The 288,358-nt window shown below is 43.5% G+C and overlaps 5 protein-coding genes and 2 pseudogenes across 6 annotated transcripts; 3 read left to right on the forward strand and 4 right to left on the reverse strand.

The window, feature by feature from the left end:
• Positions 1–48,117: 48,117 nt before the first annotated feature.
• On the reverse strand, positions 48,118–57,733 carry THOC3 (THO complex subunit 3). The gene is made up of 6 exons (XM_053566711.1): positions 57,369–57,733; positions 56,491–56,647; positions 54,982–55,186; positions 50,171–50,332; positions 49,921–50,021; positions 48,118–48,720 (listed from the first exon to the last, which is right to left on the reverse strand). The coding sequence occupies exons 1-6, from the start codon at positions 57,633–57,635 to the stop codon at positions 48,557–48,559; spliced, it is 1,056 nt and encodes a 351-aa protein (XP_053422686.1). The 5' UTR covers positions 57,636–57,733; the 3' UTR covers positions 48,118–48,556.
• On the forward strand, positions 57,634–64,807 carry LOC128568574 (uncharacterized; annotated as a pseudogene).
• LOC128569226 (maestro heat-like repeat-containing protein family member 1) lies at positions 58,296–133,389 on the forward strand. Its single transcript, XM_053567349.1, has 22 exons — positions 58,296–58,349; positions 107,019–107,128; positions 107,440–107,562; positions 108,533–108,692; positions 109,715–109,807; positions 110,227–110,384; positions 110,710–110,850; positions 116,711–116,809; positions 117,365–117,443; positions 117,988–118,098; positions 119,082–119,155; positions 120,080–120,196; positions 120,379–120,429; positions 121,131–121,275; positions 121,917–121,960; positions 122,599–122,740; positions 123,281–123,333; positions 123,986–124,093; positions 127,819–127,935; positions 131,892–132,014; positions 132,314–132,466; positions 133,195–133,389. The coding sequence occupies exons 2-22, from the start codon at positions 107,033–107,035 to the stop codon at positions 133,387–133,389; spliced, it is 2,382 nt and encodes a 793-aa protein (XP_053423324.1). The 5' UTR covers positions 58,296–58,349; positions 107,019–107,032.
• Positions 133,390–133,603: 214 nt separating this feature from the next.
• Positions 133,604–160,444, forward strand: LOC128569225 (maestro heat-like repeat-containing protein family member 7). Its single transcript, XM_053567348.1, has 19 exons — positions 133,604–133,742; positions 134,561–134,681; positions 136,237–136,326; positions 141,696–141,800; positions 142,564–142,699; positions 143,135–143,232; positions 143,821–143,970; positions 145,224–145,378; positions 145,624–145,759; positions 146,401–146,579; positions 147,320–147,457; positions 147,686–147,803; positions 148,228–148,368; positions 148,685–148,858; positions 151,243–151,401; positions 151,657–151,779; positions 152,632–152,737; positions 154,627–154,692; positions 159,290–160,444. The coding sequence occupies exons 1-19, from the start codon at positions 133,720–133,722 to the stop codon at positions 159,517–159,519; spliced, it is 2,448 nt and encodes an 815-aa protein (XP_053423323.1). The 5' UTR covers positions 133,604–133,719; the 3' UTR covers positions 159,520–160,444.
• Positions 160,445–201,210: 40,766 nt separating this feature from the next.
• On the reverse strand, positions 201,211–227,614 carry LOC128568575 (maestro heat-like repeat-containing protein family member 7). The gene is made up of 19 exons (XM_053566226.1): positions 227,608–227,614; positions 226,971–227,161; positions 225,326–225,415; positions 219,860–219,964; positions 218,961–219,096; positions 218,428–218,525; positions 217,690–217,839; positions 216,282–216,436; positions 215,901–216,036; positions 215,081–215,259; positions 214,203–214,340; positions 213,857–213,974; positions 213,292–213,432; positions 212,802–212,975; positions 210,259–210,417; positions 209,881–210,003; positions 208,923–209,028; positions 206,968–207,033; positions 201,211–202,365 (listed from the first exon to the last, which is right to left on the reverse strand). The coding sequence occupies exons 1-19, from the start codon at positions 227,612–227,614 to the stop codon at positions 202,136–202,138; spliced, it is 2,502 nt and encodes an 833-aa protein (XP_053422201.1). The 3' UTR covers positions 201,211–202,135.
• On the reverse strand, positions 227,078–251,391 carry LOC128569255 (maestro heat-like repeat-containing protein family member 1). 2 transcript variants are annotated; one of them, XR_008375293.1, is made up of 18 exons: positions 251,269–251,391; positions 250,803–250,943; positions 244,844–244,942; positions 244,210–244,288; positions 243,555–243,665; positions 242,498–242,571; positions 241,457–241,573; positions 241,224–241,274; positions 240,378–240,522; positions 239,693–239,736; positions 238,913–239,054; positions 238,320–238,372; positions 237,560–237,667; positions 233,717–233,833; positions 229,638–229,760; positions 229,186–229,338; positions 227,910–228,457; positions 227,078–227,091 (listed from the first exon to the last, which is right to left on the reverse strand). XR_008375293.1 is itself a non-coding variant. In XM_053567394.1 (17 exons), the coding sequence occupies exons 1-17, from the start codon at positions 251,356–251,358 to the stop codon at positions 228,263–228,265; spliced, it is 1,842 nt and encodes a 613-aa protein (XP_053423369.1). In that variant the 5' UTR covers positions 251,359–251,391; the 3' UTR covers positions 227,528–228,262. The 2 variants fall into 2 exon arrangements, 1 of the variants encoding a protein (XP_053423369.1); XM_053567394.1 differs by lacking the exon at positions 227,078–227,091 and having other exon boundaries at positions 227,528–228,457.
• A 12,111-nt stretch (positions 251,392–263,502) lies between these two features.
• On the reverse strand, positions 263,503–264,605 carry LOC128569108 (N-lysine methyltransferase KMT5A-like; annotated as a pseudogene).
• Positions 264,606–288,358: the final 23,753 nt, after the last annotated feature.

Consider the following 288,358-nt stretch of genomic DNA (forward strand, 5'->3'; position numbering starts at 1 on the left):
ACGTGTCTACAACCCAGCATCTGACTTCTGTGTATTTACTCAAGTTAAATGAAAATCCATATTCAAACAAAATTTGCCCACAACCTTCACAGTGGCTATATGTGTAATCACCAAAAACTAGAACACAATCCTAATGTTCTCCATTTGGACAATGGATAAGTTGTGGTATAATAATGGTATAATACTCAGAAATAAAAAGAAACATAGAGGCAAATTTGTGAATCAGGAAAAAAAGAAATGAAAAAAGAAAATGAAACAAATGCATTAAGCGATGTGAAGGCAGCCACACTCAAAACTCACCTACTATGATTCTATTTGTATTGTATGGTGTTCTTGCAGAAGCAAAACTATAGGGACAGAAAATAGATGAGTAGTTTCTAAGGGCTAAGACTTGGGGAAACAGTGACTATATAGGGGGATGTGGAAATCTGGGTGTTGACAGAACTATTATATACTTGATTGTTGAGGTTGTTACACAACTGCACATTTTGGTCAAAACTCACCAAACTATACACTGAAAAGGGTGAATTTTACTGTGTTTAATTATACATCAATTTTTTTAAAAATAGGTAGCTCTATCAACATTGAGCTGACACTCTTGCAAAGCTACAACCAACTGTTCCCTCAAAGTAGGACATTTTTGTCCAGCAACCTACTGAGTTGGGTGGACTTATTTACTTGCCTGGAGCCTGTAGATAGTTTTTTGTTACCTCTATTTACCCCATAGCATAAGTATAAAATAGTAAAATATGTTTAACTGCTTCTCTTCAATTGGGCTTTCAGAAATATCCTCTCTCATCTCTGATATTTAGCCACATGGCAAACTCCTACTCATTCTTCAAGACCCAGTGCAAATGTCACCTCTTTGCTAAGCCTTACGCAGACTTCCCCTCTCTTTTGAGCAGGGCCTGTTTTCCCCTTGTCTGTGCTCCTGCAGCCCCTGGGTAGCCCTATCTCATGGCATTTATAAAATTCTGTTGGCAATGGTGATGGCCTTAGTGTCCTTCCTCACCTCATGTGAACTATTCTGTGTCTGTATAGGCCTGGCACACAGTAGGTACTGGTGAGTGTATGTTAAGTTAGTGGCCTTATCCCTTAGGCTATAAAGTAAAAAGGCTAAGCCAATCCACAAGGGTAAGTGGCTGTATTTGTAATAAGCAAACCTTGAGGAGGATCAGAAAATAATTTGGGGCCAGATTCAGGAGGGCTTTGAATACCAGTTTCAGGATTTCTGACTTTACCCTGTGGGCCATGAAGAGTTCTTCACCTGCCCCACATATGTTGAGTCATTTATTCTCCTTTTTCTTTGGCAGGCTCCCCCTCCTGAAAGCCATTGACTCCTTCACTTCATTCGGGTCCCTGGTTAACTGGCCTTTAGAGATGCTTCCCTGATCACACCATATGAAGTAACACCCCTGTCCCACTCATGTGCACACCCATTCTCTTACCCAGCTTCATTTTTCTTCATGGCACTCATCACCATCTCCCAAACATGTATTTTTTTATTGTCTTTATCCCATCACAGAATGTAAAATTGATGACAGCAGGGACATTTTTTAATTCATTGCTGTGCCCTCAGCACCTAGAACGTAATCTAAGTCAGAGCCAGAGGCTTGACAAAATGTGTGCGAATAAATGAACACCTATTTTATAGATGAGGAAATGAAGTCTCGCAGCTAGTAAGATCTGAGTCAGATGCAGACCCAGATCTTATATGAGTTCAACTTTAAAAAATATTCTCTTAATCAGGATCTGGTAGAGTCATAAAGGGCTACACTTAAATTAGCTCTTTATTGTTTGGAATCATTGACTGCTTTGGGAATCTGTTAACAGTTCTGGGCTCTTTACCCTGAGAAGCAGACAAAAGTGCAAACAAAATATTTTGCAGATAACTTCAGGAACTCATGGACAGTCCCCTATTTTGGTCCCCTTCCTGACTTTCTTGGGTATATGTCTTTGGACAAGCCATTTCATCCCTCTAAGCCTCAGTTACAACTCTAAAGTGCAGATAATGAGACTCACTTTTCAGGGTGTCTCATTGGCTGGAAGATCCAATGAGATCAGTATGAACATTTGGGGTTCAAATATTGTCAGTGCTCATCATCCCTACCCTACCTGAACTTCTGTGTGGCAAGGTGAGAAAGACTTGGAAGACCTGGGTCCCAGGCGTGCCACTCCCTCATCCCAGCGTGGGTGACTCACATACCCCTTATAAGCCTTAGTCGTATCCCCCATCCCCCCCAAATGGGATTATTTTTCATTTAACAGAATGAATCAAATGAGATAACAAAAGCCCTCAGGAAACACTAAAGCCCTGGAAATGTTTCCCAAGACATTCTTTCTGCCTGCTGCAAATTGTTTTACTTTTTCAATTTCAAGTACAAAAAGCTCTCTGCAGGTCCAGGCCTAAGGAGCTAAAGGATAATGTGGGTCAAATCCTATTTCACCAAATCCTATTACCCTTTCCCACATAGTAGGCTTCTCTCATACTGGACTGCAGCCTCCCAGGGGAGACCTGGTTAACTTACCTGTGTCTCTGGTAGGCCAAGCACAGAGCCCTGCACCATAGGCACACTCTGTTGCCAAAAACTCCTTTCACCTGCAATCAAGAACTTTATGTTTGGTCCACATGATTTCTGTTTTTCAATTAGATACCGACATTGAAAAATCAAGAAAATTCATAAACAAATTGAGGTTTTTAGCTTCTCTTTACAAATTAGGTGATCTATACCAAGAAAGTGCAAATTCTCACATGTGGGAAGAGCCAGGCCAGCATTTTGGCCGTCCTCCCCATCCCTTTTAATTCAAATGCCATGTAACTTCCCACCCCCATAGTCTCCACAGCTCCTACCCTTATGCTGCATACCCATCCATCTCCATCCTGGAATCAACAGGCATGGGAGTCAGATTCTCCATTTTACATTCCTAGAGCATTACATGAAGCCCATTCACAGGTGCCATCTTCTTGAGCTCATTAAGAAATGTTTGTGAATTGGGCATTATCATCCCCACACCATAGGTGAAAAAAAGTAAGGCTCCAAGAGGCAACGAAACTCATTCAAGACCATAAAGCCATCTAGAGGCAGCTTGAAAACTCAATCATAAATTCTTCTTTACTGAAGAGAGATTAAAACCTTAAATAGATAGCTTTCATTTGTTTAAAGTGACATTGAACTTCAGCTATACTCTGATACAAAGACTTTGAGTCAAACAGACCAGGTTTCAAATCTGGACTTAGCTATGTACTGACTATGACACTTCACCTCATCCATTTCTACATCTCTAAAATGGAACCTAAAATTCCTTCCCCACAGGGCTGTTCACTAATCCTTTGTAGATTTTAGTAAATGAATTTGGAAAGTGCTACCCTGACCAAAGAAAAAGAGCCACACTATAGAGTTCATAGAAACATTGGTCAACATGAAGTTTTTGTTTAGTTTGATTCTAAACAGGACCTCTAAAAATCTACAGGACCAAACACAGCTTTCTTAAAAATATCTGAGCCATGCAGTCATATACGAAAAGACACCTAAAGAAGCTATTTGGAGTATCCTAGCTAGGAAAGGATATACGAACAACAAAATTCATGGAACTGGATGGATAATAATTGTTTCAGCAGACCAGAGGAAGCTCAGAAGCTGTCCAGTAAGCAGTAGAAGTCTCCAGAAAGATTTTGGAAGGCATCAAGTACCTTTGGAAGGGGGGTGAAGCTGGGTCTTAAAGCAGGTGGACTAGGACTTGGAAGCCTGTTTAAAAAGCAGTTGAAATCACTGATCAGATGGCATCAACCTAACAAGACCTCCTGACATGTGCCTCCAGGTGAAGTACAAATTACACAGCTTCCACTATGGTCTCTTCCTGCCAGAATGTTTAAGCTGAATCTAACAAGTCAAGTGAGAAAACAACCAGCAAGCCTAGATTGTGGGAAATTCTAGAAGGCCTCTTCAAAATGTCAAATGTTATAGATTAAAAAGGCTAAAGAGATACAACAGCCAAATGCAACGGATGCTGTTTTTATTTTTTTTTTAATTAGGCCATTTGGACAAATCTGAATATAGATTAGATATTAGATGGATGAAGTAGCCACAAGGATCCCCACATCGACACCTATATATCCCCATATCCACACCTGCATTATACAGGGTTGGTCTATGTGTCTCATACCATACTGCAGAAGGGACAGTATGTTACCAGAAAGATTACATACAGTTTCCACCTTGGGCACTCTCTCTCATACATAATGCACACTTAGATCTCTTGTTTTGGGTGAAGGCACCTGCCATGCTGTTATAATGCTCCAGTAGCCTACAGACAGGGTAATGAAGTAAAGACCCCAGGCTTTCAGACATCAGTCCCTGAATACAGCTTTAGATGACTGCAGCTTCCACCAACAGATCTACTGCAACCTCATGAAAGACCCCGCATCAGAACTATGCAGCAAAGCTGCTCTTAAAATTCTAACACTCAGGAACTGTGAGATAAATGTTTATCGTATCAAGTGCTAGTTTAGGAGTACTTTGTTACACAGAAGTAGATAACTAATGCAGATGATACAAGGTAAGAATTTTATATTCTTAGCTATAACATTGGTACAGGAGAATTTCCTTATTTTTAGGACATACGTCCCAATATATTTAGGGATAAAATGTCATGATGCCTACACAATTCAGTTTCAAATAATTCAACAAAGATATAAACACAGCATGCACACACACACACACACACACACACAGACATACACAAATACAAAAAGTTACTGAATTTAGGTAGTAAGTATACAGGTAATCATTGTATTGTTCTTTTTACTTTTCTGTATCTTTAAAAATTTTTACAATAAAAACTTAGAGAACTTCTGCTTCTAGCCAAGATGGAGTAACATAATCCAGATTTATACTCCCATTGAAAGCAATCAAGAAACTATTAAAAATATATAAAACAGTTTTCAAGACACCAGACATCAGCTAACAAAGGACAGTATTCTCTGAGAGATGAAAAATAAGGTGAACCCTGTGATTCCCCCAGCTTGCCTATATTAAGAGAGATTTCCATTCCAACCATAGCACAGGGCAAAGAAACAATGGAAAGTCCCAGCAGACTCCTTAAGTTGAGACAATAGACAAAAAGTTCAGGGAGACCAGGATAGCTACAGTTTCTAGACCAGATTCCAGAGAAAAGAGAGCTGCCATAAGAAAGAACCCCAGAAATCTACAGAGAGTCCTCCTTAAGTAAATAGCAGAGTACTGACCAATTCACTTGTGCAAGGAAAAGAGCTAAGGCTATGCTGAGCATGGTAGGTGTGCACCTGTAGTCTCAGCTAGTAGGGAGGCTAAAGTGGGAGGATTTCTTGAGGCCAGAAGTTCGAAGTTGTATTTATGATGATCTCACCTCCTGAATAACCACTGTACTCTGGCTGGGGTAACATAGAGAGACCCTGTCTCTAAAAAAATAAAGAAAAAGAAAACATCTGAGATTGTAGAAAGAACCACCTGAAAGGATTAGAAGGAATAGTATCTGGCATTTACACAAGGCTGAGAACAGCACCTATTGCCACTAGCCACAATAAAACCTAAACATGTATGAAGCATTGGGTAGAATACTCGCAAAGGTCTTTCCTTAATCATGAGGAATAATTAGTCCTAGACTAAGCACTGCTCTAGATCTTCCTAACAAATCATAAAAACAAGACCCCCCAAAGATTAAACTGTTTCCAAGTACCTTAGTTGTATTCCAAAGCAAAGATCTAGAAAACAGAAATATAGGGCCAGGTGTGGCGGGTCATGCCTGTAATCCTACTTTGGGGGCTGAGGTGGGAGGATTGCTCGAGCTCAAGAATTCAAGATGAGCCTGATCAACATAGCAAGACCACAATCTCTACAAAAAATAGAAAAATTAGCCAGGTATGATGGCATATACTTATAGTCCCAGCTACTAAGGAAGCTGAAGTAGGAGTATTGCTAAACCCTGGAGTTTGAGGTTGCAGTGAGCTATGATGACTCCACTGTACTCTACCCAGAATGACAGAGTGAAACCTTATCTTAAAAAAAATTATCAGACAGGGCGGCACCTGTGGCTCAAAGAGTAGGGTGCCATCCCCATATACCGGAGGTGGCGGGCTCAAACCCGGCCCCGGCCAAAAATTGCAACAACAACAAAAATTATCAGGCATACAAAGAGGGAGTAAAAACTCAAAGTATAATGAGGAGAATAATCAATCAATCAAACCAACCAAGATATGGCACAGACGTTAGAATCAGTAAAGAAGGACATTAGAACAGTCAGAAAAACTATACTTAATAAATTCAAAAAGCTAAGTAAAGATATGAAAGACATGAAAAATACCCAAATTAAACTTCTGGACATGAAAAAAATAAGGTTTGAGATGAAAAATACACTGAACAAGATAAAGAACAGATAAGACATGGCAAAAAAAAAAAAATAGTGAATTTGAAGACATACACCTCAAAATTATCCAAAATTACACAGAAAGAACAAAGAAGAAAATAATGAAAATAATTCTTTGCCACACATCTGATAATTAAAATGAACCAATTCTTTGAAAGACACAATCTAAGAGATATAGATAATCTGAATAAGCTTGTATCTATTAAAGGAATGGAATCAGTAATTAACCTTTCAAAACAGAAAGCACTCTGCCCACAGGGTTTCACTGGTGAAGGAAGAAATAATACCAATTTTCTATAATCTTCCGGAAAATAGAAGCAGAGAGAACACTTCCTAACTTATTCTATGACTCTTGAATTGCCCGAATATCAAAGCCAGATAAATATATTACATGAAAAGAAGATTACAGACCAGTATCTTTCATGAACAAAAAGGTAAAAACAGTATCCTCAACAATATATTAGCCAATCAGATACAACAATGGATAAAGAAACTATACACCATGACCAAGTGAGATTTATCCCAGTTATGCAAAGCTGGCTCAACATTCAAAAGTCAACAAATATATTCTATCACATCAATAGGCTAGAGAAGAAAAATCATAGGCTAGAGAAGAAAAATCCCTCTTTGTATGTCTGATAATATGAGCAGATGCATGAAAGCATTTGATAAAATCTAATACTCATTTGTGATAAAAATGCAGCAAACAGGACTAGAGGAAAAATGCTTTAATTTAATATAGAACATCTATAATTTCAAAAACCCCTTACAGATAATGCCATATTTAATGATGAGAAACTATATATTTTCCCCTCCTAAGACTTGGAACAAGGCAAGGATGTATTCTCTCACCAGTACTAGTCAACATTATACTGGAAATTCTAGCTAATGGTATAAGGCAAGAATCGCTTCTCGGCCTTTTGGCTAAGATCAAGGTATAAGGCAAGAAAAGGAGATAAAATATATACAGATCGGGAAAAAAATAAATAAAACTGTCTTTGTTCACAGATGACATAATGGGTACATATAGAAAACTCCTAAATAACTGACAAATGAAAACTGAAAGTAATAAGCAATTATATTAATAGCAAGGTTGCTAGGATATAAAGTCAATACATAAATTAATTGCTTTCCTATAAACCAGCAATGAACAAATGGCATTGGATGTTTAAAACATAATACCACTTACATTTGCATCAAAAATGAAATAGTTATAAATCTAGTAAAAAAGATATAAAACTTACATGAGGAAAATTACAAAACTGATGAAAGAAATCAAAAAGGATCTAAATAAATGGAGAGATATTTCACATTCATGGAAAGGAAGACTCAATATTGTTAAGAAGTTGGTTTTTCCAAATTTGATCTACAGATTCAATGCCATCCCAATCAAAATTCTAGCAAGTTATTTTGTATTTATTGACAAACTGGTTCTAAAGTGTATGTGGAAAGACAAAAGACCCAGAATGGCCAACACAATACTGAAGAAGACCAAGGTTGAAGGACCAAATAAAGCTACAGTAGGCAAAATAGTGTGGTATCAGCAAAAGAATAGATGAATAGATTAATGGACCAGAATAGAAAGACCAGTAATAGACTTACACATCTACAGTCAGCTGATCTCTGACAAAGAACAAGGGCAACTCAATGGAGGAAGGGGGTCCTTTTAATAAATGGTGCTGAAACAATTGAACAGGCAACGTCCACATGCAAAAAATATAAAAGGAGAAATTAATACAGACATAGACCTTATACCTTTCACAAAAGTCAGGTCAAAATGAGTCATAACACTAAATGTAAAATGTAAAACTATAAAACCGCTAGAAGATGACAAAGGGAAAAAAATCTAAATGAGCTTGGGTTCGGCAATAACAAAAACCATGATCCATGACAGCAATGACTGATAAATTGCACTTCATTAAAATTAAAAACTTCTGATCTAAGAAAGATCCTGATAAGAGAAGAAAAAAGGCAAGCCACACATTGAGAGAAAATGTTTTCAAAACACATAAAGAACTCCTAATACTCAACAATAAGAAACAAATAAGCCAATCAAAAATTCTGCGAGGCTGAGGTGGTAGATTGCCTGAGCTCAGGACCAGCTTGAGCAAGAGTGAGACCCTGTCTCTAAAATCTAGCTGGTATTGTGGCAGGTGCCTGTAGCCCCAGCTATTTGAGAGGCTGAGGGAAGATAATGGCTTGAGCCCAAGAGTTTGAGGTTGCTGTGAGCTATGATGCCATAGCACCCTACTGAGGGGGACAAAGTAAGACTGTCTCAAAAAAATAAGCTAGTTGTTTGAAAAAAACAAAAAACAATAAAATTGTGAAACTTCTAGCCAGATGGATTAGGAAAGAAAGAAAGAAGATAAAAATTACCAAAATCAAAAATAAAAGCGATGACATCACTATAGATTCCACTGATATTAAAAGGATAAGAGAATATTATGAACACTTTAAACCAATAAATCTGAACATTTAGATGTAGCAAATGCATTGAAAGACACAAGCTACAAAACCTTATATAAGCAATAGTTAAGAAATTAAAATTTCTTACCTTACGCAAAGGTGAACATAAAGTTCGTGTAATATTTAAAATAGTTGTAACTTTAAATTGCACATGAACTTTATCTCTACCCTGCATATTTGTGAAATTAAAATTGTAGCTAAAACCTTCTCACAAAGAAAACTCCAAGTCGATATGGCCTCGCTTGTAAATACTATTGAACATTTAAGGAAAGAAAAAAAAAAAACACTAGTTCTATACAAATTTTTTCAAAGAACTAAAGAGAAGTAAATATTTCCTAACCCATTCCATGAAGCAAGCTTTACCTAAATATCAAAACCAAAGATATTATGAGAAAAGAAAACAATAGACCAATAACCCTCATAAATACAGAAATAAAAGGAAGTCTAAACAAATTTTAGCAATTTGAATCTAGCAATATACTAAAAGGATAATATATTATACATAAGTGGTTTTGTGCTGGAAATCGAGATTGGTTTATTAGAAAAATTAATCAATTTGCAATAGTACTAAACAGAAACCATATGATCATTTCCATAGACATAAAAAAGCATTTAAAAAATTCAGTACCCATTCCTAATTAAAAAAAAAAAACCTCAGAAAACTAGGAATAAAAAGGAACTTAGCCTGATGAAAGGTATCTTCAAAATCCTTACAACAAACATCATATTTGATGATGAAAGTCTGAATATTTTCCTCCTGAGATCAGAAACAAGACAAGGATGTCTGCTCTCACAATTTCTACTAAACATTGTTCTGGAGTTAGTAGCCAGTTATCAAGTAAGAAAAATGAACAAAAGGAATCTAGATCGGAAAGGAAGAAGTAAAACTATATTTGTCTATACAGAAAATCCAAAGTAATCTGCAAAAGAAGCTACCAGGACTAATAAGTGACTTTAGCCAAGGTTATAGGACATACAATTAATATACTAAGACAATTGTATTTCTATACACCAGAAAAAATCAGAAATCAAAGATTTTAAAATACCATTTAAAATAGCATTGAAAATGTGAAACATTTAAGGGAAAAATCTGACAAAACATATGAAAGACCTGTACACTAAAAACTATGAAACATTGCTAAAATAAATTCTAAAAGATGTAAATAAATGGAAAGATACACCTGGTTATCTAGTCCGATAGTCAATACTATTAACATATCAATTCTCCCCCCAATTGATCCCTATATTTAACACAATCCCAATCAAAATATCGGGAATCTTTTTTTTGTGCAAATTGGGAAGCTAATTTTAAAATTCTAGCAGGGCTCACACTTATAGTTTGGGAGCCGAACATGGGAGGATCACTTGAACCCAGGAGTTTGATACCAGCCCGGCAACATAGCAAGACTTCCCTCTCTACAAAATATTTACAAGTTATCAGTTGTGGTTACCACGTTAAATGACATGCGCCCATAGTCCTGGCTACTAAGGAGACTGAGACAAGAGGATCACTTGAGCCCAGGAATTTGAAGTTACACTGAGCTATGATTATACCACTGCACTCCACCCTGGGTAACAGAGTAAGACCCTATCTCTAAAATAAAAAGAAAAGAAAAAAAATTTGAGCAAATGAATTAGAACTACCTCCTACACACACACACACACACACACACACACACAATTACATATGTATTGCAACAGTTTAAATTTAAAAGACTGACAAATATTGGTGAGAAAACAGAATTCTCTCATGGTGATACAGTTAAACATACACTTACCATATGATCCAGCCATTCTTTGCCTAGAAAAATTTTCAAGAGAAAAGAACATATATAATCATATAAAGACTTGTACACAAATGTTTACAGCAGTTTCGTTCATAACCACTGAAACCTGAAAATAATTCAAATGGCCATTGACAAATCATCAACCAAATGTGGTATAGCCCCATTGAATGGAATACTATTTAGCAATAAAAGGGAATGAACTATTTACACAAAAACCAGGATGGATTAATCTATGTCCAAAGAAGCAAGACCAAAGGGTACATAACTGTATGAATTTATCTATCTAAAACTCTAGGAAATGGAAGCTGAATTATAGTGACACAAATTGGAAAAATGTTTTCCTAAGGGAGTGTGCCATCCCTGAGGGAATGATTACAATTGCGAAGACACTATGGCAGAGTGGATATGTTCACTATCTTGATTGTGGTAATGATTTCATGGTGTATACATATAGAAAACTTTATAAAACTGTATACCTTAAGTATATGCAGTTTATTATATATCAATCATACTTTAATAAAACTGATTAACAAATTAGGGCACAGAAGAAAACGTTAAATGACACAAAAATCCAGCCTGTAAGAAACTCTGCAGACAAAGAACCCACTGTCTTCAATAAGTAAATTTCAAGAAAAAAAAGAACAAGCCACAGGGAACCTTGAAATGGACTTGAGAAATCTAGCAACTAATTCCAATGATCCTGACTTGAATCGGATTTAGATATCCAATTAAAAACTGAACATTGACTTGTTATTTCATAACATTAAGAAAGTACTTTTAAAATTTTCAGTATGATAATATTGTGGTAACCTTTTTTAAAACTCATATTTAGAGATTACACTGAAATACTTACAGATAAAATTGTAAGTTCTCTGAGATTTGCTTCAACATAACACGGGAAGGGAAACAGGTTGGAGTATAAACAAGATTTCCTGCAAGTTGATAACTGTAAAAGCTGAATAATGGACTCATGAGGACCATTAGAGTATTAGTATTTCTTAATTTATGTTTTCTTTATTGTCCCCCTTACAGCTTATGCAGATATTTTTTTCTGATCACTCCCCCATCCCCAAAATTCAATACCAAGGATACACTGCAGGTGTTTATGTGCTGTGGCCCTTTGGAAGGTGGCAAACCATTGTAATATCTAAGATTAATTCACCCCCACCCCAAGAGTCAACTTTTGCCTCCTTTGACCTCTGGTTGAGAATGTATGCACTACACTCTTCTGTCTTGCTTTTGTACATGTTTTTAAGTTTCCATTAAATTTTAAAAAATATATTTTTGAAGGAAAAAATACAAGGTAAGAAGTATAATCATTCATAAAATGAAAAGGTGGCCAAGGAAGAAGCCATGGAACTGTCTTCTGAGCTGACAAGAACCAAGACTCAAATAGCACCAACTAGTTAGTTGAGAAGCTTGTGGTTACTCCCTGAACAACTACTACTACTACTACTACTACTGGGCATAGACCCTGTCCAGTCCCCCATAAAGGGACTTATGATGGGCTTCAGGGAAGAACTGAACTAGCTAGACCTAGAACCTTTGCTTGTCTCTCCTTTTCAAGAATCAGCCTCTTGGCCTAGGGCAGTGGCCCACACCTGTAATCCTAACATTCTGGGAGGCCAAGACCAGAGGATTGCCTGAGCTCAGGAGTTGAAGACCAGAGTGAGCAAAGCAAGACCCCATCTCTAAAATCAGCCAGGTGCTGTGGTGGGCACCCGTAGTTCCAGCTACTTGGGAGGCTGAAGCAAGAGAATTGCTTGAGTCCAAGGGTTTGAGGTTCCTGTGAACTATGACACCACAACATTCTGCCCAGGGTGACAGAGAGAGACTCTGTCTCCAAAAAAAAAAGAAAAGAAAAAAAAATCAACCTCATTCCAAGACTGGCTGACTTGCTGATCCCAAGGTGGATGCTTACTATGTAGCTACATACTTCCTACTTCTCACCCAATAGGAAAGAGAAACGACATGCCAGCATTCAGTAAAAGCCTTTAATACACCCTGACTGAATCAGCTTTGGTACTGCCCCGCTGGCAGTCCCTATAGTAGATGGATGGAATATGTGTGTGTCCTAGTCCAGACACAGTGGTCCCTTCTGGAGTAGTGGAGACAGGAGGAGTCAGTGTTTCCAGAACTGCATGGATCTTTATACAAAAATCAGGGCTTTAGGAAGGAGAAAAGAGAAACTTCCCATCTTTTTTTTGCTTCTATTGGCATGTCCATTTAATTCTTTCAAATCAGTAGTATCTCCACAAATACGTGTCTATCAGATAATCTAGAAAGACATATCATTGCCCTCTGCTAAACAACTCAATAAGATTGTGAGCTCCAGTTTAAAAAACAATATCAGGAAAACATGTGATTGGCCTGATTTAAGTCATTTGCTCATGCCTGGGCCAATTACTGTGGTCATGGAGTAGAAATCCTATGATTGGCACAGCTAGTATCAAATGCCTGCATCCAGGCAGGGAGAAGGTGCTGAGTATGCAGCGCCTGTATCCCTGAAGATGGAGCATTGCTCTCAGGTAGGCAAAATACTAGGAGTCCTTTCAATGGTATTTGCCAAACAAGGTTCCTACAAGAATGTACAACAAAGTTTCTTTCCTCTTTGGCATCCAGTATATCTTTAATACTTTGTTTCTTTCTCAAGTCCCCACCATGATCCCGCCTTCCAGCTACTATTCTCCCAAGCAGAAAAATAGGTCCTGGTAAAAAGCAGATTAAAAAAAGCATTGAGTGAGTTCTATCTAAACAGGCTCTGGCTCCCCATGAACATCTCTTTCATTTCAAATACATAAAAATTTAAAAATAGTAATAAAATAAATAAAATAAAATAAAAGCAGAAGGGCCTTGAGCAAGCCACCATATCCTTGCAACCCAGATTCCTCATCTGTTAATAGAATCATTACAGTTGTAGAGTAATTGTAATATGAAATGGATTGATGCACGTGAAATGTATTCCATTTTGAGTATACAGTAGATACTTAATAAATGGTAGCTATTATGCTCTATTCAACTCTACATTTTTATAAAAACCAGTTGGAAAGAAATCTCACTGAAAATAAATTCACTGAGAACATTTTAAAATTCTTGGAGAATTCCATAGCTAGGAAAAGACCACATCACCTTCTTACAAGGGATCGCCTATCTCTTGGCTATCACCTACCAGCACCCCACCTGCAACTCTGCACACCCTGGCTGAGCCCCCTCCACACCATTTCTCAGAGATCTGAGGATCTGCACGTTTGCCTCCCACCATGTCCTTCCCCACCCGCTAGTCATCTGTGCTGCCCACCCTGGCAAGCTGTCTCCCTAACACCTCACCTACTCACGGCTTCATTATTTTATTTCCCACCTTTCTCACTCAGAAGAAGGAGGAGGAGCAGGCATAATCATAAAAGTCAGACAATAGTGGGAGCTGACTGGACCTAGCCCCTGCCCCTGGTACCACACACTTCCCCCACAGCTCCTGCAAACCCACCCCCTGGCCTTCTGATACTCCCTCGCCCATCTCCCTCATGATGCCAACCTGAGCAATCAGTGCTCTACCCCCCTTCTCCTTCCCAATACTTCCTCCTCCACTTCCCATAAATGCTCATAAAGCCAGGCCAAATTCCAGACCCCTAGGTCTACAGCTCTGGCAAAAAGCCTGATTCTCTAGCTGGAAGGATACGTTAGGTAGAAGACACACTCCCTTCTCTTCTGAAGTGGCTTGGGAGAGGACAGGACTACAGCAGGAAGACCACTCACAGAGACACCTGACCTATCCCCAAACTCCCAGGCTCATTTGCCTGTGACCTCAGAAATATTACTCTCTGAGCCTCCCCCCATCCCCAAATATAATAATACCAACCTTTCATATGGCTCTGTTTCTTCTCTGGGCATTATGAGTATCATTGGACATAGGTTCAGTCCTGGTTCTGTTTTAAGACTGGGCAACCTTGGATAAATCCCTTCACCTCTTTTTTTTTGAGACAGAGTCTCAAGCTGTCACCCTGGGTAGAGTGCCATGGCATCACAGCTCACAGCAAACTCTAGTGCTTAAGTGTTTCTCTTGCCTCAGCCTCCCAAGTAGCTGGGACTATAGGCACCTGCCACAACACCCGGATATTTTTTGGTTGTAGTTGTCATTGTTGTTTGGCAGGCCCAGGCTGGATTTGAACCCACCACCTCCAGTGTATGTGGCTGGTGTGCTAGCCACTGAGCTACAGGCACCAAGTTCCCTTCACCTCTTTGAAGCTCTGTTCTCCTACCTATAAAATGGGAATATCACCCCCACCTAGCCGGCTTTCTTTGAGAAGCAAACTAGAAACATACTTTGTCAGGCTGTTGGTGGTTGTTACAGAGGAAGGTTCCTTCTAACATGAGTCTTGAAAGAAAAATGATGTATTAAAAAGGTAACACACCTAACCCCAGTGAGAGTGGCTCACATCATAAAGTCCCAAAGCAACAGATGCTGGTATGAGTATAGTTAGAAAGGAACAATCATACACTGTTGGTGGGGCTGCAAACTAGTTCAACATATATGGAAAGTAGTATGGAGATGCCTCAAATAACTTAAAGTACACCTACCATTTGATCCTGCAATCTCACTATTAGTATTTACCCAAGGAAAAAAGACATTTTATAATAAAGACACTTACACTCAAATGTTTATAGCAATTGTTTCACAATTGCAAAGATGTAGAGAAGCCCAAGTGCCCATCAACACATGAATGGATCAATAAATATAGTGTATGTATACCATGGAATACTATTCAGCTATAAAAGACAGTGATTTAGTATCTTTTCTAATAAACTAGATGGAACTGAAGACTATATTTAAGTGAAGTATTGTAAGAATGTTAAAACAAACACCATATATACTCAATACTAAATTGGAAATAGTTGATCAACACTGTGTCCTTATATGGAAGCAAAACTCAACAAAATTCAAGTAGGTGGAAGGAGGGAAAAGAGATTGGTAAATTCCCACCCAACCAGTGAAGAACCCTTGGATGAAGGGTACATTTATAACTCTGACTTAAAATATACAAAAGTGAAGTATATAACCAAAATGTGTGTGCCCCCATAATATTCTGAAAAAAAATTTTTAAAAGATAATGGCCACTTCTGTTTCTAGCAAGATAGAGTAACAGGGAAAGATTTCCCTCCCACACAACACAACCGAAATGCCATAAAAAAAAAATAATGATTTTCCAGCTAGCAGACATCAGGCAACAAAAGATAATGATCCCTGTGAGACAGAAAACAAACTGAGGGAGTTGCTACAGCTGCCCTATTTAGCTGCTTGAAGACAGAATCCAGGTTGTGGGGCAGAAGGCAGGATACAAGGCAGAGGCTGGTGAATAACTTGAGTTGGGACAGAACTTCATGGATAATAAGGTGCCTGCAGTGTGTAAAGCAAAATACTAGACGAGTAGAGAGCTACCTAGAAAGAGAACTCTAAAGATGTCTGGCAAATCCCCCCTAGAGTATTTAGCAGAGCACTGTGCAGTATACTTGCATTATCCAAGGCCCCGGAAAGAATCATTCAAGAGGATTAGAGGAAACAACTCCTGGTCCTGCAGGCCAGGAATAGTGCCTTTCACTACCAGCCAGACACAAAAGCCTCAAACTCCATAGGGCATTCAGTAGAATACTCAGAGGCTTGCCTTCATAGTGAATAATTAATTGCATTTAATATAGGCTTGCCTATATTACATGCAATTCTGTACAACTGATCTTCAAAAAAGACACAAAATATAAACTGTTTCCAAACAATTTAACTGCTTTTCAAAACAAAGTTCAAGAACATTTTTAGAAATACTGAAATAGCCAGCAACCAACAAGATAAAATTCACACTATTTGGCATCCAATAAGAAATTAAGAGGCATGAAAAACAGGAAAATGTAATCCATAATAAAGAGAAAAGTAGGCACCCTAGAACTAACATGGATGTCAGGAAGAGCAGAAAATGACATTCAAAATTATTATATTTCAGTACATTATATTTTGAAAATATTCCATATTTTTAAAAAGTTGACACAAGAAAGATATATATATTTAAAGATCCTGGCTCTGCGCCTATACCACAGCGGTAGGGCACCGGCCACATATACCAGGGGCTGGCAGGTTCAAACCCAGCCCAGGCCTGCCAAACAACACTGACAACTACAACAACAAAAATATCTGGGCATTGTGGTGGGCACCTGTAGTCCCAGCTACTTGGAAGGCTGAGGCAAGAGAATTGCTTAAGCCCAGGAGTTTGAGGTTGCTGTGAGCTGTAGTATGCCACGGCACTCTACCAAGTGTGACATAGTGAGAATGAAACCAGACCCCTATCTCTCACCATATACAAAAATCAACTCAAGATGGATTAAAAATTTAAATATAAGACCCCAAACTATAATATAATACTACTAAAAGAAAACTTAGGAGAAACACTTTAGGACATTGGTCTAAAAGAGAGGACTCTAGATGAAGACTTTGTGGCTAAGACATCAAAAGCACAGACAACAAAAACAAAAACAGAAAAGTAGGGACTACATTAAACTAAACAACTTCTGCACAGCAAAAGAAACAATTAACAGCACAAAGAGACAACATGTTGAGTGGGAGAAAATATTCATCAACTATTCATCTGACAAGGGAAACATTCAGAATATACAAGGGACTCAAACAACTAAAAAGTAAAAAAATAAATAATCCCATTTAAAAGGGAGCAAAGGACATGAATAGACATTTCTCAAAAGAAGACATACAAATGGTCAACAGGTATATGAAAAAATGCTCTATATCACTAATCATTAGAGAAATGCAAATCAAAACCACAATGAGATCTCATCTTACCCAAGTTAGAATGGCTATTGTTAAAAAGACAAAAAACAACAGATGCTGGAAAGGATATGGAGAAAAATGAACTCTTATATATTATTGGTGGGAATATAAATTAGTACAGGCACCATGGAAACAGTATGGTAATTTCTCAAAAACTAAAAACTGGAATAACATACAATCTAACAATCCCATTATTGAGTATTATGCAAAGGAAATAACTGCAGTATATCAAAGGGATACCTGCAGTCCCATGTTTTTGCAGCACTACTCACAACACAGAGATATAGAATCAACCTAAGTGTCCATCAATGGACAAATATATAAAAACATGCAACATATATACACTATAGAATACTATTCAGCCAAAAGAAAGGATGTCATTTGCAATAACATGGATGGAAGTGGAGGTCATTATACTAAGTGAAATAAGGTAGGCACAGAAAAAAAAAATGTGTTCTTACTCATGTGAGAGCTAAAGAAATAGTTGATTTCACAGGGGTAGAGACTAGAATAATAGAGACCAGAGGCTGGAAAGAGAGTATGGCAGGGAACAGGTAAAGAGAGGTTGAGCAATAAGTATAAAGAAAGAGATAGGGAGGCGGAGCAAGATGGCAGCCGAGTAACAGCTTCCTTGCTTCTGGGCACCGTGAGTCTGGGGATATAGGACTCCAGGCATCTCTGGCTGGTGGGATCTGCCTATCATCACCCCTGAGAGGATACAGGGAGTCAGTGAGAGACTTCTGGACCCCAAGAGGAGGACTAAAACAGTGGAAAACCGGCAAGTGGTCGTGTGTGTTCAATCCGTCTAAACCTGCCCGCAACTGTAAGTTCAGTAGCAGCGAGACTGCAAACCAGAAAGGCCTTACCTGTGAACTGTTTTGGTGTCTTTGGACTTGGCACTCAGCTGAACTGCCTTGGGGAGAGCCTGAGTGGGAGTGCGGAGAACTTTGGCCTTTGTCTAGGGCCCCAGTCTGAGCCGCTGAGCCAGACGGAGCTAATAGTGTTTGGCTGTGGGTCACAGGCAGACATTGTGAGCAATCTGCCCCAGCAAGCTCCGCCCTCAGGGTCGCAGAGCTGGAATTGGGTGGGAGCTGGTAACCCAGCGACCAGGTAGCCTCAGGGCGGGGTCTGAGCTGCCTTGCAGCCCTAACCCTCGGGGGCAGAGGGAGACCAGTTTTGACACACAGGCTAAGTGGATAGCCACTTCAGCAGTGATTCCAGCGACAAGCACTTCCCTGAGAAAGCTTCTGCTCAGTAAGTGAACAAGTTCAAAGTGCCTTTTAAGTGGGCTGAAGAGAGATTTAGGGTGTCTACCTGCTGGGGTTTGAGAAACTAGCAGCCTCCAGTCGTATCAGAACTGTGATTAACATCTCATACCCCAGAAGACCACGTGTTGCCCAGACAATATTCAATAACATATACATACTGCTTTGTCTTTGGTTGTGGGTTTTTTTTTTTTGTTTTTTTTTTTTTTGGTTTGGTTGTTTTTTTTGTTTATTTTGATGTTGTGGATTGTTGTTTTGTTTTTTAAGTTCAACCTTTTCCATACAGATCCTTTTTCTTTCTCAATTTTTCTAGTTTAATTATAATTTCCCATTGCTGCCTATTTCAATAATTAGAACTTCATTTTTGTTAGTGTTTCTACCGCTATTATTTGGTTTTTCCAGCCAATTTTATCCCGTAAAGTTTTCTGTTTGCTTGTTTTGGTTTGATTTATAGCATTTTTGTCTTTCCTCTCTACTTGGTGGAGGTGGGGTACTGTGTCTGATCAGGTTAGCAAAGAGCTGCTGACCTCAAGGGAACCACCCAACTGGGCACCCCCAGAAGGTGTTTTTTTTTTTTAAGGTTGTATCAAAGTACCCTACTGTACACCTATATTGCTCTGTCTCCCTCTTTCTGTGCCTCTCTTCTTTTTGTCAATATTCCTTTTACCCACACCCTCTCCTTTCTCTATTTTTCTTTTTTTTTTTCTTATCACTCGGTCCTCCTTTCTTTCATCCCTTTTTTGCTCTTCAACCTTCTCACACTTCTGGTCCTGTAACCCTTAGTCCACAGGCACGAGAACTTAAAGAGCAAGAGGAAGTGAAAGGAAAATTAGGGCAAGGAAACAGACAAAAGAAATCACCCATGAGGAAGAATCAGCAGAAAACACCAGGCAACATGAAGAACCAGTCCAGAACAACCCCACCAAGGGACCATGAGGTAGCTACTGCAGAGGATTCCACCTATACAGAAATGTTAGGAATGACAGAAAGGGAATTTAGAATACACATGTTGAAAACAATGAAAGAAATGATGGAAACAATGAAGGAAACTGCTAATAAAGTGGAAAATAACCAAAAGGAAATCCAAAAACAGAATCAAATCAGAGATGAACGATATGAAGAATGTAAAAAGGATATAGCAGAGCTGAAGGAACTGAAAGAGTCAATTAGGGAACTTAAAGATGCAATGGAAAGTATCAGCAACAGGTTAGACCATGCAGAAGAAAGAATTTCAGAGGTAGAAGACAAAGTTTTTGAGATAACTCAGATAGTAAAAGAGGCAGAAAAGAAGAGAGAGAAAGCAGAACGTTCACTGTCAGAATTATGGGACTTTATGAAGCGTTCCAACATACGAGTTATAGGAATTCCAGAAGGGGAAGAAGAATGCCCCAGAGGAATGGAAGCCATACTAGAGAATATTATAAAAGAAAATTTCCCAAATATCACCAAAGATTCTGACACACTGCTTTCAGAGGGCTATCGGACCCCAGGTCGCCTCAACTCTAACCGAGCTTCTCCAAGACACATTGTGATGAACCTGTCCAAAGTCAAGACAAAAGAAAAGATTCTGCAAGCTGCCAGGAGTAAGCGCCAGTTGACCTACAGGGGCAAATCCATCAGAGTGACCGCAGACTTCTCTAATGAAACTTTCCAAGCAAGAAGACAATGGTCATCTACCTTTAATCTACTTAAACAGAACAATTTCCAGCCCAGAATTCTGTACCCTGCTAAGCTAAGCTTCAAAATTGATGGAGAAATCAAATCATTTACGGATATACAAACATTGAGGAAATTCGCCACAACAAGACCAGCTCTACAGGAAATACTTCAACCTGTTCTGCACACTGACCACCACAATGGATCAGCAGCAAAGTAAGAACTCAGAAATTAAAGGACAGAACCTAACCTCCACACTGATGCAAAAGATAAAACTAAGCAATGGACTCTCACAAAATAAGACGAATAGAATACTACCACACTTATCAATTCTCTCAATAAATGTTAATGGCTTGAATTCCCCACTGAAGAGACATAGGTTGGTTGACTGGATTAAAAAACACAAGCCATACATTTGCTGTCTGCAAGAAACACACCTGGCTTCAAAAAACAAATTCAAGCTCCGAGTCAAGGGTTGGAAGACAATTTTTCAGGCAAATGGAATTCAGAAGAAAAGAGGAGTTGCAATCTTATTTTCAGATACATGTGGATTTAAAGCAACTAAAGTCAAAAAAGACAAAGATGGTCACTTTATATTGGTCAAGGGAAAAATACAACAAGAAGACATTTCAATTCTAAATATCTATGCACCCAATTTAAATGCTCCCAGATTCTTGAAACAGACCTTACTCAGTCTGAGCAATATGATATCTGATAATACCATCATAACAGGGGAGCTTAACACTCCTCTTACAGAGCTGGACAGATCCTCTAAACAGAAATTAAACAAGGATATAAGAGATTTAAATGAGACCCTAGAACAACTGTGCTCGATAGACGCATATAGAACACTCCATCCCAAAGATAAGGAATATATATTCTTCTCATCACCCCATGGAACATTCTCCAAAATTGCTCATATCCTGGGACACAAAACAAATATCAACAGAATCAAAAGAATTGAAACTTTACCTTGTATCTTCTCAGACCATAAGGCACTAAAGGTGGAACTCAACTCTAACAAAAATGCTCGACCCCACCCAAAGGCATGGAAACTAAACAATCTTCTGTTGAATAACAGATGGGTGAAGGAAGAAATAAAACAGGAAATCATTAACTTTCTTGAGCATAACAACAATGAAGACACAAGCTACCAAAACCTGTGGGATACTGCAAAAGCAGTTTTGAGAGGAAAATTCATCGCTTTAGATGCCTACATTCAAAAAACAGAAAGAGAGCGCATCAACAATCTCACAAGAGATCTTATGGAATTGGAAAAAGAAGAACAATCTAAGCCTAAACTCAGTAGAAGAAAAGAAATATCCAAAATCAAATCAGAGATCAATGAAATTGAAAACAAAAGAATCATTCAGAAAATTAATGAAACAAGGAGTTGGTTTTTTGAAAAAATATAAAATAGATAAACCATTGGCCAGACTAACGAGGAATAGAAAAGTAAAATCTCTAGTAACCTCAATCAGAAATGATAAAGGGGAAATAACAACTGATCCCACAGAGATACAAGAGATCATCTCTGAATACTACCAGAAACTCTATGCCCAGAAATTTGACAATGTGAAAGAAATGGATCAATATTTGGAATCACACCCTCTCCCTAGACTCAGCCAGGAAGAAATAGAGCTCCTGAACAGACCAATTTCAAGCACTGAGATCAAAGAAACAATAAAAAAGCTTCCAACCAAAAAATGTCCTGGTCCAGATGGCTTCACTCCAGAATTCCATCAAACCTTCAAGGAAGAGCTTATTCCTGTACTGCAGAAATTATTCCAAAAAATTGAGGAAGAAGGAATCTTCCCCAACACATTCTATGAAGCAAACATCACCCTGATACCAAAACCAGGAAAAGACCCAAACAAAAAGGAGAATTTCAGACCAATCTCACTCATGAACATAGATGCAAAAATTCTCAACAAAATCCTAGCCAATAGATTACAGCTTATCATCAAAAAAGTCATTCATCATGATCAAGTAGGCTTCATCCCAGGGATGCAAGGCTGGTTTAACATACGGAAGTCTATAAACGTTATCCACCATATTAACAGAGGCAAAAATAAAGATCACATGATCCTCTCAATAGATGCAGAAAAAGCATTTGATAAAATCCAGCATCCTTTTCTAATTAGAACACTGAAGAGTATAGGCATAGGTGGCACATTTCTAAAACTGATTGAAGCTATCTATGACAAACCCACAGCCAATATTTTACTGAATGGAGTAAAACTGAAAGCTTTTCCTCTTAGAACTGGAACCAGACAAGGTTGTCCTCTGTCACCTTTACTATTCAACGTAGTGCTGGAAGTTCTAGCCAATACAATTAGGCAAGACAAGGAAATAAAGGGAATCCAAATGGGAGCAGAAGAGGTCAAACTCTCCCTCTTTGCTGACAACATGATCTTATACTTAGAGAACCCCAAAGACTCAACCACAAGACTCCTAGAAGTCATCAAAAAATACAGTAATGTTTCAGGATATAAAATCAATGTCCACAAGTCAGTAGCCTTTGTATACACCAATAACAGTCAGGATGAGAAGCTAATTAAGGACACAACTCCCTTCACCATAGTGTCAAAGAAAATGAAATACCTAGGAATATACCTAACGAAGGAGGTGAAGGACCTCTACAAAGAAAACTATGAAACCCTCAGAAAGGAAATAGCAGAGGATATTAACAAATGGAAGAACATACCATGCTCATGGATGGGAAGAATCAACATTGTTAAAATGTCTATACTTCCCAAAGCAATCTACCTATTCAATGCCATTCCTATCAAAATACCAACACTGTACTTTCAAGATTTGGAAAAAACGATTCTGCATTTTGTATGGAACCGGAAAAAACCCCGTATAGCTAAGGCAGTTCTCTGTAACAAAAATAAAGCTGGGGGCATCAGCATACCAGATTTTAGTCTATACTACAAAGCCATAGTGCTCAAGACAGCATGGTACTGGCACAAAAACAGAGACATAGACACTTGGAATCGAATTGAAAACCAAGAAATGAAACTAACATTTTACAACCACCTAATCTTTGATAAACCAAACAAGAACATACCTTGGGGGAAAGACTCCCTATTCAATAAATGGTGTTGGGAGAACTGGATGTCTACATGTAAAAGACTGAAACTGGACCCACACCTTTCCCCACTCACAAAAATTGATTCAAGATGGATAAAGGACTTAAACTTAAGGCATGAAACAATAAAAATCCTCAAAGAAAGCATAGGAAAAACACTGGAAGATATTGGCCTGGGGAAAGACTTCATGAAGAAGACTACCATGGCAATTGCAACAACAACAAAAATAAACAAATGGGACTTCATTAAACTGAAAAGCTTCTGTACAGCTAAGGAGACAATAACCAAAGCAAAGAGACAACCTACACACTGGGAAAGGATATTTGCATATTTTCAATCAGACAAAAGCTTGATAACTAGGATCTATAGAGAACTCAAATTAATCCACATGAAAAAAGCCAACAATCCCTTATATCAATGGGCAAGAGACATGAATAGAACTTTCTCTAAAGACGACAGACGAATGGCTAACAAACACATGAAAAAATGTTCATCATCTCTATATATTAGAGAAATGCAAATCAAAACATCCCTGAGATATCATCTAACCGCAGTGAGAATGGCCCACATCACAAAATCTCAAAACTGCAGATGCTGGCGTGGATGTGGAGAGAAGGGAACACTTTTACACTGCTGGTGGGACTGCAAACTTACAACCTTTCTGGAAGGAAGTATGGAGAAACCTCAAAGCACTCAAGCTAGACCTCCCATTTGATCCTGCAATCCCATTACTGGGCATCTACCCAGAAGGAAAGAAATCCTTTTATCATAAGGACACTTGTACTAGACTGTTTATTGCAGCTCAATTTACAATCGCCAAAATGTGGAAACAGCCTAAATGCCCACCAACCCAGGAATGGATTAACAAGCTGTGGTATATGTATACCATGGAATACTATTCAGCCATTTAAAAAAATGGAGACTTTACATCCTTCGTATTAACCTGGATGGAAGTGGAAGACATTATTCTTAGTAAAGCATCACAAGAATGGAGAAGCATGAATCCTATGTACTCAATTTTGATATGAGAACAATTAATGACAATTATGGTTGGGGGGGGAAACAGAAAGAGGGAAGGAGGGAGGTGGGTGGGGCCTTGGTGTGTGTCACACTTTATGGGGGCAAGACATGATTGCAAGAGGGACTTTACCTAACAATTGCAATCAGTGTAACCTGGCTTATTGTACCCTCAATGAATCCCCAACAATAAAAAAAAAAAAAAAAAAGAAAGTGATAGAAGAATAAGTTCTAATGTTCAATAGCAAAGTAGGGTGACTATAGTTCACAATGATGGATTATATATTTCACAATAGCCAGAAAAAAGGACTTGAAATGTTTCTAACACATAAAAATTACAAACATACAAGGTGATGAACACCCCAATTATCCTGACTTGACCATTACACAGTCTATGTATGTAATAAAGTATCACATGTGAAGTTTAGAGAATACTCAAGGAACTAAAAGTAGACTTACCATTCAATCCTGCATGTCTTCCATTAGGTATATATCCAGATGATCTCTTATGTTTACCTGGATGGAGCTGGAACATATTCTTTTTACTAAAGTATCTCAAGAATCGAAGGAAAAATATGCAGTGTACTCCATACTATTATGAGACCAATATATAATCACCTACACATTTATACAAATTATAAAACACAACTATAGTCCAGAAAGAAGGAGAGGAGAGGAAGGCAAAGGGAGGGGTTGGGGGAGGCTGGGAGGAAGGATGATATTTGTGGGACCTCACCTAATGTGCATAATGCAATGGTACATTTCAAAACTATTAAGAGTAGAGTATAAATATGTTACCACAACAAATAGTAAGGTGATGGTTATGTTAACCAGTTTGATGTAAGCATTCCACATTGTATATCAAATCAGCACATTGTACCTCATAAATGCATTAATTACACAGTTATGATTTAATAAAAAAATCACATGTATCCCATAAATACAAGGTCAGACAATTAAATTCACGAACTCATCCTAGAAAAAGTGCTACATTCCTCATTGATAAATATCACTACAGTTACCTTTGAAGTACTCCTCTTGGAAAGATATGTACCAATGCTAGTGCCCAGTCCACCCTTTAAAGCAATTTTGAAACTCTTTCTCTGGAATGTCCATTAGAGTTATCATAATAAAAGATCTGATAATTAAATTCGCAAACTTATCCTAGAAAAAGTGCCACATACCTCATTGCTGGATTTCACTAGGGTTACCAGATGGCCAAAGAGAATACTTCAAATATGATTGTTATATCTCATGTAGCACTTTTTCTAGGATGAGTTTGCAAACTTAATCCTCAGACTTTGTACAATGACAGCTCTGATGGCCATTCCAGAAAAAGAGTTCCAAAATTGCTTTGAAAGGTAGACTAAATGCTGGCATCAGTGCATAGCTTCCCAAGGGAAGTACCTAAAAGGTGATTGTAGTGATATTCAGCAATGATGTATGTAGCACATTTTCTAGGATAAGTTCATGAACTTAATTGTCTGACCTAATAAGTACAAACATATCAATTTAAAAAAGAATAGTCAATATCATTAACATGTCAGTTCTCCCTAATTGTTGTTCCATATATACAAGACAGTCCCAACTAAAATATCAGGGAGATTTTTTTGTACAAAACTGGCAAACAAATCCTAAAATTCATAGAGAGATGCAATGAAGCTAGAAATCACAAACACACACCTCTACCTCTGAAAATGAAGAAGAAAGGTGGAAGGCTAGGACCACCTGATTTCAAGAATTATTATAAAGCCACATTAATCAAGATAAGGTGGCGATAGCATCAAAATAGCAGCAACGATCAGTGAAAAAGAAAAAAAGGTCAAAAATAGACATTTATATATAGATTTTTGACAAAGGTACAAAGGAAATGCCGTGGATAAAAGAGAATCTTTCCAACAAATGGTGTTAGGACAACTGGACATCCATATGGAAAAAGACAAACTTGGTTCCCTACTTGTCATGAACTATAAAAATTAATTCAAAAATGGAACACAGACTTAAATGTAACGCCTAAAACTACAAGACTCTACAAAAAATAGAAAAATTATTTGGCCTTGGGGATATATCATTTCATATCAAAGATTTTTCTGGATCTGACACCAAAAGTATGACTATCAAAGAACAAATCAATAAATTTTACTTTATCAAAATTAAACACTTCTGCTTTTTGTAAAGCTCTTTTAGAAGATAAAACAATAAGCCACAGATAGGGAGAAAATATTCATGAAGCATGTATCAGATAAAGCATTTATACCCAGAAGAAATAAAGACCTCTCAAAACTCAATAATAAGAAAACAAACAATCTAACTTAAAAAGGTCAAAATGTTTGAACAGACACTTCACTGAAAGATATATGGATGGTAAATAAACACATGAAGAGATGTGCATTAGCCATTAGAGAAATGCAAATTAAAACCACAATGAGATGCCATTGCATACCCATTGGAATGGCTTAAATTTAAAAGATTGGAGTAATGAGACAAAGGAAACAAATGAAGGGTATCCAAAATGGAAAGGAAGAAGTCAAATTACCCTTTTTTGCAGACAATATGATCTTCTATTTAGAGAAACCTAAGGACTCCAACCAAAAACTATTAGAACTGATAAATTCAGTAAAATTGCAGGATACAAAATCCACTGACAAAAATCAATGTGAAAAAAGAAACCAAGAAAGCAATCCCACTCACAATAGCTACAGATTAAATAAAACACCAAGTAATAAACTTAACCAAAGAAGTGAGAAAGTTCACTACAATGAAAACTATACATGGATAACAGTGATAAAAGAAGTTGAAGAGGACACACAAACAATGGAAAGTTATCCCATGCTCATGGCTTGGAAGAATCAATATTTTTAAAATGTTTGTATGTCCCAAAGCAATCTACAGATTCAATTTAATTTCCATCGAAATACAAATAACACTCTTCAGAGAAATAGAAAAAAAATCCTAAAATATATATGTAACCAGAAAAGACCAGAATAGATAAAGCCATCCTGAGCAAAAAGAAGGAAACTAGAGGAATGACATTGCCTGACTTTGAATGGTACTACAGAGCTGAGGTAACCAAATAGCATGGTACTGGCGTAAAAACAGACATATAGATCAATGGAAAAGAATAGAGTACTCAGAAATAAATCCACACACCTCTAGTGAACTGATCTTCAACAAAGCTACCAAGAACATACAGTGGAGAAAGGTCAGTCTCTTCAGTTAAGTGGTGCTGAGAAAACTGGATACCCACACGCAGAAGAATGAAAACTAGAACATTATCTCTTGTCATATTCAAAAATCAAATGAAAGTAGATTAAAGACTTAAATCTAAGATCTGAAGTTATGAAACTACTGAAAGAAAACATTCGGGAAATGCTGTAAGACATTGGCCTAGGCAAGAACTTCTTGAGTAATACCCCCAAAGCCACAGACAACAAAAGCACAGTTGGACAATGGGATAACATCAAGCTAAAAAGTTTCTGCCCAACAAAATAATCAACAAAATGAAGAGACAACCAATAGAATAGAATAAAATATTTACAAACTACTCATCTAGCTAGGGATTGATAACTAAAATATATAAGGCATTCCAATAACTCAATAGGCAAAATATCAAATAATCCAATTAAAAAATGGGCAAAGAATCTGAATAGACATTTCTTTTTTTTTTTTTTTTTTTTTAATTTTTTTATTAAATCATAAGTGTATACAATGATATGATTATGGGGCATCATACACTCACTTCATAAACCATTTGACACATTTTTATCCCAGTGGTTAACATAGCCTTTCCGGCGTTATCTCAGTTACTGTGCCAAAACATTTATATTCTACATTTACCAAGTTTCGCAAATACCCCTGTAATATGCACCACAGGTGTGATCCCACCGATTCCCCTCCCTCCACCCACCCCCCCCTTTCCCACTTCCCCCTATTGTTAAGTTGTAGTTGGGTTATAGCTTTCATGTGAGAGTCCCAAATTAGTTTCATAGTAGGGCTGTGTACATTGGATATTTTTTCTTCCATTCTTGGGATACTTTACTAAGAAGAATATGTTCCAGCTCCATCCATGTAAACATGAAAGAGGTAAAGTCTCCATCTTTCTTTAAGGCTGCATAGTATTCCATGGTATACATATACCACAATTTATTAATCCATTCGTGGATCGATGGGCACTTCGGCTTTTTCCATGACTTAGCAATTATGAATTGGGCTGCAATAAACATTCTGGTACAAATATCTTTGTTATGTTGTGATTTTTGGTCTTCTGGGTATATGCCCAGCAGAGGAATTACAGGATTGAATGGCAGATCTATTTTTAGATCTCTGAGTGTTCTCCATATATCCCTCCAAAAGGAATGTATTAATTTGCATTCCCACCAGCAGTGCAGAAGTGTTCCCTTTTCTCCGCATCCACGCCAACATCTCTGGTCTTGAGATTTTGTGATATAGGCTAGTCTCATTGGAGTTAGATGATATCTCAAAGTAGTTTTGATTTGCATTTCTCTGATGACTAAAGATGATGAGCATTTTTTCATATGTCTGAAGGCCGTGCGCCTGTCTTCTTCAGAGAAGTTTCTCTTCAAATCCCTTGCCCAGCCTGCGATGGGATCCCTTGTTTTTTTCTTGCTGATGCGTTTGAGTTCTCTGTGGATTCTGGTTATTAAACCTTTGTCAGAGTTATACCCTGCAAATATTTTCTCCCATTCTGAGGGCTGTCTGCTTGCTCTGCTTACTGTGTTCTTAGCTGTGCAGAAGCTTTTTAGTTTGATCAAGTCCCAGTAGTGTATTTTTGAAGCTGCTTCAATTGCCCGGGGGGTTCTCCTCATGAAATACTCACCCAGACCAATTTCTTCAAGGGTTTTCCCTGCATTCTCCTCTAGTATTTTTATAGTTTCATGTCTTAAGTTTAAATCTTTAATCCAATGAGAGTCTATCTTAGTTAATGGTGAAAGGTGTGGGTCTAATTTCAGTCTTCTGCAGGTTGCCAGCCAGTTCACCCAGCACCATTTGTTAAATAGGGAATCTTTTCCCCACTGAATGTTTTTAATTGGCTTGTCAAAAATCAAATAGCGGTAAGTAGCTGGATTCATCTCTTGGTTCTCTATTCTATTCCAGATATCTACTTCTCTGTTTTTGTGCCAATACCATGCTGTTTTGATCACTATCGATTTGTAGTAAAGTCTGAGGTCTGGTAGTGTGATTCCTCCTGTTTTGTTTTTATTTCTGAGTAATGTCTTGGCTATTCGAGGTTTTTTCTGATTCCATATAAAACGAAGTAATGTTTTTTCAAGATCTTTAAAATATGACAGTGGAGCTTTAATAGGGAGTGCGTTGAAAGTATATATTGCTTTGGGTAGTATGGACATTTTGATAATGTTGATTCTTCCTAGCCATGAGCATGGTATGTTTTTCCATTTGTTAACATTTTCAGCTATTTCTTTTCTTAGAGTTTCATAGTTCTCTTTATAGAGATCTTTCACGTCTTTTGTTAGGTAAATTCCCAAATATTTCATCTTCTTTGGCACTACTGTGAATGGGATAGAGTCCTTAACTGCTTTTTCAATTTGACTGTTGTTGGTGTATATAAAGGCTACCGATTTATGAATGTTGATTTTGTAACCTGAGACGCTGCTGTATTCCTTGATCACTTCTAGGAGTTTTGTAGTAGAGTCCCTAGTGTTTTCCAGATACACAATCATATCATCTGCGAAGAGCGAGAGTTTGATCTCTTCTGACCCTATATGGATACCCTTGATCGCCTTTTCTTCCCTAATTGCGGTGGCTAAAACTTCCATTACAATGTTGAAAAGCAATGGAGACAATGGGCAGCCTTGTCTGGTTCCTGATCTGAGTGGAAATGATTCCAATTTAACTCCATTCAATATGATATTGGCTGTGGGTTTGCTGTAGATAGCCTCTATCAGTTTAAGAAAAGTCCCTTCTAGACCAATTTTCTTGAGTGTTCTGATCATGAAGGGATGCTGGATATTATCAAAAGCTTTTTCTGCATCAATTGAGAGAATCATATGGTCTTTGTTTTTTAATTTGTTTATGTGCTGAATTACATTTATAGATTTACGTATATTGAACCAGCCTTGAGACCCTGGGATAAAACCAACTTGGTCATGATGTATAATTTGTTTGATGTGTTGCTGGATTCTGTTTGTTAGGATCTTGTTGAATATTTTTGCATCTATATTCATTAGTGATATTGGTCTATAATTTTCTTTTCTTGTTGGGTCTTTTCCTGGTTTGGGGATCAGGGTGATATTTGCTTCATAGAACGTGTTGGGTAGTCTTCCTTCTTTTTCTACATTTTGGAACAGGTTGAGTAATATAGGTACTAATTCCTCTTTAAAGGTTTGGTAGAATTCTGACGTGAAACCATCTGGTCCCGGGCTTTTCTTTTTAGGGAGGTTTTGTATAGTTGATGCTATTTCTGAACTTGTTATGGGTCTGTTCAACATTTCCACTTGATTCTGGTTAAGTCTTGGAAGGTGGCGTGCTTCCAAGTACCGGTCTATTTCCTTCAGATTTTCATATTTCTGAGAATAAAGTTTCTTGTAATATTCATTAAGGATTTTTTGGATTTCTGATGAGTCTGTGGTTATTTTGTCTTTGTTGTTTCTGATTGATGATATTAGAGATTTTACTCTTTTTTTCCTGATTAGGTTGGCCAGAGGTTTATCTATTTTATTGACCTTTTCAAAAAACCAGCTTTTTGATTTATTGATCTGTTGTATTATTCTTTTGTTTTCAATTTCATTTAATTCTGCTCTAATTTTGGTTATTTCTTTTCTTCTACTGGGTTTGGGGTTGGAATGTTCTTCCTTTTCCAGTTGCGTGAGATGTCCCATTAAGTTGTTAACTTCCTCTCTTTCCGTTCTCTTGAGGAAGGCTTGCAGTGCTATAAATTTCCCTCTTAGAACTGCCTTTGCAGTGTCCCAGAGGTTCTGATAGCTTGTGTCTTCATTGTCATTTTGTTCCAAAAAATTGGTGATTTCTTTCTTAATCTCATCTCTGACCCAGCTATCATTCAGCATAAGGTTATTTAACTTCCATGTTTTTGTATGGGTATGCAGATTCCTGTTGTTACTCAATTCAAGTTTTATTCCATGATGGTCCGAGAAGATGCATGGAATAATTTCTATTCCTTTAAATTTACTGAGGTTAGACTTGTGACCTAAAATGTGATCAATTTTGGAGTAAGTTCCGTGGGCTGATGAGAAGTATGTGTATTCAGTTTTGTTGGGATGAAATGTTCTGTAGATGTCTGCTAAATCTAAATACTGGATGGTTAGGTTTAAATCTAAGATTTCTTTGCTCAGCTTCTTTCTGGAGGATCGATCCAACACTGCCAAGGGAGTGTTGAAATCTCCAACGATTATGGAGCTGGAGGAAATCAAGTTACTCATGTCTGTTAGAGTTTCTCTTATAAATTGAGGTGCATTCTGGTTGGGTGCATAGATATTAATAATTGAGATCTCGTCATATTGAGTATTACCCTTAACAAATATGAAGTGACCATTCTTGTCCTTCCTTACTTTTGATGGTTTAAAGCCTACTGTATCTGCAAATAAAATTGCAACACCTGCTTTTTTCTGATTACCATTTGCCTGAAATATGGATGACCATCCTTTCACCCTGAGTCTGTATTTGTCTTTTAAGTTGAGATGTGACTCTTGTATGCAACAAATATCTGGCTTAAGTTTTTGTATCCAGTCAGCTAACCTATGCCTCTTTAGAGGACAGTTTAAGCCATTCACATTGATGGAGAGTAAGGATAAGTCTGGTGGAATTTTGGGTATCGAGTTTTTCAAAGGTCCAGTGGACATTTTTAATCCTTTCGCCAGTGTGGAAGTTGGAGTTTGATCCGAAGTTTCTGAGTGAGTTTACTTTTGTGGTATAGGATTGGGTTGGTCATTGTGGAGGATAGGTCTGAGAACATCCTGAAGAGCTGGCTTACTTATGGCAAATTTTTTCAACATATGAATGTCATTGAAGTATTTAATTTCTCCATCATAGATGAAACTCAGTTTAGCTGGATACAAGATCCTGGGTTGAAAGTTTTTTTGCTTTAGGAGATTAAAAGTTGATGACCAGCCTCTTCTTGCTTGAAAAGTTTCAGCAGAGAGATCTGCAGTTATTCTAATATTCTTACCTTTGTACGTTATAGTTTTCTTTCGCCGGGCTGCTTTGAGAATCTTCTCTTTCATGTTAACTTTAGTGAAGCTAATTATGATATGTCTGGGAGATGGCTTTTTGGGGTTGAATCGTGCTGGGGTTCTGAAGCTGTCTGCTATCTGAATTTCAGATTCTCTAGGCATGTCTGGAAAATTTTCTTTCATAATTTCATGTAGAAGGGCCTCTGTGCCCTTGGCTGCCACATCATCAGCCTCCGAAATTCCTATAACCCTTATGTTATGTTTTTTCGAATTATCTGAGAGCTCTCTGAGTGAGTGATCCGTTTTTGCTCTCCATTTCTCTTCCTCTTTGAGAGATTGGGAGCGTTCGAAGACTTTATCTTCAATGTCAGAAATCCTTTCTTCTGCTTGCTCCATTCTGTTACTGAGGGATTCTACTGTATTTTTCATATCTTTGAGGGCTGTAAGTTCTTGTTTCAGTGTGTCTAAGTCTTTGGTGGTTTTGTCTTTAAATTCGTTAAATTCTTGAGACAACTTTTGAATTTCTCCTCGAATTCCTAATTCCATTTTATTAATCTTGTCTACAAACCAAATTCTGAATTCGACTTCTGACATCTCAGCCAGTTGTTTATGAATGGGATCTTCAATCACATCTGCCGTATCTTTTCTTGGGGGGGTTGATCTATTCTGGTTATTCATGTTACCAGAGTTTTTCCGCTGATTCCGCCCCATGGTTTACTCCCTTTGGTTTTTCCCCTGGGGTTTTATCGAGGGCCCGTACAGTGTTGTGGCCTGAGAAACTGGGGCCCTGTCTGGTGTGGTGGAGCAAAGTGGTTCTGTCTTGTTTTCAGCTGGTTTCTGTTCGATCCTATTGCAACTTCTACTCTGGCTTGAAGTCTCAGCTGTGTGAAAAAATCAGCAATTAAGTCACCCCGCCTGCCCACCTCTGGCCCCAGTTGGAAAAGGAGAATCAAACCTTCCTACAATCGCACACCCAGGGCACCACCTGAAAAGTCCTCAGTCTATTAGCCCAGTTCAAAAGGTCCGAATCAACTGTCTCAATCGGCACTTGTCTCAGGTGGAAGGGTTCAAGAGGTCTCTGGGAACTGGATCACAGGGGCCTGGTGACTCCTCTGAGACAGCTCACCCCAGTGCAGCGTGGAATCAGGAGGAGCCACCCCGCAAACAGAGCAGTCTGGGAAGGTTGACGTCTCCTTCCCCACTTTGCCCCTCCGTCGGACCCAGTCACTGGTATCTCTGCAGATGGCTAACCCAGTTGCCTGCAGTGAACAGACACTCCAGGGGTTTGCACCTGCCTGAATCGCGAGGAAGTCTGCCAGGCCCCCGCAGACTGCCGCTATCTAGCAGGAGGAGATGGGGCCTGACATCTTTGAGTGTTTGATGCAGGTGATGGGAAGGAGGTGTTCACTCAGGCTTAGCCCCGTCCCTGATGGATGCTGCTAACAGAACAGAACAGAACAGACAACTTTGTGAGGTTCTGTCTCTGTTCCTGTCATCGCCTACAGGAGACGGGCTGTTTTGAGTTCAAACGTCTTTGCTGCTGGAGAATTGCGTCTGAACACCTCTCTGGGTCGGCCCCGCCCTGGAGGCTTCTGGGTTTGTGAGCCACCGGTGGCCTCCTCTGGTTGCCCAGGGAGACAGGGGGTGTGGCCTCAGAATATCCAGAAGTGAGCGTTCTGCCGTTAAAGAAAAAACGGCTGTTGATCTACCTCCAGGGAACTGCTGCTCTGGTGTGGGCACTCAGGCGACCCTTTTCTCCTCTGTCCCGCGCCCCAGAGTCAGCACTGAGCGGCTGCAGTTTGTGCTGGGTCCACACCCCTTAAGAGATCCCCCAAGAATCAGAACTCTTGGGGGATGGGCCCCCAGACCCGGATTGGGAGTGGGGCGGGGGGAAGCTAGAGTTTCATTCAGTTTCACGCAATACTACGGTCCGGGGAGGGCTCCTGCACTGCACCGCAGGGAAGTGCCGCCAAGGCTTGATTTCCCCTCAGCGGAGTGCCCTCTCCTTGCTCACGTGTCCCAGAGTCAGCGCTGACCTGACGCAGCTCAGGCACTGTGCACTCCCCTCGAGAAATCACCCAAGGAGCCGAACTCCGGAGGGATAGGCCCTCAGACCCCGAGTGAGAGTAGGGGCTCTCAGCTCTCAGCGGGGAGGCCAGAGTCTTATTCAGTCTTGTGCCCGGGGAGGGCTCCTGCACTGCACCGCAGGGAAGTGCCGCCATGAATAGACATTTCTTAAAAGAAGACTCACAAATGGCCAAATGGCCAGGTATGTGAAAAATACTCATTAATTGTCAGAGATACAAATCAAAATCACATCCCAGTTAAAATGGCTCTTATCAAAAAGACAGGCAATAATGAAAGCTGGCGAGGATGTGGAGAAAGACAAATCCTGGTACACGGCCAAGGAAATATAAATTAGTGCAACCACAGTATGGAGGTTCCTCAAAAAACTAAAAATAGGACTACCATATGATCTAGGAATCCTCCTGCTGGGCATATATACAAGGGCTAGGAATTCAGCATATCAAAAGATATCTGCACCGCCTTTATTATTGCAGCACTATTCACAATAGCCAAGATTTGGAATCAACCTAACTGTCCATCGACAAAAGAATGAATGAAGAAATTGTGGTACCTAAACACAATGGAATATTTATTATATAGCCACAAAAAAGAATGAAATGCTTCCACTTGCAACAACGTGGATGGAACTGGAGACCATTATGTTAAGCAAAATAAGCCACAGAAAGACAAATCTCACATGTTTTTACTCACACATTTTCAGGTGATGGGTTTCATGGGAAACCTTACCAAACTATAGGCTTTAAATCTGTGTAGTTTAATGCATGTTAATATGTACAGACAGTCCCTGAGTTACAAACATCCAACTTACATACAAGTTGCACTTACAAATGGAGGTGATTACAGTAAGTACCTAAGTTACAAACATCTGACTGACATCTGACTTACAAACAGAAGCTATATTACAGATATATAGGTAAATGTACCCATTCCAACTTACATACAAATTCAACTTAAGAACAAACCTATAGAAACTATCTTGTTTGCAACCTGGGGACTGCCTGTACATCAAAAAACTGTTTTAAAAAAAGATACTACATATATACCATTGCTGTACCCAACACCCACTTCTGGGTTTCTTTTTTTTTTTTACTTTCATTTTGAATTAATCTCACACTTACAGAAGCATTGCAAAGGCAGCACAATTTTTTTCTGAATACCCTTTATCCACCTCTCTCCAATGTCAACAATGTACGTAACCAAGGGGCAACTATCAAAATCCACATGGTTTTATTTCTCCCTCCTCCACCTTTCCAGGACACCCTGTTGCAGTCCGAAAGGTCCATCCCCTTCAATAACCTGGTCTAGGCCTGGCCTCCACTCCAGCTCTGTCTGCTGCTCTGCATGCAATGACACTCTTCAGACTCTGGACACTCCCTCTTCCCTCCCACCCCCATCTCCCTCAAGCTCTAGATCCCTTAACTAACTGCCTCCTACATGGCTCCCCAGATGTCCCACAGATACCTAAAAAGCAGCATGTCTACAACTGAATGTAATATTGTTCCTGCCTCCTGTCCCCCAAAATCCTCTTGTTCCTGTGGTCGTTAATCAAGAAAATGGCATTGTTGGACAGTGCCTGTGGCTCAACGGAGTAGGGCGCTGGCCCCATATGCCTGAGGTGGCGGGTTCAAACCCAGCCCTGACCAAAAACTCCAAAAAAAAAGGCATTGTTGTCTGTCACCCAGACATTTCTGATGTATGCTAAGTCCTTTCAAGTCCTGCAAACTCTTCCTCCACATTTCACTCAAACCCCACCCTGCAGACCCCAACCACTGGCAACACTTGATTCAGGTTAGTGTGTCAGCTCCCTTAAAGTTGTCAGAACAGGCCTCAAACTTGTACCTCTAGTATCTCCCCTTCTGATCAGACTCCATGGGATCATCTCTCTACAATGCTCATTGACCTATGTCACTTCCTGCTGAAAACTCTGCAATGGTTCTCAACTGCCCCCAGGATGGCATTCTGGCTCCAGGTCTGGTATTCAAGGCCCTTTCGATTTACATCTACAACCTCTCCTCTTACCTATCCAGTTCACTCCTTGAAGGAGTCATCAAACAACATGGAATTCCTCTTCCTCTCTTTCTCCCAAACCTACCCTTATGTCTTTGACCCTGTTGTTCCCTCAGTCTAGAAGCTTCTTCCCAGTCTTTACCACTAGGAAACTCTTACTGAAGATGCAGCCAGTGGCTCACACCTGTAATTCCAGCACTCTGGGAGGCTGAGGTGTGTGTATTGCCTGAGCTCAGGAGTTCAAGACTAGCCTAAGCAAGAATGAGATCCCGTCTCTACAAAAATACAAAAGTTAGCTGGGCACCGTGGCGGGTTCCTGTAATCCCAGCTACTCAGGAGGCTGAGGCAGAAAGATGACTTGAGCCCAGGAGTTTGGGGTTGCTGTGGTCTATGAGGCTATGGCACTCTACACAGGGCCACAGAGGGAGACTCTGTCTCAAAAAAAAAAGAAAGAAAGAAAAAGTAAGTAAGTAAATAAATAAATGAGATGCAATACCATTTTCAGCCTCACAATGCAACCTTCTTAGAAATAGGCAGAATTGTGACTCCCTTTTGGTGAACAACCAGAGTCCTTTACACATTCCTTGAGTCAGGTTTCTGTGTGAGGTGAAAGTCTAAAAAGACTGTGTTTTACTTATCTCAATTCCTAGCACAGCCTAGGATGTGGCACCTTAGAGACACATTGATGGCTACATGAAAAATAAAGAGATAAACAGATGTATTTATGGATGGATGGGGAGAGGAGTACACAGATGGAAAACGAGTAGCTAATGGATGGACAGATGGATAGTGAAATGAATAGATGACTGAAAAGATAAATGACAGGTGACTGAATAGACAGAAATGTGAAAATACAAATGGAGGGATGGATATAGGAATGGATGAATGGATAAAAAGTTCCCAAGCATTTCAACGACAGAAATTGTTTCTTATGCAACTCTGTTTTCATAGTGCCCGCAATAGGGCCTGGAATATGGTTAATATATGTTCAATACAAGGTGAGGGGGTAAAAAAATGACCGAAATGCCAGTTTATTTTCTGGTAAAAGAACCAGAACACCTGATTTCTAGCTCCTTTTGTATCTTCAGTTATCCATATAAATATGAACAACTTAACCCAAAATTTTCAGTTTACTCTTCTGTAAAATGGGTATAATGGATTAAATGACTTATAAGGTCTTTTTTTTTTTTTTTTTTTTTTTTTTGCAGTTTTTGGCTGGGGCTGGGTTTGAACTCGCCATCTCCAGCATATGGGGCCAGCGCCTTACTCCTTTGAGCCACAGGCGTTGCCCCTATAAGGTCTTTTTGAAACATGCTTTGGCTCCCTGATTTGAAGCTGCCCAAATCTAAGATGAGGCTATGGAATGGGATGAGGGGCAACATTTGAGCAAATGTGTTTACTTACAACTTGTCCTAATGCAGAGCTTCTCCCAGATCTCTGCCAGCCACGGGGGAGAAGAGTTAACACACTCCAGATGAGATTCTGTTCAAGCTGTCTGGCTGAAAGCCTTATGGCAGAAATGAAAGACAGGCTGATAGCAGCAGAGCCTGAGGGGTGGTTAATAGTGAAACATGAAACTTGGTAAGACCGTACCACAACAACTTAAATGGAAGGGAGGCCTAGGTGACACAAAGCCTTCCCTGGGCCCTTGGCTGCCGGCCAAATGCACCCTTTATACAGAAGGATGGAGTTTTTGTTCACAGAGCACATGATCTGTCCCAAAGGATTCCCACCTGGACTCTGGCATATAAATGTACCGAGAACACATCTATCATTAGTTCCAGACCAGAGTGCCAGACCTGTTTATATATCATCGCGTCACTTCTCCCAACCCTCTGAGCAGGGATGGTGATCTTCATCCCATAGAGCAGCTGTGCTCAACCTGTGAGTCGTGACCCTTTATAACAATGAAAATACATCACAGCATTAGAAAGGTTGAGGACCACTGCCATAGAGTAAGAGAATGTAGCACATTTAGGATCTGAACTCAGAACAGTTTGGCTCTTTCTGCTATGCCTGGCTACCTTTCTGTGGACAGCTGCCCAGGAACTGAGCTGATAGTGATCCAGAAACTTCACAGACCATGCTACACCAAATCGTAGTCATGCCCACCAGATCCTACTTGGTCCCTTTGTAATGTGAGCCTCGGTTTCTTCAGTGTTAATAGTATTTATAGGAGGTTAGTATAATTAGAAGTGTTAATATGTGGAAATCACTCAGCCACTCAGCATAGCACCTGGTCCGTACTGCTGTCATTGGTACTTTTTATTATTATTATGGAATAAAGTCCATGAACAAGGCCTGGCATAAGGTAAACCATCAAGTATTATAAATGTTCTTTCAGGGTGTTTCTTTCCTCACCACATTTTTGACTTTGAAAGAATACCAGCCCTTCTGTGAAATGATCCCACCAATGCTGTTTACCAGGACCTGAGAAAGCACTGCGTCCAGCCAGCCTTCAAAATGAATTAAGGATTTGGAATTCCCTTTATTTCTCAAATTTCTCCATCCACAGGATCAAAGGATGCAGGCCAGGGCTGGCAAGCGAGGGAAGAACGCAAGATGGAACAGGCCCCAAATTTTAAACTGGCAGAAGAGCAACTGTGGTTCCTCCTAGGCTCTGATGAGCTGCAGGGAGCAGGCCCTCATCTTCTGTACCGCCTATGCCCTTGAGAAACAAACACAACTGCCAGAAAACAGCATGCTTCAGCCACTGTTAATCCCAGGCCACAAGATGAGCAGGAACTCAAAGGTGCCCTGAAAGGTGAAGTGTTTTCCAAAAAATGTCAGTAAGTACACAGAGCAAGGAGGCAGGGGACAGAATCCACAACACACAGGTCAGCCCAACCTGTAGTTGCAAACAACGTTCCACCCGCAGCCTTGGCTCCACTGCCCTCTAGTGGCTTTACAGGGACTAGCAGGCAGGCTTTCAGCACTTTCCAACTCTTGGAAAGGAGGCAAATTGTTCTCTAATAAGGGAAGATTGCAGGGCTTTGAGCCTCTGAGAAACCAGACTGCCTTCTCTCCATCCCTCAGTCACTAGCCTAGTTCAGCCTCTTTTTTATCTCTCCCTTGGACTTCTGCAACAGCCTCCTCACTGGTGTTAATAAGAATAATAAGACAATCTCCCACTGAATGCTGACTGCAGACACTGCTGACTGATAACACACAGTATCTCGTGAAATTCTTACAACGTTGTTCAGAAGTAGGTAGTATGCCACTTACAGATGAGGAAATTTAGGCTCACATAGAGGATCTGGCAAAGGCCACATGTCTAGCCAAATGTAGACCAAAGTTTAAACCAGCAGCATCCTGGGCAAGGCCCACATACCTAAATAACCACTTTACCAGCAGCAGCTGCCCCGCTGGGAATCTGTTAGAAAATCAGACTTTCAGATCCTACTCCCACAACTAAAACCTCTGGGGGTAGGACCTAGCAACTTGTGCTTTAACAGGCCCTTTAGGGACCAAACGCGCTGTACCTTAAGAAGCTCTGCACCATACCAAGCTGCTTCAAGAATTCTCTCCCTAAATCTTCAAGTTTCCATGCTGCCCCAGGCAGTCTTCCCAAAATACAACTCTTAATTGCTTAAAGGCTTTAAAATCCCTCTAGCAGGCCTTGGGTCTAAATCCTCAGCACAGCAGTCACACCCCTCAGGGCTGGCCCCCAATCTGCGTGTCTAGCCCTCTAGTCACAATCCCTTAAATCTACTGGAGGCAGGGTTTACAGACAGACCCTCACTGAGCACCTTCTGTGTTGTGTGCAAGCTGCCCACTAGAGCTGAGCCTACAGGGAGATACTGTTAAAGCAGAAATGCTGAGACTGCCAGAACAAACTCTTTGTGGCAATAAGATTCCACATTATAAATAAGACCTAAGGTCGGTCACCCCGGGTGAGGGTTAAATCACACACCCCTACACTTAAATATAAATTATGATCTCACTGCCACACGGCTTTCCTTTTATCCTAGCAGCTAATAAGCACTGGCCTCAAAATAAGCAATACTGAAGCAACTGCTGCTCACTGACTGCCAGATGCTGACTGACCCCCACCCTCCTGTTCCACCAGCCATAACTACAGCTCTGACTGGACAAGAGACTGATTTCAGTGTCTTTCTCCCTAATAAGTGACCACTGATGATGGACTGGTTCTGGCTACGGAGGCTGCACACTGAGCACATGCATCCTCCTTTGTGAATATTCATAGCTCCTCGTATAACCTGTTGAATATGTCTACTTGGCCAACCTGTTCAGCATAAATCCCTGTCTCATCCCTTCTCCCTTTGAAGTACCTGCTGAAGGCTACACTTTGCAGCCTGTCAGGAAGGCCAGCCTGCAGCAACCTTTTAGAAGAAATAAAGTTCTTCCTTTCCAAATTTACGAACCCTTATCAGTCAACAATCCCTTTTTCTTGCCTATGAAAAATCCTTCTGGCCTACAACAGAGAGCATGACAGATATATAACAAGATGGTCACATTCATGTAACCAACAAGGGGCAAGGCCAAGATCAGAGCCTAGGACCATCGGACCCACAGCCCAAGCACTTCCAAGCCATGTAGGGCCAAAAATGGTTAGGAAGCAGGGCCAGAGTTCCACAGCTCTGCACACTAATATGTGAATAGGCATAGATCTCCCATACAAGTTCTAGTCCTTAGCTTAGTGACACAGCCAATTTCTAGCTGATTTCACCTAAAAGCCCTCATGGGCAAATCCCAGTCTTGACCTCCTTCTCTGTGACAATCCGAACAGTGAAACTGAAGCTGGGAGAGGCTAAAGCCCCGAAAGAATCTCAGGTGACACCCTCAGAAAAGAGACAGGTTAGACCATGACAGACAAGGCAGTAGAGTCCAAACGCTTGGGTCAACACCCTTCTTGATGCAAGACTGGTGAGGAGCCCATCACTGCCTGCCCGCTGCTGCCCTGCTGCGTGTCACCACACCAGACCGGGATGTCGTCACATCTCCACACCTTTGCCAAGACCAGCCCCTCTGCCTCAAACTCTTCTTGGATAAACCTCTTCAGGAAGCCACCTTCCTCCACTCCCAGGCACTCCTGTGCCATTTCTGTGACAACGATCACCCTTCTGCAGACGCAAAAACAGCAGGGCCTACAGCAGTGGTTCACAACCCAGTTGGATTACAACCCACTTGGGGAGTTTGGCTGGGGTGTGGCCTAAACATCAGGTGGTTCAAGTGCAAAAACAACTGACCAACTGGAAAAGACCAGGGCTTTGGAGTTGCACACAGAGGTTTAGATCCTCTTTCTCTGCCTGACAGCTGCATCACTGGGGCAAGGTAATGACCTCTCTCAGCCTACTCCCCATACTGTGACCTGGGATTACAGCATCTACCTCTCTGGGACCCTGTGAGAATTAATTTAGAGCTTTACTTTCTCAGAGGCCCTTCCCGTTTCCTTCCCTCCTTCTTTCTCTACAACCCCCCTACCCCCCACCAAAGTAAGTGTAAACCACCTGTTTGGCATTCTGCTCAAACTCCTTTCCTATATGTAAATGTTTATTGAACATCTGCTTCGTTGTACTGAGACAATGATAGAGATTCAGAGTACAGCAATGAAGGTGTCAAGCCAGGTCTCCAAGACATTTGGCAGTTTAATTGGGAAGATAGTTACAAAAGCGGCAAACAAAGGAGTAGCTTCTAATGGTAAGAGGTATTCTGAATGAAACCAAAGTGAGAAAGAAGAGATCCAGTCACGGGGCAGAGGGAGACTAGGCTACATTTAGGTTTAGATTAGAGGACTAGAGAAAGAGAGGGCTACCACATTAAGACTTAAATGTTGAAAATGTAGCCTGGGAACATCAGATCTGAGGAATGTACAATGAGAAGCCAGGAAGTGTTCTAAGCAAGAGAGAGATGTGATCTGCTTTGCTCTTTCATGGAATCACTATCACGCTATGTTGTCATATTAGGTTGTGGGTTCCCCAGAGAGAAACTAGCTGATCTTCACATCTGTGCCCTCAGTGCTCCACTCAGGCTTGGCACAGGACAGGTGTTGCATGACTGGTTGGGAGAAAGAATTCTCTTAATGTGTTGTTATATTTCCTTTCAGCCCACCAAGCTAAAGCTCCTCTCTGGTTTCTGCTCAAAGGTGCCCTGACACGTTTCCCACAAAGAACAAGATTCCCAATGTTAATGTTAATGATAAAAGTTCTAAAGCGCCTTTACATCTGTTATTGTTAAACCACGTCTAGACTGGGCAGAAATTAAAACAGTTGGATGTTGGACCTGAGTGTAGTAGAAAGAATGTGGACCTCAAACTAACTTACAGACCATTTGGCCCTGGACAAGTTCCATAACCTCCATGATCCAGTTTTCATCTGTAAAATGGGTCCAAGGGTTTACAGTGGTGTGATTTACCTCTCTCTCCCTCGTACAATGCCTAGCAAGGACAATTTTTGGTTCACCCAACAAAGAGGAGGAGAAGGCCTCCTCTCTGTGTATTGAGTTTTAGCTCTCATTTTGGAAGAGATGGAGTCCCTCATAGATGTCCAATAAATAATTATGGGCCTGGCCATCGTCTTGAATTCCACAGCGATTTCTCATTCTAGGAGAGAAACTTTTCTACAAGTTGACTTCAGTCAGTTGTTGTACTGGTAAATGTCTAGTGGATGGTCAGGTGCAAATCCACCTTTGCCAGCACTGGTCCTTTGGTCCTTGAGAACATTCAGGCATGTTTGGACAGATTCCTTGCTCTACCTGCACGATTCCCTCACCCGTATTCTAGAAATCTGATCAGAAAGATAAGAAGTAATGTGAGTTTGCCAAGTTGTTCTTGGCAGATGCATGGTGGCCCCAGTGATATCTGATGTCACGCCAGCCCAGCAAGTTGTACCCAGTGACTCTGTTACTGCAATGCTGCTAGTGTGGTGGGCATGTTTTCACGTTAGGCCTGCTTCTCCTACATGGCTAAAGACTCAGCTACTGGATGTCTGTAATGTAACCTATGTTCCATATTGGCAACCACATCTAACAGGTAAATCGCTAGTAAATTGGTCATCATTGTCTGAGTATTTTCACTTTAGTATCCCTAAATGCTGATAAAAAGGCTTTAGCTGTATAAATGGGTACTAATAAATGCTAAATATTCATTTTTTCTACATATCCCATCCCCTTTTATCAGGGTTTTTTTTTTTTTTTTGGTGACAGGGTGTTGCTCTGTCACATAAGCTGTACAGTAGCATGATCATAGCTCATTGCAGCCTCAAACTCCTAGGCTCAAGGGATCCTCCCTATTCAGCCTTCTGTACACCTGGGACACGTGCCATCACACCTCGTTAATTTCTTTTATTTTTTTGTAGATAACAGGGTCTGCGATGCTCCCCAGGTTGAACTCCTGGGCTCAGGTGATCCTTCGGACTCAGCCTCCAGTATCTTCTTTACAGGCATGAGCCACCATGCCCAGCCTACAATATTGTCTATACATACAACCCTATATCCCTCCCCTTTAGACACAATGTGATGAGCCCTGGGGATAGTGACAGCCCCTCTTCATGTAGGAAGGTTTACATAGCACATACACATGGTATTAACACCTACATAACAATAATAGCTGTTTACTGGACATCCACAACATGCCAGGCATTTTACACACATCAGCTCACTCAACTCTCTTTAGTCACACTATTATGCACATGCAAAAAAGCAGAATCATGGATACCCCTTGGCAGTTGCAGAAAAAGATTTGAACCCTAGCCTATCTGCCTCTTCCCTACTCACCTGGCCACTCAACCAGCCAGTCCAAACTGAAACTATTCTGAGCCTGGCATCCATCCTTCCCTCCCTCTTCCCTCAACTCAAACTTTCCCTGGCTACCTTCTCCACATCGTGAAACAGTCACCACCTCAGCTTCGCTCCATGCTGCAGCACCCTGTCCTCGGACTGCATTCATACCTACTATACTCAAGACCTGCATGGAGGCCCCTCTTCCCTAGCAGTCTTAGCTAAAAGGAGCCTTGCCTCCTCCTCCTCCTATCTCCCCCGTTGCTGTGCAGTTCTGAGTTGTGCTATTCTTGTTTACACACACACACATATCCATCATGGGCCCAAACACCTAGTATGGCTGATACATCTCCTGCCTTCACAGCACCTGCTCCTGGAGTGATAAGCATGGCTCATGCAGCTGGAGCACTTGGTTCTGAGAAAGCTGATGGACTGATGACTTATCTCTAAAGACAGCCCCTGTGCTCTCATTAGGGGCTGCTACCAGGGGCTTCTGTAATCATTTCCCTTGTGCCAGGTGCTGTGCCAGACAGGTTACAAACACTGCAGGTCATTTAATTCTCCTAATATGCCTAATGATCCCCACTTAATGGATGAGGAAAGTGAGCTCAGATACATCACTGCTGGAGCCAGGATTTGATTTGCTTCTGCCCAACTACAAAGCCAGTATCATTCCCATTCCACCACAGTGTCAGAGAGAGAAAAGAAGGCAACACCTGCCCAAAGATAGGCATTTCTGACTTTTCGATGCACTCTCTCTCTGTTCTCTAATTCCTTCCTGATGACGGCACCTTCCTTTTCATTCTATGGTTTTCCTTCCAAAAAGGATAGATATTTCATGGTGCATTTGGCGACTAAAAGCCTTTTAAGGAGAATATATCCTTGAAACAAGAAAGAGTTCAAGGATGTATCTATTTTTCTTTTTTTTTATGACAGTCTCACTCTGCCACCCTGAGTGGATGCTGTGGTGTCATAGCTCACAGCAACCTCAAATTCTTGGGCTCAAGTGATTCTCTAGCCTTAGACTCCCAAATAGCTAGAACTATAAGTGCCCCCATAACAGCCAGCTAGTTTTTCTATTTTTACTAGAGATGGGGTCTGGCTCTTGCTCAGGCTAATCTTGAATTCCTGAACTCAAGCAATCCACCAGCTTTGGCCTCCCAGAGTGCTAGGATTACAGGTGTGAACCACCATGCTGGACCTTCGTAGCCACTCTAAACTGAGCCCACCTGTATGTCACATCACACCTCAATCAGCTCCTCACCCATGTGGACGCACACACACACATACTTTTGTGGCATCTGCCAGGGCTGGCCTCTGACTCCCCTGATACACCACACCTCAGTCTTCTGCTTAGGAGCCAAGCCTACTCTGGGTGTAGCCTGTTCCTTGCATCTACCTGTCTCTGGACTAGCCTCCCAATCCCCACACGTGGCCCTTCACCAAGACCCCAGGTGCATAGCCTCTTCCCATACAGGTTTAGGTGGGGGGATAACTCACAAGGCACACCCATCCATTGCTCACAAGCTTAACATTTGGCAAAGCTCATCCTACCTGGACCTCATCCCATAGAGATACCAGAATCTCAGTAAAAACATAATATTAATACTATAATCTTCTAGCATTTTTTAGCCTGATTTGTTAATCAACATGGCAATGGGTCATTGGTACAGCAAATCCCAGACTTTCCCCGACAACTAAAATGAAGCTCACTCTGGCTTCCTAGTGTGCAGTAGCAACTATGGGAAATGCCTGGGCTGACAGAGTAACAAATGGCCACTATGACTCCGAATGTCATCCTTCCAGCTCTGCAGAACCACAAAATGTTCTCAAACTAAAGGAGCCCCAGGACACTTTATGTCATTTTCCAGAATGGACCTACCTTTGAGCTCCTCCAGGACTTCAAACCAAAGGCACAGATACAGTGTCATCAAGACCTTAACAGCTGCCTAAAAAACTGCCACAAGCTGGAGTTCTTTCCTCACAGATGTGTCTTCCTTTTGCTACAAGCATTCCACTAGTTAAAAGCAAAAAATCTCATTTGTTTAAGTGGCATGCAGTGTGGATCACTACTTTACATAAACTCAAAGGAGAAAAAAATTCACGTGGTCAGAAGAGGGACTCAATCAAATATTAACACCTAACTGGACGGCGCCTGTGGCTCAGTGGGTGGGGCGCCGCATCACTCTACCGAGGGCAACAAAGTGAAACTCTATCTCAAAAAAAAAAAAAATTAAGAGCTAACCCATACCCTTAGCACCTGGCTCCACTGCCCAGAGGAATACATATTAACACAAAAGAGACCACAGGAATGAAAGATCATTACAAAAAGAAAGAATGCATTAAAGTTTACTCCAGTGGCATGAACAATACTGATCTTCTGTCACAATGACACAGCAAGTCAGTGTGCACTGAAAAGACCGTTCTGCAGGAGAAGTGAGAAAAAGGCATGGGGGCCTGAAGACACAGCTCAATGAATCACTCACTGACCTGAACCAACAGTGGACTTCTCAAGAATCAAGGTCTACTCATCTGTGAAGTGGGAATGGCAACATTTGCAGAAACAGAGTAGCCCACTGCAAAACAAACCAAAGGCTTTCAAGCAAACCTCAGTCTGAAAACGGTCACTTGATGAGTAACACTAAGTTAAACTCCCAGAGGTAGTAAAGTGTTGATAACACCCACATCAAAAAGCTGTTGCAAAAACTGAGTAACAGCTGATGTAAATTTCTTATTACAGTACCAGACATTTAAGGAATGCCCAGTAACTAAAAATGTCTATTAAGACTTGCTGAGTGTTTATATTTCCCAACATGGTACTGGGCACCTCGCCTAATTTATCTTGTCATACTTGATTGGTCTACCCCTCAAGATTTTTATGAAGATAAAACATGTTTTTATACATAAATACAGGCATAGAAAAACTTCTGGACGGATATACATCAAAATGTATTACTTGATCCTAGAAATATGACTTTTCTTTTTGCTTGCCTTTACCCAAAATTTTCTACAACTTACTAATGTATATTTCTATTTTGTTTTCTTATAGGTAACAACCCTCTATATAAGCCATTTTTTTAAGGTAAGAACTAAATACGCTTTGCTTTCCATGAGGAACTGGCAGGTGTTTTTCTATTTAATAAGAATCAACTGACTTATCCCCCACTTCACTTTGCCAACAGGGACCTCGAGCCAAAATTGTAGTTCAATCATTCAATTAGCCATTATTCTTTACACATTTCAATTTAATTTCCCCAGTGTTGACTTTCTAATTTGTATCTGTCTTATTCTGATTTTGCATTTCTTATTTATCTTTGACTACTTTTCCCAATATTTGCCATAAAGTTGTCTACAACTCCTTTGTAGAATAAGGCCAGGCATATACATACACATTCATATAAACATCTGATGACTTTTCAGGATTGCTCTAGCCCACGTACTTTAAACTTTGTCCCCACATTTCACAGTGTTTTTAGGTATGATGTTAAACAACAGAATTATAACATTTAACTCTATTTAAATGTTTTTTAAAAAAGATTTAAAAAAAACACAAAGTGCAATCAATATAAGAACACAATAGTACCATAATTCTAAGTGTCTTAGAAGTCTCATAATTAAAAGGACAGTTTTATTAAATGCTCAATTCTCAAAATTATATATTTCTTTTTTAGTTATGAAAAACCCCTCCATCCCCATCCCACCCTGCTTTAAGCGCTTCCTCTAAACAAGGTACTGTCCAAGTAGTATCAAGCTCAACAAAACCCACCATATACCCCAAAGTGGAGAAAACAGGCAGTCCCGAGGACAAGTATGTCGGGGTCATTACTCATCCTGTAGAGTGCTCATTAGCTAACTGATGCTGGAAAGGGAAGAATGGAAATAGCTAACACAAATAAGGAAAGCCACTGGAATGGACAGGTTAACAAAAGACTTTTACAATCTTTATCAATTTACATGTTCACGGTGACCACCAACTCTAAGAGAACAGACTAAATGAAATGCACAAAGAAAGTCCTCTGCCAGGGCCTCCTCTCCCTATGAACTCATCTCAAGAATCATTAGGAAGTCCAAACAGTTTCACAGTTCCGGCTTCCCGACTGCTGTCATATTTGCCATCTTTGTCATCACAGGCAAATGCCAGCAGAGGCCTTTTGGGGTGCCAAGCCACAGTGAAGGTCGGAGACTCACACTGCACCTCCCATAGCTTGTCTCCTATAGAAGTCAACATAGAGAAACAAATCAACACCTTAATTTGGGCATATTCTAAGTACTTACCTATAATAACTCATTTAATCCATTTAATTATCCTAAAAAGACAGGTAAGATAAATTACCTCATTTTATAGAGAACATCACTGAGGCACAGAGAAGCTGCAAGTTAGTCGGTAGCTTAACTTAAGAGCAAATTCCTGAGCAGGAGCATATCACTGCATTGTGGGACCATGGACTTACATAAGGGACTTGCATGGCTAGATGGCTGCACAGTGCTCTCTGCAATCTTATCAACGGAGGCATTCTTTAAATAGAGGAATTTGGGTGGCGCCTGTGGCTCAATGGGTAGGGCACCGGCCCCATACACTGAGGGTGGCGGGTTCAAACCCAGCCCCAGCCAAACTGCAACAGAAAAATAGTCGGGTGTTGTGGTGGGTGCCTGTAGTCCCAGCTACTCGGGAGGCTGAGGCAAGAGAATCACCTAAGCCCAGGAATCGGAGGTTGCTGTGAGCTGTGACACCACAGTGCTCTACCAAGGGTGATAAAGTGAGACTCTGTCTCTACAAAAAAAAAAAAAGAAAGAAAGAAAGAAAAGAAAAACAGTAGAATTTGAAGTTTTTTACTTTCTTCTAGGAAGTTTTCTACATTGTTATTCTTAATAGAATATCACATATTTCCAAAAACAATAAAGCTACATTAAAAAATAAAGCTGAGGAAATTCTTTTGTAAAAGGAATACTCTCTGAATTTTTATTTTCAACTCCTGTTTTTTAAAGTAAAACTCTGATAATTTCTTAAATTATAAAAATTGTTTTTTTCAAGTTCATACACAGGTAAAAAATAAAACAAAATATACCACAACATTCAAAAAGGCTGTATATAGATGGTGGGACCGCAGGCAATGCTGTTCTCTTTCTCCTCTATATTTTACAAATTTTATTATAGTAGAAGAATTAAAAGTTAACAGAATGTGAAACAGTTTCCTAAATCACTTTCCTTCAGTCCTGCCTGTTTCTTTCCTAAGTCTTTGACCTCTCATTACCTGACAGTAATGGTCATAATATTATATAAACTAACTTGCCTTAAGAAAACAAATTCATTACAATATGGCTGGTGAAGTAGTAATGTGCAGAGATGAAAATACATGACAAGGTAAGTCCTGTTGACCATAGGTAAAAAACAGAAGATTCTCATTAAGTTACCTGTGTCTACTTCAGCGATATCAATAAAATGATCTTCTGATGCTGATGCCAGCATCTTCCCATCATGGCTAAAACTGAGTGTCCTCACAGGCCAATCCAGCCTATATGGAGTGAACAGGAGACATTAAAATTATCCAATAAGAGGAAGGATAAAATAAAATTAATTTACCTAACAAGGTAATTATCCAATTATCCAGGATAAAATAAAATTAATTTACCTAACAAGGAAAGTGCTAGGCAGATCACTTACCTAGAAAAGCACCGAACACATACTAACTCGTCCACATCCCAAAGGCTGACCAAAGCATCCGCACTTCCTGTAGCAAAGTATTTCCCCATGGGGTCAAACTTGATACAGATGCAGTTAGAAGGATGGGCATTGATGGACTGCACAGGCTTCAGTTCTGGGTAGCTAAGAAACAAGACAGCAATCAGACTGTGGAAGACAACTGTGATGCTTGACAACAACAGAAGACAGGGAAGAAGAAATCAAGACAGACAATAGAACGATATCAAAAATTGTAATTCAAGACAGTTTTCCTGAAATAAAGAGTTTCAAACTACATATTGAAAAAGCGCAACACATACCTGAGAATATAAATTCAGACCAACATCAAGACACAGAATTTTCTTTAAAAAGAAAATTCTATTATCATGAGACTCTTTGACAGTGATGTTTTACGCCCAAAACAAATGGAGTACTCTATTTAAGATACACAAGCAAGGACGGGGTGTGGTGGGTAATGCCTGTAATCCCAGCACTTGGGAGGCCAAGGTGGGTGGATTGCCTGAGCTCACAGGTTTGAGACCAGCCTGAGCCAGAGCAAGACCCCCGTCTCTAAAAATAGCTTGATGCTATGGTGGGCACCTGAAGTCCCAGCTACTTGGGAGGCTGAGGCAAGAGAATAGCTTAAACCCAGGCGTTTAAGATTGATGTGAGCTATGATGTCACAGCACTCTACCAACAAAGTGAGACTCTGTCTCACAAAAAAAATAAAAGATACACAAGCAAGAAAGTATCAAAGATTTTTACATGCAGCAAAGCTGAATATCAAATGTAAAAATACAACTAGAAGCACAATAAAGTATCTGTAAGTTTTGTTAAGTATATAAGTAAGTTATAATAAGAACTCTGGTAATAATGTAACAAACCCTTCCTGAGGAATTGTAACCAGAGATCCGGCAACAAAAATGACTAGACTTATGAGCAAAAGGACTAGTGATGAACATTAAATATATAGTTTCTTGTAGAAACTATGTATGGTTTAAAGGGAGGGTATAATATGTAATAGCTACACACTCTGACAATATATAAAGTTGACAATTAAGTTCGGAAACTCGTCCTAGAAAAAGTGCTGCATACCTCATTGCTAAATATCACTAGGATCACCTTCAAACTACTCCCCTTGGAAAGCTGTACACTGCCACCAGCACCCAGTCCACCCTTCAAAGTACTTCCTCTAGAAAGAGTTTCTGAATGTAACTGTCAGACAACAGCTCTGCTGGTCATCCCAGATAAAGAGTTCCAAAATTGCTTTGAAGAGTGAACTAGGTGCTGATATCAGTGCATAGCTTCCCAAGGGGAGTACTTCAAAGGCGACCACAGTGATACTGTGGTGAGCACTGTGAGTCTTTTATGTAATTCCATGGTCTAATGATGCAGTGATATTCTTCTGCTCAGTGACTTGCTCTTAAGTCAACCTGCTCCGCCACCTACTGACTTGCAACCTCTCTGTGCCTCAGTGGTGTTCTCTGCAAAATGAGGTAATGTATTTTACCTATCCCATTAGGATTATTAAATGAGGTATGTAGCACTTTTTCTAGGATGAGTTTGCAAACTTAATTGTCTGACCTAGTATAGTACTATTTTTTAATAGTATGGTACTACTTTTTTTTAATGGGGGAAGAATGAGAAAGCATATGCAAAAAGCAAAACTTTTTTCTGTCTTAAGTACACATTGATGGTAATGAAGCAGTATTGTCATTCTGGAACATTTACATGTTTAAGATGGGATAAAGGTAGTAAGTAACCATGGGATATTAGAATTCTGTGACCCACTGTAACCTTGAGAACTAGAATACTCAGTTTGTAAGGTAAGAGATATATTTGTAATATAGAAGAGGTTTAGTAAAATACCTACAGCCCTGAATTTTAACAGGAAGGTATCAGTATGAATTTTCAAGGTATTTTACCTTTAAAAATATAAACATTTATTTCCGGGGGTGGGGGAAGGGGAGAGCAGAGAGAGAAAGGAGGGAGGAGTATAGAAAGGAAGAGCAGAGAGAGGGGAGGAGGGAGGTGGGTGGGGGCCTTGGTGTGTGCCACACCTTTTGGGGGCAAGACACGATTGCAAGAGGGACTTTGCCTAACAAATGCAATCAATGTAATCTGGTTTACTGTACCCTCAATGAATCCCCAACAACAACAAAAAAATATATATAAACAGATATTTCCTAGCTGTCTACTGGAAATACCTAGAAACAATGAACAACCCAGTAGCAATGGACATTCCTAGTTTCAATATCATTTCCTAGGCTTCTTGGATAATTTTCCGAATAAAGGTCTGGGAAGGAAATGTACAAAATAAACTTAGAACATCTTATCGTACTAGAGAGCAAGAAACAGAAGACTACTAGGATTATGTAAAAAAAAAAAAAAGGGCTCAAGCAACAAACACATGAAAAAATGTTCACCATCCCTAATTATCAGAGAAATGCAAATCAAAACCACCCTGAGAGATCTATCACCTAACCCCAGTGAGAATAGCCTATATTAAAAAATCCCAAAGCTGCAGATGCTGGCAAGAGTGTGGAGAAAAGGGAACACTTTTACATTGTGGGTGGGACTGCAAACTAATACAGACTCTTTGGAAAGAAGTATGGAGAATTTTCAAAGAATTCAAAGTAGATCTTTCAGTTGATCTCGCAATTCCAAAACCACAAGGACATATGCACTAGAATTTTTATTGCAGCTCGATTCACAATCACCAAGATGTGGACTCAATCCAAGTGTTCATCAATTCATGAATGAATTAATACACTGTAGTATATGTATACTATGGAATACTATTCAGCCATAAAAACAGATGGAGACTTTAATATCTTTTGTTTTAACCTGATGTAGTTGGAGAACATGCTACTTAGCAAAGTATCACAAAAATGAAAAAGCATGTATCCAATGTACTTAATATTAATATGAAACCAGTAGACAAACAAATATACAATCATACAAGAAAAAAACACAATTAGATTCAAGTTGGGGGCAGGGAAGACGAGGGAGGTGCTGGGGAGGAGGGAAGGGGATTTGTGTGCTCTCACCTAACAGCCACACTGTAAGGGTATATGACACACCCCCTGGGTGAGAGGCACAACTACAACTTGAACTTTACCTAACAAAAGCAAACAATGTAACTTAATCATCTGTACCCTCATACTAAACTGAAGTAAAAAATAAAGGGCTCAGGAATCAATGTGAAGAGGCTCTCATTGACCAAAAAAATGGTGATCTGTGCTTCGATAAGTATGACAACTACAACAGATTGGAACACATCATCTATGTTTTAATACATGGGTCCATAATGACCCCTAAAAAAACCCTTATCATTGGAGGTGATAGAGAACTAATTCATTACGTAAACACAAAGAACCAAGAATTTATCCTGCATTCCCTAGATGTACTATACTACTGGACAACCAAATAGATGAGAGGAAGTTCCTCTATAAAGTATTCCAACAAGTAAATAAGCACAAGGAATCAGCAAATTTCAGACTAGGAGAATCTCCACTGGTTAACAGTATGGTTTTTCAACAGACTAGCAGGTTTCCATCCCTTTCTTTTAGTAATTTAACAGACTTAAAAAACCTATCAATTTTTTTTTAAGTGAATAAAACTAGACTATCCAGGGATGCACACTGGCAGATAAAACTATGAAGAAACATAAAAGTCAAGATAGTGTTTATTTTTGAGGGAATGAGTTGTGATTAGGACAAAATACATGGATGTACTTCTGGGATGGCTAGAAAAGAACTATTTCTCAAATCTATAGGGTTTCACAAGTGTTAAGCATATCACAGTTCATAAAGCTACACATTTGTTTTATGCAGTTGTCAATCTGTTTTATAATAAACTTTTTTTAAGTTACAGAATCCCCCCAGTCTACAAAATAAAATCCAAAATAGTAAGCATAAAACTCAAGGCCTTTTATAATTTGTCCAAAATTACATTTTGACTTTACCTTCCCATTATCATGCCCTCTCTTCATATTCCCTATTTTCTGCCACTCCCCAACTCTCTGACCTAACTACTCTCCAAGTAAGTCATGCTTACTCAATACCTGTTTTGCCAATTGTGTAGTCCCCTTTTGCTGACTTTTAAAATTCTCTTTCAAGATCAAGTTCAGAAGCTCCCTCCTTCAACCCCCAGTCAATATGATATGCTCTTTCCTTGGAATTCTTTGCCAACTCCTGGCCTTTCTATCACATAACCTATCAAACTCTGTTTTGCACTGCTCATCTGTAGTAGTAGATAGAATTGAACAGACCTGAATTTCAATTCTATAATTTCATTTATTTAGAGAAGAAATATTTGAGATCCTACTAAGTGTACCAGGTACTAGGCTAGACATTAGGGATTCAACAGTAAAGAGGCAACCACAGTCTAATCGAAGACATAAGCGAGTAAACATGCAAGAACAACGCAGAATGAAAAGTACTTCCAATGAAGGACATAAAATAAACCTCTAACCTAACTCTAATCTGGGGAGGACAGGGGTTGGGGATGGCTTTCCTGAAAGCAAAGTGATATTTAAAACTTTGAAGGGTACAAATTAGCCATGCTTCAAGGTGCATCCTGTTCTAGTGCCCACCAGCTGACTAATGACTTACTTTCAACCTCAGATCCTCATTTGTTAAATGGGAAGCATACCATCAATCCCCGAGAAGTCCTTATGAAGTCAAATGTGTTTAAGGATTCTTTATTACTATTTACCTTTTAAGCTCCTCTGTATCCATCACAGCACCCAGTGCAAAGATATATAATCCCCTAAGGTAAAATCCCCTCACCTGAGGATGTTGATACAACCGTTGCCATTTGTCAGGAAGAACATGTTATTGTCATTGTTCCAGGAAATTTCATTAACTTCAAACTTGAACTGCTCTTCTGCTTTGGAACGGTGTGTCTTGGCATCAATAAAGGTCACCACATCATCCTTGTTGCCTACAGCAATGGTCTGCCCATCAGGACTCCAGCAGATATTAATGTTCTCTCCTGGGAACCCAGATACAATCAGCAAGATAATCTGTTTGCTCATAATCTTCCAGAGTTTATTTTGCTATCCTAGAAAGAACACCAGAGCTATCTTCAGAGCTCGTTCATAAAGTACCTAATCAATGAACGAGAATTATCACTTATGCATTATCAACTATAAGTCCAGTGCATTCGTCTACAAATTTCCCCATCTGGTCCTTACAATACTTCTCTAAAGTACCCTTTATTATCCCCAGATTAAGATACGGAAGATAAGATCAGCCAAAGAGTCAAAGCTATGAAGTCACTTACCCATTAAACCCAAATTCGATCTGAAAGTCCCTTATTCTCTCTGACACTAGCATTTCTCAAATTTTAATCATTTCTGAGACACCTTCACAATTTTCATCCTATCCATGTAACACCTATACTTCTTTATTCAAGTTCTAAAAATGATTCAAAAAATTTACTTAAATTTAGTTTCAATTTAACAATAAATTCTATGAGCTAGTTCTTTTCTGCCAGTAGACATTAAAGTATGTGCATACATAACTGGTTTTTAATGTTCACCTATGTATCACCTAAATCACTTATGCATCACCAGTTTTAAACTTGGCAAAAGCACTACACCATTCTGCCTCCAGGTACAAGTCTTGTCAACAAAGTCCAGTGGTCCACATGGAACACATCAATAAAAATTTCATCAACTTTATAGTCTTAAAATGATTATTTTTTGACATTTTAGCATCTATGACACAATTTAAAATGTATCAGGATGCATTTCAAGATGTTCATGTATCATGGTTATGTGGCTATTTTCTTTTCTAATGGCACATAAACCATGGCCTCAAGATTCATAAAATAATACCTGGTAAGAACACAGCCTATAAATGTACTGCACAACTTTCTGGTCATTTTCTCCTAGATTACCAAGACCAGTGAAACTTTAGCCTTTTATTTCATTTATTTATTTATTTATTTTTGAGACAGGGTCTTGCTCTGCTACCCAGGCTGGAGTGCAGTGGCACATAGTTAACTACAACCTCCAACTCCTGAGTTCAAGCGATCCTTCTGCCTTAGACTATCCCAAGTAGCTGGGACTATAGCAGTAGTTTCTCAACCCTCCTAATGCCAAAACCCTTTACTACAGTTCCTGTGGGTCGCGGCCACAGTTTGAGAACCGCTGGACTACAGGCACACAACTCTGCACTTGGCAAATTTTTAAGTTTTTTGTGGAGACAGGGAACAGAGAAGATATTCAACAAATGGTTGTTGAATGAATAAGAGTAGCTTATCTTCCCACTGCCCTCTCTCTCAACAGTCACCTTTAGTGTTCACAGTGGCAATGCATTTGGTAGTCCTCACATCCCAGATGCGAATGGTTTTATCTCCAGATGCAGTGACAAAAAGGTCAGGATTGCTCGGATGCCAACAAAGCTGGTCCACACTATCCCCATGTCCGCGATAATTGTTTTCTTTGACCTGAAAAACAAAGTCCAAATGTCACTTCACACAGATGTACCTGCCTTCACATTTAACTTTTTAACTTTATTCAAAACAAGGCATCTAAGGACCAACAAAGATCTGGATAATTAAAAAGAATCCAGTCCTTCCAAGTCCTTTCTCCAAAAAAACTTTTCCCAATATCCCCCCAATCTCCTCCCTAGTGACCCTGAACCATTCTGAGCTTCCACACCAGTGCACTTACTCTTTTGTCCTCCCTGGCCTTTCTGGTTTTCCACCTTTACTCTACCACCAAAGTCCCAGCCCACCTGCTCATTCCCACAGGACGTCCTATCACTTCCAAAGGGCCCGACTCACCACCACAAGGCCCCCCAACACAACAGTCCCTAGGCACTCCTCACCAACACACCGTTTCTTTCTTCCCACCCACTACACCAGTCCCATCCGTCCTCCTCACCTCCCTCATCCCCATCCCCACACCTCACTGCAACACTTCCTATACATCTCCAGTCTTTCTCTCCTCATCTCTCAACGACCCCAGCCAGTACACTCCTCCTGGTCCGCCCACACACCCTGTCATGCTCCCGGGTCATCTCCACACTTCCTCCTTCCCCCGCCCCTCCCCTCAATCCGGCTCTCCTTGTACCCTCTCAGTCCACCCACTCCCTTCTCCCTCAACCCCATACCTAGCTTCACCACAGCCCCTTTCTTTGGTCTGGAACAGGCCCCGGCAGCTCACCAATCGGTCCTTCTCCAGCAGGAAGACGCTGGCCGTCTTGTCGAAGGACCCTGAGGCTAAGCGACGCCCGTCGCAGCTCCAGGCCACAGAGTGTACCTTGGCGCTATGTGCCGGGAACTCGCGCGTCTTGCTGTGGCCCCGGAACAGTTCCTGCATCCCGAGCACGTAGCGCGACGGGCCGCTGCTCACTGAGCACCAAGGGGCCATCGAGCCGGGACCGCTCTGGCCCAGCGCCGAAGGCCCCATGGCCGCCGTGGGCACCGCCATGCTAGGTCCCCAGACGCATACGCGGCCGCAGCCACCTAGGGACCGTCAGGCCTGGCGCCGCCGCCAAACGCATGCGCGCGACGAAGCCGCCGCCCCCTGCGCAGCTGCACAGCGGCCCGCCCCGGAAGAGACTGCAAATCCCGGCATGCACCGCCCGCGCCTTTGCCCTGTACTTTCAAACGCTAACCATTTTCCTTTACGCTTAAAGATTACTGTATTTTAGTGTCCTTATTCCTCCCATACCTACTCCTTGGTATTCTATCCAGTTTAATTGAGTAAAGGAACCAATACTAATCTTCTCATCAGGCTACCTATCACTAAAATACCTTTCTTCTAAGGTTGCCCGCTCCCCTCCTTAGCCCATTCATAAAGCTTCAAGTCCTGACTGCTAGCTGATGCGGACCACCGTGGGCTTGTTCCACGAAAAGGGCTAGGCTAGAGGTGGGTGGGGTGTAGAGGAGAGGACTGGAGATTTTTAAAATAAAAAAAATTATTTGTTTTTAAAAGATATGACATGTACATAATTGTAAATGCAAAAAGAAACATAAAAGATAGAGAATTTAAAGTAAATGTCCACCTGTTTGTTCCTTCCACCACCACCTATGCCCTACCTCTCACATCTCTCTTAAACCAGGCACCCAGAAGACTCTTGCTGGAGAAGAAAATCGTGGTGATCCATCTAAGCCAGCCAGGACCCTGAAGAAGAGATGTGAGGTGTGGGAGGTGTCCTGTGGTGAGGAGGCGGTAGCAAATTTGTTAAGAAATGAATCTTTTGTTTTTTAACATGTGCACTTGGCAACAAATATAAACAGTACAAAGGGTATAGAGTGAAAAGTTTCCCTCTATTTTGTGTCCCTAAACTCCCCTTCTGAAAAAATATTGTTAAATATCTTATTTGGCCCTCCAGGCATAGTGTAAATAAGCACGTTTGCAGAGATAGAAAAGTGTGTGCATAACCTTCTTTCTCCCCCTACCCTGCAAAAATGGTACCATTCCATACATAAATTGCTTTCTATGATAAATCTATAAGAAATCATTTATCAGAATATGCAGATGTTTTATCTTTCTTAATGAATATAGTTTTTAATTATATGAATATTTAACTGATCCCCATTAATTAATTTGCTTTTAGAACAATAGTGCAGTGACCATCCCTATACAAACTTCATTGTGCACATCTGCACTTTTTTATTTGGATAGATATTGTCAAAACAAAACACCCTTGAAGATGTTTTAACAATCTGCACAGCAGTATAAGGAAGTGACATAAGGTCTTAAATACTAAATGAGTCCACATGTAAAACATGTGGCTCTCAAAAAGAACTTAAGAAATTAGATCCTTTCTTTCCCCAATTCTCTTCCCTACCCATTGCAAATAGAGATTCTTGATTCTTGATTCTTTTCAGACTCCCAAGAATACCAGTGAATTCAGTAAAATCTTGGAGTTGGAAACTATTTTGTGTCTAGCTTTCTTCCTTATCCTTATTTTTCAGAAATCTTCATATGCTAGCATGTATTTTTTTCCCTACATACACTGAAAATTTGTATCTCCCAGTTCAAAATAAGGAAACTGAAAAAGAAAAAGGTAAAATGTCCTACTCCAGGTCACATGACTGGTATATCCAAGAGCAAAACTTAGACTTTAATCGTTATTAACACCAAAATCTACCCCCTGATACTTATTATCTGAAAGTAAATATGATTCTTTGTATTTATGTATTAATGTATTTCTACATGTGTATTTTTATTTTACTTACCCTTGTGTTCCTTTTCCATATTCTGTAAACACAAATATTGGAAGTTCACTTATGATGAGTATATCTCATGCCTCTTGCCTGAGACTCAATCTCATAGAACTTTTCAAGTTGGATTAGCATACATCTGGGGATAACAGTGAAACCAAAGTCAGTTGGGAAAATGGAGAACAGAGTCATAGGCCATTTTCTTTCTTTCTTTCTTTCTTTTTTTTTTTTTATTGTTGGGGATTCATTGAGGGTACAATAAGCCAGGTTACAATGATTGCATTTGTTGGGTAAAGTCCCTCTTACAATCGTGTCTTACCCCCAAAAGGTGTGGCACACACCAAGGCCCCACCCCCCTCCCTCCTTCCCTCTCTTTGCTCTTCCTTTTCCCATCCCTCCCTCCTTCTTTCTCTCTCTGCTCTCCCCTTCCCCCACCCCCACCGTGACCTTAATTGTCATTAATTGTCCTCATATCAAAATTGAGTACATAGGATTCATGCTTCTCCATTCTTGTGATGCTTTACTAAGAATAATGTCTTCCACTTCCATCCAGGTTAATATAAAGGATGTAAAGTCTCCATTTTTTTTTAATGGCTGAATAGTATTCCATGTTATACATATACCACAGCTTGTTAATTCATTCCTGAGTTGGTGGGCATTTAGAGACAAATAGCCAAGAGACATGAATAGAACCTTCTCTAAAGAAGACAGACGAATGGCTAACAAACATATGAAAAAATGTTCATCATCCCTATCTATTAGAGAAATGCAAATCAAAACCACCCTGAGATGCCATCTAACCCCAGCGAGAATGGCCCACATCACAGGCCATTTTTTAAAACGTTTTCTTTTGAAAAATTCAAATTTACAGAAAAGTTGCAAGAATACTAAAGAGCACTGCTATTCGTATGATCCAGATTCACCCAGCTTTAGTGTTTTGTTCCATTCTCTCTCTTTCTCTCTCTGTCCACACACACACACACACACACACACACACACACACACACACACACACACACACACACACACACACACACACTGGGGTTAGGAAATAGAATCCTTGTTCTTAGGAAATACTCACTGAAATAGTTAATATTTAGGACTAAAAGGCAAATGATGTATGCAACTTACCATTGCCAAATGTTTAGATACAAGAGTAATACATATGTAATATGTATATATATATACTTTATATATATACTATAATATATAATTATATATATATTATATAATTATATAATATATATACTTTATATAATACATATATAAAGTATATACTTTATATAATACATATATAAAGTATATATATATTGTTTAAGTATTGTACAAATATATGTATACATTATATAATAATATATAGTACATCTAATACATATATAAAGTATATGTATACATTATATATGATTATTACTCTTGTATCTAAACATTTGGCAATGGTAAGTTGCATACATCATTATCTTTTGCCCCTAAATATTAAATATTTCAGTGAGTATTTCCTAAGAACAAGGATATTCTGTTTCCTACCCTCAGTATAGCTACAACTTTGAAATATTGAACAATAATATGAAGTTTTATCTAATATACTATCATATTTTATTTGTGTCAATTTAGCCAGAATGTCCTTTGTAGCATTCTTTTCCTCCAGTACAGGATCCAGTCTAGGACCTCATACTGTATTTAGCGATCATGTCTCCTCAGTCTTCTTGAATCTATAAATGTTCCCCAGCATTTATATGCCTAATACAACATTGACATTTTTGAAGAATACAGTTGATGGACCATTTTTATAGTTCCTTGTGTCACCCCAAAATTCTCCTTTAGAAGTTGATTAAACCCAAATTCTGACGGATTTCTTTTTATACAGAATCTGGAGACCTTTAAAATCAAGGCAGAATCAAGTCATAAATAGTAATGCTAGAGATGACAAGACATGTAGAGAAAAATGTTCAGAAGGCAGGGGAACAAATTCTACAGTGAAGAGTAGTAGGTAAGAAAGGAGGGATATCGTGAAATATAAGTCATTTGGGGGTAAGAGGGCTTTGGAGAAGTTGCTGTTGTAAAAAGAAAACAGGCATGCATATTATTCAGCAAAAACAAACCTATCATTTGCAATATCAAAAAAAAAAAAAGAAAACAGTCATGTGACCTCTTTATCAGTCAGGGTTCAACTGGGGAAGCATAACCAGTAGGAGATATATATTAAGATATTTATTGAAAAGAATTATCTTACACAACTGTGGAGGCTAGCTAGCCAAGTCTGAAATTCTTTCTGAAAGCCTTCAGAAAGAGCATGCTGACTTCTGAGCATGGGCTCATGGTGCTACACACAAATGGGAAGCTTGAAGTCCTGCTTTAAAGGCCCACCTAGATTATATAAAATAATCTCCCGTACTTAAACTCAACTGATTATGGACTTTAATCACATGTGTGGCATACCTGAATTGAGGCTGGGTATGGTGGCTCATGCCTGTAATTCCAGCATTTTGGCAGTCCAAGGCAGGAGGATCACTTGAGGCCAGGAATTTGAGATCAGCTTGGATAACATAGCAAGACCCCATCTTCAAAAAAATTATTAACATTATTAGCCAGGTGTGATGCCATGCACCTGTAGGCTTGTTAGGAACTGGTCTGCACAGCAGGAGGTGAGCAGTGAGAAAGCAAAGCTTCATCTGTATTTACAGCCATTTCCCACCATTTGCCTCACTGCCTGAGCTCTGCCTTCTGTCAGATAGGCAGCAGCATCAGATTCTCTAAGAGCACTAAGCTGTAAGCTGCACATATGAGGGTTCATCTGGGTTGCATGCTGCTTATGCTTATGCTGCTTATGAGAATCTAATGCCTGAGGTGACGTGGAGCTGAGTCAATGACACTGATGCTGGGGATTGGCTGGGAATACAGATTGTCACTAGCAGAGAGGTTTGACTGCACAGAGACTGTAATAAATCATTGCTTTCAGACTCATATCAATCCCCCACCCCCAGCTCACCCCACCCCTGGTCCATGGAAAAACTGTCTTCCATGAAACCAGTCCCTGGGGCCAAAAAGCCTGGGGACTGCTGGTTTAATGGGTGCAAAGTTTTATTTTTGTAAGATGAAAGGAGTTCCAGAGACGATGGTGGAATGATTGTACCACAATGTGATTGTATTATACCTAATGCCACTGAACTATATGCCTAAAGAATGTTTACAATGGTGAATAAGGGAAAACCCACTGTTTTTCCTCTCTATATTCACTCTTATAGGGCACAAGTATACTTTGTTACATTGATGTATTGTGGTAAAGTCAGAGTGCTTCGGTGCACTAGAGCAGTGCACATTGTACCCACCAAGTAACCTCCCATCATCCACATACACATAATCCATCACTAGCAGAGAGGTTTGCCATAATCTGTCATTCCATAATCTGCTTCCATGTGTTCCATCATTTAGTTCCCACTGCTAAGTGAGAACATGCAGTATTTGTCTGTATCTGAATTGTTTCACTCAAGACAACAGCCTCCAGTTCCATTCACGTTGCTGCAAAAGAAATGATTTTTATTCTTTCTTGTGGCCTTTGGGGTTTCTCTCTTATTGTTTCCCTGATGCTAGGAGCTTCTCCTGGCTTTCAGCCATCCCTGGCTGGGCAGCTACCTTGAACCTGCTCCTTACTTACTTTTTGTGTTTTCCATCACTTCTCTGGTGAATCTTAGCCTTCTCTCCTAGATGACCTGTTTGAAATGTATGTGTTTACCATTATGGTTCTTCTTCATGGAGCAGGCACATGCTACCTGCATCTAGTTGGCCATCTTGATCTCTTCCCTGTACAAACTTTCAATACTTCACTTCTGACAGCAGATGCATAGAGATGTAGGTTCTCCCCAACGGTACATTCTCTGACACCAACCAATTTGATACCCACAATTCGACCGTAACACTGACTGGAGTTAGCACAGACCCCACAGGTTAAGGGCATACAGTTACACTTCTGACCAGTTGGCTGTAAATATGGGTTCACACTATGCTCTCTCAGGTTCAATAATATGCTAGAACAGCTCACAGAACTCACAGAAACAGTTATTTACATTTACTGGTACATTTTATAAAAAAGAATATGATCGATGATACAGATAAATGGTCAGATGAAGCGATACACAGGGTAAAGTATGGAACACTTCCAAGAACAAAAGCTTTTCACTGTGGATTTGGGTTCACCACCCTCCCCACATGTGGATGTGTTCACCAAACTGGTAGCTCCCTGCAGTTCAGGGATTTTTATGGAGGCTTCATCACATACACATGATCTGTTACTAACTAAATCTCTAGTCTCTCTCCACTTCCCAGAGGATGAGGAAATGTGGCTAAAAGTTTTAAGCTTCTAATCATACCTGGGCCCTTCTGGTAGCCAGCCCACCAAAACGCACCTCATTAGAACAAAAGACATCCCTGTCACCCAGGAATCTCCAAAGAATTAGAAACTGTCAGAAATATGGGTCAAAGACCAAATATTACAACAAAAGATCCCCTATGGCTCAGGAAATTACAATGGTTTTAGGAGGTCTATGCCGGGAACTGGAGACAAAGACCAAAAATATATATTTCTTATCATAAATCACAATTTCACAGATGTTATATTTTAAATGTGTTTTGCTACTATTTTTAAGAACTTTTTTAAAAATAGATTTGCCGAATTCCATCCCATTCTCCCACTGCCCCGCCACGGTCTCCGCATTTGGGGCGGGGGGTGGGGTGGCGGGGAGGTGAGCAGGAGTTCCAGAAGGTGCTGGGTGGGCCTTGGGCCACAGGCACCTGGCATGCGCCCTGCCTGCTGCCAAGATGCTAAAGAGGAAGTTCAGGTCTGCCCAAGGTGCAGGGAAGGAAGGGCCCAAGGGGAGATTGGCTTGGTTGTTAGCCAAACCTGCTTCTGCAAAAGTGGAAATGAAGCCAAGAAAAGCAGCAGTAAAGGATAAATCCTCAGACAAAAAAAGTACAACCAAAAAGGAAGAGGGGAGCAAAGAGAAAGCAGGCCGAAGTGGCTAACCAAGAAACTAAAGAAGATTTACCTGCGGAAAATGGAGAAACTAAAACTGAGGAGAGTCCAGCCTCTGGTGAAGCAGGCGAGAAAGAAGCCAAGTCTGATTAGTATCATATAGCATGTCTTATCAGTGGTCCCTGTCTCCCTTGTACAATCCAGAGAAATATTTTTATAAACTATTTTGTAAATGAAAATCTTTCAGAATCTTTAGAAACATTTTTAAGAAGGAGAGAATCCCACCTCATCCCATTTTTTAAGTGTAAATGCTTTTTTTTTAAGAGAGGTGAAATCATTTGCTGGTTGTTTATTTTTTGGTACAACTAGAAATAGGATAGCACGTTGAATGATGGGAGGCTTTGACTGTCTTGGGAGTCAGCTTAACGTTCCATAGGTGAGGGGTTAGTTCTTATATCCTATAATACAAAGCATACTAAATGGCCATATGGAGTCCCAGTCCTGTATTTAATGTCTTGAACATTTTAAATTACTCCTATTCCCATGTTGTTTTTTAGTATAATTATTTCCTAATGAAAATCACTCCAGTGATCATGGCTCTCCCTGTCAGAATTGTGTACACTTTGTAACATCTTTGGTTGTGGTACTCCTGTCTTCCTAATAACTTTGTTAATGTGTGGTGAAAGACTGAAAATCTGAGAATGTAGTACATACAGTAATACATTGTGAATCGGTGGGACTTACATAACAAATAGTTTATCAACATTTGAAGATCCTGGTACTTGATATCCTCTTAAGGAAAATTTGCCTCCGAATTTTATTCTGGGAAGTCTCTAGAATACTGTTTAAAAATAATTACAATAAATGGCCTTTTAGATTTGGGGTACCTATGTTAAGAATTGGCGTACAAATTGAAATGTCTGTACTGATGCTCAACACAACCAATAGCATCTCAATTACAAAAGTAAAAAAATAGATTTGCCATGGGCACTTCTCTCCTTTTTTACCACTCTTAAATTATCTTCAATAAAGGCCACCTTGATCACAATAGCTTTCTTTTGAAAGTTGGTATTTTGGGGAAAGTTTGAAAGGAAAAGCTGAATTCTGTGTGTGTCTTTATGCAAGACAAAAACAGAAGCTGGAGTTGACAATAAAGTAGAGTCTGAGAGTGTAAATCCCTGGAAATTTACAAAAATTTCTGGGAAAACTCCAGACTTCCAATGCTATGAAACTTACAGTATAAAAGCTGAGACTTGTACGGACTAAAGCTGAATCCCACTCTGGTTATGTGGGAAATGAACATAAAATTGTACTAAAGTATGTATTATCTGCTGAACAGCTAGAGTTGAAAAACAGTAAGTCTCAGAGGGATGCATATGGCCTAGGACTGATGGTGGGATCTGCTAGGTTGGAGGGTGACAAGAGGCACTAAAGGCTCCCCTACATCTTCGTATCTCCTCCCCCAGATCTGGCTGAGTTGTGGAGATACCACTATAGGCCTAATCCCAGAACGGGGGTTGGAGCTGAGGCTTGTACTGTGCACATGGAAAGAAAGTAAACACAAGGGGGGACTCTGGGTCCAACCAAAGCTAGGTCTTCCTATGATTATAGGACCTCCTCCTACCTTGAACAAAGTGACAAGTATCACAGCAGACTCTGAAGGCTCTAATTTTCTAAGCAGAAACACACAATTCAGAGAAAGGGACGGACACCCTGGGGACACTAGAATTCAAAGAACAGCAAGTCCTCCTTTGTCCCAGGAAACCTGTGTCCCCAGACAGGCCCCACCAGCCAGAGTCCAGGATGCCTGGTCCCAGAGGCTGCTCACCATTACCCTGGGTTCAGTCTTAGTGGCTGTGTTTCCTCTCCTCCTAGAAGGAAAATTTATCTCTCAAGACTTTTATTCTCTGTAGAGAAAAAACATTATTATTCATAGCAGTGCATTCTCTGAAAAACATATTTCTTCCTTTTAACATATTATTTCTTCCTTCTAACAGGAGACTGGTGCTTTGTCTCTGCCACATTTGGAATTGAAGTTTATAGGCTATCTGTAGCTTGGGCTACCTTAGCTTTAGTGCCTATTAGGTGTCTATCATAGGTTGGCTCAGGCTGGTCTTGAACCTGGGAGCTCAGGCAATCAACCCACCTCAGCCTCCCAAATGCTGGGATTACAGGTCAGTATAGATCAATGTTCACGAACAAAGATTTAAAAATAATTAAGAAACTATTACCAAACTGCACACAGCAATATTAAAAAAGGGAAGATCAGGTAGAGTTTCTCCCTATAACACAAGGCTAATTTAATATTTGAAAACTAGTCAGTATAATTCACCATACAACAATGTAAAGGAAAAAACATATAATCATATCAAGTAATGCAGAAAAATCAATTGACAAAATTCATCATCTAAAATGATAAAAACCTTCGCAAACTACTAATAGCTTATCCTGAAACTGATAAATTGCACCTGTAAAGTGACTAAAAGCATTCCAATATGGTGAAAGTTGTCTCCTCCTTCTACTACTATAAAACATTTACTGGAAGTACTGCCAGTGCAATTGGGAAAAAGAAAAGAAATTAAAGTTATACAAATTGACCATAAAAACCACTCACATTTACAAAGAATACAATGGTCTATGGAAAAAAAAATCCCTAGGAATGTCAAAAAATATTCCTGCTACTAGTGAGTGAGTTTCATAAGGTTGCAGGACACAAGGTTCAAAATACAAAAGTTAATTGAAATTCTACATATTAGGAACTGAAATTTAGGAAGCTAAAATTTTAAAACACACGCACGGCTTGGCGCCTGTGGCTATAGAGGCTAAGGCACCAGCCCCAAACACCAGAGCTGACGGATTCAAAACAGGCCAGGCCTGCCAAACAACAATGACAACTACAGTCAAAAAATAGCTGGGCCTTGTGGCAGGTGCCTGTAGACCCAGCTACTTGCTAGGCTGAGGCAAGAGAATTGCTTGAGCCCAGGAATTAGAGGTGGCTATGAGCTGTGATGTCATGGCACTCTACCCAGGGCCACAGCTTGAGACTCTGTCTCAAAAAACAAAAAAACAAACACACACACACGCACACATTTATAATAGCACCTACAAAATAATGGTTAGGTGTAATTCTAACAAAACATGAACAAGACTTGTATGTTGAAAACTCCAAATTGCTAATGGAAAAAAAAAAAGAGCGCCCCCCCCCTCCAAATTGGAGATACATATGGTGTTCATGGAATAGAAATCTCAAAATAGTAAACGTGTCAGTTCTCCCCCACATCAATCTACAATGTGTATTCCAATTAAAATCCCAGAAAGGTATCTTGTAGCTGTAGACCAAATGACTCTAAAATTTATACGGAATGGAAAAGGAACTAGGATATCTAACAAAAAATTACATAGAAATTCAAAGGACCTAGAATACCTAAAAGAATTTTTGAAAAGAAAAGTGAACATGTAGGGATTACACTAGCTAACTTTAGGACTTAGTACAAAGTTACAGTAAGACAGTATGGTATTGGTGAAGGGATAGAAAAATAGATCACTAGGAACAGACATCCAGAAATAATAATTCCATTAAAACGTGGCTATTTGTTTCCAGCAAAATTGAAACAACAATCCAATACATTACTTTTAACAAATGGGATCGAAAGAACTAGGCAAAAATGACCTTCAAAATAAACCTCACATCTTATATAAAAATTTACACAAAATAGATCATAGATCTACATATAAAATACAAAATTAAAAGAATTCAGAAGAAAACATGAAAAAATATTTATGACATAAGATTTAGACATGACACCATAGAACAATGCATAATATATTGAACTACATTAAAAGTTTTTTTTGAGTTTTATTTATTTATTTTTCTTTCCTTTTTTAAATTAAATCATAGCTGTGTACATTAGTGCAATCAAGGGGTACAATGTGCTGGTTTCATATACAATCTGAAATATTTTCATCAAACTGTTTAATATAGCCTTCTTGGCATTTTCTTAGTTATTGTATGAAGACATTTGTATTCTGCATTTAGTAAGTTTCACCTGTACCCATTGCCCCATCAATTATCCTCCCTCCACCCCAACCTCTTCCCTCTCCTCCCCTCCCTTGGCCCGTTCGCCATATTCTTGTGCTATAGTTGGGTTATAGACTTCATATGAAAGCTATAAATTAGCTTCATAGTATGGCTGAGTACATTGGATACTTGGCTAAGAAGAATATGTTCCAATTCCATCCATGTAAACATGAAAGAAGTAAAGTCTCCATCTTTCTTTAAGGCTGCATAATATTCCATGGTGTACATATACCACAATTTATTAATCCATTCATGGGTTGATGGGCACTTGAGCTTCTTCCATGACTTAGCAATTATGAATTGTGCTGCAATAAACATTCTGGTACAGATGTCTTTGTTATATTGTGATTTTTGGTCTTCTGGGTATATACCTAGTAAAGGAATTATAGGAGCAAATGGTAGGTCTATTTTTAGATCTCTGTGTATTCTCAAAAAATCCTTCCAAAAGGAACGTATTAGTGTGCATTCCCACCAGCAATGTAGAAGTGTTCCCTTTTATCCACATCCATGCCAACATGTCTGGTTTTGGGATTTTGTTATGTGGGCTAATCTTACTAGAGTTAGGTGATATCTCAAAGAAGTTTTGATTTGCATTTCTCTGATGATTAAGGATAATGAGCATTTTTTCATTTGTCTGTAGGCTGTGCACCTGTCTTCTTTAGAGAAGTATCTCTTCAAGTCCTTTGCCCACCCCGAGATGGAATCACTTGTTCTTTTCTTGCTAATATGTTTGAGTTCTCTGTGGATTCTGATTATTAAACCTTTGTCAGAAGTATAACCTGCAAATATTTTCTCCCATTCTGAGGGCTGTCTCCTTGCTATACTTACTATGTTCTTGGCTGTGCAGAAGCTTTTTAGTTTGATCAGGTTCCAGTAGTGTATTTTTGATACTGCTTCAATTGCTTGGGGAGTCCTCCTCACAAAATATTCACCCAGGCCGATACCTGCAAGAGTTTTCCCTGAACTTTCTTCTAGTATTTTTATAGTTTCATGTCTTAAGTTTAAATCTTTTATCCAGTGAGCGTCTATCTTAGTTAATGTTGAAAGGTGTGGGTCCAGTTTCAGTCTTCTACAGGTCGCCAGCCAGTTCACCCAGCACCATTTGTTAAACAGGGAATCTTTTCCCCACTGAATGTTTTTAATTGGCTTGTCAAAGATCAAATAACGGTAAGTAGCTGGATCCATCTCTTGGTTCTCTATTCTCTTCCAGACATCTACTTCTCTGCTTTTGTGCCAGTACCAGTCTTGCATCTTTCTTATCCCAGCTTGGGTGAGTCTCACACCTTTACTTTTTATGAGCCTTGGTTGCCCCACCATGAATATGGGATTATTGTTCATTTAAAGCAATGAATCAAATGAGATGGTGAAAGCCCTCAGAAAACAAACACTAAAGCCCAGGAAATGAAGACATTTTCTCTGCCTTTTGCAAATTGTTTTACTAATTTCAGCTACAAAAAGCTCTCTGCAGGTCTAGGCCTAAAGAGCTCAAGGATCATTTCACCAAATGTTATTATGGTGCCCCTTTCCTATGTAGAAGGCTCCTCTCACCACTAGATTGCAACCTCCCAGGGGACTACCTTTGTCTCTGAACAGCCTAGCACAGAGCCCTGCAGTATAGGAGCTCTGGTATCAAAAATTCCTTTCACCTGCAGTCAAAAACTACATTGTTTTGTCCCTCTGATTTTTATTTATTTAGATGCCAGCATTTAAAAATTGGGACAGTTAACATAAAAAATGAAGCTCTAGTTTCCTACAAGAAGGAGAGTAGCTGTTGGGGTAACAACATTAGCCCGTCTCAATGGTAGTTACATTCAGAATGTATATAGGCAGCTAATGCTGGGTTTGGCATCAGTGTTAAATACCTTGTGCTCTTCTTGCTCCAAATCTGCTGAGCTGAGAGCAAGTTCTCTATATGCATTCTGTCTAAACTGGCTCCAGCACCGCAAGAATCTCTCTCTCATTTAAAAAAATCACAGCACAAGCTCAGAGCCTGTAGCTCAGTGGCTAGGGCACCAGCCACATACACTGGAGCTGGCAGGTTCAAAGCCAGCCTGGGCCTGCCAAACAACAATGACAACTACAACCAAAAACAGCTGGGTGTTGTGGTGGGTGCCTGTAGTCTCAGCTACCTGGGAGGCTGAGGCAAGAGAATTGCTTAAGCCCAAGAATTTGAGGTTGCTGTGAGCTGTGATGCCATGGCACTCTACTAAGGGCAACAAGTGAGACTCTGTCAAAAAACCACCACCACCACTAACAACAACAAAACCCAAAACAAACAAGAAAACAAATAATAGCACAGAGTGCTTGAATGAGCCATCACCTCCCTGAGCCTCAAATTCTACATTTGTGAAATGAAATTAATAGTACCTACTCATGCAGTCTTTGTGAGGATGAAACAGATTGATGCATGTGAAATGGAATCTGAGAATATAGTAGACACTTAATAAATGGAATTATTCTGTCCCATGCCACACTTTAAAAAATTCAGTCTGAACCAGGAATGATGGATCCCACCTATAATTCCAGCAACTTAAAAGGCTAAGGTGGAATGGTGGCTTGAGCCCAGGAGTTGAAGGCTGTAGTGAACTCTGATCATACCACTGCACTCCAGGCTGGACAGCAGAGAGACATGCTGTCTCCAAAAAATTAAAAAGCAAACAAACACACACACAAAATCCAACCTATACAGAATCTCACTATAAAGAAATTCTTCAAGAACATTTTTTTTAAATAACAGATGCTATCTTAAACGTGTTACTTTACAAAATAAGTAGACATTTATTCATTTACTAGTGTTCTCATCTAAGGCAAGGGCCTTTTCACAGACTGTTGATTAAACCTCACTACCATCTGTCTTATGTTAAAAAACTCACATTTTCAGATTTGGTATTTATTATTATTATTAAATCACAACTGTGTACATTAGTGCAGTCAAGGGGTACAATGTGCTGGTTTTATATACAATCTGAAATATTTTCATCGAACTGTTTAACATAGCCTTCATGGCATTTTCTTAGTCATTGTATGAAGACATTTGTATTCTGCATTTAGTAAGTTTCGCCTGTACCCATTCTAAGATGCACCGTAGGTATGGCCCCACTAATTACCCTCCCTCCACCCCAACTTCCCCCCTACTCTCCCATCCCTTGGCCCTTTCCCCATATTCTTGTGCTATAGTTGGGTTATAGACTTCATATGAAAGCTATAAATTAGCTTCATAGTATGGCTGAGTACATTGGATACTTTTTCTTTCATTCTTGAGATATTTTGCTAAGAAGAATATGTTCCAGCTCCATCCATGTAAACATGAAAGAGGTAAAGTCTCCATCTTTCTTTAAGGCTGCATAATATTCCATGGTATACATCTACCACAATTTATTAATCCATTCATGGGTCCATGGGCACTTGGGCTTCTTCCATGACTTAGCAATTTTAATGCCTCCACCATGAGAGGGAAAAGACCACATCATCTTCTTCCCAAAAAACATCTGGCCTTGAATTTCACTCACCAGTACCTCACCTGCAACTCTGTACATCCAGTCTAAGTGCCCTCCATACCATTTCTCAGAAATCTGACCAGCACCTTTGCCCACCAGTACCTCCCTTCCCACCTGCAAGTCACTCATATTTCTCACCCACCAGAAGGGGGAATCAGCAATAATCATACAAAATTGGAAATGGAGGTGGAAGGGGCTGGACAGCTGGATGTACTTCAGTGCACTCTACCCACAGTTTCAACAGCCCACCCTCTAGCCTTCTGCTGCTCCCCTTACCCCCACACCCTGTCACTGAGAAGCCTGTAACTCCCTATTATCTCTGAAATTTGGGTTCAGACTCCCAACTCCACAGCTCTGGAAAAAAGCCTGGTTCTCTCTCTGGCAGGTTGCATTGGGTAGAAGACACACTTCCATCTCCTCTGAGGAGGGTTGAAGCAGGTGTGTGGCAGAAAGACTACTCACAGAGAGCCCCCTGACCCTCTCCAAGCTCCCAGGCTCATTGAACCTGTGACTTTGGAAATATTACTCCCAAAGCCTACCTATTTAATCCTCCAAAAATACTTTTAAAAATAAAAATAACAATAACAATTCCAACCCTTACCCTATGTACCTCTGTTTCCTCTCTGGGGAATTACAAGAGAAACACAATGTAGTGAGAATGTGGGCTTAATCCTAATTCTGCCTTTATAGACTGTGTCACTTTGGATAAGTGCCTTTACCACTCCAAGGCTCTGTTCTTTTATCTGTTAAAGGACGTTGATATGACACCCAAGTTGCAAGCCTTCTCTGAAAAGAAAAGCAATAACAGAATGATGAGAATATACTTTGTCAAGCTGTTGGTTGTTGTTACAGAGATAGGTTCCTTTCAATGTGAGTTTTGAAAAAGAAATAATGTAATAAAAGGTAATTGTACATGTCTGCTTCCAGCAATATAGTGTAACAGGGAATGGATTTACCCTGTCATCTGACACTTCCAAAAACAACAACAACAAAAAATGTGCAAAATAACAGTTTTCACAATAGTGGATATCATGCAATAAAAGATAATGATCTGTTTAAGAGAGAAAACAAACAAGGTAGTTCTATGATTTCCCCAGCACACTACTTTGAGCAAGTGCCCAGGAACAGGGAAAGGACACCCTGACAAACACCACCATTTCTCCTGATGCTCTCTTTTTCTCTTTCTATCCTTCTCCCCTTTTCTTCATGTCTTTCCTTTCACCCTTCCTTGCTTTTTTTTCTCTTTTATTTATCTTTTTCTTTCCTTTCTCTCTTTTCACTCTTTACCCTTCTCTTCCTTTTGGCCTTCTACCAAAAGGTCACTTCAACACCTAAGCTCAAAGAAAAGGTAATTTAAAACAAGGAGGCAGTTAAAGGAAAAAGTAGGGGAAGGAAGTGAACAAGAAGAGAACACACAAGAGGAGGAACCAACAGAAATATTCTGGCAACATGAAAATCCAGAATACAGCAACCACCCTGAGGGATCACAAGGTAGCTATTGAAGAGGATTCCCCCTATAATGAAATAATAGAAAGGACAGAAAGAGAATTTAAAAACGGATTGCAAAAACTATAAAGGGAACTGATGAGAAAGTGGAAAATGATCAAAAGGAAATCTAAAAACAGAAACAAAAAATGGATGAAAGATATGAATAATATAGAAAGGATATGGTGGAGCTTAAGGAATTGAAGAGTCTATTATGAAACTTAAAGATATAGTATATATTATCAATCATAGACTAGACTATGGAGAAGAAAGAATCTCAGAGCTAGAGGATAAAGATCTTGAGCTAACCTAGACAGTGAAAAGGCAGAAAAAAAGAGAAAGTGCAACATTCACTCAGAGAATTATGGGAGCTCATAAAGCATTCAAATATATGACTTATAAGTATCCTGAACGGGAAGAAGAACAATCTCCATTTATAATATAGGGGGATATCATAAATGAACCTTTCCCAAGTATCACCAAAGATTCCAAAACACTCCTTTTAGAGGGATATCAAACCCCAGGTCATCTTGACACAAATAGAGCTTCTCAAAGACACATTGTAATGAACCTGTCAAAAGTCAAGACAAAAGAGAAAATTCTTCAAGCAGCCAGCAGTGAGCACCATTTGACCTACAGGGGCAGATCCATCAGAGTGACAGCAGACTTCTCAGCTGAAATTTTCCAGGCCAGAAGACGATGGTCACCTGCCTTTAACTTTCCTAAACAAAATAATTTTTAACCCAGAATTCTGTATCCTGCTAAACTAATCTTCAAAATCAATAGAGAAATCAAATCTTTTACTGATATGCATACACTGAGGAAATTTGCCACAATGAAATCAGCCCTACAAGAAATACTTAGACCTATTCTCCACACTGATCATCAAAATGGACCACCAGCAAAGTAAATACCCACATACCAAAGGACAAAACCTAGCTTCCACAATGGCACAAAGGATACTAAGTAATAGACTTTCACAAAATAAGATGAATAGAACTCCACACTTAACAATTCTCTCAATGAATGAAAATGGCTTGAATTCCCCACTGAAGAGGCACAGGCTGGCCAATTGTATGAAAAAGCACAAGCCATCTACATGCTGTCTCTAGGAAACTCACCTAGCTTTGAAGGAATAAACAAGACTGAGGGTAAAGAATTGGAACACAATATTTCAGGCAAATGGAAATTAGGAGAAAGGAGGAGTCACCATCTTATTTTCAGATACAAATGGATTTTAAGCAACTAAAGTTAAGAAAGACAAAGGTGGTCACTTCATATTGCTCAAGGGAACAATACAAGTGGACATTTCAATTCTAAATATTTATGCACCCAACTTAAATATTCCCAGATTTATGAAATGAACCTTACTTGCTCTGAGCATTATGATACCACATGACACCATAATAGCTGAGGACTCTAATACCTCTCTGACAAAACTGGAAAGATACTGTAAATAGAAACCAAACAAAGATACAAAGGACTTAAATGTGATCCCAGAAGAAATGGGCTTAATAGCGATATACAGAACACATCATCCCAAAGCTATGGAACATATGATATTTTCATATACCCATGGAACATACTCCAAAATACATCATATCCTAGGACACAAATAAAATCTCAACAACATTAAAAGAATTGAAATTATACCTTATGTCGTCTCAGATGAAAAGGCAATAACACTGGAACTCAACTCCAACATAAATCACCAAACAAAGGCATGAAAATTAAACAACCTTATGCTGAATGACAGGTGGGTCAAGGAAGAGATGAATGAAGAAATTGTTAAATTCCTCAAACATAACAACAATGGAGCCACAAGTTACCAAACCCTGTGAGATACTGCAAAAGCAGTCCTACAAGGGGAATTTATCACATTAGATGCCCACATCCATAAAACAGAGCACATATTAACAATCTTTTTTTTTTTTTTTTTTTTTTTTAGAGACAGAGTCTCACTTTATGGCCCTCGGTAGAGTGCCGTGGCCTCACACAGCTCACAGCAACCTCCAACTCCTGGGCTTAAGCGATTCTCTTGCCTCAGCCTCCCGAGCAGCTGGGACTACAGGCGCCCGCCACAACGCCTGGCTATTTTTTGGTTGCAGTTTGGCCGGGGCCGGGTTTGAACCCGCCACCCTCGGTACATGGGGCCGGCGTCCTACCGACTGAGCCACAGGCGCCGCCCACATATTAACAATCTTTAGATGCTACATGAGAAAAAAAGAAAGAAAGCACATAGACAACTTAATGAATCATCTTAAGGAAGTGATGATGATCCCAAAATCCAGAGAAAGAAAAGAAATAACCAAAATTAAACCAGAAATAAATGAAATTGAAAACAAAAGAATCATTCAGAAGATTAATGAAACAAAAATTTGGTTCTTTGAAAAGATAAATAAAATTTATAAACATTTGGCCTGATCATCTAGAAATAGAAAAGTAAAATCTCTAATAACCTCAACCAGAAGCTAAAAGGGGGAAATAACAATAGAAACCACAGAGATTCAAGAAGTTAGACAATTACAAAAAACTCTATGCCTGTGGCTCAGTGAGTAGGGCACCAGCCCCATATGCCAAGGGTGGTGGATTCAAACCCAGCCCCAGCCAAACTGCAACAAAAAAAATAGCCAGATGTTGTGATGGGTGCCTGTAGTCCCCGCTGCTTAGGAGGCTGAGGAAAGAGAACTGCATAAGCCCAAGAAGTAGAGGTTGCTGTGAGCCGTGTGAAGTCATGGCACTCTACCCGAAGGCGGTACAGTGAGACTCTGTCTCTACAAAAACAAACAAACAAACAAACCAAAAACTCTATGCCTGGAAATTTGACAATGTGGAGGAAATGGTCCAATATCTGGAATCACACCATCTCCCTAGACTTAACCAGGAAGAAATAGATCTCTTGAAGAGACCAATATCAAACACTAAGACCAAAGAAACAATAAGAAATCTTCCAACATAAAAAAGCCCTGAAACAGATGGCTTCACACCAGAATTCTATCAAACCTTCAAAGAAGAGCTTGTACCTATACTGCATAACATCGAGAAGAAAGGAACCTTCCCTAACATGTTCAATGAAGCAAACATCACCCTGATACCAACACCAGGAAAGAAACCAACTAAAACAGAACTACAGACCAATTTCACTAATGAATATTGATACAAAAATACTCAATAAGATCTAGCCAATAGATTACAACTACACATTAAAAAATATTATACATCACGACCACATAGGCTTTATCCATGGATGTAAGACTGATTCAATATACGTAAATCTATAAATGTAATTCCCCATATCAATAGAAGCAAAAACAAAGACCATATGATCCTCTCAATGGACACAGATAAAATTCAGCATCCTTTTCTAACAAGAATACTTAAAGAATATAGGCATAGTTAGCACAATTCTTAGACCGATTGAAGCCATCTATGACAAACCCACAGCTAATATCATACTGAATGGAGTAAAACTGAAAGGTTTTCCTGTTAGATCTGGAAGATCTACTATTCAACATAGTTCTGGAAGTTCTAGCTGATGCAATCAGATAAGAGAAGGATATTTATAAAAGCATCCAAATGGGGGCAAAGGAGGTCAAACTCTCACTCTTATTCTTAGAGAACCCCAGAGACTCAACCATGAAACTCCTGGCAGTGATCAAGAAATACAGTAATGTCTCAGGGTATAAAATCAATGTCCACAAATCAATAGCCTTTGTATTCACCAATAACAGCCAAGTTGAAAATTGAATCAAGGACACAATTCCCATCACAGTAGCTTCAAAGAAAATGAAATACCTAGGAATATACTTAACAAAAGAGGTAAAGGAGCTCTACAAAGAGAATTATGAAACTCTAAGATAAGGAATAGCTGAAGATGTTAACAAATGGAAGAACATAGCATGCTTTTGGGTGGAAAGAATCAACATTGTTAAATGTCTCTTCTACCTAAACCAATCTACAGATTCAATGCAATCCCCATTAAGATACCAACTTGAAGAACAGGAAAAAAATAATTCTTCATTTTGTATGGAACCAGAACAAATTCTGTATAGCCAAGGAAATTCTTAGTGATAAAAACAAATCCAGAGGCGTCGCACTACCAGACTTCAAGTTATGTGACAAGTCCACAGTAATCAAAACAGCATGGTATTGGCACAAAGATAGAGACCTAGACATATAGAACAGAATAGAAAACCAAGAGATGAAAACAATCTTTTTAGCCATCTGATCTTTGATAAATGAAACAAAAGCATACACAAAAAGAAGCCCTATTCAGTAAATGGTGCTGGGAGAACAGGATAACTACATGTAAAAGATTGAAACTAGACCCACACTTTATAAAAATTGACTCAAGATGAATAAAAGATTTAAATCTAAGACATGAAATGATAAAAATCCTAGAAGAAAGTGTGGAAAGAACTCTTGAGGATGTTGGCCTAGGGAAAGATTTTATGAAGAAGACTTCCATGGCAATCTCAACAACAAAAATAAACAAATAGGATTTAATTAAAATGAAAATCTTCTTCACAGTTAAAGGCACAACAGTTAGAGCAAATAGAAAACCTTCAGAATGGGAAAAATTTATGCAATTTAGGATCTATCGAGAACTCAAATTAATCTACAACAACAAAAAAAGGAGCAAACAATCCCATCTATCACTGGGCAAGAAACATGAACAGAAACTTCTCTGAGGAATACAGATGAATGGCTAACAAACATATGGAAAAATTCTCATCATCCCTCATCATTAGAGAAATGCAAATCAAAACCACCCTGGGATATCACCTCACCTCAGTGAGAATAATCTACATCGCGAAGACCCAAAGTGGCAGATGCTGGTGCAGATGTGTAGAGCAGTACACTTTTACAACGTAGGTGGGACTGAAAACTAAAACAGCCTCTTTGGAAAGAAGTAGAGAGAGTCCTCAAAGGACTCAAATTAAACCTCCCATTTGATTCCACAATCCCATTACTAGGCATTTACTCAGAAGAAAAGATCATTTATCTTAAGGACATTTGCATTTATTATAGCTCAATTTGCAATTGCCAAGATGTGGCAACAATCTAAATGCCTGTCAGGTATAGATTAACAAACTGTGGTATATGTATACTGTGGAATACTATTCAGCCATAGAAAGATGAAAACCTTACATCTTTTGTATTGATCTGGATGGAGTTGAAACACATTCTTCTTAGTAAAGTATTGCAAGAATGGAAAATCAAATATTCAGTATATTCAATACTAATATGAAGCCAGTAGATGATCTAATACATGCCCACATAAGAGAACAATAATTCAATTCATGTTGTGGGGAGGGAGAGCAAGAGAAAGGATAGAGGGGAGGGTGCTCCCACTTAATGGACACAATGTAAGTACATAGGTACACCTTTTGAGTACAACCTCAAGAGGCACTCTATCTAACAAAAGCAAATATCATGAACTCTTGTTTGTACCCTCATATTAACCTGAAATAAAAAAAAGAAAATGTAATAATTAAATAAATAAATAAATAATTTACCTGAAAAAGGAAAAATGAAAACAGACAAAGAGAAAACATGAAATAACAGATGGAACATATAGAAAACAAACAGCAAGACTATAGACTCAATCATAACCACATGAATAACCCCATAAAATGTAAATAGCCTAAACATCCCAATTAAAAGGCAGAGATTAACTGTCAGATTAAATTTAAAAAGTAACATCCACACTTGAACCCAAGATTTTGAGGTTACTGTGAGCTATGACTCCACAGCATTCGACTGAGGGCAACAAAGTGAGACTCTGCCTCAAAATGAATAAATAAATAAATAGTAAGATCCAGTTTTATATTGCCTGTAAGAAATGCATTTCAAATATACCTTCAAAATTAAAAGACTTAAGGTATACCACGCTAATGCTAATCAAAAAGAATGGGTATTTTAGCATAAACATAAACTTTAGAGCAAGGAATATTACTGGAGATAAAGAAGGTCATTTGATAATAAGGAGTTAATCACCAGAATGTAACAATACAAAATATTTACACATCTGTCAAAGCAAATCATAAGAATTGGGTCATTCTTGTCATACTCAGTTAAAATAACATCACTAGTACAGGGAAAAAAGCACTTAGGGAACATTGGCCCAAAAATGCAATAAGCAGTTGTGACCTGAAACCACTTTATGTAATAGCTGCTGAAACAACCCGCTGTGACTCTAAAACAAGCTTTAACCCAGTGCAGTCACACAACAGTCAGAACTTACCAGATCCTCAGAGTTTTCTAGTGCCAGGGAACTTCCTTCTCTTTGTTCTTTGGACATATCAAAGACAACCTGGTCTGTGTGTAAGCCACAAATTGTATTTCCTGTTTCCTAAGTAAAACACTTTAAATTTAGAGATTCATCTCTATGTTTTATTGTACATTGACACTTCTAATAATGGAGTTTCAAAATATATGAAGAAGAATATGATAGAATAGCAAAGAGAAAAAGACAAATTCACAATTATAATTGAAGATACCCCTCTCTCAACACCCTTCTGTCAATAATAGCTAGAAGATGCACACATAAAATGTATAGGATATAGTAAATTTGAAGAGCAATATAAATCAACTTGATCTAGTTAACATTTATATAACACTCAACTGCAAGAGGAATATTTACCAAAATATACCATATTTTGAGCCATGAAGCAAATCTCAATAGATTTAATAATATTGAAGTTATATTCAATACATTCTCTGATCACAAAGAAATTAAATTAGAAATCAGTATCAGAAAGATATAGGGAAATTTCCCAAATATTTGGCAACTAACACACTTCTAAATAAAGTGTGTGATTAAGGAAGAAATAAAAATTAAAATTAAGTAGTATTTTTAATGGACTAGGAAGGAAAACATATTCAAATTTGGGGAATGCTGTTAAATAATGATTGAGGAGAAATTTATAGCACTAAATACCTATATTATAAAAGAAGCAAAGCCTCAGACAAATGACCTCAGATTATATCTAAGAAACTAGAAAAAATTGGGAGGCACCTGTGGCTCTGCGGGTAGGGCACTGGCCCCATACAACAAGGGTGGCAGGTGAATTGCCTAAGCCCTAGAGTTGGAGGTTGCTGTGAGCTGCATAATGCCACAGCACTCTACCAAGGGTGATAAAGTGAGACTCTGTCTCTACAAAAAAAAAAAAAAGAAAGAAAGAAACTATATAAAGTAAGAGCACATTAAACCAAAAGTGAATGGAAGAAAATAAATACGAAATATCAAAGCAGAAATCAATGAAATGGAAAAAGAAAGGGAACAGAGAAAATCAGTGAAACCAAGAGCTTGTTCTTTGAGAACAATAAAATGTATAAACCTCTAGATAAAGTAATCAGAAAAAAGAGAAGATGCAAATTACTAATAACAGGAATGCTGGAGGCACTGTCTCTAAAGACTACATTTATTAAAAGAATAAGGGGATATTACAAACAATCTTCTGCCAATAAATTTGATAACTTAGATTATGAAATAGATAATTCACTGAAAGAGAAAACCTACCAAAGCTCACACAAGAAGGAATCTAAGAAAGAAATTGATTTTTGGGGGGGAAAAAAAAAACTCATGAAGAAAACCCCTAACCCGGATGTCCTCCCTGAGAATTCTACCAGACACTTAAACTTAGGGAAGAAATAACTTAGGGAAGAAATAACACTAGGGAAGGAAGTAACAATAATTCTCTAAAGTCTTCCAGAAAATTGAAGAGGAAAATATTTTTAAACTCATCCTTTGAGGTCAGCATGACTCCAACACTAAACCCCATACAGATCAATATCCCTTAGGAACAATGATGCAAAAATTCTAAAGATTTTAGCAAATCCAACAATATATACAAATAATACTACTTCATGACCAAGTGGGATATGTGCCAAAAATGCAGGGTTAGTGCAATATTTGAAGTTGTTAATTCTCCATATTGACGAACCAAAAATTATAAACCACACTATCAACATCCACTCCTAATTTCACCCAACTAGGAATTAAAAAGAACATCCTGAACTTGACAAAGGCTTTCTAAGGATACTTATAGTTAATATCGCACTGCATGGTAAAGATTGGCTGCATTTCCTCTAACATCAGGAAAAAGACAAGAATGCCTGCTCTCACAACTCCTATTCAACATTGTACTAAAAATTTGAGGCAATACAATAAGGCTAGAAAAAGGAATAAGGCATACTGATTGGCAAAAAAGAAGTAAAATTGTCTTTATTCATGATAATATAATTGTCTATGTAGAAAATCTAACAGAATCTACAAAAGACTTCTGGCACTACTAAGTGAGTTTATCCCTTTTCATTGTAAAGGGATAAAAACTAATTGGAAAACAATTTAGCAGTTTCTTTAGTAAAGCTGCAGGTTATATAAGACTAATATACAAAATTAAATTTCATACTAGCAAAGAATAATCAGAAATTGAAATAAAGTTATCTCTATAGATCATGAAAAAATAATAACATACTTAAGGATAAACATGACAAAAGAGAAGAAAGACTACTATACTAAAAAAAACAAAATATTGCTGGGAAAATATTTCAAAAGATCTGAATAAATGAAAGATTGCTCATGGATTGGAAAACCCAAGATTGAGAAGATGTCAGTTCTCCCTAATTTGGTCAATGCAATACAATCAGGATTCAACAGGCTTTTTTTTTTTTTTTTTTGGTAAAAGTTGACAAACTGATTCTAAACTCTATATGAAATTGATAAGAGTTAGAATAATCAAAAAACCTTGAAAAATGTAAAAATTGGAAAGCTAACACTACATGATTTCAAGATTTGTTACAAAACTACAGTAGGGTCTGGTGGCTCGCATCTGTAATCCTAGCAATTGGGAGGCCAAGGCAGGAGGACCACTTGAGATCAGGAGTTCAAGCTAGCCTGAGCAACATAGTAAGACCCTTACTCCTGGCAGCTTGTAGAATCTTTTCTTTTGTCTTGACTTTGGACAGGTTCATCACAATGTGTCTTGGAGAAAGCTTGGTTAGACTTGGGGTCCGATATTCCTCTGAAAGGAGTGTGTCAGAATCTTTGGTGATATTTGGGAAATTTTCTTTTATAATATTCTCTAGTATGGCTTCCATTCCTCTGGGGCATTCTTCTTCCCCTTCTGGAATTCCTATAACTCATATGTTGGAACGCTTCATACAGTCCCATAATTCTGACAGTGAACGTTCTGCTTTCTCTCTCTTCTTTTCTGCCTCTTTTACTATCTGGGTTATCTCAAGAACTTTGTCTTCTACCTCTGAAATTCTTTCTTCTGCATGGTCTAACCTGTTGCTGATACTTTCCATTGCATCTTTAAGTTCCCTAATTGACTGTTTCAGTTCCTTCAGGTCTGCTATATCCTTTTTATATTCTTCATATCGTTCATCTCTTATTTGATTCTGTTTTTGGATTTCCTTTTGGTTATTTTCCACTTTATTAGCAGTTTCCTTCATTGTTTCCATCATTTCTTTCATTTTTTTCAACATGTGTATTCTAAATTCCCTTTCTGCCATTCCTAACATTTCTATATAGGTAGAATCATCTGCAGTAGCTACCTCAGGGTCCCTTGGCAGGGTTGTTCTGGACTGGTTCTTCATGTTGCCTGGAGTTTTCTGCTGATTCTTCCTCATGAGTGATTTCTTTTATCTGTTTCCTTGCCCTAATTTTCCTTTCACTTCCTCTTGCTCTTTAAGTTCTTGTGCCTGTGGACTAAGGGTTACAGGACCAGAAGGGTGAGAAGGTTGAAGAGCAAAAAAGGGATGAAAGAAAGGAGGACCGAGTGATAAGAAAAAAAAAGAAAAATAGAGAAAGGAGAGGGGGTGGGTAAAAGGAATATTGACAAAAAGAAGAGAGGCACAGAAAGAGGGAGACAGAGCAATATAGGTGTACAGTAGGATACTTTGACACAACCTTAAAAAAAACCACCTTCTGGGGGTGCCCAGTTGGGTGGTTCCCTTGAGGTCAGCAGCTCTTTGCTAACCTGATCAGACATAGTACCCCACCTCCATCAAGTAGAGAGGAAAGACAAAAATGCTATAAATCAAACCAAAACAAGCAAACAGAAAACTTTACGGGATAATATTGGGTGAAAAACCAAATAATAGCAGTAGAAACACTAGCAAAAATGAAGTTCTAGTTATTGAAAAAGGCAGCAATGGGAAATTATAATTAAACTAGAAAAATTGAGAAAGAAAAAAGATCTGTACGGAAAAGGTTGAAATTAAAAAACAAAACAACATCAACAACATCAAAATAAACAAGAAAACAACCAAACCAAAAAAAATAAAAACAAAACAAAACAAAACCGAAAACAAAGCAGTATGTATATGTTGTTGAATATTGTCTGGGCAACACGTGGTCTTCTGGGGTATGAGATGTTAATCACAGTTCTGATATGACTGGAGGCTGCTGATTTCTCAAACCCCAGCAGGTAGACACCCTAAATCTCTCTTCAGCCTACTTAAAAGTCACTTTGAACTTGTAAACTTGCTGAGCAGAAGCTTTCCCAGGAAAGTGCTTGTCGCTGGAATCACTGCTGAAGTGGCTATCCACTTACCCAGTGTGCCAAAACCGGTCTCACTCTGCCCCTGAGGGTTAGGGCTGCAAGGCGGCTCAGACCCCACCCTTAGGCTCCTCGGTCGCTGCTTTACCAGCTCCCATCCGATTCTAGCTCTGCAACCCTGAGGGCGGAGCTTGCCGGGGCAGATTGCTCACAATTGCTCCCTGTGGCCCACAGCCAAATAATATTAGCTCCGTCTGGCTCAGCGGCTCAGACTGGGGCCCTAGACAATGGCCAAAGTTCTCTGCATTCCCGCTCAGGCTCTCCCCAAGGCAGTTCAACTGAGTGCCAAGTCCAAAGACACCAAAACAGTTCACAGGTAAGGCCTTTCTGGTTTGCAGTCTCGCTGCTACTGAACTTACAGTTGCGGTTAGGTTTAGATGGATTGAACACACGCGACCACTTGCCAGTTTTCCACTGTTTTAGTCCTCCTCTTGGGGTCCAGAAGTCTCTCGCTGACTTTCTGTATCCTCACAGGAGTGATGATAGGCAGATCACACCCGCCAGAGATGCCTGGAGTCCTATCTCCCTGGACTCACTGTGCCCAGATGCAAGGAAGCTGTTACTCGGCCGCCATCTTGCTCTCCTCCCAATCGTTCATATTTTAAATTTGCTTTCTTTAAAATCCATTAATTCTTTATGGTAGGAGTCTTTTGTAAAAAGTACATTGTGGTCCCTGAGAGGAGTTTCTCCATTTTGGGTTTTCATAGTGCCTGAATTTTTCTCTTGCTTCCTCCTCATATGTGCTTTCTTCTTGTTCACCTCCTGTACTTTTTTTTTCCCTTCTCACTTTTTCTTTTGCTTCAAATTACCTTGTCTCAGAGGCCTCTTTAGGTAATGAAGAGGTCTCTTGGTATGAGATCAAAAGGAGGAGAATGGTAAGGAGCAAGCAGGGAGAAACAAGAGAAAAATAAAGAAAGATGCATAAAAAAGGGAACAGTAAAAGAAAAGAAAAAGTAAAAATGGGAAGGCGGAGTAACTGAACAAACTCAAAGAACAGGAGAGAAAGAGTTCAGGAAGAGAGTATGAGAGTGATGTAAGAAAGGGCATTGATCAGAATGGTGCTAAGGCCCTGCCTGTAACTTAAGGATTTTCAGGGGCTGGTACTCCTTTCCAACCTGAGCAGAGCGAGACTCTTCCTCTGCCAAAAATAGGAAGAAAAAAAAAGAGCAAAAACAAAAAACAAGAAGGAAAAATTAAATAGGGATGAAAATGAAACAGAAAAATTCTATAGTGTGAGCATGCCAAAACTTTCTTCGTAGGGCCAAAGATAGAAATTTCTCTTACCCTCTTTGAGCCAGACCACTGCTATGGCCTACCTGCTAGACCACAACTGGGTTACCCCAACTCTCAGCAAAAACAAAAACAAAAGGAAGAAAAAAGAAGTAATAACACAAGAATAAAGGCAATTAAAAGTACTCTTGTATCAAATAAAGGAGAGGGAGGAAAGTGGGATAAAGATAAAAGGAGAAAGACCAAAAAAGGAAGGGGATATTTTAGCTATTGAAGAAGTGATTTGTGTGGGAGAGATAAGAAAAGTAGAAGAGATTCTATGGAAAGAGACAACGTAAAGGACTCTAATAAGGACAGGGAATAAATGAGGGGATAGTAGTCTAACCAAAAATACAGGATCCCTTTCTCTCAATGAAAGTAGAAATGGAAGTTAAGAACCAACCAAACAAATTAGCAAGAACCAAAACACATCAATACAAAATAACACAAAGTTCTAATAACCAACAATAAGCAACCTCAGCAACTAATAAATGAAAGAAAAAAAGGAAAAGAGAAAAAGATATATACTAACAACAAGATAAAGGAAAAAAGAGGAAAAATAGGTAAACAAGTAAAAAATATTATACATATATGTATGTAAGAATATATATGTAGTGTGGAAGGGTCTGACTTTAGTAGGAATATATTTGTGTTGCAATATATTGAAAGGACACCAGGTGGCAATGTAGTCTTAGGGGATGGACAACACCATTAGGAATCTCTCTCTAGTTCCCATGCATAGATCTATTTGTCAACTTCATTGTCTGTGGTGATTGCCTATTTCTTCTGGATTCAGGCCACACTGGGTTGGGATCCTAAAGCTCTCCAGAATCCTCCAGAGGCAGATCTCACTGTGCTCCAGACAACAGTTCCTGCGAGGTGCAAGAGGCCCTGAGACTGTCACAAGCCGATGTCCCATCCAGCAGGCAGAACCAAGAAGGTTGTGTAATGGTAGGAGGCTCACCCTCACAACCTTCTCACATCCTACCCACAGTGGTCAGTGGCTGGCTGCCAAGAACTACCAAGCAAAGTCATCTCTGCCACCGCCTACTGCTGGCAAATCCTCTGTGACCAGCCCTGGCAACTGACCACTGTAGGCTTCTTGGGCACACTCAGTCTTCCAGGCCTTCCTCTCAACCACAGCTTCCCCCAGAAACCAAAAACTGCCACAGGGTTTCCTCTTGCTATGGACCTCCACGGAGGAGCAATTGCTCCTGCTCTCAAAAACATGGCTAGTGTCTCAGAACTCTACCACTCTGGTTCATGTACTGCACTCAGTCCTCTGTCACCTTTTTGCGCACCCTGAGACACATGTCCAGTCAAGAACTCCGTGCCAGGCGCAGGCTTTCTTCGGCTCCTCAATTATAGCAAGAGTGCTTGGTCAACGGCTCTCTCTCGTTTGCCATCTTGCCCTATTTCTGAGCTCTTTATTCCATTTCATTAGTTTTACTTTATCCTTGTGTGAATACCCCATCATTTTCATCACTATTGCTTTACAAAGGCTTGTAAATAGCTTTTATTAAAGGCTATTTGCTCATTTACATCCTACTAAATATTTTTCCTTTGTTCATGGTAAAAAAATTCTCTTTTATGTATTTTTTGTTTTTCAGATTAATGTGCATGTCCAAATGCTTAGGTTACATTATTGGTGTTAGGTAAATTTCAAGTTGAGCCCTTCACCCATGGGTCCTGTATAACTTTATACTATGCCCATTACGTGAGAGCTTACCATTCCTATACCTCATCTGCTTTCCTTTTACCCCCTCCCCTACTTGAATATGTGTTTTTCTCTCATGTGTGAGTTTATTTATTGGTTTCATATTAGTATTGCATACATTAGATACTTACTTTTCCCATTCTTGTGATGCTTTATTAAGAAGAATGAGCTTCAACTGCATCCAAGTAAATACAAAAGATGTAAAGTCTCTCATCTTTTTTATGGCTGCACAGTATTCCATGGTATACACATGCCACAGTTTATTAATCGGTTCATGGGTCAGTGAGCACTTGGGTTGATTCCTCATCTTGGTGATTGTGAATTTAACTGCAATGAACATCCTAGTGCAAATGTCCTTATGACAAAATGATTTCTTCTGAGTAGATACCTAGTAATGGAATGGTACAGTCAAATGGAATGCCTATTTTAGCTCTGTGGATTCTCCAAACTTCTTTTCATAGTGGCTGTATTTGTTTGCAATCCCATTAGCAGTGTAAAAGTGTTCCCTTCTGTCCACATCCACACCAGCACACCACATCCACATCTGCAGTATTGGGACTTTGTGATGGGGGCTATTCTCATTGTGATTAGCTGATATCTCAGGGTCGTTTTGATTTGCTTCTCAATGATGATTAGGGATGATGAGCATTTGTTCATGTGTTTCCTGGCCATTCTTCTGTCTTCTCCAAAGAAGTTTGTTTATCTCTCTTGCCCACTTAGAAATGGAATTATTTGCTCTTGTTTTGTTAATTAATTTTAGGTCTCTGTGGATTCTGGCTATCAACCTTTTGTCAGATTCATAACATGCTGCTGGGGTCCCATGCTGGGGGCAGGGTCCTTTAAATCCTCTGAAAGTCGTAGAAGGACTGAAGAAAAGTTACGTTAGAAGCGGTGAGAGATAAAGAGAAGGGACATGCAGAATAGAGTTCTCAAAGGTGGAAAACATAGGAGTCCATTGCCAGTTTGTAAAGTCCAGGAAATGCTTCTGAGCATTTGTTCCACTCAGCTTTTATTAAAAGCTATTTGCTCATTTAGCCCAGAGGGCAAGCTGAGGAAGAGAATAAAAAGGTCAGCAGTTTCTCTGAGTAACCTTGCCAGCTCTTCCTCTATTTATAATCATTGACATTAAGGGTCTGAGCAGCCTTGAGAAATACAAAACCTGAGCATTGTGTGGGGGTAGCCTCCTGTCTGTGGTCACATACATACACAGATTCCTTAGGGGAGGTTAATCCTCTTTAGTCCTCTGTGGAGTAGACACCACCAGCTTCAGTCTCCTCTGAAGAAGCAGTAGACCAGAAGAATTTTCCTCTGATCTCCACCACAGAGGCATCTTCCTCTGTTGACTAGGGGGTACACAAGCCCTCCTGCACACATTTCAGGGCAAAAGTTCTTCCCTCCAACTCTGCGCTGACCAAATACAAATCCCCACAGTGAGTATTTGCTTTGACTATTGACTGCGTTGGGGATTCCCTAGTTAATGTTTCTTTCCAGGCCTTACACGCAGCTTCCTCTGTGGCCATTATTTCTTCAGAGGGTTTACACACCCAACAGTGGTGTTTGCAAGCTTTATCCCCTGTAGGCCAGACTCCTAGAAAAGCAGAAACTTCTGAAATAAGAAATTTAGCTGCTGGTTTAAAGGTAAACTAGCTACACTCCTTTGTATTCTGCTTTGCTCAGCTTATTTCTCTGTTTCCCCCTTTTTCTGGGGGTGTTTTCCCTGGCCAAGAAAGGGATCTTTGGTCCCCATTCTGACTGCAACATACAAATGTCATTTCCCATTCTGAAAGTTGGTTCAACATATGCAAATCCATGTAAATAGGAGCAAAAGGAAAGACCATATGATCTTTTCAAAAGAGGCAGAAAAAGCATTCAACAATATTCAGCATCTTTTCTTACAAGCACACTTAAGAAAATAGGCATGGCTGGGACATTCCCCAAACTGATAGAGATCATCTACAACAAATGCATAGCCAAAATTATACTGAATGTAGTAAAACTGAAAGCTTTTCCACTTAGCCCTGGAACCAGACAAAAATGTCCACTATCACTACTTATATTCAACTTCACGCTGGAAGTTCCAGTCATTACGATCAGCTAAAAGCAGGGTATCAATGGTATTGAAATGGGGACAGAGGAGGTCAAACTCTCGTCTTTACTGATAACCTGGTCTTATCCTTAGAGAAGCCCAGGGATACAACTGTAATGCTCCTGCAGTTTATCAAGAAACAGCAATAGGCTGGGCATGATGGCTCAAGATTGTAATCCTAGCACTCTGGTAGGCCAAGGTGGGTGGATTGCCTGAACTCAGGAGTTTGAGACCAGCCTGAGCAAGAGCAAGATCCCCATCTCTTAAAATAATCACGCATTGTGCTGGTAGTTTGAAGCAAGACAATCACTTGAGCACAAGCATTTGACGTTGCTGTGAGCTATGATGCCATGGCACCAAACCAAGGGTGACAAAGTGACACTCTGTCTCAACAACAACAAAAAAAAGAATAAGAAAAGAAAAGGAAGGAAAGAAGAAGGAAGAGGAGGAGGAGGAAAAGAAGAAACACTGTAATGTCTTGAGATACAAAAATCAATGTCCATGAATCTGTATCCTTTATATACTCCAATAACAATCAAGCTGAGAATCAAATCAAAAATGCAATACCCTTCACAGTAGCTTCAAATGAAAATGAAGTATCACAAGTTCTGCAATAAAAGAAAGACAGCTGCTCCCCAAAAAGAGAGGGACTGGAAATGCATATTTTTACACTGATGTACTAAACACACCCTATTACCAAATAAAGACAGTCAGCAGCCTTGGAAACCAGCCAAGAATTGGCAATAATTTTCTAGTGACTGAAGTGACGTTTCAGCATCTGAGCCTTGGCTCAATCTCAGTATCTTTTCTTTTCTTTTTTTTTTTTATTGTTGGGGATTCATTGAGGGTACAATAAGCCAGGTTACACTGATTGCAATTGTTAGGTAAAGTCCTTCTTGCAGTCATGTCTTGCCCCCATAAAGTGTGACACACACCAAGGCCCCACCCCCCTCCCTCCGTCCCTCTTTCTGCTTCCCCTCCCATAACCTTAATTGTGATTAATTGTCCTCATATCAAAATTGAGTACATAGGATTCATGCTTCTCCATTCTTGTGATGCTTTACTAAGAATAATGTCTTCCACTTCCATCCAGGTTAATACGAAGGATGTAAAGTCTCCATTTTTTTTAATGGCTGAATAGTATTCCATGGTATACATATACCACAGCTTGTTAATCCATTCCTGGGTTGGTGGGCATTTAGGCTGTTTCCACATTTTGGCGATTGTAAATTGAGCTGCAATAAACAGTCTAGTACAAGTGTCCTTATGATAAAAGGATTTTTTTCCTTCTGGGTAGATGTCCAGTAATGGGATTGCAGGATCAAATGGGAGGTCTAGGTTGAGTGCTTTGAGGTTTCTCCATACTTCCTTCCAGAAAGGTTGTACTAGTTTGCAGTCCCACCAGCAGTGTAAAAGTGTTCCCTTCTCTCCACATCCACGCCAGCATCTGCAGTTTTGAGATTTTGTGATGTGGGCCATTCTCACTGGGGTTACATGACATCTCCGGGTTGTTTTGATTTGCATTTCTCTAATATATAGAGATGATGAACATTTTTTCATGTGTTTGTTAGCCATTCATCTGTCGTCTTTAGAGAAAGTTCTATTCATGTCTCTTGCCCATTGATATATGGGATTGTTGGCTTTTTTCATGTGGATTAATTTGAGTTCTCTATAGATCCTAGTTATCAAGCTTTTATCTGATTGAAAATATGCAAATATCCTTTCCCATTGTGTAGGTTGCCTCTTTGCTTGGTTATTGTCTCCTTAGCTGTACAGAAGCTTTTCAGTTTAATGAAGTCCCATTTGTTTATTTTTGTTGTTGTTGGAATTGCCATGGCAGTCTTCTTCATGAAGTCTTTCCCCAGGCCAATATCTTCCAGTGTTTTTCCTATGCTTTCTTTGAGGATTTTTATTGTTTCATGCATTAAATTTAAGTCCTTTATCCATCTTGAATCAATTTTTGTGAGTGGGGAAAGGTGTGGGTCCAGTATCAGTCTTTTACATGTAGACATCCAGTTCTCCGAACACCATTTATTGAATAGGGAGTCTTTCCCCCAAGGTATGTTCTTGTTTGGTTTATCGAAGATTAGGTGGTTGTAAGACTTTAGTTTCATTTCTTGGTTTTCAATTCGATTCCAAGTGTCTATGTCTCTGTTTTTGTGCCAGTGCCATGCTGTCTTGAGCACTATGGCTTTGTAGTACAGCCTAAAATCTGGTATGCTGATGCCCCCAGCTTTATTTTTATTACTAAGAACTGCTTTAGCTACATGGGGTTTTTTCCGGTTCCATACAAAACGCAGAATCATTTTTTCCAAATCTTGAAAGTACGATGTTGGTATTTTGATAGGAATGGTGTTGAATAGGTAGATTGCTTTGGGAAGTATAGACATTTTAACAACGTTGGTTCTTCCAAGCCATGAGCATGGTATGTTCTTCCATTTGTTAATATCCTCTGCTATTTCCTTTCTGAGGATTTCATAGTTTTCTTTATAGAGGTCCTTCACCTCCTTCATTAGGTATATTCCTAGGTATTTCAATTTCTTTGACACTATGGTGAAGGGAGTTGTGTCCTTAATTAGCTTCTCATCTTGACTGTTATTGGTGTATACAAAGGCTACTGACTTGTGGACATTGATTTTGTATCCTGAAACATTACTGTATTTTTTGATGACTTCTAGGAGTCTTGTGGTTGAGTCTTTGGGGTTCTCTAAGTATAAGATCATGTCGTCAGCAAAGAGGGAGAGTTTGACCTCCTCTGCTCCCATTTGGATTCCCTTTATTTCCTTGTCTTGCCTAATTGTATTGGCTAGAACTTCCAGCACTATGTTGAATAGTAAAGGTGACAGAGGACAACCTTGTCTGGTTCCAGTTCTAAGAGGAAAAGCTTTCAGTTTTACTCCATTCAGTAAAATATTGGCTGTGGGTTTGTCATAGATAGCTTCAATCAGTTTTAGAAATGTGCCACCTATGTGTTCTAATTAGAAAAGGATGCTGGGAGGAGGCGGAGCAAGATGGCAGCCGAGTAACAGCTTCCTTGCATCTGGGCACCGTGAGTCTGGGGAGATAGGACTCCAGGCGTCTCTGGCTGGTGAGAACTGCCTATCATCACTCCTATGAGGATACAGGGAGTCAGCGAGAGACTTCTGGACCCCAAGAGGAGGACTAAATCCGTGGAAAACCGGCAAGTGGTCGCGTGTGTTCAATCCGTCTAAACCCGCCCACAACTGTAAGTTCAGTAGCAGCGAGACTGCAAACCAGAAAGGCCTTACCTGTGAACTGTTTTGATGTCCTTGGACTTGGCACTGAGTTGAACTGCCTTGGGGAAGGCCTGAGCGGGAGTGCGAGAACTTTGGCCGTTGTCTAGGGCCCCAGTCTGAGCTGCTGAGCCAGACGGAGCTAATAGTGTTTGGCGGTGGGTCACACGGATCCATTGTCAGCGATCTGCCCCGGCAAGCTCCGCCCTCAGGGTCGCAGAGCTAGAAACGGGTGGGAGCTGGTAACCCAGCAACCAAGTAGCCTAAGGGTGGGGTCTGAGCCGCCTTGCAGCCCTAACCCTCAGGGGCAGAGTGAGACCGGTTTTGGCACACTGAGTAAGTGGATAGCCACTTCAGCAGCAATTCCAGCAAGAAAGCTGGGAAAGCTTCTGCTCAACAAGTTTACAAGTTCGAAGTGCCTTTTAAGTAGGCTGAAGAGAGATTCAGGGTGTCTACCTGCTGGGGTTTGAGTAATCAGCAGCCTCCAGTCGTATCTGAACTGTGACTAACATCTCATACCCCAGAAGACCACGTGTTGCCCAGACAATATTCAATAACATATACAAACTGCTTTGTTTTTGGTTGTGTATTTTTTTCTTTCTTTTTATGCTTGGTTGTTTTTTTGTTTGTTTATTTTGACGTTGCTGATATTCTTTTGTTTTTTTAATTTCAATCTTTTCCACACAGATCCCTTTTTCTTTCTCAATTTTCCTAGTTTAATTATAATTTCCCATTGCTGCTTTTTTTAATAACTTCAACTTCATTTTTGCTAGTGTTTCTACCGATATAATTTGGTTTTTCACCCAATTTTATCCCCGTAAAGTTTTCTGTATGCTTCTTTTGGTTTGATTTATAGCATTTTTGTCTTTCCTCTCTACTTGGTGGAGGTGGGGTACTGTGTCTGATCAGGTTAGCAAAGAGCTGCTGACCTCAAGGGAACCACGCAACTGGGCACCCCCAGAAGGTGGGGTTTTTTAAGGTTGTGTCAAAGTACCCTACTGTACACCTATATTGCCCTGTCTCCCTCTTTCTGTGCCTCTCTTCTTTTTGTCAATATTCCTTATACCCACCCCCTCTCCTTTCTCTATCTTTCTTTTTTTCTTATCACTCGGTCCTCCTTTCTTTCATCCCCTTTTTTTTTGCTCTTCAACCTTCTCACCCTTCTGGTCCTGTAACCTTTAGTCCACAGGCACAAGAACTTAAAGAGCAAGAGGAAGTGAAAGGAAAATTAGGGCAAGCAAACAGATAAAAGAAATCACTCATGAGGAAGAATCAGCAGAAAACTCCAGGCAACATGAAGAACCAGTCTAGAACAACCCCACCAAGGGACCATGAGGTAGCTACTGCAGATGATTCCACCAGTATAGAAATGTTAGGAATGACAGAAAGGGAATTTAGAATACACATGTTGAAAACAATGAAAGAAATGATGGAAACAATGAAGGAAATTGCTAATAAAGTGGAAAATAACCAAAAGGAAATCCAAAAACAGAATCAAATAAGAGATGAACGATATGAAGAATATAAAAAGGATATAGCAGACCTGAAGGAACTGAAACAGTCAATTAGGGAACTTAAAGATGCAATGGAAAGTATCAGCAACAGGTTAGACCATGCAGAAGAAAGAATTTCAGAGGTAGAAGACAAAGTTCTTGAGATAACACAGATAGTAAAAGAGGCAAAAAAGAAGAGAGAGAAAGCAGAACGTTCACTGTCAGGATTATGGGACTGTATGAAGCGTTCCAACATACGAGTTATAGGAATTCCAGAAGGGGAAGAAGAATGCCCCAGAGGAATGGAAGCCATACTAGAGAATATTATAAAAGAAAATTTCCCAAACATCACCAAAGATTCTGACACACTGCTTTCAGAGGGATATCGGACCCCGGGTCGCCTCAACTCTAACCGAGCTTCTCCAAGACACATTGTGATGAACCTGTCCAAAGTCAAGACAAAAGAAAAGATTCTGCAAGCTGCCAGGAGTAAGCGCCAGTTGACCTACAGGGGCAAATCCATCAGAGTTACCACAGACTTCTCTAATGAAACTTTCCAAGCAAGAAGACAATGGTCATCTACCTTTAATCTACTTAAACAGAACAATTTTCAGCCCAGAATTCTGTACCCTGCTAAGCTAAGCTTCAAAATTGACGGAGAAATCAAATCATTTACGGATATACAAACATTGAGGAAATTCGCCACAACAAGACCAGCTCTACAGGAAATACTTCAACCTGTTCTGCACACTGACCACCACAATGGATCAGCAGCAAAGTAAGAACTCAGAAATCAAAGGACAGAACCTAACCTCCACACTGATGCAAAAGATAAAACTAAGCAATGGACTCTCACAATATAAGACGAATAGAATACTACCACACTTATCCATTATCTCAATAAATGTTAATGGCTTGAATTCCCCACTGAAGAGACATAGATTGGCTGACTGGATTAAAAAACACAAGCCATCCATTTGCTGTCTGCAAGAAACACACCTGGCTTCAAAAGACAAATTAAAGCTCCGAGTCAAGGGTTGGAAGACAATTTTTCAGGCAAATGGAATTCAGAAGAAAAGAGGAGTTGCAATCTTATTTTCAGACACATGTGGATTTAAAGCAACTAAAGTCAAAAAAGACAAAGATGGTCACTTTATATTGGTCAAGGGAAAACTACAACAAGAAGACATTTCCATTCTAAATATTTATGCACCCAATTTAAATGCTCCCAGATTCTTGAAGCAGACCTTACTCAGTCTGAGCAATATGATATCTGATAATACCATCATAACAGGGGACTTTAACACACCTCTTACAGAGCTGGACAGATCCTCTAAACAGAAATTAAACAAAGATGTAAGAGATTTAAATGAGACCCTAGACCAACTATGCTTGATAGACGTATATAGAACACTCCACCCCAAAGATAAAGAATATACATTCTTCTCATCACCCCATGGAACATTCTCCAAAATTGATCATATCCTGGGACACAAAACAAATATCAACAGAATCAAAAGAATTGAAATTTTACCTTGTATCTTTTCAGACCATAAGGCACTAAAGATGGAACTCAACTCTAACAAAAATGCTCAACCCCACCCAAAGGCATGGAAATTAAACAATCTTCTGTTGAATAACAGATGGGTGAAGGAAGAAATAAAACAGGAAATCATTAACTTCCTTGAGCATAACAACAATGAAGACACAAGCTACCAAAACCTGTGGGATACTGCAAAAGCAGTTTTGAGAGGAAAATTCATCGCTTTAGATGCCTACATTCAAAAAACAGAAAGAGAGCGCATCAACAATCTCACAAGAGATCTTATGGAATTGGAAAAAGAAGAACAATCTAAGCCTAAACCCAGTAGAAGAAAAGAAATATCCAAAATCAAATCAGAGATCAATGAAATTGAAAACAAAAGAATCATTCAGAAAATTAATGAAACAAGGAGTTGGTTTTTTGAAAAAATAAATAAAATAGATAAACCATTGGCCAGACTAACTAGAAATAGAAAAGTAAAATCTCTAATAACCTCAATCAGAAACGATAAAGGGGAAATAACAACTGATCCCACAGAGATACAAGAGATCATCTCTGAATACTACCAGAAACTCTATGCCCAGAAATTTGACAATGTAAAGGAAATGGATCAATATTTGGAATCACACCCTCTCCCTAGACTTAGCCAGGAAGAAATAGACCTCCTGAACAGACCAATTTCAAGCACTGAGATCAAAGAAACAATAAAAAAGCTTCCAACTAAAAAATGCCCTGGTCCAGATGGCTTCACTCCAGAATTCTATCAAACCTTCAAGGAAGAACTTATTCCTGTACTGCAGAAATTATTCCAAAAAATTGAGGAAGAAGGAATCTTCCCCAACACATTCTGTGAAGCAAACATCACCCTGATACCAAAACCAGGAAAAGACCCAAGCAAAAAGGAGAATTTCAGACCAATCTCACTCATGAATATAGATGGAAAAATTCTCAACAAAATCCTAGCCAATAGATTACAGCTTATCATCAAAAAAGTCATTCATCATGATCAAGTAGGCTTCATCCCAGGGATGCAAGGCTGGTTTAACATACGCAAGTCCATAAACGTTATCCACCATATTAACAGAGGCAAAAATAAAGATCACATGATCCTCTCAATAGATGCAGAAAAAGCATTTGATAAAATCCAGCATCCTTTTCTAATTAGAACACTGAAGAGTATAGGCATAGGTGGCACATTTCTAAAACTGATTGAAGCTATCTATGACAAACCCACAGCCAATATTTTACTGAATGGAGTAAAACTGAAAGCTTTTCCTCTTAGAACTGGAACCAGACAAGGTTGTCCTCTGTCACCTTTACTATTCAACATAGTGCTGGAAGTTCTAGCCAATACAATTAGGCAAGACAAGGAAATAAAGGGAATCCAAATGGGAGCACAGGAGGTCAAACTCTCCCTCTTTGCTGACGACATGATCTTATACTTAGAGAACCCCAAAGAGTCAACCACAAGACTCCTAGAAGTCATCAGAAAATACAGTAATGTTTCAGGATATAAAATCAATGTCCACAAGTCAGTAGCCTTTGTATACACCAATAACAGTCTTCTACATGTAAAAGACTGAAACTGGACCCACACCATTCCCCACTCACAAAAATTGATTCAAGATGGATAAAGGACTTAAATTTAATGCATGAAACAATAAAAATCCTCAAAGAAAGCATAGGAAAAACACTGGAAGATATTGGCCTGGAGGAAGACTTCATGAAGAAGACTGCCACGGCAATGGCAACAACAACAAAAATAAACAAATGGGACTTCATTAAACTGATAAGCTTCTGTACAGCTAAGGAGACAATAACCAAAGCAAAGAGACAACCTACACAATGGGAAAGGATATTTGCATATTTTCAATCAGACAAAAGCTTGATAACCAGGATCTATAGAGAACTCAAATTAATCCACATGAAAAAAGCCAACAATCCCTTATATCAATGGGCAAGAGACATGAATAGAACTTTCTCTAAAGACGACAGATGAATGGCTAACAAACACATGAAAAAATGTTCATCATCTCTATATATTAGAGAAATGCAAATCAAAACAACCCTGAGATATCATCTAACCCCAGTGAGAATGGCCCACATCACAAAATCTCAAAACTGCAGATGCTGGCGTGGATGTGGAGAGAAGGGAACACTTTTACACTGCTGGTGGGACTGCAAACTAGTACAACCTTTCTGGAAGGAAGTATGGAGAAACCTCAAAGCACTCAACCTAGACCTCCCATTCGATCCTGCAATCCCATTACTGGGCATCTACCCAGAAGGAAAAAAATCCTTTTATCATAAGGACACTTGTACTAGACTGTTTATTGCAGCTCAATTTACCATTGCCAAAATGTGGAAACAGCCTAAATGCCCACCAACCCAGGAATGGATTAACAAGCTGTGGTATATGTATACCATGGAATACTATTCAGCCATTAAAAAAAATGGAGACTTTACATCCTTCGTATTAACCTGGATGGAAGTGGAAGACATTATTCTTAGTAAAGCATCACAAAAATGGAGAAGCATGAATCCTATGTACTCAATCTTGATATGAGGACAATTAATGACAATTAAGGTTATGGGGGGGAAGCAGAAAGAGGGATGGAGGGAGGAGGGTGGGGCCTTAGTGTGTGTCACATTTTATGGGGGCAAGACATGATTGCAAGAGGGACTTTACCTAACAATTGCAATCAGTGTAACTGGCTTATTGTACCCTCAATGAATCCCCAACAATAAAAAAAAAAAAAAAAAGGATGCTGGATTTTATCAAATGCTTTTTCTGCATCTATTGAGAGGATCATGTGATCTTTATTTTTGCCTCTGTTAATATGGTGGATAACGTTTATGGACTTGCGTATGTTAAACCAGCCTTGCATCGCTGGGATGAAGCCTACTCGACCATGATGAATGACTTTTTTGATGATAAGCTGTAATCTATTGGCTAGGATTTTTTTGAGAATTTTTGCGTCTATATTCATGAGTGAGATTGGTCTGAAATTCTCCTTTTTGTTTGGGTCTTTTCCTGGTTTTGGTATCAGGTTGATGTGCGCTTCACAGAATGTGTTGGGGAAGATCCCTTCTTCTTCAATTTTTTGGAATAATTTATGCAGTACAGGAATAAGCTCTTCCTTGAAGGTTTGATAGAATTCTGGAGTGAAGCCGTCTGGACCAGGGCATTTTTTGGTTGGAAGATTTTTTATTGTTTCATTGATCTCAGTGCTTGAAATTGGTCTGTTCAGGAGTTCTATTTCTTCCTGGCTGAGTCTAGGGAGAGGGTGTGATTCCAAATATTTATCCATTTCCTTCACATTGTCAAATTTCTGGGCGTAGAGTTTCTGGTAGTATTCAGAGATGATCTCTTGTATCTCTGTGGGATCGGTTGTTATTTCCCCTTTATCATTTCTGATTGAGGTTACTAGAGAATTTACTTTTTTAATCCTCGTTAGTCTGGCCAATGGTTTACCTATTTTATTTATTTTTTCAAAAAACCAACTCCTGTTTCATTAATTCTCTGAATGATTCTTTTTTTTTCAATTTCATTGATCTCTGATTTGATTTTGGATATTTCTTTTCTTCTACTGAGTTTAGGCTTAGATTGTTCTTCTTTTTCCAATTTCATAAGATTTATTGTGAGATTGTTGATGTGCTCTCTTTCTGTTTTTCGAATGTAGGCATCTAAAGTGATAAATTTTCCTCTCAAAACTGCTTTTGCAGTATCCCACAGGTTTTGGTAGCTTGTGTCTTCATTGTTGTTATGCTCAAGGAAGTTAATGATTCCCTGTTTTATTTCTTCCTGCACCCATCTGTTATTCAACAGAAGATTGTTTAATTTCCATGCCTTTGTGTGGGTTCGAGCGTTTTTGTTAGAGTTGAGTTCCACTTTAGTGCCTTATGGTCTGAGAAGATACAAGGTAAAATTTCAATTCTTTTGATTCTGTTGATATTTGTTTTGTGTCCCACGATATGATCAATTTTGGAGAATTTTCCATGGGGTGATGAGAAGAATGTATATTCTTTATCTTTGGGATGAAGTGTTCTATATGCGTCTATCAAGCACAGTTGTTCTAGGGTCTCATTTAAATCTCTGATATCTTTGTTTAATTTCTTTTTAGAGGATCTGTCCAGCTCTGTAAGAGGAGTGTTAAAGTCCCCTGTTATGATGGTATTATCAGATATCATATTGCTCAGACTGAGTAAGGTCTGTTTCAAGAATCTGGGAGCATTTAAATTGGGTGCATAAATATTTAGAATGGAAATGTCTTCTTGTTGTAGTTTTCCCTTGACCAATATAAAGTGACGATCTTTGTCTTTTTTGACTTTGGTTGCCTTAAATCCACATGTATCTGAAAATAAGATCGCAACTCTTCTTTTCTTCTGAATTCCATTTGCCTGAAAAATTGTCTTCCAACCCTTGACTCGGAGCTTTAATTTGTCTTTTGAAGCCCGGTGTGTTTCTTGCAGACAGCAGATGGATGGCTTGTGTTTTTTAATCTAATCAGCCCATCTATGTCTCTTCAGTGGGGAATTCAAGCCATTAATATTTATTGAGATAATGCATAAGTGTGGTAGTATTCTATTCGTCTTATTTTGTGAGAGTCCATTGCTTAGTTTTATCTTTTGCATCAGTGTGGAGGTTAGGTTCTGTCCTTTGATTTCTGAGTTCTTACTTTGCTGCTGATCCATTGTGGTGGTCAGTGTGCAGAACAGGTTGAAGTATTTCCTGTAGAGCTGGTCTTGTTGTGGCGAATTGCCTCAATATTTGTATATCCGTAAATGATTTGATTTCTCCGTCAATTTTGAAGCTTAGCTTAGCAGGGTACAGAATTCTGGGCTGGAAATTGTTCTGTTTAAGTAGATTAAAGGTAGATGACCATTGTCTTCTTGCTTGGAAAGTTTTATTAGAGAAGTCTGCTGTCACTCTGATGGATTTGCCCCTGTAGGTCAACTGGCACTTACTCCTGGCAGCTTGCAGAATTTTTTCTTTTGTCTTGACTTTGGACAGGTTCATCACAATGTGTCTTGGAGAAGCTCGGTTAGAGTTGAGGCGACCTGGGGTCCAATATCCCTCTGAAAGGAGTGTATCAGAATCTTTGGTGATATTTGGGAAATTTTCTTTTATAATATTCTCTAAATGGCTTCCATTCCTCTGGGGCATTCTTCTTCCCCTTCTGGAATTCCTATAACTTGTATGTTGGAACGCTTCATAAAGTCCAATAATTCTGACAGTGAACGTTCTGCTTTCTCTCTCTTCTTTTCTGCCTCTTTTACTATCTGAGTTATCTCAAGAACTTTGTCTTCTACCTCTGAAATTCTTTCTTCTGCATGGTCTAACCTGTTGCTGATACTTTCCATTGCATCTTTAAGTTCCCTAATTGACTGTTTCAGTTCCTTCAGCTCTGCTATATCATTTTTATATTCTTCATATTGCTCATCTCTTATTTGATTTTGTTTTTGGATTTCCTTTTGGTTATTTTCCACTTTATTAGCAGTTTCCTTCAGTGTTTGCATCATTTCCTTCATTGTTTTCATCATTTGTATTCTAAATTCCCTTTCTGTCATTCCTAACATTTCTTTATAGGTGGAATCCTCTGCAGTAGCTACCTCAGGGTCCCTTGGCGGGGTTGTTCTGGACTGGTTCTTCATGTTGCCTGGAGTTTTCTGCTGATTCTTCCTCATGGGTGATTTCTTTTATCTGTTTCCTTGCCCTAATTTTCCTTTCACTTCCTCTTGCTCTTTAAGTTCTCGTGCCTGTGGACTAAGGGTTACAGGACCAGAAGGTTGATAATGTTGAAGAGCAAAAAAGGGATGAAAGAAAGGAGGACCGAGTGATAAGAAAAAAAAAGAAAAATAGAGAAAGGAGAGGGGGTGGGTAAAAGGAATATTGACAAAAAGAAGAGAGGCACAGAAAGAGGGAGACAGAGCAATATATGTGTACGGTAGGGTACTTTGACACAACCTAAGAAATACCCCACCTTCTGGGGGTGCCCAATTGGGTGGTTCCCTTGAGGTCAGCAGCTCTTTGCTAACGTGATCAGACACAGTATCCCACCTCCATCAAGTAGAGAGGAAAGACAAAAATGCTATAAATCAAACCAAAACAAGCAAACAGAAAACTTTACGGGATAAAATTGGGTGAAAAACCAAATAATAGCAGTAGATACACTAGCAAAATGAAGTTCTAGTTATTGAAAAAAGGCAGCAATGGGAAATTATAATTAAACTAGAAAAATTGAGAAAGAAAAAGATCTGTATGGAAAAGTTTGAAATTAAAAAACCAAACAACATCAACAACATCAAAATAAATAAAAAAAACAACCAAATGGAAAAAAAAAAAACACACAACCAAAAACAAAGCAGTATGTATGTGTTATTGAATATTGTCTGGGCAACACGTGGTCTTCTGGGGTATGAGATGTTAATCACAGTTCTGATACGACTGGAGGCTGCTGATTTCTCAAACCCCAGCAAGTAGACTCCCTAAATCTCTCTTCAGCCCACTTAAAAGGCACTTTGAACTTGTAAACTTGCTGAGCAGAAGCTTTCCCAGGAAAGTGCTTGTCGCTGGAATCACTGCTGAAGTGGCTATCCACTTACCCAGTGTGCCAAAATCGGTCTTACTCTGCCCCTGAGGGTTAGGGCTGCAAGGCGGCTCAGACCCCACCCTTAGGCTACTTGGTCACTGGGTTACCAGCTCCCTCCCGATTCTAGCTCTGCGACCCTGAGGGCGGAGCTTGCTGGGGCAGATCGCTCAGAATGGCTCCCTGTGACCCACAGCCAAACATTATTAGCTCCGTTTGGCTCAGCGGCTCAGACTGGGGCCCTAGACAATTGCCAAAGTTCTCCGCACTCCCACTCAGGCTCTCCCCAAGGCAGTTCAACTGAGTGCCAAGTCCAAAGACACCAAAACAGTTTACAGGTAAAGCCTTTCTGGTTTGCAGTCTCGCTGCTACTGAACTTACAGTTGCGGGCAGGTTTAGACAGATTGAACACACGCAACCACTTGCCATTTTTCCACTGTTTTAGTCCTCCTCTTGGGATCCAGAAGTCTCTCACTGACTCCCTGTATCCTCACAGGGGTGATGATAGGCAGATCCCACCAGCCAGAGATGCCTAGAGTCCTATCTCCCCAGACTCACGGTGCCCAGATGCAAGGCAGCTGTTACTCGACCGCCATCTTGCTCCGCCTCTGACAGCACAATATTAAGCTGTTCAGTGTTCGTCCATCAGTCCCAGGTCTCCCCCACAAGCCGTGTTAATATAACTTTGTCTTATTTCCACCCCTTCGTTACTCAGAGGCTCCAATAATGTTGAAAAAATTCCGTTTTTCTCTGTCTCTCCTACCGCCCTTCCTCCGTTGTTGTTCCTTTGCTTTATCTTCACAGAGGCCCCCACCTCTCCATCCCACGCTAACCTGACTGAGCCGGCACCACCTCCCGCCTCTCCACGTCCAAATGGCTGCTGCTCTCAGTATCTTTTCTTTAATTCAACTAGGCATGGTGATCCTCTGTCACCTGCCTTAAGCATTTCAAACACTCATCAAATAAAAACTAATTTTTCGGGCGGTGCCTGTGGCTCAGTGAGTAGGGCGCCAGCCCCATATGCCGAGGGTGGCAGGTTCAAACCCAGCCCCGGCCAAACTGCAACAACAAAAAAAAATAGCTGAGCATTGTGGCAGGCACCTGTAGTTCCAGCTGCTCAGGAGGCTGAGGCAAGAGAATCGCATAAGCCCAGAAGTTGGAGTTTGCTGTGAGCTGTGTGACCTCATGGTACTCTACCCGAGGGTGGTACTGTGAGACTCTGTCTCTACAAAAAAACCAAACAAACAAAAAAAAAAAACTAATTTTTCTTTACACTTTATTACTCACTCGTTTCCAAGGTCGGACTGTTGGCCATTTTTCTCCATCAGCTTCTGCTTTCTGCAACACGAAAAAGGACGTCATTATACTTTCCCATCCAACATTATTTATAAGCTCCCCACCAAGGAATGCAATTTAAGTAAGTATATTCTGATTGACAGATGAGGTATCTACATCATCATTATTATAGCTATTTTTCTTTTTTCAGACCAGTCTCCCTTCATTGCCCCAGGTAGAGTGCTGTGACATCAGCCTAGCTCACAACTACCTCAAAATCCTGAGTTCAGGTGATCTTCCTGCCACAACCACCCCAGTACCTGGGAATTCAAGTGCCTGAAAACTTGCTTAGGTAGTGTGTGTGTGTGTGTGTGTGTGTGTGTGTGCGTGTGTACATGCTTACGAGAGACAGGGTCTTGCTCTTGCTCAGGCTCGTCTCAAACTAATGAACTCAAGGGATCCAGCCACACAGCTGTCCCAGAGTGCTAGGATTACAGGTGGCAGCCATCAAGCCCAGCCCTATCTACAGTATTTTAACAACCTCTTCGTCCTCTAAGGCTCAACTTCTGCATTTTTGAGCAGATTCTTCTTCCCTACCTTACTTTCATGGCAGAACATAAACAGCCATCTACCCAACCCTCTTCCTAAAAGACTCCTCTGGAATGATCTCATCTGAAATGCATAAAGATGCCATTTTGCTTTCATTTATGGCCATAATAAGAACTTATTACATTCCATAATTACAAAAATTAATATTTTAGAAAATGAATGGTCTTTAACTGATCAAGATTTTCTTTCCATTTTATAAACCAAGTCACAAAATATAATGTTGGTGTATTGCCTTTCAGTTTACAAAGCACTTCTCTCCTATATTGGCAGCCAAAAAACAAATTTAGGTAAAAAAGAAATATGTACATAAGCATTCTAGTTCAAAATGAAAAATATTGCCTGTTGTCTGCCCAAAACAATCACCTGCCAATCAGTTCACCTAAAGCAGAGAGGAAACAAAAGCTGCAGAAACATCAGTGCTTGTCCAATAATTACCCATTCATCACTGATCTGACCTCAGTACATTTCCAATTATCTTGGGCGTTTGTTTCATTGCTTTACTTCACAGATTTTTCTGGTATCAAAACTGTTTTTCCTTTTGAATCAACATGGAATATTACCGATATAGTAACTACCTTTACCTCTGTTTGGTCACCCCTACTCCAGTCCTTAAATACAAAAAAAAAAACACCTAACCCCCACCTCACGAAAACATGTGTTTTTACTTTTCAGTTCAAAACGGTCAGATTCCTGACCACAACCTAGAAGACCCTTTAAGTTCAGGGTAGCTCGTGCCAAAAGCATCCCTAGGGCCACGTAAACAAAGGGGAGCGAACCAAGATGGGGAAGAAGGAAGTGTATCCAAGTGGCGGAGCCAGTGTCTGATTGGCAGTTGAGAGACCAACCAGAGAAAGAAGGGCTCCAGAAGTGAAAAAAAAACAGGCAACAGTTGAGGGGTGGAGCCACAGAGTGATTGGCAGTAGAGAGGCCAATCAGAGTAGGAAGGGCTTCTCGAGGCAGAAAAATGAGCTGGTATCTGATTGGTGGAGAGAGGCCAATGTGAGAACGAAGGGTGGCGCGAGGCGGGCGCCAGTGGCGGTTGAGCTTCAGTTGGAGTTCTAGCGGGACCTCCTGACAGGCGTCTTTAGTTGCCTCAGCAAGGCCAAGCGCTTTTCATACCTTTTCTCGAGACTTCTAAGACACTTGGTGAGCACTGCAACCCACATTTACTTTACACATGCGCCAACTGAGGCTTAGAGACACCGACCTAAGCGAGGGCACAGCCGGGATCCTAGTCTGGGCGGTGGGACCCCAGAGCCCATCCTGTTAGGGCTACAGAAATGTTTCAGAGGTGGCCACATATTGGGAACTGTCTGATGGCATCAGGCCTCTGAACAAGGAGAAAGGGAAAGGAAAAATGGGAGACACAAGGTCCATCTGGTAACTCTGACATTAACCATGACGAGCTGGACAGTGGAGGGATGTGGCTTTAGGAGGGTTCAAAAGGCCTGAGGCTCGCTGTGGGAGCGAGTATGCGGCTGTGCCCTCACAGCTTTCTCATAGTGGGACTGTCTGGGGGTCCTGACTGGGCCGTGTGGCTTGTTGACCTAGGAGGCAGAAACTCCCAGGGACTCAGCTCCCTTGGGATCTGTTATCCTCTGAGGGGAACCACAATGTACATTTTACAAACGGGTAAAAGAAGACATTTAAAAAATGTCAACAATTTTGACAACAATTTGTTGACAATGTCAACAAATCAACAATCCCTTGCTGGTACTAAACTGAGCCTGCCTAAGTTAATTTGCTGTGCTTTTTTCTTTTCCTTTTTGTAATTATTTTATTTGGGATTCATTGAGGGTACAAAGAATTAGGTTACACTGATTGAATTTGTTAAATAAATTCCCTCTTATAATTGTGTCCTGTCCCTGCGAAGTGTGTCATACACTGTGACCCCCCAACCCCTTCCCTCCTACCCTCTCCCAGGTCCTTCATTGCTTTATTCCCCTCTATGTATTAGGTCATCTATAGTCTTCATATTAGAATTGAGTACACTGCATTGTGGCTTCTCCATTCTTGTGATGCTTTACTAATAACAATGCATTCCACCTCCATCCAGCTTAATAGAAAAGATGTAAAGTCTCCATCTCTGTTAATGGCTGAATAGTATTCCATAGTATTCATATACCACAGCTTGTTAATCCATTTCTGGGTTGGTGGGCATTTAGGTTGTTTCCAAAATCTGGCCATTGGAAATTGAGCTGTGATAAACAGTCTAGTGCAAATGTCCTTATGCTAAAAGGACTTTATTTCTTCTGGGTAGATGCCCAGTAATGGGATTGCAGGATCAAATGGGAGGTCTAATTGGAGTTCTTTGAGAATTCTCCATACTTCCTTCCCAAAAGGTTGTATTAGTTTGCAGTCCCACCAGCAGTGTAAAAGTGGTCCCTTGTCTCCACTTACATGCCAGCACCTGCAGCTTTGGGACTTTGTGATGAGGGCCATTCTTAGTGAGGTTAGGTGATATCTCCTGGTGGTTTTGATTTGCATTTCTCTGATGGTGAGGAACAATGAGCATTTTTTCATATTTTCGTTAGCCATTCATCTGTCTTCTTTAGAGAAAGTTCTATTCAACTGTCTTGCTCAGTGATAGAAGGGATGCTTGGCTCTTTTTGTTGATTAATTTGAGTTCACTGTAGATCCTAGTTATTAAACTTTTGTCCAATTCATAATACGCACATATCTTTTTCCATTCTGAAGATTGTCTACTTGCTTTGCTTGTTGTCTCCTTTGTGCTTTCTTCTTGGCTGTCCCTATTAACTAAGAACAAGGGTGTATGTGCCAGTATTATAAGTTCGTAGTGGACAGGAATCAATGTTCCACAGTGCTGTGGACAAGCAGCCCTCACCCCTACCATTCTCTACCACTGATCAAAGGCACATAGGATCTTCAGAGAAAGGATGTGATCCAAAGGACAGGGTGAGATCTGGAAATTTGATACCTACTGGCACATGATCTCACCCCTTTTGATTCTCCTATTAATTTTTATGATACGTACTTTGCATGTGACCTAATAAAAGCCCCACAAGGTACATAAATTGCTCGAGGAGATGATGATCACAGAGAGCAAAGTCTGTGTCTGGAGGCAAACTTCAACCTTATGATTCTCAAACAATATCCTCTGTGTGTTTGCACCATCCATAGTGAAATACCCTTAAGAAAATAACCACCTCCAGCAGAAGAGAAACATTCCCCTCTTTATTCTTTACAGAAATATTTGGCATCATGGGTGCCTCAGCCTCCTCTAGAAAGGCCCTGAAGGGTAGCACCCCAACACCACCCCAGAACAGGTTTGTGGGGCTGCTACAGGAAGCTGGTAAGGTAAGGACATCTCAGAAATCTTTCTGGCCTCAGCCAAGGTAGGATCACCTCCGTCGACATAGCTGACTGACCCTGCAAAATTTCCTGTGAGCAGAGCTTGACTCGGTGGTCCAGTTCATCCACCACTCCATATCTGGTACCAATGTTCCTAGTGTGACTCATAGCCTCTCCACTTCCACAATCCCTGGTCTAGCGTCATTTCTCTCTCTACACTCACTCCTCCTCTTCCTCTCCCTACCAGAGATTTCCATTCTCTTTATTATTTCCACCCTCTGAACTTCCTTTCTTCTTGAGTACCCTTTCTCTTCTAGGTTTCCTCAAACACCATGTTAGAAACTCTAAAGCTGATAGAAGCCCAAATCTTGATGAACCAGCTGCCACGTAAGCAATGCCAGAAAGTGGCAGGCATAATTATCAGCTACCTGCAGACAATGGTAAGGAGCCTCTAGTTTGGGGGAAAGAAAGATCCCCAGGTGTGAACTCGGGAGTTTTCTTTGGGTGGATGATGACACTTGGAAGCCAAGGGGGACCTGAGATATGATGATCTCAGGTTTCTCAACAGTGTGATGGGGCCTTTGTACCCTGAACACACCTCAAGAAATGGGACCCATGCAGAATGGAAGAAACGAATGGAGTTAAGGGGTGAGGCAAGAGAACTGAGAAGCAAACACGGGTTTGGGCTATCTCAGCATCAGGTCTGGTTCTCAAACTGTGTTCTAAACCTTCTTCTGGGATACCATAGGCAGACACCTTTGTTACTGTGACTCAGTCATCCCAGTAACCTATTTCAACCCACTCAGCTGTCTTTATACCACCTCTTCACTGAATGCTCACGACATCAACCTCTCTATCCATCCACATGCTTCTGTACTAAGCTTCCTAACACTCGGTTAAGTCTGCTGTCTTAATTTTCTCGGACAGCTACTGCCTAAGAACCATCTTTCTTCTACTTTACCTGCCTTCCCTTGGCACACTTGTCTTGTGACCTAGACCTCTGGAATTCCCAGGCACTTTACAATGTTTCTCCCACAACTTCCACCCACCTTCCTGATGGTTCACTCGCAGCAGCTGGGGGTACTGTGCTCTGGAGCCTCCTGTCCCCACACGCATCCCAACACACAATCCAGAGCTCAAGGGTTTGAGGTTGCTGTGAACTATGATGCCATCGCAGTCTACCCAGAGCGTCAGAGTCACACTCTGTCCAGAGACTCTTCTGGCTGAGAACTTGTCCTTTCTTGTCTTCTTGTCCTCTTGTATACTTGAGGAAACTCTTGCACTCCACCCCTGGGAAGGTGAAAGTTGGGAGGTTGAGGTGACTGAGTTCCTGCCCTCTTGAGAGAAGAGAATCGCCTGGCAGCTTGTTTTGTGGATTAGCCTGAATATAGTTAGTCCTTCTCTTTCTAGGAGCCTCGCGGAAAACTGGAGGAGATGTGTACCTCGGTGCTAGTGTCTCTGGGATACCACCACTTAGACATGATTCTCAATATGGTAGATGACTCCTCTGACAAGAACATGCCTCCAAGGAGCCTTCTGGTGGCAGTGGGGAGACTCAGCCTCCACCCAGGTCTGCACCCCTGTGAGAGGAGAGATCGTGTGGGGAGAGGACGTGGCAGAGGGGAGGAGCACTGTGTGGACTCTCTAATCTCCCAATTCTTCTCATGGGACAGCTCCACTTGGGCCATTATCAGGGTGTGTAGAGCAGAGAAGACAAACCAGGATCCCTGTGGGGTCGATAGGAACTCAGGAGGAGCTCCTGGGGACCAGGGATGGCTCAGAAGGAAGAGTGTTAGGGCATAAGAGACTGGGGCAGGGGAGAAGGCTGAGGAACAACGATGGAGGAGACAGAAGAAGGGAAAGTTCCATTAAGCAGTGACGGGGTGGGGGCCAGCGATCGGCAAGGAGGAGACACTGAGGCTGTGGGTCGGATAAGTGGCCTGGAAGGGCAATCTTGTGGCAGGATGAGGTAGAGAGCCACCACACAATCGGCATCCTCCACAGTGTCCCTGTGCACCTGGTGACAGCAATGGTTCTCTTACCCGTTCCACTCATCTATCTCAATCAAAAACCAACCAGATCACTAGGAAAATGACATTTCCTGCCATTAGTTGACCACTTGGACATGGGCTGCCAAAGTGACTACATAGCTTATTGGCCTTGTGGCTATCAGGGTCCAAAGGACAAAGCACAAGGGCAGTGCTACCTGGTAAGGCCAGGGGCCACAGCATTAGAAGCTGTAAATGTATCTCTTGACCCAATCAGGACAAATGTTCTCCCATTGAGGTCAGACAGATGTTCCCGGAAGGGGGTATGTGTGCAGGTGCTAGTAGCCGCTGGCTTTGTGTGTGGCGTTGACGCACGGAGCTTTCCCTTCCCAGTGTGCCTTCCCACATGCAGCTGGGTTGGGGCGGCAGGTCCACAAACGCTGGGATTCAGGCCTTGTTCCAGGACATTCAGACCCTTTGCAGATAAAGTCAGGGTGAGAACCCGGGCCACATGGCCCCTAATCAAGAAAGCCTGTTCCCCCGCAGTAAGGCTGGAAAGCTCCTCCCTAGCAAGGGGCTATCATTCTTGCTCTCTGCCTCCCAGAGTTAGACAAGTACATCCTTACCACCTGGGGAAGCATTCTGAGCCTGCTGAGAACAACGCGGAACGAGGAGGACATGCTGGTGCTGTGTCAGGGTGAGGGTCAGGGACTCTGGAGAAAGCTGTGGGAATTAGGGAGGGAGCAAAGATGGGCAGGGAAAGACTGGGTCTCTCTATATAGATGCCAAAGCCCAGGGAAGGGTTGGAGAGTCCCTGGGAGTGGGCCAGAGTGGGAGCAGATGCCATGCTCCGTCTCCTGGTTCGGGGCCAGGACCAAAGATGGCTGTGAGTGTTAACAGCCTCACCAGTTTCCTTGCCTCTCTATGTGGACCAGGTGCCATCAGAAGAGAGGATAGGATAGCTGGGGAGATGTTGAATGGGCAAGTGTTTCCAGCACAGGATCCCAGAGATCTTCTTAGCGTCTGGTGGGAGGACTGTGCACACATGTCTGTGTGTCTGTTTCCCTTAAGGGGAGGGAAGGTGACCAGCAGCTCCGACTCCCTGCTCTCTCACAGTGCTCAGAAGACTGGCCATCGGGGCCCCCAAGGTCCTAGATAAGGCAGTCGCACTGCCGGAGGACAAGATGAATTGCATCATCAATGGCATCAGGAGCAAGGCCCACATCACTCTCCTGCTGTTCTACCATCATAGGCCCCTGGCCAGCAAAAGCAAGGTGGGAGTTGGAGGTAGTTGGGGTTGGGTGGATAGGCCGAAGGAGAGAGGCTTGAGCAAAGGTGGAGGGAAGGGCAGTGACTGTCCACCTGCTTGTGAAAGGCTAACTCAAAGGACTGTTTCAGGGTGGCGGGGGGACCCTCTTCAGCCACTTCTTCCCATTGCCAAGAATAGGTACACAGTCAGAAAACACTCCAGTGTGCACTCACTCATGAATTATGCAGTCCTGTCCTTTGCATTTGCTGAGCACCCTCTACCTGCCAGGGCCTGGGAATACCCAGATGAGTGATGAGCTGAGGCAACTCATTCTGTCTCCTTGGATGCAGGTCGCAGAGAGAGCCATGGAGGCAATCAGCCACCTCTTCATCCTCCTACCCTTGACCAAGCTTGAGAGGCAGGTGACCTGGCTCATCCAGTGGCTGAGCAATTTAACATCCTTAGATGTCAGGCCGTTCTACATCTGTCAGGTGAGCGGGGTGGAGGTGAGAAGGAAGTGAACCTAGTTCGTATATTTCATATTTATTGAGTAGTTCATGCTGAAGCATGCATTCATAAGGTTTACTGGAAATCGGCCATGCCCATCATTTACGTAGAGTCTGTGCATTGTCCAAGGCTGCAATACAACAGCAGAGTGAGCCAGCTGCCACAGAAACCCTCTGGATGGCAATGCCTAAAACATTGCTCAGCTGGCATTTTACACAGGTTTGCTGACGCCTCAGTGAATGCATCCCACAGTTATTGAGCAGCTGCTGTAAACGGGGCTGGGGAAGTGGGGATGGATAAGTCATTGTGTTTGCCTTGGAGCTGCTTTCTAGCTATGTGGAGGGGCAACCAGAGGAAGCAGAGAAACTGTGACTAGTTGTGCCTGTAGGAAAGTAAGGAAGCTTTTCAGAGGGGTGACATTGGAATTGCTTTTTGAAGAATGAGGCAGACATAATAGACCAATAATGGGTAACGGTGCTGGATCAATGCTAAAAAGTCTCCCATGAAAGAGAAGCCCAGGACCTGAGGTGTCACTGCTGAATTATACCAACCATTTAAAGAAAGAATAACAACACTTCTCCCAAACTCTTCCCCCCAAATTGAATAAAATTAAAGAAACTCATGAAGCCAGAATTACCATTATCCCAAAACCAGACAGGAACACTTAGAAGAAAAACAAATTATGGGACAACATCCCTGAGGAACATACATGCAGAAATTCGACCCCATACACCTAACTAAATTCAATAGCACGTTGAAAGCATCCTTCATCATGATCCTAGGGGATGGTTCACCATCCATAGATTCATAAATATGATATAGCATATTAGGAGAATGAAGGAAAAAAAACAGATGATTATCTTGAGAGAAGAAGAAAAATTATTTGACAAAACTTAATACCTTTCAAGGAGGAAAAGCTTTCAACATTGAGGTGTAGATGGAATGTGCCACAACACGGTAAGGAGAACATGTGAGAAGCCCAAAGCTAATCTCACTCTCAGTGGACAGACACGGGAAGCTTTCCCTGGTTTCCCATTGCAGCCTTATTCACAATAGCCAAGGTGTGGAGTCCGTCTAATTATCCATCTAGAATGAGCAGTTAAAACAATGTGGCATATGTGCACAATGCAATGTGATTGTGCCTTTCCACAGGCAGGCCTCCTGTCACTCGTGACAACATGACACTGAAACTGGAGGGCATTGTGCTAAGTCAAAGAAAGCAGGCAGAGAAAGGCAAACAGCACGTGACGTCACTTCCGTGTGGACACAAACAGTTGAACTAATAACACTCTACAGTATCCATGAAAATTGGTGCATAGGTTTTCAGTGCTCTAAGCACATAAAATGATGAGGGTATGAGATGATGTGTATGTTTATTAGCCCAAACTTTATCCAGTCCATGTGTACCCCTATTTCCAAATGTCATGTTGCATGCCACACATACATAAGATTATGATTTGTCAAATAAAGGGAGGCAGACTGAATCAGGAGGGTTTGAATGGAAAGGGGGCAGTGAGAGCATTGAGGTCCAGTGCTCAGATAAGCTTGGGGACATGTGGCAAGGGACTGGTTCCCATGAGTGAGACCAAAGAGCAAAGTCCTGGAAATTTGCCCATGAATGGAGCATCCTCATGTGTCTTGGACTCTTTCTGTTGCCAGTTCCTGTATAGCCTGTGATAACTGCAGCCCAGGGACTGGACATGGACATTTTCGGTGGGGGGGTGGGAGTGGACAAAGTCACATTATGCTGCCTAGGCTGGGATGTAGTGGTTTTAGTCTAGTTCATAACCTCACTCCTGGGCTCAAGCGATCTTCCTGCCTCAGCCACCCAAGTAGCTGGGACTATAGGCACCCACCACCATGCCCAGCACATTTTTCAATTTTTTTGTAGAGATGGGGTCTCACTCTTGCTCTGGCTGGTCTTGAACTGCTGAGCTCAAGGGATCCTTCTGCCTTAGCCTTGCAGAGTGCTTGGATTACAGGTATTAGCTACTGGACCCTGCCACAGCCATGTTTTCTGACACACACAGGAACCCCAAAGAGCCCAGATGCACGGGAGTCTGGAGAAATAGTTTTATCAGTGACTATCAGCCTGTTTTAAGACTCGGATCCCTTGAAAGGCATATTCACATAGAATTGTGCACACACTTTGTCCTCAATTAAGAACTATTCCTCTAAATTGCTGTAATTTAGGCCTTAGCAAGAAAGAGGCATCTAAGTATCTCCCAGGATGGTGGGGAGGATGGTAGGTTTCTGCAAGGAAGTAGGGCCAAGGAGGGAGGAGGGTGCTGAAGAGAGGAAAAGGTACAAAGGGAGCAGTGTTCCCCAGGAGACCTCTGGGTGAGTTTGACAGACTGTCATGACGGGCTGGTCAGAAAGGACCTGGCCTGAGTGGCCCTGCCCACTGTTCAGGAGGCCACAATGTGCGAGGGGAAGTACCCTGTCTGTGAGATGGACAAACCATCACGTTTTGTCACAACTGGAAGTAGACTATGCGGAGATGGACATAAGAGAGCAGTCACGAGTCCTTCTGGGGTGACTGGGCAGTCTCCTAGGGAAGAACCCCCTGAGACACAAGAGGGCACTGGCTGAGATTACTCACCACCTTACCTCCAAGCCAAGGCCTTCTGTCCCACACACTACCCTCTGTAAGGTGGTGGTAGACACCCCTGTCCCTCCAGTAGCCTTGTTCCCCCCAGCAGCCCTGCAGGGAGGGTGGCACAGCAAGGCACGTGGTCCGTTCTCCCACCCCCAGCCTGTTTGTGCTGGTGAGGAGCACAGGCTCCAAGGGCTCACCTGGCTGGGGGGCATGTGCCCAGGCTGACTGTGGAGACCACTTGCGAGTTCCAAGTGGCATTTACTAGCTGTCAGCCTTGAGCCAGTCAGGCACCTTCCCTGAGTTTCTTTTTCCCCACCTATAAAATGGTGACAGTGCACCTGCACCACAAGATTACTGTGCGGTGCCATGGCTGTGAAAGCACAGTGTGCAGTTATAGTCCCTTTCTGTTGCTGTGCAGCAAATTGCCACAAAATTGATTCCTCAGGGTTATAAGATTGAGCTGCCTCTTTTGTCACTATCAGCCTGGGGTTATCACCACTTAAAGGCCACTCATGTTCCTTGTCCTGAGGCACTCTCCACCTTCAAAGCCAGCAATGGCTTTCCTTAGGAAGTCCCTGTCATGCTTCAAATCCCTCTGCCCTCCCTGTCTCTGACCTCTAGACCCAGAATGTCAAAGGGCTCATGCAGTCAGATCAAGCCCAAGGGGATAATCTCCCTATTCTAAGGTCAGCTGATATGGGACCTTAATTACCTCTGCAAAATTCTTTCACATCAAGACCTAGACTAGTGCTTGATTGAATAACTGCCAGAGGGAGGGTGGACACAGGGGTCTGGAATTTTCTGCGTGATCTCTGAATTCTGCCTACAGTAGAAAGATGACTCAAATATTAGAGGATTTTTATTAGCAGCGGACCCAGAACCGGAACCAGAACCCCAACTTCTAGATTTCCCTTTCCTATGGCATTTCTCAGTTTGTGTTCCCAATACCTCTTCATGAGTCTTCCAAGAAAATGAAAGTTCATCATTTAGCAGAATGAGTGGGAAACACTGAGTTAAATGAGTTTCTCCGATGTAGGACTGCTCATAGTTTCTGATGTCTGGGTTGGTCTGGACCTACAAGAAGCCACTACCAAGATGGGGCTAGGAGTGTGAGAGATTTATTGGAGAAAACCCTGTGACAGAAAATAAGGAGGGCGCAGAGGAGGCTGGGAGAGTCATCAGTCTGTGATGCAGGCCTAATCCTTAACAGGAGGAGGGAAGACGATGGGAAGGTCCTCGATCCCAGTGTAGTTCTAAGAAAGTGTGAACAGGGAGTGATTGGACCAAAGTCACCCAACAGAGAAGTCCCAAGTGTGACTGGAGTAGCCCGTCTTATTGGACAGCCTGTCTTAGTGACTGACACTGGCCCGGAGCAGCCTTGAGAGTCTGGCCTCAGTTTAACACAGTGGTGGATTCCAGAGGCTGGCAGCTAGAGATGCTGGTCAATGACACCCCTCTGAGTTGGCATCTGAGAGGCACACTTTTCGTTGTTGCTGTATATGCTATCTGCATTTGTGAATTTCCAAGAGGAGGAGTTTTTGAATGGGAAGTTCCATTAGCATCAAGTTTTCAGAGAGCTCTGTTTGAGTCTTCCCCTGCACTGCCACTTCCGGGCCCTTCCCTTGGTACATGAAGAGGCAGCCATCCTCACATGTGTGCTCTGAGTTTTTTTCCAGCAGTGGCCTGACCACAGCCTCTCATTTCCTCACCTCCTGGCACACATCTGGGTGGTAACTCTGGGAGATGTCTAAGGGCGTGGAGCAGAGGTTGCTTTGTGCAGCAAGTGTGTGATTTGGAGGATGAAATTTATATCGAATGTGCTGGTCTACAGAATGGTCAGGAGCTGAGGTTCCTGCCCAAGTCTGGGCTAATCATGGAAATATTTGGGCCACACTCTTCCTCCTTCTCTCACCTCCTCTCTCACTCCAGGGGACAGTGATTAAGAATCCGGATATTTCTCAGTCCACTGTACGCTTTCTTTGGACAATAACTAGCACTAACCAGCTCTGCCTGGGGGTGGGGGCTGGCTGGCCCACGTGAGGGGTCCATTGGGCAGGCCGTCAGGGTAAAGTAAGAAGGTCATTTCATAATGATAGAGCGGTCAATTTATCATGAGCATCCAATAATTCTAAATGTTTATAGATGTAATAGCAGAGCTTCAAAATAGCTAAAGCATACACTGACAGAACGGTAAGAAGAAACAGACAAACTCATAACTACAATCAGAGATTCCAACGTGCCTCCTTCAATAATTGATAGGACAGCAAGGCACACATGAGAGATGTGCAACAATTTGACCAAATTGGCAAACAGATCAGGAAGGAAACAAATAATTGTGTTTATTTGCAGTCAACACAACCAGCTATATAAACATATGAAATACTTGGGAATCAATGTGACTAGATGCATAGAATCTGTACACTGGAAACTGCTCATCATTGCTGTGAGAAGCTAAAGAAGGCTTAAGTAAACGGAAATATATGAGAATCCAGTACAAATCTGTTAGAATGAATCGGCACACCACTTTGGAAAACAGTTTGGCCATTTCATGAAATGTAAGGGACAGACCTTCAGAGACAGATAACAGAGCACTAGTAGCCTCAGTGAGAGAGGTAAAGAGGGATTTCACAGAGGCAAGATCAAAGTTTTGGGGGTGATGGGAAGATTATTCTTTTAAGTGTGATGATAGTTTCACAGGTGTATATGTTTTCAAAATGTATTAAATTGTACATTTAAAATATGCAGTTTGTGACATTGACATCATACTTTCACAAAAGCTACTTTGAAAACAAATGGAGTGTGCTCACATGTAGACTCTTAAGACTGTTTCCACGCACCGGTGTTATGAACAACCTACAAAACAGAAGACTCCATGAAGCAGATGGGATATATTCAGGCTCATACATTTAATTTCCGGAATTTTTAGTATCAGAGAACAGAACCAGTTCTTGCTCTGGCCATGATTAATTAGTTCATTCTGTTTCTTCAAAGTCAGCCAACAGCTTCATTGCTGAATTTCATGACATTTTTTGAGGAATAGTGAGCTTATTTGAAATTCAGCATAGCTTCCTGGATGGGGCCCGAGGGCAGGTGCTGGCTGTGTTTGGCTGTGAAGGAGGTCCCTAGAGGGCTCTGTGCAATGATGATGGCTTGGACTATCCTTAAAGGGGAGATGTGAGGAGAGAGCATTTCCCTGGAGGTTGTGCAAGGGGCTGGGAACCTTAGCCTGACTGTCTCTCACACAGTGTCTCTGCCACGTTCTGGAGGAACTCTACCATAGGAGACAAGGAGATACCTTGCTGAGGTCCCAGGCACGGAATGTTGCTGCCATCCTGCTAGAGCAGGTGAGTGCCCTGCTGCTAGGAGCGTCCTGGGCTCACCCTTTCCCTCTGCTTTGGAGAGGATGGCTTCCCCAGAGTAGGTCACCCCCTGCGCCCAGCACAGGAGTCTTTCACATGGCGACCTTAGCTGTACAACCTCAGGCTCTCCTGGAACAGGCAGGTTCCTGGATTCTGGACGCAAAGAGGAATCTTTATGGTCAATTGGACACACCCTGTATTTGTCCTGGGGTGAAAGGCCTTTGTTGCTCCCCTGAAACTCTGGGAAAGGGGAGGAGGTTTCAGCTGCTCTGTCAGCCAATGGGAAATGCCAGGGCTTCTGTGGTGTGGAGTGGAAATGGACTAGTGACATTTTGCAAAAGGGGGAGACCCTTGTATTTGATTTGTTAGCCACTATCTTTCTCCCTGTGGGGAGGGGAGGAGGGTTCCAGGGTCCTGTTTTCCTGTTTGCCTCATAACTCGGCACCACACTTGTCATGATTTCATGCCCCAGTCTCCTCAGTCACTCCAAGGGGCCCTGATTTCAGTTCTCCAGGACTGATGGCCTTGGTCTCCCCACAGATGCGTGATGATGACAGAGAGCCCCCAGCTGTCTCTTTACAGAGCCACAGCCTAGCCCAGAGAGCTTTCTACTCCCTGAGTAAGTGAGCACCTTTGCCTGTCCCCAGGTGTGTGTGTGTGCAAAAACATGTGTGTGTACAATCAGGACCACTTTTGTCTGTTCCTGGACCAGAGGGAGGCGGGAGTTCTCCAGGGAGGGTTTCATCCTTCTAGACCAGAAGCTGAGGAATTCCTGAGAGCTTTGCCTAAAATGAAATGATCTGAAAGGGAACAGGCATTGGCTGGCCCCTGCCCCATTTTCCCTTTCTTCTGTGGGGATTCCCAGCTCAGAAAGGAGACAATGTCATTGGCACTCTGAGCAGGGGCTGGCCTAGGGCAAGGCACGTGGGGGGCAGGGGAGGGGCGCCAAGGCCTAGCTCAGGAAAAGCTTTCAGCAGCACCCCTGACACACGGGAAATGCCGCACAAACTGCGCTTCTCTGTCTTCCTCCTCCTTTTCTCCATCCTGCTGGACCCTGGTTTATCCCGCCCAGCATTACTGGTTTGCTGTGAGCCTGATTTACTCCATCTTATGGCCTGCTGCCTACACCCCATGATTCTCTTCTCTTCACACCTTTCTGGTAGGCCAGTTAAGCAGGGATCCTGTGTTCCAGCTTCTTAAGGAAGCAGTGAAATCTGCAGATGAAAGAACAGCTATGTCTGCCCTTGAGGCCTTCAGGGTGGTGGTGCCTGGAGGTGAGTGGAAGGGCTGCAGCCCTGGGGCTCCTGGGCTTGTTCTTTCCAGGGGCATTTCCTTTCTCTGAGATGCAGTGCAGCCTTGTAATTAAAACCACTGTTTGAAACTTAAAGTAAACTCTGTGAGTCCAAATACTGGCTTTGCCTCTTACCAGTTGGGCAAGCTTGAGCAAGTCCCTTTCAGTCTGTGCCTCTGTGTACCCATTTGAAAACTGGGAGTTAAAATATTAGCTGCCTGTGGGGGTTTAGTGAGCACACAGGTGCATGTGTGCTGAGAACAGCGCCTGTCACGCAGGCTGCTTGATTGCGGTTTATCTCTGACTCTTTTAATGAACAGCAGGTGTCACCTCCAGGCAAGCACTTATTTTGCACACCCACTCTGTGCTGGACACAGGGCTGGGCACTGAGAAAACACATAAGGAGGACTTGGTCCCTGTTCTCTACGAGCTCTCTGGTGGGCAGGGAAGAGGGAGACTGTTTCTGTGGAAACGAAGCCAGGCCATGTGCACTGAGTAGCTTCCACCGGTGCCCAGTGACAGTGGGCAGGAATGCAGAAAGGGATCCATCAGAGGCTGGGTCGGGCTTCACAAAGGGGTGGACCACAGACAGGGCAGGAGGCAATCCCCAAGGGCGCTCACGGTGAGAAAGGGCAAGGCCACGTCCTACAGGCTGATGTGCACAGAGGGTGGGAGGGCGGATTGCCTGAGAGGACGTTTGTGTGGGTAGTCATGGAGACTGGCATGCTGGGGCTCCAGGGCCAGCTTGGTGAAAGGACTGTCTCAGGGCATTTCTCCATCTTGGCTGGTCAATTTCCATGCAGTTGGAAGGAGGAAGGGTGGCTGACACCTCTGAAGATGCAGCCTGGCCTTTGAAAACTAGGGCTGCACCTGGATCTCCCACCTGTCCGTCCTCCTATGTCTCCTGAAACAAGAGAGGAGGACAGAGGAAGCTGCCCTCCTGCTGCACATCTGTGTTTTCTCTAGTGCCCCTGACAGAGGAGCTGAAGACGGAGGTGATGGACTCCATCCTATCAGTGATTGAGAAGGACCAAAGACCAGTGAGCCGGGGGCTGTGTTTGCACTGGGAGGGTCATTGCATTCTGAGACCTTGAGGTCCACTTCATGGTCCCTTGAGAGGGGGTTGGTAAAAGAGGATGAAGGGAGGGCACCCTACCCAAGCCAATTCCAATCTCAGGCCCTTGCCCTTGGGAAACTACTGGGTTTTTCAAAGCCCAGGACGAGGCCACTAAGCAGATAGTTGTCTCCAACGTGCCTCCTATGAAGCCTTTCCTCAGGGCAGCATTGTGCTGTCCTCTAGGAGCCATGGAGCTGCAAATAGTACTGATCGGTGCCCTGAGAACTCAGTTTGTAGAGGGCGCAAATGCCTCAGCATCATGTCCTAGAGTGGGGTCTGAGCAGCTGTGCTTTGTACAAGCTTTACAGCCAGGATTGGAGGCAGCAGAGACTCCCAGCTCGGATGCTGCAGGACAGTGTAGGGAGAGAACAGGGCACATTGGCTCTGAGCACTAAATGTAGGGGAGTGGTGTCATCCTGAAAGACACGGCCCCAGTCCACAGAAGGCTCATGTAGAGAGTGGGCCCTCAGGAATTGCAGGATTTGTTCCTGGCTTGATTAAGAAAGCCCAGAACACGGGGCCTTTCCTGGACTCAGGTTTTCCCCTGCCCAGGTATCTCTGAGGACACATAGGGTGGATAAGCTCAGTGCTAGGAGTTCTCCAGGTAGGTATTGGGAGCTGATGTCAGTCAGAACTCCAGAAGTGGTCAGGTTCAGTGATGGAGCCCTGGCATGGCCACAGGGTTCACTGAAGAGTCATAGTGGACTTGGAACCGCGAGACCATGTTCCCCCCAAAGACCTCTCTAAGCTGCTGAGGTGCTCCGTGTCCTCACTTGCAGCCCGAGAGGTCAGATGGCCTCCCTGAGGTCCCTTGCTGTCTTGCATATGACAGTCTGTGACCCCACAGGTGCGTGTGGCTCTCCTGAGATTCCTTGAGGTGCTGGGCCACCATCGATACCTGGACCTTACTCAAGGTGGCGTTGTTATGGACTATGTCCTCAGTATCATCATGGCAGACCCATCAGTGAGTGGGGCCAGCCCTGAGGGTCAAGGGAGGGAGCCAGCCTCGGGGGAGGGCAGAGAGAAAGGGCAGGGTGAGGAACAGAGTGCCAAGGGCTGGGCTGGCAGGATGGGAGGGGTTGGCCTTGACCCAGGAGAGTCAGCTGGCCTTGCTTTCGGATCTTTGTTCTTTCGTCCTTTCTCCAGAATGAAGAGGACATATGCTGCCGAAGCATGTGTTTAAAGATCCTGCAGATGGTACAAACAGCTGGGGTCAAAGAGGCCGCCCATGTCCTGCTCCCCTGTCTCCCAGCCCACTCCTCTAACCCCCAGACTGCCTTCCTCTCCCTTCCCTCCATCTGCCCATCTCCGTCTCCTTGTGTAAGTCTGAAGACCCGATGTCCCAAGTCTCAGTCCCTCTGTAGGGGTCTGGCTGTGACATCTTGAGCGAGTTGCTCTGAGGGCTGCACTTCCTCCTTCTGTGTGAAAGGGGAAGGTGCTCACAGCAGCCTCCAAGTATTCCTGAGGGCTCCTGGGAGCTGACTGCCGGGCAGTGGACATGTGGGCAAGAGGGCCATAAGGGTACAGCGGGGAGGGCCCCTCCTCCCTGCAGCATCCCCATTCCCTCTCAGCAACTTCTGTCTCCAGATCTCTCACCTTTCCTCTGCCTCTGGAATGTTCTCCAGTGAACACAATTCCAAATTTCAGGAAGGCCCTCTATCTTACTGAATCCTTTCTGATGTCATTTTAACAAGGACTGTGGTGACATTTTACCAATATGGGTGACAGGAGAGAGAGGCTGAGACACAAACAGAGACAATGGGAAGGCCTGGGGGAGAGCAGCCTTGTCTACAGGCCTCACAGGCCCCGCCACAAAAGGCATCTATGCCATGGGTTGGAGGACAGGTGATGGGGCTGATGAGGGGTTGTCACTGAAGCCCTGGCATGTCCCCTTCCAGGTGCCCTTGCCTGAGCTGCTCAGCCTGATATGTGAGCCCGACCACACCTCGGCCTTCGTGGTGCTGAGTGAGAGTGCCACGGAGGTGGCTCTGAGGGCCCAGGCCCAGGGCAAGACCCCCGACATCAGCAGAATCCACCACAGAAGTGAGTGCAGGGGGAACATTCATGGGGCGGTGGCCTTTTAAGCTCCAGGCTCCAGGTATGGGGGTGAGCACAGTCTGAGACCTTGTGATGTATGTAGTGGTGTAGTGAGGCTAAAGTGAGGGTCAGTGGTGTAGTGAGGCTAAAGACGACATCTGGTCCTAGATTGGGGAGGAAGATGAAAGGTTAGGGTCAAAGCTTGAGCCCATCTGCCCTCACCCTGTCATTAACACAGCAGCCACACACAAGGTCCTCTGCCCTTTGCTCCCCATTTTCAAAGCCCAGAGCCCAGGGGTGGTAAACACACCGTCATGGGCACACAGACCTCCCTCTTCTTGTTCCTCCTCTGCCTCAGTTCCGCCTCACTCTTCACACACCCACCCTGACCTCTCATCCCGGGGGTTGACGGATGAGGTGAGGGTGTCCATTCCAACTTGGTGTTTGTTTATTCTATAAGCTGCAATGGCAGTGGTTTGTGTTTTAGGCTGAGTGGATAAATTCCAGGCCCTGGCACAGCAGCGCCTTCTCCATCTTGCCTTTTCTCCTCCTCGGAAGTCCTGAGCTGGGGCTGTGGTGGGGGGCTGGAGGTGGCCCCAGAGCTTGCCCTGACCCTGTCCTGTTCTTTTATCCTCTCTTTGTTGTAGCATTTGAGCTCATCTCCCCACAGGGCCTCCTCATCCATCTTGTGGTAAGTGATGCTGGGATAGACATCTCCATCTGTCCGTCCAACTCCGGATCATTCCACATCAGCTGAGTCCTGCTCGTTACCCTGGGTGTAGAAGAAGGTGTTGGGGCAAGGACTTCCAAAGGGCTTAGAGGAAAGCACTGGGCACCAGGGTTGGACTGGGATCAGGGAGAAATGGGAGACTGGAAGGCCTGACCATCTCCTGTGTGGCCTCCCTGTCAGTGTCTCTGTAAACAAGTACCAGCAAGTGCTTTTTCAGTTCCTATAATAGACATTATGAGCACATGGACAGATAAGGCATAGACCACCCTTGTAAATGCCTATGAGGTGTCCTCAGTGTCATTGAGTGAGGTCACATTGGGGATGATCTCACCACCCAGAGTAAAGTGTGAAGAGCACACTCATGGAGGAACCCATGGGGGAAAGTGGAGTCTCAGCAGCACAAAGGCTGCCCGTCCTCCCACACCATGTACGGCATCACAGATGAGGTGGCACCTGAGGGCTTGTGAGGGAACATGTTCCACAGTGGAAAAGAACGAGAGGGCTGAGCGTCAGCTGCACCGCTCTGTGGGTTTGTTCTAATGTTCTTCATTCCTTCCCTCAAATCCCTCCGTCCATCCCTGTGTGCTGCTGTTTCCCAGCTGTGCGCCCTGAAGCCCTACAGGGGAGACAGGTTTGGAGTCAGCGCCCTGCGGCTCCTCCTCACCCTGAATACGGCCATGCACGAAAGTGTGGGCCCACTGTGGGAGAAGGAGATCCCCGAGATGCTGGAGATGCTGTATGGTGAGGGCATCCTGGCAGGTGGAAGGACAGAGCTGGGCAGTGGGGCCGACTCCAGAAGGGTGGGAGTGTCCCTAGGGTGGGAGTCCCAGGATGGATGTCAGAAGTTAGAGGGTGCAACTTACAGGGATGAGCAGATCTGGGACCTGCCCTCTGTGCCTCTGGGTGCTGTCTGGATGGGGCCCGCCCTGAGCCCTGCAGTCACCTGGGCTCACATGCAGGCCAGAGCTCTGAGGCTCCAGAATTCTCAGACCACCTGCCGCCCCTTCCTGTGGGTGGAGGATCAGGGTGGAACGTGGGCCTCAGGACCAGACAGACCCAGCTAGGAATCCTCACTTGGACACCGGCCAGCTGTGCGTGTTTGGTCTATGACGGCTACTCAGGCCTTGGAGCCTCTGAGTGGGGACTGTAGTTATGATGCAGAACTATGGTGAGATCGAGATGAGACGCTGGACTCTCGGGCCCAGCCGAGTGTCCATTGTGGGCTCTTTTCTTGCTGGAATCTCGGGTCTGGTGGTCAGCAATCTTTGTCTCCTGTCACAGAGCACACAGAGAGATGCCTGGATCAGGACGCGTGGGAGGCCAGGCTGCTCCAGGTGAGCCGCCCCCAAGACCAGTCACCCCCAACATGGCACCCTTTCTACAGTCCAGTTGGAAGCAAGGCCCTGGGACCCCCAGTGGCAGAGGACCCCATCAAGGGACCTCCCTGAGCCTAGGAACCTCCTTCCAGGCACCCTGGTTTCCTGGTGCCTGCAGCACAGAGGAAAACTGTGGGAGGGCAAAGCCCTCCGATTCAAGCCTTAGTTGAGGGCTCAGGCTCTGCCCTCAACCTCAGCCCCCTCCATGCTCTCGAGATTCCTCCTTCGACAGGAAGGGAAGAATCTCCCCCCCCGCTTAGGGGTGTCCTTTGGCAAGCAGTTTTGCCCTTCCACATCTCAGCTTCCCCATTTGTAAAATGGGAATATTTACTCCTATCATCCAGAAGCAAATGGGAGAATAAGGGAGGGGCTTAAAAGGGAAAGGGTTGTTGGTCCACATGAGGTGACATTACCTTCCTTTCACTGAGCTGTCATTCTCTGTCCTGACCAGCCCCTGCCCCCTGTGTATTTCAGCTCTTCCCCATTTCTGGAGCTCTTTGCTCCTCTTTCCAGATAACAACCCTGCCACTCGCTAGTCTCATGTCCCACTTCTGTGGACAGAAAGCCCTCTGCTGTTGTGTGTGATCCCTTCTCCCTTCATCTTTCTCAGTTTTCCAGCCAGTCATTGCTGGCCATCGAGGATGTCCACTGGCTGGAGGAATTCACACTGACCATCCTGGAGAGGACACAGGATGGCAGGGACGAGGAAGAGCAGAAGGTGGGTCTGAGCGTGTGGCTGGGGAGAAGGGATGCTGGAGTAGAGGGTGGTGGAGGGTGCTGGGGAGAAGGGCTTGGGATGTGCTCATGAGGACAGGCCATGAGGGAAGAGCACACTAGTGTCCCTATACCATGAGGAATTGAGGGATGGGAGGACAGCGAGCTGGGAGGCTCACCAGGAGCCAAAGTAAGATGGAGAGTGTCAGATGGGTGGTATTCAGGCTTCTTCAAGCACTCCCCATCTTTTGTCCTAACTGGTTCCCCAACTAGCATGTAACAGAGGGGAGCTGGCGCTTGGTTGCCGTGAAAAGATTATGGTCCAAGTCAGATCTGAGCAGGTTTGTTCCCACAGTATTTGAAGGCCTCCTTCATCTTTTTTTTTTTTTCTCTTTTTTTTATTGTTGGGGATTCATTGAGGGTACAATAAGCCAGTTACACTGATTGCAATTGTTAGGTAAAGTCCCTCTTGCAATCATGTCTTGCCCCCATAAAGTGTGACACACACTAAGGCCCCACCCCACTCCCTCCCTCTCTCTTTCTGCTTCCCCCCCCATAACCTTAATTGTCATTAATTGTCCTCATATCAAGATTGAGTACATAGGATTCATGCTTCTCCATTCTTGTGATGCTTTACTAAGAATAATGTCTTCCACTTCCATCCAGGTTAATACGAAGGATGTAAAGTCTCCATTTTTTTTAATGGCTGAATAGTATTCCATGGTATACATATACCACAGCTTGTTAATCCATTCCTGGGTTGGTGGGCATTTAGGCTGTTTCCACATTTTGGCGATTGTAAATTGAGCTGCAATAAACAGTCTAGTACAAGTGTCCTTATGATAAAAGGATTTTTTTCCTTCTGGGTAGATGCCCAGTAATGGGATTGCAGGATCGAATGGGAGGTCTAGGTTGAGTGCTTTGAGGTTTCTCCATACTTCCTTCCAGAAAGGTTGTACTAGTTTGCAGTCCCACCAGCAGTGTAAAAGTGTTCCCTTCTCTCCACATCCACGCCAGCATCTGCAGTTTTGAGATTTTGTGATGTGGGCCATTCTCTCTGGGGTTAGATGATATCTCAGGGATGTTTTGATTTGCATTTCTCTAATATATAGAGATGATGAACATTTTTTCATGTGTTTGTTAGCCATTCGTCTGTCGTCTTTAGAGAAAGTTCTATTCATGTCTCTTGCCCATTGATATAGGGGATTGTTGGCTTTTTTCACGTGGATTAATTTGAGTTCTCTATAGATCCTGGTTATCAAGCTTTTGTCTGATTGAAAATATGCAAATATCCTTTCCCATTGTGTGGGTTGTCTCTTTGCTTTGGTTATCGTCACCTTAGCTGTACAGAAGCTTTTCAGTTTAATGAAGTCCCATTTGTTTATTTTTGTTGTTGTTGCAATTGCCATGGCAGTCTTCTTCATGAAGTCTTCCCCCAGGCCAATATCTTCCAGTGTTTTTCCTATGCTTTCTTTGAGGATTTTTATTGTTTCGTGCCTTAAATTTAAGTCCTTTATCCATCTTGAATCAATTTTTGTGAGTGGGGAAAGGTGTGGGTCCAGTTTCAGTCTTTTACACGCAGACATCCAATTCTCCCAACACCATTTATTGAATAGGGAGGCCTCCTTCATCTTAGGCCCGTGCCTTCTGTCAGGGTCCAGAGCGGAGTCAGAAGCTTGGGAGCTTCTCTCTCACAGCTCATGGGCTGAGGAGGGAAGGCCTGGGCCCCCTCCAGCTGCTTCATGTGCTCTGCACGGCAAGTGTCCTGATGTCTCAGTTCCCTCACTTGGGAAGAGAGAAAAATGGCCACACATCCCAAGGAAGCTAATGAGGATAGAACACTAGGATCCCTGTGCCGGCACTTTGTAAACTCAGGAAGCTAAATGCACCTGTCACTGCTACTATCCTTATGTCAATGGTGAGAAAACAGAATCCAGGGGAAGTTAGTGTCTTGAGCAGGTGTGTGGTAGGACTGGCACTTGAATCTGGGTTTCTCCTTTGCTAATCTTGTTTATCAGTCACTGAGCAGCACTTTATCTGGGCTTAGGAAGAGGCTCCAGATCAGAGCCCTCCTTTCTAGGACTGGCAGTTTGCTCCTCAATCACAAACAAGTATGAATGAACACCTACTGTGTGCAGGGCTTTGTGGGGGTCTATTTGGAATACAAACGAAAGCAAGCAGGGATCCTCACCCACAACCGCCTGGTTGGAAATGTGCACTGAGCACCCACAGCTCAGCAGGCCCTGTCCTGGGCTCTGGGCATCACAAAAAGACCAGACCCTGGCCTCGGGAGGCCCTTGTGTGCCTGAGGGAATAGACGAATCAAAGTCACAGGGAGCTGCCCCTTGCCTCTCCGTGGGGCTGGAGAGGGCAGCTTTCACAGATGTGCTCATCCACCTTGGCTTACACAAGATGCTCCCGGCGTTAGCCCTGAAACTCTAGCGTTCTGGGAAACTCCGACATCCAGGGCTTGCTGGGGAGATGGATCCCCCTGGGCAGGAGTTAATCCATCTGGGAAGACAAACAGTAAGTTGCCAGCCAAGCAGAGAAGTAATTGCTTTAGGTCAGATATTGTAGCTTCAGAGGCTGAGGTGGAGATGCGAGCACCCTCGGAGAAGCTGGAGTGTGAAGGACGCAGGGAAGGGGAGAAGCTGAGCCAGGCTGTGATCTGAGTCCAGGGGAGCACTGCAGGTCAATTGCACCAGCCTCTCCTGACCTGAGCCTAGTGAGGGAGCTTTTATACCACCCGCACCCCGACCTGCCTGTCCCTGGTGTCCATGGTTGGTCTGGGGAAAGGAGGGGAGAGGGCGGAAATGTAGCTCCCAGGCACCTCCAGACAAGGAGGCTGCGATGAAGCTGGGGCCGTGCTGGAGAAGGCAGCAGCTAGCCAGAAGGAAGGGAGCCTTGGGCCTGGGCACAGCACCAAGGGCGTCTGCCAGTGTGGGGGAATTGTACTCTCAGGGGTTTGGGGGTGAACGGAGAGAAGTCAGACATCTGTCCACCCCTTGGGACGTTCTGTGTGCTTGCTATGTCAGGCCTGCTCTAGGTGGCTCTGAGAAGCTACTCTGAGCTCTTATCTGCTCAGAGATGCAGGGGTGGGGAGAGCCAGGAACCCCCCCCGGCAGGCACAGAAACAAGATCTCTGAGGGAGAGAATAGTGTGGTGCACCCGAGAGTAACTTAGGAGCTCAGGGAAGGCTCACGAGGCAGCATCTGACCTGTGAGTGACACGGCGTCTTGCAGAGTTCAGGGAGAGGGAATCACATGGAGAATTCAGGAAATGCTGGGCCCCAAGGTGTGAGCCTGGACCAGCACATCCCTCTGGGTAGTAGGAGATAGGCAGGGCCCCAGCATCTCAGCAAGGACAGAGGCCATGTCACTGAGGGGACGGAGACAGGAAGAGGAGAGAGATGTACCTGTGGGACCACACAGTTCTGATTTTCACATTATGCAGATGTGAGGACCTGTTTCTATTTATGGCAGGAAGTGGGCAGCGTATAGATCAGGGAAGCTTCCTAAGGCTAGGAGGCCTCTCCCAAAGAGGCTGAGGAGGCAGGAATGCAGTGTTTCCTTCCCTTTGGAGTGAGCCCCTGCCCCGTCAGATTGTGCCTGATCCAGTCCTCAGAGAGACCGGGGTGCCTGGTTTAGAGGGGGATGCTGGGAAGGGCCCCCCTCAGCTTCCCCGGACTCACCGCACACTGTGGCTGATCTTGCCCTCCTACCGTCCTAGGCTTTCCTGTACAGATTATTTGGCTTCACCCTGCGGACCTCAAGGAATCTGAAACTGGTACAGAAGATGCTGCCTGCCATGCTAAACACCTCCCAGGAGGAGCCGGAAGAGAGGGAGGTAAGGCGGAGGACCCTGGCAGAGGTGGACGCCATGAGTTTTAGAATCAGGATGGCCAAGTGGCCAAGAGCTGGGATCTGGCAAGCCAGAACCCCTGGGTTGGAATCTCAGGTCTGCCACTTACTTGCCGTGCCTTGGGGGTTTTCCTGAACCCGTGCGTGCCCCTGTTTCCTCCTCTGGGCCTTCGTCATAGAGTATTTTCTGAAAAGCTTTTTATTTCACTCTCAGAGGTAAAAGTTACAAAAAACAAAACCAAAAAACAGTACAAAGAATTTCTGTAGCCCTTCCCCAAATCTTAACTTGTCCCACGAGTGCATCGTCCTTCTCTCTCTCCACTTGTGTTCCTGTTATTGTTTCTTTTATGACTTGATCCTGGAGGTTGCAGCCATGGAACTCATTTACCTCTAACTATGGCAGCGGGGGTTTACAAAAAGTAAAGTATTCTCTCTCATAACCTCGGGAAAGTGACTGAAATCGAGACATTAACATCGCTATGGCGCCGTTCTGGAATGTGTAGAGCTGATTTGAAAATTCCCAGGTTTCCAAGCAATATTTTCTAGCGCAAATGAAAAACTGCTTTTCCTGGTCCAGGATGAACTTGGCAATCCAACAGTGCATTCAGTTGTCCTTTCTCTTCAATCACTGTCAGCCTGGAGCAGTTCCTCAGTCTTCATCTTTTATGATCTTTCCATTTTCAAGTACCCACCATTTACTTTGTAGAACATTTCTCCTGGTGTGTCTCTTGGTTCCTCATGACTAGATTCACTTGTGTATTGTGGGAATACCACAGACGATGTGGGTGTCCGAGGGCAGTTCAGAGGGTGACAAGTGTAAGGGGACTTAGAACAACACCCGGCACAGCCCTTGCTCGGTGTTGGCTGGGGGTGGAGATGAGAGCAAGGTCCTCCTTCTTCCCTTCTCCAGGGCTCCTCAGAGAACCCTCCCTGTCCATAATGGTTATCATCAGCTTTGTCCTGAGCCCAGGTAGCAGAGAGTGTCACTGGGGAGACAAGTCACAGACTGGGGAAAACCCCTCACTGCACAAAAGAGTCTGACTGAAGGCTGTGGGGCTGGGGTGGTGTTACTGAGACAAACAGCTTCTTGAGCAGGATCCAGCTAGTGTAGGAGAAGGAGGGAAACAGGTATTCTCACTTGTCAGTGACGTTCCGGGCCAACACTGAAGAGCGATGACTTTTGGAATGGATCCGGAGAACACTCCAGTTCTGCGTGGACTGGAGTGCAGGCTTCTGAGCCAGGGAAGTGAAAGTGGCTCTTGTGCCATCACTTAAGGTCAGGCTGCACACAGAAAGAACGATATGAGAAACAGGGGATTCGGGGATGGGCCCTGGGTTGCTGTGTTTTCAAGTGGAAGAACAATTTTTATCCTTCCCTGAGACAAAGAACACAGAAAGAATGGTGGGCAGGAAGATGATGCTGTTTTAGACTGTATGGGTTGGGTGACACTGGGTGGAGATGTCCTTGTCACCTGGAGCTGAGATCAGGCTGGATGTCCAGACTTGCGAACCATTATGTTTTCACTGGCTACAACATGGAGATGATGATATCTCCCCAAAGCCTTTTAATGCAAGGATCAATGAGATAGCCTATGTGAGGCTGGCACAGACTCAGCACTGATGGGGGAGCTATTGTGATGGTGACAACTGGAATAAGTGGAAACCTGCGGCTAAGGAAGGGCAGGAGAAGTCAGGGCAGAATAGGGCCCTTTCCAACACTGTGCTGGTACTCACTTCCTAACTAGGCAAAACCTTCCCCTGACCTACTGAAAGGCCAAAAGTCTCTTGGTCCCATGAGCACCTCTCCCTCTCTGTGAGGACATGTGTCCTGGGCCACTACTGCCATCCCCATTATCCCCATGCTGCCTCCTCTTGGTGCAGAGGCTTCATGCGGGAAGAACACAGTCTGGTTGCAAATACCTAGAGCCTGCGTCTCTGCCATGGGCTTTCCTGTAGTACCAAGCTCAGCTCCCCTGGTACGGGGAGCTCTAGGCACAGACAGTGCAGACTAACAAGTCACCAGAGCCTGCCATGCATCGGGTTTGAGTTATAGACTGATCCAATCAGGGATGTGCACATCCCCACTATCCTTTGTTCTTCTGGCTCCTGCTAAGTCATCTGTATATTCCCACATTCACACTTGGAACCCCAACTTCAATCTGCCAGCCACTGAGGACATTTTTACTGAGGTGTCCTCAGGACACACCCAGAACTCTCCCCCCCTCCCCACCCCAAACAGGCCCCTTGTTTCACCTGCCCGAGTGGTCCGAGTCCTTGCTGATCTCTGTCCTCCGGGATCAGAAGCAGTGACTCTGTCTGGGAGCCTTCCCTTTGCCTCTCCTGAGCTCTGTCCTTTTGGCCACACAGTGCTTCAGAAAATGTGCCTCAAATTTGCTCTTCTGGGCCTTTTCTGCTCACTCTCCTCTCCTCACCCCACACCTCGAGCACTGCTACAGCTCCACCTTGCTCACTCCAAGCTCCAGGCTCCTGCAAAGCTAGCACTGCAGCTTTCTTTCTTCAGCCGCCATCATGATTATCTACAGGGACCTCATTAGCCACCATGAGATGTTCTCCGACATTTACAAGATCTGAGAGATCGCTAATGGCCTATGCCTGGAGGTGGACAGGAAGATGGTCAGTAGGACAGAGGGTAACATTGAAGACTCGCTCATTGGTTGAAATACTTTCACTGAAGGACCTGAGGATGAAGGTACTGAAAGCACAGTTACCCCTGGTGTTGATATTGTCATGAACCATCACTTTAGGAAACCAGCTTCACAATCGAAGCTTACAAGCAGTCCATCAAAGATTACATGAAGTCAATCAAAGGCAAACTTGAAGAACAGAGACCAGAAAGAGTAAAACCTTTTATGACAGGGGCTGTAGAACAAATCAAGCACTTCCTGGCTAATTTCAAAAACTACCAGTACTTTCTTGGTGAAAACATGAATCCAGATGGCACGGTTGCTCTCCTGGACTCCTGTGAGCATGGTGTGACCCCATATATGACTTTCTTTAAGGACGGTTTAGAAATGGAAAAATGTTAACAAATTTGGCAATTTCTTTGGATCTATCACCTGTCATAACTGGCTGCTGCTTGTCACCCACACAACACCAGGGCTTAAGACAAATGGCACTGATGTCATCTCGAGCTCTTCATTCATTTCGACCTTGATTTATTTGGAGTGGAGGCATTGTTTTTAAGGAAAAACATGTCATGTAGGTTGTTTAAAAATAAAATGCATTTAAACTCGTTCAAGAGAATGCCTTTTAGGTTAATACACGTTTAAACTAAATCTATCCTGTAGTGTTCGTGGAGAAGCTAGAGACTGGTTGTAGGCCACTATTAGAAAGCATAAAAGACTGTCGTCAGATAAATTCTACAGTGGAAATCTCTCCTGAGACTGGAATATAAAGGAATCCGAAGTTTTAATTCTGAGTTACAGTGAAGGGAGAGACCATGCTCATAGCAGTGCCAACACTTGAAGTGGAGCCTTAACACATTTCATCACCTACAACGGAAGTAGTGACTGTGGCAGAAATTACCAAGAGATAAAAAGAGACGAATTCAGTTGGAGAAAAAATTTCTTTGTTCTTCTCTCCCATTTCCACTTCGGACCCCTTCTCTGAATTCCTGGTGTACATAAGAATTCTCTCCTCTGCAATGTGGGGTCCAGACTCCCAAGATCATGCACATCTGTGACTCTGATTTTTTTTTTAATCGTAGAAACTCCTAACACCTTTCAGAATCGTTTGCTTTGTAAATTTCTCCTTACACAGATGTTTGCTTCTCCATCTGGATTTGAAAGAGTTGAGACCTCAGGGGCCAAAATCCCCTCTGTGTCCCTTTCCTCCCCTTCTTGTCTGGATCCCTGCCTCTGGAAGTACAGCAGGGGCTCAGCTCACCCTTAGCTATGTCCTGATGGGCTGTCCTTGTTATAGGGCATCGCCAAGGCACTAGCTGTTGTGTCCCTGGGACACCTGGCGGTGGTTCTGGATGAACTGGAAGTGTACGGCACTAAACTCACTGACAGGGACACGTCGTCCATCCTCAAACTGGCCAAGGTGACAGCATCCCTGGGAGTGCAGCCGGCATTCCGCACAAGGCCTGAGGGCTCCCCTGCACTTCTCTGAGGCCTTTGGCTACCCAGAATGCCCCCTCCCTCGGATTGAGTGCATCCCCCGCTTTCCCTACTCCCTCATGCCTGAGCTTCAGCACACACCCCCACCCCCCAAATCCTTCCCATCCACAGCCCATCTTCCCTCCCAGGCCCTCTGGGCAGTCTTCTCCTTTCTGAGCCTCCAGGTCCCCCTCAGGGGAGGAGGATGAGGGAGGAGAAGGCAAGTCCCCTTTCCCCCTACAGGAGTATCAGCCAAGGGAGTGGGGGCTGGTCTGCCACACCATCTACCTAAGCTACGGCATGATGATGTCTGTGGCCAAGGACACCCTCTCCTGCCCTGTGGACACCATCCTGGCCTTGGCCGTGCAGCATTACCAGGAGTGCATTGTGAAGAAGGTACTTCCTGCTCCCTCTGCCCGCACCCCAGCCCCGCCTGTGCCCCTCTGCCCTGGGTGGGAAGATGTGCGACCGAGAAGGGACTTCAGGGGGCAGGGCTGCCAGTCACCTCCTCTCCCACCTCAGTCCTCAGAGCCTCAGTCTGGCAGCTCTGAACCTTTAACTGGCCCCAGAGGGTGCACTCATTTGAGGTCTGTTCAAAGTGTCTCCTTCCTCCTGGTTACTCTTGCCCACCCTTTGGGCTCCTAGGAAGGAAGGAGCTTTGCTTAAATTCCCTAACTAGTCCCCAGGGACAAGTACCAGGGGAGACAGAGGCAAACCCTAACACCTTTTCTGCCTCTGCTGCTGTCCAGTACGCCTGAGGGCAGGGGAGCCGCCCTTCCCATTCCCAGTCCACCTGCCACCCAGCTGGCCATGCTCAGGGCAGAATGTGCTCAGTGGAGAGGTGCTACCTTGAGAGAAAAGGAGGCCAGATCCACCTTAATGCCAGAGCGCCATGGAGGGGGAACTCCTGAGGGTACCAAAGAGATGGGTGGCCCGTTCCCCTACAGGGCTGCCATAGGCTGTCTCCATTTATAGCTATGCTCAGAGGGAAGATTTAGGGCTGTGGGCTAGGGACGTCCTTGGGCCGCTCAGCTCCTCATTCCCCCAAATTGTATATGGGTGGACATCCCTGGCCCAGGGTCGTTTTGGCCCTGGGAGGACTCTGAGCACATTCATTGGTTCAGGACAAGACTCTGAAACTTGAGTACCTGGATGCCCTGACCCAGATGACAAGCATCCTGAGCACCCAGCCCATTCCACTGTCATGCAAGTTTCCCCACAAACAGGACCTTGTGACCTCCATGGCGGTAAGCACCACTCAGGAGGCGGGGCAGAGAGCAGGGCGGAGGGAGGACGGTCCCCAGGGAAAGCCTCAGTAGGGTTACTAGGCCAGGCCTGGAAGAGAGAAGCCCAGAGTTTCCAGCCTTTTGTTCCTGCTGCCATCCTTCTTTTCCATGCTCCAGGTGGGGGTGAGTACTGTGGGGCGAGGTTGGGAGTGGAGGGGGTGCTGTCCCCGTGATCCTGCTCATTGGAAGTCCCTGGAGGTTTCAGGTCTCACCTTCTAGTGAGCAGGGCCTGGGGTGGGAGGAGGGAGAGGAAGGTGAGATGAGCATGTTCATGGTCCTCCTGGTCTCTGGGGTGGGGTGTCACAGGCGCTAATCAGGGAGGAGCCACTGGACTGCATCTCTAGCTCCATTAGGCAGAAGGCAATGAACGTCATCTCTGACCTCAGGTAGCAACCTGCCACTGCTCTCTGCCTTCCCTCCTCTGGCTTGAGTTCTGCCCTCTTCCCTGGTGCCTCTCCACCTCTCATCTTCTGCTTCACCTTTTTTTTTCCCCCATTATTATTTTATCAAATCATAGCTATGTACATTAATGCGACCATGGGGTACAATATGCTGTTTTTTTATACAATTTGAAATATTTTCATCAAACTGGTTAACATAGCCTTCACGGCCTTTTTCTAAGTTATTGTGTTAAGACATTTATATTCTACATTTAGTAAATTTCACATGTACCCTTGTAAGATGCACCGTATGTGTAGGAGAGCCCTCAGGCAGGAGTGGACACTTTCTGCCCTTTCTTTTCTTAAGGGTTTGTGGGTGGGATGTCGTGAGCACCCAGGGAGCCTGCCTGTCCCATGTCCTCAGGGCCTTGCCACCACCTCTGCCCCAGGCTTCCTTCTGCTCCCAGGGCTGTCCCTGACTACACCCCCCATGTCCATCTCTGTCCTCTGAATTCCCTCCAGACATCTGGACAACCAGAGAGCACTATATCACCCCAAGCCCTGGTGCCCTTCCCTGTAATCACTGTGCCTGCTCTCACTCCCTGGGTTTCTTTTTTCCAACTTCTGGTCCTTTTGCCTTGGGATGTTGTTTCCTCCCCTTTCCCCTTTCAGGTCCCCTTTTCTCTGGTGTCTCCCTGGTTCTTGCTCTACCTACTGCTCTGTCTCCACCATCTCTCTCTCTGTGTACCATCAGTCTTCCTTTCCCCAACTGTCCTGTCTGGCCAACGCTCTCTGCTCACCCTGTGCTTCACTCTGGACCTTAGCAAGCTTGAGCCAGTCTTGGAGTCGGACAGTATAGCAGAGGTCCTTCTCACATGCTGCGACAGTGTGCTCTGCCTTCCCCCCTCGGAGGGCCTGCAGGAGGCGGCCTCGGATCCCACCGAGGTGAGGCGCTGTCTGATGGTCATTGCCTTGTTTTTGATCATTTATTTTTGAGAGGGTGTGAAGTAAAGGCTTGGCAGTTTTATGAGGCTCTTCTACCATCTTCAACAGAGAAAAATTTTGTCCTTGGAGGAGGGAGGGGTTTGCTGAGTCAGGCAGCCAGAATAGGCCATGAGGTTGACTTCCTCCTTGGGAACCCATTGATGGCCACTGCTACCCCTTGAATATTCTGTCCCCTAAGTGGAAACTCAGTCCTTCCCTTTACAAATGTCAAATTGCAAGCAGTCTGAAGGTTCAAACATGACTTTACTCTAGGCGCATGGTTATGTGACTTCAGGGAGTCCCAGTAGTAGGAGGCCTGAGTCCATTTCCTATAGAGCCAAGAGCTTTCCTTGTGGGGGGCGGAGGGATGGAGGGATTTGGGGTTCACATTTGCATTCTTAGGCTTCATTCCTAGGAACCGTTCCACCTTGTCTGTTCCTTTCTCTTGGCTGGATGTCCTTATTTTACAGATACCATAGCATCTAGAGCTTCACTAAGAATATTCATAAACATTTTTTGAAACAGGGCCAGGCGCTGTAGCTCTCGCTTCTAATCCTAGCACCCTGGGAAGCAGAGGCCAGTGGATCCTTTGAGCATATGAGTTGGAGACCAGCCTTAGCAAGAGGGAGACCCCATCTGTAAAAATAGCCGTGTGTTGTGGAGGGTGCCTGAGTCCCAGCTACTTGGGGATCTGAGGCAAGAGGATTACTTGAGCCTAAGAGTTTGACTTTGCTGTGAGCTATCTTTCCAGGGCACTCTACCCAGGGTGACAAAGTGAGACTCTGTCTCAACAACAACAACAAAAAAACAAAATCAGCATTTTTATAAACAATGTTTTCTACAATTTACTGAAATACTTTCACTTCCTGGAGTCAGTAGGTCTGTTTGTCTTGGGCCTTCTTTCCATGGACTGGCAACGCTTCTTTGCCAGTTCACATTTCTTTATGTAATGAAGGAAAGACGGCTCCATCTAGACTCTCTCTAGAGATGAGAGAGAGCTGAGGGGGTTTCCCCTGGCTTTGCCCCCTCACACATTCCTCAGTGAGGTACTGGCTGGTATTGCCGGCATTTGGACAGGGCTGGGATCCCCACTGCCCAGAGGAATGGCTTCAGTCTGGGGGTGGGTTCCGTGGCAGTGCTTTACTCCACGGGAGCTGCCTTCCCTCCTCAGCAGTTTGAGGCCACAGCTGTCTTGCAGAAGCCCTTGCAGGCAGATCACCTGTTTTCTTTCTAAGGTTTTGTCCTAAAAGCAAAGACCTACTATTGCTGGGCAGGGCCCACATGGTTCTCATGAGGGTGAGAGGGGAAGGGCACTGTCCTGTGCCCTGCGGAAAGCAACAGAGGATTCATTCAGACCAGTGGAGGGCAAGTAGTTCCTGGAAATGCAAGGAAAACAGGAGCAGGAAGGAGTGAGGAGGCTGGAGGAGCTGGAGTGTGGAGCAGGGGTGTGGACCCCCGGGCAGGGGAAGGCTGGCTGCTGCCTCAGGCATCCTCTGAGTCCCTCTCTGCTCCTTAGGAACTGCTCAGGAGGAGCCTGCAATCTCTCCAGAGGCTCATGGTAGCACTCGTCACTGAGAGGCCCACTCAGATCCAGTCCTGCTTGGAGGTCAGTGAGAGGGACACTTGGAAGTTGGTGTCCTGGATTTCTGGGACTCCTGTCACAGTGCACCATACCTGGTTGGCTACAGCAACAGGAATGTAATCTCTCCCAGACACAAAGGGAAATGTCCAAAAGCAAGGTGTTGGCAGGGTTAGCTCCCCCTGGAGGATCTGCAGGGAATCCTTTCTTCCCTTCCATCCTCTCTCCTGGCTTCTGGTGGTTCCTGCCAATCCTTCATGTCCCTTTACCTGTAGACATGTCACTCTAATCTCTGCATCCATTTTCACAGGGCATATTCCCGTGTGTGTGTGTGTGTGTGTGTGTGTGTGTGTGTGTGTGTGTGTGTGTGTGTGTCTGTCTGTCTGTCTGTGTGTGTCTGTGTGTGTGTGTGTGTCTGTGTGTTCTTTTCTTTATCAGAACAGTAAACGTTGGATTAGGCAAGGTCCACCTAATTCAATATGAATTCATGTTAACTTAGTGTCATCCACAAAGACCCTATTTCCAGGCAGGATCACATCCTGAGGGTTTGAGGTAGATGTGAATTTTGTTACCTCACTATATTTGGGAACAAAACCGTCAAGGACAGGATAAGAGGCAGAACTGAGGATGAGAGTTGCGTGCAGAGCTTTGAGGGAAGGCGATCATGGCTGGTGGGATCTGAACCTCTGCGGTCTTCTCCCTTCGAGGAGAAATGATTCCTCTTCCTTCATCTGGTGTTAAGGCCACCTCCTTCTCCTCAGCTGCCCTCTGCTCCTCAGACTAGTCACAGGTTAGCAGTACGCGCTGTGCACCTCCCCCACTGCTCGGCCTGCTTCCATCCTCAGTGCTGTGGCCAGGGGACTCATTTACAATCCCTGCACCTCACTCTTCTCTGGAGTGACGACAGTACCTGGCTCATGGAAAGTTGGGCTGATGACTGGGTGACAGAGTTTATAAAGTGCCTGACTGGGAGGGTAATGCCCAGCTTTGAATCATTTGTCCATGACTAAACTGAGTCGCCTTTTATTATGGATTCAGTGACTTAAGCTTATATGAGTGTGATACTTTGGCCTTCTCTTGAGTATCCTGCTCCCCAGTTACCATATGAAGTTTCAGTTTTCTTTACACTTGTGGTCATCAGGGGGAGAGGTTCCTGAGCAGTTATAGTCCAAATATAATACTCAAGAAGTTAGTTGAGATACTTATTTTCTCTTTGGTGATGGAATTAAATTGATATAATTTAGATTTATTTGTTAAGATTAAGGGCTTCTGTTCTTTTAATTGATGATATTGATTATATCAGAATTTACATAATTAAAAAGAAGTGAAAACTATAAAGTCTTCTCAGAGCAGTCTTGTTCCCATCCATCCTCTTAAGCTCCTTCCCACTCACTGCCTAGAGATCACCATTCATACTGCGTCCGAGTTGCCCTTCCTGGTTCCACTGTAAAAGGGCAAATGTGTGTTCTGGTTTCTTCTTGTTTCTCTGTCCTTCCCACACAGTAGGTAGTGCCTGCTCTCCGGCCCTAGCTTTTTTCTGTCACTCTCACGAGTTCCCAGACACTTTCCTTACGATTCTGTGGTCGTATCTGCTGTGTGGACACAGTTTACCGGTCACTCCCCTGTGGATGGACATGGGCTGTTTCCAATTGTTTTGCTGCTAGTTTCCTTAACTTCTCATTTTGAAAACGATTGCAGATCCACAGGGAGTTAGCAATTTGAGGGTTAGTAGATACTGTTGCGTGTAAGCTCCACCAGCTTCCCCGCATGGTGACATCTTACATATACAACAGCAGTACACTGTCACGGCCAGGGAAATGGATCTGGGCCCGGCTGTCAGACTACAGCTCTGACCCAGTTGTCACAGTTCTGACGTGCACTCCTCTGTGTGCTAGTGGGTTATATGCCATTTGACCTCAGTGGAGCAGGGCGTGAGCAGTGACACCACCATCGCTGATGTGGATCAGTTTGGTCACCTTGCAGAACCCTTGTAGTGCCCTTTTTAGTCACAGCTAAGTCCCCTCCTTTTTCCTGTGCCCTGGTTGCAACCATTCGCCCCTTCTCCAGCTCTCTATTTTTGCCATTTTGGGGGGATATAATAGACATGGAAACATACAGCATGTAACCTTTCAGAGACAGGCTCTTTTTCATGGGTTCATGCTCTTAAAATGCTCCAATTTGTTACATGTTGCAAGCTTGGTTCCTTGTATTCCTGAGCAGTTTGCACTACAGGGATACACGGGAGTTGATCTGGTCATTCACCCATTCAAAGACATTTGAGTGGCTCCCCAATTGGGGTGATTATGAAGAAGGCTCTTGTGAGAGAGCTTTTTGTGCAGATAAGTTTTAATTTTCTGGGTCAAATGCTGAAGAGTACAAATGCTGAGTCCTATGGAAGGTACATATTTAGTTTTATGAGAAATTGGCAAACCCTTTTTCAGAGTGGCTGCCCGGTGTTATCATCAGCAGCCATGCGTGAGGTGTCCAAGTTCTTTGCATTCTTGCCAGCATTTGGTGTTATTTTCTACTTTACCCTTTCCGACAGGTTGAGTGATAGCTCACTGTGGTTTTAATTTGTGTTTCTCTAATGGCTAATGGTATCGATTCTATTCTCATGGGCACGTTTGCTGTCCATGTGCTTTCTTTGCATGCTTTTAATTAGATTTGTTAGGGTTTTGTTTTATGTAGCAAGATACAGCCTATTTTGGTGATTGTTCCATGTGCACTTGAAAAGAATGTGCCTTTTGCCTTCATTTTGTGGAATATTCTAAAGTGCCAGTCGGGGGTGGTGTTCAGTTCTGTACTGTGGGCTTGCTGATTTTCTGCTACTTCTGTTGCTTACTGAGGGAGGAGTTTGCAGTCTCCAGCTGTAACTTTGCATTCACCTGTTTTCCTTTGGTTCTGTGAGTTCTTGCCTCACTCATTCTGAAGCTCTGCTGTTAAGTGTGTACTGGTTAGGATTGTTACATCCTCGTGGTAAACTGACCTTTTATAATCATGAAATATCCTCTTTATCTCTGATAACTGTCTTTGGGATGACGTCTACTTGTCTGTCGTTCTCCTAGTTCCCTCTCCTTTTATTAGTGTGTGCCTGGTATATCTTTATCCGTTTTTTAATTTTAAGCTAGAGCTAGCTGTATTTTTAAATCTATTCGAAAGCACGTTATAAAAGATCCATGTTAGCTGTATTTTTAAATCCATTCGAAAGCACGTTATAAAAGATCCATGTTGGGCGGTGCCTGTGGCTCAAGGAGTAGGGCGCCGGTCCCATATGCCGGAGGTGGCGGGTTCAAACCCAGCCCTGGCCAAAAAACCACAAAAAAAAAAAGATCCATGTTGACAATTGGTGTGTTTAGATCATTCATGTTTAAAGAAATTATCGATAAGCTTTTAAGTCTACCTTTTCATTACTTGTGTTCTGTTTGTTTCCTCTGATTTTCCTTTGTCTGTTTCCTCTTTCTTGCCTCCTTTGGGTTATTTTCTCATCTTAGTGTTACAATTTAATTTGCCTATTGTGCTTCTGATTGTGTCTACTTATATACTTGTCACAGTGTTACTTTAGGGATTTCTCCACACACACTTAACGTTTTCCAAGCCTACCTAGAATCCATATTTTACCCTCTCAAGTGGAATGCAGAGACTTGATCAGCCGGTAAAGCCCTTGATTCTTACCCTGTCTATATTGGAGTTGTTTCATGTGTTACATTTACCTACATTACAATCCCATCTGACAACTTCATAATGTTTCCTTTGAGCCAGCCAACATATGGTACACAGATGAATAGAAGAGGAGTCTATCACAGTTACCAGATATGGACGCTTTCCGTGCAGCTCCTTCAAACCTGATGTCTAAATTTCCTTCTGGTATCATGTTTCTTTCTTTAATTAGTTATTTTAGAGTCCCTAAATGTATTGTTTCTAACATTCCAGCCTTACTTTTTTTTAATTTTTTGATCTAGAAAATCTCGAGCATCTACCAAAGAGGAGAGAATAGAGTCATAAACTTTATGTACCACGTTCTAGCTTCAATCATCAGCTCTGACCCATCCATGTTATTTTATTTATACCCCTCACGTCCCCCAACTTCTTTACCCCTGATCTATTTTGAAGCTATTCCATATCATCTAATCCATAAACATTTTAGTATGTTTATCAAACATAAGGATTCTATTAAAATACATGTACATGCCTGTGCTGCCATTAGTACAATTAAAATGTAACTTTGATTTAATTTCTTCGTGTCATAAATATTCATTGTGTACTTTGGCCTGATTGTCTCAGAAATATGTTTTTTAAAAACTACGTTCCCTTAGAATGCGGTTCTACTGTCGATACGTACATTCCCGTCCATGGGGTTGCTGAAGACTTTTCAGCTATTCGTTGTCCTCTGTCACTTTCCTTGACATATATTTGTTGAAGAAACCAAGTCATTTCTTTTGTAAGTTCTGCTCATTGTGGGTTGCCCTGAGTATATCCTTTCTGGGTCATTTCACAAATTCCTCCGTTCAGTATTTCCTAGGTTATTAGATCTGGAGGTTGATCAGATGTAGAATTAATTTTTAGTAAGATTGCTTCCCAGGTGGTTCTGTCATATCATTTAAATTTAGAATGAATTAAAAATATTGACGGGTTTGAATTAAGGGAACTATTCTTGTCATTAATAGTTCCACTGTGTCACGTTTGGTCGGTGGGAACTTCTTCAAGTTGACCCCTGAGCCATTTCAGCATGACTCAAGGACTCTCCAAGAACTTCCTTGTTTTCTAGTGGAAAATTTTGTGTACCTTTCCTCCCCTGGCTAGGAACCAACTGCTTTTTCAAGAGGCTATTGTTCCTTTCTGTGGAAAATGGCCTTTAGAACCCCAGTCTTGTCTTTGGGCATTTCATCAGAGTCTGGCCCCTAAGATCAGAGCTGCTACCGGAGCTGGTCCTGGCTTCAGGAAGGGAGTTCTCCTTCATTTGTTTTCATGAGTGCAGCATCAGTATTCTCTGGGGTTGTTTGTGGACGCTTTCATCTACTGTGCTATAATAATTTCCTTTTCAATTATTAATTTCCTTTTGTATACCTGCATCCTTGTCAGATTAGTTGCTACAGGTTGACATGGAGTGATGTGTATTTGAAACAGTGGTATTTGGGGAGACTTATGCCTTGTGTTTTCGTAGGAATCATCCATAAGTATAGTGTAGAGATTTCTATCGCCTACAGAAGGGGAAAATCGGGGGCTGGGAAAACGAAGGCTTCTGGTGACAGACCCACATACAATGAACCTCCAGGTCAAAGAATCCTGCTCTCAGAAGTGTGACCCTGACACTTTGCAGAAGCCACACTCAAGGTTACCTTCCCACCCTCTGAGATGCATCTGATTGAGCTGCTCCTTTTCTCTCTCTCTCCCACCAGCTCCTCGAGACCTGGCTAAATTCTCAGAAGGACCATGAGCGGGAACGGGCCATGTCATGTGCTTCTTACGTTCTCAGCTTTACTTTAAAAATGAATAACTTCAAAGTGAGTGGTTATCTGCCCCGGAGCATGAGCCCTGGCGCCAGCAACATTATCATATCTGTCACCTGGCCTTGGACCCTCAGTCTCACCTTCTGCCCCCCTGTCCCATGCTCTGTGTCCTCCTGTGGATTCCATCATGTTCTCTCCTCCTTTCCCTCTGCCTCCCCTACCTTCTACTTGGTCTCTTTGTACATCCCTAAATTCAGTTTCATCCCACATGCTTCAGTCTCCATTCACTTCAACAAGCAGGCACTGGACACCCACCTTGGCCTGGCACCCTGCTAAGGGCTCTCATGGATATGTAGATGACCAGCACAGTTCCGCCAGTGCCATGATGAACGCCCAACCCCAGTGTGCTGGGAAGAATACACAAAAACACAGAAACAAATGGTCGCAAGTCGGGGAATCCGGGCAAGCTGCTTAGAGCAAACTTGTGAATACAGTTGACACTTTGTTATTACCCAGTTCTTTTTCTACTTCAGAATGGGAAGAGGTGGGTAGGGAAACGACCCGGGCATTTGAGCTGGGCTTGAAGCATGAGTGGGGTGTCAAGAGGCAGAGAGGGGACACAGTCGGGACCTTCCCCAGCTATGTTGGCATCTATGCTTTGAAGCCACACCTCACCTCATTCCTTCCCTGTTCCCCGCTCCTACTCTCACCGCTCAGGTCTCTGGCACACGTGTCACCTACTTCACATTTTTTCTCTGTGACAGCCCACCCAGAAGCGTGGCTGGGATAATATGGGATTTCTGGCTTTCCTCCCCAGGGGGAAATTCAGTTCACCCGACTAGGGCACCTGGTGAGGATGCTGGCCATACACTGCCAGGACCCCGTGGACAGCATCTGCATCTTGTCTGCCGAAGCCGTCTACAGCCTCTACTGTGTCCTCCTGCTGCAGAAGAGTATGCTCGGCCCTCTCTCCTCCCTCCTCTCCAGCCTCCCCACATTCTCTGATCCAGAAGAGTGAGGGCCTAGAAGTTACCTGAGCACTTCATTTCCATGGAGGGACCTGCCCCTAAATACTGCAATAACGCCCCTGGGACAGAATACCTGCTCAGGAAAGAGTTCTTTTGAATCAGCTCCTCCCCATCTGACTGAGCCTCAGACTCTACCTAGTTCTGTCTCTGCTCTGAGCCAGGCAACAGGAGGGCCCTAGACAAGAGCCCTCAGCTTCCTTATGCTGACTGTGCTCCACCCTTGGCCACCCCCACCTCTCTCCAAGCTGACTTAGCTCAGTAGGTGCTTTGGGCTAGGCCAAAGTCCCCTGAAAGGTGGGAGAGGGTGACCTAAGACGCCTTCTGACTACGCGAGGGATGGGCTTGGGGTGTTTGTTTCAGAGATGTCAAGGAAATCAGAAAAGCACTTGGAAGAAGAGGCCAAGAGGGAAGCCTACAGTGCCAACACCTTCTATAAAAACACCTTTCAAATTGGCAGGGTGAGGGCGTGGGGCCTGAGTCATACGGGGAGAGCTGGGGCCTCTCATTCACATAATGTTCTTGCCACCTCGCTTGGGACTCTCATATCCCACCTGCCTTCCCTCTCCATGACTGGCATGAAGGTTTTCTTTGGAGGACTGTCCCTGAGTGAAGAAAGGCCCAGTCTTGGGGCTCCCACATGCTCTCCTGTGCATATCCCAATTCTGATCCTTCCTAGTGATTCAGTCCACTGGAAGCATTGGTGCTTCCAGAGTGACATGGATGCCAACTCCTGCCACAGAGGAGTGGCACTAAGGACCCCAGCCCCAGCCCCTAGCTCCCACTGCTCTGTCTCTGCAGCCTCTCACCTCTGAGTCCCACATTACTCAGCCTCTCAGTGCAGCCTCTCAGTGTTTCTGCCTCCCACCCCCAAAGACTCTGGCTCTAGTGACAGTGTCCTCTGGGAGCTCAACAGCCAGCATAGGCCTTGGACAGAAGTGCATCTTGCTCCAGAGAAGGGCTCTCCCTCATCCCCTTCCCAGGAAGGGTGGTCTGGGCCATGTGAGGTAGGGGCCCAGGTGCATCAAGACTGATGGCCTCTCTTGTAGGCATTTGGAGGGTGCTTGACCCAATCCCAGCTCTACGACTTGGTGCTGGAGGCCATGGAGGGCCTGAGCAACAGCAAGGCCAAGTTGTCTCTGGCTGCTGCCCAGCTGATGAGTGCTGTCATCAAAGAGCGGGGCAGAAATTTGATAAAGGTAGTGTGGCACTGTGGCAGAAGCTCTGCCCCATAAATCAGGAGCCCTGGGCTCTCTCCTGGCTCCACTTAGTACTAACCAGAAGGAGGGCCTCAGGAAGTCCCTTCTCTGTTGGCCTCAATTTATTGATCTATAAAATGTAGGCTTGGAATCGATTTTTCTCTGTGGTCCCATGAGCTGTAACATGTGTAGTCCTGAGCTCAAAAGTGCCTATTGTTGGGGACATTCCCCTGGTACCCTGGGGGTGTCAGGAGCTTAGACTCTGGACGGCAAATCAACAAGCTTATGGAGTGGTCTTTGAATGCATTACCTTTTGTTTGAAAACAACTTTAAAATGGGCTTACCCTTCTGAGTGGGCACTGTCCCTTTTATAGGCTGGTACATGGGCTCTCTCCACCCCTCTTCCTGTCCCTGAGTCTACCGATACCTGTTGTCCTCACTCATTTATGTGACTTGTCTGGCCAGGGTCACAACACTGGAAGGATGCTCTGAGGGCGTCTTTGAAGCTACATTGGAATAGGCTTCCCAGACCCTTTGTATTAGTGCTGTGAGGGCCAGGACAGAGCCTGGGAGCCCCCACCCCCAAAACCAGTTCATCCTGTAGTTGCGAGGGTTGAAAATTGTTTGAAATTTAATCTCATGTCCGACACAATGGCTCATGTCCATAATCTCAGCACTTGGCGAGGCTGAAGGGAGAGGATCCCTTAAGCTCAGAAGTTCAAGACAAGCCTGAGCAACACTGAGACCCCATCTCTACTAAAAAGAGAAAAAATTAGCCAAGCATTTTGGTGGGTCCCTGAAGACCCAGCTACTCAGGATCCTGAGACAGGAAGATTACTTGAGCCCAGAAGTTTACGGTTGCATTGAGCTATGATAATGCCACTGTGCTCTAGAAGGGGTGACAGAGCAAGTCAATGCATAAAAAAAATAAAGAAAAGGAAATCTGCTTGAATGTGGAAGGAGAACCTCTGATGTGTCTGCGGTGCTTTTGCTTTTCCTCCGGAGTAACCCGGCAGTTCTTCCCCAAAGTTTGTGGCCGTGGGAAGGTACTTTTCTACAGTGAGCCTTGTCACCAGCTTCTACAGTGCCTTCTGTGGGCCCTGCTGGTCTGGCCTCTGGCCCCCAGAACTCTGCCTTGAAAAGGGAGCCACTGGTAGGATTGCAAGTAGGCCCCTGGAGTTTGGAACTTGGTAGAGGATGAAGGTGGGAAGGTCACAGGGAAGGAGCCCTGAGGACTTCTGTCTGTCCCGCAGGTGGAGGAAATAGCGGAGGGAATCCTCCAGTGGCTCAGCAGGAGTCTGAAGCCCCGCACGAAGGAGGAGACCCTGCAGGCCATGTGCTCCCTGGCAGGAAGCAACACCTGCTCTGTCATCCCCATGCTGCTCAGCAAGCCCCTGCCCTGGGACAGGTACCTCTGCCCTGGCTCAGGGCACCTTCTACAGCCCAGGAAGTCCCCTGTGTCTGGCCCCCAGCCCAGATGAAAATTGCTTTGCAAGAACATGGTCCCGCCCTCCCTCCTCTCTGGTCTCAGCAAGTCACATTTCCATGTCCTCTGGCTGGTTCCTTTCTGCTCTCACTCCTTTGTACCTGCGAACTGGCTCTTCATGGGCCCGAGACCAGAGCGCATGACACTGCTGTCCCTGGGTCTTGCAGCACGACTCTGGCCGTGTGGAAGGCATTTGGCCCCCAGCGAGACACAGCTCTCAATGTCCTGCAGCTGCTCACTGACTTCCTGGAAATGAGCCACTACAGAGAAGACACAGGGGAGATGGACGCCCAGCCTGTGGTGGTCAGCACATGAGGGGGCTGGCATGTCCTACTGAGGAGCTAAGGGCCGATTTGTGAATGAAAGAGCTTGACCTCAGGGGGTGAAGTAGGCCCTGGGAGGGGCAAAGAGGAGAGTGTTCAGCCTGCATCCTGAGTGCGCACCTCACAGCTCACTTTGCCCTCCTTTCAGCACTTGTGGGTGTAAGAGTGTGTGGTGGAAAAAGGGCAGGGCCAGCCCCACTGCAGGAAAAGGACACTGATAGGGCGCACCTGCTTGTGCTGGCTCAGCATTCTGGGTTGGCAGCATCTGACAGAAGCCTGAGGGTGTGGCATGGGGCACAGAGGAGGAGAAGGCTGGGCGGCCTGGAGGTTGTGTGCTCAGATTGCCAGAAACCATCCTCTGCTGACCAGTTAGAGTCACTTTCCTTTCCATGTTTAATGTCAAGTGTGCTAAAAAGGAAGCAGATTGGGTGTGGGTGGCCCCTCAGTTCCCTAGGTGTCACGTGTGGGTATTTAGTTTTTGGATGTTTCTTAGAAGCCTGGGTCAGAGTGAGCCACACCCACTGGGCAGTGACAGGGAAGGAGAGGTTTGGATTCCAGCCCAGGCTTTCAGGGTGAGCGATCATGGTCCAGGCCTGGGCGATTCTGCTCCTCACTCCCCAGGTGACATGTGCCTTGCGTGAGATGCTGTCAGGACCCCTGTGCCAGGAGGCCGTCCAGGAATTCTTCCCACAGCTGTTGTTGGCTGTGCTGAGTCATCTCTACGGTGTGACTAAGCAAAATGTTCCCTGGAAGATGGAGGGGGGCCCAAGCAGCCAGAGCTGGTCCCTTGACCCCACTAAGTAAGCCTCCCCTCCAGGTGGTAGAGAAATGCAGCGAGTTCATTTCTGGGAGACCAGGGGGCTAGATGCTGATCTCTTAGGGATGTGAGGAAGGGATGTCTCTGGGGTGAGGCAGCACCGTGGCCTCAGATTTCAGATTTCTCCTCACTCCTCCCATCACGTGCACTGTTCCACTGCTCACACCGTGGCTCCTACCGTGTTTGTAATTGTACACGTGAAGAGGGCAGTGGGATGTTAGATGACAGGTCCTAGTCACCCACTGCACGCAGGCTTGGCCATGAGCAGCAGCCTGGGTGGCATCCTCACTAGCTGTGCCGTCCACTGCAAGTGGGATTCGGTCTCCTCAACTGGGAGATGGGGACCCTGCTCCTACATCAGTGGCCGTGGTGCTGTTTTTCAACCTCAGAGTGTTTGCTTCCAATAAAACCCGGAATGAAAACAAAAACAAATGAAACAAAGGAGAGACACTCTGACGATGTGGGGGTACATGTCGTGAGTGACAGCGGGACTTGAAAGCCAGGACGCTAGGACATCCCCGCAGTGTCTGTCATTGGACTCTGAGTGGATGGGCAATTGTGGACAGGCCCTAGAGTGGGACTTCTTGTCAGCAGGAGAGCAGATCCCGCTACCAGAGCTGAGACCGCCTCTAGCTCACCAGCGCAGGAGTGCAGCCCCGGGCATAGCACCCTGCCCACCTGTTGTCCTTTTCTTTTCACTATCTGCATGGTGGTGGCCTTCAGGTGTGCCCTGGAGGTAGCGAAGTTGCTGCTCCTGGCAGCTGCACATGAGGAAGTGTTGATCCATGCAAATGAGCATCACTGCTGGGACCTGCTGTCCGGTTCTGCGTCTTTCTACGTAGGGGCCATGGACCTGGCAAGGTGCAGCCACTTCCCCAGTGCCCAAGGCATCACCCCGACCCTGACCCCAGGGTCTCTTGTGTGCTCCCGGGGGCAGCACACAAACATAGCAGCTTCCCGCCCTCGGTCCCCATGCCCAGCCCTCTGCTGTCCTGACTCCTCAGGCCTCATGTCTTCCCTGTGGGTGCACACTGGCCCCGACCCCTCCCCCACCCCTGCCAACTGCTGGCTTCCCTTGTCCCATCCCAGGGCAATTGTGAGAGTATGTGAACCTTCCCTTCTCCACCGATTCCTGAGCCATGTTCACAAGTTGCTCTACAGTGTGGACGAGGGTAGGAAGATCCTGGGCATGGCCTTCTATGTGCAGGTGAGAGCTGGGGAGAGCTCAAGAGCTTGGGCCGTCCACTTCTGGTAGTTAGGGACTGCCTGTTTAGCGGGATATTAAGTAACTTGTCCCAGGAAGGAGAAGAAAAGAATCCAGCAACCTCAAAGGGGGTTCCCTTCCCTGTCATGTCAGGGGACTGGTTCAAGGAGGCAAGGAGAGTTGGGAAGGGTGTTTGCAGTTCTGGTCCTCCCAGGATGATGCACAGATCCTAGCGTGGGGCTCCACATTCAAGCCTTACCAGCATGAGCCCCAGCGCTTCCCCACAGTCTCCGCTCCACATGACCAGATCTGCCACCTCTGTCACCTGGACACAGTCCTTACTGGTGTAGGGCTCTGAGCAGGTCTGGAGGGTGCCCAAGGCTCCACAATCTCTCCTCCATCCATAACCATGGTGTTTTGCCTTCAGCTGCTCTGGCACCCGACCGTGGCACACACCCTGGGACAAGTGTCACTGTCCACTCTAACCCACTGGCTCAAAGACCCCAGCATCATTATGCAAGAAATCAGCCTGCAGGGAATCAGTAACCTGGCACTGCACCCAGAAAATGTAAGAGTGTGGTGAGAGTCCAGTGGGACCACCTGTGAATCCCCAAAGCATTTGCTTATTTTCCTCACTTGCTCCCTCTGCTGCATCGGGCTGAGTCCACCCCACCCCCATCTGAGGGCAGCACAACTCCCAGTGTGGACGCTAACCCAGGCATGTCCTCGTGCTGCCCGAGCCCTCAGAGCCATTCTGTCCTCGGCATGTTCAGCCCTTAGGATTCCCACATCTGTTTCTCTTCTATGCTGACTCCATGTTCTAAGTCCTGAGAATGCTGCGTGGTCCCCAGGGTGCTGAGTGATCTCTGCCTTCTTCCCCATAGTCAAAGGCTCTCAAGAGGCTGGTTCCATTCCTACGAGGCTTCCTGGATGGTGAGGTGCGGGTGACGGTGCAGGCTGTGAGGAGCCTGCAGAACATCATCCACCACGGAAAGAACAAGGACATCCAGGGAATGTTCTGCAGCATCTGCCAGCAACTGCGTCCCCTCATCAATGACGTATGTGCCTGCAGCCCCTGGGAGCCCTTGGGAATGGTGTGAGCTGGGCTGAGGCTGCACCTTGGTATGAGCTAAGCGTTGGGGCTAGGCCAAGGGCCTGTGGCCCAGGGATGAGAAAATGGAGGGGAAGACAAAAGGAAACCTGGCCACATGGAGCTGTGCTCTGGACACTTCATCCAAGTACCCTCCCAGCACCTGCAGGTAGCACATGCCTCCATTTCCGCTGACCCCAGATGTTCCCTGGAGGAGCCACTGGACCCACACTTGAAAGCTCACACACTGCGCTCACCCTAAGGATACGGACTACTCACGGAGTGAAGAGGGAGAGAGCTGATGGCCTGCTGTACTCCCGCATAGCACAGGGACCTTAGAAAGCTAGAGTCCTGTGGCAAGAGAAATCCGAGACTCAGCCATTTGGACTAAGAGACTCACACCTACCCTCCCCACTCCTCCTTAAGGTCACAGCATCTTAGTGCTGGAGGGAACTCAATACCCCTGAGACACGTGCTGATTGTGCTCCTGTTGTGACATTTGTAACTTCCTTGGCTTTTGAACCTTGGGTTGGAATGATCTGAGTGTAGATCTCATCTCCGCTATGACTCTGGAGGCCCCTGAGTGGCTAGGTCAAGGCCTGACTTATCCATCTTTCAGTTACTTTTACAATTCAGCTTGCGCAATGAACTTGACTTAACAATGCCTAAAGGTAGTGCCTTTTCGCACCATCCAAACAACATGAAGACTGGAGATGTTTAATTCCCATCACACCTTCCCGGGTCACACATGCATGTCATCTAGTATTTTAGGTCCATCTGCCATCACGTCTCCAATGTGGACTTTGTATCCTCTCGCCACCACGACTGCTGTGATTTCATACGGTCGGCTCTTACTTAGAATCACCATGTTTACACGTCTCTCTCACCTTCCTTCTTACAGCTCTTTCCTCCCTCCTAGGGTTCGCCTCTCCCTTCCTTTCTGGTTCCTTGAGTGAGGGTCTGAAGGTAGTAAACATTTACATCTTTGTATGAAAATGTCTTTATTTTACCTCAGATTGTCTTCAGTTGTTAGTAGTTTATGACATACCCATTATGGTATTTCTCACATGTGGTCTCTTTCCTTGTAGTGTTGGTTTTCCTCGATGGTTGGCTGATGTGTGATTTCTGGCATCAGTAGAGAGTCTCAGTGGACCCTCTGTGAAAGCAATGCCTCTTTCTGCAGCCTGATTTCAGGGACCATGGGGGAGCATCTAGGGAGAGGGTTCACTTGGGTGTGCAATAGCCGTTCTTTGGATTCTAGGGCTCCCTGCCCTCCCTGAGTCCCAGACACCCAGGGATCCATCTCTTTTTGTCCTGGACACCGCACTCCCTGCTCTGCTGGGGTGTTCCATGCCCTGCTGCTTGGTGATCGATTAGGTCATCAGGATGGGGTGGAGGGAGAACCTGGACAGGATGGCTGGATGACAGCCCCAAACCAGCACCTTTCGCTGTCCCAGAATCATCTCCTGCTCCCTATGTTTACAACCTCTGAGCTTTAGAGCACTCCCAGACCTCCTGCCACCTGCAGTACTATTTTCTTGCCCACACTCTGGGCTGTAATTTGTGCTTAAATTCCAACTCTGTCTGCTGTTCATCTTTCAGGAATACTCTCGTCCTCTGGTGGGAATTGAGGAGCTTCACCTAATATTTCAGATCCATTATGAATTGTAGAAACGTATTTCTACTCTGCCACCCAGGCATGGAATGATTAGGGTGGTGCTCAGTCACCCATGTTGAGCTGCCATGTATGTGACAGTTTTCTCTTTGTGTTTGTCACTGAAGTGCTAAAGGAATCATGTCTCTTTTTGGCCATTTTGTTCTAGTGTGTGCACGCAACTTGTTCCCAAGTCTGCCCCTGCATTCAGGAACTATTCCTTCTTGTGCTACCATGTCTCTGTCACGTGGCACTGTGCCTCACTCATGACAGGTGCTCACGGTATATGTGATATACTCATGAAAGTACACAAAGCTTAGTTGTTGATGGCCATTATAAATTTACATTAACTAATAGAGGCTTAAACAGTTTTCTTCAGAATGTAACTAGAATAAAAATGTGCATCGTTTCAGATGTGTCATGCTTGAGCTAAATCCTTAGAAGGAAGAAAATAAATGGCCCATGCTAGCACTAAAGCCACGATGCTGCTTTGCCTGGCCCTGTGCCTGCATTACTAACTTCTTAGTGCTGTGCCGAAGAGGCCACTCAGAGACATCGGCTGTGTGGTCTCTGCATTGGGTAAGCCAGTGCAGCCAGAGCACTCGGACAGGTAGACTGAGATGTGGATGGAAGGAAACCAGGCCTGACAGGGCCAGGAGACCACGGCCTCTTCACAGGAATGTTGTGCTTTGTGGCAGGAGAGGGAGCCAGTGAGGATTGCAGCCATCTCTGCTCTGGGCTACATGCTGAGACGGGACAAGAAATATAAGGCCAGAGCCACCATGAAAAGGGAACTGTGTAAATTTCTGCTCCCTTTGCTGCTGAACGTGCAGCAGGAAAACAGCAAAGTGGTCAAGGTACGCTGGCCGTGTCTGTCGTGCCAAGCCCAGGCCCGAATCATGCCCCCTCGTGCCAACACACGGCCCATTCCCTTCGGCTCTCGCCTCATGAGCCTGGCTGTGGCTGCACACTCCACATCCACCTCTTGGCATCCTCCTCTGGGCTGGCCCTCAGCACTCTTCCCCTCTCCTAGTGATGTAGGGGCCTCCACTCAGCCCCTGGCCTGGGAAGTCATAGGAGTGGGAATTGGGGACCCCCCCTCTCACCCACAGGTCTGTGGAGAGGCCCTCAGTGAGTGGGCAAAGGTGATTGGCTGGGTGCCCCTGACCGGCACCTTCCAACACATCACCCTCAGCAACCACCTGCAGGTGATACAGGATACATGCGCGTACCTGGTGAGTGAGGGTCCCTGGGGAAGCTGGGCCTCAACGTTCATCCCTACGACAGAACAATGGATTCGGTGGACAGAGGGCAGGGTGACAGATACCTTCCTTTAGTTCCCTGATTCTCGTTCTTTAGCCTCAGTTACCTCTGAGAACCTGCACCTGGGAGGCCAGGCCCTGGTGCTCTGTGTTTGATCCTGCTGGTGTCCTGATCCCTGCCTCAGAGGCTGGGGACATAATGCAGGGTCACTGCATGGCCAGAAGACAGAGAGGTAGGAAGGGAAGCCCTGTGGGCAGGAGTCATCAGGACGTGAGGTCAGTAGTCATGGTCTTATGAGCCTATGGCTCCTGCAGCCAACAACAGGCAAGAGGTCAGGAATCCTGGCTGAAAACCGAACATTTAAGGGCTGAGCATGTAAGTCGGACAGTGGTGTGAGTAATTCTGGTATCAGGAATCCCTTATGCAGGTAGAGCACTTTACAGAGCACCTCACCACCAGCCCCCCATGACACCTTGCAGTTATGGAGGGAGCTGGACGGGTTCCCCTCCACTCTACAGAGAGATCAGTGAAGCCAGGGAGAGTCAGGGCAGCGCACACCTGGGCCGCCTCGATCCATGTCAGTGTGCCCTTCTTTCTCCTGCCAGGAGCCAGGGTGGCAACCTGCTCCTCTGCACTGGCTGCTGAGTCTGTGCTGGGCTGGGTTGGGAGGGGTTGGGGGATCTGGGGCACACAGTCATGCAGTACATGGTGCCTTGAGATAGACGCTGCTGTGTGTAGTATGGATGCTGTGGCTGCTAGAAGGTCTTTGGTAAGGTTCCCAGTTGCCCCTCTCCTGGTCTTCACTACCCTCTTTGGCTCTGCAGGTACGCAGAGGCAAACAGCAGCTCATGGGGGACTTACTGTCCCAGAGCTTGGAGATCTTGGGAAACCCGCAGACCTCCCTCAAGGCAGCTGCCCTCACCGTCATAGGTAAGGGCGTGGCTCCCGGAGGTTCCTCCTTTTCTCATCAGCATAGGCTTCCTTGACCCTCTGCTGAAGGCCAGGTGGAACCATAGCATGATGAAGCAAGTCTCCTCCTGTCCCAGCCTTGACCCGATGAGAGATGTGGATCAGTGGGCAGGCCTCAGATTCTACCCTAGATAGGCTCAGGGAGGAAGAGGAGGCTGATGTGCCTGTACCCCATTTCCATGTGTGTGTCCCCTCTGTCCAGGAACTGCTTTGTGAGGAAGAGTGCCATAAGCTTTACACATGGGGCAAAACTTTTGCTTCGAGTGGGGCCCTGCAGACATTCCAAAATATTTTTGGAATTACAGTGGTAATGAGTGTTAATGTTAGAAAGACTAAAAAATCCTGATTTGAAAAAAGAAGAAAATCAATAAGGCCAAATTTTCACCATTTGTATGTAGCATCTGCTAACATTGCGGAGTTTTTTCTTAACAATATACTATGTACACAAATACACACACATACACACAAGCGCTTTTCAAAAGGCACTTTGATTTCCTGTTTTGTTTTTCTTGCTGTATCACAAATTTAAACCATTACATTTTCTTCAACATTATTGTCAATAACTGCATATTATTAAGTCCATCATATGGGTGGATTTATAAGATTGTTCATTAAATCAGATCGTAATGTTGAATCCTGTGAACTACTGTGTCATTTCTTACTCTTATAAGCAGGGAAGCAGTGGTCAACACTCTGCATGACATCATGAGTAGTATGTTAAGATAAATTTCAGGTAGAATTGCTAGACCCAGAAGGCATGCAAAATTTTAATGCTTTTGATTGCCAAAGAGCTCTCTAAAGCGATTGAATTATTTTCTACTTACTGTAGATATTTCTACTGACTGTATATGAGCATCCACTTCTATGAGCATTTGCCAACCCTAGGTAATATTTCAAAAATCATCACCAATATGATAGGTGAAAGATAGTATCTTGCTGTTTGGATGGTCAATATTGCTTGTCAGCAGCAAGGGTAAAGCTTTATTCTGTCTGGCATGAAACACACATTGGCGTGCGTTTCATTTCTGAGAATTAATAGGCTTCTGCTCTTTGCCCATCTTCCTGTTGGTATGGGAGCCCCATACAGAGTCACATCGAGGCTACCATCGGGGCTAGTGCTCTCTGTAGCAGCCCGTATAGCCTATGGATAGGAGGATTGAGAGTTATAGGAAATACCTGTATAGCTCAACAATGGAACACCTTGGTGTTGGAGAGAGGGCATGGAGAGAGGGATTTAGCTCTCCTAACAAGCATAAGAGCTCACAAGATGAGAGCGTTGGTGAATTGGCAGTCTCTACACCTGTGGTGTTGAGAGGCAGGAGATCAGCCTTATATTAGGCTAGAGGAGAAGGCAGTCGGGAGCATGTGCGTTGGATCCCGCTTTCTCTGACTCTGTCTCCTCTCCTGCCTGCAGAATGCCAGCACGGTGTCTCTCTGCTGAAGATTACCAAGCTCTACTAAAGACTAAGATCTATTTATTCTATGGCTACTTTACTCTCTCTCTCTCTCCTGTGGAAGTAGATAGCCCTCAGGCACCTGAGAGAAATTGTTCCTGAGCAAGGTAGCTTAGTGGTCTGCCACCAGAACCTAGTTAAGCTGGGCCCGAGACCTGGCCAGTCCCAGGCCCTGACAGCTCTCTCTGTCACAGGTTGACAATAATTTGGGGGTCGCAGCCACTCTGAGATTGTTCTTTTGCTGAGACAGTGCTGTCTAGGCTGCGAGTCATCTCTGAGCTATTCTCCTTGCTAGAACTTGTTGAAACGTTTCCATATTTGCTACTGTCTGCGGGGGAAGAGGCAGCCTCAAAGTCTAGAAACCCCGGAATGAATTTCCATGTGTCTTGTCTTTAGGCTGCACCGTTAAGCACATAAACACGAACAACATGCATGAGGAGGACGTGCAGGTGATGAGGAGCGGTGAGTCCGGGCCGTGTGCCAGGTTCTGCATTACACAAGTGGTGGGGTACGGTACGACGGAGGACGGGGACATGTCTTAAGAACACGTTTTATTCATTTATTTTTACCATGATCAGAAGACAAAAGTAGAAAATGGAGACCGAGGAGGAGAAAACACGTTTTCCATCATCCTACTTACTAGCTAAAACCCTGCTAATATTTGGGGTCGTTGAACACTTACTGTGTGTTGTCCGTGCTCACTCTGAGAGGTGTTCAATACCGACTCAGTCCCTGTCCCTAAAAAACTTGCAGTTTCTTGTTCTTTTTTTTTTTTCCTTTTTTTTTTTTTTTTATTGTTGGGGATTCATTGAGGGTACAATAAGGCAGGTTACACTGATTGCAATTGTTAGGTAAAGTCCCTCTTGCAATCATGTCTTGCATTAGGAAAGGGAAAGAAAATTTCATAAAGACACTAGGTAGCACTCCAGGATTAGGAAAAATTCCAAAATACTTTTTCCTCTGGATATGCTGGGAGCAGGAAGTTACCAGCAGGTTGCCCTGGACATGTGGTCATGTTTCCCTGCTTTTGTTCTGGGTGCATTCAGGAACACCTGAAAAGTGAAGTAGAGAGGGTGCTACACTCCTCAGGATTACATAAAACTTTCCAAAGGATGAATCTCAGCTATCCAGATAGTACTTGGTGGTTTCAAGGGGTCTGTGTTGAATAAGGCCTGCCCACTCTGGCTTATATCCCAGACTGAGATGGCTGTCCAAGCCCAGAGTTTGGATGCAAAGCCATGTCACACTGGGACCCCTAGGATGTTAGCCGGCTCAAGGGGTCAGTAGTCCACACTCCACTCCTGTGTCTCTCTTGAGTAGGATGGCTAGGCACCCAGCAGGCTGGTTTCCTATTGAGTACAGTGCACATCTAAACCCTCCACTGCTCCCACGACTGCCCATACACAAGCACCTGGCTCCATCCCAAAGAAGCAGAATGCACTCTCTGCTCTCGGCCAAAGGGCCAGTTTCATGGCCCTGAGAGTCCCATGGAACCTCAGTTCTTGTTTGTTTCACATGCCCAGAGGGATGGTCCAATCCAAAGTTCAGTCTGATCCCTGGTTCACCCAGACAGGGAGCCATGGCGGGGTGGAGGAGAATCTCGGGGCAGACTTAGTCCCCCAGGGATTCCACATGTAGGCTCTGTCCCTGGGTCACTGTACTCCCCTGCACCTGCCTTCTGTGCAGGCCTCACACCCATCTTATCTTTTTTGCTCCTGGTGTCCCATGTTGTCTCTCTGTGTCATTGTGATGCGGTTTCGGGATGGGACAATCTAAATGGAGGTGGCAGGACACTCATCTCCCCCAAAATACTGACAGTGGCTGATGAAAGATGTCTCTAAACTGCCATCTTGGAGACCTACTCTTGTGATTTTGAAGCATGTTCCTTCTGTGCCTAGTATTTTAAGGGCTTTAATCAGGAAGGGGCACTGGGATTTATCACATGCTATCTCTGAAATCTATCATGATGGTCATATGGTTTTCCTTTTCAGTTCGTTTTTTGTGGTGAATCATACTGACTGATTTTTCTATATTGAACCAGTGTGGGATCCCTGAGATGAAACCCACGAGATGATGGTGAACTACTATTTTTGATGTGCTGTTGTATTCAATTTGCTGGCAATTCGTTGTAGATTGTTGGATGCATGTTCATCAGGGGTACCAGTCTATTGTTTTTGTTTGTTGTTTCCTGGCTTTGGTTATAGTGTCATACTGGGTATGTATAAGGAGTTAGGAAAGACTCCCTTCTTGGTGGTATAAAACAGTTTTTGTAGTATAGGTACCACTGTTCTTCTCTGTAGGTCTGGTAGAGTCCAGCTGTGAATTCATCTTCTCCTGAGGTGTTTTTTGTTGTTTGTTTGTTTGTTTTCTTTTTGGAAGGTTTTACAAATCACTGATTCAGTCTTGCTACTTGCTACTGATCTGTGCAGGATTTCTATTTCCTCCTGATTCAAGCTTGGGAGGTTTTCATTGTTGAGAACTTACCCTTTTCCTCTGCATTTTCTACTTTGTGTGCATAGAAGTGTTTGTCCGAGTCTTGGATGATCTTTTGTCTTTCAGTGGTATCAATTGTAATGTCCCCTGTTTATGACTGAGCCTACTTGAATTCTCTTTCTTCCTTAATTGCTTACTTTAGCTAGTGGTCAGGTAGAACTCTGATAGAACTCTCTCAATTGGTTTATCTTTTCAAAAAAAATAACTTTTCCTCTCATTGATCCGTGTGTATGTGTGTGTGTGTGTGTGTGTGTGTATGAAACTTATTTAGTTGTGCTCTGATCTTTCTCCTCCCTAGTCTTCTGTGGGCTTTGTGTTTCATTTGTTCTCATTTTCTGATTCCCTGAGGTGCAACTTAGGTCGTTAACTGGTGATCTTCCTGTCTCTGTGACGTAGGCATTCGGTGCCCTGGGCTAAAGGATTTGATTTCCATCTTGATGTCATTGTTGAACCAGAGATGGTTCAGCAGCAGGTTGCTCAATTTGTTGTTTATATGTGTGCTCAGAGTGTCTGTCTTCCGGTTCTTAGCCAATTAGGTTAGCCCGGGGCCTCCTGAAAGATACTATTTTGAATAAACTGTTTTGAGATAATGGCAAATTACTCACAGGTAATACCTTTTATACAACTGGGGATGGATAAGTTCTTACTTTCCTTATGGTAATTTCATACCTAGAGAATTAAGGATTGAACTAAGTGATTCGTCAGGGCCTTCCTTTCCTCAAAGTCAGTGATATCATGAGAAAGCATAAACTCTAACATCGGCAAGGCAAATGTCAAATTCTAGCTGGATCAGGACCTGGCCTGGAGGATGTGTTCCTTCATCTCTATGTCTGAGGTTCTTCATCTGTGTAACAGATAATACTGATGCCCTTAAATGTTGTTCTAAGTATTGAATAAAAATGGACAGAGCACTGAGCTTTGCGTGGCACGTAGACGTCTCACGACACATTTGTTTCCTTGCAGCAGGCTTCTGGGCTACGGAAAGGGGTGATAGTGTGAGTGGCAGGTCGGGAAGGTCCTTAAAGCTGTGGTAGAGGAGCAGGGAGTTTGTTAATTGCTTCTCAGAGAGCAGCCGTGCTACCCCTAGAAATTTGACGACTAGGCAGCAGGGTTTGTTCCCCTTGGGCTGTAAACCTGGCTTTAATTCTGACACTTGTCATTATTTACCTCCGAGGCCACCTGCTCTTGTTTCCAAAACCAAAGTGTCTGCTGCATGTCCTGGACTCCCCAGTCCTCCAGAGTTTTACCCATGCCTTCCCATCCCATCCTCCTCCAATATGGACTTCCCAAACCCCCTGGGCAAGGGGCAGATTTTTCCAAGGAAGGGTACTTCTAAATATCCTTACACCCATCATCTGTGCCCAAGGAACCCGCGGGTCAACAAATGCTTTTTTCAATTGCCTCACAGCTTTGTTGTTAGAACTGAAGCCCAGCAGCTCTTTTCTGATCTAAATGAAAGCAGTGATACTGTGGAAGCATGGGTTTGAAGGCCTCCAAGTAAAATGTTTCCTGAGCCAAGATTCTTTCCATTGTCTTTGTGCTTAGGAATTTTCTGACTTTATTCCCTGTTCCCATCCCAATGGATCCCTCACCACTCCAACAAGTCTCCAGCACCCTCTTCCTCATCTCTGTGGCATTCTCTCCACCGAGCAGTCAGAGTCTGCTTAAAACATGGACATTGGACCTTGTCCCCCTTGCTTCCAACACTCCAGTAGCTTCTCTCTGCTCTGAGTGCCATAGGTTGGTGCTGGGGGCTCTGCTTCTGCCTGCCTCTCTCACCTCAGCCTGCATCACTGCCCCCTTCCCAGAAGCCGCAGCCACCCTGCAACTCCCTGCAGCATGAGTAGACCCCTCTCTCCCACTGGGGATGCTTCTGCCCTCCCCTGCAGCTGGCTGGCTCTCAGGCTAGTCCCCAGGCTTTGGGATCTTGGGTTGTCACCTTCTCAGGAAGGCATTCCCTGACTGCCGTTTCTGGAGGGGCCCCTCCCAGTTACTGTCTCATTAGTCCACTTGGCTTCCTTGTCTGGACTGAATTTGTGTTTACTTGTTTATTTTTCTTTCTCCCCCCAGAATGTTAATGACTCGAGGGTGGGGACTCTGTGTCAATGGTCACTGCTATATCCCCAGCACCTAGAACAGCGCCTGGTGACAGGAAATACTCAGTAAATAATTGCTGACTAAATTCATGATTATTTATAGCAGTGAAAAATTACAATAGAATAGAATCATATGATGAGATATGCTGTACAGAGGAATATTTTCTGGAAGTAAAATATGCTAATGCTAATTTGTCAATAAAACTTTTGTGTACATTAGGTGTTTAAAGTAATGCAGCAAAGGTCGATACTAACCTATTAGCAGTGTTATCTCTGGGGAAGAGTGATATTTCTTCCTTTCCTTTTTGAAAAATAAAGATTACTTTATATATTTTGTATAATGAAACAAGTATGTCTTTGATCAAGACAAAAATTATGCTAAGTGAAATCATGTGAGGTAGGGAAGAATGGGGTTTGAGTCGACAGTCCTGAGGGATCTGTAGTCTTAGCTGATCTCCTTCTTGTTTCAGCTTTGGAAAGACTAGAAAGGGACGAGGACCACCAGGTCAGGTCATTGGCCCAAGAAGTTCTGGCAGAAGTCAGCGATCCAGCCTCCCAGTTGCCCACTTCCAGGAGGACCATCATGGGCATAAAAGTCCCGGGGAGGAAAGTGCACCTCGTCAAAGGCAAGCGTGGGCAAAAGAACTGTTGGCAACACCTTCAAGAATCTTTTCGCAGGTGGCACCAAGGAAGATTATGAACGTGCCACCTGACAGGCAACATATCGAAATGAGACTCAAGAAGATCATCTCGAAGTCCACCTGAGGCCAGGCACGGTGTCATATGCCCGGAGCCCCACTCCTCAGGAGGCTGAGGTGGGAGGATCCCTGGAGGCGGGAGTTCGAGCTGCAGTGAACAACGACGGCAGCCAACCCACCAGAAACCTTCTGCATCTCCTAAGATCAAATGTGCCTGCTCAGTCTCTATCCAAATTAGCCCATTTCCTTGGACAAAGGTCGTCTCCCCGACATCTGAACAAACGAAAGAAAAAGGCTGTAGTGACCACCCGTGAATAGTCAATGACTCATAAATGGGTACGAATCAGAACTAACCTCTTAGGTGGCCTTTGATCCTTCTTACCTGTATAAGAGACAGAGTTTCTCTCTATCAGCCGTGCTGGAGTATGGTGGGGTGCTAACATGGCTTGGTGCAACCTGGGACCTCTGCAGTCAAGTGATCCTCCCACCTCAGCCTCCTGAGTAGCTGGGGCTCCAGGTACCTGCCACCACACCCACCTAAGATACTTTTTCATCTTATATTTAAGAGTGCAGGCTTCAGCATTTTCCCAGGCTGGTTTCTAACACCTGGTCCCAAGCAGTCTTCCTACCTCAGCCACCTGAATAACTGAAACTCATGCCACTACATCCACCTCATTTTTCAAAAATTTTGTTATTAAATCATAACTTTAGATTTATGGGTACAATGTGATTATTTGATATATAATGTGCAATGCTTAAATCAAACTCATTAACATAACCATCACTTCACTCACTTCTCTTTTGTGGTAAGACATTTGTAATTTACTCTTAGTGAATTCTGAAACATACCTGTGGCCGGGCGTGGTGGCTCACGCCTGTAATCCTAGCACTCTGGGAGGCCGAGGCGGGTGGATTACCTGAGCTCACAGGTTGTAGATCAGCCTGAGCCAGAGTGAGACCTCGTCTCTAAAGGTAGCCGGGCGTTGTGGCGGGCGCCTGTAGTCCCAGCTACTTGGGAGGCTGAGGCAAGAGAATCACTTGAGCCTGAGAGTTTGAGGTTGCTGTGAGCTATGATGCCACGGCACTCTACCAAAGGCAAGAAAGTGAGACTCTGTCATCCCACCACAAAAAAAAGAGAAAGATAGAAAGAAAAGAAATATACACATGCAGTTTTCACATTCGGCGAGATCTCACAAAATGCCCTCCCTCCTTCCACCAATCCCCTCTCCCTCCTTTCCCCTCCCTCTTGCTAGACTACATTTGTGTTTTATCATTTGTATGAGTGTGTAAGTGTTTATAAATTGGATTCATAGTATTCCTAAGAATATGTTCCAACTCCATCCAGGTAAACATAAAAGATGTAACCATCTTTTTTATGGCTGAATACATATACCATGGTATACCTATATCACAATTTGTAAATCCATTCATGTATTGATTGGCATTTGGGTGCTTCCGCAACTTGGTAATTATGGATTGGGTACAATAAACATTCTGGTGCAAATGTCTCTGTGGTAAAGTGATTTTTGTTCTCCTGGATAGACACCTAGTAATGGAATTGTGGGATCCAATGGAAGGTCAACTTTGAATTCCTTGAGGAGTCTCCATACTTTTTTCCCATAAAGGTTGTATTAGTTTGCAATCCCACCAGCAGTGTAGAAGTGTTCCCTTCTCTCCACGCCCACACCAGCATCTGCAGTTTGGGGACTTTGTGATGTGGGCTGCTGTTCTTACTAGGGTTAGGTGTTACCGTAAGGTGGTTTTGATTTGCATTTCTCTTATGATTAAAGACAATGAGCATTTTTTTCATGTGTTCATTACCATTTGTCTTTCATCTTTGGAGAAGTTTCCATTCAAGTCTCTTGCCCAGAAAGAAATGGGGTTGTTTGTTCTTTTCTTACTGATTAATTTGAGTTCTCTGGGGATTCAAGTTATCAGACCTTTGTCATTATCATAACATGCAAAAAAATCTCCCATTCCAAAGGCTGTCTGTTCGATTCAGCCGTAGTGCCGTTACCTGTGCAGAAGCTTGTTAGCTTGATCAAACCCCGGGAATTTGTTTTTGGTGTTGCTGCAATAGCCAGGGGGTTCCTCCTCATAATACATTTTCCCAGGCCAATAACTTCAACTATTTTCCCCGTTCTCTCTTCTAGTATATGTAAGGTTTCATGTCTTAAATTTAAATCTTTTATCCAGGGAGAATCAAGTTTTGTTAGTAGTGAGAAGCGTGGGACCAGTATCACTCTTCTACAGGTTGCTATCCAGTTCTCCCAGCACCATATGTTAAATAGGGATTCTTTTCCCCAATGCACGTTTTTGTTAGGCTTATCAAAGATCAAACAACGATATGTGGCTGGGTTCATGTCTGGATTCTCGATTCTATTCCATGTATCTACATCTCTATTTGTGTGACAGTACCATGGCACAAAAATGTCCATGGCTGTTTTGATCACTATAGATTTGTAGTATAACCTGAAGTCTGATAGCATGATGCCTCCAGATTTTTTTTTATTTCTAATTATTGTATTGGCTATTTGGGTTTTATTCTGATTCCGCATAAAACGAAGTTCTATTCTTTCAAGTTCTTTAATTTATGACATTGGTGCTTTGATAGGGATTGCATTACATCTGAGGATGGCTTTGGGTAGTGTAGACATTTTAACAATGTTGATGTTTTCCAACTATGAGCATGGTATTTTTTTCCCCATTTGTTAACATCTTCTGCTATTTCTTTTCTCAGGCTTTCATAGTTCTCTTTTATAGAAATCTTTCACATTCTTTGTCACATATATTCCTAGGTACTTCATCTTCTTTGGCACTACTGGAAAAGGAATAGTGTCTTGGGCTATATTTTCGGCTTGAGTATTATTGGTATATATAAAAGCTACTCATTTGTAGGTATTGCTTTTGTATCCCAAGACACTGCTACATTCTTTGATGACTTCTAAGAGCTTTGTTTTTGAGACCCTGGGGTTTTCCATTGTAAGATCATGTCATCAGCAAAGAGAGTTTGACCTCCTCTGTCCCCATTTGAATGCCCTTGATCTCCCCCTCTTGCTTGATTGCAATGGCTAGGACTTCTAGCACTATGTTGAATAGCAGTGGCGACAATGGGTATCCCTGTCTCATTCCAGACCTGAGTGTAAATGTTTTCCATTTTTCTCTATTCAATATAATATTGGCTGCGGGTTTGCTGTAGATGGCCTCTATCAGTGGAAGAAATGTCTCATCTAGCCTATTTTCCTAAGTGTTCTAATCTTGAAAGGATGCTGGATATTATCAAAAGCCTTTTATGCATCAATCGATAGAATCATATGGTCTTTGTTTCTTATTTATGTGGTATGTTTATACATTTACACATGTTAAAGCAACCTTGTAAACCTAGGATGAAAACACCTTGATCATGGTGTATAACTTTTGATGTTTTGTTGAATTCTCTTTGCTAGGAACTTATTGAATATCTTGGCATCGATGTTAATTAATGTTTTCCTTAATGAATGAAAACTAGTTTATTAAAACGAATTCATTCATTAGTTTTCTTTCTTTGTTGGGTCCTTTCCTGGTTTGGGGATAAAGGTTTGGGGATATTTGCTTTGTAGAATGTGTTCAGGAGGAGTCCTTCCTTGTCTACGTTTTGGAAAGGTTATGTAATAGTGTGAGTACTTCCTCTTTGAAGTTTTAGTAGAATTCTCATGTGAACCCGTCTGGTCCCAGACTTCTCTTCATTGGGAGATTATGTATCATCGATGCTATTTCAGTACTTGATATAGGTCTATTCAAAATTTCTAATTCTTTCTGGTTGAGTTTAGGAAGGTTGTGTGCTTCTAGCTATTGGTCCATTTCCTCCACATTTTCATATTTCTGGGAATAGATTTTTTGTAGTAATCATTGAGGATGTTTTGAACTTCTGTGGTATCTGTTGTTATTTCCTCTTTATTGTTTCTCACTAAAGTTATTAGAGGTTTTACTTTTCTGTTTCTGATTAGTCTAGTCAAAGGTTTATCAATTTATTCAGCTATTCAAAGAACCAACTTTTTCTTTCGCTGGTCTTCCGAATGATTCTTTTGTGTTCAATTTTATGTAATTCCACTCTAATTTTGGTTATTTCTTTTCTTCTGCTGGGGTTGGGGTTGCATTGATCTTCCTTTTCCAATTGGTTAAGATGGCCTGTTAGTTTTCTGACTAGCTCTCTTTCTGCTTCTTTGATAGAGGCTTCTAATGTTATGAATGCCCTGTCCCACTGGTTTTGATACTTTATTATCAAAGTATCTTTATTATCATTTTGTTTCAAAAATCTGATAATTGGGCAGTGCCTGTGGCTCAACTGAGTATGGCGCTGGCCCCATATGCCTGAGGTGGTGGGTTAAAACCCAGCCCCGGCCAAAAAACAAAAACAAAACAAAACAAAAACAAACTGATAATTAATGAGTACTCTCATCTTTGACCCAACTGCCATTCAGCCTAAAGTTATTTACTTTCTATGATTTTGTTTAGGTATGAATATTTCTGTGGCTGTTGACTTGAATGTTCATTCCGTCATGGTCTAAGAAGATACAAGGTTTCATCTCTATTCTTTTAAATTTGTAGAGTTTGGTCTCGTGTCCTAAGATATGAACAGTTTTTGAGGATGATCCATGGGTTGATGAGAAGAATGTGTATTCAGTTTTATTAGGATGAAATGTTCTATAAATGTGTGTTAAGTCCATTTGTTCCAGGGTGAAGTTTAAGTCTGTTATTTCTGTGCTTAGTTTCTTCTTGTATAATCTATCCAGAAGTGCCAAAGGGGTGTCAAAAATCTCCACTATTATAGTGCAGGAAGATATCAAATTGTTCATATTCGTTAGGGTTTGTTTCATAAATTCAGGAGCATTCAGGTAGGGTGCATAATGTCAATTATGGAAATCTCTTCATGTTCAGTGTTTCCCTTGACAAATATGCAGTGTCCATCCTCGTCTTTCCTTATTTTTGTTCATTTAAATCCAATTGTATCTGCAAATAAGGTTGCAACCTCTCCTTTTCTCTGATTTCCATTTGCCTGTGTGATAGATATCCATCCCCTCACCCTGAGACTTTTGAAATCCTTTGAGGTAAGGTGAGTCTCTTTCAGGCAACAGATACCTGGCCTGAGTTTTTGTATCCAGTCAACCAGCCTGTGCCTCGTTAGAGGAGAATTTAAGCCATTCACATTAATTGAGAGAATTGATAGGTATTGAATGTGTGGGCCATCTTGGTTTTCAAAGGGCCAGTGCATATTTTTAACCCTCTCACCATTGTGGAAGTTTGTTTTTGTTCTTTAAATTCCGGATGAATTTATTTTGGTGGTAGACCACTGTGCTGGTCATTATGGAAATTGGTTCTGAGTATTTCCTGGAGAGTTGGTCTAGTTGTGTCATATTTCCTCAACATAGGGATGTCAATAAAGTATTTGATTTCTCCATCACATTAGAAATGAAACCCAGTTTAGCTGGATACAGGATTCTGGGCTGAAAGTTCTTTTGTTTTAGAAGGTTGAAGGTCGATGACCATCCTCTTCTGCCTTGAAACGTTTTGGCTGAAAGATCTGCCATCATCCTAATATCTTTCCCTTTGTAGGTGATGGTTTCCTTATGCCTGGCTGCTTGCAGGATTTTCTCCTTCATATTAACTTTGGCAAAGTTATTACCATCCTTCTAGGAGATGATAGATTTGTTTGTATTGAGTCTTGCTGGGGTTCGGAAACTATCTAGTATCTGAATTTCTGTATCTCTTACAATTCTTTGGAAATTCTTCTCCTATTATGGAGGAGTAGAGCATGTACTCCTCCTATTATCTTGCGGTAGAGCATCTGTGTCTTTAGGACACCCTCTTCTCCTTGAGGAATCACTGCAATTCAGATGTTTGATCTTTTGGAATGATCCCACAACTCTTCTCAAGGAATGTGCTGTTCTTGTTCTCATTTTTTAAATGACTCTTTGAATCCTTGGGGTTATTCAAAAGCCTGTCTTCAACCTCTGAGATCCTTTCTTCTGCCTGATGAACTCTATTACTGAGGGATTCCACTGCATTTCAAAGCTCTGTAAGCTCTGCTGTATCTTTTCTCATTATGTCCATATCCTTGGTGACATTGTCTTTGAATTCATGAATTTCTCAAGGCAACTTTTGAGCTCCTTTGGATTTCCATTTCCATGTTTTCCTCCATTCTATTCATGTTATTTGCCATCCATATTCTGAATTCTATTTCTGACACTTCAGCCATTTCTCTAGGAATGGTATCTTCCATTGCATCTCCTTTGTCATCCCTTGCGGGAGCTGATCTACTCTAATTATTCATGTTGCCAGACTTCTTCTGCTGGTTTCTCCCATGAGTATTTTCCTGAATTTTGCAATTAAAATGGTGGGGTGAGATTTATTGGCAGCCCCAGGAACTAACCAGTCCTCTGCCAATGAGCTTGTGATTATGGCTTTTCCCCTACAGCTACCGGCAGAGACTCTGAGAACCTGCTGAGTGAGATCGTGTAAGCTGGCTCTGTGTTGATGACAGTCACCCTCTACCCATTCCTCATGAGTCTGGGTATTAGGCTGGAATCTCATCTGGAGAAATATACACACACCTATGGCACCCCACTGCCCCTCAGTGACAGCTACAGGAGGATAAACTGTCCCTCTCACAAAATAACCACTGCTCAATCTTGAAGGGTCCCTGGTGAACAGTCCAGGTCAAAAATTCTATCAGATTCTTTTCAGAGGTAGTATAATCCCTGCTCATGAGAAAGAGTTCAAAGGTTCTCAGGCAGTCAGATAGTAGGAATCCACCGGTATTTCCATCTGTTAAACTCAAGGGGCTGGAGCCTGGTCTCCTCTGGTGGGTAAGGGAGTCAGGAAATTTTGCTTCCAAAGTCAGAACTGGGGCATCAGTGCCCCTGTGCCTGCTGCACACAGCCTCCTCGCGTGCCTCTCTCCTGCTTGTCTCTCTCCGGGTGGCCTCCTGCTTCCACACGAATTTCTGTCCTGCTATCCAGCAGCCCGTACAATGCTTGGGTATCGCAGGAATTGCCACACACTCTGGGCTCTGCAGGGTGTACAACTTCAGACAGCCAGGCGAGGTGGGAAGGATGGACTGGGTGTTCAGATTTTCAGGGAAGATATTTGTTTGCTTTTATGCCAGGGAGGATGATGCTGAGGCTTACAGGTGGGACCTCCCTGGAGAAGGAGGACCGGGCTTTAGTGGCTCTCTCCCATGGAGTGCAGGGAGAAGTCTTTTGCTCCCTGCTGGCTTGCAGAGGGCCACAGCTGTCCTCCCACTTGGGGGACGGTTCTCCTGTCCTCTTGGTGATGGGCTTCATACTTAGTCTTTGTTGTCTTGGTGCCTTTTTTTGGAAGTGGCAGCTTGTCTCAGCAGAGATGATGTGCACTTGCCTATCTTCTTTCTATGCTCAGCTACCCCCTTTCCCTTCACTGAGTCCACTTCGGTTCAGTACCTTCCTCTCTGGACAGGAGCCTCTGGTGCAAGATGCCTATAGTTGGCCATCTTCCTCTGGGGACCTCCAGCAATATCTTCATTTTTAAAAGTGCAGGTCTCATTATGTTTCTTGCGCTGTTCCTGGACTCCTGGCCTTAAGTATCCCTCCCTCTTCAGCCTCCTGATTAGCTGGGTCTCAGTCAAGAATGTCCGTGCCAAGCTAATTTATTTTTTGTTTCATATTTTATATGTATATATATATATTTCTAATCTAGCCAAATTGGAAGGAGCAGTGCAAAGTCAGATGTCCATGCACATCTGAGTCTCTTACAAGTGGAGCACAGTGGTAAGTATGTGTGTCTCTAAACATTTCTAAACATAGAAAAAGTATACTTAAATGGTTTGAAAGATATTCATGATCATTATGGAGAATGTTTGCCTGGAGGACATACCTCACAATATAGACATATTATGGACATCCATATTATGATGTATCTATCTATCTATATCTATATATATATATATATATATATGTTCCTGGTTTCTGGTTTATAACTCCCACAGCCCTTGCTACCATTTCTTGATATAATGTTGGGTGCTTTCGCCCAGAAGTAGGCCTCAGAAAACAGGATCAATCTCTCTCTGACCTTCTTCTGTCCTCCTTATACCTGCCCAAGGCAGGACTCTAATATCCTCCTTGACTTATTCCAGGGAGGGTCCTGCCCCCTTTGCTGTAGGTAAGAAAGCATCACAGAATGGGCATGCACAGGCCTTGCTGGGCTTCCCCACTCGGTCAAACTGTGTTAGACTACACTGGTTCTGTCCAAGCACAATTCCACGTGGTGTCAATCATGCCTATCCAATTAACTCTCCCTACAAGGTCCAACACATCAGCATTTGGGGAGCCCCAGGTAATGGAACAGCTGGAGGCTTATTGGGAGGTGAACCAGAATGCATCCATGTGTCAGGAGTGTGGTGCACCCGAACTCCACAGGACAGAAGCTCCTTCACTCAGGATCTTTCTAGGCCTCACCCATTGAATCTCTTTGCCTGGGTGTTTGTTACTATGTCCTTTGTAATAAACCAGTAAAGGCAAGTAAATGTTTCCCTGAGACCAGTGAGCTGCTCTACCAAATTAATCAAAATTTACTTAAAATTAGCAAGAAATAATAAGAACAGAAAAAACAAAATATCAAAAGAAAAATAAAAGGTTGGACAATGATCTCTAAAATATTGCAAATATATACCTCTGAGGGGTGGAGGCAAATAAAAATACAACATATAGAAATAGAACTCACTATTGACTTACAGAAGGCATATGTATACATTAGTTTGAGAATTTTTCTTTTTAGTCCTGAGTTTTGAGAAGAGCTTATTAAGAAGTTCTCTAAATTAATTCAATGATGACACCATATAAGGCTGTTTAATAATAATTTAAAATAAAAACAGAGATCATTCATATGGAGCTAACTTCTGATAATATCTTTGAGACTGAGGCTCAGAAACTGATATCTGAAATACGGCACTTTGACATCTGAACTGAGGAAGACTCCCCTCACCCTCTGACCTGACCTCCCCACAGTGTCTCCCAAAGAAGCTGAAGTTCCTGTATTGGCCTAAGATCCAGATCCCCCAAGGAGAACCACAGGTTTTTTTCTTCCCCTCCCCATAAGAGGAGGACTCTAACCACATCTGCCCAGATTCACTTATGAGATTAAGTCCTGCCTCTCAGACTCATTCAGATTGCAAAGAGAACTCTTTATAAGTCACTTTCTGTTCTCTGGCCAAACATTCTCCATACTAATCATGATTGTCCTCAACCTAATCTCCTTCTCCCCACTCTCCCAGCCTCTGGTCCCAGCTCCCATCCTTTCTATTGCCTCCAGATGGTACATAAGCCCTGTCCCTCACTGGGGTCAGTGGGGATGCATCTTACTCTGCAGGCTCCTGTGTATGCAGGTTACACAGATTTGTACCCTCTGCTACTGTTACTCTATCTGCCTTCTGTCAGTGCTTTTCAAGGGACTTCCAAAGGGCCAAAGGCCTTGACCCTAGCAAGACAAAGCTCAGGGTCTATGTTGGGAGTGTAGCTGTCTGTGTGTCAGCCTCAGGGATGTGGGAGGGGGGAGGTTAGTGTCAAGAGTCAGAGTCACAGCTGGCACTCGATGCCTCTGTCCTCTCCATTCCTATTTCCTCTTGAGGTCCAATTCTCACGCCATCATCTGGTTCACCGCACAGCCTAACTTGTTTCTTTCTGGTCTCTTCCCACCAAACCGTCCTCCACATTGTTTCTGGCTTCGTATTTTCAAGACACTGCATTATTTTCCCTCTGTTTCAAAAGGTTTCTGAGTCTGCAGGTGTCAATTTCCTAGACAACAATTACTCTTTAAAGTTATTTTTCATAGTAAAGGATACATAGATGTCATAGGGTAGGCTATATCACTTTCATAGATTTTACTTTTAAAATTAAGACTTTAAAGCCCTTTTGAGGATTTTCCTGAGCCACATAAAGGGTATCGGCTCTTCATCCTCCCTAAATTCCCCCAGTCAGTGGTAGTTGGAAACAGATGATAAAAATCTGATCCCGGAACCGTCCTTTGTAAATTACCACCTCCAAGCCTTTAGACTGCTGTGACAACAACCGACAGTGGAATTTCTTCATGTGGTCATTTCTTCAGCAGTTTGCTTTGGCCTGCCCAAGCCTCCTGTCTAACATACCATATTAAGAAGCTGAGGTGGGCATGGGATTCTCACAACAGTCTGGTGTAGAGTAATTTGTTCCCTCATTGGCCTGCATAATTTTGTGTCTGCACATATGCAGCTCAGTGAACCCTTGTTCTACCTTCCGCTTGTTGAGCCATACTTTAAAAGGAGCTACCTGAACATTGATGTTCCAGACTTGACCTACCCGCTGGCTGCCAATTGTCTTCGCATTCACGTCCTCAGTGTGTCAGTCCTGTTCAACTTGGAATGCAGCCCCGTCTGATCCTTACTGCGTGTTCTTTCTCTGAATTCTTCCTTTAGCACCTTGATATGGCCTGGTGGTTCCAACATGCAAGTTTACCTCCGAGGACACGTGAGAAAGGTCAACCAGAAATTTTGAAATGTTATCTAAATAAAGTTTGATTAGTATAAGTCTAATTCTAGAATACAAATATTATCTCTATAAAATGGTAAAATATTCACCCACCCCATTGTGGTCTGTGTGTGATAAATATATTAAAAGATCAGTTCATTTTTATGCCCTGCCTATAATTTATACATCATTTAAAAGTCCATTTTAATTAGCTTGTGTTCAAGAGATTCTATTGCTTTAAACTCTGATTCCAAAGAACATTTTTAAAGAGTGCTCAGAGAGATAATATTTGAAGATCTATATATATATATATATATATTTTTTTTTTTTTTTTTTAAAGGATGAGTCTACAAGAACAGTAACTTCCTGGAACAGTAGCTCCTGCCATGGTCAGTTTGCAGCCTAAAAAAGAGGAAAGAAAACCATAAAACAAAACACATGGAAATATTAGGAACTGACTTGAATAACAAATAAAGCTACTAAAAAGTTGTGGTATTTTTAGACAGTTGAATCAATTCATAAATTAAATGTGTTTCCAATTATAGAAGGAGGTTTTATGTCCAAATTATTTCAACATACAGTTCAGAGGACAGAACGTTGTCTGCAAGTCACTTCATCAGCTTGTGGTTGTGCTTGTAGTGATCAAGGGCATATATGAAGTTTCTAAGTCCTGTCAGGCAACTCCACATTGGTTCTTTACAAAGTGACTTCAATTTAAGAACATTTATGATTCGTCCAGTGCCCATCTCAATGACAGACTTGAGCTCTTTCCCCTAAGAATTTTAATGAATTAAGTCTGAGTTATTTTGATTATTTTAAGTCGTGGCTCAGGATAGCTGTTTTCTCTGTCCTTTGGAGCACCAGTTCTCTGGAAAGCACTGTCTTTAGGTGTCTTGGACTTTTCACATTATGTGACCTTCTCACATCAGCCACTGACCCGTGAGGTGCTGTTGGCTTTTCTGGAGCAGAGTTGGAGACTCTTGTGAACAAAACTGCAGTAAAGGCAGCTGTTCATAGAAAACAAATGGTTACCCTGCAGAAACGAGAGTTTTCCAAAGACAAAATTCTAGTGGGTTTGTTTTCTTTAGCTTTCTTTAATATCTTTTTCTTTTTCATTGTGTTAGATAATTAATTATTTTCTTGGCAAACATTCTATTCAAATCGCTGAAGCTGTAGTTGTTTTGAATCTAATCTTAATCAAATACTCAACTGTCAGTGTATTTCAGTTTTGCAGTTAATAATCTCACAAATTCCTAATTTGAGAGTCAAGCAAATGTCAATGAATAGGAACATCTTGTTGACAATTCCCATCTCATTAGTGAAGTAGAACTGATTATCTAGCTCCACACTCTGTAGTTCTTCTGTCTCTTTCGTAGAAGACATTTGTGTCTGAGTGAAAAGAGAGAAAAGTGACAAAAGGAAATGTTATGGAAGCATAAAATTGTATACCTGAAAATAACAAATTTTTTCCTCTTAAATAACAAATATATTCTGGTTGCTTATGTAATTATATTATATGACTGGGCACCTCTTGTCCAATATTACTAATAACAAGGATGGTTACTTTGATTTATTCTTTAATTTTTATTTTAAAGTTTGGACTACGTTAAAAGCAGCCTAATTAAACTTTCTTGTTAATTACCACATCTACTTTCTAGAAATAGAATTCTTTCCCTTTTGATGTAAAAATTAAGATAATACATCACAAAATCTCAAAACTGCAGATGCTGGCGTGGATGTGGAGAGAAGGGAACACTTTTACACTGCTGGTGGGACTGCAAACTAGTACAACCTTTCTGGAAGGAAGTACGGAGAAACCTCAAAGCACTCAAGCTAGACCTCCCATTTGATCCTGCAATCCCATTACTGGGTATCTACCCAGAAGGAAAAAAATCCTTTTATCATAAGGACACTTGTACTAGACTGTTTATTGCAGCTCAATTTACAATTGCCAAAATGTGGAAACAGCCTAAATGCCCACCAACCCAGGAATGGATTAACAAGCTGTGGTATATGTATACCATGAAATACTATTCAGCTATTAAAAAAAAATGGAGACTTTACATCCTTCGTATTAACCTGGATGGAAGTGGAAGACATTATTCTTAGTAAAGCATCACAAGAATGGAGAAGCATGAATCCTATGTACTCAATTTTGATATGAGGACAATTAATGACAATTAAGGTTATGGGGGGGAGGAAAAGCAGAAAGAGGGACGGAGGGAGGGGTGTGGAGCCTTGGTGTGTGTCACACTTTATGGGGGCAAGACATGATTGCAAGAGGGACTTTACCTAACAATTGCAATCAGTGTAACCTGGCTTATTGTACCCTCAATGAATCCCCAACAATAAAAAAAAAAAAAGAAGATACTAACTATTAAAAAAAAAAAAAGAAATGTGATTTTAGAGAAGATAATGAAATGTGTCAGTATTTGGAAGATCTACACAACTTTAGTGAACCAATACTCTTCCAAATGACAAAGCGAGATGTTACAAAATCTTACATGGGATCCATTCAAAGTACAAGCTAGACCAACAAATCTTAATGGAACAAAGAAAATGGTTTCAGAATCCACATTGTAACTAACACTTAATAAACTAACATTTGGTGAGTTTTGATGTAAAAAAAAATTAAGATGATAGTTCTGACAGTTTGAGTGTGTAGATACAAATTGCTATAGTGACATGTGTTGTGGAGTGAATTATACCCACTTTCTTTAAAAGAAAAAAAACTTTATGCTGTTTAAAATATTTAGTATCCATGGATACTAAAGTTTAGGTAAACTCATGTCTCTTATTCAAAATGGCATACAATGCTCATCCTCCCACATTTATTTATTTTACCATATAAGTGCCGTGTAACCAGTTGCTATTCTATATTGTTCTTTTATAACTACGATATTATTATTAGTCCTCCCCAATATTTTCAATATTGGTCCAATCTATGGATGAAAACCTCATGAATAGGTTTGTGATTTGCAAAGAAAAATGGGTTTCACTGATTGAAATATACCTTTCTAATACAGTGGTTTGCTTAATTAAATTTTTCTATGAGGGGCTAAAAGAAGTGTGGAAATGGATTTTTTAAAAAAGAACACCACTAGTATCTGGTTATGCTATTATTACCTTATGTTACACAGAAGATGAGATGCCTATGAATAAAGCTACAACGAGGACCTGAGGGCCAGCACTTGGACACATGAACTTTTGTAGTTTTTGTTTGGTTGTTTTCAAATAGAGCCTTTCAAAAGCTTATGTAGGCAATTGCTAATTGAAATGTTTATGAAAAGAATTCACCATTCTTCTTTAACGTCTTGAGCCATCTTGAAATCAGATGGTGGCATTCGTGGATTTTTCCCTGTTAATAACGATGATTATCTTAATATATTTTATGTTACACGTGCATATTATTTAATTTGAGTAATGGAACCAAATAATAGTTCTTAAAATTTCTCAGATCTCCCAAAAGAGAGAAATTTTGGGTTGTGGTAAAATTGATCCAATCATTTTTCTAAGACTTTTTCTTCAAGTCTATCATCATATCTTTCCTTTGTTGCCCTTAGTAGAGTGCAGTGGTGTCATAACTCACAGCAACCTCAAACACCTGGGCTCAAGTGATTCTCTTGCCACAGCCTTCTGAATAGCTGGGACTACAGGCACCCACCACAACACCCTGCTATACTAGAGACAAGGTCTGGCTCTCTGGCTCAGGCTAGTCTCAAACCTGTGAGCTCAAGCAATTCACCTGCCCCCCACCTCCCAAGTGCTAGAATTATAGGCATAAGCCACTCGCCAGGCCTCAATTATAGCCATTTTTGAAAATTTTATGTAACTGGGGAGAAAACAGTCCTGTTGCAGGACTTATCCACTTACTGTTTTCAAAATAAAATTTTACTTTATAAACATTATTTCTATACTGCTGGTTTTGTCATCAGTCATAGCTATCTCTCTACTTTCTTTATTCAGCATCGTGGTATCAAACACTTACTTTAGTGAGCGCTAAATAATAATTCTGGTTTTCAATGTCACTATTTCAGGATTGTATCTGGAGTTCTGTCCTTGGTTACCATATGATTATTTTTCAGTTTTTTAGGTGCCCCTGTTGCCTAAGAATGACTGATGGAATGAAAGCAGAGCCCTTTCTTGAAGAAATGGATGTGAGTGTGGGAGGAAGAGTGGCAGAGAAGCTTATAATTGGAATGCACCATATCACCATGGATTGGCTTGCAAGACTGCCTTTAGTTCAAATTTTGTTTGTAGGTTTAAAGATATTTTTAAAAATTGAGTTGTATATTTTTAAATGTATTTCATTTAGGTGGTTCCCAGGATGTTGATAATGTAACTAACAGAGCAAAACAGATCGTTACCATATATGGAATAAGTGAAAAGGTAATGGCTAATTTTAATCCTTTTTATGTATAAATCATGTGTCAAGTGTCTCTTTCAAGGATGGTCTGATTGTAAGTAGGTCACCTTTACACTTCTTGCTCTCATTCCAGGAGCATTTGAGGTGACTTATTTTAAACATTATTCTAAATATTATTCTCTGAGTAACAAAGTAGGGCATTGTCTTAGATCAGAATTAGGTGTTGAGACATTGACTATGACTTCGTAAGTTACCCAAGGGCTAAAGGAAATTCGGTAGCCTTTGCATATGGCTTAGCACAGAGCCTACCCTCTGAGCTTGCTTGACCCACTACTTCTCTCACACCCCTACGTCATCATGGCGGCTCACTGAAGCGCTTCTATGCTCTGGCTTGTGGGTTTGACACTTGGAATGACTTGCCAAGGTTTTTGAGGGAGCACAAAGAACTAGATTGGAATGATACTAAGTTTTCTCTCTTTATCATACTTTCACTAGTTTGATTTTGGTCTTTATAGTTTCAGAAGAACAATGAAATTTCTTGGCACTCAGATGCATTTTTACACTGCATTTCTATTTTACCACCCATGATATTTACTTCTAGATATGTACAATAGTACTTTTCTCTGCTAAATGTTGGTGCTTGGGGCTTTCCTCTTCAATTATGTTTTTCCTTTTGTTGTAGCTCAAAGTTATGATCTATAGTAAGACAGGAAAACTGAGTCCAGTAACTCGGTCTGCCATCACAAGAAGTAAAAGTGCTTCTAAGATAATTGCAATACTTTTCAGTTCATTTTTCCTTTTAACAAAATGAAATTTTATATACATGTGTATATATATATATATATTCCTAAATAGATACTTGAAACTGATTAAAAAAAATTGTTCTGTTCACCAGAAACATCACTTTGTAAAATAAACGTAATAGATGCACTATTTCAGAAGTGAGTTAAGTATTTTATTAAGGAACTTTCATCGTGAATTGGGTCTTTTATTTTATTCTGACTACAGGAAAGAACAGTAAGATTAATAATTATGAAAATTCAATTATTCTTTATATCAAATTCATACGAGGTGACAGCAAGGGGAATGTTGTATATTGATTCTCTGTGTCTCTTGTTTTCCCACGCTGACATGTATTTATTCAGCAAATAGTTTTGATGATTTGCTTTGGGGCCAGCAGTGTGCATGTGCAGAGAAGGTAGAAGAAAGAAAATAAATGTCCCTTTGGCTACAATGTACATCAGAGATTAGGTTGAAAACTATGAGTAGATTCAGAGGGATCAGTTAGCATGTACTGTGGGAATTCAGACATGACACAATGGAGGCTAGAGCAGGAGGTGAAAGCAGCAAGGGAGACACATGGGGGTTAGAGAGATACATGTGTAGTGGAATCTGAGTGTCTTTGTGACATTTTGGATGTAGCGAGTCAGAGAGATTAAACTCTTCAGTAGATTTCCACCTCCTGCTGCTGTGTAACTGTCTGTGCCACTCCCTGGGGAACCATGAATCTAAGCTGGGCTAAGCCTAGAAAGTGGGGAGAATATGAGTTCAAAGGGAGTGCCAATTTTAAATATTTTCTTGCACAAATGGATTCTCACTACGTTGCCCAGCCTGCATTTGAACTCCTGGGCACAAGTGATCCTTCCACCCCAGCCTTCTGAGTGGCTGGGATGCAGGCATGCACCATCATGCTGGATCCCTCAGTCCGTCTTATTCATGTTGAACTTGAGGGATCTTGGTGAAGATTTCAAGTTAGAGATAGTAGGTGTGTGTGAGTTTACTCCATCTGGGGGTTGAAGTTACCCATCCAGTAAGGCAGGTCTTGGAATGAAGAGGAAGACCAAGCTCATGGACAAAGTTAGTAGTGAACAGGGATGTAATCAGGGGGCTTGTGGGATGACACATGAAGCGGGTGGGATAGGGCTCTAGTCAAGTGGTTTGGACTTCACAGGAGTGGTGCCTTATACAAGAGGATGAGCTATAGTTTTCTGGATGTGATGAGCAAAGAGCTCACTTCTTTACCCTGGAATATCTGGAGTGAAAATGAACAAACAACACTTGGGAGGGCTTGGGGGAAGTGGCATCAGCAGGAGATACAGCTGTGACTCATTGAATGCTTTAGACTAGTTAAGGATATGCACTGAAAAAGGTTGAGAAAGTGTTTCACAAGAGGAGCTCTCTCCCATCACAGAATGTTTATTCTCTTTTTCTTACTATTAATGAGTATGATGCACAAATATCTATACTCTTGAAGGAAGCTTCTGAATGGATTGATAAATTAACAGATTTCACATTTTTTAAGATACATAAAATTTTCCTTTTCCCATTGACTCTATTTTTCTTCTCTTACATTTTCTTCTTCATAACTTATCTGCTTTTCTATTTCAGAACTCATAAGAAAGAGTAAAGTGTCTTACAAACTCGTACTAACAAGGATAAGAATCTATCAGAATTTTAATTGACCTATGAAACTTTGGATACCAAAGAGTTGAAGTAATTCTTGAGGGGAAGAAATTAAAAATGAACGATGAAGGCCAAGCACAGTGGCTCATTCCTATAATCCCAGCCCTCTGGGAGGAAGAGGCAGGTGGATTGCTTGAGTTCAGGAGTTGAAGAGTAGCCTGTGCAAGAGCGAGACCCCATCTCTAAAAGTAGCCAGGTGTTGTGGTGAGTGCCTGTAATCCCAGCTACTCCAGAGGCTAAGGCAAGAGAATAGCTTGAGCCCAAGGGTTTGAGGTTGCTTTGAGCTGTCACGACACAGTATTCACCAAGGGTAACAAAGTGAGACAGGAAAAAAAAAAAGCGAATGATGGAAGAAACTATACATTTGCAGTTATAATTGCACATCAATTGCAGTACTTCTTCTAGTCTACCTTTTAAAAAATTCAGATTAGTATGTGGGCACCAATGATTAGGTTACATTGTTTGTGTTTGTTAGGTAGAGTTCAAGTTGTAGTTGAGCCCTTTGCCCAGGGGGTGTGCCATGTAACCTTACATTGTGCCCTCTCGGTGGGAGTTTACCAATCCCCTTCCTTCCCTTTCCTCTTTCACTTCTCCCACCTCCACCTGAATTTGTGTTTTCTTCTCATGTGGGGGTGTAGTTTTTTCGCTGTTGGTTTCATATTCCTATTACATAGGTTGGATACTTGCTTCTCCTTTCTTGTGATACTTTACTAAGGAAAATGCTCATCAGCTCCATCCATGTTAATACAAAAGATGTAAAGTCTCCATCTTCCTTGTGGCTGAATAGCATTCCATGGTATACATATACCACAGTTTATAAATCCTTTCATGCATTGATGGGCACTTGGGTTGATTCCAAGTCTTATAGTCAGCCATTTTGATCATGGTCATTCTAGTGAATAGGAAGTGGCTCTTATATCCACTGATATCCAAATTACTCTCACCCAAATTTTAATCTCTTTTAAATTAGATAATGTCCCTAGTGACTAGTGGTTTTCAGCATCTTGTCCTGTACCTGTTGGTCATTTGTACATCTTCTTTGGAGAAACATCCACTGTAATATTTCCCCCTTTCTTAGTTGTGTTTTTGTCACCTTCTTAAGAGCAATGAGAGATCCTATATTGCAAGTCCCTTAATAGACGGATCTTCACTTTATCTGGTCTGCCAACCACTTGCCATTTCAGGGTTGTGTTCAGTTCATCTGTACTTACTACTATTGAAAAAGCTGTACTTAAACTAGCCTGTTGCTACTTATTTACTGTTTTTCTCATATCTAATGGGATTCCTTGATTCTCCTTTGTCACCACCTTCTATTTTCAACAAACAGTATTACTTTTTATGGTGATATTTCCTCAGTCTTTTATCTGGCAATGTCTGTTTTGCCTATGCTTAATAAGAATAGTTTTGTCACCAAATATAATCCCCACTCAGCCCTTTTTTCTTTGAGTCTCTTTGAATATATCATCCTAATGTACCCTAACTTTCCTCTTTTTTAATGAAAAACCAGCCATTAATTATTTTTGTGCTTTTTATGGGATAGATTGCTTTTGTCATTGCCTTCAAGGTTTTTTTTCTCGTCATTGTCTTTAATATTTTCATAAGGATGGTTTTAGGAACAGGTCTTTTTTTGTTCATCTGACATGGGTTTTTGTGGGTTTCTTTGGGCTTCTTAGATGTAGAGGTTGCTTTTCACGGAATTTGAGAATATTTGGCCTATATTTTTTGACTCTATTTTCCTGCTCTTTTCCCACATTCACCTGGGATCTCAGGATTCAGCAATTTCAGGTTAAGGTGAGGGTGATGCAGGATTCTGGCAACTGCGGAGGGAAGCTTTTGACTAGAATAGAGTTCAAAAAGAAGAACTCTATTCTTCTCTCCTGCGATGCTCTTGTGAATTTGTTGGTACTTTTATCATGATCTCGAAGGTTCTGTCCATTTGTTTCAGTCTTTTACTCCATATGTTCTTCTGATTGAATAATATGTACTGATTCTTCTTCAAGTTCACTGGCTCTTCTGCCATCTCAAATTTACTGACTTTTAATTTTAGGGTTTTTTTTTTAGCCTCAATTTATCATTTGATTCTTTCAGGTATTTTGTACATCTGGAATGAAATTCTTTGTTCATTGAGTCAGTATCATCTTTTCCCTCAAATACTATTAACACACTTCATCTAATTTTTGAACATATTTCCAAGTCTCTTTTTTTTTTTGAGGTTTTTTCTTATTTGTTTGAGACCTTGTAGCTTCAGGCTGCATATTTTTCATTTTGTAAGTCCTATTCTGAAAACAAATACATTTGACCTTGTTTATTATTTTCAACATTCTATTAAGAGAGACGTCTTTTAGGAGATGTGTATAAGCTTTGGACTTAAATTAGACTTTCACTTTGGAAATTACATTTAATTTCTCAGGATATCACAGCTTTGTTAAAAATATTCTAGCTTCATGGCTTCATGAACTGGTTCCTATCAGGGACTCTTCTCATGTTATCTAATTGAAGAAGATTTCAGGTGTTGGAATTTTCTGGCCACTTGGTCAAAAGGTTCCATCAGCATTTGCTGGAATCCCTGCATCACCCTCATCTTAACCAGAAATTGTTGAATCCTGAGATCCCATGTGAATGCAAGGAATGCAGGGGTCCTCTGGGATTCTTTTTCCTGGAGCTTCTGTGCTAGGAATGATGTTGAGGGTTTTCTTCCCAGGTTTTGTGGCACCAGAAAAGATTTTAGGGATCAGGGATTTTGGTTCTCTGAACCACGTTGATCTAATTCAACTAGAATTAGAGCTAGAAAGTACAAGTGAGGCATCACAGTAACCAAAAGCAAAAGTAAGTGGAAACTGAAAATAAAACTGGAGCGCACAGACAGAGTGGATAGAGAGCAAAAGTCACCTACACAAATTTCAGGTAAACAAAGAGAGATTTTGGCTGTGCCACTGACCCTCCTCAGCGACCTCACGGTCCTCTGGGGGTCGTGGCTTCTTCGATGAGCACGGATCCCTCCGCTGGGACAAGTAGTGCTGCAGGACTCCCAGAGATCTACCTCCCTGCAGCCCATGTCAACTGGCGACGGGCAATTCCGAGTGACTTGAAGTCCCTGCGTCTCAGACTGGCTTCTGGGATGCAAGGGCGGTAGAGACAGCCTCACAGTTGAGGACAGCAGAGACCTGTGGCCCTGGACCCTGCCCATGGATATCAGGGGCCTTGGCGCTGAAGGCGTGGTGCCTCGTGACCTCCCCGCCCCCAACCTCCACCACCTCTCGGTAGCAACAGGCACTGTAACTTGTCCAGGAAACCTGGCCCGCTTTTGGATCTGGCACCCCGTGCATTCTAGAGGCCCCTACAGAAGCACCATGGACCTTCAGGACATCCTTTCAGAACTTCACAAGTCCAGGGGAGAGACAAGATGGCGGACTGAAGCCAGCTTTCCACAGAGGCTCCCGTCCAGAAGGAGAGTTAAGGGACAGGAATTTAGTTAAGTATCCTGGTGGATTTGAGCTGCACCAAGAGAGAAGGTTGAAGAACGCACATCAACACCGCTGAGGCAAGCTGTGATCACAAGGACGCAAACAAAAGGTACAAAATCCGCCACCAAGCGGACGGGAGTCCCCCTCCCCCATGAGACCGGCTCAAGAGCCCCACAATTAAACAAACGGGCAGAAATTAAAGGCCCTCCCACTACACTCCACAGGAGAGACCTTCTAAAAACTGGACCTACCTCCCCTACTAGGGTGCCATGGCATTCTCCTGCCAGGCATAAAACTGTATAAAACTTTAAAAATCCTTTGCTGGCAACCCTGAACCCCCAACACTCCCCTCCCACTCACTGAGGTCTGGAGGCCTGTCCCCCAGGAGTTTGGATTCTTGGGTGATTTCTGAAGGGGAGTGGACAGTCCCTGAGCTGCCACTGGTCAGCACTGACTCTGAGGCACGCAAGTGAGGAGAGGGCACCCGGCTAAGGGGGAGTCACGCCCCGGCAATACTTCCCTGCCGTGCGGTGCAGAAGCCCTCCCAGGGCAACAATACGGCCAGGCATAAATCTGAATGAAACTCTAGCTTCCCCGCTGAGCTCTCAGCACTCCCCTGCACTCTCACTCGGAGTCTGGGGGCCTATCCCCCAGGAGTTCGGATCCTTGGGTGATTTCTCGAGGGGAGTGCACAGTGCCCGAGCCACGACTGGTCAGCGCTGACTCTGAGACATGCAAGTGAGGAGAGGGCACTCAGCTGAGGGGGAGTCACACCTTGGCAGCACTTCCCTGCGGTGCAGTGCAGCAGCCCTCCCTGGGCAACGATACGGCCAGGCATAAATCTGAATGAAACTCTAGCTTCCCCACTGAGCTCCCAGCACTCCCCCCCCCACTCTCACTCGGGGGTCTGGGGGCCTGCCCCCCAGGAGTCCGGATTCTTGGGAGATCTCTCGAGGGGTGTGGACAGAGCATAAACTGCAGCCACTTAGTGCTGACTCTGGGGCGTGAGACAGAGGAGAAAAGGGTCGGCTGGGTGCCCACACCAGAGCGGCAGTTCCTGGAGATAAATCAAGAGCTGTATTTTCTTTAACAGCAAAACGACTCACTTCTGGATATTCTGAAACCACACCCCCTGTCTCCCTGAGCAACCAGAGGAGGACACCAGTGAGCAAAGGATTTGCCTGACACTGCTCACAAACCCAGGAAGCTTCCAGGGCAGGGCCGACTCAGAGACGTAATCGGACACAAACCTCCAGCAGCAAAGACGATTCAACTCAGAACAGCCTGTCTTCTGTAGGCGATTTTAGCAGAAACAGAGACAGAACCCTGCAAAGTTGTCTGTTCTGTTCTGTTAGCTAACATCTACAGAACATTTCATCCCAACCAAACTGAATACACCTACTTCTCATCAGCCCACAGAACATATTCCAAAATCGATCACATCTTAGGTCACAAGTCTAACCTCAGTAAATTTAAAGGAATAGAAATTATTCCTTGCATCTTCTTGGACCATCATGGAATAAAACTTGAATTGAGTAACAACAAGAATCTGCATACTCATAAAAAAACATGGAAGTTAAATAACCTTATGCTGAATGATAGCTGGGTCAGAGATGAGATTAAGAAAGAAATCACCAATTTTTTGGAACAAAATGACAATGAAGACACAAATTTAGAAAGGCAATTCTAAGAGGGAAATTTATAGGACTGCAAGCCTTCCTCAAGAGAATGGAAAGAGAGGAAGTTAACAACTTAATGGGACATCTCAAGCAACTGGAAAAGGAAGAACATTCCAACCCCAAACCCAGTAGAAGAAAAGAAATAACCAAAATAAGAGCAGAATTAAATGAAATTGAAAACAAAAGAATAATACAACAGATCAATAAATCAAAAAGCTGGTTTTTTGAAAAGGTCAACAAAATAGATAAACCTCTGGCCAACCTAATCAGAAAAAAAAGAGTAAAATGTCTAATCTCATCAATCAGAAACAACAAAGACAAAATAACAACAGACTCGTCAGAAATCCAAAAAATCCTTAGTGAATATTACAAGAAACTTTATTCTCAGAAATATGAAAATCTGAAGGAAATTGACCGATACTTGGAAGCACACCACCTTCCAAGACTTAGCCGGAATCAAGTGGAAATGTTGAACAGACCCATATCAAGTTCAGAAATAGCATCAACTATACAAAACCTCCCTAAAAAGAAAAGCCCGGGCCCAGATGGTTTTACGTCAGAATTCTACCAAACCATTAAGGAGGAATTAGTACCTATATTACTCAACCTGTTCCAAAAGGTAGAAAAAGAAGGAAGACTACCCAACACGTTCTATGAGGCAAACATCACCCTGATCCCCAAACCAAGAAAAGACCCAACAAGAAAAGAAAATTATAGACCAATATCACTAATGAATATAGATGCAAAAATATTCAACAAGATCCTAACAAACAGAATCCAGCAACACATCAAACAAATTATACATCATGACCAAGTTGGTTTTATCCCAGGGTCTCAAGGCTGGTTCAATATACGTAAATCTATAAATGTAATTCAACACATAAACAAATTAAAAAACAAAGACCATATGATTCTCTCAATCAATGCAGAAAAAGCTTTTGATAATATCCAGCATCACTTCATGATCAGAACACTCAAGAAAATTGGTCTAGAAGGGACTTTTCTTAAACTGATACAGGCCTCTACAGCAAACCCACAGCCAATATCATATTGAAGGGAGGTAAATTGGAATCATTTCCACTCAGATCAGGAACCAGACAAGGCTGCCCATTGTCTCCATTGCTTTTCAACATTGTAATGGAAGTTTTAGTCACTGCAATTAGGGAAGAAAAGGCGATCAAGGGTATCCATGTAGGGTCAGAAGAGATCAAACTTTCGCTCTTCGCAGATGATATGATTGTGTATCTGGAAAACACTAGGGACTCTACTACAAAACTCCTAGAAGTGATCAAGGAATACAGCAGCGTCTCAGGTTACAAAATCAACATCCATAAATCGGTAACCTTTATATACACAAACAACAGTCAAGTTGTAAAAGCAGTTAAGGACTCTAGCCCATTCACAGTAGTGCCAAAGAAGATGAAATATTTGGAAATTTACCTAACAAAAGACATGAAAGATCTCTATAAAGAGAACTATGAAACTCTAAGAAAAGAAATAGCTGAAAATGTTAACAAATGGAAAAACATACCATGCTCATGGCTGGGAAGAATCAACATTATCAAAATGTCCATGCTACCCAAAGCAATATATAATTTCAACACACTCCCTATTAAAGCTCCGCTGTCATATTTTAAAGATCTTGAAAAAACAATACTTTGTTTTATATGGAATCAGTAAAAACCTCGAATAGCCAAGACATTACTCAGAAATAAAAACAAAACAGGAGGAATCACACTACCAGACCTCAGACTTTACTACAAATCGATAGTGATCAAAACAGCATGGTACTGGCACAAAAACAGAGAAGTAGATATCTGGAACAGAATAGAGAACCAAGAGATGAATCCAGCTACTTACTGCTATTTGATCTTTGACAAGCCAATTAAAAACATTCAGTGGGGAAAAGATTCCCTATTTAAATGGTGCTGGGTGAACTGGCTGGCAACCTGAAGAAGACTGAAATTGGACCCACATCTTTCACCATTAACTAAGATAGACTCTCATTGGATTAAAGATTTAAACTTCAGACATGAAACTATAAAAATACTAGAGGAGAGTGCAGGGAAAACCCTTCAAGAAATTGGTCTGGGCGAGTATTTTATGAGGAGGACCCCCCGGGCAATTGAAGCAGCTTCAAAAATACACTACTGGGACTTGATCAAACTAAAAAGCTTCTGCACAGCCAAGAACACAGTAAGTAAAGCAAACAGCCCTCAGAATGGGAGAAGATATTTGCAGGGTATATCTCTGACAAAGGTTTAATAACCAGAATCCACAGAGAACTCAAATGCATCAGCAAGAAAAAAACAAGGGATCCCATCTCAGGCTGGGCAAGGGATTTGAAGAGAAACTTCTCTGAAGAAGACAGGCGCACGGCCTTCAGACATATGAAAAAATGCTCATCATCTTTAATCATCAGAGAAATGCAAATCAAAACTACTTTGAGATATCATCTAACTCCAGTGAGACTAGCCTATATCACAAAATCTCAAGACCAGAGATGTTGGTGTGGATGTGGAGAAAAGGGAACACTTCTGCACTGCTGGTGGGAATGCAAATTAATACATTCCTTTTGGAAAGATATATGGAGAACTCTCAGAGATCTAAAAATAGATCTGCCATTCAATCCTGTAATTTCTCTGCTGGGCATATACCCAGAAGACCAAAAATCACAACATAACAAAGATATTTCTACCAGAAGGTTTATTGCAGCCCAATTCATAATTGCTAAGTCATGGAAAAAGCCCAAGTGCCCATCGATCCACGAATAGATTAATAAATTGTGGTATATGTACACCATGGAATATTATGCAGCCTTAAAGAAAGATGGAGACTTTACCTCTTTCATGTTTACATGGATGGAGCTGGAACATATTCTTCTTAGTAAAGTATCTCAAGAATGGAAGAAAAAGTACCCAATGTACTCAGCCCTACTATGAAACTAATTTGGGGCTCTCACATGAAAGCTATAACCCAGTTACAACCTAACAATAGGGGGAAGTGGGAAAGGGAGGGGAGGGAGGGGGTGGTGGGTAGAGGGAGGGGGATCGGTGGGATCATACCTGTGGTGCATCTTACAGGGGTATTTGCGAAACTTGGTAAATGTAGAATGTAAATTTTTTGGCACAGTAACTGAGATAATGCCAGGAAGGCTATGTCAACCATTGTGATGAAAATGTGTCAAATGGTCTATGAAGCGAGTGTATGATGCCCCATGATCATATCAATGTATACAGTTATGATTTAATAAAAAAAAACAAAAGCAAAGACCACATTAACTCTTATTGTAAATAATAATCAGCATCCGTCAGCAACCTATTACAACATTTCCAATTCAAAAGTTGATTTCCTGGGTCAATTATTTTAAAACTGTTCAAGATCAAAACCATTCGGCTTGAAACTAAGTTTACAAAACAATAAGAATGGGAGGCAGGAGGTAAAGGTCACTTAGGACCTAAACCAACCAGACTAGCTATATCTTCTTGCCCTAGCTTGACTTACTTTGTCTTATTTTCAACACATACACTCTCAGATGCATTCTAAAGGAACTTCTCCATATAGCCCACATAACAAAATCCCAAAACCAGTGTTGTTGATATGGGTGGGGAGAAAAGACACATGTCTACACTGCTGGTGTGAATGCACACTAATACAGTCTTTTTGGAAGGATGTTTGGAGAATATTTAGAGATCTAAAAATAGACCTGCCTTTCGATCCTATAATTCCTTTATTACGTATATACCCAGAAGGCCAAAAATCACAATATAACAAAGACATCTGTACCACAATGTTTATTGCAGCCCAATTCATAATTGCTAAGTCATGGAAGAAGCCCAAGTGCCCATCAACCCATGAATGGACTAGCAAATTGTGGTACATGTACACCATGGAATATTATGCAGCCTTAAAGAAAGATGGAGACTTTAACTCTTTCATGTTTACATGGATGGAGCTGGAACATATTCTTCTTAGCAAAATATTTCAAGAATGGAAGAAAAGGTATCCAATGTACTCAGCCCTACTATGAAGCTAATTTATAGCTTTCATATGAAGGCTATAACCCAACTATAGCACAAGAATATGGGGAAAGAGCCAAGGGAGGTGAAGGGAGGGGGAAGGTTGGGGTGGAGGGAGGGTAATGGGTGGGGCCACAGCTACAAGGCATCTTAGAATGGGTACAGGTGAAACTTACTAAATGAAGAATACAAATGTCTACATACAATAACTTAAAAAATGCCACAAAGGCTATGCTGAACAGTTTGATGAGAATATTTCAGACTGTGTATGAAACCAGCACATTGTACCCCTTCATTGCACTAATGTACACAGCTATGATTTAACAATAAAAAAAAATTCTATTCTTGCTAGCCTCCTCTACTGCTGTTTGAGATATAATCTGTGTTTATGGCATCTCCATTTGAAAGGCTACCTTTCCATATCTATGTGGAGATGTTGCAACAATTGTAGCTGAAATGTAAACAGTGGTGGAGAAAAACCTCATTTTATTGTGGAAGAGAAAAAGGGTAAAGAGGCTTTTTTCTTCTTTCTTTCTTTTTTTTTTTTTTTTAATAAAATTGTCACAGGAACCTATTTGCCTATAAGTTTGATCCACAGAGGTATTTGGGTTACTTATCAGGGTAATTGAAATTTTGCCATGGGAACAAGTTCCAATTGTTTTCAGAAGAAATCTGGATCAAGTTATCTTTTACAAATTGGTGAGTTGTGTTACTATCTTCTGACCAGATTTCTAAAGTAAAATCTTTTAAAACTTAGTGGGCATGTGTGTATGAATGCATATATTTAAATGTTTTGTGTATGTCTGTGTATTATATTGAGAGTGGATACTCAGAAAAAGTAAGGTGTAGGAGAATAGAATAGAGGTCTTCTCAAGGTGAGCCAAAGGATACACCTTTGAGGTCCTTCCTCCCCATGGTGACTCAGCTCTTTGGAATTTGTAAAAACATAACTTCCTGGGACTCGGAGGCTGATGTTTGCTTCTACTTCTGTGAAAGCCTGTGGTTTGTAAATGCTGAAGCCCACTTGTTCAGCTTGATTCAAAGGGACCAATGATAAAGGTACCTGTGGGGTTTAACTTTTGCACTAGGCAGTTTTGGGACACAGCCATTTTGAATTCTTTTTTGTGGTCCACTACACCAACTAAAATAAAGCCCTTCCTGTTAAAAACCTGGTGTTTGGATGCTTTTTCTCTCCATTGGGCCTCATCTTCCTACAAAAATATGTTTGTGCCTATATAGTGCTGGATTAGATTATAAATAATAGAATGCTCATAAATTAATTAAACCCAAATGCCTTTCGGGTTCACATGGATTTAGTAAACTTCAGCAAATAAACTGGGTTATTTAAAAAGATATTATTGGTAAAGCATGAGTGAAAATGTTTCCAAATTGTAAGCATACATTTTTGCCTGGGTTTTATTGGATTTTTTTATGATCTTAAAATGTTAAGATTTGACACAAAGGCTATAAAACTGTAAATCTAGACAAAGACAAAATGACATGTGTTTGCATGATTTTAATAAGGTCAATTAAATACTGTTGGTCTAATGATAATTGCTAAATATTCTGCATTATCAACAAAAGCTCTATGTGTTTAAGGTTCTTAATTAGGTAAAAATGTACACATGTATAAACAAAACACTGTCAACAAGTTAGAATAAATCAATGTCAAGAAAATAGTTGGCACTTACTCCTGGTTGCATGCAAAATTTTCTCCTTCATCTTGACTTTGGACAGGTTCATTACAATATGTCTTGGAAATGCCCAATTAGAGTTGAGATGACCCAGGGTTTGATATACATCTGAAAGGAGTTTCAGAACCGTAGTAAAACTTGGGAGTTTTAATAGGACTTCCACGCCTTTGAGACAATCTTTTTTTCTTCAGGGACTCCTTATTATTTGTACCTTTGAACATTTCATGGAGTCTGGTAGTTCTGTAAGCACCTGCTCTGCCATCTCTCTCATCTTTTCTGCATCTGTAACTACCCGGGTTAGCTTGAACACTTTATCCTCTAGCTCTGATGTTCTTTCTTCTCCATGGCCTAAACTGTTTTGATACGTTCTACTGTGTCTTTACATTCCCTGATTTTCTCCTTCACCTTCTTATGCTCTACTATATCCTTTCAATACTCCACATCACTCTCATACGACTTTTGCTTCTATCTTTCCATTTTCTCATCCATTCCCTTTATTGCCTTAATCCTTCATATTTTAAATGTGCTTTCTATCAAATCCATTGACACTTTATAAGAAGAATCTTTTGTAAAAGGTACATTGGGGTCCCAGGGAGGAATTGCTCCATTTTGGGTTTTCATGGTGCCTGAATTTTTCTGTTGCTTCCTCTTCATATGTGCTTTCTTCTTGTTCACCTCATGTACTTTTTTTTCTTTGTCACTTCTTCTCTTTCTTCAAAATACCTTGTCTCAGAGGCCTCCTTAGGTGATGAAGAGGCCTCTTGTTATGACGTTTAAAGGAGGAGAATGGTAAGAAGCAAGCATGGAGAAACAAGAGGAAAACAAAGAAAGATGCATAAAGAAAGGAACAGTAAAAGAAAAGAAAAAGTAAAAACAAGAAGGTGGAGTAACAGAGCAAACTTGAAGAACAGGAGAAAAGGAGGTCAGGAAGAGAGGATGAGAGTGATGCAAGAATAGGCATTCATCAGCATGGTGCTAAGGCCATGCCTGTAACTCAAGGATTTTGAGGGGCTGGGCTGATGAGGGTTACTCAAAATCAGGTGCTCTTTGCCAGCCTGAGCAGAGCGAGACTCTTCCTCTGCCAAAAATTGGAAGAAAAGAAAAAGAGCAAAAACAAAAAGGAAAAGTTAAATAGAAATGAAAATGAAACAGAAAAATTCTGCAGTGTGATCATGCCAAAACATTCTTCCTAGGGCCAAATGTAGAAAGGCCTCTTAGCCCCATTGAGCCAGACCACTGCTATGGCCTACCTGCTAGACCACAACTGGGTTATCACAACTCTCAGGGAAAAAAAAAAAACAAAAAACTCAGCAAAAGAAAGAAAAAAGAAATAATAATAAAATAACAATAGATAAAGGCAATTAAAAGTACTATTGTATCAAATAAAGGAGAGGGTGTAAAGTGGGATAAAGATAAAAGGAGAAAGTAAAAAAGAGGCAGGGGATATCTTAGCGGTTGAAGAAGTGATTTCTGTGGGAGAGATAAGAAAAGTTGAAGAGCTTCTATGCAAACAGAGAATGTAGAAGACTCTAATCAGGAGAGAGAATAAATGAGGGGATAATACTGTAACCAAAAAATACAGTGTCAACTTATGTGACTTGCCTTTGGCCACCTGCATGGAGAGTTGAGAAATCAACTTCAAGGCTCTGAGAAGGCTAATGAAAAAACCGGGCCCACTGGACCTCTGGAAGAGCTGCGCTGTGACCTGCAATCGGCGCCAGCCAGACGACCAGGAGAATTGCACCATGACCCTCGACACACGATCGGTGCTGCTGAATCTCCGGAAGAGCTGCGCTGCAACCTGTGACCCACGATCAGTGCCCACCCGGTTCTAGAAAAGCTGCACTGCCATCTGTGCCCCACAATTGGCACCCAGCCGGACCTCCGGAAGAGCTGCTCAGCCACCGTGACCAACCATCAGCACCTGCCAGGACCCAAGTAAGACCTGTGCCGTGATCTGCCACCACCTGTGACCCGTGCCTGCCCAGACTTCTGTACAAGTGGCACCACACCTCCGGGCCTCTGCATGCCCTGACCAGGAAATCTGGGCACCATGCAACCCTGCATCCTCCTTTATGTACCTTCCCTGCCTCCACACTGGCCAGTTCATCTGTACAGGGACTTCTGTAGCCACGGGCCCTCCAGAGCCCTCCCTGCCTCTGCGTGGAGCTCTTCACTGGGCCAGAGAGTGCTGGAGCCTTGGGCCCTCTATACCAAAGACACTGGGTGCCAGGCACTCCCAGAAACGTATGCACCATGCCCTGCCCTGTTGCTGGATCCATGCGTGTCATACTGCAGAGCTGCTCCCATAACCAGAACTCCCTGGCTGGGGAAGCCCCAGAGAACCTACACAGGGTAACTCCCTACAAAGATCCAGCAACAATAGAGTGATCCTGCTAGGGTTTAATCTTGGAGAGACACCTCCCCAACTCTGAGGATGGCCAGAGGCAATGGTGAAAAATAATCATGAGGCAAAAATGAAAGGAAATACTCTGGCAATATGAATAATCAGAGTAGATCAATTCTCCAAGGATCTATGGGGCAGACACATCACAAGATTGCACGCACAAACAAATATTTGAGATGTCAGAAATCAAATTCAGAATCTGGATAGCAAATAACATCGAATTAGAATTCCAAGCAGTAACCCAAAAGATGTCTCAAGAATTCAACGAATTCAAACACCAAATGACCAAGGATTTTCACACATGGAGACAATAAGTTGCAGCCCTCAAGTATCTGAGAAAAACAGTAGAATTCCTCAGTAACAGAATGGAGCAAGCAGAAGAAAGGAATTCTGACATCAAAGACAAAGCATTCGAATACTCCCAAACTCTCAAGGAGGAAGAGAAATGGAGGGCAAAAACAGATCACTCTTCAGAGAGCTCTTGTATAATCTGAAGAAAACCAATATTCATCTTATACAGATCCCCAAAAGTGATGAAGTGGCTTCACAAGGCACAGAGTCTCTTCTCCATGAGATTATGAAAGAGAACTTTCCAGACATGCCAAGTGATTCTGAAATTCAGATAGCTGACAGTTTCAGAACTCCAGCACAACTCAACCCAAATAAGACAGCCCCCAGACACATCATAATCAATTTCACTAAAGTTAATATGAAGGAGAAAATTCTGAAAGCAGCCAGATGAAAGAAAACCATTACTTACAAGGGAAAGAATATTTGAATAACTGCAGATCTCTCTGCTGAAACCTTTCAAGCTAGAAGAGGATGGTCATAGACTTTTAATCTCCTAAAACAAAATAACTTTGAACCCAGCATCCTGTACCCAGCTAAACTGAGTTTCATTTATGATGAAGAAATTAAATATTTTAATGACATTCACACGTGTAAGAAATTTGCCATAACTAAACCATCTATCCAGGATATTCTCAGACCTATCTTCCATAAAGACCAGCATAATCCTCCACAACAAAAGTAAACTCACCCAGAAAAATTTGATCAAATTCCAACTTCTACAGTCACAAAAGGATTAAAAATGTCCACTGGACTCTAAAAAGGCTTATAATATTTGCAATTAATGTGAATGGTTTAAATTGTCCTCTAAAGAGACACAGGTTGGCTGACTGGATACAAAAACTCAAGCCAGATATCAGCTGCATACAAGAATCTCTCTTACATTAAAAGACAAATATAGATTCAAGGTGAAGGGATGGTCATTTATACTCCAGGCAAATGGAAAGCAGAAAAAAGCAGGCATTGCGATCCTATTCACAGATGCAATAGGCTTCAAACCAACTGAAATAAGAAAAAATAAGGATGGACACTTCATATTTGTTAAAGGTAATACTCAATATGATGAGATTTCAATCATTAATAATTATGCACCCAACCAGAACGGACCTCCATTTATAAAAGAAACTCTAAAAGACATGAGCAATTTGATTTCCTACAGATCCATAGTAGTTGGAGATTTTAATACCCCTTTAGTAGTGCTGGACAGATCCTACAAAAAGAAGCTAAGAAAAAAATTAGATTTAAACTTAACCATTCAACATCTGAACTGAATAGACATCTACAGAACATTTCATCCCAACAAAACTGAATACACATTATTCTCATCAGAACATACTGCAAAATCAACCACATCCTCGGCCACAAATCTAAACTCAGCAAATTTTTAAAAATACAAATTATTCCCTACATCTTCTCAGACCATCATGGAATAAAAAGTTGAACTCAATAACAACAGGAATCTGCATGTCCATAAAACAACATGGAATCTAAATAACTGTATGCTGAAGGATAACTGGGTTATAGACAAAATTAAGAAGGAAATCACCAAATTTTTGGAACAAAACAACAATCAAGACACGAATTATCAGAACCTCTGGGATACTGCAAAGGCAGTCCTAAGAGGGAAATTTATAGCACTGCAAACCTTCCTCAAGAAAACGGAAAGAGAGGAAGTTAAAACCTTAATGGGAAATCTCAAGCAACTGGAGAAGGAAAAACATTCCAACCCCAAACCCAGCAGAAGAAAAGAAATAACCAAAATCAGAGTAGAATTAAATGCAATTAAAAACAAAAGAATTATACAACAGATCAATAAATCTAAAAGTTGGTTTTTTGAAAACGTCAATAAAATAGATAAACCTTTGGCCAAACTAACCAGGAAAAAAAAAACAGTAAAATCTCTAATTTCATCAATCAGAAATGGTAAAGATGAAATAACAACAGATTCCTCAGAAATTCAAAAAATTCTTAATGAATACTACAAGTAACTTTACTATCAGAAATATGAAAATCTTGCTGAAAATCTTTTGAAAATCTTCAAAAGAAATTGACCAATACTTGAAAGTACGCCACCTACCAAGACTTAACCTTAATGAAGTGGAAATGTTGAACAGGCCTATATCAAGTTTTGAAATAGCATCAACTATACAAAATCTCCCTAAAAAGAAAACCCCAGGACCAAATGGCTTTACATCAGAATTCTACCAAACCTTTAAAGAAGAACTAGTACCTATATTACTAAACCTCTTCCAAAATATAGAAAAAGAAGGAATACTACTCAAAACATTCTACGAAGCAAACATCACCTTGATCCCTAAAGAAGGGAAAGACCCAACAAGAAAAGAAAATTATAGACCAATATCACTAATGAATATTGATGCAAAAATACTCAATACGATCCTAACAAACAGAATCCAACAACACATCAAAAAAATGATACACCATGACCAAGTGGGATTTATCCCAGGCTCTAAGGCTGCTTCAATATACGTAAATCTACAAATGTAATTCAGCACATAAACAAACTAAAAAATAAAGACCATATGATTCTCTCAATTGATGCAGAGAAAACTTTTGACAATATCCAACATCCCTTCATGATCAGAACACTTAAGAAAATTGGTAGAGAAGGGACATTTCTTAAACTAATCAAGGCCATCTACAGCAAACCCACAGCCAATATCATATCGAATGGAGTTAAATTGAAATCATTTCCACTCAGATCAGGAACCAGACAAGGTTGCCCATTGTCTCCCTTGCTCTTTAACATTGTAATGGAAGTTTTAGCCATTGCAATTAGGGAAGAAAAGGTGATCAAGGGTATCTACATAGGGTCAGAAGAGATCAAACTTTCACTCTTCTCAGATGACATGATTGTATATCTGGAAAACACTAGGAATTCTACTACAAAACTTTTAGAAGCGATCAAGGAGTACAGCAAAGTCTCAGGCTACAAAATCAACACCCATAAATAAGTAGCCTTTATATATACCAACAATAGCAAAGCCGAAAAAATAGTCAAGGACTCTATTCCTTTCACAGTAGTGCCAAAGAAGATGAAATATTTTGGAGTTTATCCAACAAAGGACATGAAAGATCTCTATAAAGAGAACTATGAAACTTTAAGAAAAGGCTGAAGATGTTAACAAATGGAAAAACATACCATGCTCATGGCTAGGAATAATCAATATTGTTAAAATGTCTATACTACCCAAAGCAATATATAATTTTAATGCAATTTCTATTAAAGCTCCATTGTCATGTTTTAAAGATCTTGATATTGAGTTGGAAGGTGGTGGCCGAGTAACAGCTTCCCTGCAACTTTGCACAGTGAGTTTGGGGAGATAAGTCTCCAGGCATCTCTGGCTGGTGGGATCTGCCTATAACCATCCCTTTGAGGATACAGGGAATCATCAAGGTACTTCTGGACCCCAAGAGGAGTTACAAAAACTGTAGAAAACTGGCATGTGGTTGCATGTGTTTTATCAACCTAATCCCACCGGCAACCATAAGTACATGCAGCAGTGAGACTACAAAGTGGAAAGGCCTTACCTGTGAACTGTTTTGGTGCTTTGGACTTGGCACTCAGTTGAACTGCCTTGGGGAGATTTTCAGCAGGAGTGCAGAGAAATTGGACATTGTCTAGGGCCCCAGACTGAGCCGCTGAGCCAGATGGAGCTAATAATATTTGGCTGTGGGTCACAGAAAGCCATTGTGAGAGAACTTAAATCATAATTTGGACACATTGTGGATCCACAATGTGTCCAAATTATGATGTATGTCCTCTAGGCAAACATTCTCCATAATGATCATGAATATCTTTGAAACCATTTAAGTATACTTTTTCTATGCTTAGAAATGTTTAGAGACACACATACTTACCGTTGTGCTCCAGTTGTAAAGAGACTCAAATATGCATGGACATCTGACTTTGCACTGCTCCTTCCAATTTGGCTAGATTATATATATATATGTTTCATATAAAATATGAAACAAAAAATAAATTAGCTTGGCACGGACATTCTTGACTGAGACCCAGCTAATCAGGAGGCTGAAGAGGGAGGGATACTTAAGGCCAGGAGTCCAGGAACAGCGCAAGAAACATAATGAGACCTGCACTTTTAAAAATGAAGATATTGCTGGAGGTCCCCAGAGGAAGATGGCCAACTATAGGCATCTTGCACCAGAGGCTCCTGTCCAGAGAGGAAGGTACTGAACCGAAGTGGACTCAGTGAAGGGAAAGGGGGTAGCTGAGCATAGAAAGAAGATAGGCAAGTGCACATCATCTCTGCTGAGACAAGCTGCCACTTCCAAAAAAAGGCACCAAGACAACAAAGACTAAGTATGAAGCCCATCACCAAGAGGACAGGAGAACCGTCCCCCAAGTGGGAGGACAGCTGTGGCCCTCTGCAAGCCAGCAGGGAGCAAAAGACTTCTCCCTGCACTCCATGGGAGAGAGCCACTAAAGCCCGGTCCTCCTTCTCCAGGGAGGTCCCACCTGTAAGCCTCAGCATCATCCTCCCTGGCATAAAAGCAAACAAATATCTTCCCTGAAAATCTGAACACCCAGTCCATCCTTCCCACCTCGCCTGGCTGTCTGAAGTTGTACACCCTGCAGAGCCCAGAGTGTGTGGCAATTCCTGCGATACCCAAGCATTGTACGGGCTGCTGGATAGCAGGACAGAAATTCGTGTGGAAGCAGGAGGCCACCCGGAGAGAGACAAGCAGGAGAGAGGCACGCGAGGAGGCTGTGTGCAGCAGGCACAGGGGCACTGATGCCCCAGTTCTGACTTTGGAAGCAAAATTTCCTGACTCCCTTACCCACCAGAGGAGACCAGGCTCCAGCCCCTTGAGTTTAACAGATGGAAATACCGGTGGATTCCTACTATCTGACTGCCTGAGAACCTTTGAACTCTTTCTCATGAGCAGGGATTATACTACCTCTGAAAAGAATCTGATAGAATTTTTGACCTGGACTGTTCACCAGGGACCCTTCAAGATTGAGCAGTGGTTATTTTGTGAGAGGGACAGTTTATCCTCCTGTAGCTGTCACTGAGGGGCAGTGGGGTGCCATAGGTGTGTGTATATTTCTCCAGATGAGATTCCAGCCTAATACCCAGACTCATGAGGAATGGGTAGAGGGTGACTGTCATCAACACAGAGCCAGCTTACACGATCTCACTCAGCAGGTTCTCAGAGTCTCTGCCGGTAGCTGTAGGGGAAAAGCCATAATCACAAGCTCATTGGCAGAGGACTGGTTAGTTCCTGGGGCTGCCAATAAATCTCACCCCACCATTTTAATTGCAAAATTCAGGAAAATACTCATGGGAGAAACCAGCAGAAGAAGTCTGGCAACATGAATAATTAGAGTAGATCAGCTCCCGCAAGGGATGACAAAGGAGATGCAATGGAAGATACCATTCCTAGAGAAATGGCTGAAGTGTCAGAAATAGAATTCAGAATATGGATGGCAAATAACATGAATAGAATGGAGGAAAACATGGAAATGGAAATCCAAAGGAGCTCAAAAGTTGCCTTGAGAAATTCATGAATTCAAAGACAATGTCACCAAGGATATGGACATAATGAGAAAAGATACAGCAGAGCTTACAGAGCTTTGAAATGCAGTGGAATCCCTCAGTAATAGAGTTCATCAGGCAGAAGAAAGGATCTCAGAGGTTGAAGACAGGCTTTTGAATAACCCCAAGGATTCAAAGAGTCATTTAAAAAATGAGAACAAGAACAGCACATTCCTTGAGAAGAGTTGTGGGATCATTCCAAAAGATCAAACATCTGAATTGCAGTGATTCCTCAAGGAGAAGAGGGTGTCCTAAAGACACAGATGCTCTACCGCAAGATAATAGGAGGAGTACATGCTCTACTCCTCCATAATAGGAGAAGAATTTCCAAAGAATTGTAAGAGATACAGAAATTCAGATACTAGATAGTTTCCGAACCCCAGCAAGACTCAATACAAACAAATCTATCATCTCCTAGAAGGATGGTAATAACTTTGCCAAAGTTAATATGAAGGAGAAAATCCTGCAAGCAGCCAGGCATAAGGAAACCATCACCTACAAAGGGAAAGATATTAGGATGATGGCAGATCTTTCAGCCAAAACGTTTCAAGGCAGAAGAGGATGGTCATCGACCTTCAACCTTCTAAAACAAAAGAACTTTCAGCCCAGAATCCTGTATCCAGCTAAACTGGGTTTCATTTCTAATGTGATGGAGAAATCAAATACTTTATTGACATCCCTATGTTGAGGAAATATGACACAACTAGACCAACTCTCCAGGAAATACTCAGAACCAATTTCCATAATGACCAGCACAGTGGTCTACCACCAAAATAAATTCATCCGGAATTTAAAGAACAAAAACAAACTTCCACAATGGTGAGAGGGTTAAAAATATGCACTGGCCCTTTGAAAACCAAGATGGCCCACACATTCAATACCTATCAATTCTCTCAATTAATGTGAATGGCTTAAATTCTCCTCTAACGAGGCACAGGCTGGTTGACTGGATACAAAAACTCAGGCCAGGTATCTGTTGCCTGAAAGAGACTCACCTTACCTCAAAGGATTTCAAAAGTCTCAGGGTGAGGGGATGGATATCTATCACACAGGCAAATGGAAATCAGAGAAAAGGAGAGGTTGCAACCTTATTTGCAGATACAATTGGATTTAAATGAACAAAAATAAGGAAAGACGAGGATGGACACTGCATATTTGTCAAGGGAAACACTGAACATGAAGAGATTTCCATAATTGACATTATGCACCCTACCTGAATGCTCCTGAATTTATGAAACAAACCCTAACGAATATGAACAATTTGATATCTTCCTGCACTATAATAGTGGAGATTTTTGACACCCCTTTGGCACTTCTGGATAGATTATACAAGAAGAAACTAAGCACAGAAATAACAGACTTAAACTTCACCCTGGAACAAATGGACTTAACACACATTTATAGAACATTTCATCCTAATAAAACTGAATACACATTCTTCTCATCAACCCATGGATCATCCTCAAAAACTGTTCATATCTTAGGACACGAGACCAAACTCTACAAATTTAAAAGAATAGAGATGAAACCTTGTATCTTCTTAGACCATGACGGAATGAACATTCAAGTCAACAGCCACAGAAATATTCATACCTAAACAAAATCATAGAAAGTAAATAACTTTAGGCTGAATGGCAGTTGGGTCAAAGATGAGAGTACTCATTAATTATCAGTTTGTTTTTGTTTTGTTTTGTTTTTGTTTTTTGGCCGGGGCTGGGTTTTAACCCACCACCTCAGGCATATGGGGCCAGCGCCATACTCAGTTGAGCCACAGGCACTGCCCAATTATCAGATTTTTGAAACAAAATGATAATAAAGATACTTTGATAATAAAGTATCAAAACCAGTGGGACAGGGCATTCATAACATTAGAAGCCTCTATCAAAGAAGCAGAAAGAGAGCTAGTCAGAAAACTAACAGGCCATCTTAACCAATTGGAAAAGGAAGATCAATGCAACCCCAACCCCAGCAGAAGAAAAGAAATAACCAAAATTAGAGTGGAATTACATAAAATTGAACACAAAAGAATCATTCGGAAGACCAGCGAAAGAAAAAGTTGGTTCTTTGAATAGCTGAATAAATTGATAAACCTTTGACTAGACTAATCAGAAACAGAAAAGTAAAACCTCTAATAACTTTAGTGAGAAACAATAAAGAGGAAATAACAACAGATACCACAGAAGTTCAAAACATCCTCAATGATTACTACAAAAAATCTATTCCCAGAAATATGAAAATGTGGAGGAAATGGACCAATAGCTAGAAGCACACAACCTTCCTAAACTCAACCAGAAAGAATTAGAAATTTTGAATAGACCTATATCAAGTACTGAAATAGCATCGATGATACATAATCTCCCAATGAAGAGAAGTCTGGGACCAGACGGGTTCACATGAGAATTCTACTAAAACTTCAAAGAGGAAGTACTCACACTATTACATAACCTTTCCAAAACGTAGACAAGGAAGGACTCCTCCTGAACACATTCTACAAAGCAAATATCCCCAAACCTTTATCCCCAAACCAGGAAAGGACCCAACAAAGAAAGAAAACTAATGAATGAATTCGTTTTAATAAACTAGTTTTCATTCATTAAGGAAAACATTAATTAACATCGATGCCAAGATATTCAATAAGTTCCTAGCAAAGAGAATTCAACAAAACATCAAAAGTTATACACCATGATCAAGGTGTTTTCATCCTAGGTTTACAAGGTTGCTTTAACATGTGTAAATGTATAAACATACCACATAAATAAGAAACAAAGACCATATGATTCTATCGATTGATGCATAAAAGGCTTTTGATAATATCCAGCATCCTTTCAAGATTAGAACACTTAGGAAAATAGGCTAGATGAGACATTTCTTCCACTGATAGAGGCCATCTACAGCAAACCCGCAGCCAATATTATATTGAATAGAGAAAAATGGAAAACATTTACACTCAGGTCTGGAATGAGACAGGGATACCCATTGTCGCCACTGCTATTCAACATAGTGCTAGAAGTCCTAGCCATTGCAATCAAGCAAGAGGGGGAGATCAAGGGCATTCAAATGGGGACAGAGGAGGTCAAACTCTCTTTGCTGATGACATGATCTTACAATGGAAAACCCCAGGGTCTCAAAAACAAAGCTCTTAGAAGTCATCAAAGAATGTAGCAGTGTCTTGGGATACAAAAGCAATACCTACAAATGAGTAGCTTTTATATATACCAATAATACTCAAGCCGAAAATATAGCCCAAGACACTATTCCTTTTCCAGTAGTGCCAAAGAAGATGAAGTACCTAGGAATATATGTGACAAAGAATGTGAAAGATTTCTATAAAAGAGAACTATGAAAGCCTGAGAAAAGAAATAGCAGAAGATGTTAACAAATGGGGAAAAAAATACCATGCTCATAGTTGGAAAACATCAACATTGTTAAAATGTCTACACTACCCAAAGCCATCCTCAGATGTAATGCAATCCCTATCAAAGCACCAATGTCATAAATTAAAGAACTTGAAAGAATAGAACTTCGTTTTATGCGGAATCAGAATAAAACCCAAATAGCCAATACAATAATTAGAAATAAAAAAAAATCTGGAGGCATCATGCTATCAGACTTCAGGTTATACTACAAATCTATAGTGATCAAAACAGCCATGGACATTTTTGTGCCATGGTACTGTCACACAAATAGAGATGTAGATACATGGAATAGAATCGAGAATCCAGACATGAACCCAGCCACATATCGTTGTTTGATCTTTGATAAGCCTAACAAAAACGTGCATTGGGGAAAAGAATCCCTATTTAACATATGGTGCTGGGAGAACTGGATAGCAACCTGTAGAAGAGTGATACTGGTCCCACGCTTCTCACTACTAACAAAACTTGATTCTCCCTGGATAAAAGATTTAAATTTAAGACATGAAACCTTACATATACTAGAAGAGAGAACGGGGAAAATAGTTGAAGTTATTGGCCTGGGAAAATGTATTATGAGGAGGAACCCCCTGGCTATTGCAGCAACACCAAAAACAAATTCCCGGGGTTTGATCAAGCTAACAAGCTTCTGCACAGGTAACGGCACTACGGCTGAATCGAACAGACAGCCTTTGGAATGGGAGATTTTTTTGCATGTTATGATAATGACAAAGGTCTGATAACTTGAATCCCCAGAGAACTCAAATTAATCAGTAAGAAAAGAACAAACAACCCCATTTCTTTCTGGGCAAGAGACTTGAATGGAAACTTCTCCAAAGATGAAAGACAAATGGTAATGAACACATGAAAAAAATGCTCATTGTCTTTAATCATAAGAGAAATGCAAATCAAAACCACCTTACGGTAACACCTAACCCTAGTAAGAACAGCAGCCCACATCACAAAGTCCCCAAACTGCAGATGCTGGTGTGGGCGTGGAGAGAAGGGAACACTTCTACACTGCTGGTGGGATTGCAAACTAATACAACCTTTATGGGAAAAAAGTATGGAGACTCCTCAAGGAATTCAAAGTTGACCTTCCATTGGATCCCACAATTCCATTACTAGGTGTCTATCCAGGAGAACAAAAATCACTTTACCACAGAGACATTTGCACCAGAATGTTTATTGTACCCAATCCATAATTACCAAGTTGCGGAAGCACCCAAATGCCAATCAATACATGAATGGATTTACAAATTGTGGTATAGGTATACCATGGTATATGTATTCAGCCATAAAAAAGATGGTTACATCTTTTATGTTTACCTGGATGGAGTTGGAACATATTCTTAGGAATACTATGAATCCAATTTATAAACACTTACACACTCATACAAATGATAAAACACAAATGTAGTCTAGCAAGAGGGAGGGGAAAGGAGGGAGAGGGGATTGGTGGAAGGAGGGAGGGCATTTTGTGAGATCTCGCCGAATGTGAAAACTGCATGTGTATATTTCTTTTCTTTCTATCTTTCTCTTTTTTTTGTGGTGGGATGACAGAGTCTCACTTTCTTGCCTTTGGTAGAGTGCCGTGGCATCATAGCTCACAGCAACCTCAAACTCTCAGGCTCAAGTGATTCTCTTGCCTCAGCCTCCCAAGTAGCTGGGACTACAGGCGCCCGCCACAACGCCCGGCTACCTTTAGAGACGAGGTCTCACTCTGGCTCAGGCTGATCTACAACCTGTGAGCTCAGGTAATCCACCCGCCTCGGCCTCCCAGAGTGCTAGGATTACAGGCGTGAGCCACCACGCCCGGCCACAGGTATGTTTCAGAATTCACTAAGAGTAAATTACAAATGTCTTACCACAAAAGAGAAGTGAGTGAAGTGATGGTTATGTTAATGAGTTTGATTTAAGCATTGCACATTATATATCAAATAATCACATTGTACCCATAAATCTAAAGTTATGATTTAATAACAAAATTTTTGAAAAATGAGGTGGATGTAGTGGCATGAGTTTCAGTTATTCAGGTGGCTGAGGTAGGAAGACTGCTTGGGACCAGGTGTTAGAAACCAGCCTGGGAAAATGCTGAAGCCTGCACTCTTAAATATAAGATGAAAAAGTATCTTAGGTGGGTGTGGTGGCAGGTACCTGGAGCCCCAGCTACTCAGGAGGCTGAGGTGGGAGGATCACTTGACTGCAGAGGTCCCAGGTTGCACCAAGCCATGTTAGCACCCCACCATACTCCAGCACGGCTGATAGAGAGAAACTCTGTCTCTTATACAGGTAAGAAGGATCAAAGGCCACCTAAGAGGTTAGTTCTGATTCGTACCCATTTATGAGTCATTGACTATTCACGGGTGGTCACTACAGCCTTTTTCTTTCGTTTGTTCAGATGTCGGGGAGACGACCTTTGTCCAAGGAAATGGGCTAATTTGGATAGAGACTGAGCAGGCACATTTGATCTTAGGAGATGCAGAAGGTTTCTGGTGGGTTGGCTGCCGTCGTTGTTCACTGCAGCTCGAACTCCCGCCTCCAGGGATCCTCCCACCTCAGCCTCCTGAGGAGTGGGGCTCCGGGCATATGACACCGTGCCTGGCCTCAGGTGGACTTCGAGATGATCTTCTTGAGTCTCATTTCGATATGTTGCCTGTCAGGTGGCACGTTCATAATCTTCCTTGGTGCCACCTGCGAAAAGATTCTTGAAGGTGTTGCCAACAGTTCTTTTGCCCACGCTTGCCTTTGACGAGGTGCACTTTCCTCCCCGGGACTTTTATGCCCATGATGGTCCTCCTGGAAGTGGGCAACTGGGAGGCTGGATCGCTGACTTCTGCCAGAACTTCTTGGGCCAATGACCTGACCTGGTGGTCCTCGTCCCTTTCTAGTCTTTCCAAAGCTGAAACAAGAAGGAGATCAGCTAAGACTACAGATCCCTCAGGACTGTCGACTCAAACCCCATTCTTCCCTACCTCACATGATTTCACTTAGCATAATTTTTGTCTTGATCAAAGACATACTTGTTTCATTATACAAAATATATAAAGTAATCTTTATTTTTCAAAAAGGAAAGGAAGAAATATCACTCTTCCCCAGAGATAACACTGCTAATAGGTTAGTATCGACCTTTGCTGCATTACTTTAAACACCTAATGTACACAAAAGTTTTATTGACAAATTAGCATTAGCATATTTTACTTCCAGAAAATATTCCTCTGTACAGCATATCTCATCATATGATTCTATTCTATTGTAATTTTTCACTGCTATAAATAATCATGAATTTAGTCAGCAATTATTTACTGAGTATTTCCTGTCACCAGGCGCTGTTCTAGGTGCTGGGGATATAGCAGTGACCATTGACACAGAGTCCCCACCCTCGAGTCATTAACATTCTGGGGGGAGAAAGAAAAATAAACAAGTAAACACAAATTCAGTCCAGACAAGGAAGCCAAGTGGACTAATGAGACAGTAACTGGGAGGGGCCCCTCCAGAAACGGCAGTCAGGGAATGCCTTCCTGAGAAGGTGACAACCCAAGATCCCAAAGCCTGGGGACTAGCCTGAGAGCCAGCCAGCTGCAGGGGAGGGCAGAAGCATCCCCAGTGGGAGAGAGGGGTCTACTCATGCTGCAGGGAGTTGCAGGGTGGCTGCGGCTTCTGGGAAGGGGGCAGTGATGCAGGCTGAGGTGAGAGAGGCAGGCAGAAGCAGAGCCCCCAGCACCAACCTATGGCACTCAGAGCAGAGAGAAGCTACTGGAGTGTTGGAAGCAAGGGGGACAAGGTCCAATGTCCATGTTTTAAGCAGACTCTGACTGCTCGGTGGAGAGAATGCCACAGAGATGAGGAAGAGGGTGCTGGAGACTTGTTGGAGTGGTGAGGGATCCATTGGGATGGGAACAGGGAATAAAGTCAGAAAATTCCTAAGCACAAAGACAATGGAAAGAATCTTGGCTCAGGAAACATTTTACTTGGAGGCCTTCAAACCCATGCTTCCACAGTATCACTGCTTTCATTTATATTTAGATCAGAAAAGAGCTGCTGGGCTTCAGTTCTAACAACAAAGCTGTGAGGCAATTGAAAAAAGCATTTGTTGACCCGCGGGTTCCTTGGGCACAGATGATGGGTGTAAGGATATTTAGAAGTACCCTTCCTTGGAAAAATCTGCCCCTTGCCCAGGGGGTTTGGGAAGTCCATATTGGAGGAGGATGGGATGGGAAGGCATGGGTAAAACTCTGGAGGACTGGGGAGTCCAGGACATGCAGCAGACACTTTGGTTTTGGAAACAAGAGCAGGTGGCCTCGGAGGTAAATAATGACAAGTGTCAGAATTAAAGCCAGGTTTACAGCCCAAGGGGAACAAACCCTGCTGCCTAGTCGTCAAATTTCTAGGGGTAGCACGGCTGCTCTCTGAGAAGCAATTAACAAACTCCCTGCTCCTCTACCACAGCTTTAAGGACCTTCCCGACCTGCCACTCACACTATCACCCCTTTCCGTAGCCCAGAAGCCTGCTGCAAGGAAACAAATGTGTCGTGAGACGTCTACGTGCCACGCAAAGCTCAGTGCTCTGTCCATTTTTATTCAATACTTAGAACAACATTTAAGGGCATCAGTATTATCTGTTACACAGATGAAGAACCTCAGACATAGAGATGAAGGAACACATCCTCCAGGCCAGGTCCTGATCCAGCTAGAATTTGACATTTGCCTTGCTGATGTTAGAGTTTATGCTTTCTCATGATATCACTGACTTTGAGGAAAGGAAGGCCCTGACGAATCACTTAGTTCAATCCTTAATTCTCTAGGTATGAAATTACCATAAGGAAAGTAAGAACTTATCCATCCCCAGTTGTATAAAAGGTATTACCTGTGAGTAATTTGCCATTATCTCAAAACAGTTTATTCAAAATAGTATCTTTCAGGAGGCCCCGGGCTAACCTAATTGGCTAAGAACCGGAAGACAGACACTCTGAGCACACATATAAACAACAAATTGAGCAACCTGCTGCTGAACCATCTCTGGTTCAACAATGACATCAAGATGGAAATCAAATCCTTTAGCCCAGGGCACCGAATGCCTACGTCACAGAGACAGGAAGATCACCAGTTAACGACCTAAGTTGCACCTCAGGGAATCAGAAAATGAGAACAAATGAAACACAAAGCCCACAGAAGACTAGGGAGGAGAAAGATCAGAGCACAACTAAATAAGTTTCATACACACACACACACACACACACACATACACACGGATCAATGAGAGGAAAAGTTATTTTTTTTGAAAAGATAAACCAATTGAGAGAGTTCTATCAGAGTTCTACCTGACCACTAGCTAAAGTAAGCAATTAAGGAAGAAAGAGAATTCAAGTAGGCTCAGTCATAAACAGGGGACATTACAATTGATACCACTGAAAGACAAAAGATCATCCAAGACTCGGACAAACACTTCTATGCACACAAAGTAGAAAATGCAGAGGAAAAGGGTAAGTTCTCAACAATGAAAACCTCCCAAGCTTGAATCAGGAGGAAATAGAAATCCTGCACAGATCAGTAGCAAGTAGCAAGACTGAATCAGTGATTTGTAAAACCTTCCAAAAAGAAAACAAACAAACAAACAACAAAAAACACCTCAGGAGAAGATGAATTCACAGCTGGACTCTACCAGACCTACAGAGAAGAACAGTGGTACCTATACTACAAAAACTGTTTTATACCACCAAGAAGGGAGTCTTTCCTAACTCCTTATACATACCCAGTATGACACTATAACCAAAGCCAGGAAACAACAAACAAAAACAATAGACTGGTACCCCTGATGAACATGCATCCAACAATCTACAACGAATTGCCAGCAAATTGAATACAACAGCACATCAAAAATAGTAGTTCACCATCATCTCGTGGGTTTCATCTCAGGGATCCCACACTGGTTCAATATAGAAAAATCAGTCAGTATGATTCACCACAAAAAACGAACTGAAAAGGAAAACCATATGACCATCATGATAGATTTCAGAGATAGCATGTGATAAATCCCAGTGCCCCTTCCTGATTAAAGCCCTTAAAATACTAGGCACAGAAGGAACATGCTTCAAAATCACAAGAGTAGGTCTCCAAGATGGCAGTTTAGAGACATCTTTCATCAGCCACTGTCAGTATTTTGGGGGAGATGAGTGTCCTGCCACCTCCATTTAGATTGTCCCATCCCGAAACCGCATCACAATGACACAGAGAGACAACATGGGACACCAGGAGCAAAAAAGATAAGATGGGTGTGAGGCCTGCACAGAAGGCAGGTGCAGGGGAGTACAGTGACCCAGGGACAGAGCCTACATGTGGAATCCCTGGGGGACTAAGTCTGCCCCGAGATTCTCCTCCACCCCGCCATGGCTCCCTGTCTGGGTGAACCAGGGATCAGACTGAACTTTGGATTGGACCATCCCTCTGGGCATGTGAAACAAACAAGAACTGAGGTTCCATGGGACTCTCAGGGCCATGAAACTGGCCCTTTGGCCGAGAGCAGAGAGTGCATTCTGCTTCTTTGGGATGGAGCCAGGTGCTTGTGTATGGGCAGTCGTGGGAGCAGTGGAGGGTTTAGATGTGCACTGTACTCAATAGGAAACCAGCCTGCTGGGTGCCTAGCCATCCTACTCAAGAGAGACACAGGAGTGGAGTGTGGACTACTGACCCCTTGAGCCGGCTAACATCCTAGGGGTCCCAGTGTGACATGGCTTTGCATCCAAACTCTGGGCTTGGACAGCCATCTCAGTCTGGGATATAAGCCAGAGTGGGCAGGCCTTATTCAACACAGACCCCTTGAAACCACCAAGTACTATCTGGATAGCTGAGATTCATCCTTTGGAAAGTTTTATGTAATCCTGAGGAGTGTAGCACCCTCTCTACTTCACTTTTCAGGTGTTCCTGAATGCACCCAGAACAAAAGCAGGGAAACATGACCACATGTCCAGGGCAACCTGCTGGTAACTTCCTGCTCCCAGCATATCCAGAGGAAAAAGTATTTTGGAATTTTTCCTAATCCTGGAGTGCTACCTAGTGTCTTTATGAAATTTTCTTTCCCTTTCCTAATGCAAGACATGATTGCAAGAGGGACTTTACCTAACAATTGCAATCAGTGTAACCTGCCTTATTGTACCCTCAATGAATCCCCAACAATAAAAAAAAAAAAAAAGGAAAAAAAAAAAAGAACAAGAAACTGCAAGTTTTTTAGGGACAGGGACTGAGTCGGTATTGAACACCTCTCAGAGTGAGCACGGACAACACACAGTAAGTGTTCAACGACCCCAAATATTAGCAGGGTTTTAGCTAGTAAGTAGGATGATGGAAAACGTGTTTTCTCCTCCTCGGTCTCCATTTTCTACTTTTGTCTTCTGATCATGGTAAAAATAAATGAATAAAACGTGTTCTTAAGACATGTCCCCATCCTCCGTCGTACCGTACCCCACCACTTGTGTAATGCAGAACCTGGCACACGGCCCGGACTCACCGCTCCTCATCACCTGCACGTCCTCCTCATGCATGTTGTTCGTGTTTATGTGCTTAACGGTGCAGCCTAAAGACAAGACACATGGAAATTCATTCCGGGGTTTCTAGACTTTGAGGCTGCCTCTTCCCCCGCAGACAGTAGCAAATATGGAAACGTTTCAACAAGTTCTAGCAAGGAGAATAGCTCAGAGATGACTCGCAGCCTAGACAGCACTGTCTCAGCAAAAGAACAATCTCAGAGTGGCTGCGACCCCCAAATTATTGTCAACCTGTGACAGAGAGAGCTGTCAGGGCCTGGGACTGGCCAGGTCTCGGGCCCAGCTTAACTAGGTTCTGGTGGCAGACCACTAAGCTACCTTGCTCAGGAACAATTTCTCTCAGGTGCCTGAGGGCTATCTACTTCCACAGGAGAGAGAGAGAGAGTAAAGTAGCCATAGAATAAATAGATCTTAGTCTTTAGTAGAGCTTGGTAATCTTCAGCAGAGAGACACCGTGCTGGCATTCTGCAGGCAGGAGAGGAGACAGAGTCAGAGAAAGCGGGATCCAACGCACATGCTCCCGACTGCCTTCTCCTCTAGCCTAATATAAGGCTGATCTCCTGCCTCTCAACACCACAGGTGTAGAGACTGCCAATTCACCAACGCTCTCATCTTGTGAGCTCTTATGCTTGTTAGGAGAGCTAAATCCCTCTCTCCATGCCCTCTCTCCAACACCAAGGTGTTCCATTGTTGAGCTATACAGGTATTTCCTATAACTCTCAATCCTCCTATCCATAGGCTATACGGGCTGCTACAGAGAGCACTAGCCCCGATGGTAGCCTCGATGTGACTCTGTATGGGGCTCCCATACCAACAGGAAGATGGGCAAAGAGCAGAAGCCTATTAATTCTCAGAAATGAAACGCACGCCAATGTGTGTTTCATGCCAGACAGAATAAAGCTTTACCCTTGCTGCTGACAAGCAATATTGACCATCCAAACAGCAAGATACTATCTTTCACCTATCATATTGGTGATGATTTTTGAAATATTACCTAGGGTTGGCAAATGCTCATAGAAGTGGATGCTCATATACAGTCAGTAGAAATATCTACAGTAAGTAGAAAATAATTCAATCGCTTTAGAGAGCTCTTTGGCAATCAAAAGCATTAAAATTTTGCATGCCTTCTGGGTCTAGCAATTCTACCTGAAATTTATCTTAACATACTACTCATGATGTCATGCAGAGTGTTGACCACTGCTTCCCTGCTTATAAGAGTAAGAAATGACACAGTAGTTCACAGGATTCAACATTACGATCTGATTTAATGAACAATCTTATAAATCCACCCATATGATGGACTTAATAATATGCAGTTATTGACAATAATGTTGAAGAAAATGTAATGGTTTAAATTTGTGATACAGCAAGAAAAACAAAACAGGAAATCAAAGTGCCTTTTGAAAAGCGCTTGTGTGTATGTGTGTGTATTTGTGTACATAGTATATTGTTAAGAAAAAACTCCGCAATGTTAGCAGATGCTACATACAAATGGTGAAAATTTGGCCTTATTGATTTTCTTCTTTTTTCAAATCAGGATTTTTTAGTCTTTCTAACATTAACACTCATTACCACTGTAATTCCAAAAATATTTTGGAATGTCTGCAGGGCCCCACTCGAAGCAAAAGTTTTGCCCCATGTGTAAAGCTTATGGCACTCTTCCTCACAAAGCAGTTCCTGGACAGAGGGGACACACACATGGAAATGGGGTACAGGCACATCAGCCTCCTCTTCCTCCCTGAGCCTATCTAGGGTAGAATCTGAGGCCTGCCCACTGATCCACATCTCTCATCGGGTCAAGGCTGGGACAGGAGGAGACTTGCTTCATCATGCTATGGTTCCACCTGGCCTTCAGCAGAGGGTCAAGGAAGCCTATGCTGATGAGAAAAGGAGGAACCTCCGGGAGCCACGCCCTTACCTATGACGGTGAGGGCAGCTGCCTTGAGGGAGGTCTGCGGGTTTCCCAAGATCTCCAAGCTCTGGGACAGTAAGTCCCCCATGAGCTGCTGTTTGCCTCTGCGTACCTGCAGAGCCAAAGAGGGTAGTGAAGACCAGGAGAGGGGCAACTGGGAACCTTACCAAAGACCTTCTAGCAGCCACAGCATCCATACTACACACAGCAGCGTCTATCTCAAGGCACCATGTACTGCATGACTGTGTGCCCCAGATCCCCCAACCCCTCCCAACCCAGCCCAGCACAGACTCAGCAGCCAGTGCAGAGGAGCAGGTTGCCACCCTGGCTCCTGGCAGGAGAAAGAAGGGCACACTGACATGGATCGAGGCGGCCCAGGTGTGCGCTGCCCTGACTCTCCCTGGCTTCACTGATCTCTCTGTAGAGTGGAGGGGAACCCGTCCAGCTCCCTCCATAACTGCAAGGTGTCATGGGGGGCTGGTGGTGAGGTGCTCTGTAAAGTGCTCTACCTGCATAAGGGATTCCTGATACCAGAATTACTCACACCACTGTCCGACTTACATGCTCAGCCCTTAAATGTTCGGTTTTCAGCCAGGATTCCTGACCTCTTGCCTGTTGTTGGCTGCAGGAGCCATAGGCTCATAAGACCATGACTACTGACCTCATGTCCTGATGACTCCTGCCCACAGGGCTTCCCTTCCTACCTCTCTGTCTTCTGGCCATGCAGTGACCCTGCATTATGTCCCCAGCCTCTGAGGCAGGGATCAGGACACCAGCAGGATCAAACACAGAGCACCAGGGCCTGGCCTCCCAGGTGCAGGTTCTCAGAGGTAACTGAGGCTAAAGAACGAGAATCAGGGAACTAAAGGAAGGTATCTGTCACCCTGCCCTCTGTCCACCGAATCCATTGTTCTGTCGTAGGGATGAACGTTGAGGCCCAGCTTCCCCAGGGACCCTCACTCACCAGGTACGCGCATGTATCCTGTATCACCTGCAGGTGGTTGCTGAGGGTGATGTGTTGGAAGGTGCCGGTCAGGGGCACCCAGCCAATCACCTTTGCCCACTCACTGAGGGCCTCTCCACAGACCTGTGGGTGAGAGGGGGGGTCCCCAATTCCCACTCCTATGACTTCCCAGGCCAGGGGCTGAGTGGAGGCCCCTACATCACTAGGAGAGGGGAAGAGTGCTGAGGGCCAGCCCAGAGGAGGATGCCAAGAGGTGGATGTGGAGTGTGCAGCCACAGCCAGGCTCATGAGGCGAGAGCCGAAGGGAATGGGCCGTGTGTTGGCACGAGGGGGCATGATTCGGGCCTGGGCTTGGCACGACAGACACGGCCAGCGTACCTTGACCACTTTGCTGTTTTCCTGCTGCACGTTCAGCAGCAAAGGGAGCAGAAATTTACACAGTTCCCTTTTCATGGTGGCTCTGGCCTTATATTTCTTGTCCCGTCTCAGCATGTAGCCCAGAGCAGAGATGGCTGCAATCCTCACTGGCTCCCTCTCCTGCCACAAAGCACAACATTCCTGTGAAGAGGCCGTGGTCTCCTGGCCCTGTCAGGCCTGGTTTCCTTCCATCCACATCTCAGTCTACCTGTCCGAGTGCTCTGGCTGCACTGGCTTACCCAATGCAGAGACCACACAGCCGATGTCTCTGAGTGGCCTCTTCGGCACAGCACTAAGAAGTTAGTAATGCAGGCACAGGGCCAGGCAAAGCAGCATCGTGGCTTTAGTGCTAGCATGGGCCATTTATTTTCTTCCTTCTAAGGATTTAGCTCAAGCATGACACATCTGAAACGATGCACATTTTTATTCTAGTTACATTCTGAAGAAAACTGTTTAAGCCTCTATTAGTTAATGTAAATTTATAATGGCCATCAACAACTAAGCTTTGTGTACTTTCATGAGTATATCACATATACCGTGAGCACCTGTCATGAGTGAGGCACAGTGCCACGTGACAGAGACATGGTAGCACAAGAAGGAATAGTTCCTGAATGCAGGGGCAGACTTGGGAACAAGTTGCGTGCACACACTAGAACAAAATGGCCAAAAAGAGACATGATTCCTTTAGCACTTCAGTGACAAACACAAAGAGAAAACTGTCACATACATGGCAGCTCAACATGGGTGACTGAGCACCACCCTAATCATTCCATGCCTGGGTGGCAGAGTAGAAATACGTTTCTACAATTCATAATGGATCTGAAATATTAGGTGAAGCTCCTCAATTCCCACCAGAGGACGAGAGTATTCCTGAAAGATGAACAGCAGACAGAGTTGGAATTTAAGCACAAATTACAGCCCAGAGTGTGGGCAAGAAAATAGTACTGCAGGTGGCAGGAGGTCTGGGAGTGCTCTAAAGCTCAGAGGTTGTAAACATAGGGAGCAGGAGATGATTCTGGGACAGCGAAAGGTGCTGGTTTGGGGCTGTCATCCAGCCATCCTGTCCAGGTTCTCCCTCCACCCCATCCTGATGACCTAATCGATCACCAAGCAGCAGGGCATGGAACACCCCAGCAGAGCAGGGAGTGCGGTGTCCAGGACAAAAAGAGATGGATCCCTGGGTGTCTGGGACTCAGGGAGGGCAGGGAGCCCTAGAATCCAAAGAACGGCTATTGCACACCCAAGTGAACCCTCTCCCTAGATGCTCCCCCATGGTCCCTGAAATCAGGCTGCAGAAAGAGGCATTGCTTTCACAGAGGGTCCACTGAGACTCTCTACTGATGCCAGAAATCACACATCAGCCAACCATCGAGGAAAACCAACACTACAAGGAAAGAGACCACATGTGAGAAATACCATAATGGGTATGTCATAAACTACTAACAACTGAAGACAATCTGAGGTAAAATAAAGACATTTTCATACAAAGATGTAAATGTTTACTACCTTCAGACCCTCACTCAAGGAACCAGAAAGGAAGGGAGAGGCGAACCCTAGGAGGGAGGAAAGAGCTGTAAGAAGGAAGGTGAGAGAGACGTGTAAACATGGTGATTCTAAGTAAGAGCCGACCGTATGAAATCACAGCAGTCGTGGTGGCGAGAGGATACAAAGTCCACATTGGAGACGTGATGGCAGATGGACCTAAAATACTAGATGACATGCATGTGTGACCCGGGAAGGTGTGATGGGAATTAAACATCTCCAGTCTTCATGTTGTTTGGATGGTGCGAAAAGGCACTACCTTTAGGCATTGTTAAGTCAAGTTCATTGCGCAAGCTGAATTGTAAAAGTAACTGAAAGATGGATAAGTCAGGCCTTGACCTAGCCACTCAGGGGCCTCCAGAGTCATAGCGGAGATGAGATCTACACTCAGATCATTCCAACCCAAGGTTCAAAAGCCAAGGAAGTTACAAATGTCACAACAGGAGCACAATCAGCACGTGTCTCAGGGGTATTGAGTTCCCTCCAGCACTAAGATGCTGTGACCTTAAGGAGGAGTGGGGAGGGTAGGTGTGAGTCTCTTAGTCCAAATGGCTGAGTCTCGGATTTCTCTTGCCACAGGACTCTAGCTTTCTAAGGTCCCTGTGCTATGCGGGAGTACAGCAGGCCATCAGCTCTCTCCCTCTTCACTCCGTGAGTAGTCCGTATCCTTAGGGTGAGCGCAGTGTGTGAGCTTTCAAGTGTGGGTCCAGTGGCTCCTCCAGGGAACATCTGGGGTCAGCGGAAATGGAGGCATGTGCTACCTGCAGGTGCTGGGAGGGTACTTGGATGAAGTGTCCAGAGCACAGCTCCATGTGGCCAGGTTTCCTTTTGTCTTCCCCTCCATTTTCTCATCCCTGGGCCACAGGCCCTTGGCCTAGCCCCAACGCTTAGCTCATACCAAGGTGCAGCCTCAGCCCAGCTCACACCATTCCCAAGGGCTCCCAGGGGCTGCAGGCACATACGTCATTGATGAGGGGACGCAGTTGCTGGCAGATGCTGCAGAACATTCCCTGGATGTCCTTGTTCTTTCCGTGGTGGATGATGTTCTGCAGGCTCCTCACAGCCTGCACCGTCACCCGCACCTCACCATCCAGGAAGCCTCGTAGGAATGGAACCAGCCTCTTGAGAGCCTTTGACTATGGGGAAGAAGGCAGAGATCACTCAGCACCCTGGGGACCATGCAGCATTCTCAGGACTTAGAACATGGAGTCAGCATAGAAGAGAAACAGATGTGGGAATCCTAAGGGCTGAACATGCCGAGGACAGAATGGCTCTGAGGGCTCGGGCAGCACGAGGACATGCCTGGGTTAGCGTCCACACTGGGAGTTGTGCTGCCCTCAGATGGGGGTGGGGTGGACTCAGCCCGATGCAGCAGAGGGAGCAAGTGAGGAAAATAAGCAAATGCTTTGGGGATTCACAGGTGGTCCCACTGGACTCTCACCACACTCTTACATTTTCTGGGTGCAGTGCCAGGTTACTGATTCCCTGCAGGCTGATTTCTTGCATAATGATGCTGGGGTCTTTGAGCCAGTGGGTTAGAGTGGACAGTGACACTTGTCCCAGGGTGTGTGCCACGGTCGGGTGCCAGAGCAGCTGAAGGCAAAACACCATGGTTATGGATGGAGGAGAGATTGTGGAGCCTTGGGCACCCTCCAGACCTGCTCAGAGCCCTACACCAGTAAGGACTGTGTCCAGGTGACAGAGGTGGCAGATCTGGTCATGTGGAGCGGAGACTGTGGGGAAGCGCTGGGGCTCATGCTGGTAAGGCTTGAATGTGGAGCCCCACGCTAGGATCTGTGCATCATCCTGGGAGGACCAGAACTGCAAACACCCTTCCCAACTCTCCTTGCCTCCTTGAACCAGTCCCCTGACATGACAGGGAAGGGAACCCCCTTTGAGGTTGCTGGATTCTTTTCTTCTCCTTCCTGGGACAAGTTACTTAATATCCCGCTAAACAGGCAGTCCCTAACTACCAGAAGTGGACGGCCCAAGCTCTTGAGCTCTCCCCAGCTCTCACCTGCACATAGAAGGCCATGCCCAGGATCTTCCTACCCTCGTCCACACTGTAGAGCAACTTGTGAACATGGCTCAGGAATCGGTGGAGAAGGGAAGGTTCACATACTCTCACAATTGCCCTGGGATGGGACAAGGGAAGCCAGCAGTTGGCAGGGGTGGGGGAGGGGTCGGGGCCAGTGTGCACCCACAGGGAAGACATGAGGCCTGAGGAGTCAGGACAGCAGAGGGCTGGGCATGGGGACCGAGGGCGGGAAGCTGCTATGTTTGTGTGCTGCCCCCGGGAGCACACAAGAGACCCTGGGGTCAGGGTCGGGGTGATGCCTTGGGCACTGGGGAAGTGGCTGCACCTTGCCAGGTCCATGGCCCCTACGTAGAAAGACGCAGAACCGGACAGCAGGTCCCAGCAGTGATGCTCATTTGCATGGATCAACACTTCCTCATGTGCAGCTGCCAGGAGCAGCAACTTCGCTACCTCCAGGGCACACCTGAAGGCCACCACCATGCAGATAGTGAAAAGAAAAGGACAACAGGTGGGCAGGGTGCTATGCCCGGGGCTGCACTCCTGCGCTGGTGAGCTAGAGGCGGTCTCAGCTCTGGTAGCGGGATCTGCTCTCCTGCTGACAAGAAGTCCCACTCTAGGGCCTGTCCACAATTGCCCATCCACTCAGAGTCCAATGACAGACACTGCGGGGATGTCCTAGCGTCCTGGCTTTCAAGTCCCGCTGTCACTCACGACATGTACCCCCACATCGTCAGAGTGTCTCTCCTTTGTTTCATTTGTTTTTGTTTTCATTCCGGGTTTTATTGGAAGCAAACACTCTGAGGTTGAAAAACAGCACCACGGCCACTGATGTAGGAGCAGGGTCCCCATCTCCCAGTTGAGGAGACCGAATCCCACTTGCAGTGGACGGCACAGCTAGTGAGGATGCCACCCAGGCTGCTGCTCATGGCCAAGCCTGCGTGCAGTGGGTGACTAGGACCTGTCATCTAACATCCCACTGCCCTCTTCACGTGTACAATTACAAACACGGTAGGAGCCACGGTGTGAGCAGTGGAACAGTGCACGTGATGGGAGGAGTGAGGAGAAATCTGAAATCTGAGGCCACGGTGCTGCCTCACCCCAGAGACATCCCTTCCTCACATCCCTAAGAGATCAGCATCTAGCCCCCTGGTCTCCCAGAAATGAACTCGCTGCATTTCTCTACCACCTGGAGGGGAGGCTTACTTAGTGGGGTCAAGGGACCAGCTCTGGCTGCTTGGGCCCCCCTCCATCTTCCAGGGAACATTTTGCTTAGTCACACCGTAGAGATGACTCAGCACAGCCAACAACAGCTGTGGGAAGAATTCCTGGACGGCCTCCTGGCACAGGGGTCCTGACAGCATCTCACGCAAGGCACATGTCACCTGGGGAGTGAGGAGCAGAATCGCCCAGGCCTGGACCATGATCGCTCACCCTGAAAGCCTGGGCTGGAATCCAAACCTCTCCTTCCCTGTCACTGCCCAGTGGGTGTGGCTCACTCTGACCCAGGCTTCTAAGAAACATCCAAAAACTAAATACCCACACGTGACACCTAGGGAACTGAGGGGCCACCCACACCCAATCTGCTTCCTTTTTAGCACACTTGACATTAAACATGGAAAGGAAAGTGACTCTAACTGGTCAGCAGAGGATGGTTTCTGGCAATCTGAGCACACAACCTCCAGGCCGCCCAGCCTTCTCCTCCTCTGTGCCCCATGCCACACCCTCAGGCTTCTGTCAGATGCTGCCAACCCAGAATGCTGAGCCAGCACAAGCAGGTGCGCCCTATCAGTGTCCTTTTCCTGCAGTGGGGCTGGCCCTGCCCTTTTTCCACCACACACTCTTACACCCACAAGTGCTGAAAGGAGGGCAAAGTGAGCTGTGAGGTGCGCACTCAGGATGCAGGCTGAACACTCTCCTCTTTGCCCCTCCCAGGGCCTACTTCACCCCCTGAGGTCAAGCTCTTTCATTCACAAATCGGCCCTTAGCTCCTCAGTAGGACATGCCAGCCCCCTCATGTGCTGACCACCACAGGCTGGGCGTCCATCTCCCCTGTGTCTTCTCTGTAGTGGCTCATTTCCAGGAAGTCAGTGAGCAGCTGCAGGACATTGAGAGCTGTGTCTCGCTGGGGGCCAAATGCCTTCCACACGGCCAGAGTCGTGCTGCAAGACCCAGGGACAGCAGTGTCATGCGCTCTGGTCTCGGGCCCATGAAGAGCCAGTTCGCAGGTACAAAGGAGTGAGAGCAGAAAGGAACCAGCCAGAGGACATGGAAATGTGACTTGCTGAGACCAGAGAGGAGGGAGGGCGGGACCATGTTCTTGCAAAGCAATTTTCATCTGGGCTGGGGGCCAGACACAGGGGACTTCCTGGGCTGTAGAAGGTGCCCTGAGCCAGGGCAGAGGTACCTGTCCCAGGGCAGGGGCTTGCTGAGCAGCATGGGGATGACAGAGCAGGTGTTGCTTCCTGCCAGGGAGCACATGGCCTGCAGGGTCTCCTCCTTCGTGCGGGGCTTCAGACTCCTGCTGAGCCACTGGAGGATTCCCTCCGCTATTTCCTCCACCTGCGGGACAGACAGAAGTCCTCAGGGCTCCTTCCCTGTGACCTTCCCACCTTCATCCTCTACCAAGTTCCAAACTCCAGGGGCCTACTTGCAATCCTACCAGTGGCTCCCTTTTCAAGGCAGAGTTCTGGGGGCCAGAGGCCAGACCAGCAGGGCCCACAGAAGGCACTGTAGAAGCTGGTGACAAGGCTCACTGTAGAAAAGTACCTTCCCACGGCCACAAACTTTGGGGAAGAACTGCCGGGTTACTCCGGAGGAAAAGCAAAAGCACCGCAGACACATCAGAGGTTCTCCTTCCACATTCAAGCAGATTTCCTTTTCTTTATTTTTTTTATGCATTGACTTGCTCTGTCACCCCTTCTAGAGCACAGTGGCATTATCATAGCTCAATGCAACCGTAAACTTCTGGGCTCAAGTAATCTTCCTGTCTCAGGATCCTGAGTAGCTGGGTCTTCAGGGACCCACCAAAATGCTTGGCTAATTTTTTCTCTTTTTAGTAGAGATGGGGTCTCAGTGTTGCTCAGGCTTGTCTTGAACTTCTGAGCTTAAGGGATCCTCTCCCTTCAGCCTCGCCAAGTGCTGAGATTATGGACATGAGCCATTGTGTCGGACATGAGATTAAATTTCAAACAATTTTCAACCCTCGCAACTACAGGATGAACTGGTTTTGGGGGTGGGGGCTCCCAGGCTCTGTCCTGGCCCTCACAGCACTAATACAAAGGGTCTGGGAAGCCTATTCCAATGTAGCTTCAAAGACGCCCTCAGAGCATCCTTCCAGTGTTGTGACCCTGGCCAGACAAGTCACATAAATGAGTGAGGACAACAGGTATCGGTAGACTCAGGGACAGGAAGAGGGGTGGAGAGAGCCCATGTACCAGCCTATAAAAGGGACAGTGCCCACTCAGAAGGGTAAGCCCATTTTAAAGTTGTTTTCAAACAAAAGGTAATGCATTCAAAGACCACTCCATAAGCTTGTTGATTTGCCGTCCAGAGTCTAAGCTCCTGACACCCCCAGGGTACCAGGGGAATGTCCCCAACAATAGGCACTTTTGAGCTCAGGACTACACATGTTACAGCTCATGGGACCACAGAGAAAAATCGATTCCAAGCCTACATTTTATAGATCAATAAATTGAGGCCAACAGAGAAGGGACTTCCTGAGGCCCTCCTTCTGGTTAGTACTAAGTGGAGCCAGGAGAGAGCCCAGGGCTCCTGATTTATGGGGCAGAGCTTCTGCCACAGTGCCACACTACCTTTATCAAATTTCTGCCCCGCTCTTTGATGACAGCACTCATCAGCTGGGCAGCAGCCAGAGACAACTTGGCCTTGCTGTTGCTCAGGCCCTCCATGGCCTCCAGCACCAAGTCGTAGAGCTGGGATTGGGTCAAGCACCCTCCAAATGCCTACAAGAGAGGCCATCAGTCTTGATGCACCTGGGCCCCTACCTCACATGGCCCAGACCACCCTTCCTGGGAAGGGGATGAGGGAGAGCCCTTCTCTGGAGCAAGATGCACTTCTGTCCAAGGCCTATGCTGGCTGTTGAGCTCCCAGAGGACACTGTCACTAGAGCCAGAGTCTTTGGGGGTGGGAGGCAGAAACACTGAGAGGCTGCACTGAGAGGCTGAGTAATGTGGGACTCAGAGGTGAGAGGCTGCAGAGACAGAGCAGTGGGAGCTAGGGGCTGGGGCTGGGGTCCTTAGTGCCACTCCTCTGTGGCAGGAGTTGGCATCCATGTCACTCTGGAAGCACCAATGCTTCCAGTGGACTGAATCACTAGGAAGGATCAGAATTGGGATATGCACAGGAGAGCATGTGGGAGCCCCAAGACTGGGCCTTTCTTCACTCAGGGACAGTCCTCCAAAGAAAACCTTCATGCCAGTCATGGAGAGGGAAGGCAGGTGGGATATGAGAGTCCCAAGCGAGGTGGCAAGAACATTATGTGAATGAGAGGCCCCAGCTCTCCCCGTATGACTCAGGCCCCACGCCCTCACCCTGCCAATTTGAAAGGTGTTTTTATAGAAGGTGTTGGCACTGTAGGCTTCCCTCTTGGCCTCTTCTTCCAAGTGCTTTTCTGATTTCCTTGACATCTCTGAAACAAACACCCCAAGCCCATCCCTCGCGTAGTCAGAAGGCGTCTTAGGTCACCCTCTCCCACCTTTCAGGGGACTTTGGCCTAGCCCAAAGCACCTACTGAGCTAAGTCAGCTTGGAGAGAGGTGGGGGTGGCCAAGGGTGGAGCACAGTCAGCATAAGGAAGCTGAGGGCTCTTGTCTAGGGCCCTCCTGTTGCCTGGCTCAGAGCAGAGACAGAACTAGGTAGAGTCTGAGGCTCAGTCAGATGGGGAGGAGCTGATTCAAAAGAACTCTTTCCTGAGCAGGTATTCTGTCCCAGGGGCGTTATTGCAGTATTTAGGGGCAGGTCCCTCCATGGAAATGAAGTGCTCAGGTAACTTCTAGGCCCTCACTCTTCTGGATCAGAGAATGTGGGGAGGCTGGAGAGGAGGGAGGAGAGAGGGCCGAGCATACTCTTCTGCAGCAGGAGGACACAGTAGAGGCTGTAGACGGCTTCGGCAGACAAGATGCAGATGCTGTCCACGGGGTCCTGGCAGTGTATGGCCAGCATCCTCACCAGGTGCCCTAGTCGGGTGAACTGAATTTCCCCCTGGGGAGGAAAGCCAGAAATCCCATATTATCCCAGCCACGCTTCTGGGTGGGCTGTCACAGAGAAAAAATGTGAAGTAGGTGACACGTGTGCCAGAGACCTGAGCGGTGAGAGTAGGAGCGGGGAACAGGGAAGGAATGAGGTGAGGTGTGGCTTCAAAGCATAGATGCCAACATAGCTGGGGAAGGTCCCGACTGTGTCCCCTCTCTGCCTCTTGACACCCCACTCATGCTTCAAGCCCAGCTCAAATGCCCGGGTCGTTTCCCTACCCACCTCTTCCCATTCTGAAGTAGAAAAAGAACTGGGTAATAACAAAGTGTCAACTGTATTCACAAGTTTGCTCTAAGCAGCTTGCCCGGATTCCCCGACTTGCGACCATTTGTTTCTGTGTTTTTGTGTATTCTTCCCAGCACACTGGGGTTGGGCGTTCATCATGGCACTGGCGGAACTGTGCTGGTCATCTACATATCCATGAGAGCCCTTAGCAGGGTGCCAGGCCAAGGTGGGTGTCCAGTGCCTGCTTGTTGAAGTGAATGGAGACTGAAGCATGTGGGATGAAACTGAATTTAGGGATGTACAAAGAGACCAAGTAGAAGGTAGGGGAGGCAGAGGGAAAGGAGGAGAGAACATGATGGAATCCACAGGAGGACACAGAGCATGGGACAGGGGGGCAGAAGGTGAGACTGAGGGTCCAAGGCCAGGTGACAGATATGATAATGTTGCTGGCGCCAGGGCTCATGCTCCGGGGCAGATAACCACTCACTTTGAAGTTATTCATTTTTAAAGTAAAGCTGAGAACGTAAGAAGCACATGACATGGCCCGTTCCCGCTCATGGTCCTTCTGAGAATTTAGCCAGGTCTCGAGGAGCTGGTGGGAGAGAGAGAGAAAAGGAGCAGCTCAATCAGATGCATCTCAGAGGGTGGGAAGGTAACCTTGAGTGTGGCTTCTGCAAAGTGTCAGGGTCACACTTCTGAGAGCAGGATTCTTTGACCTGGAGGTTCATTGTATGTGGGTCTGTCACCAGAAGCCTTCGTTTTCCCAGCCCCCGATTTTCCCCTTCTGTAGGCGATAGAAATCTCTACACTATACTTATGGATGATTCCTACGAAAACACAAGGCATAAGTCTCCCCAAATACCACTGTTTCAAATACACATCACTCCATGTCAACCTGTAGCAACTAATCTGACAAGGATGCAGGTATACAAAAGGAAATTAATAATTGAAAAGGAAATTATTATAGCACAGTAGATGAAAGCGTCCACAAACAACCCCAGAGAATACTGATGCTGCACTCATGAAAACAAATGAAGGAGAACTCCCTTCCTGAAGCCAGGACCAGCTCCGGTAGCAGCTCTGATCTTAGGGGCCAGACTCTGATGAAATGCCCAAAGACAAGACTGGGGTTCTAAAGGCCATTTTCCACAGAAAGGAACAATAGCCTCTTGAAAAAGCAGTTGGTTCCTAGCCAGGGGAGGAAAGGTACACAAAATTTTCCACTAGAAAACAAGGAAGTTCTTGGAGAGTCCTTGAGTCATGCTGAAATGGCTCAGGGGTCAACTTGAAGAAGTTCCCACCGACCAAACGTGACACAGTGGAACTATTAATGACAAGAATAGTTCCCTTAATTCAAACCCGTCAATATTTTTAATTCATTCTAAATTTAAATGATATGACAGAACCACCTGGGAAGCAATCTTACTAAAAATTAATTCTACATCTGATCAACCTCCAGATCTAATAACCTAGGAAATACTGAACGGAGGAATTTGTGAAATGACCCAGAAAGGATATACTCAGGGCAACCCACAATGAGCAGAACTTACAAAAGAAATGACTTGGTTTCTTCAACAAATATATGTCAAGGAAAGTGACAGAGGACAACGAATAGCTGAAAAGTCTTCAGCAACCCCATGGACGGGAATGTACGTATCGACAGTAGAACCGCATTCTAAGGGAACGTAGTTTTTAAAAAACATATTTCTGAGACAATCAGGCCAAAGTACACAATGAATATTTATGACACGAAGAAATTAAATCAAAGTTACATTTTAATTGTACTAATGGCAGCACAGGCATGTACATGTATTTTAATAGAATCCTTATGTTTGATAAACATACTAAAATGTTTATGGATTAGATGATATGGAATAGCTTCAAAATAGATCAGGGGTAAAGAAGTTGGGGGACGTGAGGGGTATAAATAAAATAACATGGATGGGTCAGAGCTGATGATTGAAGCTAGAACGTGGTACATAAAGTTTATGACTCTATTCTCTCCTCTTTGGTAGATGCTCGAGATTTTCTAGATCAAAAAATTAAAAAAAAGTAAGGCTGGAATGTTAGAAACAATACATTTAGGGACTCTAAAATAACTAATTAAAGAAAGAAACATGATACCAGAAGGAAATTTAGACATCAGGTTTGAAGGAGCTGCACGGAAAGCGTCCATATCTGGTAACTGTGATAGACTCCTCTTCTATTCATCTGTGTACCATATGTTGGCTGGCTCAAAGGAAACATTATGAAGTTGTCAGATGGGATTGTAATGTAGGTAAATGTAACACATGAAACAACTCCAATATAGACAGGGTAAGAATCAAGGGCTTTACCGGCTGATCAAGTCTCTGCATTCCACTTGAGAGGGTAAAATATGGATTCTAGGTAGGCTTGGAAAACGTTAAGTGTGTGTGGAGAAATCCCTAAAGTAACACTGTGACAAGTATATAAGTAGACACAATCAGAAGCACAATAGGCAAATTAAATTGTAACACTAAGATGAGAAAATAACCCAAAGGAGGCAAGAAAGAGGAAACAGACAAAGGAAAATCAGAGGAAACAAACAGAACACAAGTAATGAAAAGGTAGACTTAAAAGCTTATCGATAATTTCTTTAAACATGAATGATCTAAACACACCAATTGTCAACATGGATCTTTTTTTTTTTGTGGTTTTTTGGCCAGGGCTGGGTTTGAACCCGCCACCTCCGGCATATGGGACCGGCGCCCTACTCCTTGAGCCACAGGCACCGCCCAACATGGATCTTTTATAACGTGCTTTCGAATGGATTTAAAAATACAGCTAACATGGATCTTTTATAACGTGCTTTCGAATAGATTTAAAAATACAGCTAGCTCTAGCTTAAAATTAAAAAACGGATAAAGATATACCAGGCACACACTAATAAAAGGAGAGGGAACTAGGAGAACGACAGACAAGTAGACGTCATCCCAAAGACAGTTATCAGAGATAAAGAGGATATTTCATGATTATAAAAGGTCAGTTTACCACGAGGATGTAACAATCCTAACCAGTACACACTTAACAGCAGAGCTTCAGAATGAGTGAGGCAAGAACTCACAGAACCAAAGGAAAACAGGTGAATGCAAAGTTACAGCTGGAGACTGCAAACTCCTCCCTCAGTAAGCAACAGAAGTAGCAGAAAATCAGCAAGCCCACAGTACAGAACTGAACACCACCCCCGACTGGCACTTTAGAATATTCCACAAAATGAAGGCAAAAGGCACATTCTTTTCAAGTGCACATGGAACAATCACCAAAATAGGCTGTATCTTGCTACATAAAACAAAACCCTAACAAATCTAATTAAAAGCATGCAAAGAAAGCACATGGACAGCAAATGTGCCCATGAGAATAGAATCGATACCATTAGCCATTAGAGAAACACAAATTAAAACCACAGTGAGCTATCACTCAACCTGTCGGAAAGGGTAAAGTAGAAAATAACACCAAATGCTGGCAAGAATGCAAAGAACTTGGACACCTCACGCATGGCTGCTGATGATAACACCGGGCAGCCACTCTGAAAAAGGGTTTGCCAATTTCTCATAAAACTAAATATGTACCTTCCATAGGACTCAGCATTTGTACTCTTCAGCATTTGACCCAGAAAATTAAAACTTATCTGCACAAAAAGCTCTCTCACAAGAGCCTTCTTCATAATCACCCCAATTGGGGAGCCACTCAAATGTCTTTGAATGGGTGAATGACCAGATCAACTCCCGTGTATCCCTGTAGTGCAAACTGCTCAGGAATACAAGGAACCAAGCTTGCAACATGTAACAAATTGGAGCATTTTAAGAGCATGAACCCATGAAAAAGAGCCTGTCTCTGAAAGGTTACATGCTGTATGTTTCCATGTCTATTATATCCCCCCAAAATGGCAAAAATAGAGAGCTGGAGAAGGGGCGAATGGTTGCAACCAGGGCACAGGAAAAAGGAGGGGACTTAGCTGTGACTAAAAAGGGCACTACAAGGGTTCTGCAAGGTGACCAAACTGATCCACATCAGCGATGGTGGTGTCACTGCTCACGCCCTGCTCCACTGAGGTCAAATGGCATATAACCCACTAGCACACAGAGGAGTGCACGTCAGAACTGTGACAACTGGGTCAGAGCTGTAGTCTGACAGCCGGGCCCAGATCCATTTCCCTGGCCGTGACAGTGTACTGCTGTTGTATATGTAAGATGTCACCATGCGGGGAAGCTGGTGGAGCTTACACGCAACAGTATCTACTAACCCTCAAATTGCTAACTCCCTGTGGATCTGCAATCGTTTTCAAAATGAGAAGTTAAGGAAACTAGCAGCAAAACAATTGGAAACAGCCCATGTCCATCCACAGGGGAGTGACCGGTAAACTGTGTCCACACAGCAGATACGACCACAGAATCGTAAGGAAAGTGTCTGGGAACTTGTGAGGGTGACAGAAAAAAGCTAGGGCCGGAGAGCAGGCACTACCTACTGTGTGGGAAGGACAGAGAAACAAGAAGAAACCAGAACACACATTTGCCCTTTTACAGTGGAACCAGGAAGGGCAACTCGGACGCAGTATGAATGGTGATCTCTAGGCAGTGAGTGGGAAGGAGCTTAAGAGGATGGATGGGAACAAGACTGCTCTGAGAAGACTTTATAGTTTTCACTTCTTTTTAATTATGTAAATTCTGATATAATCAATATCATCAATTAAAAGAACAGAAGCCCTTAATCTTAACAAATAAATCTAAATTATATCAATTTAATTCCATCACCAAAGAGAAAATAAGTATCTCAACTAACTTCTTGAGTATTATATTTGGACTATAACTGCTCAGGAACCTCTCCCCCTGATGACCACAAGTGTAAAGAAAACTGAAACTTCATATGGTAACTGGGGAGCAGGATACTCAAGAGAAGGCCAAAGTATCACACTCATATAAGCTTAAGTCACTGAATCCATAATAAAAGGCGACTCAGTTTAGTCATGGACAAATGATTCAAAGCTGGGCATTACCCTCCCAGTCAGGCACTTTATAAACTCTGTCACCCAGTCATCAGCCCAACTTTCCATGAGCCAGGTACTGTCGTCACTCCAGAGAAGAGTGAGGTGCAGGGATTGTAAATGAGTCCCCTGGCCACAGCACTGAGGATGGAAGCAGGCCGAGCAGTGGGGGAGGTGCACAGCGCGTACTGCTAACCTGTGACTAGTCTGAGGAGCAGAGGGCAGCTGAGGAGAAGGAGGTGGCCTTAACACCAGATGAAGGAAGAGGAATCATTTCTCCTCGAAGGGAGAAGACCGCAGAGGTTCAGATCCCACCAGCCATGATCGCCTTCCCTCAAAGCTCTGCACGCAACTCTCATCCTCAGTTCTGCCTCTTATCCTGTCCTTGACGGTTTTGTTCCCAAATATAGTGAGGTAACAAAATTCACATCTACCTCAAACCCTCAGGATGTGATCCTGCCTGGAAATAGGGTCTTTGTGGATGACACTAAGTTAACATGAATTCATATTGAATTAGGTGGACCTTGCCTAATCCAACGTTTACTGTTCTGATAAAGAAAAGAACACACAGACACACACACACACACAGACACACACAGACAGACAGACACACACACACACACACACACACACACACACACACACACACACACACACGGGAATATGCCCTGTGAAAATGGATGCAGAGATTAGAGTGACATGTCTACAGGTAAAGGGACATGAAGGATTGGCAGGAACCACCAGAAGCCAGGAGAGAGGATGGAAGGGAAGAAAGGATTCCCTGCAGATCCTCCAGGGGGAGCTAACCCTGCCAACACCTTGCTTTTGGACATTTCCCTTTGTGTCTGGGAGAGATTACATTCCTGTTGCTGTAGCCAACCAGGTATGGTGCACTGTGACAGGAGTCCCAGAAATCCAGGACACCAACTTCCAAGTGTCCCTCTCACTGACCTCCAAGCAGGACTGGATCTGAGTGGGCCTCTCAGTGACGAGTGCTACCATGAGCCTCTGGAGAGATTGCAGGCTCCTCCTGAGCAGTTCCTAAGGAGCAGAGAGGGACTCAGAGGATGCCTGAGGCAGCAGCCAGCCTTCCCCTGCCCGGGGGTCCACACCCCTGCTCCACACTCCAGCTCCTCCAGCCTCCTCACTCCTTCCTGCTCCTGTTTTCCTTGCATTTCCAGGAACTACTTGCCCTCCACTGGTCTGAATGAATCCTCTGTTGCTTTCCGCAGGGCACAGGACAGTGCCCTTCCCCTCTCACCCTCATGAGAACCATGTGGGCCCTGCCCAGCAATAGTAGGTCTTTGCTTTTAGGACAAAACCTTAGAAAGAAAACAGGTGATCTGCCTGCAAGGGCTTCTGCAAGACAGCTGTGGCCTCAAACTGCTGAGGAGGGAAGGCAGCTCCCGTGGAGTAAAGCACTGCCACGGAACCCACCCCCAGACTGAAGCCATTCCTCTGGGCAGTGGGGATCCCAGCCCTGTCCAAATGCCGGCAATACCAGCCAGTACCTCACTGAGGAATGTGTGAGGGGGCAAAGCCAGGGGAAACCCCCTCAGCTCTCTCTCATCTCTAGAGAGAGTCTAGATGGAGCCGTCTTTCCTTCATTACATAAAGAAATGTGAACTGGCAAAGAAGCGTTGCCAGTCCATGGAAAGAAGGCCCAAGACAAACAGACCTACTGACTCCAGGAAGTGAAAGTATTTCAGTAAATTGTAGAAAACATTGTTTATAAAAATGCTGATTTTGTTTTTTTGTTGTTGTTGTTGAGACAGAGTCTCACTTTGTCACCCTGGGTAGAGTGCCCTGGAAAGATAGCTCACAGCAAAGTCAAACTCTTAGGCTCAAGTAATCCTCTTGCCTCAGATCCCCAAGTAGCTGGGACTCAGGCACCCTCCACAACACACGGCTATTTTTACAGATGGGGTCTCCCTCTTGCTAAGGCTGGTCTCCAACTCATATGCTCAAAGGATCCACTGGCCTCTGCTTCCCAGGGTGCTAGGATTAGAAGCGAGAGCTACAGCGCCTGGCCCTGTTTCAAAAAATGTTTATGAATATTCTTAGTGAAGCTCTAGATGCTATGGTATCTGTAAAATAAGGACATCCAGCCAAGAGAAAGGAACAGACAAGGTGGAACGGTTCCTAGGAATGAAGCCTAAGAATGCAAATGTGAACCCCAAATCCCTCCATCCCTCCGCCCCCCACAAGGAAAGCTCTTGGCTCTATAGGAAATGGACTCAGGCCTCCTACTACTGGGACTCCCTGAAGTCACATAACCATGCGCCTAGAGTAAAGTCATGTTTGAACCTTCAGACTGCTTGCAATTTGACATTTGTAAAGGGAAGGACTGAGTTTCCACTTAGGGGACAGAATATTCAAGGGGTAGCAGTGGCCATCAATGGGTTCCCAAGGAGGAAGTCAACCTCATGGCCTATTCTGGCTGCCTGACTCAGCAAACCCCTCCCTCCTCCAAGGACAAAATTTTTCTCTGTTGAAGATGGTAGAAGAGCCTCATAAAACTGCCAAGCCTTTACTTCACACCCTCTCAAAAATAAATGATCAAAAACAAGGCAATGACCATCAGACAGCGCCTCACCTCGGTGGGATCCGAGGCCGCCTCCTGCAGGCCCTCCGAGGGGGGAAGGCAGAGCACACTGTCGCAGCATGTGAGAAGGACCTCTGCTATACTGTCTGACTCCAAGACTGGCTCAAGCTTGCTAAGGTCCAGAGTGAAGCACAGGGTGAGCAGAGAGCGTTGGCCAGACAGGACAGTTGGGGAAAGGAAGACTGATGGTACACAGAGAGAGAGATGGTGGAGACAGAGCAGTAGGTAGAGCAAGAACCAGGGAGACACCAGAGAAAAGGGGACCTGAAAGGGGAAAGGGGAGGAAACAACATCCCAAGGCAAAAGGACCAGAAGTTGGAAAAAAGAAACCCAGGGAGTGAGAGCAGGCACAGTGATTACAGGGAAGGGCACCAGGGCTTGGGGTGATATAGTGCTCTCTGGTTGTCCAGATGTCTGGAGGGAATTCAGAGGACAGAGATGGACATGGGGGGTGTAGTCAGGGACAGCCCTGGGAGCAGAAGGAAGCCTGGGGCAGAGGTGGTGGCAAGGCCCTGAGGACATGGGACAGGCAGGCTCCCTGGGTGCTCACGACATCCCACCCACAAACCCTTAAGAAAAGAAAGGGCAGAAAGTGTCCACTCCTGCCTGAGGGCTCTCCTACACATACGGTGCATCTTACAAGGGTACATGTGAAATTTACTAAATGTAGAATATAAATGTCTTAACACAATAACTTAGAAAAAGGCCGTGAAGGCTATGTTAACCAGTTTGATGAAAATATTTCAAATTGTATAAAAAAACAGCATATTGTACCCCATGGTCGCATTAATGTACATAGCTATGATTTGATAAAATAATAATGGGGGAAAAAAAAAGGTGAAGCAGAAGATGAGAGGTGGAGAGGCACCAGGGAAGAGGGCAGAACTCAAGCCAGAGGAGGGAAGGCAGAGAGCAGTGGCAGGTTGCTACCTGAGGTCAGAGATGACGTTCATTGCCTTCTGCCTAATGGAGCTAGAGATGCAGTCCAGTGGCTCCTCCCTGATTAGCGCCTGTGACACCCCACCCCAGAGACCAGGAGGACCATGAACATGCTCATCTCACCTTCCTCTCCCTCCTCCCACCCCAGGCCCTGCTCACTAGAAGGTGAGACCTGAAACCTCCAGGGACTTCCAATGAGCAGGATCACGGGGACAGCACCCCCTCCACTCCCAACCTCGCCCCACAGTACTCACCCCCACCTGGAGCATGGAAAAGAAGGATGGCAGCAGGAACAAAAGGCTGGAAACTCTGGGCTTCTCTCTTCCAGGCCTGGCCTAGTAACCCTACTGAGGCTTTCCCTGGGGACCGTCCTCCCTCCGCCCTGCTCTCTGCCCCGCCTCCTGAGTGGTGCTTACCGCCATGGAGGTCACAAGGTCCTGTTTGTGGGGAAACTTGCATGACAGTGGAATGGGCTGGGTGCTCAGGATGCTTGTCATCTGGGTCAGGGCATCCAGGTACTCAAGTTTCAGAGTCTTGTCCTGAACCAATGAATGTGCTCAGAGTCCTCCCAGGGCCAAAACGACCCTGGGCCAGGGATGTCCACCCATATACAATTTGGGGGAATGAGGAGCTGAGCGGCCCAAGGACGTCCCTAGCCCACAGCCCTAAATCTTCCCTCTGAGCATAGCTATAAATGGAGACAGCCTATGGCAGCCCTGTAGGGGAACGGGCCACCCATCTCTTTGGTACCCTCAGGAGTTCCCCCTCCATGGCGCTCTGGCATTAAGGTGGATCTGGCCTCCTTTTCTCTCAAGGTAGCACCTCTCCACTGAGCACATTCTGCCCTGAGCATGGCCAGCTGGGTGGCAGGTGGACTGGGAATGGGAAGGGCGGCTCCCCTGCCCTCAGGCGTACTGGACAGCAGCAGAGGCAGAAAAGGTGTTAGGGTTTGCCTCTGTCTCCCCTGGTACTTGTCCCTGGGGACTAGTTAGGGAATTTAAGCAAAGCTCCTTCCTTCCTAGGAGCCCAAAGGGTGGGCAAGAGTAACCAGGAGGAAGGAGACACTTTGAACAGACCTCAAATGAGTGCACCCTCTGGGGCCAGTTAAAGGTTCAGAGCTGCCAGACTGAGGCTCTGAGGACTGAGGTGGGAGAGGAGGTGACTGGCAGCCCTGCCCCCTGAAGTCCCTTCTCGGTCGCACATCTTCCCACCCAGGGCAGAGGGGCACAGGCGGGGCTGGGGTGCGGGCAGAGGGAGCAGGAAGTACCTTCTTCACAATGCACTCCTGGTAATGCTGCACGGCCAAGGCCAGGATGGTGTCCACAGGGCAGGAGAGGGTGTCCTTGGCCACAGACATCATCATGCCGTAGCTTAGGTAGATGGTGTGGCAGACCAGCCCCCACTCCCTTGGCTGATACTCCTGTAGGGGGAAAGGGGACTTGCCTTCTCCTCCCTCATCCTCCTCCCCTGAGGGGGACCTGGAGGCTCAGAAAGGAGAAGACTGCCCAGAGGGCCTGGGAGGGAAGATGGGCTGTGGATGGGAAGGATTTGGGGGGTGGGGGTGTGTGCTGAAGCTCAGGCATGAGGGAGTAGGGAAAGCGGGGGATGCACTCAATCCGAGGGAGGGGGCATTCTGGGTAGCCAAAGGCCTCAGAGAAGTGCAGGGGAGCCCTCAGGCCTTGTGCGGAATGCCGGCTGCACTCCCAGGGATGCTGTCACCTTGGCCAGTTTGAGGATGGACGACGTGTCCCTGTCAGTGAGTTTAGTGCCGTACACTTCCAGTTCATCCAGAACCACCGCCAGGTGTCCCAGGGACACAACAGCTAGTGCCTTGGCGATGCCCTATAACAAGGACAGCCCATCAGGACATAGCTAAGGGTGAGCTGAGCCCCTGCTGTACTTCCAGAGGCAGGGATCCAGACAAGAAGGGGAGGAAAGGGACACAGAGGGGATTTTGGCCCCTGAGGTCTCAACTCTTTCAAATCCAGATGGAGAAGCAAACATCTGTGTAAGGAGAAATTTACAAAGCAAACGATTCTGAAAGGTGTTAGGAGTTTCTACGATTAAAAAAAAAATCAGAGTCACAGATGTGCATGATCTTGGGAGTCTGGACCCCACATTGCAGAGGAGAGAATTCTTATGTACACCAGGAATTCAGAGAAGGGGTCCGAAGTGGAAATGGGAGAGAAGAACAAAGAAATTTTTTCTCCAACTGAATTCGTCTCTTTTTATCTCTTGGTAATTTCTGCCACAGTCACTACTTCCGTTGTAGGTGATGAAATGTGTTAAGGCTCCACTTCAAGTGTTGGCACTGCTATGAGCATGGTCTCTCCCTTCACTGTAACTCAGAATTAAAACTTCGGATTCCTTTATATTCCAGTCTCAGGAGAGATTTCCACTGTAGAATTTATCTGACGACAGTCTTTTATGCTTTCTAATAGTGGCCTACAACCAGTCTCTAGCTTCTCCACGAACACTACAGGATAGATTTAGTTTAAACGTGTATTAACCTAAAAGGCATTCTCTTGAACGAGTTTAAATGCATTTTATTTTTAAACAACCTACATGACATGTTTTTCCTTAAAAACAATGCCTCCACTCCAAATAAATCAAGGTCGAAATGAATGAAGAGCTCGAGATGACATCAGTGCCATTTGTCTTAAGCCCTGGTGTTGTGTGGGTGACAAGCAGCAGCCAGTTATGACAGGTGATAGATCCAAAGAAATTGCCAAATTTGTTAACATTTTTCCATTTCTAAACCGTCCTTAAAGAAAGTCATATATGGGGTCACACCATGCTCACAGGAGTCCAGGAGAGCAACCGTGCCATCTGGATTCATGTTTTCACCAAGAAAGTACTGGTAGTTTTTGAAATTAGCCAGGAAGTGCTTGATTTGTTCTACAGCCCCTGTCATAAAAGGTTTTACTCTTTCTGGTCTCTGTTCTTCAAGTTTGCCTTTGATTGACTTCATGTAATCTTTGATGGACTGCTTGTAAGCTTCGATTGTGAAGCTGGTTTCCTAAAGTGATGGTTCATGACAATATCAACACCAGGGGTAACTGTGCTTTCAGTACCTTCATCCTCAGGTCCTTCAGTGAAAGTATTTCAACCAATGAGCGAGTCTTCAATGTTACCCTCTGTCCTACTGACCATCTTCCTGTCCACCTCCAGGCATAGGCCATTAGCGATCTCTCAGATCTTGTAAATGTCGGAGAACATCTCATGGTGGCTAATGAGGTCCCTGTAGATAATCATGATGGCGGCTGAAGAAAGAAAGCTGCAGTGCTAGCTTTGCAGGAGCCTGGAGCTTGGAGTGAGCAAGGTGGAGCTGTAGCAGTGCTCGAGGTGTGGGGTGAGGAGAGGAGAGTGAGCAGAAAAGGCCCAGAAGAGCAAATTTGAGGCACATTTTCTGAAGCACTGTGTGGCCAAAAGGACAGAGCTCAGGAGAGGCAAAGGGAAGGCTCCCAGACAGAGTCACTGCTTCTGATCCCGGAGGACAGAGATCAGCAAGGACTCGGACCACTCGGGCAGGTGAAACAAGGGGCCTGTTTGGGGTGGGGAGGGGGGGAGAGTTCTGGGTGTGTCCTGAGGACACCTCAGTAAAAATGTCCTCAGTGGCTGGCAGATTGAAGTTGGGGTTCCAAGTGTGAATGTGGGAATATACAGATGACTTAGCAGGAGCCAGAAGAACAAAGGATAGTGGGGATGTGCACATCCCTGATTGGATCAGTCTATAACTCAAACCCGATGCATGGCAGGCTCTGGTGACTTGTTAGTCTGCACTGTCTGTGCCTAGAGCTCCCCGTACCAGGGGAGCTGAGCTTGGTACTACAGGAAAGCCCATGGCAGAGACGCAGGCTCTAGGTATTTGCAACCAGACTGTGTTCTTCCCGCATGAAGCCTCTGCACCAAGAGGAGGCAGCATGGGGATAATGGGGATGGCAGTAGTGGCCCAGGACACATGTCCTCACAGAGAGGGAGAGGTGCTCATGGGACCAAGAGACTTTTGGCCTTTCAGTAGGTCAGGGGAAGGTTTTGCCTAGTTAGGAAGTGAGTACCAGCACAGTGTTGGAAAGGGCCCTATTCTGCCCTGACTTCTCCTGCCCTTCCTTAGCCGCAGGTTTCCACTTATTCCAGTTGTCACCATCACAATAGCTCCCCCATCAGTGCTGAGTCTGTGCCAGCCTCACATAGGCTATCTCATTGATCCTTGCATTAAAAGGCTTTGGGGAGATATCATCATCTCCATGTTGTAGCCAGTGAAAACATAATGGTTCGCAAGTCTGGACATCCAGCCTGATCTCAGCTCCAGGTGACAAGGACATCTCCACCCAGTGTCACCCAACCCATACAGTCTAAAACAGCATCATCTTCCTGCCCACCATTCTTTCTGTGTTCTTTGTCTCAGGGAAGGATAAAAATTGTTCTTCCACTTGAAAACACAGCAACCCAGGGCCCATCCCCGAATCCCCTGTTTCTCATATCGTTCTTTCTGTGTGCAGCCTGACCTTAAGTGATGGCACAAGAGCCACTTTCACTTCCCTGGCTCAGAAGCCTGCACTCCAGTCCACGCAGAACTGGAGTGTTCTCCGGATCCATTCCAAAAGTCATCGCTCTTCAGTGTTGGCCCGGAACGTCACTGACAAGTGAGAATACCTGTTTCCCTCCTTCTCCTACACTAGCTGGATCCTGCTCAAGAAGCTGTTTGTCTCAGTAACACCACCCCAGCCCCACAGCCTTCAGTCAGACTCTTTTGTGCAGTGAGGGGTTTTCCCCAGTCTGTGACTTGTCTCCCCAGTGACACTCTCTGCTACCTGGGCTCAGGACAAAGCTGATGATAACTATTATGGACAGGGAGGGTTCTCTGAGGAGCCCTGGAGAAGGGAAGAAGGAGGACCTTGCTCTCATCTCCACCCCCAGCCAACACCGAGCAAGGGCTGTGCCAGGTGTTGTTCTAAGTCCCCTTACACTTGTCACCCTCTGAACTGCCCTCGGACACCCACATCGTCTGTGGTATTCCCACAATACACAAGTGAATCTAGTCATGAGGAACCAAGAGACACACCAGGAGAAATGTTCTACAAAGTAAATGGTGGGTACTTGAAAATGGAAAGATCATAAAAGATGAAGACTGAGGAACTGCTCCAGGCTGACAGTGATTGAAGAGAAAGGACAACTGAATGCACTGTTGGATTGCCAAGTTCATCCTGGACCAGGAAAAGCAGTTTTTCATTTGCGCTAGAAAATATTGCTTGGAAACCTGGGAATTTTCAAATCAGCTCTACACATTCCAGAACGGCGCCATAGCGATGTTAATGTCTCGATTTCAGTCACTTTCCCGAGGTTATGAGAGAGAATACTTTACTTTTTGTAAACCCCCGCTGCCATAGTTAGAGGTAAATGAGTTCCATGGCTGCAACCTCCAGGATCAAGTCATAAAAGAAACAATAACAGGAACACAAGTGGAGAGAGAGAAGGACGATGCACTCGTGGGACAAGTTAAGATTTGGGGAAGGGCTACAGAAATTCTTTGTACTGTTTTTTGGTTTTGTTTTTTGTAACTTTTACCTCTGAGAGTGAAATAAAAAGCTTTTCAGAAAATACTCTATGACGAAGGCCCAGAGGAGGAAACAGGGGCACGCACGGGTTCAGGAAAACCCCCAAGGCACGGCAAGTAAGTGGCAGACCTGAGATTCCAACCCAGGGGTTCTGGCTTGCCAGATCCCAGCTCTTGGCCACTTGGCCATCCTGATTCTAAAACTCATGGCGTCCACCTCTGCCAGGGTCCTCCGCCTTACCTCCCTCTCTTCCGGCTCCTCCTGGGAGGTGTTTAGCATGGCAGGCAGCATCTTCTGTACCAGTTTCAGATTCCTTGAGGTCCGCAGGGTGAAGCCAAATAATCTGTACAGGAAAGCCTAGGACGGTAGGAGGGCAAGATCAGCCACAGTGTGCGGTGAGTCCGGGGAAGCTGAGGGGGGCCCTTCCCAGCATCCCCCTCTAAACCAGGCACCCCGGTCTCTCTGAGGACTGGATCAGGCACAATCTGACGGGGCAGGGGCTCACTCCAAAGGGAAGGAAACACTGCATTCCTGCCTCCTCAGCCTCTTTGGGAGAGGCCTCCTAGCCTTAGGAAGCTTCCCTGATCTATACGCTGCCCACTTCCTGCCATAAATAGAAACAGGTCCTCACATCTGCATAATGTGAAAATCAGAACTGTGTGGTCCCACAGGTACATCTCTCTCCTCTTCCTGTCTCCGTCCCCTCAGTGACATGGCCTCTGTCCTTGCTGAGATGCTGGGGCCCTGCCTATCTCCTACTACCCAGAGGGATGTGCTGGTCCAGGCTCACACCTTGGGGCCCAGCATTTCCTGAATTCTCCATGTGATTCCCTCTCCCTGAACTCTGCAAGACGCCGTGTCACTCACAGGTCAGATGCTGCCTCGTGAGCCTTCCCTGAGCTCCTAAGTTACTCTCGGGTGCACCACACTATTCTCTCCCTCAGAGATCTTGTTTCTGTGCCTGCCGGGGGGGGGTTCCTGGCTCTCCGCACCCCTGCATCTCTGAGCAGATAAGAGCTCAGAGTAGCTTCTCAGAGCCACCTAGAGCAGGCCTGACATAGCAAGCACACAGAACGTCCCAAGGGGTGGACAGATGTCTGACTTCTCTCCGTTCACCCCCAAACCCCTGAGAGTACAATTCCCCCACACTGGCAGACGCCCTTGGTGCTGTGCCCAGGCCCAAGGCTCCCTTCCTTCTGGCTAGCTGCTGCCTTCTCCAGCACGGCCCCAGCTTCATCGCAGCCTCCTTGTCTGGAGGTGCCTGGGAGCTACATTTCCGCCCTCTCCCCTCCTTTCCCCAGACCAACCATGGACACCAGGGACAGGCAGGTCGGGGTGCGGGTGGTATAAAAGCTCCCTCACTAGGCTCAGGTCAGGAGAGGCTGGTGCAATTGACCTGCAGTGCTCCCCTGGACTCAGATCACAGCCTGGCTCAGCTTCTCCCCTTCCCTGCGTCCTTCACACTCCAGCTTCTCCGAGGGTGCTCACATCTCCACCTCAGCCTCTGAAGCTACAATATCTGACCTAAAGCAATTACTTCTCTGCTTGGCTGGCAACTTACTGTTTGTCTTCCCAGATGGATTAACTCCTGCCCAGGGGGATCCATCTCCCCAGCAAGCCCTGGATGTCGGAGTTTCCCAGAACGCTAGAGTTTCAGGGCTAACGCCGGGAGCATCTTGTGTAAGCCAAGGTGGATGAGCACATCTGTGAAAGCTGCCCTCTCCAGCCCCACGGAGAGGCAAGGGGCAGCTCCCTGTGACTTTGATTCGTCTATTCCCTCAGGCACACAAGGGCCTCCCGAGGCCAGGGTCTGGTCTTTTTGTGATGCCCAGAGCCCAGGACAGGGCCTGCTGAGCTGTGGGTGCTCAGTGCACATTTCCAACCAGGCGGTTGTGGGTGAGGATCCCTGCTTGCTTTCGTTTGTATTCCAAATAGACCCCCACAAAGCCCTGCACACAGTAGGTGTTCATTCATACTTGTTTGTGATTGAGGAGCAAACTGCCAGTCCTAGAAAGGAGGGCTCTGATCTGGAGCCTCTTCCTAAGCCCAGATAAAGTGCTGCTCAGTGACTGATAAACAAGATTAGCAAAGGAGAAACCCAGATTCAAGTGCCAGTCCTACCACACACCTGCTCAAGACACTAACTTCCCCTGGATTCTGTTTTCTCACCATTGACATAAGGATAGTAGCAGTGACAGGTGCATTTAGCTTCCTGAGTTTACAAAGTGCCGGCACAGGGATCCTAGTGTTCTATCCTCATTAGCTTCCTTGGGATGTGTGGCCATTTTTCTCTCTTCCCAAGTGAGGGAACTGAGACATCAGGACACTTGCCGTGCAGAGCACATGAAGCAGCTGGAGGGGGCCCAGGCCTTCCCTCCTCAGCCCATGAGCTGTGAGAGAGAAGCTCCCAAGCTTCTGACTCCGCTCTGGACCCTGACAGAAGGCACGGGCCTAAGATGAAGGAGGCCTCCCTATTCAATAAATGGTGTTGGGAGAATTGGATGTCTGCGTGTAAAAGACTGAAACTGGACCCACACCTTTCCCCACTCACAAAAATTGATTCAAGATGGATAAAGGACTTAAATTTAAGGCACGAAACAATAAAAATCCTCAAAGAAAGCATAGGAAAAACACTGGAAGATATTGGCCTGGGGGAAGACTTCATGAAGAAGACTGCCATGGCAATTGCAACAACAACAAAAATAAACAAATGGGACTTCATTAAACTGAAAAGCTTCTGTACAGCTAAGGTGACGATAACCAAAGCAAAGAGACAACCCACACAATGGGAAAGGATATTTGCATATTTTCAATCAGACAAAAGCTTGATAACCAGGATCTATAGAGAACTCAAATTAATCCACGTGAAAAAAGCCAACAATCCCCTATATCAATGGGCAAGAGACATGAATAGAACTTTCTCTAAAGACGACAGACGAATGGCTAACAAACACATGAAAAAATGTTCATCATCTCTATATATTAGAGAAATGCAAATCAAAACATCCCTGAGATATCATCTAACCCCAGAGAGAATGGCCCACATCACAAAATCTCAAAACTGCAGATGCTGGCGTGGATGTGGAGAGAAGGGAACACTTTTACACTGCTGGTGGGACTGCAAACTAGTACAACCTTTCTGGAAGGAAGTATGGAGAAACCTCAAAGCACTCAACCTAGACCTCCCATTCGATCCTGCAATCCCATTACTGGGCATCTACCCAGAAGGAAAAAAATCCTTTTATCATAAGGACACTTGTACTAGACTGTTTATTGCAGCTCAATTTACAATCGCCAAAATGTGGAAACAGCCTAAATGCCCACCAACCCAGGAATGGATTAACAAGCTGTGGTATATGTATACCATGGAATACTATTCAGCCATTAAAAAAAATGGAGACTTTACATCCTTCGTATTAACCTGGATGGAAGTGGAAGACATTATTCTTAGTAAAGCATCACAAGAATGGAGAAGCATGAATCCTATGTACTCAATCTTGATATGAGGACAATTAATGACAATTAAGGTTATGGGGGGGGAAGCAGAAAGAGAGAGGGAGGGAGTGGGGTGGGGCCTTAGTGTGTGTCACACTTTATGGGGGCAAGACATGATTGCAAGAGGGACTTTACCTAACAATTGCAATCAGTGTAACTGGCTTATTGTACCCTCAATGAATCCCCAACAATAAAAAAAAGAGAAAAAAAAAAAAAGATGAAGGAGGCCTTCAAATACTGTGGGAACAAACCTGCTCAGATCTGACTTGGACCATAATCTTTTCACGGCAACCAAGCGCCAGCTCCCCTCTGTTACATGCTAGTTGGGGAACCAGTTAGGACAAAAGATGGGGAGTGCTTGAAGAAGCCTGAATACCACCCATCTGACACTCTCCATCTTACTTTGGCTCCTGGTGAGCCTCCCAGCTCGCTGTCCTCCCATCCCTCAATTCCTCATGGTATAGGGACACTAGTGTGCTCTTCCCTCATGGCCTGTCCTCATGAGCACATCCCAAGCCCTTCTCCCCAGCACCCTCCACCACCCTCTACTCCAGCATCCCTTCTCCCCAGCCACACGCTCAGACCCACCTTCTGCTCTTCCTCGTCCCTGCCATCCTGTGTCCTCTCCAGGATGGTCAGTGTGAATTCCTCCAGCCAGTGGACATCCTCGATGGCCAGCAATGACTGGCTGGAAAACTGAGAAAGATGAAGGGAGAAGGGATCACACACAACAGCAGAGGGCTTTCTGTCCACAGAAGTGGGACATGAGACTAGCGAGTGGCAGGGTTGTTATCTGGAAAGAGGAGCAAAGAGCTCCAGAAATGGGGAAGAGCTGAAATACACAGGGGGCAGGGGCTGGTCAGGACAGAGAATGACAGCTCAGTGAAAGGAAGGTAATGTCACCTCATGTGGACCAACAACCCTTTCCCTTTTAAGCCCCTCCCTTATTCTCCCATTTGCTTCTGGATGATAGGAGTAAATATTCCCATTTTACAAATGGGGAAGCTGAGATGTGGAAGGGCAAAACTGCTTGCCAAAGGACACCCCTAAGCGGGGGGGGAGATTCTTCCCTTCCTGTCGAAGGAGGAATCTCGAGAGCATGGAGGGGGCTGAGGTTGAGGGCAGAGCCTGAGCCCTCAACTAAGGCTTGAATCGGAGGGCTTTGCCCTCCCACAGTTTTCCTCTGTGCTGCAGGCACCAGGAAACCAGGGTGCCTGGAAGGAGGTTCCTAGGCTCAGGGAGGTCCCTTGATGGGGTCCTCTGCCACTGGGGGTCCCAGGGCCTTGCTTCCAACTGGACTGTAGAAAGGGTGCCATGTCGGGGGTGACTGGTCTTGGGGGCGGCTCACCTGGAGCAGCCTGGCCTCCCACGCGTCCTGATCCAGGCATCTCTCTGTGTGCTCTGTGACAGGAGACAAAGATTGCTGACCACCAGACCCGAGATTCCAGCAAGAAAAGAGCCCACAATGGACACTCGGCTGGGCCCGAGAGTCCAGCGTCTCATCTCGATCTCACCATAGTTCTGCATCATAACTACAGTCCCCACTCAGAGGCTCCAAGGCCTGAGTAGCCGTCATAGACCAAACACGCACAGCTGGCCGGTGTCCAAGTGAGGATTCCTAGCTGGGTCTGTCTGGTCCTGAGGCCCACGTTCCACCCTGATCCTCCACCCACAGGAAGGGGCGGCAGGTGGTCTGAGAATTCTGGAGCCTCAGAGCTCTGGCCTGCATGTGAGCCCAGGTGACTGCAGGGCTCAGGGCGGGCCCCATCCAGACAGCACCCAGAGGCACAGAGGGCAGGTCCCAGATCTGCTCATCCCTGTAAGTTGCACCCTCTAACTTCTGACATCCATCCTGGGACTCCCACCCTAGGGACACTCCCACCCTTCTGGAGTCGGCCCCACTGCCCAGCTCTGTCCTTCCACCTGCCAGGATGCCCTCACCATACAGCATCTCCAGCATCTCGGGGATCTCCTTCTCCCACAGTGGGCCCACACTTTCGTGCATGGCCGTATTCAGGGTGAGGAGGAGCCGCAGGGCGCTGACTCCAAACCTGTCTCCCCTGTAGGGCTTCAGGGCGCACAGCTGGGAAACAGCAGCACACAGGGATGGACGGAGGGATTTGAGGGAAGGAATGAAGAACATTAGAACAAACCCACAGAGCGGTGCAGCTGACGCTCAGCCCTCTCGTTCTTTTCCACTGTGGAACATGTTCCCTCACAAGCCCTCAGGTGCCACCTCATCTGTGATGCCGTACATGGTGTGGGAGGACGGGCAGCCTTTGTGCTGCTGAGACTCCACTTTCCCCCATGGGTTCCTCCATGAGTGTGCTCTTCACACTTTACTCTGGGTGGTGAGATCATCCCCAATGTGACCTCACTCAATGACACTGAGGACACCTCATAGGCATTTACAAGGGTGGTCTATGCCTTATCTGTCCATGTGCTCATAATGTCTATTATAGGAACTGAAAAAGCACTTGCTGGTACTTGTTTACAGAGACACTGACAGGGAGGCCACACAGGAGATGGTCAGGCCTTCCAGTCTCCCATTTCTCCCTGATCCCAGTCCAACCCTGGTGCCCAGTGCTTTCCTCTAAGCCCTTTGGAAGTCCTTGCCCCAACACCTTCTTCTACACCCAGGGTAACGAGCAGGACTCAGCTGATGTGGAATGATCCGGAGTTGGACGGACAGATGGAGATGTCTATCCCAGCATCACTTACCACAAGATGGATGAGGAGGCCCTGTGGGGAGATGAGCTCAAATGCTACAACAAAGAGAGGATAAAAGAACAGGACAGGGTCAGGGCAAGCTCTGGGGCCACCTCCAGCCCCCCACCACAGCCCCAGCTCAGGACTTCCGAGGAGGAGAAAAGGCAAGATGGAGAAGGCGCTGCTGTGCCAGGGCCTGGAATTTATCCACTCAGCCTAAAACACAAACCACTGCCATTGCAGCTTATAGAATAAACAAACACCAAGTTGGAATGGACACCCTCACCTCATCCGTCAACCCCCGGGATGAGAGGTCAGGGTGGGTGTGTGAAGAGTGAGGCGGAACTGAGGCAGAGGAGGAACAAGAAGAGGGAGGTCTGTGTGCCCATGACGGTGTGTTTACCACCCCTGGGCTCTGGGCTTTGAAAATGGGGAGCAAAGGGCAGAGGACCTTGTGTGTGGCTGCTGTGTTAATGACAGGGTGAGGGCAGATGGGCTCAAGCTTTGACCCTAACCTTTCATCTTCCTCCCCAATCTAGGACCAGATGTCGTCTTTAGCCTCACTACACCACTGACCCTCACTTTAGCCTCACTACACCACTACATACATCACAAGGTCTCAGACTGTGCTCACCCCCATACCTGGAGCCTGGAGCTTAAAAGGCCACCGCCCCATGAATGTTCCCCCTGCACTCACTTCTGTGGTGGATTCTGCTGATGTCGGGGGTCTTGCCCTGGGCCTGGGCCCTCAGAGCCACCTCCGTGGCACTCTCACTCAGCACCACGAAGGCCGAGGTGTGGTCGGGCTCACATATCAGGCTGAGCAGCTCAGGCAAGGGCACCTGGAAGGGGACATGCCAGGGCTTCAGTGACAACCCCTCATCAGCCCCATCACCTGTCCTCCAACCCATGGCATAGATGCCTTTTGTGGCGGGGCCTGTGAGGCCTGTAGACAAGGCTGCTCTCCCCCAGGCCTTCCCATTGTCTCTGTTTGTGTCTCAGCCTCTCTCTCCTGTCACCCATATTGGTAAAATGTCACCACAGTCCTTGTTAAAATGACATCAGAAAGGATTCAGTAAGATAGAGGGCCTTCCTGAAATTTGGAATTGTGTTCACTGGAGAACATTCCAGAGGCAGAGGAAAGGTGAGAGATCTGGAGACAGAAGTTGCTGAGAGGGAATGGGGATGCTGCAGGGAGGAGGGGCCCTCCCCGCTGTACCCTTATGGCCCTCTTGCCCACATGTCCACTGCCCGGCAGTCAGCTCCCAGGAGCCCTCAGGAATACTTGGAGGCTGCTGTGAGCACCTTCCCCTTTCACACAGAAGGAGGAAGTGCAGCCCTCAGAGCAACTCGCTCAAGATGTCACAGCCAGACCCCTACAGAGGGACTGAGACTTGGGACATCGGGTCTTCAGACTTACACAAGGAGACGGAGATGGGCAGATGGAGGGAAGGGAGAGGAAGGCAGTCTGGGGGTTAGAGGAGTGGGCTGGGAGACAGGGGAGCAGGACATGGGCGGCCTCTTTGACCCCAGCTGTTTGTACCATCTGCAGGATCTTTAAACACATGCTTCGGCAGCATATGTCCTCTTCATTCTGGAGAAAGGACGAAAGAACAAAGATCCGAAAGCAAGGCCAGCTGACTCTCCTGGGTCAAGGCCAACCCCTCCCATCCTGCCAGCCCAGCCCTTGGCACTCTGTTCCTCACCCTGCCCTTTCTCTCTGCCCTCCCCCGAGGCTGGCTCCCTCCCTTGACCCTCAGGGCTGGCCCCACTCACTGATGGGTCTGCCATGATGATACTGAGGACATAGTCCATAACAACGCCACCTTGAGTAAGGTCCAGGTATCGATGGTGGCCCAGCACCTCAAGGAATCTCAGGAGAGCCACACGCACCTGTGGGGTCACAGACTGTCATATGCAAGACAGCAAGGGACCTCAGGGAGGCCATCTGACCTCTCGGGCTGCAAGTGAGGACACGGAGCACCTCAGCAGCTTAGAGAGGTCTTTGGGGGGAACATGGTCTCGCGGTTCCAAGTCCACTATGACTCTTCAGTGAACCCTGTGGCCATGCCAGGGCTCCATCACTGAACCTGACCACTTCTGGAGTTCTGACTGACATCAGCTCCCAATACCTACCTGGAGAACTCCTAGCACTGAGCTTATCCACCCTATGTGTCCTCAGAGATACCTGGGCAGGGGAAAACCTGAGTCCAGGAAAGGCCCCGTGTTCTGGGCTTTCTTAATCAAGCCAGGAACAAATCCTGCAATTCCTGAGGGCCCACTCTCTACATGAGCCTTCTGTGGACTGGGGCCGTGTCTTTCAGGATGACACCACTCCCCTACATTTAGTGCTCAGAGCCAATGTGCCCTGTTCTCTCCCTACACTGTCCTGCAGCATCCGAGCTGGGAGTCTCTGCTGCCTCCAATCCTGGCTGTAAAGCTTGTACAAAGCACAGCTGCTCAGACCCCACTCTAGGACATGATGCTGAGGCATTTGCGCCCTCTACAAACTGAGTTCTCAGGGCACCGATCAGTACTATTTGCAGCTCCATGGCTCCTAGAGGACAGCACAATGCTGCCCTGAGGAAAGGCTTCATAGGAGGCACGTTGGAGACAACTATCTGCTTAGTGGCCTCGTCCTGGGCTTTGAAAAACCCAGTAGTTTCCCAAGGGCAAGGGCCTGAGATTGGAATTGGCTTGGGTAGGGTGCCCTCCCTTCATCCTCTTTTACCAACCCCCTCTCAAGGGACCATGAAGTGGACCTCAAGGTCTCAGAATGCAATGACCCTCCCAGTGCAAACACAGCCCCCGGCTCACTGGTCTTTGGTCCTTCTCAATCACTGATAGGATGGAGTCCATCACCTCCGTCTTCAGCTCCTCTGTCAGGGGCACTAGAGAAAACACAGATGTGCAGCAGGAGGGCAGCTTCCTCTGTCCTCCTCTCTTGTTTCAGGAGACATAGGAGGACGGACAGGTGGGAGATCCAGGTGCAGCCCTAGTTTTCAAAGGCCAGGCTGCATCTTCAGAGGTGTCAGCCACCCTTCCTCCTTCCAACTGCATGGAAATTGACCAGCCAAGATGGAGAAATGCCCTGAGACAGTCCTTTCACCAAGCTGGCCCTGGAGCCCCAGCATGCCAGTCTCCATGACTACCCACACAAACGTCCTCTCAGGCAATCCGCCCTCCCACCCTCTGTGCACATCAGCCTGTAGGACGTGGCCTTGCCCTTTCTCACCGTGAGCGCCCTTGGGGATTGCCTCCTGCCCTGTCTGTGGTCCACCCCTTTGTGAAGCCCGACCCAGCCTCTGATGGATCCCTTTCTGCATTCCTGCCCACTGTCACTGGGCACCGGTGGAAGCTACTCAGTGCACATGGCCTGGCTTCGTTTCCACAGAAACAGTCTCCCTCTTCCCTGCCCACCAGAGAGCTCGTAGAGAACAGGGACCAAGTCCTCCTTATGTGTTTTCTCAGTGCCCAGCCCTGTGTCCAGCACAGAGTGGGTGTGCAAAATAAGTGCTTGCCTGGAGGTGACACCTGCTGTTCATTAAAAGAGTCAGAGATAAACCGCAATCAAGCAGCCTGCGTGACAGGCGCTGTTCTCAGCACACATGCACCTGTGTGCTCACTAAACCCCCACAGGCAGCTAATATTTTAACTCCCAGTTTTCAAATGGGTACACAGAGGCACAGACTGAAAGGGACTTGCTCAAGCTTGCCCAACTGGTAAGAGGCAAAGCCAGTATTTGGACTCACAGAGTTTACTTTAAGTTTCAAACAGTGGTTTTAATTACAAGGCTGCACTGCATCTCAGAGAAAGGAAATGCCCCTGGAAAGAACAAGCCCAGGAGCCCCAGGGCTGCAGCCCTTCCACTCACCTCCAGGCACCACCACCCTGAAGGCCTCAAGGGCAGACATAGCTGTTCTTTCATCTGCAGATTTCACTGCTTCCTTAAGAAGCTGGAACACAGGATCCCTGCTTAACTGGCCTACCAGAAAGGTGTGAAGAGAAGAGAATCATGGGGTGTAGGCAGCAGGCCATAAGATGGAGTAAATCAGGCTCACAGCAAACCAGTAATGCTGGGCGGGATAAACCAGGGTCCAGCAGGATGGAGAAAAGGAGGAGGAAGACAGAGAAGCGCAGTTTGTGCGGCATTTCCCGTGTGTCAGGGGTGCTGCTGAAAGCTTTTCCTGAGCTAGGCCTTGGCGCCCCTCCCCTGCCCCCCACGTGCCTTGCCCTAGGCCAGCCCCTGCTCAGAGTGCCAATGACATTGTCTCCTTTCTGAGCTGGGAATCCCCACAGAAGAAAGGGAAAATGGGGCAGGGGCCAGCCAATGCCTGTTCCCTTTCAGATCATTTCATTTTAGGCAAAGCTCTCAGGAATTCCTCAGCTTCTGGTCTAGAAGGATGAAACCCTCCCTGGAGAACTCCCGCCTCCCTCTGGTCCAGGAACAGACAAAAGTGGTCCTGATTGTACACACACATGTTTTTGCACACACACACACCTGGGGACAGGCAAAGGTGCTCACTTACTCAGGGAGTAGAAAGCTCTCTGGGCTAGGCTGTGGCTCTGTAAAGAGACAGCTGGGGGCTCTCTGTCATCATCACGCATCTGTGGGGAGACCAAGGCCATCAGTCCTGGAGAACTGAAATCAGGGCCCCTTGGAGTGACTGAGGAGACTGGGGCATGAAATCATGACAAGTGTGGTGCCGAGTTATGAGGCAAACAGGAAAACAGGACCCTGGAACCCTCCTCCCCTCCCCACAGGGAGAAAGATAGTGGCTAACAAATCAAATACAAGGGTCTCCCCCTTTTGCAAAATGTCACTAGTCCATTTCCACTCCACACCACAGAAGCCCTGGCATTTCCCATTGGCTGACAGAGCAGCTGAAACCTCCTCCCCTTTCCCAGAGTTTCAGGGGAGCAACAAAGGCCTTTCACCCCAGGACAAATACAGGGTGTGTCCAATTGACCATAAAGATTCCTCTTTGCGTCCAGAATCCAGGAACCTGCCTGTTCCAGGAGAGCCTGAGGTTGTACAGCTAAGGTCGCCATGTGAAAGACTCCTGTGCTGGGCGCAGGGGGTGACCTACTCTGGGGAAGCCATCCTCTCCAAAGCAGAGGGAAAGGGTGAGCCCAGGACGCTCCTAGCAGCAGGGCACTCACCTGCTCTAGCAGGATGGCAGCAACATTCCGTGCCTGGGACCTCAGCAAGGTATCTCCTTGTCTCCTATGGTAGAGTTCCTCCAGAACGTGGCAGAGACACTGTGTGAGAGACAGTCAGGCTAAGGTTCCCAGCCCCTTGCACAACCTCCAGGGAAATGCTCTCTCCTCACATCTCCCCTTTAAGGATAGTCCAAGCCATCATCATTGCACAGAGCCCTCTAGGGACCTCCTTCACAGCCAAACACAGCCAGCACCTGCCCTCGGGCCCCATCCAGGAAGCTATGCTGAATTTCAAATAAGCTCACTATTCCTCAAAAAATGTCATGAAATTCAGCAATGAAGCTGTTGGCTGACTTTGAAGAAACAGAATGAACTAATTAATCATGGCCAGAGCAAGAACTGGTTCTGTTCTCTGATACTAAAAATTCCGGAAATTAAATGTATGAGCCTGAATATATCCCATCTGCTTCATGGAGTCTTCTGTTTTGTAGGTTGTTCATAACACCGGTGCGTGGAAACAGTCTTAAGAGTCTACATGTGAGCACACTCCATTTGTTTTCAAAGTAGCTTTTGTGAAAGTATGATGTCAATGTCACAAACTGCATATTTTAAATGTACAATTTAATACATTTTGAAAACATATACACCTGTGAAACTATCATCACACTTAAAAGAATAATCTTCCCATCACCCCCAAAACTTTGATCTTGCCTCTGTGAAATCCCTCTTTACCTCTCTCACTGAGGCTACTAGTGCTCTGTTATCTGTCTCTGAAGGTCTGTCCCTTACATTTCATGAAATGGCCAAACTGTTTTCCAAAGTGGTGTGCCGATTCATTCTAACAGATTTGTACTGGATTCTCATATATTTCCGTTTACTTAAGCCTTCTTTAGCTTCTCACAGCAATGATGAGCAGTTTCCAGTGTACAGATTCTATGCATCTAGTCACATTGATTCCCAAGTATTTCATATGTTTATATAGCTGGTTGTGTTGACTGCAAATAAACACAATTATTTGTTTCCTTCCTGATCTGTTTGCCAATTTGGTCAAATTGTTGCACATCTCTCATGTGTGCCTTGCTGTCCTATCAATTATTGAAGGAGGCACGTTGGAATCTCTGATTGTAGTTATGAGTTTGTCTGTTTCTTCTTACCGTTCTGTCAGTGTATGCTTTAGCTATTTTGAAGCTCTGCTATTACATCTATAAACATTTAGAATTATTGGATGCTCATGATAAATTGACCGCTCTATCATTATGAAATGACCTTCTTACTTTACCCTGACGGCCTGCCCAATGGACCCCTCACGTGGGCCAGCCAGCCCCCACCCCCAGGCAGAGCTGGTTAGTGCTAGTTATTGTCCAAAGAAAGCGTACAGTGGACTGAGAAATATCCGGATTCTTAATCACTGTCCCCTGGAGTGAGAGAGGAGGTGAGAGAAGGAGGAAGAGTGTGGCCCAAATATTTCCATGATTAGCCCAGACTTGGGCAGGAACCTCAGCTCCTGACCATTCTGTAGACCAGCACATTCGATATAAATTTCATCCTCCAAATCACACACTTGCTGCACAAAGCAACCTCTGCTCCACGCCCTTAGACATCTCCCAGAGTTACCACCCAGATGTGTGCCAGGAGGTGAGGAAATGAGAGGCTGTGGTCAGGCCACTGCTGGAAAAAAACTCAGAGCACACATGTGAGGATGGCTGCCTCTTCATGTACCAAGGGAAGGGCCCGGAAGTGGCAGTGCAGGGGAAGACTCAAACAGAGCTCTCTGAAAACTTGATGCTAATGGAACTTCCCATTCAAAAACTCCTCCTCTTGGAAATTCACAAATGCAGATAGCATATACAGCAACAACGAAAAGTGTGCCTCTCAGATGCCAACTCAGAGGGGTGTCATTGACCAGCATCTCTAGCTGCCAGCCTCTGGAATCCACCACTGTGTTAAACTGAGGCCAGACTCTCAAGGCTGCTCCGGGCCAGTGTCAGTCACTAAGACAGGCTGTCCAATAAGACGGGCTACTCCAGTCACACTTGGGACTTCTCTGTTGGGTGACTTTGGTCCAATCACTCCCTGTTCACACTTTCTTAGAACTACACTGGGATCGAGGACCTTCCCATCGTCTTCCCTCCTCCTGTTAAGGATTAGGCCTGCATCACAGACTGATGACTCTCCCAGCCTCCTCTGCGCCCTCCTTATTTTCTGTCACAGGGTTTTCTCCAATAAATCTCTCACACTCCTAGCCCCATCTTGGTAGTGGCTTCTTGTAGGTCCAGACCAACCCAGACATCAGAAACTATGAGCAGTCCTACATCGGAGAAACTCATTTAACTCAGTGTTTCCCACTCATTCTGCTAAATGATGAACTTTCATTTTCTTGGAAGACTCATGAAGAGGTATTGGGAACACAAACTGAGAAATGCCATAGGAAAGGGAAATCTAGAAGTTGGGGTTCTGGTTCCGGCTCTGGGTCCGCTGCTAATAAAAATCCTCTAATATTTGAGTCATCTTTCTACTGTAGGCAGAATTCAGAGATCACGCAGAAAATTCCAGACCCCTGTGTCCACCCTCCCTCTGGCAGTTATTCAATCAAGCACTAGTCTAGGTCTTGATGTGAAAGAATTTTGCAGAGGTAATTAAGGTCCCATATCAGCTGACCTTAGAATAGGGAGATTATCCCCTTGGGCTTGATCTGACTGCATGAGCCCTTTGACATTCTGGGTCTAGAGGTCAGAGACAGGGAGGGCAGAGGGATTTGAAGCATGACAGGGACTTCCTAAGGAAAGCCATTGCTGGCTTTGAAGGTGGAGAGTGCCTCAGGACAAGGAACATGAGTGGCCTTTAAGTGGTGATAACCCCAGGCTGATAGTGACAAAAGAGGCAGCTCAATCTTATAACCCTGAGGAATCAATTTTGTGGCAATTTGCTGCACAGCAACAGAAAGGGACTATAACTGCACACTGTGCTTTCACAGCCATGGCACCGCACAGTAATCTTGTGGTGCAGGTGCACTGTCACCATTTTATAGGTGGGGAAAAAGAAACTCAGGGAAGGTGCCTGACTGGCTCAAGGCTGACAGCTAGTAAATGCCACTTGGAACTCGCAAGTGGTCTCCACAGTCAGCCTGGGCACATGCCCCCCAGCCAGGTGAGCCCTTGGAGCCTGTGCTCCTCACCAGCACAAACAGGCTGGGGGTGGGAGAACGGACCACGTGCCTTGCTGTGCCACCCTCCCTGCAGGGCTGCTGGGGGGAACAAGGCTACTGGAGGGACAGGGGTGTCTACCACCACCTTACAGAGGGTAGTGTGTGGGACAGAAGGCCTTGGCTTGGAGGTAAGGTGGTGAGTAATCTCAGCCAGTGCCCTCTTGTGTCTCAGGGGGTTCTTCCCTAGGAGACTGCCCAGTCACCCCAGAAGGACTCGTGACTGCTCTCTTATGTCCATCTCCGCATAGTCTACTTCCAGTTGTGACAAAACGTGATGGTTTGTCCATCTCACAGACAGGGTACTTCCCCTCGCACATTGTGGCCTCCTGAACAGTGGGCAGGGCCACTCAGGCCAGGTCCTTTCTGACCAGCCCGTCATGACAGTCTGTCAAACTCACCCAGAGGTCTCCTGGGGAACACTGCTCCCTTTGTACCTTTTCCTCTCTTCAGCACCCTCCTCCCTCCTTGGCCCTACTTCCTTGCAGAAACCTACCATCCTCCCCACCATCCTGGGAGATACTTAGATGCCTCTTTCTTGCTAAGGCCTAAATTACAGCAATTTAGAGGAATAGTTCTTAATTGAGGACAAAGTGTGTGCACAATTCTATGTGAATATGCCTTTCAAGGGATCCGAGTCTTAAAACAGGCTGATAGTCACTGATAAAACTATTTCTCCAGACTCCCGTGCATCTGGGCTCTTTGGGGTTCCTGTGTGTGTCAGAAAACATGGCTGTGGCAGGGTCCAGTAGCTAATACCTGTAATCCAAGCACTCTGCAAGGCTAAGGCAGAAGGATCCCTTGAGCTCAGCAGTTCAAGACCAGCCAGAGCAAGAGTGAGACCCCATCTCTACAAAAAAATTGAAAAATGTGCTGGGCATGGTGGTGGGTGCCTATAGTCCCAGCTACTTGGGTGGCTGAGGCAGGAAGATCGCTTGAGCCCAGGAGTGAGGTTATGAACTAGACTAAAACCACTACATCCCAGCCTAGGCAGCATAATGTGACTTTGTCCACTCCCACCCCCCCACCGAAAATGTCCATGTCCAGTCCCTGGGCTGCAGTTATCACAGGCTATACAGGAACTGGCAACAGAAAGAGTCCAAGACACATGAGGATGCTCCATTCATGGGCAAATTTCCAGGACTTTGCTCTTTGGTCTCACTCATGGGAACCAGTCCCTTGCCACATGTCCCCAAGCTTATCTGAGCACTGGACCTCAATGCTCTCACTGCCCCCTTTCCATTCAAACCCTCCTGATTCAGTCTGCCTCCCTTTATTTGACAAATCATAATCTTATGTATGTGTGGCATGCAACATGACATTTGGAAATAGGGGTACACATGGACTGGATAAAGTTTGGGCTAATAAACATACACATCATCTCATACCCTCATCATTTTATGTGCTTAGAGCACTGAAAACCTATGCACCAATTTTCATGGATACTGTAGAGTGTTATTAGTTCAACTGTTTGTGTCCACACGGAAGTGACGTCACGTGCTGTTTGCCTTTCTCTGCCTGCTTTCTTTGACTTAGCACAATGCCCTCCAGTTTCAGTGTCATGTTGTCACGAGTGACAGGAGGCCTGCCTGTGGAAAGGCACAATCACATTGCATTGTGCACATATGCCACATTGTTTTAACTGCTCATTCTAGATGGATAATTAGACGGACTCCACACCTTGGCTATTGTGAATAAGGCTGCAATGGGAAACCAGGGAAAGCTTCCCGTGTCTGTCCACTGAGAGTGAGATTAGCTTTGGGCTTCTCACATGTTCTCCTTACCGTGTTGTGGCACATTCCATCTACACCTCAATGTTGAAAGCTTTTCCTCCTTGAAAGGTATTAAGTTTTGTCAAATAATTTTTCTTCTTCTCTCAAGATAATCATCTGTTTTTTTTCCTTCATTCTCCTAATATGCTATATCATATTTATGAATCTATGGATGGTGAACCATCCCCTAGGATCATGATGAAGGATGCTTTCAACGTGCTATTGAATTTAGTTAGGTGTATGGGGTCGAATTTCTGCATGTATGTTCCTCAGGGATGTTGTCCCATAATTTGTTTTTCTTCTAAGTGTTCCTGTCTGGTTTGGGGATAATGGTAATTCTGGCTTCATGAGTTTCTTTAATTTTATTCAATTTGGGGGGAAGAGTTTGGGAGAAGTGTTGTTATTCTTTCTTTAAATGGTTGGTATAATTCAGCAGTGACACCTCAGGTCCTGGGCTTCTCTTTCATGGGAGACTTTTTAGCATTGATCCAGCACCGTTACCCATTATTGGTCTATTATGTCTGCTTCATTCTTCAAAAAGCAATTCCAATGTCACCCCTCTGAAAAGCTTCCTTACTTTCCTACAGGCACAACTAGTCACAGTTTCTCTGCTTCCTCTGGTTGCCCCTCCACATAGCTAGAAAGCAGCTCCAAGGCAAACACAATGACTTATCCATCCCCACTTCCCCAGCCCCGTTTACAGCAGCTGCTCAATAACTGTGGGATGCATTCACTGAGGCGTCAGCAAACCTGTGTAAAATGCCAGCTGAGCAATGTTTTAGGCATTGCCATCCAGAGGGTTTCTGTGGCAGCTGGCTCACTCTGCTGTTGTATTGCAGCCTTGGACAATGCACAGACTCTACGTAAATGATGGGCATGGCCGATTTCCAGTAAACCTTATGAATGCATGCTTCAGCATGAACTACTCAATAAATATGAAATATACGAACTAGGTTCACTTCCTTCTCACCTCCACCCCGCTCACCTGACAGATGTAGAACGGCCTGACATCTAAGGATGTTAAATTGCTCAGCCACTGGATGAGCCAGGTCACCTGCCTCTCAAGCTTGGTCAAGGGTAGGAGGATGAAGAGGTGGCTGATTGCCTCCATGGCTCTCTCTGCGACCTGCATCCAAGGAGACAGAATGAGTTGCCTCAGCTCATCACTCATCTGGGTATTCCCAGGCCCTGGCAGGTAGAGGGTGCTCAGCAAATGCAAAGGACAGGACTGCATAATTCATGAGTGAGTGCACACTGGAGTGTTTTCTGACTGTGTACCTATTCTTGGCAATGGGAAGAAGTGGCTGAAGAGGGTCCCCCCGCCACCCTGAAACAGTCCTTTGAGTTAGCCTTTCACAAGCAGGTGGACAGTCACTGCCCTTCCCTCCACCTTTGCTCAAGCCTCTCTCCTTCGGCCTATCCACCCAACCCCAACTACCTCCAACTCCCACCTTGCTTTTGCTGGCCAGGGGCCTATGATGGTAGAACAGCAGGAGAGTGATGTGGGCCTTGCTCCTGATGCCATTGATGATGCAATTCATCTTGTCCTCCGGCAGTGCGACTGCCTTATCTAGGACCTTGGGGGCCCCGATGGCCAGTCTTCTGAGCACTGTGAGAGAGCAGGGAGTCGGAGCTGCTGGTCACCTTCCCTCCCCTTAAGGGAAACAGACACACAGACATGTGTGCACAGTCCTCCCACCAGACGCTAAGAAGATCTCTGGGATCCTGTGCTGGAAACACTTGCCCATTCAACATCTCCCCAGCTATCCTATCCTCTCTTCTGATGGCACCTGGTCCACATAGAGAGGCAAGGAAACTGGTGAGGCTGTTAACACTCACAGCCATCTTTGGTCCTGGCCCCGAACCAGGAGACGGAGCATGGCATCTGCTCCCACTCTGGCCCACTCCCAGGGACTCTCCAACCCTTCCCTGGGCTTTGGCATCTATATAGAGAGACCCAGTCTTTCCCTACCCATCTTTGCTCCCTCCCTAATTCCCACAGCTTTCTCCAGAGTCCCCGACCCTCACCCTGACACAGCACCAGCATGTCCTCCTCATTCCGCGTTGTTCTCAGCAGGCTTAGAATGTTTCCCCAGGTGGTAAGGATGTACTTGTCTAACTCTGGGAGGCAGAGAGCAAGAATGATAGCCCCTTGCTAGGGAGGAGCTTTCCACCCTTGCTGCAGGGGAACAGGCTTTGTTGATTAGGGACCATGTGGCCCAGCTTCTCACCCTGACTTTATCTGCAAAGGGTCTAAATGTCCTGGAACAAGGCCTGAATCCCAGCTTTTGTGGATGGGAGATGGGCCTGCCGCCCCAACCCAGCTGCATGTGGGAAGGCACGCTGGGAAGGGAAAGCTCCGTGCGTCAACGCCACACACAAAGCCAGCGGCTACTAGCACCTGCACACATACCCCCTTCCGGGAACATCTGTCTGACCTCAATGGGAGAACATTTGTCCTGATTGGGTCAAGAGATACATTTACAGCCTCTAATGCTGTGGCCCCTGGCCTTACCAGGTAGCACTGCCCTTGTGCTTTGTCCTTTGGACCCTGATAGCCACAAGGCCAGTAAGCTATGTAGTCACTTTGGCAGCCCATGTCCAAGTGGTCAACTAATGGCAGGAAATGTCATTTTCCTAGTGACCTGGTTGGTTTTTGATTGAGATAGATGAGTGGAACGGGTAAGAGAACCATTGCTATCACCAGGTGCACAGGGACACTGTGGAGGATGCCGATTGTGTGGTAGCTCTCTACCTCATCCTGCCACAAGATTGCCCTTCCAGGCCACTTATCCGACCCACAGCCTCAGTGTCTCCTCCTTGCCGATCGCTGGCCCCCACCCCGTCACTGCTTAATGGAACTTTCCCTTCTTCTGTCTCCTCCATCGTTGTTCCTCAGCCTTCTCCCCTGCCCCAGTCTCTTATGCCCTAACACTCTTCCTTCTGAGCCATCCCTGGTCCCCAGGAGCTCCTCCTGAGTTCCTATCGACCCCACAGGGATCCTGGTTTGTCCTCTCTGCTCTACACACCCTGATAATGGCCCAAGTGGAGCTGTCCCATGAGAAGAATTGGGAGATTAGAGAGTCCACACAGTGCTCCTCCCCTCTGCCACGTCCTCTCCCCACACGATCTCTCCTCTCACAGGGGTGCAGACCTGGGTGAAGGCTGAGTCTCCCCACTGCCACCAGAAGGCTCCTTGGAGGCATGTTCTTGTCAGAGGAGTCATCTACCATATTGAGAATCATGTCTAAGTGGTGGTATCCCAGAGACACTAGCACCGAGATACACATCTCCTCCAGTTTTCCGCAAGGCTCCTAGAAAGAGAAGGACTAACTGTATTCAGGCTAATCCCCAAAACAAGCTGCCAGGTGATTCTCTTCTCTCAAGAGGGAAGGAACTCAGTCACCTCAACCTCCCAACTTTCACCTTCCCAGGGGTGGAGTGCAAGAGTTTCCTCAAGTATACAAGAGGACAAGAAGACAAGAAGGGACAAGTTCTCAGCCAGAACAGTCTCTGGACAGAGTGTGACTCTGACGCTCTGGGTAGACTGCGATGGCATCATAGTTCACAGCAACCTCAAACCCTTGAGCTCTGGATTGTGTGTTGGGATGTGTGTGGGGACAGGAGGCTCCAGAGCACAGTACCCCCAGCTGCTGCGAGTGAACCATCAGGAAGGTGGGTGGAAGTTGTGGGAGCAACATTGTAAAGTGCCTGGGAAGTCCAGAGGTCTAGGTCACAAGACAAGTGTGCCAAGAGAAGGCAGGTAAACTAGAAGAGCGATGGTTCCTAGGTAGTAGCTGTCAGAGAAAATTAAGACAGCAGACTTAACCGAGTGTTAGGAAGCTCAGTACAAAAGCATGTGGATGGATAGAGAGGTTGACGTCATGAGCATTCAGGGAAGAGGTGGTGTACAAGACAGCTGAGTGGGTTGAAATAGGTTACTGGGATGACTGAGTCACAGTAACAAAGGTGTCTGCCTATGGTATCCCAGAAGAAGGTTTAGAACACAGTTTGAGAACCAGACCTGATGCTGAGATAGCCCAAACCTGCGTTTGCTTCTCAGTTCTCTTGCCTCACCCCTTAAGTCCATTCGTTTCTTCCATTCTGCATGGGTCCCATTTCTTGAGGTGTGTTCAGAGTACAAAGGCCCCATCACACTGTTGAGAAACCTGAGCTCATCATATCTCAGGTCCCCCTTGGCTTCCAAGTGTCATCATCCACCCAAAGAAAACTCCCAAGTTCACACCTGGGGATCTTTCTTTCCCCCAAACTAGAGGCTCCTTACCATTGTCTGCAGGTAGCTGATAATTATGCCTGCCACTTTCTGGCATCGCTTACGTGGCAGCTGGTTCATCAAGATTTGGGCTTCTATCAGCTTGAGAGTTTCTAACATGGTGTTTGAGGAAACCTAGAAGAGAAAGGGTACTCAAGAAGAAAGGAAGTTCTGAGGGTGGAAATAATAAAGAGAATGGAAATCTCTGGTAGGGAGAGGAAGAGGAGGAGTGAGTGTAGAGCGAGAAATGATGCTAGACCAGGGGTTGTGAAAATGGAGAGGCTATGAGTCATACTAGGAACATTGGTACCAGATATGGAGTGGTGGATGAACTGGACCACCGAGTCATGCTCTGCTCACAGGAAATTTTGCAGGGTCAGTGCCCTAGCCAGCTATGTAGATGGAGGTGATCCTACCTTGGCTGGGGCCAGAAAGATTTCTGAGATGTCCTTACCTTACCAGCTTCCTGTAGCAGCCCCACAAACCTGTTCTGGGGTGGTGTTGGGGTGCTACCCTTCAGGGCCTTTCTAGAGGAGGCTGAGGCACCCATGATGCCAAATATTTCTGTAAGGAATAAAGAGGGGAATGTTTCTCTTCTGCTGGAGGTGGTTATTTTCTTAAAGGCATTTCACTGTGGATGGTGCAAACACACAGAGTATATTGTTTGAGAATCACATGGTTGAAGTTTGCCTCCAGACACAGACTTTGCTCTCTGTGATCATCATCTCCTCGAGCAATTTATGTACCTTGTGGGGCTTTTATTAGGTCACATGCAAAGTACGTATCATAAAAATTAATAGGAGAATCAAAAGGGGTGAGATCATGTGCCAGTAGGTATCAAATTTCCAGATCTCACCCTGTCCTTTGGATCACATCCTTTCTCTGAAGATCCTATGTGCCTTTGATCAGTGGTAGAGAATGGTAGGGGTGAGGGCTGCTTGTTCACAGCACTGTGGAACATTGATTCCTGTCCAATACAAACTTGCAATACTGGCACATACACCCTTGTTCTTAGTTAATAGGGACAGCCAAGAAGAAAGCACAAAGGAGACAACAAGCAAAGCAAGTAGACAATCTTCAGAATGGAAAAAGATATGTGCATATTATGAATTGGACAAAAGTTTAATAACTAGGATCTACAGTGAACTCAAATTAATCAACAAAAAGAGCCAAGCATCCCTTCTATCACTGAGCAAGACAGTTGAATAGAACTTTCTCTAAAGAAGACAGATGAATGGCTAACGAAAATATGAAAAAATGCTCATTGTTCCTCACCATCAGAGAAATGCAAATCAAAACCACCAGGAGATATCACCTAACCTCACTAAGAATGGCCCTCATCACAAAGTCCCAAAGCTGCAGGTGCTGGCATGTAAGTGGAGACAAGGGACCACTTTTACACTGCTGGTGGGACTGCAAACTAATACAACCTTTTGGGAAGGAAGTATGGAGAATTCTCAAAGAACTCCAATTAGACCTCCCATTTGATCCTGCAATCCCATTACTGGGCATCTACCCAGAAGAAATAAAGTCCTTTTAGCATAAGGACATTTGCACTAGACTGTTTATCACAGCTCAATTTCCAATGGCCAGATTTTGGAAACAACCTAAATGCCCACCAACCCAGAAATGGATTAACAAGCTGTGGTATATGAATACTATGGAATACTATTCAGCCATTAACAGAGATGGAGACTTTACATCTTTTCTATTAAGCTGGATGGAGGTGGAATGCATTGTTATTAGTAAAGCATCACAAGAATGGAGAAGCCACAATGCAGTGTACTCAATTCTAATATGAAGACTATAGATGACCTAATACATAGAGGGGAATAAAGCAATGAAGGACCTGGGAGAGGGTAGGAGGGAAGGGGTTGGGGGGGGTCACAGTGTATGACACACTTCGCCGGGACAGGACACAATTATAAGAGGGAATTTATTTAACAAATTCAATCAGTGTAACCTACTTCTTTGTACCCTCAATGAATCCCAAATAAAACAATTAGGAAAAGGAAAAGAGGGCGGCGCCTGTGGCTCAGTGAGTAGGGCGCCGGTCCCATATGCTGAGGGTGGCGGGTTCAAACCCAGCCCCGGCCAAACTGCAACCAAAAAATAGCCGGGCGTTGTGGCGGGCGCCTGTAGTCCCAGCTGCTTGGGAGGCTGAGGCAAGAGAATCGCGTAAGCCCAAGAGTTAGAGGTTGCTGTGAGCCGTGTGACGCCACGGCACTCTACCGAGGGCGGTACAGTGAGACTCTGTCTCTACAAAAAAAAAAAAAAAAAGGAAAAGAAAAAAGCACAGCAAATTAACTTAGGCAGGCTCAGTTTAGTACCAGCAAGAGATTGTTGATTTGCTTCTACCTTTAAATGTCTTCTTTTACCCGTTTGTAAAATGGACATTGTGGTTCCCCTCAGAGGATAACAGATCCCAAGGGAGCTGAGTCCCTGGGAGTTTCTGCCTCCTAGGTCAACAAGCCACACGACCCAGTCAGGACCCCCAGACAGTCCCACTATGAGAAAGCTGTGAGGGCACAGCCGCATACTCGCTCCCACAGCGAGACTCAGGCCTTTTGAACCCTCCTAAAGCCACATCCCTCCACTGTCCAGCTCGTCATGGTTAATGTCAGAGTTACCAATGGACCTTGAGTCTCCCATTTTTCCTTTCCCTTTCTCCTTGTTCAGAGGCCTGATGCCGTCACAGTTTCCAACAAATGGCCACCTCTGACACATTTCTGTAGCCCTAACAGGATGGGCTCTGGGGTCCCACCGCCCAGACTAGGATCCCGGCTGTGCCCTCGCTTAGGTCGGCGTCTCTAAGCCTCAGTTGGCGCATCTGTAAAGTAAATGTGGGTTGCAGTGCTCACCAAAGTGTCTTAGAAGTCTCTAGAAAAGGTATGAAAAGCGCTTGGCCTTGCTGAGGCAACTAAAGACGCCTGTCAGGACGTCCCGCTAGAACTCCAACTGAAGCTCAACCGCCACTGGCGCCCGCCTCGCGCCACCCTTCGTTCTCACATTGGCCTCTCTCCGCCAATCAGATACCAGCTCATTTTTCTGCCTCGTGAAGCCCTTCCTACTCTGATTGGCCTCTCTACTGCCAATCACACTGTGGCTCCACCCCTCAACTGTTGCCTGTTTTTCTTCGATTCTGGGCCCTTCTTTCTCTCTTTGGTCTCTTAACTGCCAAACAGACACTGGCTCTGCCACTTGGTTACACTTCCTTCTTCCCCATCTTGGTTCGCTCCCCTTTGTTTACCTGGCCCTAAGGATGCTTTTGGCGCGAGCTACCCTGAACTTAAAGGGTCTTCTAGGCTGTGGTCAGGAATCTGACCGTTTTGAACTGAAAAGTATAAACACATGTTTCCTGAGGTGGGGGTTAGGTGTTTTTTGTTGTGTTTAAGGATTGGAGTAGGGGTGACCAAACAGAGGTAAAGGTAGTTACTATATAGACAATATTCAATGTCGATTCAAAAGGAAAAACAGTTTTGATACCAGAAAAATCTGTGAAGTAAAGCAATGAAACAAACGCCCAAGATAATTGGAAATGTACTGAGGTCAGATCAGTGATGAATGTGTAATTATTGGACAAGCACTGATGTTTCTGCAGCTTTTGTTTCCTCTCTGCTTTAGGTGAACTGATTGGCAGGTGATTGTTTTGGGCAGACAACAGGCAATATTTTTCATTTTGAACTAGAATGCTTATGTACATATTTGTTTTTTACCTAAATTTGTTTTTGGCTGCCAATATAGGAGAGAAGTGCTTTGTAAACTGAAAGGCAATATACCAACATTATATTTTGTGACTTGGTTTGTAAAATGGAAAGAAAATCTTGATCAGTTAAAGACCATTCATTTTCTAAAATATTAATTTTTGTAATTATGGAATGTAATAAGTTCTTATTATGGCCATAAATGAAAGCAAAATGGCATCTTTATGCATTTCAGATGAGATCATTCCAGAGGAGTCTTTTAGGAAGAGGGTTGGGTAGATGGATCTTTATGTCATGCCGTGAAAGTAAAATAGGGAAGAAGAATCTGCTCAAAAATCCAGAAGATGAGCCTTAGAGGATGAAGAGGTTGTTAAAATACTGTAGATAGGGCTGGGCTTGATGGCTGACACCTGTAATCCTAGCACTCTGGGACAGCTATGTGGCTGGATCCCTTGAGTTCATTAGTTCGAGACGAGCCTGAGCAAGAGCTCAGACCCTGTCTCTCATAAGCATGTACACATGCACGCACACACACACACACACACACACACACAAAACGTAAGCAAGTTTGCAGGCACTTGAATTCCCAGGTACTGGGGAAGTTGTGGAAGGAGGGTCACCTGAACCCAGGAGTTTGAGGTTGTTGTGATCCAGGCTGATGTCACAGCACTCTACCTGGGGCAATAAAGGGAGACTCTGTCTGAAAAAAGAAAAATAGCAATAATGATGATGATGTGGATACCTCATCTGTCAACCAGAATATACTTACTTAAATTGTATTCCTTGGTGGGGAGCTTATAAATAATGTTGGGTGGGAAAGTATAATGACTTCCTTTTTCATGTTGCAGAAAGCAGAAGCTGATGGAGAAAAATGGCCAAGAGTCAGACCTTGGAAATGAGTGAGTAATAAAGTGTAAATAAAAAATTAGTTTTCATTTGATGAGTCTTTGAAATGGTTAAGGCAGGTGACAGAGGATCACCATGCCTAGCTGAATTAAAGAAAAGATACTGAGATTGAGCCAAGTTCAGATGCTGAAACATCACTTCAGTCAGTCACTAGAAAATTACTGCCAATCCTTGGCTGGTTTCCAAGGCTGCTGACTGTCTTTATTTGGTAATAGGGTGTGTTCAGTACATCAATATAAAAATATGCATTTCCAGTCCCTCTCTTTTTGGGGAGCAGCTGTCTTTCTTTTATTGCAGAACTTGTGATACTTTATTTTCATTTGAAGCTACTGTGAAGGGTATTGCATTTTTGATTTGATTCTCAGCTTGATTGTTATTGGAGTATATGAAGGATACAGATTCATGGACATTGATTTTTGTATCTCAAGACATTACAGTGTTTCTTCTTTTCCTCCTCCTCCTCTTCCTTCTTCTTTCCTTCCTTTTCTTTTCTTATTCTTTTTTTTGGAGACAGAGTCTCACTTTGTCACCCTTGGTTGTGTGCCATGGCATCATAGCTCACAGCAACGTCAAATGCTTGTGCTCAAGTGATTGTCTTGCTTCAACCTACCAGTCACAATGCCTGACTATTTTAAGAGATGGGGATCTTGCTCTTGCTCAGGCTGGTCTCAAACTCCTGAGTTCAGTCAATCCACCCACCTTCGCCTACCAGAGTGCTAGGATTAGAGGCTTGAACCACCATGCCCAGCCAATTGCTTTTTCTTGATCAACTGCAGAAGCATTACAGTTGTATCCCTGGGGTTTTCTAAGGATAAGACCAGGTTATCAGCAAAGATGAGAGTTTGACCTCCTCTGTCCCCATTTCAATACCATTGATACCCTGCTTTTAGCTGATCGCAATGACTGGAACTTCCAGCATGAAGTTGAATATAAGTAGTGATAGTGGACATTTTTGTCTGGTTCCAGGGCTAAGTGGAAAAGCTTTCAGTTTTACTACATTCAGTATAATTTTGGCTGTGCGTTTGTTGTAGATGATCTCTATCAGTTTGGGGAATGTCCCAGCCATGCCTATTTTCTTAAGTGTACTTGTAAGAAAAGATGCTGAATATTGTTGAATGCTTTTTCTGCCTCTTTTGAGACCATCATATGGTCTTTCCTTTTGCTCCTATTTACATGGATTTGCATATGTTGAACCAACCTTCAGAATGGGAAATGGCATTTGTATGTTGCTGTCAGAATGGGGACCAAAGACCCCTTTCTTGGCCAGGGAAAACACCCCCAGAAAAAGGGGGAAACAGAGAAACAAGCTGAGCAAAGCAGAATACAAAGGAGTGTAGCTAGTTTGCCTTTAAACCAGCAGCTAATTTCTTATTTCAGCAGTTCCTGCTTTTTCTAGGAGTCTGGCCTACAGGGGATAAAGCTTGCAAACACCACTGTTGGGTGCGTAAACCCTCTGAAGAAATAATGGCCACAGAGGAAGCTGCATGTAAGGCCCGGAAAGAAACATTAACTAGAGAATCCCCAGCGCAGTCAATAGTCAAAGCAAATACTCACTGTGGGGATTTGTATTTGGTCAGGGCAGAGATGGAGGGAAGAGCTTGAGCCCTGAAATGTGCGCAGGAGGGCTTGTGTACCCCCTAGTCAACAGAGGAAGATGCCTCTGTGGTGGAGATCAGAGGAAAATTCTTCTGGTCTACTGCTTCTTCAGAGGAGACTGAAGCTGGTGGTGTCTACTCCACAGAGGACTAAAGAGGATTAACCTCCCCTAAGGAATCTGTGTATGTATGTGACCACAGACAGGAGGCTTCCCCCACACAATGCTCGGGTTTTGTATTTCTCAAGGCTGCTCAGACCCTTAATGTTAATGATTACAGATAGAATAAGAGCTGACAAGGTTACTCAGAGAAACTGCTGACCTTTTTGTTCTCTTCCTCAGCTTGCCCTCTGGGCTAAATGAGCAAATAGCCTTTAATAAAAGCTGAGTGGAACAAAAGCTCTGGACCATTCTCTGGACCCCACGAACTAGCATGGATTCCTGTTTCCCACTTTTGAAAATTCGATTCTGAGCGTCCCGTCTCTTGATCTCTCACTGCTTCTAACTTAACTTTTCTTCAGTCCTCCTACCAGCTTTAGAGGACTTACAGGACCCCGGCAGCATGTTATGAATCTGACAAAAGGTTTATAACCAGAATCCACAGAGAACTAAAATTAATTAACAAAACAAGAGCAAATTGTTCCATTTCTAAGTGGCATGAGAGGTAAACAAACCTCTGGAGAAGACAAAAGAATGGCCAGGATACACATGAACAAATGCTCATCATCCCTAATCATCATTGAAATGCAAATCAAAATCACCCTGAGATGTCACCCAATCACAATGAGAATAGCCCCCATCACAAAGTCCCAATACTGCAGATGTGGACGTGTTGTGCTGCTGTGGATATGGAGAGAAGGGGACACTTTTACACTGCTGATGGGATTGCAAACTAATACAGCCGGTGTGAAAAAAAGAGTTTGTATCACTTCATGTCTTAGATTTGAATCTTTTATCCATCTTGAACCAATTTTTGTATAGGGTGAAAGATGTGGGTCCAATTTCAATCTTTTATTATGTGGTTATCCAGTTCTACCATCACCATTTTTTGAATGGGGCCTTTTTGCATTTGTTTGGTTTGTTAAAGATCACATGGCTCTAAGAGATTGGTTTTATCTGTTTATCATTTTCTATTCTCTTCCAAATGTCTATGTTTAGATTTTTGTGCCAATACCAGGCTGTTTCGATCACTGTCGACTTGTAATGTAACCTAAAGCCATGTTTTTATGACTAAAAATTGCCTTGGCTATATGTTTTTATTTCTGCTTCCGTACGAAACAAACAATTATTTTTTCTAGTTCCTCAAAGTATGATGTTGGTATTTTAATCAGGATTGCATTGAATCTGTAAATTGATTTGGTTGGTATAGACATTTAACAATGTTGATTCTTCCAAGCCAAGATCATTGTATGTTCTTCCATTTGTTAGGTTTCATGAATTTCTTAAGGTTTCATAAGTCTCCTTGTAGAGATCCTTCACCTCTTTTTTAAGGTATATTCCCAGGTATTTCATTTTCTTTGAGTCTACTGTGAAAGGAATTGAATCTTTGATTAGCTTCTCGACTTGGCTGTTATTGGCATATTCAAAGGCTACTGATTTGTGAACACCGTTTTTATACCCTGAGTTGTTACTATATTTCTTGATTACTTCCATGAGTCTTGTTGTTGAGTCTCTAGGGTTTTCTAAGTATAAGATCATATTCTGGTCAACGAACAAGAATTTGACGTCCTCTTCCCTCAATTGGGTGCCCTTTATATCCTTCTCTTGCTTGTTGCATTAGCTACAACTTCCAGCACTATGTTGAATAGTAGTGGCAATAGTAGTGAAGAGAGGACATACTTGTTTGGTTCCTTTTCTAAGTGAAAAGGCTTTCAGTTTTACTCCATTTAGTATATTAGTTGTGGGTTTGTCTTAGATGTCATATTCAGCATAGGGTCGTTCTTCAATCAGTTTAAGAAATGTGCCACCTATACCTATATTAAGTGTTCTTTTTGTTCCCCCACTACAAAACTTTATTTCTAATTAGAATAGAATACCATCTCAGATCTCTTCTACAAAAATGAAAACAGCCCCCAATATAACGCAGCCTCTTCACTCACTTCAAGACCTGTATACATGGAATTTGTTTTCTGTTATTTTTTCTTTCTTTCTAATTTTTTTTATTTATTACTATTATTTTTAAAAAATAAATTCAGTGTTCACATTTCTATAAAGAATTAACCCAGTTTCAGGAAACCCTGCTGTGGCAAGGTAGGTAAGCAATGCTTTCCCTGCCCACATCTGGTTTGATTTCCTGCCCTGATGCTTCAAGGTGCCCAGAAAAGCAGCAGCCTCTGGAAGAGTAAATCTATGCCTGGCACATGCTCCCAGGCCAGAGGGTCAGTAAGCTTTCAAGAAAGCAGAGGGGAAGACTAGCTTACTGTGAAACCTTAAAAAACATATATTTATATACTTCAATGTGTGCCTGATGAGATATCAGGAGAAAACATGTCGTCCAGGCTTTGGGAGGCAGCGTCTTTCTCACAGCCACCAGATCCATAGACTTTGGGAGTGTGGGAACAAAGACCCGGTTCTTCCACTGGAGGCAGGAGACTTGCCCAGCTTCCTAGTTCATGTTTGACTCTTTCCTCTAAAACCTGTGCTGAGTCTTTGACTGCACACATGGGAAGCACAAACGTTCAACTTGTATACAAAAAAAAAGTACAAAAACAGCTGGAATATAAAAGTTTTGGTACTATATGGCCATCTGTTCAAGTCTACCTTGGAAACTTGTAACAGATATTTAAATACTACAGTGAAAAGGCATCTTAATATACTTTTTAAAAAACATCTGAACTCATCTGCTAAGATTAAGTGTGTAAAAAAAAATCAATTACACACCCATTACCCTCCCTGCACCCTGACTTCCCCCCTCCCTTCTGTAATGGGTGCATCTTAGAATGGGTACAGGCGAAAGCTACTAAATACAGAATACAGATGTCTACATACAATAACTAAGAAAATGTCACGAAGGCTACATTGAACAGTTTGATGAGAATATTTCAGATTGTATATGAAACTAGCACATTTTATCCCTTGATGGCACAAATGTACACAGCTACGATTTAACAATAAAAAAAAAAAGAAAAGAAAAAAATCAATTCCCTTTGAGGGCACTTTGTCCTTTGAAGTAGAAGGGGTGAGGCAAGGAGGGCGACGGGCCAGTCAGCTAATTCTCCAGCCACAGGTAGGCTTCGATGGAAGCCTTGCTGCTGTCGGCATAGTCATACAAGAGCTCCTCTCCAGCCTGGATGTTTCAGGAGGCGATGAGGATGAGGTGAGGTACGCCGTCCAAGCTGTGCAGTTTGGTTTGTCAATTCCCACACTTGCCGTGATTGATCAGCCTTCCCAGGCGATTTCTCTCTCCAGTTACATCCACACAGTAGGTTTTGCTCAGATACTGAAAATAGTACATTTAACAACCTGTGGAAGGGTCTTGCACATACAGAGCCTCCCGCTTCTTGGCATCCGTGATCTCGATGGGGTCCCCGTGGTATTCCATCACAAAGTCGCCCCAGGAGAAATGGCTATCACGCTCCTGCCTTTGCCATCAATGAGGTCAATCTTCATGCCTTCTTCTTTCCCACTTTCGATCAATTCATCTATCTTTTCCTTTCTTCAGACTGCAGCTCAGCTTTGCTCTTCCTGGAGCTCCTTCGGACAGGATAGAAATCTGTGAGCTTGCACTTCTGTTGTGTTTTTCCTTGAGCTTTTCCCAGAGAGGTCTGTTTGCCCTTGATGGGCTTTTTCAGAGCTTGCTTGGCAACTGCTGCATTGGTAGAATCAACAGACCACGTTGGAGTTTTTGGAGGCTCTGTTGCTTCAGACTTTTGGTCCGGAAAAGGTGCCAGGGGACCTCTCCTGACATCTTTGATCTTCTGTTCTTCAGACTTCATGGTATTCCGTATTGCATTTCCAGGATTTCTTTTCTCTTCTCGTCTCCTGTAGATTCCAGCTAATGGTTTCCCCTGGCATTTGACATCGTGATGTGCAACTGAGTTCTCTTCCTGAAGGGGGTAAGGCACTCCAGGGCATTTGTTCAGACTCCTGTAGGAATATATCTTTGATTGCCCAGTGAATACATTCTCCCGGTGCGGAACCTCCACGGCCCCTCCGCTCCACCACCTCCGGCCGGGCCGTCGCTGCCACCACCGCCGCCTCCACCGCGCGGGGCTTGGACATCTTCCTGCCTGCAGCCCGGCCAGGAGGATGGTGGCGCGCCCGGTGCCTTCGCCACTGCGGCCGTGCCACCATCGCTGCGGCTGCCGCTGCGGAAGCCACCAGCGCCACCGCGGCGCCCCGGGGCAGGGCCGGCGGCACCGCACCGCACCCGCTTCCACCTGGCCTGCGAGGCAGGGCCCGGCTTCAGCGCACTGTGGCAGCCCTGGGCCGCCCACAGCGAGGCTCCGCAGAGGCCTGTCTGCCTGCCATCTGGCTCTCGCCCCGGGAGGGGCTTAAGTGTTCTTGTTAGAAAAGGCTGCTGAATGTTATCAAATTCTTTTTTTTTTTTTTTTTTTTTTTTTTGTAGTTTTTTGCTGGGGCTGGGTTTGAACCTGCCACCTCCGGCATATGGGGCTGACGCCCTACTACTTTGAGCCACAGGCGCTGCCCTGTTATCAAATTCTTTTTCTACATTTATTGGAAGGATCATATGGTCTTCTTTTTAAATTATTAAATCATAGTTGTGAACATTAATGTGGTCTTTATTTTTACTTCTGTTAATATGGTGAATTATATTTATGGGTTTGCATATGTTAAACCAGCCTTACATCCCTGGAATGAAACCTACTTGATTGTGGTATATAATTTTTTTAACGTGTTGCTGTAATCTATTGGGTAAGAAGTTACTGAGTATTTTTGAATGAATATTCATTAGTGAAATGGATCTGTAATTCTCCTTTTTATTTGGGTCTTTTTCTGGTTTTGGTATCAGGGTGACATTTGGTTCATAGAACATATTAGGGAAGGTTCCTTTCTTCTCAATGTTTTGAAATAGGTTCTGCAGCATAGGTACAAGTTTATCTTTGAAGGTTTTATAGAATTGTGGTGTGAAATCACCTGGTCTAGGACTTTTTTGTGTTGGAATATTTTTTATTGTTTCTTTGGTGTTAGTGCTTGATCTGTTCAAGAGACCTATTTCTTTCTGGGTAAGTCTAGGGAGACAGTATGATTCCAGGTATTGGTCCATTTCCTTCTCATTGTCAAATCTGGGCATATGGTTTCTTGTATTAGTCAGAGATAATTTTCTTATATCTCAGTGGTATCTGGTGTTATTTCTCCTTTTTCATTTCTGATTGAGGTTTTTGAGCTTTTTTCTATTTCTAGTAAGTCTGACCAAAGGTTTATCTATTTTATTTATTTGTTTGAAACATCAACGTTTTCTTTTGTTAATTTTCTGAATGATTATTATTTTTTCAGTTTCATTTATTTCTGATCTAATTTTGGTTATTCTACTAGATTTGGGATTGAATTGCTCTTCATTTTCCATTTCTGAGATGATTCATTAGATTGTTGATGTGCTCTTTTTCTGTGTTTTGGATGTATGCATTTAATGTGACAAATGTCTCTCTTAGGAATGCTTTTGCAGTATCTCACAAGTTTCGGTAACTTGTAGCTTCATTGTTGTTATGTTTGAGGAATTTAATAATTTCCTCCTTTATCTCTTCCTAGCTGTTATTCAGCATAGGGTTGTTCAATTTCTATGCCTTTGTGTAGGGATGATAATTTTTGTTGGAGTTAAGTTTTATCTTTATTGCCCTGTGGTCTGAGAAGATACAAGGTACAATTTCAATTTTTAAAGTTTTGTTGAGGTTTGATTTGTGACCTACAATATGATGTATTTTACAATATGTTCCATGGGCTGATAAGAAAAACGTATATTCATTTGTTTGGGGATGGTGTGTTCTGTATATGTCTATCAAGCCCATTTGTTCTATGATTGCATTTAAGTGCCTTGTTTAGTTTCTGTTTAGATAATCTGTCCAGTTCAACCAGAAGGGTATTATAGTCACCAGCTATTATGGTGTTATAGTATATCATACAGCTCAGATCAATCAATGCCTGCTTCATAAATCTGGGAGCATTTAACTTGAGTGCATAACTATTTAGAATTGAAATGTCCTCTTGAGGTATTGTTCCCTTGATCAGCATGAAGTGACCATCTTTATCTTTCTTAATTTTGGTTGCTTTAAATCCACTTGTATCTGAAAATAAGTGACCCGTCCTTTCTTATGGTTTCCATTTGCCTAAAATATTGTTTTCCAACCCTTTACCTTGAGTCTTGTTTTGTTGTTCAAGGTTAGGTGTATCTCCTGGAGATAGCATAAGGATGATTTGTACTTTTTAATCCAATCAAGCAGCCTGTGCCCCTTCAGTGGGGAATTCAATCCATTTACATTTATTGAGAGAATTGATAAGTGTGGTGGAGTTCTTTCATCTTATTTTGTGAAGGTCCATTGTTTAGTTTTATCCTTTGTTCCATTGTGGAAGCCAGGTTTTGTCTAGTTTGTGGGTGTTTGCTTTAATGATGGTCCATTGTGATGTTCAGTGTGGAGAGTAGGTGTAAGTATTTCCTTTATAGCTGATCTTGTTGTGGTGAATTTCCTCAGTATTTGCATATCAGTAAAAGATTTTATTTCTCCATTAATTTTGAAGCTTAGTTTAGCAAGATAAAGAATTCTGGGCTGAAGATTATTTTGTTTAAGAAAGTTAAAGGTAGCTGACCATTCTCTTCTGGCTTAGAAAGTTTCAGCTGAAAAGTCAACTATCACCCTGATGGATCTTCCCCTCTAGGTCAATTGACAATTACTCTGGCTGCTTGCAGAATTTTCTCTTTTGTCTTGACTTTGGACAGGTTCATTACAATGTTTCTTGGAGATACTCTCTTTGTGCTGAGATCACCCAGAGTTTGATATCCCTCAAAAAGGAGTGTTTTGGAATCTTTAGTGATACTTGGGAAGTTTTCATTTATGATATCCTCCACACATGGGGCTTCCCTTCCTTTGGTACATTCTTTGTCCTCTTCAGGAATACTTATAATTTGTATGTTTGAATGCTTCATGAAGTCTGTAATAATCTGAGTGAATATTCTGCTTTTTCTCTCTTCTTTTCTGCCTCTTTAACTGGCTGGGTTAGCTCAAGAGCTGTATCCTATAGCTCTCAGATTCTTTCTTCTCCATGGTCTAATCTGTTATTGATACTTTCTACTGCATCTTTAAGTTCCATGATTGATTCCTTTAAGTCCTTAAGCTCTGCCATATCCTTTCTATATTCTTCATATCTTTTGTTCTTTTTATGCTTCTGTTTTTCTATGTGCTCATCAATTCTTTTTTGTTTTTGCCATTCATATTTTAACCTCCCTTTCTTTCATTTTCATTAATTCTTTCTATGTGGAATGCTCTGTGGTTTCTACCTCATGTTCCCTTGGGGGATGGGGTTGCTGTATTCTGGTTTCTTGTGTTGCCAGAATTTTTCTCTTTGTTCCTCCTCATGTTTTCTTCTCATTCACTTCTTCCTCCTAATTTTTCCTTCTCTCTGCCTCCTTCACTATAAATTTCTTGTCTTGGCTCCAAGACAAGTAATGAGCTGGTGGGTTCTAATCCAGCCTGGGCTCACCAAAAAACAATGATGGCTGCAATCAAAATATAGCCAGGCATTGTGGCAGGCACCTGTAGTCCCAGCTACTTGGGAGGCAGAGGCAGGAGAATCACTTGAGCCCAGGAGTTGGAGATTGCTGTGAACTGTGCTGCCACAGCACTCTACCCAGAGTGACATCTTGAGGCTCTGTCTCAAAAAAATAAATAAATAAATAAATTACTTGTCTCCGAGCTTAGATGTTGAAGTGGCCTTTGGTATAAGGCCAAGAAGAAGAAGAAAAGGACAAAGAGTAAGAGAGGGGAAAAAAAGAAAAAGAGAAAAATAAAGAAGGGGAATGGAAGAAAAAAAATAAAGAAAAGGAGAGAAAAAGGATAGTAAGAGAGTAAGAGAAAGACAGGAGAAATGGTGGTGGTTGTTGGGGTCCTTTAACCAAACCTACAGCTCCAGGACTTTGGAGGGCTGGGCTGTGTGAATTCCTTGAAGTCATGACCTCCTTACCAGTCTGCACAAAAACAAGACCCCCTCCTGTGCCAAATATAAAGAAATCAGCAGTATGTTACAAGAAGGACCTACCAATACCTTCTTTCCAAAGGCCAAAGCTAGAAGAGCAACCAAGGCTATGAGCTCGTGGCCTCCTTGAGTCAGACCAATACCATGGCCCCCAGCCAGACCAATGCCATAATCTTGTGCAAACATACTGACTTGGCCCTGTCCATTTGCCACAAGTCTAACCACTCGCTGTCTCCGAACCAGCTGCTGCCACCACCCAAAAAGTCCTGTTTTCTTACTTTCTTTTAATCATTATTTTTGAGACAGGGTCTTACTCTGTTACCTGGACTGGAGTGCAGTGGCATCATAGCTCACTGTAGCCTCAAATTCCTGGGCTCAAACAATCCTGCCTCAGCATCCTGACAGGTGCACACTACCATTTTCAGTTGATTTTTTTTCCTTTCTTCTTTTTCTTCTTCTTATTTTATTTTATTTTATTTTAGTAGAGATGGGGTTTCTCTGTGTTGCTCAGGCAGGCCTGAAATTCCTGGTTTCAAGTGTTAAAGATAGCTGACCATTCTCCTCTGGCTTCCCGAAGTGATAGGATTATAGCTATGGACCACCAGCTTCCCTCCTACCCTCCAAAAGTGATAGGATTATAGGCATGGACCAGCATTCTTAGCTAAGAAATTTTTAATTAAAATGTTATTCACGAAAAAATAAGTGTAAAAATGAAAATAAACATTACAAATTACAATGAGATCCCACTTCATACCCATTAGGATGGGTATTTTTTTAAAAACCAGGAAATATGGGCAGGTGTAGTGGCTCACACCTGTAATCCTACTGAGGTGGGAGGATCCTTGAGCTCACACATTCAAGACCAGGATGGGAAATAGTGAGACCATGTCTCTACAATAACTAAAAAAATTAGCCACATATGGTGGTACATGCCTGTAGTCGCAGCTATTTGGGAGGCTGAGGCAGGATGATCATTTGAGCCCCAGAGTTGGAGGCTGCAATGAGCTATGATGATGCCACTACACTCTACCCCAGGGAACAGAGGGAGATCTTATCTCATAAAACCAACCAAACAAACAAAAAGAGAAAGTAATTTTTAGCAAGAGTGTAGAGATATTAGAAACCTAGTACATTGCCAGTAGGGATGTAAAACGGTGCAGCGGCTGTAGAAAAAACAGTTTAGCAGTCTCTCAGAAGTTAACATAGACTTTTCATATGACCCTGCAATTCTACTCCTAGGCATTTGCCCAGAAGAATTGAAAGCAGGGACTCAAATATGTACTTGTCCAACAATCTTCATAGCAGCATTTTGTGTAATATAATAGGCAAAATGCAGAAACAACTGAAGTTTCCACCAGCAGATGAATGAATTAAAAAATGTGCTACATACATACAACAGATGAATCAGTCATAAGAAAGTAATGAAATTCTGATGCATGCCATAATAAGGATGAATTTTGAAGACATTATGCTAAGAGAAATCAGGCTGACACAAAAGGAAAAATGTTATATGATTCTATGTATAACAGGCAAGTTCATAGAGACAGAAAATAGAGGTTGTCAGGGTTGGAGAAGGGGAGCATGGGGAGTTATTGTTTAATGGGTTTAGAGTTTCTGTTTGGGACAATACAACATTTTGGAAATGAATAATGTGGTCATGGTTGCACAACATTGTGAATAAATTAATACCACTGAATTGTACATTTAAAATAGTTATGATACATTTTATGTTATGTATATTTTACTATAATAAAAACAATATGTGAATAGTTTTCTTTTATCAAAATGAAAAATTTTATGGGCAAAGCTAAAGGCCCCTTTGACCACTTCCACTACCTTAATCCCCAGTTCCCTTTCTTCAGTGCTTATGTGTTTATCTCTCTAGAACTTTTTACTCTGTATTTACCTGAATTCATGTATGCTTCTTAAAATGGCATGTACCTCAGCTATCCAAGAGCATATGTCTTTTATTATGGAGATTTTAAATCATCATTTGAGTAAAAATGTTCTAATCAAAAAAATTCCTGCCTTATTAATGGACATTTTTGGGGGGGTGGGGGTGGATGTTGATAGACATCTTTAAAAGGTTGTTTTTTCTTTCCTTTTTCTATTTTTCTTACATGGCGGGCTCAGTGCCTGTAGACCTGCTTTTGTTTATGCTAAAGCTAGCCAGCTCAGGCTTCTCCCCAGACCTAGGGAAGGCTTTGGTCCTTCTGCTAGATTTCAGATATAATCTCCCAGTTTCAGGGCATATCTGTCTTCTCTGCTGGATTGCTTTAGCAGGCAGTCACTTAGTTTAGATAACTGTATATACATCATTTTCTCATCCTTTTCTACTACTTCCACCTCAGCTTCTAACTTGCCAAGCTGTCAGGTAGATGTCCAAATGTTTGCAAAAATTTTGCTTTATCCCCTATGTTCAGAGATGACACATCCTCCTTGGAGAAAATTAAAGCAGTTCAGAATGGTTGCAAAGCAGAATGTATAACCTTTTCACACTTTGATAGCATCTTTCCAGACATCTCTGAAGAGTTAATCACAATTGTGTAAAAGCACAATTTTACACAAATGGGATTGTGCTATGCATCATAATTGGCTTTCTTAATATGTCCTTATAGTTTTCTGTGTCGGTGAATATGCATCTATATTACCAATTTTATCTGGGCACAGTGGCTCTGCCTGTAATCCTAGTACTGTGGAAGGCTGAGCCTGGTGCATTGCTTGAACTCAGGAATTCGAGAACAGCCTGAGCAAGAGCAAGACCCAATCTCTACCAGTTATTTAACTGCTTTTGTATGATGGATATTTGTTTGTTTATAAGGTTTTATTTGTTGCATATAGAAAAAAAGAAAATAGAAAAACCTGCTGGGTGTCATGGTGGGCACTTATAGTCCCAGCTGCTTGGGAGGCTGAGGAAAGAGGATTGCTTGAGCCCCCAGGAGTTTGAGGGTGCTGTGAGCTACGATTACACCACAGCAATCTACCCAGGGTGACAGAGTGAGACTCTGTCTTAAAAATATATTTATATATGGTGGCGCCTGTGGCTCAGTGAGTAGGGCGCCGGCCCCATATGCTGAGGGTGGCGGGTTCAAACCCAGTCCCGGCCAAACTGCAACAAAAAATAGCCGGGTATTGTTGGCGGGCACCTGTAGTCCCAGCTGCTTGGGAGGCTGAGGCAAGAGAATTGCTGAAGCCCAAGAGCTGGAGGCTGCTATAAGCTGTGTGAAGTCATGGCACTCTACCCAAGGATGGTACAGTGAGACTCTGTCTCTACAAAAAAAAAATATATATATATATTTATATAAAATCAATTTTACTGGCTCATGTTTTTAAAATAGTATGAATTTTCTCTTCCTATTATATAGAAAAGCATAAAAAAGCAAACAAAAAATTGTACCACATTCTCACATTTCTGATACCCCTAACTGAGCAATTTATACAATTAAAAGCAACACGTGTGAAATTAGAAAATTCTTGCTACAAAAAAGTTTGAAACTGAAAAGTTGGCCACTCACCCTTACCTAGTTCTTCTCAAGGCTAAATACCTTTATTCATTTCCTGGGAATCTTTGAAAATATATAAAACTACTACATATACTTATTTCTTTTCAATTTCTGCTTTTCACTTGAAAAGATTACACTATATGCAATTATTTACTTTGCTTTTCTCGTTTTATGTACCTTGGGGATCATTCTCTAAATGCAGTATAAATATATCTTTTTCTTTTTAACAGCTTGGATAAAAAAGTCACTTGTGAGGATGTACCACCAGTTATTTAACTGCTTTTCTCCAATGGATATTTGGTTGTTTATAGGGTTTTATTTGTCGCATGTTTTGTTTTTACTATTACCAATTATGTTATTGCCTGCATGTCCATAGGGAAATCTTTAAGCACTGGGAACTGGGTTAAAGGACATATGTGTTTTATATATTGATAGAAACACTAAATTGTCATCCAGAAATGTTGCACTAAAAAACGTTTGAACAAAAGTTTTTGAGAATGTTTGTTTGCCAGAATTCCTCAAGCACTGGTCATCAAGCTTTTTAGTAGTTATAATCAAATAATTTGAGATTGTATTTTGTCTTGATTTGCATTTGCTTCATTATGTGTGAAGTTGAGTTACTTTTAAAATGTTCATTGGCCATTTGAGTTTTTTTCTCTAAACTACCTCCTATGCTGTTTATCTTTTCCAATAGCTAACAGTAGAATGTCTATGGATAGTTAACACTGATTAAGTAAAGTATTACATTGCTTGGTTAATTTATTAAACTAGGCATTAAATACTGAACATATTTACAGTATTATCCTACACCTGTAGGCATATACCTTTGTACTCTGGACTAAATGCCTCTTCACAATTTGAATTCTAGAAGTGGAGTTGCTGATTTAAAGTTGAATTCTTTGTCCAAACATTCAAAATAGTGTTTTGTGATGGGGAAATTATTCAAGTTGGGGAGCAGGAGAAAAAAAGAAAGAGGAACTAAATAGTTAATCTTAATTAAAACGTCGATCAGTTCTAAAGTAGAATTCAACTAGCAGGCTAATTGATGATGTGAATATCCTAGTGGCTTTCATGAATAAGCTTATTAAAATCCTAACTTTCCTTCTCTATTTGAGTACCCAGATCTTCTGGGAATCTGCAAATTCTAGGGTAAAAAAAAATGACATTAATCATTTTTGAGTGAATAGGGGTATTAAAAATGATTTTAAGCACATCCTGAAACATTTTATAGCCATACAGTTTCAACGCTGGATTTATATTTCTATTTACAGTTGTCTGAGTTGGTGCACAGCATTTGAAGGAACATTTGGCACTATGGTAATTAATGAATTTTAATTAAATGAGGACAAGTAGTAGGAGAATTGAGTCAACTTCCTTTGGGGACCAATGGACTCCTGGGCAAGTGGAGCTCCAAAGAGACTGTTCAAAGCGATACATTACATTAGAATAATGTAGGAAATGATTTAGGGAGGGATGAATTGCACAAATCCTGTCTTTATCTCAAACAACTTGTTTATTGGCAGTAAGTATAGTAGGAAATATAGAGTGACATAATTTGACATTTTTTTATTTGAGTAATAGTTGGGATAGGACACTAATTGAGGCCAAACTTCATTAATGGCCATAGTGCAAAACTTAGTTTTTCAGAAATTATCAGCTGACACTGTATTAAACTAAGGCATTCCAGGATTTCTTGGGGGGAGTAGTTTTATCTGCTACAAATACAAGTAGTATGATGTCTGCTTTGAGTTAGCAAAGTACTGAGGTTACTTAACATCAGTTTTCTACACAATTATCTGAACATTTTCTGCATTCATATTATTGATAGACAAAGTCAAAAACACAAAATTGGTGTGCTCTGATTTCTTGTTATAATAGGCATTTGAGTAATGATATATAAAACATTAATCTTGTGAAAACAGACATCCAAGTCAAAAATGTAAAACTCAAGTCTTCTGTTGTCCCAGCTATCATCGTATGCATACGCTGCTTTACATACTTGTAACAATATTGTGACTGGAGTTTCGGTTTATACATTTCACTTAATGTATAACGTAAATACTTTCTGATTTTTATAATCTGTTTTTATTGTTGTGTACCTTTGTGCTTTTGACTTGTACATTCTTCCTTGACCATACAGGGTGTCCAATCTGCTGCCTGTAGGCTGCGTGTAAATTTTGTGAGGATTTTTTTTTTTTGCTTGTATGTGGTGTCTGATGTCATGAAAAGTATGCATGGATTTCTTTTTTTTTTTTGCTAATCAGCTTTTGTTAGTGTTTGTGTATTTACTGTATGGCCCAAGACAACTCTTATTTTTCTAATGTGCAACAGGAAACAAAATAGTTTGGACACCCAGGAATGCTGTTTGCCTAGGTATTTAATCCCATACTTCTTTCATTATATAAGCATATCCAACGGTAAATAGATACGTGCACACACACACACATAAAGATATATGCCAGACTTGGGGTATGTAGCTGGTGCTGTAATCACTGTGCTATGGGCGCCGAGCCTGTCTTCTTTCATGTATGTTGGAAATACTCCATAAGAATAACTTAAAAAAGCTGTAAAAGATTGTGAATTTTTCTTTTCCTTTTACTAAAGTAAGATAACGGCCTATCTATATTTCTCAGCTACATTAATTTGCTTAAGTCACCATGGCAGCCACCAGACCAATAGCCTTAGATTTTTAAATATAATTTTTTGATAACATAATTTTTAAGTAACAGTTATTTCTACTATATTGGTACATATTTATTCACGCTTCCTCCAATTCTGCATATTCAAGTTGCTTTCAAGTTTTTTGTCATTACAAATAGTGTCACAATAAGTATTCTCATAGATTCATCCATAGATTGTTAAAATTAAACTCACTAGATCAAAGGATATGTGCATTTTTGTTTTTAGCGTATAAGGCCATATTACTTTAAAAGATTGTGGGTCATATCACCTAATATAAATGAGTGGATTTTATTTGAATTATGATTCAAGCAAAATATACAAATAAGTATAAAATTTATAAGACAATTGGAAATTTGAACACTAAGTAGACCTTTCACTAAATTAAGGAATTTTTATGGTTTTGTAGATGAAATAATGGTAGATATGCATATTAAAATATCTATGGATAAAATAATTTGCTTCTAATTTGCTTCAGAAAGATACTGGAGGGAAAGAAGTGGATGGAAACATGGATGAAATGATAATGGCTATGAATTCATAGTTGTTGAAACTGTTATTATGGAAGTCCAATTGTGTATCCATTGTCTTCTCCTTTTATTTTTGAGACAAACTCTCACTATGTCATCCTCAGTAGGGTGCCGTGGCGTCACAGCTCACAGCAACCTCCAGCTCTTGGGCTTAGGCGATTCTCTTGCCTCAGCCTCCCAAGTAGGTGGGACTACAGGTGCCCACCACAAGGCCTGGCTATATTTTGTTGCAGTTGTCCTTCTTTAATTGGCCTCGGCTGGGTTAGAACCTGCCACTTTGGGGGTATGTAGCTGGTGCTGTAATCACTGTGCCATGGGTGCCGAGGCTGTCTTCTTTCATGTGTGTTGGAAATACTCCATAATAATAACTTTAAAAAGCTGTAACAATTCATTCTCTATCTTCAGTGTATAAGAAACATCATTTCCTTACATTTCCCTTATCAATGGGTATTACCAAATATTTTTAATTTTTGTCAATCTGATGTGAGTCAGAGGGTATTTATTGCTGTAATTTGCATTTTCCTTACTATGGTAGTTAATCATCTTGAGAAAGAACGAAGCTTCCTTTTTAGTGGGTAGCAACCAGTTCATGGTATTCTCAAATGAACATAAAGAATACTTTCTAGAATATAAATAAGATACAGACAAGGCCACTTTGTGACTATGTTTAGAACAAGACAGAGATAAAACCATTTTGCAACCATGGAAACAATAAAACATCCCTAACTTCTGAGTACACTGAGTGACTTCTGCTCCTTTACCAATGACAACTTTAGTCTTGGTTTAATCCTATATCTGATACAAAAGTTGATAGGATATATAGCTGTTGGATTTCCCCAATTCATTGAAAATCCTCAGTCCACAACTGATCCTCACTTGTTTAATTTTTCTTGGGATAATCTAGCACAAGCCCAAATCCTGTGAGAAGCTCCTTTCAGCTTCATTTTCCTGAGAGAGTTTCTCTAGAGTAGTGATTTTCAACCAGTGTGCCGGGAGATTGTCTTTGGTATGCTGCGAAAATTTTTAAAAATCATTAATTAAATTATTTTTGAAAGAAGTTCAAAGCACAGTAAGTATAATCTTTCTTTCTTTCTTTTTTTTTTTGAGACAGAGTCTCACTAAGTCACCCTTGGTAAAGTGCTGTGGTGTTACAGCTCACAGCAACCTCTAACTCTTGGGCTTAAGTGATTCTCTTGTGTCAGCCTCCTAAGTAGCTGGGACTACGGGCACCCACCACAATGCCTGGCTATTTTTTGTTGTAGTTGTCATTGTTATTTAGCAGGCCTGGGCCTGGTTTCAACCCACCAGCCCCAATGTATGTGGCCGATGCCCTAACCACTGAACCATGGCACCTAGCCCATAATCTTTTTTCTCACTCTTGTTTTTGATCAATATAATTTAAGAATTTTAACTATAGGTTCAAGTATGATGTGAGATAAAAAGTGTTGAAAAACATTGCTCTAGAGTATTTTCTACCTTGCTGCAGCAAGATAAATGAACCAATTTTTTTTTTATTATACAAATGTTCCTGGTGGCCTTTGGTCAGTGGGCTTTAAAACAATCTTTTAAAAATGGATTGTCCATTAGGATTTCTTCTTATTTGGAACATTTTTCCAGTTCAGTGGGTAGTTCTGAAAATTTCCCTTTTGTCTGAGAGTCATTTTCATTTTTTACCACCTCTATTCTTCTCTAGGAGCTATATGTACTACTTAGTAAGAAGAAGTAAAAGATAAGGATTCTCATTCAGGTTAGATCACTTTAGGTTTGATGACATTAGCCAGCATTTTCAGGATTTTATCAATTCACCAATGAGGCTATAGGGCAGAGAGGCTAGAGATAGATATTGAGCCAAGCTGGACCTCTATTTGCATCAGAACTTTCTGGTTCTTTTCTTGGCCACCAGTCTAGTTTGGCTGACGTCAATAATGTCTGTGGACACATGTGTGCACATGTCTGTGTATGTATATGAATTTCAGTGTTTACAACTTATTGCTCATTTCTTATGTATTGAGGGAGTAAATTGCTCTAACGTAGTATCATTTCTTTTTTTTTTTTTTTTTTTTTTTTTATTGTTGGGGATTCATTGAGGGTACAATAAGCCAGGTTACACTGATTGCAATTGTTAGGTAAAGTCCCTCTTGCAATCATGTCTTGCCCCCATAAAGTGTGACATACACCAAGGCCCCACCCACCTCCCTTCTTCCCTCTTTCTGTTTCCCCCCCCATAACCATAATTGTCATTAATTGTCCTCATATCAAAATTGAGTACATAGGATTCATGCTTCTCCATTCTTGTGATGCTTTACTAAGAATAATATCTTCCACGTCCATCCAGGTTAATACGAAGGATGTAAAGTCTCCATTTTTTTTAATGGCTGAATAGTATTCCATGGTATACATATACCACAGCTTGTTAATCCATTCCTGGGTTGGTGGGCATTTAGGCTGTTTCCACATTTTGGCGACTGTAAATTGAGCTGCAATAAACAGTCTAGTACAAGTGTCCTTATGATAAAAGGATTTCTTTCCTTCTGGGTAGATGCCCAGTATTGGGATTGCAGGATCAAATGGGAGGTCTAGCTTGAGTGCTTTGAGGATTCTCCATACTTTCTTCCAGAAAGGTTGTACTAGCTTGCAGTCCCACCAGCAGTGTAAAAGTGTTCCCTTCTCTCCACATCCACGCCAGCATCTGCAGTTTTGAGATTTTGTGATGTGGGCCATTCTCACTGGGGTTAGATGATATCTCAGGGTTGTTTTGATTTGCATTTCTCTAATATATAGAGATGATGAACATTTTTTCATGTGTTTGTTAGCCATTCGTCTGTCGTCTTTAGAGAAAGTTCTATTCATGTCTCTTGCCCATTGATATAAGGGATTGTTGGCTTTTTTCATGTGGATTAATTTGAGTTCTCTATAGATCCTAGTTATCAAGCTTCTGTCTGATTGAAAATATGCAAATATCCTTTCCCATTGTGTAGGTTGTCTCTTTGCTTTGGTTATTGTCTCCTTAGCTGTACAGAAGCTTTTCAGTTTAATGAAGTCCCATTTGTTTATTTTTGTTGTTGTTGCAATTGCCATGGCAGTCTTCTTCATGAAGTCTTTCCCCAGGCCAATATCTTCCAGTGTTTTTCCTATGCTTTCTTGGAGGGTTTTTATTGTTTCATGCCTTAAGTTTAAGTCCTTTATCCATCTTGAATCAATTTTTGTGAGTGGGGAAAGGTGTGGGTCCAGTTTCAGTCTTTTACATGTAGACATCCAGTTCTCCCAACACCATTTATTGAATAGGGAGTCTTTCCCCCAAGGTATGTTCTTGTTTGGTTTATCAAAGATTAGGTGGTTGTAAGATGTTAGTTTCATTTCTTGGTTTTCCATTCGATTCCAAGTGTCTATGTCTCTGTTTTTGTGCCAGTACCATGCTGTCTTGAGCACTATGGCTTTGTAGTACAGACTAAAATCTGGTATGCTGATGCCCCCAGCTTTATTTTTATTACAGAGAACTGCCTTAGCTATACGGGGTTTTTTCCAGTTCCATACAAAACGCAGAATCATTTTTTCCAAATCTTGAAAGTATGATGTTGATATTTTGATAGGAATGGCATTGAATAGGTAGATTGCTTTGGGAAGTATGGACATTTTAACAATGTTGATTCTTCCCATCCATGAACATGGTATGTTCTTCCATTTGTTAATATCCTCTGCTATTTCCTTTCTGAGGATTTCATAGTTTTCTTTATACAGGTCCTTCACCTCCTTCGTTAGGTATATTCCTAGGTATTTGATTTTCTTTGAGACTATGGTGAAGGGAGTTGTGTCCTTAATTAGCTTCTCATCTTGACTGTTATTGGTGTACACAAAGGCTACTGACTTGTGGACATTGATTTTATATCCTGAAACATTACTGTATTTTTTGATGACTTCTAGGAGTCTTGTGGTTGAGTCTTTGGGGTTCTCTAAGTATAAGATCATGTCGTCAGCAAAGAGGGAGAGTTTGACCTCCTCTGCTCCCATTTGGATTCCCTTTATTTCCTTGTCTTACCTAATTGTATTGGCTAGAACTTCGAGCACTATGTTGAATAGTAAAGGTGACAGAGGACAACCTTGTCTGGTTCCAGTTCTAAGAGGAAAAGCTTTCAGTTTCACTCCATTCAGTAAAATATTGGCTGTGGGTTTGTCATAGATAGCTTCAATCAGTTTTAGAAATGTGCCACCTATGCCTATACTCTTCAGAGTTCTAATTAGAAAAGGATGCTGGATTTTATCAAATGCTTTTTCTGCATCTATTGAGAGGATCATGTGATCTTTATTTTTGCCTCTGTTAATATGGTGGATAACGTTTATAGACTTGCGTATGTTAAACCAGCCTTGCATCCCTGGGATGAAGCCTACTTGATCATGATGAATGACTTTTTTGATGATAAGCTGTAATCTATTGGCTAGGATTTTGTTGAGAATTTTTGCGTCTATGTTCATGAGTGAGATTGGTCTGAAATTCTCCTTTTTGTTTGGGTCTTTTCCTGGTTTTGGTATCAGGGTGATGTTTGCTTCATAGAATGTGTTGGGGAAGATTCCTTCTTCCTCAATTTTCTGGAATAATTTCTGCAGTACAGGAATAAGCTCTTCCTTGAAGGTTTGATAGAATTCTGGAGTGAAGCCATCTGGACCAGGGCATTTTTTGGTTGGAAGCTTTTTTATTGTTTCTTTGATCTCAGTGCTTGAAATGGGTCTGTTCAGGAGCTCTATTTCTTCCTGGCTGAGTCTAGGGAGAGGGTGTGATTCCAAATATTGATCCATTTCTTTCACATTGTCAAATTTCTGGGCATAGAGTTTCTGGTAGTATTCAGAGATGATCTCTTGTATCTCTGTGGGATCAGTTGTTATTTCCCCTTTATCATTTCTGATTGAGGTTACTAGAGATTTTACTTTTCTATTCCTCATTAGTCTGGCCAATGGTTTATCTATTTTATTTATTTTTTCAAAAAACCAACTCCTTGTTTCATTAATTTTCTGAATGATTCTTTTGTTTTCAATTTCATTGATCTCTGATTTGATTTTGGATATTTCTTTTCTTCTACTGAGTTTAGGCTTAGATTGTTCTTCTTTTTCCAATTCCATAAGATCTCTTGTGAGATTGTTGATGTGCTCTCTTTCAGTTTTTCGAATGTAGGCATCTAAAGCGATGAATTTTCCTCTCAAAACTGCTTTTGCGGTATCCCACAGGTTTTGGTAGCTTGTGTCTTCATTGTTGTTATGCTCAAGGAAGTTAATGATTTCCTGTTTTATTTCTTCCTGCACCCATCTGTTATTCAACAGAAGATTGTTTAGTTTCCATGCCTTTGGGTGGGGTCGAGCATTTTTGTTAGAGTTGAGTTCCACCTTTAGTGCCTTATGGTCTGAGAAGATACAAGGTAAAATTTCAATTCTTTTGATTCTGTTGATATTTGTTTTGTGTCCCAGGATATGATCAATTTTGGAGAATGTTCCATGGGGTGATGAGAAGAATGTATATTCTTTATCTTTGGGGTGGAGTGTTCTATATGCGTCTATCAAGCACAGTTGTTCTAGAGTCTCATTTAAGTCTCTTATATCCTTGTTCAATTTCTGTTTAGAGGATCTGTCCAGCTCTGTAAGAGGAGTGTTAAAGTCCCCTGTTATGATGGTATTATCAGATATCATATTGCTCAGACTGAGTAAGGTCTGCTTCAAGAATCTGGGAGCATTTAAATTGGGTGCATAAATATTTAGAATTGAAATGTCTTCTTGTTGTATTTTTCCCTTGACCAATATAAAGTGACCATCTTTGTCTTTTTTGACTTTAGTTGCTTTAAATCCACATGTGTCTGAAAATAAGATTGCAACTCCTCTTTTCTTCTGAATTCCATTTGCCTGAAAAATTGTCTTCCAACCCTTGACTCGGAGCTTTAATTTGTCTTTTGAAGCCAGGTGTGTTTCTTGCAGACAGCAAATGGATGGCTTGTGTTTTTTAATCCAGTCAACCAATCTATGTCTCTTCAGTGGGGAATTCAAGCCATTAACATTTATTGAGATAATTGACAAGTGTGGTAGTATTCTATTCGTCTTATTTTGTGAGAGTCCATTGCTTAGTTTTATCTTTTGCATCAGTGTGGAGGTTAGGTTCTGTCCTTTGATTTCTGAGTTCTTACTTTGCTGCTGATCCATTGTGGTGGTCAGTGTGCAGAACAGGTTGAAGTATTTCCTGTAGAGCTGGTCTTGTTGTGGCGAATTTCCTCAATGTTTGTATATCCGTAAATGATTTGATTTCTCCGTCAATTTTGAAGCTTAGCTTAGCAGGGTACAGAATTCTGGGCTGAAAATTGTTCTGTTTAAGTAGATTAAAGGTAGATGACCATTGTCTTCTTGCTTGGAAAGTTTCATTAGAGAAGTCTGCGGTCAATCTGATGGATTTGCCCCTGTAGGTCAACTGGCGCTTACTCCTGGCAGCTTGCAGAATCTTTTCTTTGGTCTTGACTTTGGACAGGTTCATCACAATGTGTCTTGGAGAAGCTCGGTTAGAGTTGAGGCGACCTGGGGTCCGATATCCCTCTGAAAGCAGTGTGTCAGAATCTTTGGTGATATTTGGGAAATTTTCTTTTATAATATTCTCTAGTATGGCTTCCATTCCTCTGGGGCATTCTTCTTCCTCTTCTGGAATTCCTATAACTCGTATGTTGGAACGCTTCATAAAGTCCCATAATTCTGACAGTGAACGTTCTGCTTTCTCTCTCTTCTTTTCTGCCTCTTTTACTATCTGAGTTATCTCAAAAACTTTGTCTTCTACCTCTGAAATTCTTTCTTCTGCATGGTCTAACCTGTTGCTGATACTTTCCATTGCATCTTTAAGTTCCCTGATTGACTGTTTCATTTCCTTCAGCTCTGCTATATCCTTTTTATATTCTTCATATCGTTCATCTCTTATTTGATTCTGTTTTTGAATTTCCTTTTGGTTATTTTCCACTTTATTAACAGTTTCCTTCATTGTTTCCATCATTTCCTTCATTGTTTTCAACATGTGTATTCTAAATTCCCTTTCTGTCATTCCTAACATTTCTGTATAGGTGGAATCCTCTGCAGTAGCTACCTCATGGTCCCTTGGCGGGGTAGTTCTGGACTGGTTCTTCATGTTGCCTGGAGTTTTCTGCTGATTCTTCCTCATGGGTGATTTCTTTTATCTGTTTACTTGCCCTAGTTTTCCTTTCAATTCCTCTTGCTCTTTAAGTTCTTGTGCCTGTGGACTAAGGGTTACAGGACCAGAAGGGTGAGAAGGTTTAAGAGCAAAAAAGCGATGAAAGAAATGAGGACCGAGTGATAAGAAAAAAAAAAAAATGAAAAAAAGAAAAATAGAGAAAGGAGAGTGGTTGGGTGAAAGGAATATTGACAAAAAGAAGAGAGGCACAGAAAGAGGGAGACAGAGCAATATAGGTGTACAGTAGGGTACTTTGATACAACCTTAAAAAAAAAAAAAAACACCTTCTGGGGGTGCCAAGTGGGGTGGTTCCCTTGAGGTCAGCAGCTCTTTGCTAACCTGATCAGACACAGAACCCCACCTCCACCAAGTAGAGAGGAAAGACAAAAATGCTATAAATCAAACCAAAACAAGCAAACAGAAAACTTTACGGGATAAAATTGGCTGGAAAAACCAAATAATAGTGGTAGAAACACTAACAAAAATGATGTTCTGATTATTGAGATAGGCAGCAATGGGAAATTATAATTAAACTAGAAAAATTGAGAAAGAAAAAGGATCTGTATGGAAAAGGTTGAACTTAAAAAACAAAACAACAATCTAGAACGTCAAAATAAACAAAAAAAAAACCAAACCAAAAAAAAAAACCAAACAAACAAACAAAAAAAAACACACACGCAACCAAAAACAAAGCAGTATGTATATGGAATTGAATATTGTCTGGGCAACACGTGGTCTTCTGGGGTATGAGATGTTAATCACAGTTCTGATACGACTGGAGGCTGCTAGTTTCTCGAACCCCAGCAGGTAGACACCCTAAATCTCTCTTCAGCCCACTTAAAAGGCACTTTGAACTTGTTCACTTACTGAGCAGAAGCTTTCTCAGGGAAGTGCTTGTTGCTGGAATCACTGCTGAAGTGGCTATCCACTTACCCTGTGTGTCAAAACTGGTCTCCCTCTGCCCCCGAGGGGTAGGGCTGCAAGGCGGCTCAGACCCCGCCCTTAGGCTACTTGGTCGCTGGGTTACCAGCTCCCACCCAATTCCAGCTCTGCGACCCTGAGGGCGGAGCTTGCCGGGGCAGATCGCTCACAATGTCTGCCTGTGACCCAGAGCCAAACTCTATTAGCTCCGTCTGGCTCAGCGGCTCAGACTGGGGCCCTAGACAAAGGCCAAAGTTCTCCGCACTCCCGCTCAGGCTCTCCCCAAGGCAGTTCAGCTGAGTGCCAAGTCCAAAGACACCAAAACAGTTCACAGGTAAGGCCTTTCTGGTTTGCAGTCTCGCTGCTACTGAACTTACAGTTGCGGGCGGGTTTAGGCGGATTGAACACACGCGACCACTTGCCGGTTTTCCACTGTTTTAGTCCTCCTCTTGGGGTCCAGAAGTCTCTCGCTGACTCCCTGTATCCTCTCAGGGGTGATGATAGGCAGATCCCACCAGCCAGAGATGCCTGGAGTCCTATATCCCCAGACTCACGGTGCCCAGATGCAAGGAAGCTGTTACTCGGCTGCCATCTTGCTCCACCCCCACGTAGTATCATTTCATCGTCTTGTCAGGAGTCTGATATTGCTTTATATATTTGCAAGTTCTGAAATGAGATATATTAAAGTTCAATACTTCTTTATTTTTATTGATATGAAGTATCACCATTTGTCCCTTTTAGTGCCTTTCATCTTGAAAGTTACATTAACATTGTAACAAACATAACGATCCTTTGTTTGATGTACTAAGAAAATATTTTGATTTTTAAATCCATGTGTTTTTATCTGGTATGTAACTTTCTCCATTTCTTAAAGGAGATTGTCACAATAGAACCACAATACAAAAGAGGCAAATTCTTGGCTTGCAAATGTTAAAGCTGGGGCTCAGGTGTAAGCCATTTTGAGCTGGTTTCTTCCTTCTCAGAGTAAGTCATGTTGTTTGCTATATTAGTTCCATTTCCTTAGATATTCCTTCTACCCATTATTGGAGGTGGTGTCTCTCATTTTTTGGTGTAGAGTTTTTCTCAAATATTTTGTCATTTTTGGTTGCACACAACCAAAATCATCTTAATTTTTGACGTTTCCTGTTAGCCCACGCTTTGTGCCAGTAAATTCGGGAAAGCGTTTGAACTTTCTGATAGGTGGCATATGCTACCAACTAGTCTTCTGGGGCAGGGGCTGCCACATTGTTACCATGGGCACTGCATGGTGCTGCCTCTCTGGCGCAGGTGCTTACACTCACACTCACTGCTCTGACCTAGTGGCAGAGGCCTCTCCTGCCAGGTGCTTGGCAAATGCTGGCGAGGATTATTCTTTTAGCTGCACCAGGGATCACTTATATTTCCTCATATCCACTGCCGGTTATGTTGGAGATCCCTCAAATTGCTCTTGTGTTTGTTTTCTCCTCTGGATATTTTAGGTCATGATTTTCTCTTTTGATCTGATACCATTTGCTCTCCATTTTACAGGGATTTCATCATAATTCCAACAGACTATTGTGATCATCAACGTCATATCAGCTCTCAACACTTCTTTTCAAGTTGATTTCCTATGCTCTACAATTATTCATTTCACATCCTTTCTACTCTCCTTAAGACTCTGACTATCCTCATGCCTTTTTCACTGTCAAAAAACATTGCCATTTGTAACAAAGAAAATCGAAGCCGTCATATGGGAACTCCCTCGTCTTTCCCAGAGCAAACAGCAACTGTACCCATAACCACATCCATCTTCTCCTCCTGCCCTCCGGATACATTATAAATGCTGATCTTCTCATGTCTAAAGACAATTCCCAAAATTAACAAACAAAACAAACAAAAAAGAAGTAAAGACAATTCCTACAACTATGCTCTGGGTTCAGTTCCTTACCATTGTTCTCAAACTTAACACTCTCAATTCTTCCTTCCCTTACTCTTATATCCACCTGCTCCTTCTTAACTGGGTCCTGCCCATGTACTTAAATGTGATTAAGTCTATCCTATCTGAAAAACACCCTCTACCAAAACCCTAATTTTGACTCCACCTTTTTCCTTCTAGTTTCCATCCCATTTCTCTTACCTCCTTCACAAACTTCCTGAGAGAGTCCTCTATGATAGCAGGTTCCATTTCCTGGCCTCACAATCATTTCTCCACCCACTCCAATCTTGCTTCCACCCCTCACTATTCCACAGAAATAGTGCTCACTCGGGTCACCTGACCTCTGTGGTTGTTTTAAAATATGTCCACAAATTCTTTAGTATTCTGGTTCCAAAAAATCATAGGATTAGTTTTTCTACATCTGTGAACTATTGCATGGCTATTTTAATGGGGAATGCATTGAATCTGTAAATCATTTTGGGCAATATGGACATTTTAACAATGTTAATTCTACTGACCTATCAGGATAATATATTCTTCCCTTTTCTGTGTCATCTGCAATTTCTTTCCTGTGTTTCATACTTCTCCTTGGAGAGATCTTTTACCTCCTGGGTTAAGTATATTCCTAAGTATTTTGAATAGCCAAAGCAAGCATGAGGAAAAAGAACAAATCTGTAGGCATCACATTACTAGACATCAGACTATACTATGATGCTATAGTAACCAAAACAGCATGGTATTCATACAAAAATAGAAACATAGAATAAGCTTGGGGCAGTGGCTCATACCTTTAATCCTAGCACTGTGGGAAGCCAAGGCCAGAGGAGTGACTAAGGTCAGGAGTTCAAGGCTAGCTTGAACAAAACAAAACTCCATCTCTACTAAAAACAGAAAAAAAAGTTAGCCAGGCAGAGTGGCATTTGCTTTTAATTCCTGCTAGTCAGGAGGCTGGGGCAGGAGGATTGCTTGAGCCCAACAGTTTGAGGTTGCTGTGAGTGATGCTGAGGCCATGGCACTCTAGCCCAAGACACTGTCTCAGAAAGAAAAGAAGAATAAGAAAAAAAAAAAAAAAGAAGAAAAGAAACCTAGAGACATAGACCAATGGAACAGAACAGAGAAACCAGACATAAAACCACCTACCTACAATCAATTGATCTTTGACGAAGCAGACAAAAATATACACTGGGGAAAAGAAGCCCTGTTCAATAAATGGTGCTGGGAAAATTGAATACCCACATGGAGAAGAATGAAACAGAATCCCCATCTCTTACCACTTACAAAAATTAATTCAAGATCGATAAAAGACTTAAATGTAAGGCATGAAACCATAAGAATCCAAGAAGAAAATGTAAGGAAAATTCTTCTAGATATTGGCCCAGGCAAAAAAAAATTGTGACTAAGACCCCAAAGGCAATTAACAACAACAACAGCAAAAATAAATAAATGGGAGTTGATTGAATTAAAAAGCTTCTGCAAAGCAAAGGAAATAATCAACAGAGCAAATAGAAAACCTACAGAATGGAAGACAATACGTGCAAATTATGCATCCAATAAAGGGCTAAACTCCTTTAGATTAATCCTGTAGATTAAACTAATCTACAAAGCACTCAAACAAATCAGCAAGAAAGAAAAAACAACTTATTTAAAAAGTGGCAAAAGACATGAACAGCAGCTTTTCAAAAGAAAATAGACAAATGGCCAACAAACATATGAACAAATGCTCAACATTAACTAATCATCAGGGAAATGCAAATTAAAGCCACAATGAGATATCACCTTACCCCTGTCAGAATGGCTTTTATTAAAAATTCCAAAAACAGTAGATGCTGTCATGGATGCCAAGAGAAAGGAATGCTACTACACTGTTAGTGGGACTGAGAATCAGTCCAACCTGTATGGATAACAGTACAAAGATTTCTCAAGGAACTAGAAGTAGACATACCATTTGATCCAGTAATCTGACTACTGGGTATTTACCCAAAGGAAAGGGGGTAATATTATCAAAAAGACACCAGTACTTGAATGTTTATTGCATCACAATTCACAATTGCAAAGATGTGGAAACAATGTAAGTGCCTATCAATTCAAGAGTAGATTAATAATATCTGATATTATTATTATTATTTAAGTATATATATATACTTAAACGTGATAAAGTCTATCCTATCTGAAAAACACCCTCTACAAAAACTCTAATTTTTACTCCACTTTTTCTTTCTAGTTTCCATCCCATTTCTCTTATCTCCTTCACAAACTTCCTGAGAGAGTCCTCTATGATAGCAGGCCCCATTTCCTGGCCTCACAATCACTTCTCTGCCCACTCCAATCTAGCTTCCACCCCTCACTATTCCACAGAAATGTGCTCACTCAGGTCACCTGATGTCTGTGGTCGTTTTATATGTATATATCATATACACGGTGGGTACTAAGGCAGAAAAAGCAATGAATTAATGTTATTTGTAGCAATTTGGATGGAACTGGAGAACATTATCCTAAGCAAAGTATTTTAAGAATAGACAAACAAGGCTCAGTGCCTGTGGCTCAAGCAGCTAAGGTGCCAGCCACATACACCTGAGCTGGCTGGTTCGAATCCAGCCCGGGCCCACCAAACAACAATGATGGCTGTAACCAAAAAAGAGCCGGGCATTGTGGCAGGCACCTGTGATCCAAGCTACTTGGGATGCAGAGGCAGGAGAATCTTTTGAGCCCAGGAGTTGGAGGTTGGTGTGAGCTGTGATGCCACGGCACTGTACCCAGGGTGACAGCTTGAGGCTCTGTCTAAAAAAAAGAAAAATAGAAAAACAAAGACTACATGTACTCTAATAATTTGCAATTAATTGATGGGCACAGAAAGAGTAAAAATTGTTGCAATTGAGAATGGGGGAGAGTAGGGTAAAAATCTACCTAATAGGTACAATGAATACTCTTCAGGTGATGGGCACACTTATAGCACTGCCTAAAGCATTATAAAACCTATCCTAACAAAAACATTTGGATTCCCCTAATATTTTGAAATGAAAAAATTAAAAAATTCTTTAGTATTTCTCCTACAAAGAGTAGAATCTAATTCTCTTCTTAAGTGTGGTTAGGTACTTGCTTCTGATGAATAGAATATGCCAGAAGTGTTGGTATGTAACTCGTGAGGCTGGCCCTAAAAGCTACTGTGGCTT

This window comes from Nycticebus coucang, chromosome 17 (genome assembly GCF_027406575.1).
Source record: "Nycticebus coucang isolate mNycCou1 chromosome 17, mNycCou1.pri, whole genome shotgun sequence".
NCBI lineage: Eukaryota > Metazoa > Chordata > Mammalia > Primates > Lorisidae > Nycticebus > Nycticebus coucang.

Excerpts from the sequence above, each read along its gene's own strand:
- THOC3 (XM_053566711.1), bottom strand. The coding sequence starts at position 57,635 with ATGGCGGTGCCCACGGCGGCCATGGGGCCTTCGGCGCTGGGCCAGAGC. Across the intron at positions 55,187-56,490 it reads TGCCACTGTGAACACTAAAG|GAGAGAACATTAATATCTGC; the intron begins GTGACTGTTGAG and ends CTGGGTTCCCAG. Across the intron at positions 48,721-49,920 it reads TATCGCTGAAGTAGACACAG|GAGACAAGCTATGGGAGGTG; the intron begins GTAACTTAATGA and ends TGACTTCTATAG.
- LOC128569226 (XM_053567349.1), top strand. The coding sequence starts at position 107,033 with ATGGGTGCCTCAGCCTCCTCTAGAAAGGCCCTGAAGGGTAGCACCCCA. Across the intron at positions 107,563-108,532 it reads TCAGCTACCTGCAGACAATG|GAGCCTCGCGGAAAACTGGA; the intron begins GTAAGGAGCCTC and ends TTCTCTTTCTAG. Across the intron at positions 132,467-133,194 it reads AGGAGTGCATTGTGAAGAAG|GACAAGACTCTGAAACTTGA; the intron begins GTACTTCCTGCT and ends TCATTGGTTCAG.
- LOC128569225 (XM_053567348.1), top strand. The coding sequence starts at position 133,720 with ATGAACGTCATCTCTGACCTCAG. Across the intron at positions 143,233-143,820 it reads ACACCTTTCAAATTGGCAGG|GCATTTGGAGGGTGCTTGAC; the intron begins GTGAGGGCGTGG and ends CCTCTCTTGTAG. Across the intron at positions 147,458-147,685 it reads GGGGCCATGGACCTGGCAAG|GGCAATTGTGAGAGTATGTG; the intron begins GTGCAGCCACTT and ends GTCCCATCCCAG.
- LOC128568575 (XM_053566226.1), bottom strand. Across the intron at positions 218,526-218,960 it reads TGTCCTCCTGCTGCAGAAGA|AGATGTCAAGGAAATCAGAA; the intron begins GTATGCTCGGCC and ends TGTTTGTTTCAG. Across the intron at positions 202,366-206,967 it reads CGTGCAGGTGATGAGGAGCG|CTTTGGAAAGACTAGAAAGG; the intron begins GTGAGTCCGGGC and ends TTCTTGTTTCAG.
- LOC128569255 (XM_053567394.1), bottom strand. The coding sequence starts at position 251,358 with ATGAATTGCATCATCAATGGCATCAGGAGCAAGGCCCACATCACTCTC. Across the intron at positions 250,944-251,268 it reads CCCTGGCCAGCAAAAGCAAG|GTCGCAGAGAGAGCCATGGA; the intron begins GTGGGAGTTGGA and ends CCTTGGATGCAG. Across the intron at positions 237,668-238,319 it reads GGGAGGCCAGGCTGCTCCAG|TTTTCCAGCCAGTCATTGCT; the intron begins GTGAGCCGCCCC and ends CATCTTTCTCAG.